This window comes from Pithys albifrons, chromosome 28 (genome assembly GCF_047495875.1).
Source record: "Pithys albifrons albifrons isolate INPA30051 chromosome 28, PitAlb_v1, whole genome shotgun sequence".
NCBI lineage: Eukaryota > Metazoa > Chordata > Aves > Passeriformes > Thamnophilidae > Pithys > Pithys albifrons.
The window spans coordinates 4437876-4693375 of record NC_092485.1 but is presented as its reverse complement, the minus strand read 5'-3'; the positions used below and the strand labels follow the sequence as shown (position 1 = coordinate 4693375).

At 50.3% G+C, this 255500-nt stretch overlaps 9 protein-coding genes and 1 long non-coding RNA gene across 16 annotated transcripts; 5 read left to right on the top strand and 5 right to left on the bottom strand.

The window, feature by feature from the left end:
- Nucleotides 1–14524: 14524 nt before the first annotated feature.
- Nucleotides 14525–18308, bottom strand: RAB7B (RAB7B, member RAS oncogene family). The gene is made up of 6 exons (XM_071578612.1): nucleotides 18200–18308; nucleotides 17054–17115; nucleotides 16799–16925; nucleotides 16303–16518; nucleotides 15688–15813; nucleotides 14525–15237 (listed from the first exon to the last, which is right to left on the bottom strand). The coding sequence occupies exons 1-6, from the start codon at nucleotides 18209–18211 to the stop codon at nucleotides 15157–15159; spliced, it is 624 nt and encodes a 207-aa protein (XP_071434713.1). The 5' UTR covers nucleotides 18212–18308; the 3' UTR covers nucleotides 14525–15156.
- Nucleotides 18309–21700: 3392 nt separating this feature from the next.
- Nucleotides 21701–26097, bottom strand: CTSE (cathepsin E). The gene is made up of 9 exons (XM_071578591.1): nucleotides 26030–26097; nucleotides 25311–25467; nucleotides 24569–24686; nucleotides 23348–23466; nucleotides 23056–23255; nucleotides 22683–22805; nucleotides 22452–22593; nucleotides 22271–22369; nucleotides 21701–22081 (listed from the first exon to the last, which is right to left on the bottom strand). Exons 1-9 carry the CDS (start codon nucleotides 26086–26088, stop codon nucleotides 21917–21919), a joined length of 1182 nt encoding a protein of 393 aa, XP_071434692.1. The 5' UTR covers nucleotides 26089–26097; the 3' UTR covers nucleotides 21701–21916.
- A 9529-nt stretch (nucleotides 26098–35626) lies between these two features.
- AVPR1B (arginine vasopressin receptor 1B) lies at nucleotides 35627–39260 on the bottom strand. Its single transcript, XM_071578623.1, has 2 exons — nucleotides 37788–39260; nucleotides 35627–37086 (listed from the first exon to the last, which is right to left on the bottom strand). The coding sequence occupies exons 1-2, from the start codon at nucleotides 38743–38745 to the stop codon at nucleotides 36779–36781; spliced, it is 1266 nt and encodes a 421-aa protein (XP_071434724.1). The 5' UTR covers nucleotides 38746–39260; the 3' UTR covers nucleotides 35627–36778.
- A 2682-nt stretch (nucleotides 39261–41942) lies between these two features.
- On the top strand, nucleotides 41943–44863 carry LOC139683456 (uncharacterized). Its single transcript, XR_011699784.1, has 3 exons — nucleotides 41943–42043; nucleotides 43407–43521; nucleotides 44533–44863. It is a non-coding gene; the product is annotated as an uncharacterized lncRNA (long non-coding RNA).
- Nucleotides 44864–60225: 15362 nt separating this feature from the next.
- On the bottom strand, nucleotides 60226–66147 carry FAM72A (family with sequence similarity 72 member A). Its single transcript, XM_071578640.1, has 4 exons — nucleotides 65905–66147; nucleotides 64252–64329; nucleotides 62865–62989; nucleotides 60226–61373 (listed from the first exon to the last, which is right to left on the bottom strand). The coding sequence occupies exons 1-4, from the start codon at nucleotides 66054–66056 to the stop codon at nucleotides 61279–61281; spliced, it is 450 nt and encodes a 149-aa protein (XP_071434741.1). The 5' UTR covers nucleotides 66057–66147; the 3' UTR covers nucleotides 60226–61278.
- A 347-nt stretch (nucleotides 66148–66494) lies between these two features.
- On the top strand, nucleotides 66495–179905 carry SRGAP2 (SLIT-ROBO Rho GTPase activating protein 2). Of its 3 annotated transcripts, none has more exons than XM_071578414.1 (23): nucleotides 66495–66581; nucleotides 68245–68787; nucleotides 105509–105701; nucleotides 116005–116167; nucleotides 127851–127913; nucleotides 130747–130962; nucleotides 131737–131865; nucleotides 138323–138544; nucleotides 140121–140222; nucleotides 141038–141235; nucleotides 146523–146607; nucleotides 149696–149723; nucleotides 152136–152166; nucleotides 152975–153035; nucleotides 155826–155903; nucleotides 157683–157817; nucleotides 159077–159182; nucleotides 159943–160167; nucleotides 163393–163472; nucleotides 167532–167712; nucleotides 168308–168454; nucleotides 170528–170855; nucleotides 173966–179905. In XM_071578414.1, exons 2-23 carry the CDS (start codon nucleotides 68721–68723, stop codon nucleotides 174347–174349), a joined length of 3222 nt encoding a protein of 1073 aa, XP_071434515.1. In that variant the 5' UTR covers nucleotides 66495–66581; nucleotides 68245–68720; the 3' UTR covers nucleotides 174350–179905. The 3 variants fall into 3 exon arrangements, with proteins under 3 accessions (XP_071434515.1, XP_071434514.1, XP_071434516.1); XM_071578413.1 differs by having other exon boundaries at nucleotides 138320–138544; XM_071578415.1 differs by lacking the exons at nucleotides 170528–170855; nucleotides 173966–179905 and adding an exon at nucleotides 169635–170516 and having other exon boundaries at nucleotides 138320–138544.
- Nucleotides 179906–183935: 4030 nt separating this feature from the next.
- Nucleotides 183936–197540, top strand: IKBKE (inhibitor of nuclear factor kappa B kinase subunit epsilon). Of its 3 annotated transcripts, none has more exons than XM_071578805.1 (20): nucleotides 183936–184183; nucleotides 184895–185035; nucleotides 185416–185545; nucleotides 186066–186247; nucleotides 186465–186625; nucleotides 187378–187488; nucleotides 187709–187888; nucleotides 188222–188424; nucleotides 189101–189165; nucleotides 189259–189326; nucleotides 190046–190147; nucleotides 191348–191423; nucleotides 191496–191608; nucleotides 192388–192464; nucleotides 192782–192821; nucleotides 193648–193749; nucleotides 195353–195449; nucleotides 196137–196240; nucleotides 196507–196578; nucleotides 197286–197540. In XM_071578805.1, exons 1-20 carry the CDS (start codon nucleotides 184097–184099, stop codon nucleotides 197317–197319), a joined length of 2145 nt encoding a protein of 714 aa, XP_071434906.1. In that variant the 5' UTR covers nucleotides 183936–184096; the 3' UTR covers nucleotides 197320–197540. The 3 variants fall into 3 exon arrangements, with proteins under 3 accessions (XP_071434906.1, XP_071434905.1, XP_071434907.1); XM_071578804.1 differs by having other exon boundaries at nucleotides 189235–189326; XM_071578806.1 differs by lacking the exons at nucleotides 183936–184183; nucleotides 185416–185545 and having other exon boundaries at nucleotides 184966–185035; nucleotides 189235–189326.
- Nucleotides 197541–201730: 4190 nt separating this feature from the next.
- RASSF5 (Ras association domain family member 5) lies at nucleotides 201731–230400 on the top strand. Of its 2 annotated transcripts, XM_071578939.1 has the most exons (6): nucleotides 201731–202090; nucleotides 211142–211260; nucleotides 224568–224681; nucleotides 225450–225747; nucleotides 226114–226229; nucleotides 227434–230400. In XM_071578939.1, exons 1-6 carry the CDS (start codon nucleotides 201763–201765, stop codon nucleotides 227584–227586), a joined length of 1128 nt encoding a protein of 375 aa, XP_071435040.1. In that variant the 5' UTR covers nucleotides 201731–201762; the 3' UTR covers nucleotides 227587–230400. The 2 variants fall into 2 exon arrangements, with proteins under 2 accessions (XP_071435040.1, XP_071435041.1); XM_071578940.1 differs by lacking the exons at nucleotides 201731–202090; nucleotides 211142–211260 and adding an exon at nucleotides 214932–215832.
- Nucleotides 230401–230974: 574 nt separating this feature from the next.
- EIF2D (eukaryotic translation initiation factor 2D) lies at nucleotides 230975–240776 on the bottom strand. 2 transcript variants are annotated; one of them, XM_071578937.1, is made up of 15 exons: nucleotides 240644–240776; nucleotides 239447–239637; nucleotides 238740–238823; nucleotides 236688–236778; nucleotides 235939–236046; nucleotides 235131–235402; nucleotides 234918–235035; nucleotides 234399–234444; nucleotides 233834–233937; nucleotides 233302–233460; nucleotides 232541–232630; nucleotides 232353–232448; nucleotides 231641–231761; nucleotides 231322–231496; nucleotides 230975–231227 (listed from the first exon to the last, which is right to left on the bottom strand). In XM_071578937.1, exons 1-15 carry the CDS (start codon nucleotides 240697–240699, stop codon nucleotides 231157–231159), a joined length of 1782 nt encoding a protein of 593 aa, XP_071435038.1. In that variant the 5' UTR covers nucleotides 240700–240776; the 3' UTR covers nucleotides 230975–231156. The 2 variants fall into 2 exon arrangements, with proteins under 2 accessions (XP_071435038.1, XP_071435039.1); XM_071578938.1 differs by lacking the exons at nucleotides 239447–239637; nucleotides 240644–240776 and adding an exon at nucleotides 238164–238286 and having other exon boundaries at nucleotides 238740–238817.
- A 1879-nt stretch (nucleotides 240777–242655) lies between these two features.
- Nucleotides 242656–252953, top strand: DYRK3 (dual specificity tyrosine phosphorylation regulated kinase 3). Its single transcript, XM_071578787.1, has 3 exons — nucleotides 242656–242761; nucleotides 243389–243504; nucleotides 247240–252953. The coding sequence occupies exons 1-3, from the start codon at nucleotides 242722–242724 to the stop codon at nucleotides 248809–248811; spliced, it is 1728 nt and encodes a 575-aa protein (XP_071434888.1). The 5' UTR covers nucleotides 242656–242721; the 3' UTR covers nucleotides 248812–252953.
- Nucleotides 252954–255500: the final 2547 nt, after the last annotated feature.

Genomic DNA, 255500 nt, shown 5'->3' with positions numbered 1-255500 from the left:
GCAAGCACAGGTGCAAGGGTTTGGTTGCAACACCAGGACAAGGTCTTGACTCCTGTTTCCCTTCGGCGCTGTGTCCACCACGACTCCCACCCTCCTGCTCAGGCTCCAGTGCAGGTGCCACGAGAGCCCTGGGGGAAAGGCCCATGTCTTAAAGGTCAGGAGAGGAAGGCATCACCTCCTGCCCTGAAATCTGCATGGCATGGGGATGGGCAGGGTGGCTGCAGTGCCAGGCCCTGTGGTGCCAGGTGTTGCAATGCCAGAAGTTGTGACAGCACATTTTTCAGTGCCAAGCTCTGCAGTTGTGGAGCTGCAATAGGAGACATTTCAGTGCCAGGCTCTGCAGTTGTGGAGCTGCAATAGGAGACATTTCAGTGCCAGGCTCTGCAGTTCTGGAGCTGCAATAGGAGACATTTCAGTGCCAGGCTCTGCAGAGCTGCAATAGGAGACATTTCAGTGCCAGGCTCTGCAGTTCTGGAGCTGCAATAGGAGACATTTCAGTGCCAGGCTCTGCAGTTCTGGAGCTGCAATAGAAGACATTTCAGTGCCAGGCTCTGCAGTTGTGGAGCTGCAATAGGAGACATTTCAGTGCCAGGCTCTGCAGTTCTGGAGCTGCAATAGGCCATATTTCAGTGCCAGTTCTGGATGCTGCAGTGCCAGGTGCTCCCCCCAATTGAACCCTACCTCACCCTCTTGCCGCACACCCACTTCCCTCTCCCTTTCATGCCTCTTGTGCCCAGCTGGGCTCAAAAAGCAGCCAGGTAGGAGGAAAAGGAGGTTTCTGGTGTCAGTCACTCTGTCAGTTCAGGTATTTCAGGAGGATGTTGTATAACTCACCCCTGCAATCTGGTGCCACTCAGATCCTGTGCTCCCGGGTTGGTCACTCCCTCCCACCTCCTGGCATCAGGCACGTGCCAGCCCTGAGTCCAGCTGATCACCACGGGACCCCTGGCACGTTCATTCACATTAAAGCCTTCACCTGGGCCAGCTGGGCACAAATTTTTTTCTCAAAGTTTGATCCATTTCGCTTTGTTCTACTTTTGACTCTGGGTGGCCACAGGAAGAAAAGACCTCGCAGGGGTAAAGCCAGATCTGTGGTCCCACATTCCTGGCACAAGGATATTGGTATAAACATCTTTCCTGGTCATCTGAGGAGGGGGAAGAGGCAGAAGCAGGGAAGCAGTGGTTGTATTCAGAGGTCTGATGCCACGCACTGAGCACACATATTTGTGCATGGGGTTTAACCTTTACTTAACCTTTGACTCTTGGAAATAGAAAAGGCTGATGCTAGGAGAGCATATAAATCAGTTATGAAAAATATCCCATCCTCAAAACAGCTTTAAGCCTCAGAAAAGGCAAAATGCCAGAAGCCATAAAGTTCAGTCAAAACTTTGCTGTTTCAGTCGATTTTCCACAAGGAACCACCACGATGGCTGGTGGAATAACAGCCAAAGGGAGAGTGTGAAGGAGGGAGAGAGGTGCCAGGAGGTGCTAACGGGCCCTGCCACACCTTGGGAAGCACGGAGGGGGCTGTATGGCACAGTGCAGGGCCGGGAGGAGCCATCCCTGCTTCCCTCCAGCTCCCACCTCCCATCCCGCAGCACCTCGGCCAGAGCGTCCCCCTGGGCATTGCCACCCCATTCCTGCACTGCTGCACCTCTGCCACGGAGCTGCCAGGCATTCAATCACTGCTTTCTTTCTGTTCAGATCAAATATTTGGAGTGTTCAATAGGTGATTTCCACAAGGCAGATGGCCCTTTGCTTGTTGTGGTGACCCAGCCCAGCGCAGGAGCTGCTCTTGTGCTGCCGGTGCTGGGCCGGTGCCAATGTTTGATGTGCCACTTCACACGAGTTTCTAACCAAACTAGCTCTGTGCTTGGTAACCAGAATAATAAAATCTGCAGACATCTGCCAGCTACTGAAGGTGAAGCCAAAGTGTTTGGCTTGAAGGGTGTTTATTAAGTAAAATGTTTATACTCAGCTGCTTGGCTTCTCTGCTTGGAAGGTGGTTGTGGGTGAGCAAATGCTGTGGGCACGGGGGCTCTGCCCTGCACTGACCCTGGGGTGCCAGAGCCCGGATTGGGCCCAGTTTTGCTGTGATTTGTTTAATTAACCCACTTGTTCCCAACCCCACTCCATCTCTGCGTTGCTGCCCTGGCTGCATCCAGGGCTGCAGCTCTCTGAGGAAGGGCTGGGCTGGGCTGAGCCAGTGGGAACATGGGCTGGGCTGAGCCGAGCCAGTGGGCACATGGACTGGGCTGAGCCAGTGGGCACATGGGCTGGGCTGGGCTGGGCACATGGGCTGGGCTGGGCTTAGCCAGTGGGCACATGGACTGGGCTGAGCCAGTGGGAACATGGGCTGGGCTGAGCCGAGCCAGTGGGCACATGGGCTGGGCTGAGCCAGTGGGAACATGGGCTGGGCTGAGCCGAGCCAGTGGGCACATGGGCTGGGCTGAGCCAGTGGGCACATGGGCTGGGCTGGGCCAGTGGGCAAATGGGCTGGGCTGGGCTGGGCACATGGGCTGGGCTGGGCTGAGCCAGTGGGCACATGGGCTGGGGTGCTGCACTTTGGGATGCCAATACACCCCACCACAGTCCTCCAAAAGCCGCCAAGTCCCCTGTCCTGCCATCCCCCTGGGGTGTCACCTTGCTGAGTGTGGCAGAGCCGTGCTGGGATCAGTTCCTGGGCAGGCAGTGCCTGACCTGAACAGCATCTCAGCCTGTGCCCTGGAAAGTGGTGTGTCCATCCTCCCCATTCCCTTCCCACTCCCTCAGCACACAGAGCAGTTGGGATGGGGAGGAGAGAAGGTTAGAAAGGGCATTTAAAAGGAGAAGTGAGGCTTGGTTGTCTCACTGCCACGGTCTCTGCTCTCCACATGCTCCTCACACAGACCTTGCCCCTTGCCTTTGAAGATTTGCAGCAATGCAAATCCAAAGAAATTAAAAAGTTTGCAGACTGCAGCATTCTTGCAGTGCCTGCCAACACTGATCAGGTGCCTGCTGAGAACTCACTCCTGCACATGGTGCCCACCCCTGTGGATCTGCTCCTGGAGAAGCAAAAACATCTCTAGGTGTCTGTCCATCCTGTCCCGGAGGGTGAGGATGGGGCAGCTTTTCTGTACTGGGAATATTTGATCTGGGGCAGAAATACTGGGTCACCAGTAACAAATGTCAAGGACTTATCTTCAAGGAAAAGAAGGACAGGTCCCCAGGTCCAGGTTTCAGCCTGCTTACAAATAAGGTGTGGACAAATTTTATCAGGGCAGAGCAGAAAGCATCCCAGTCGTGTGAATTTACCTAGTGGAGAAATCATGAGGGGGTATTTCCTCTTGCTTGTATATGAAGGAGCCTTCCAGACTGGATCTAAACATCTCATGAGATGGCTCTGGGAGGAGCTGGAGGTCTCAGCCTGGGAACATATTTCATTCCTAACTAAAATTCCATCCTAGCCTGATCTTGTGCCCACAGCCCGGCCTCCATGCTCCAGGATCCCCTGTGCAGCCAAGGCCCCTTTCTTGGGTTAGATTGCTGTGCACAACAAGTGCTCCTCAGCCACTGCCAGCAGGCTCTGGGCTCCACGTCCCTTCCCACTGTGCCTGCATGTGCAACATCTAGTTTGGGCTGCAACATCCTCAGGGCAGGGAGCACTTTACGTAGTCCCGTGCACAGAAAGTTCTGGGTCATAACAAGGACCCACAACCCATCAGTGTTGCCTCTACTATATCAGACAAATCCCTCCACAGATCTCAGCAGGAACCAGACAGGATAAGATGGCAGGATTTATTCTAGTAATAATTAATTCATATATTTGGCTCTTCAGCCTCTCTTCATAAATCAAGCAGTTGGATCACTGGTGTTGCCAATTCCTGAGTAAATCCGACGCCGTAAATTCCCTTTGCGGGAAAGAAGGGAGGAAAAGAGAAGGGAGGGGAAGAAGTAAAGGAAGTACCAGTTCTCCAAATACTGCAACTCACACCCAGTGGCTGTGCAAGCGGAGTGTAAACCCCCCACGCCCACCCAGACAAAGAGCCCGATTGTTGGAGGGGTTACCTGTAACCCGGCGGGGATCCTGGAGGGGAGCGGCAGATGTGGCAGGAGAGGGGGATCCTGGAGGGGAGCAGCAGATGTGGCAGGAGAGGGGGATCCTGGAGGGGAGCAGCAGATGTGGCACGAGAGGTGCCCCCTCCCAGGGGAGCGGCAGATGTGGCAGGAGAGGTGCCCCCTCCCAGGGGAGCGGCAGATGTGGCAGGAGAGGTGCCCCCTCCCAGGGGAGCGGCAGATGTGGCAGGAGAGGTGCCCCCTCCCAGGGGAGCAGCAGATGTGGCACGAGAGGTGCCCCCTCCCAGGGGAGCGGCAGATGTGGCACGAGAGGTGCTCCCTCCGAGGTGTGCAGAGGTCTGAGCTCAAATACGCCAGTGAGTCATTTATAAATCACCTCAGTCAAGGGGACCGAGGGCTGTGCTCGGCGCCTGATTGGCTTGAGGAGGTAATTGCAAGCTTGTACACCCGGGCTAAGCCCAGGAGATAGCCAGGGGAGATAAGGGGAGATCTGAAGAGGGAGAAGAGCTTTTGGGATGTCCCCCCTCAGCCCACCCTCTCCCGCTCTGGCCCGGGCTGTTTGATCACCTTTGCAGGTCCCCCCGCGCTCTGGGTGACAATAGCCCATATTCAGTGTCACCCCAGGCCCCCTCCCTCGCCTGCCACGGACCGGGGGCAGCAGAAGATGCTTTTGTTGGCCCTGGTGGGCAGCGTCTCCCCGGCCTTTGAGCTCTGGCCGACTCTCCGCCCCCGGGCCGGACAATGGTGCGCTTTGTGCCAGCGCCAGACCCCGCTCGCGGGCTTTGAAGATGCGATTGGCAGGGGAAAGCAGCGTCTTCCTTATTTCCAGGTTCAAAGGGATGAGAGGAGCGGGAAAGCGAAGCAAAGCCTGCCCGGGAGAGAGAGAGAGGCTGCTCGGGGAGGAGCCGGACGCGTCCCGTGGAGCCCACGGGGATGTGCCGCCGAGGCTCGGGCTGCGCGATCTGCACCAGCCTGGCAGGCACAGCCCGCGGGCACAGCCGCGCCTCGCCACGTGCGGGCTTTGCCAAGGTCTTCAGTCGCCCCTGGCAGTGGACAAGGATGGAGAGGGAGGTGCCGGGATGGGCTGGCCGGGAGCTGCGGGTTGGAGCCGCCCCCTGAGGTTCTGCTCGATGTCCCGGCTCGGGAAGCTGTAGTGTCCTGGAAGAGGCGGCATTTCCAACTGGGAAAGATGCTGCGTGTGGCAGAGCAGCCACACTGGGGGACGGAGCTCATCCCCTCCTGGCACCGTGTCCCCAACCCAGGGTGGCACCACTGTGCCCAGGCTCCCGGTCTCCTCTCCCCTCCTCCCAAAGGAATTCCAGAGTGCAGGAGCCGGATACTGGTCAGGATAACACAGATGATGAGATGGGCAGGGAGCATTAGCAGGGGATGTCACCAAAGGAATTGGCCACCAGAAGGAAGCTGCAGGGGGTTGTTTGCTGGGGAAGAATTGATCTTTCATGTTCCCGTTGTCCCCAAAGACAGCTTGGCATGAGGTGTTTATGGGGATGGCTCTGCTGTGTGACCCACCCCACTGGGATGTGCTGCCACCTCCGAGCCCTTGTGGCCTGTGCGTATGGAAAACGATGGGGAAAAGGAGCAGGGAGAGAGAAGGCAGGGCAGGGAATGCACGGCTGGGCTGGGAGGAAGGGAGAAGGCAGCGGTGTGGCCTTTGCTCTCTCCCAAAGACTGTCAGAGTGAAAATCTCTGGTGCCTTGTGCATGCTCGAGGCATCAGCATTTACTGCCAGGGAACCTGTTTCACAGATCAATCACTGTGTCCAGAGCACGGTAGAGGAACACCCTGCCAGAGGGTACCAGAGGGACAGGGGCTGATTCATTGCCATCTGACAGACAGAGGTAATAATTGCCAAGCAGTTATCCTGTAAATATCATCAATAACTCATATCGAGTGAGGGTTTTTTAAAGGGCAGCCTGATATGTGTGGAGCCCTTTGAAACAGAAATGCCTCAGATGGCAGCAGGACCAGTCCTGAAGTGGCCACAGTGGTCCCTGTCAGGGGGCAAATCCAGGGAAAACAGTTCCAGCACCCACAGTCCCAGGCACAGGGATCCTGCCCACAGGGCACCATGGAAAGAGGGGAAGCAGCATCTCTGCTGTAGCAGTGATGCTAAACTGCCTGGATGATGCTAATTAATGTCTGGGGCTAATTAGCCATAATGCTAAGGCTGAAAGGGGATATTTTTTGCCATCATTGAACTGGCATTTTGCCAGCAAAGCTCTACAAAGAAAAGATTATTTTTTCTCCTCGCTTTCCCAAACTGACATCCCAGTGTGGAGCTGGAGAAGTGGCCGTGGGCATGGCAGGAAAATAACCTGTCTGAGATGAGTGTCTGAGCTTGGGACAGGACCCCAGAACCCTGAATTTCACCTTCCACTCTAAGCACCAGCCACCTGCCTTCAGAAAAGCTGCCAAGCAGAGAGGATGTACAGCCAGTCTGTGCATCCAGAGGGAACATGTCTCACCTTGGGGACCAGCCCAGCTCTGAGCTTTGGGAGCAACCTCAGCTTCATCTCAGTCTAGCTGGTATGAAAGGTAAAATTCCAAAGCTGGAATGTGAGTAAAACAGGAACAGCTGGTGCTCCTCATGCTCTGAGCTGCTCTTTGCAGCAGGCCCTGAGCAGGTGTGTTGTGTAGGGCCCAGCAAGGCCAGCAGTGGGATGTCAGGTCCGTGGGAATGTCACAGGTCCGTGGGAATGTCACAGGTCCCTGGAATGGACAGTAAAAGGCAGTTACAATGCGATGCAGAACCAATCCAGTCAAAGCAGTGCAGTTATGGGACTTGGACTGGGATACTGGCAAGGATGGAGTCCAACTGGTTGGATTCTTGGCCACACAGCACTGGCAAAACCCAAGGAAGTTCTCAATCCTGTGCAAGACAATTTGCCCACAGGAATGACCAGCAATTTGCCCTTCAGTCTCTGTCCCCTCCAAATCCAGGTGTCCCTCCTGCACAGACAGACTCGCCACTGGTTCCTGCTCCCTGTGGGAAAAGCTGCTACTCCAAAGTCCTGGTGGGTGTGATCAGGGTGCCCTGTGGAGAACCCAGCCCTGTGGAGAACCCAGCCCTGTGCAGCCACTGATGGGCCTGGGGCATGTCTTGCACGGGAGGGGCAGTCCTGGGCAAATTCCATTTGCAGGAACTATAACTTGGATTCTGCATCTTCTGTGTTGGCCAAACTCACCACGTGTGGCCAAAGGATGTGTCCACCAACACACCAGCCAGGACGATGGGCAGGTCATGGATGAGTCACTGGGGAGCACTGGGGTGTCTGGGAAACTGGAAAGCACCAGGACATGGGAAGACAACCCCAGGGACTTCCCCAAGTGTGCTGTGGAGCTCTGAGTGCACAGACTGCTGAGCTGTTAATCTTCTGGGCCGATAGCAGCATTCCATGTGCTGGAATGTGTGGATTTATTTGGAGGTGATTAATATTAGCAGATATATTGCACTTAACGAGGGCAATAATCCAGTGGTAATAACTCAGTGGAGCCCTGAGGTTACTGTCAGCAGGGAAAGGCAGTGCATGCCCCAGGGTGGAAAGGGCTGATTCCTGGGAGCTCTGATGATGGTGGGAACTGCAGGGAACCTTCCTCACTCCTTCTTCCCCTCCCTCCACCTCCTTCAGACCTGCAGCCAGAGCTGCTTCTTGCTTTTGGGTGGTTTTGCCAAGGAAACAGGGCTTGTGCAGGCAGAGGTAGGAGCCAGAGTCTGGGGAGGAGGTGATGCAGAGCAGGGCACTCTGCTTTTATGGAGACAATCTGGTGCTTCCAGATGGATCTGGGAGGTTCTGAAGACATTGAGAGATGCTGGGAAGTTGCCCCACGTGGCTGATGTGTTGCCCAGACTGTGACACCTGCAGAGGGGACAGCTGAAGTCAGGTGGAGTGTCCTGCCTCCCTGTCTGTCTGTCTGTCTGTCCCTCCAGGAGCTCCTGAGATCAGTAGTGTCCCTCAGCCAGATGGGAAAGCAGAGATTTGGGCTGCCAAAATCCTACAGGAATGAGGTGGCCATTCCTGGAGCAGGATGTTGGACATGCCCAGTGCTGTAGGATGCTCTGGTCTGCCAGCTGCGAGCAGAGGGTGGGCAGGGGTTGGCACCCACCAGGGACCCACAGTGTCAGCAGAAGGACAGTGTCACCACACACAGCCTGGCTGCAGCCGGGAGATTCCCAGAGCTGGTTATCACTGTTTCCTCCTTGCCCAAGAATGCAAGTCCTTGGCCCGGGCTGGATGCCACACTCCTGCTGGCAGAGGTGGCCAAGCCACTGGCTCCACAGTGCCAGGCCATGGAGACACAGCTCCCACCTGAAAGGGAACCGCCAACATTCCCACTTCCCCCTTCCCGTTGGTGTCAGCAGCTGGCACAGGGGTCAGCGGCTTTATCCGGGGAGGAATGAGGAACACAATGTCCTGGAGGGAGACAGCAGGATTATTTACAGCACCAGAATAAAGAGTGGAATGCAGAAAGGCATCGGGAGGTTCAAAGCTGCCCCTGTGGCTCAGCAACACGTGGGTGTTTTGTGCTGGTTAATTCTTGGGGTGAACTTAGAGCTGGGGAGAGGCTCAGAGGCTTTGTGGGTGTCTGCTGGGGGGAACTGCTGTGGCACATCTGCTCAGGGTCTTTCCACCTGCCTTTGGCCTGTGGGATCATCTCCAGAGGCATGGGAAGGGCCACCCTCCTGGTGACACCGTGTCACCTACACGTGTCTGTGGGATAAGCCCTGTCACAGCAGCACTGGCCCTTGTCTTCAGAGGGATAACTGCTCATGGGAGAGCCCTTGGGCACAGCAGCAGGGTTGGCATGAGAACATCCCCAGACTGAAGGCTTTGCAGTGTAAGACATCATGGCTTGGGGAGCAGAGCGTGCTCCCTTGGCTGGAGTCACCAGCTGACTCAGATCTCTGTCTGGAGCACAGCAAGGGCCTCCAGATCACTCATCACCCCCAAAAAGATCCTGCCCAGCACAGGGGCAGCCCCTGGAGAGCATCCTGGAGGAACCCCAGACTGTGGGTCCCCAGCTGGGACTGCACAGTGCTCTCTGGACAGCCCTTGTCCCAGCTGCAGTCACCTTGAGCAAGGGCTGTTATCTTATTTGTGAAACAGGGGTAAGATATCTGCCTTCTCCAGGGGAACACACGAGTGCTCAGCAAGGTCTGCCCAAGGCACAGGGACACCAGCAGTGCTCCCAGCTCCTGGGGCTGGGTGGGAGCAGCCCCAAAACATGCTGTCCATCAAAAATTCCTGGCCTTGGAGCAGCCCTGCAGCCTCGGGGGCCCCCAGCCCATGGGCTGCCATGTGGAATATCCCTGGAATCTGGGCTGGGGGCTGGATGCTGCCTCTCCCACCCCTCAAGGCTCTCTGACCACTGAGAGGCAACCAAAATGAGGCTTTTTCTCTTAAATAATTGAATTCTAGTAAACGGAGGTTTTAAAAAAAAAAGTAAAAAAAAGAGGAATCTTTCCCAAAAGAAGTGGGGAAGTGTGTGGAGGAGTTTGGGAGAACGTGTGGCTTCTCCTTCCTTTCCACCAGCAAGTTGGGGCAGGGGGCCTGGGGGGAAAGTGAACGTGGTCCCATCACAGTCCCTGTGCTGCTACGTGGCCTTGGGCGACTCATTAGGGCCCAAATGCTCCAACCTCAGCGATGGGAGATAAGCCACCAAATAAACCATCTCATTGTTCGGGGCTCTGAGGTCAATCCCCGCAAAGTGCTCAGGTGTCTGACGTGAGGGCAGCCCCAGTGGAGGTCCTGTCGCCCCTGGGTAGAGATCAGGAGCCAGATTGGAGATGAAAGAGCCCGCCTTGCCTTCTGGAGGAGGTTTAGACAGGGTGTTGTTGTGCTGCAGCCATGGCTGGGTGCAGGTGGCACGAGGCCAGGAGCCAGCTCAGGTGCCAGGGTCGGTGGTCAATGGGCATTTAGAGCTAAATAAACCATTTTGGGCCGGAGGGATGGAATGCCCGAGTGAAGTCTGGCAGGAAGGAGCAGGGCTTCCTGCTCTGAGCCTCACCCAGGGCTGCAGGGAGGCTCCTTTGTGCCATGTGTGCCCTGGTTTCTGCCCAGCCACATCCCCAGGGATGCTGGTGGCCTCCTGCACACCTGGGGCTGCTCAGGAGGGCAGCAAGAGGAAGCAGGGCTGCACTTTCCCCTCGGTCAGCACAAGTGTGTTGACTTAAAAAGCTGCAAATCACCATTTTTGGTGTCTGTCTGTGCTCTGAGGAGCTGCTTATTCATGCAGGACAGAGTCCAGCCCAGCTCAGACTAAAGCCAGGGGAATGTGGGGACAGTGAGCTCCTCAGTGGGCAGCAGGTCCCCATCAGCAGGAGGCTGAAGCTGCTCCTGTTCTCCAGGTGCCCATAACACCCAAACTGCCCAATGAAGGTGTTGCCCACCCTGTGCCAAGGGTCACATCACCCCCATGTGAGCATCACTGTGGCTCTGTCCTGCCAGAGCTGCTGCCTGGCCCCTCACAGGTGTCCCACCCAATCCTTCACGGATTTCTCCAAGTGCTTTTGCTGCTTTTCTCCCTCCTCATGGGTGTGTCCCATACATGGGACCATCTCTGCATCACTCAGCATCTCTGTAGGGCTTTGCAAAATGCACATGGACCACAGTGAGGGATGGAAAACCCTTGGAGCAGGATGCTGCCCTGGCTAGTGCCCAGTGGGACAGCAGAGCATCTCTGTGCCAGGCTGGCAGTGCCAGTGGGCTGCACTCTGCTGCTGCCCCGTGCAGGCTGGACCTGGCTGCTGACCTCAGCTGTGCCTCAGCTGGCGGGGACTGGCCACAGCCCCTGATCCTCCCTACGTGCTGCTCCCAGCCCTGCCGTGTCTCCTGGCCCTGCTGCTCCATTCCCTGGGGCCAGGCACAGCCCTGTGGCCCCACACGACCTGTGGCCCCACACAACCCCCCCGGGGATGGTCACTGAGCTGGGACAGGGTGACAACGCCTCCCGTGGGATGGTCTGAAGGAGGAGCACCAATATTTGCCACGAGGAGGTGGACAGTGAAGCAGAGGGAGAGGGGACAGTGTGTGCTCCCTCCTGGCTGTGCTTTGAGCAGGGGCTCATTGTGTGTCCCTGCAGCTGCAGGGGGACAGTCACCCAGACCCCGTTGGTGTCACCACTCACTGCTGCTCGGTGGAATTGAGGAAACAGAGAAGAGTCACTCAGGTGATTAATAACATCAGGAGTGCTCATGGAAAGAGATGCCACAGGCTGCTCCATGCCCACACAGGCCACCACACTTTGCCCTGCCCCACAGGTGAGTGGCACTGCCACAGGTGAGAGGGACCAGGAGTGGCCACCATGGCACAGGGAGGCTGCAGAAACCCCTGCTGACCTACACATGTGTTTACTTACCTGCTGCCCGGTGGCACCAGGGGACAGAGATAAGGCTTTACGTGATGCCATGATTATATTTTTCATATCTGAAGCTTTTGAAAGGTTACCTGGAACTTTGAACCTCGGAGGTTTATCAGGTTTGCTTTGAAGTGGCTGAAGCCACTGCATTACTCTCAGTCCGATTGGGTTAATGAGGTTTCTTCTTCCAAACAGGAAAATACGATTTTTAAATTTGCTTTGCAGATTTTTAAGCTACATTCCAGTGCCTTTATTTTAATTCTCACATGTTCAGTAAAAGAACTTAATCCTACCCAGTGCCAGGTGCCACAGGCTGGGGCAGAGGGACATGTTTGATGGTGGGCTTGAACTTGATCTTAGGAGGGCTTTTCCAACCCAAATTATTCATTCTATGATTCTTTGCACTGCTGCCCATCCCTGGAAGGCTGGGATGTGTCTCAGGCAGGAGCAGCAGAGGAGCTGCTGTCTGTGAGCCCTGCACAGGGAACTTTGGGATGCAAATCCACCCCCTCCAACCAGGCTCCCTCCCCCGGCCAGGACTCAGCCAGGCTGGTTCCACCAGGTAATACGGAGCACAGGCTGTGCTTGCAGGGCACATGGGGTGAGGAGCTCTCAGGAGTAATGAAACCTCGACAGCACTGCAGCAAACTGCAGCTGGGAGTCACAAACTGCAGCTGGGAGTCAGAAACTGCTGCTGGGAGTCACAAACTGCAGCTGGGAGTCACAAACTGCAGCTGGGAGTCACAAACTGCAGTTGGGAGTCACAAACTGCAGCTGGGAATCACAAACTGCAGCTGGGAGTCAGAAACTGCAGTTGGGAATCACAAACTGCAGCTGGGAGTCACAAACTGCATCTGGGAGTCACAAACTGCAGTTGGGAGTCACAAACTGCAGCTGGGAGTCAGGGATTTCAGGCTGGGTGTTCATTCTGCAAGCACAGAGCAGCTGTGCCACATGTGCCAGCAGGGCTGGGTCGGTCTCTGCTCTGTGATCAGCATCCTCAGGCCAGGGTTTGACTGATTTGGGTAGTTTGGGTGAGTGAATTCCAACCTGTAAAGGCAGCAGTGCAGCCTGGCTGTGCTGGCCCAGCTGGGCTCAGCACCGTGGCTGGCAAGTCTCTGATTCTTAAATAGAGCAGTGTGGGGCAGGAGAGCAGGAGGGCTCAGGCTCAGGTTGAGTTCCTCGGCGGTGCCCGCGGGCCGGGCACTCCACCAGAGTGAGCGGGCACTGCTGGCTGCACAGCAACTCCCTGAGTCACACAAGGCAAATATTTTTCCCTTTGATTTTCACCCTGAGAAAATCTTGGGCTGACCTTGTTAATCCCACGTGTTACAAACGTCCCCTGTCCTTTATCAGGTTTCGGCCGCGGGATAGTATTACCAGCTTAGCACCTCTGGCTGCTCCTGCCAGCATCCTGCCTGGCACTGTGCCACCCTGCTCGGTCTCCTGGCCTTCCTGACTGTCCCAGGGCTGCCTGGCTGGCAGGACTACACCAGTGCTCCTGCCCAGGAGGGATGGAGGGAGGAGAGAATCTGGATGGCTGTGGTCAGCTCCACCACGGTGCTGCAGCTCTGCCAGGTGTGTTAGCCAGGATCTCTGCAGGGTGCTGATGCCACTGGACACCCTGCCAGCTCCCAAGGTGGCAGGATCCTTCACAGTCTTAATTCCTGTGTCTGGAATGATGCTCTGTGAAAGGCTGGGGTTCCTCTCAGTTAGAGCCCAGCACCTCAGAGCCTGAAGAAAGGCCCTGCAATGAGCTGTGCCTGGAGATGAAGGTTGACCCCAGCTCGACTGGATGCTCCTGGTCATCCCTTCCCAGGGCAGCCCAGTCTGCAGGTGGACCAGCCAAGGCTGCAGCTCCCACCTGGCTCCAGCTGCTGCCACTCGTGGGCTGCAGCACTCACAGCAGCCCTGGACTTGTGCCAGTGGCTGCTCAGCCCTGGCAGAGGGAGCATCCACCTCACTGAGTGACTCTGTGTGACCTGCTCAGCTCTGGGTGTCCAAATTGCTGCTTGCTGGGGTAAAACAGAGCAGGTTTTTGTTTGCCAGCACTGAGAGCTTCTGGGGAAAGAGTGTGATTAGAAACAACATCACTATTGACAGGAACAGTCCAACAGTGCTCTGAGGCACTGGCAGATGCTCAGCCCGGAGCTGTGCCAGGATGGGGCGTGTGATGCTGGGCATGAGGGGGCTCTGGGCAGACACAGAGTGGGGAAAGGGCCAGCAGAGCTTGGAAATGAAATAGTTAATGCCCCTCTCCTCCCAATATTAAGGGACAAGTCCTGTCCCCGGCCTGGTGCCCAAATAAACAGGTTGAGTGTTGCGTAAGGAGGAGGGTGGGAAGGTCTCTACGTGCCTCTGCAGAGACTGGCAGGCTCATTCCAGCTCTGCAGCCCCCCACACCCCTTGTGCTGAGCCCTCACTCAGGTTTCACCCTCCTGCACACACCTGCCAGCCCCGTGCCCTGCCACTGCCACCCATGGGTGCTGTCCCCAGTGGGTGGGAACAGCCTCAGTGGGGGTTCTGCTCATGGAAGGGTCTGGGTGATGCCAGGGCAGAGCTCCTGAGCCTCTGGGAAGCTCTGTGGGACCACTGTGGACAGCATGGATGGATCTGGAAGAGGGTGGCAGGAGGGCAAGAGGTCCTGAGGTGACCTACCAGGCAGAGTGCCCGGCTTGGGATCTCCCTGAGTTCATCCACCCCAGCAACTGGGATGCTGCAGGCCCAGGAATGCCTTTGCCTGTGGGGCAATGTGGGGAAGGTGGCACAGAGTGGGTGGCCTGGCCAGCTGCAGCCTGTGCCCTGGCAGAGCCTCTTGGAGCAGGGTGGATGCAGGAAGGGAAGCTCAGCTCCCAGCAGGCTCCCTCTGCTGACAGCCATCCATCCCAGCCAGGCCACACACCCACCCTGAGCGATGCCACAGGCACCTCTTCTCTCCCCTGACCCAAGATTTACAGTGGAAAAAAAAAAAAGCCAGTCCCAAAATGCATTTCCCAGACACGAGAGGCTGGCACAGGCTCAGGGAGGACAGTCTGGACCCCCATCCCATCCTCCTGCTGTGTGACCACAGGAGAATTTTGCAACACATAAATAAAAATGAAATATTTAATTTCCTTTTTATATATATATATAAAAAGAATCCCAGAAAAAGTGCTCTTCTGAGGAGCCTCCCTGGTGGGGTGAGAGTGGAAGGTGTTGGATGGAGGATGTGAGTGAGAGCAGAGGAAACTGAGGCACAGAATGGTTGTCTCCACAGTGGCTGCCCCCAGGAGGGTCCCAGCTGCTCTCAGCCCTGTGCCAAGGCCACCAGCCCCACTTGTCCCCCCAGGACAGCCTGTATGCACCATGAGAGCTGTGGGGCCACCAGTCCACTCACTGGGAAGGGACATCACTGAGGCCAAGGTTGTGGTCTCTGGAGAGGCATCAGGAGCACTGGCACCGTCACCACAGGGGCACTGCCCGCTCGGGTGCCTGATGGCAGCAGATGGAGGGGGATGGGATCACTGTGACACAGCAGCAATTTGGGATTTGCTGGTTCAGGAGAACAGTTCCAGAGCGGTGGGATGCCAGTCCTGGGGTGCAGAGCCAGCTGGTCCTGGTGTGTTCAGTGCTGGCCCTCCTGTGCCCTGCTCTGGACAGTCCCTGGGATGGGCACAGGGCACAGACCCCCGGGCAGGGCTCCAGCCCTGGGCATCATGGGGTCCATGGAGGGGGTGCCCAGAGTCAGCAGCAGCTCTTCTTGGGCTTGTCATAGGGAGTGAGTTTGATGGAGTCAGTTAAATAACTCTCAAAAATCCCCTTGTACTGGAAAAAAACGGAGAAGAGAAAGGGTGAGTGACATCAGCTCAGAGCCAACCTGAGCGGACCGAGGGACTGCAGAGCACTGACGTTCAGTCCTGATTTGTGCTTAAAGGCAAAATCCAGGGAAAAGCCACCTCGTGCAGCGTGTGGGGACACGACTGTCCCCATGGGCTGGCCGCTAGAGGACAGTGCTGGCGCGCTGTGGGTATCACACGCCCCGCTCCTGTCACCACGCGCAAAGAGAACCAGCAATTCTTACTCCTTTCTAACCGGTTTAGGATCTACTTTAAGAACTCAAGCCCTCATGCATTTCTCATTCCCAGGGCTCTCCTACTCGTTGCAGGAGGAGCTATTCCACACCAGAGGGTGGGCCGGGAGGGTCCAGCCCCAGCTGAGCCCAGCTCCCACCCGAATTCCTGCCTCCAGCACAGGCTCGGAGCAGGAGCTGCTCACCGTCGTTAGCGCCTGCTTTGCCAGGGTCTCGAAAGCCTCTGCCACGTTGATGTTGTTCTTGGCACTGACTTCAAAATAAGGGATGTCCTTCTCCTTGCACCAGGCTGAGGCAGTTTCCTTGGGCACCTGCGGGAAGGGAGGGTGGAGCCTCAGCACAGGGATGCTGGAGAGCTGGAACAGGGCACCCTCCTCACCCACCCAGGCACTGCTGGGTGAGGGCAGGTGCTGGCACTGCAGGCAGCTGCCTGATATTGTCATTCCTGCTGCCTTCAGTGAGGACAGTCTCTGTCAAAGGGCAGTGAGGGAATGCTGTTTGTCCCCTCCAAGAGGCAAGAGGGAGGTGACAGCTCCTCACCTGGAGCCCTGGTTTTCATTTGAGCATAAGGGCAAAGGCTGATTCTGCAGCTGAAGGATCATAAGCCATTAGGACACTAAGGCATCCCAATAATGGAATAATTTATTTTGGAAAAGACTTTAAGATCATGGAGTCCATTCATTACCCCAGCCCTGCCAAGCCCACCACTCAGCCATGTCCCCAAGTGCCACATCCACACAACTTTTAAACCCCTTCAGGAGTGCTGACTCCACCAGACTCTGTCTCTGCTCCACCCTTACCTGCCGATCACAGAGGTCTATTTTGTTCCCCAGCACGACCATGGGGAAATCCTGCTCCCTTGGAATGACCTTCTCCAGAAAGTCATCTCTCCAGTTGTCCAGGGCCTCAAAGGACTCCCTGTCTGTCACATCAAAGGCCAGCATGCAGCCGTCCGAGCCCTTGTAGAAGGTCGACACCATGGACCGGAATCGCTCCTGTCCCCCTGTGTCCCAGATCTAGGGCAGAGAAGGGCACAGGGACAGACACATGACACCAGCAGGGTGGGTGCTTGCAGTCCTGTGCTCTATTAAGCTCAGGGGAGCAGCTGCAGGGGGTGCTGAGCCTCCAGAACTCCTGTAGGATCCCAATGCCATTCATGGATGCTGAAAATCGGGCTCTGCAAATCCAGCCCAGCACCTCCTGGCACCAGTAGGTGTTTGGGGACAGCAGGACACAATGGGACACACATGCCCATGGGATCAGGGTGGGCACCCTGGGCAGTGCCAGCCCTCTCACCTGCAGCTTCAGGGGAGTGCTGTCCACGGCGAGGACCTTGGTGAGGATGCTGGCGCCCAGCGTGGTGCGGTAATCCTCGTAAAACGTCTTGTGCACGTACTGGTGCAGGAGGGAGGTTTTGCCCACACTGGTAGGAGGAAAAGGGACACTTGTGAGGCTTTGCCACTGCTCAGGAGGGTGGTCACAGCAGGGACAGGGCCTGCACAGCCCAGCCCACACAGTGGGGTTCCCCCACTTGCCAGCACCACTCCTTACCCCAGCGCTCCGATGATGATTATCTTCAGATCCACCTTCTTGCTGGCATCCATGGACAGGCCCTGGGGGACAAGAGGGAGTCACCTGGCTGTGGGGATGGGACTGGCTCCCAGCGAGCCCTGTGGTGCTGGCAGAGGTGTGGGAGCAGCCACTGCTTCCCATGGCCTCTCTGTGCTTCCATCCATCCATCCGTCCCAGGACCACAGACATCACCATGTCTGCACTGTGTCCATGTCATGCCAGCACCATGTCTGTGCTGTGCCAGCAACATGTCTGTGCTGTGCCAGCACCATATCCATGCTGTGCCAGCACCATATCCATGCTGTGCCAGCACCCCACTGCACTTGTGTCCCAGCTCCAGTGGGGACAGAAATTCCCATGACAAGCCCAGCCCACGTCACCACCCACAATGGGCTCCCGAGGTGCTGCTGCACGTCGAGACACGCCAGTTCATCACCATTCAAAGCTGCCAGGAGCAGCTTCCCTGCCTCTCCCACTCCCTCTCCAGCACGATCCCTCTCCCTAAACATGGCACACACCTGGGGGCCTGGGGAAAAGTACATTTATTAAAGAAGACCCCGGCCGGGTGGAATTCCTTGGGTGCCCCAAGCACAGCCCAGGGAGCATCCCAGCCCAGGAGCACCCCAAAAGGCTCCCCTCCGGCTGCATCCCAGCATGGTCTGGTGTCCTGTGCCTGGCCAGGAGCCCTGAGCACCTCCAGCAAACCCCCTCCCCGGCTGGGCCGAGCATCCTCCGGCACATCCAGCAGCCGCATCCTTGTGGCAGCGCCCGGCCCTGCACCGGCCAAGGCACAGATGGAAACACTGGCAGCCTCTTCCCTACATTTTTCCCTGATGCGTCGGCCAGCCCTTCTCCATTCCCCCTTGGAACAGCACCCCTGCCAGGGCGGGTCTCAGCCGGGGGGTCCTGACTCTCCTGCCCCGTCTGCCACTCCCGCCGTGGGCAGCATCCTCGGCACAGGCAGAGCCTCGTGTCTCAGCACGCACAGACTTTCCCGTCCTTTTGCCAGCTTTCTCGGAGGCCAGAGTGTTTTACACTCAAAATGGAGTTTTCCAAACTTTTTCCCTGCCCCGGGGTCTCAGCTGCACCCCGGGGGGCGGCGGGGCGGGCGGGCAGCGCACTCACCTGCCGGGGCATCCGTCGGCCGGGCAGCCGCGGCTCCGGCTCCGCTCCAGCGGCGGCCCGGGCAGGGCACAGGCGGGAGAGGAGGATCCAGGAAAAGAGGCGTCTGCTGGGCCCCGCTCCGTGACATCAGCAGAAAGGGGCCGAGATCCCGCCGGGGCTGGCGGAGGAGCCGCGGGCGGGCGCTGGGCTGGCGGTGGAGTTTCCCTCGGCTCCGGGGTTCTGCCGAGCGCCCCCGGCTTGGGGTCCAGCGGGGAAAGGAGAGCGAGGTTCTCCTCGTCTGCTAGAGTTTGGGATTGACTTTTGGTCTCTCCGCTTGCTCAGAATCCCCCGGTGCCTTTCACCCACCTCCGCGGGACTCCTTATCTGCGTTCCTGCTGGAGGGTTATCGAGGGCTGAGAACAAAAGCCCGGTGGGAACTCGGCAGCATCCCCGGAGTCCGCCGGAGACATCCCGGACTTTGCTCTTATAGTGTCAGGCGGGATTTGGGCGCTGGGGACAGTGGGAGGACAGTGGAAGGTGAGGAGGGAATGGGACCGTTTGTGGGCACTGAGAGCTCTCTGTATCTTCACCTCTTTCTGCAGGCACAAGAGGGGCAGGGTGGGAAGCAGGAGCGTTTCCAGCCCCTTGGAACATCTTGAAGCATCCCTGAAACCTCCAGTCCTCAGGGGTCCCACCCAGCACCCACAGCCAGAGAGATATCCCAGCACCCCAAAAGGAGGGGACTGTGTCACAGTGAGAGCCCCAGTAACCAGGGCTGGTGGCATCTCCTGGAGGAGGATGTGTTCAACCAGCAAGTGGGATTTCAGGATCTCAGCTGCCCCAGTGAAACAACCAAGGAAGCCTCTGGCTGTCTCTCTGAACATCAGGATGGTGCCCACAACTCTTTGGAGTGGGCAAACCTGCTCAGCCATGGCTGCAAAGGCAGAGCTGTGCTTCCCAACATGCAGGGGCAGGTCCTGAGCCTTTGCCAGCACTCTGTAGGGTTCAGGGTTTGCAGTGCCAGTAAGGTGTCCCCCCCATCTGTGAACCCTCCTGGCTCCCTCACCCGGAGCCAGTGGTTGCTGGTGGCCTGAGAGGGACCCAGGCATGGGGTCCCTCCTAGACCACCAGCTTAAGCTTTGCCACTGGCTGCCATCATTTGTGTGGGTTTTCCCCCTACAGACATGGGATCCCAGAGAGGAGTGCTGCACTCAGCAGGACAAACCCTCCTCCTCCTCTTCCCCAAGTGTAATTCTTGGACCTGTCTGGCCAGAAAAATCTGTTTTTCCCCCCAGAGGGCAGGCACTGGGAGGAGCTGGGATGAGGCAGAAGCACCTGAGCCAGTTCTCCCCAGTGGTGGGTAAAAGGCTGATGTTTCCCTGGAGCAGGTTTCTCCTAATCCCTGTTTTCAGCCTGTTTTCCTCGTGCTGCTTCACCTTTGTCCTTGCAGTGAGACTTTACTGTTCAGCCTGCCCCTTGACAACTTCTACCCTCATTCCTCTCTCGTGTCCCTGGTGGGAAAGAGGTTGCTCATCCAGTCAGATGATCAGTCTCTCTGTGCCAATGGAGATGGGGTTTGTGGTTGCATCACCAGAGCTGGTGCCTTCAGCCACTTCTGCTTTTGGGCAGGAGGGCTGTGCCCATTGGGGTGCCCAGCCTGGGCTCAGCGGCAGCTCTGGCTTTTGTTTGATTTCACAAGAAACAGGATTCTCCCAAAGCTCCCACTCTCCTTGTCACCCCTGAGGTGAGATTTGCCCCAGACGAAGGCAGTGGTGGAGAAGAGGTGATGGCCCAGACACGGCTCAGCAGCTCCAGCAACCACAGCTTCAGTCCTGTCCTGATTCCTCCACCACGTCAGCAATTCAGAGGAAAAGGCGTGGGTTTGGTGCCCTGTGACTATGAGGAAGGTCTCACAGCTGGGAGATGATGGAACACGGGCTGGGGACTGCCAGGGCCAGAGGAAAGACAGGGAGAGGAAAGGCTGTTCTCTGTGGTGAGGCTCACAGGGCTGTGAGAGGGAGGGAAAGGGAAGAAAGCAAAGGGCATCCAAGTGACAGAGCTGCTCTCTGCACTGTTTGGCCTCCTTGGGGGAGAGAGGGAAGGAGGTTTCTCCTTATTGGGGTGCTTAGTATTTTCTGGAGCAACATCCCCTCCTCAAACCTGTCAAGAATGCTGTGGGATCCCAAAGGCACATGGCACCAGAGCTGTTCTGGTGAAGTCTGCACTGGGCCACTTCTTGCTGCCAGCTGGTTTTTGGGGACACTGGGTGCTCCCCAACTGGATGTTCCCCCACTGCCCATGGCTGTGGTGGTGGGCTGGTGCCCAACAGCCCCTTGGCACACTAAGAGTTAAGGTGGAAGGGGGAGAGGAGACCTTTGTCCAGCTGCCCCAGCACCTTATCTATGACTACAGCAGAGCTGAGGTGAAGTCAGCACAGGAAACGTTACAGAACCCACGCTGGTCAGTGGCACAATCAGTGTTCCTGAGTAAGGCAGATATCTGCTTTTATTGCAAACCACAAGGCTGAGCCACCAAGTTTCCAACTAGTTCTGAATATTCCAGTGCTCTCAGATCCAGCCCTGAAGGCTGCTCTGCTCTGGGAATGATGGAGCAGCCATGAAGCCTGGGGTGGGACCTGGACAGCCCAACATCCTGGACTCAGCCCTGCAGGGCATTGATTCAATGTCAGGAGGGCAAGTGTAGCAAAGACCTGGACAAAAATAACCCCTTTTCCTGCTTCCCTTTCTCGCTGCCACCCCGTGCGTGCCTGGGGTGTCTCACACATGAGCCACAGCTGCTCGTGCCTTCTCACCCTTCCCTTGCACCATCAGCTGGTCACATGTGCCACAGCAACTCATAGGATGTCAATGACCTGTGGCCCCTCCACAGCCCCCCACAGCCCCCTGGGCCCCCCACCCTCTGAGCCAGCCCAGCCCAGGGCTCAGCAGCTGCTTTGTCCCCTTTCGCCTTGAGGACCCACCAACCGTGTTGTCTTTGTAAGTTCCCCAAGGGAACCAAAGCAAAATTCACTGGAAATCACCGGTTGTTCTGGGAGTTTTATGGCACAGAAAGAGCCCCAGGGTCTTTCCAAATCCTTGTTACCTTAATGTTCCCCAGCACCAGCTCAGCTGGCTGAAGGGATGTGTACCCAGTGCTGCCTCAGTCCCTGCCCACAGCTGTGGCCTCAGGCCCACGGGATGCTCGGGAATGCCCATGGCCACCTCTACCTGGGCAAACATCCTTTTCTTTCTGCCCTTGTGGAAATCCCAGCTAAGGAACACAGGGTTGACCTTTTGGTTCCTGCACTGCCAAGGCTCCCTCCAGAGCAGGGAAGCTCCAGCCACACTGGACATGCAGCACTGGCAGTGCCATGGATCACTGAGGGAGGAGGGAAGGATCTGAAGGAGGATTCAACACCCCAGTGCAACCCAGCTGAGACACACAGGGTCACTGCTGGGCTCCTGATGGCACAAACGTGGCAGGTTTTGGTTTATTAAAGCTTTTATTGGCTCATGTTTAAAAAATACAGAATGTGCAGAGCAGATCACAGAGCTGCTCAAGAAGTTTTCAAATTCATTATGAAACACAATCCTGGCATGGACTGACCTTCTGCTGGGCTCTTCAGCTGCAGTCCCAGGTGTCTTCATCCCCTTGGGGACCCTGACTCCGTGGTGACATCCTTTGCCCTGACAAGGGCAGCATCCTGGTGGCTCTCCTGGCCCACAAGATGCCACAGCCTTAAGGGACAGCAGGGGCCAACCCCACCCTGTTGTTCCCACGGTCAAAGACGGAGTAGAACTGACGGATAAAAACATCTCCCAAAATCCAGAGAGGTCCTGCTGGAGGGGGAATGTCATTGCCCTGGAAGCCACTGAGGCAGAAGGTCATGCCATCGCTTTGCTCCTGGGGGAGGAGAAGGACAAAGCTGGACATGAGCCCCAGAGCCTCATGCACATGGAACACACAGGAATGGACAGCACGAAGCAGTGGGGATTGTCACCCACTGGGACGCCAGGGATGGCTCTGGGCCATCTTTGTCACTGGAGCTGCTGGGAACTGGGGTTGGTGGTGCCAGGGCAGCCACAGCCATACCATGAGGGTGTAGGCCTGGGCATTGAGCGTGTAGGGCAGCCCGTTGATGGTGAAGGTCACGTCAGGCATCACACTGAGGTTGCTGCACTCCACGGCGTACTGCAACACAGCCAGGAGCTCACTCTGGGCAGAGGGGGGGTCCCAAGGCTTTGCCCCCTCCTCTCCCCACCCTGGCTCTCACCTCTCCATCCACAGACACAGCACCAATGTAGTTTTGCAGGTTTTTGACATCCTTGGTGGGACCTGTGAGGAGCGATGTCCCGGTGTCCAAAATGGCCTGGCAGCCATTGGCACAGAAAGTCACTCTGCCACCCACCTGGACGCTGGAAGAGATGAGAGAGAAGGGCCAGGAGGGATTTGTCCTGCTCCTCCAAACCATCCCAGCCTCCCCTCCCTGCCCAGCACCACTCACTTGTCCAGCTGGATCTGCCAGTACCCTTGCTGGGTCACTGGCACCCAGTTCAGGGTCCCTGTGAAGCGGGAGGTGTCAAAGCCCCCAAAGAGCAGCTCTCCTCCCAGGGAGGATTCGGGGTTCCTGGAGAGGGGAGAAGGAGCCATGAGGCACTTTTTCCCTTTTACTTTGCAAATAACAACTTAAATGGGTGCATTTACACCTACTTGCTTCCTGCAAATGCTATTTCTGTGAGATTAGAGGTCTGGGATGCTCAGCCTGGTACCAAACCCCCTTCACTGTCTCAGCACAATATCTGTATTTTAGCAGCCCCTTCTGTTCCCTAAAGCAAGGGCAGACTAAGCAATGTCCCAGAGCAAAGATATGTCCATACTGGCTCATGTAGACAGAGAACAGGGGCAGCTCCACCAGGTTCTGGGCCATCATGTTGTCGAAGACAGGGGTGACCCCGTCCACGGCCAGCGAGGGGTATGCCAGCCCCAGGATGCCGTCGAACGCCGCGTCCAGGAAGGTTTTGCCCGGCTCGCTGATGCTCTCTGCAAACTGCTGGTTGTTCACGGTGATCCCCTCAACCTGTGGGGAGGAGGGGGCTCCATGGGGATGCTGAGCCCATGGGAGAGTCCCTGGGACACTGTCCAGAGCAGGAGAACCCAAAGGGAACTCACGACTACTTGGTCGGATCCGATGAGCCCTGTCAGACTGCCGGTGCCATACTGGATGGAGAAGGGCGTCCCTACCACCTGGTAGGTGCTGGACTGTGTTGGCTGGAACTTGGCATGCCCAGCTGGGGAAGGAGATGGGATCTGTGAGCAGAAATGCCTTTTTTTTTTTTTTCTGCCAGAAGCCCCCACCACAGCCAGTGGAGCCACGTGATGATGCAGCGTGGTGTCACCCAAACTCCGGGTCACAGGCGCAGTGCCGAGGGACACGCTGGAGTTGGGAGGAGGGAAAAACCTTATTGCATTTCAATCTGAGTGAAAGATGCACAGGTTGTTAGAGGAGTGGGATCAGCTGTGTGCAGTCCCAAAGATGAGCATTGCTATTCCTGGTTTGCAGCAGGAGCAGCCCCGTGGGCACTGCAGTGTTCAGTTATATTCCCCAGTCACCCCTGGGCTCCGGGGCAGCCCTGGGGCTGCTGGAGATGCTACATGTCCTACAGCAGCAGGAGTGGCTCATTGCTGGGGCTGCTGGAGATGCTACATGTCCTACAGCAGCAGGAGTGCCTCATTGCTGGGGCTGCTGGAGATGCTACATGTTCTACAGCAGCAGGAGTGGCTCATTGCTGGGGCTGCTGGAGATGCTGCATGTCCTACAGCAGCAGGAGTGGCTCATTGCTGGGGCTGCTGGAGATGCTGCATGTCCTACAGCAGCAGGAGTGCCTCATTGCTGGGGCTGCTGGAGATGCTGCATGTCCTACAGCAGCAGGAGTGGCTCATTGCTGGGGCTGCTGGAGATGCTGCATGTCCTACAGCAGCAGGAGTGGCTCATTGCTGGTCAGCCTGAACAAGGCTGGTGCTCCTCACCCACTGAGCCCCCGGGCAGCCAGCCCAGAGCTGTGCCCGCCTGTTTCTGCCACCCTGCCCCTCGCTGACAAGCCACATTCTGTGCAATCATCTTGGCCTGTTTGTTTAAAGGTTCCCACAAGAATGGCACAAAGAACAGGGCTGGTATCACCCGTGGGCGCCGGGTCCTGGTGGTGTGATTGCCACCCTCGCCTGGGCAAACACACCCACTGGGGCTCCCCCCACCCCTTCCCCCGGAATTCTGTTGTCTGTGTGTGCCTTGCAGGGCTCAGCTGGGTGGAGAGGGCTCAGCTGGGTGGGGGAGGGACCCCAGAGCTCGGGGCTGGGTGTGCTGGTGGCCCTGTCAGGTGTGGCCACACTCACCACAGGCTTTGCTGACACAGTAGACAGACGGGACCCAGAGGTTGGAGGAGCCTGTGTCGAACACCACAGTGAAGTTCTGGCGGGGAGTCCCGATGGAGATCTGCCCAAAATACTCCATCTGGCAAGGAGTGAAGCAGAGACCAACATGAGCTGTTGGCACACTGAGAATCTCTGGCAAAGGGGAGCCTGTGCTGGGGCATCTGCAGGGCATGGATGGGGTTCCATCACAGTCACATCGTGCCAAGTGAAATGAAGGAGATATTTAAGGAACAACAAGGGAAGCTGAGAACAAGAGGCAGGATGGTGGGTGCAGGCACCATCCTCTTCCTGGGAAGGCTGGGCCCCGAGGAGATCCTCATCACTGGGTGCAGACAGTGGGAAGGACTATGGGAATGGGACGTTCACATTGTTGTGGAATGGGAAGTCCCTCCACCTCTGGGTCCTTTGTGGTGGGACTTGCCCTGATGAGAGTGTAACATGTTAACTTTGGAGGAAATGTGCCTGTGGGGGGAGTGCAGCAGGGAGGCAGAGGACTGGCAGTGCCTGCCATGAATGCCCTCCCTTGTCCTCATCACGACATTCCTGGGAACAAAGGGCCAGGCAGGCACGGGCAGGCAGCGAGTCCTGGCACGCCGGGCACTGCTGCAGGCACGGGATTTCTGGGAAGCGCTGGGGACAGCCCAGGTTAACTAACGGGTCTGGGGGGCTCTGTACCCACAGCCCTCTGTGCTGCTCCCCTTACATCCAGGTAGCTGATGAGGGGCTCGCTGGTCTCCAGGAAGGCTGTGCAGTCCTCGCTGTCCTGCACCGTGTCCAGCCCGTGGGCCCTCCAGAAGTGGGAGAGCTGCCCACGGTCCCGCAGCAGCTTCCGCAGGGAGCGGCGCCGCGTCAGGGGCACCCTGTGGGAGAAGGGTCCGGGTCAGGCCCACGGGGCTGGGGGTGCTGCCATCCTGCAGTCCCTGTGCCCAGCCAGGGGGTCCCAGCACAGCCAGGATGCTCATCCAGAGCCTGTTTCCCCACATTCCCCACCGCAACAGCCAAGGCACAGTGAAACAGGGCAGGACTGGGTCTGTTTTAGGAGGCAGCAAACCAAGGGCAAAGCTGGCGGGAGAGGATGCACGTCCTGGCAGTGACAGCACAGGCAGGAGCTCAGTGTGACTGATGGAAAGGGCCTTCAGGCTTGGAGAGGTGAGAGGTGCCAAGGGAAATTCATGCCAGCCTTTTCTGCCCTGTCTGCTTGCACAGACCCCGTTTGCAGACCACACCACATCCCACTGCTCCTGACGGGGTCTGCCCAGAGGGATGGAGCCCATGGAGTGATGGAGAAACCAGAACCCACAGCGTGGTGCCAACACAAGGTGTCTGTGCCCAGGGAGCCCCATCACAACACTAGCAGCACCCAAACAGCGAAGCCCCTCCAAGAGCCTGAGGAATTGGGGTGCACCTTGGGGACCCCCTTACCTTTTCAAGCTGCTGACCAGGGGGAGGCAGAGCATGGCGAGGAGGAGGAGGCGCTTCATGTCGGCGGCTCAGTGGCCTCGCTGGCTCTGCGGGCTGTTCTTATACCCTCGGGGCCACCCGCGCACGGCGCCCGCGATAACGCCCCTGCCAGAGTCAACACCGGGCACCGGGAATGAGTCACTGGCCACGGCCCAGGCGAGGCAGAGCGGGCACTGCGGGGTCAGGTTTGCTTTTGTGGGTGAGGGAGGCGTGGGGGGACCTGCAGGGAGCTGTGCTGGCTGCTCTGGGGGCAGTGAGAGTCCCACAGTGGGTGCAGAACAGGGTCTTCATCCCAACAGCAGTCCCTCTCCAGTGGAAGATCCCCAAAACGTCTGGGGGGGCATTTCCCCTTTCCTTTGCCCCACAGCCCCACCTCGGGGACTTGCCCATCCCATGGGATGCCCCAATCAGTGGCAGCTGCAGAGAAGTGCAGGAAAGGGATGTTTTCAGCATCGGGGCAGCCACGGAACTGACTTAAAAGACAAATTAATTAGCAGTGATGAACTGTTCTGGAATATGCAGCTTTCCCTTTTAAACAGCACTTGGTGCCAGGAAGAAGTGGATTTTCATGGGAGACAGTTCCTTGTTGCTTTGCAGCCACTAATGGGCTCGTCCCCAGCGAGTTTTGTTCAACACAGAACGGGCGTCTCATTAAGCCTCTGAGTGCAAATAGAAAATGCTGATGAACAAATAAAGCCTTCAGATATGAGGGGAGACAAGGGGGGGAAGTGAGTGGGGGCAGGAAAGAGTTTTCTTGCTGCCACCATCTCCCAGACTTGTGATGATGCTTCGTTGTCCCTGTTTTCCATGTTTATGGCACTGGAACAACCAATGGGGGATGCCACAAAAGGGGTGTTTTACTCAAGGAGCCCCATTCAAGGTTTCTACCCTTAGCACTGTGCTAATCATTCTTTCCTTTATCTCAGTTAGTCTATTTTATCTAATTAAAGTCCTCACCCAGGAAATTCAAGTCCTCATCTGTGAGGCACAGGTACCAACGGGGCTGTGAGCCCACTGTGGTTAATGGGGGGTGTTGGACAAAGCCACGTCGTGTCACCTGCCAGGGGGCTCTTGTTTCTACCCCTGGGAGATGCTGAAAGTCTCCTCCTCTCCAAAGCTTTGCAGGGAGATTAAGCTTAAAAAAATTCATTAAATGTTCCTTGGTGTGAGCAGGGCACAGCAGAGTGGAGGCTGATGGCAGATCCTGACACTTTTTCCCAATCAATTGAGAATTCCCCACATTTCCCTGTGCTCAAATTGGTGGCTGCAGGGTTTTTTTTTCACTGAGCAATTTTATAAAAAGTTATTATGCATTTCCCTTTTAAGATGCAGCTTAATGTACTTTATGTGTTTAATGCATTTCCCTTCTTGTCCTAATCATAAATTCATGGATTAAAAAGAAACTCCCTAAACCAAAAGCAGCTGCAGCAAATGCCAAATCAGCTGAAAGCAGCAAGTGGATTGTTCCAGACATGGTTTATAACCGAAAATCCTGTCAGAAAACCCAGCCTGAAGGGGCACTGGGCCTGAGAGATAAACAGGAGGCTGAGCTGCAGCACAGACACACCAAACATGGTGAAGATGATGATGAAGATAAAGATGATGATAAAGATAAAGATAAAGATGATGAAGATCAAGATGAAGAAGATGAAGATGAGGATGATGAAGATGAAGGTGATGAATGTGATGAAGAGGAAGATGATGAAGACGAAGGTGAAGATGAAGATGATGAAGATGCCCAGAAAATTGGGACAAATAGCCTTTACTTCATACAGACTTTTTCCTCAATGTATGGAATACACTGGGTATGCAGATGGAAATGCTGCCACGTTTTCAACCCATAGTGCCCCTCACCTTGGCAGGGTCAGCCTGGCACTGCCCATCCCTGCCTGCTCCTGTGGCATCCTGCCCATCCCTGCCTGCTCCTGTGGCATCCTGCCCATCCCTGCCCGCTCCTGGGGCATCCTGCCCATCCCTGCCTGCTCCTGTGGCATCCTGCCCATCTCTACCTGCTCCTGGGGCATCCTGCCCATCTCTACCTGCTCCTGGGGCATCCTGCCCATCCCTGCCTGCTCCTGGGGTATCCTGCCCATCCCTGCCTGCTCCTGGGACATCCTGCCCATCTCTGACAACTCCTGGGGCATCCTGCCCATCTCTGACAACTCCTGGGGCATCCTGCCCATCTCTACCTGCTCCTGGGGCATCCTGCCCATCTCTACCTGCTCCTGGGACATCCTGCCCATCCCTGCCTGCTCCTGTGGCATCCTGCCCATCCCTGCCTGCTCCTGGGGCATCCTGCAGGAGAGTGACAGAGCCAAACACGCAGCATTATTTATAACACTGGGGACCTCTGAATCCACCCCATTAATAAAACTGCAGAACAAGCACTTAGAAATGTCACTAGAAGTGGCTCCAGCTACTGGAGCATCCCAGGCCTGGTAGGTGGAATATGTGGAGCCCTGCACTGCTGCCAGGCAGGGGCTGTCCCAGGGTGTGCCACCCTCTCACTGCACACACCTGCCCTCAGGGACCTTAGAAATATGTTTTGGGTGGAAAATGCACCTCTCACCAGCTCAGTGTACAGAGCTTTCCTCATTTATGAAACCTGCTCTCGGGCTAAAAATAAGTTATCTGTGTTCCTTTTTATGTATTTCCTTTAGTGTAGCCACTTCCACAACGAGCTCTGGCTGATTCAAATCACACCCAAGCAGCGTTTTCTAAAAAGGCCTTTTTTCTCCATTTATCAAGCACTTCTCCCACATGTTAATCTGTTTATCTATCACTGAGAGCTTGAAAGAGCCAAGAGCTGCAACAGCAAACACTGACCTAAAAAGCCCCAACAAACAAGGAAGTTTCAGTGAAATATTTACCTGTGGCACAGCAGTTGTGGGTAGAGCAGGACCAACATCTCCTGGTGATGGAGCTGATGATCCTGCAGGCCCAGGGGATGAGGAGACTGTGGGATCTGGCAAGGGGGGACCCCAGCTCGTGGTGTAGCTCCTGGGGGTGAACCCTGACAGCACCTGGGGTATGTAGTTCTTCTTGGGATCTGTTCTCCTCTTTGCCTTTGGAAGGTCCAGGGGATTCACTGGGATGTTGGGATGTTTCCCGGGAAGAAGATTGCTGAGAGTGATGGAGATGCTGAAATGCCAGCAGGCAGCTTCTCCATGATTCAGGAACATTGTGAGAAGGGGAGTCTCTTGCTCTCTGTGGGCACTATCCCCATGGTCAGGGACCTTGCCAAAAGGTTTCCTGACCTGTCTCCTGGCAGGGAAAAGCCCAAGAGGGGTCAGGCTGCTGTGAGGAACCTCCAGCACCCAAACGCTGCCTCACAGCAAAGCCATCAGTTCCTGTGGAGCAGTGGCCCAGCACTCCCCAAATCTGCTGGGAGGCACCAGGAGGGGTCTGCCAGGCTGCTGCTGGCACCCCATCCTTGTTAATGATGCTGCAAGTTACTAATGACCAGAAAATTTCCAGAGCATGGGTAGGTGGAGACTGATCTGTCCCCCACAGACATCAAGCCATGGCAGGTGCTGGAACCACATCCCTTATGATGTGAAATATTTTGTCCCTATGGAAGACATTTACTTGGAAGCACCCAGAGCTCCTTTTGGGTGGCAGCTGAGTTGCTGGGGCCTGAGCCAGCTGCCCTGCTGGGCACAGCTGCCCTGCTGGGCACAGCTGCCTCCCCTCAGGACCGCTCTCCTCCAAGGAAGCTCAGCTGCATCTTAGCACGAAGCTGCTGGAAGATGGAGCAAGATGGAGAAGTGGTCAAGCCATGCAGAGCCCCCAGTCCTGGGGCAAAGCAGCAGCAGAGGAACACCCAAATATATTGAAATGAGGCAGTTGACAGGGGGAACACCCAAATATATTGAAATGAGGCAGTTGACAGGGGGGAGCGTCATGGAACGTGCTGTGGGCTCGTTCCTGCCATCGCCATGGGCAGAACGCGACCGCATCCGGCGCTGAGCTGGTGAGTGCTCTGAGCTGCTGGACCCTGTGACTGCACTGAAAATGCTGCTGAGACATCCTTAAATCCTGCTGCCTCTGAGGCTCCAGCTGCCCCAGTCCTGCAGGAAGGAGGTGTGGAAAGCTCAGATCCCACAGGTAAATGACAACTTGTATTGTGCTCCACCGGGCGTTGGGTGCGATGCTCGGAAAGCTGGGGGGTGCTGCTTTGGGTGTCCCCATCCAAGGGGTGCCTGCAGGCAGGTGTCACTGCCAGGCTGAGCTTTGGCCTGAACCAGGGTCAACAAGGCCTGGCTCAAATGGGATTAAAACAATTTGAGGCATTCTGGTGATGTTCTTACCTTTGGATTGAGCGCAGGCATCTTGTGTAGACCTCTCGATAATCAGCCGAGGAGCAGCTCTTGGCAAGCCTTGATTTCAACACAGCATCTTGCTTGAGAAAGGGTTAATGTCTCAGGGGCTGGAGGGTGGGGAGACCCACAGGAGTTACCTGAGACACCAAAAAAGTCCATGTGCTGCCAGCCTCTGACTGGCTGCTCTCTCAAAGCAGATGTTTGATAGGCAGTCACATATCGGCCCGTGGATCTCGCCAGACCATCTCAGCAAGAGGCAGCTGCTGCTGCTGCTGCTGCGAGCTGGATTTGGGGCTTATTTTGCAATTTCCTTTTAAACAGCTCATTTTTCAGATCTCTATCAGCTGCAGCAGCATCCCCTGCCCCACGGTAGGAAATGAGCCTTTCACCATGGCAGCCCTCTGGGAAGGATATTTGGGACAGATCAGTTCAATGAGGGAGGGGGAAGATTCCAGCAAGAAAGGGACTTTTAGCCTGGCAGTTGCCAAATGGTTTGGGTAAGTGGGATTTCACAGGAGACTGGTGGTTATCAGGAAAGCTTTTGATGAATTACACTCAGAAATGTGTCAGAGAGGAAATTACAGATTCTGATCCATGGGATGGATAATGCTTTGCTGTAACCATCACTCTCTCACTCCATCAGTCTATCAATCATATTATCACAGCTTCTTTAATCATTGGATCAAAGCTGCAGTTGAAATCTCTCCCTGTTAGCCACTTATTAAGGATAGTTAATAGGCACTGAGTGAGAATTGGAAGTGATTTCATGCAAGGGGAAGCTCACAAAGTGAACCCTCAATTGCTGTCCTTTATTATAACTCTCCTGAGTGTTCTGGCCAGAAGCCCCAGGCCAAGGGGCTCAGCCCAGGCATTTGTGTGTTCTGATTTTCTGCCTTAAAGCCTCTTAACTTCAACAGGATTTAAGTGCTCCTCTAGAATTAAATCCGAGGTATCTCAGACACAGAGGTGTTGAAGAGCCTCTGATGTTTCTGTCTGGACTTTGGCTGACACAAGAGTCTCACACCAACCCACAATCTTCTTTTGGTTACTTTCTTCTATGTTTTGTTTGGGGTTTTTTTTTTCAGATTATAGTTATCAATGTTTTCCCCGTGGATTAAAAAAAGAAAGAAAGATAGAACTGCAAGAGAGGATTAGAGCAAGAAGAATAAATTTCAATTCTTCTTGGTCTTGGTGCTGCAGGGGAGCCCAGAAGCTCCTGTCAAGTAGCAGATATGACTGAAGGGACAGTTTTTAAAGCCATTATCTCAGTGATAAGGGCAGGGAGAGCCTGTGCCTGTGTGAGGGTGGGAACAGGACTCAGCAGAGGGAGGGCTGGGGACCCTCATTCCACATCTGCAGTGTCCAAGCACTGCTCTCCAGTGTTGGGCCCGACCTTCAGCTGATGTGGGGCAGTGTGAAGCTCAATGGGATGGTTTTGGTTGGTTGCCACCAGGTCCTGCTGCCTCTCTGTGTCCCCCCAAGCCCTCGGAGACACCTCACTGGGAGGATGGTGGACTGTGAGTGGTGAGTACAACACCCTGGGGGCAGAGCCCTGGGAACATTCAAGGCCAGGTGGGGGGCTCTGAGCCACCTGCTCTAGTTGAGGATGTCCCTGCTCATGGCAGGGATGAGCTCCAAAATCCCTTCCAACCCAAATCATTCAATAATTCTGTATTAGCTGTAACTTCTCTTTCCCCTCAAGCACCACCCACTCCCCAGTGGCAGAGAGACCTTTAGAAACCCTTCTGAGGGCAGAAAATGAAGTGTGAGGGACACTGGTCATTCCTGAAAGGCAGGTCCCAGATTTTGGGGCACATCACCTTAAAGGCAAAGAGCAAAACTGAAAACACCAGCAAACCAGAGTGTAAAACTTGCCTTGAGGCAGCAGCAGCCAAACAGTGCCTGAAAGATTGAAAATAATTTGGTGATTGCAGTCAGACAAAATGTTTTTCCCTTGTTCAGGTGGGTGTTTCTCATCCTCTCAGGGGCCAGCTTGGTCCTGTATGCCCTCCTCTTGCTGACCCTTTACATCATGCTCAGCAGGAAAATAGGTAATCCACTCTCTTCTTGGCATTCCCTGCTGGTTCCTGTCTTGGGCACCGGGGTGGGATGGGGAAGGGGCAGGGCAGGGAGGGAGCCCCAGCATTGCTGTGCTGGGTCCAGGCTGTGTGAGAGCTCTGAGTGCTGTGGGCAGTGCCAGTGAGGGTTAGACATCCCTGCCTTGTGTCAAACCCATTTTCTTTCGTTGCTCTTGTCAATAAAGAGTTTTTCTTGGAGAAAAACCACCACTGAATCCATCGACAAACTATTCTTTCTGATGAAGCTCCACTTTCCAGCAGAAAGCCTTTCACTCAGAGCTGCTGCCCACATTTGTACACAACCCAGCTCTGCTTGGGCACGAGGGTCAAACCCATTTCAAACTGGCAAGAAGAGGCCCTGGCACTGGGATTTAGCACTGGAGCCTCTCAGAGGAGAACAGGGCAAGCACTGAATCATCTGATGGAAATGTGCCCTCTCCAGCACACACCAGTAACTGTTGTTGGGGTGGTTGGGTTTGCTGGGGGGCAGTTCTGGGGCTCCTGGAGTGGGTGGGGGTCCCTGTGGTGGGTGGGGGGCATTGGGCACAGGCAGGGCAAGGTGCTCACTCTCCTCTTGCTCACAGCCCAGCACTCCTGTGGGATGCAGAGGTCCAGCAGCCCTGTGGCACTGCCAGTCCCAGCTCCAACCCCATCAGTGGGAGGGGATGGAGCACAACAACCAACACCAACCTACGTGGGTAAGGGGGTCCTGCAGCAATGGGGCTTTGCCCTGGCACTGGGATGGCAATTTTTATCTTGGCATTTGTGTGATGCCCTCTCCTTACCAAGCTGTGAAGATCCCAGGGTGGCCACGGGAGCAAAGTGCTGGCACAACAGCCTCTCCCCACTCCAGTGGCCTCCTGTCTCCCTGGGCTTTCCCCACCTGGTTTCCTCCAGGCCAGGGGTGGAGCGTGGGGGGCTCACACTGATGGATTTGGGATTTTCCCTTTTCACTGCTCTGCCTCCCTGGGGAGGGCTGGTGGTGCTGATGTTTCCTGTTTTTAAGGGAGCAGTGACACATCTTCAGACACCTCAGAGGACTCTGCTGACAGCCCTTCCTGCCCACAGGTACAGCCCTGGGCACAGCCCCTGCCAATCAGCCCAGCCTGGCAGGGGGGGTGCCAGCACCCTGCCCATGTGGCTCCTGCCTGGCCTGAGACCCCCAGAGCAGCAACAGGGGGGGAAATGCATCATATCATGTTGAAATTCCATCAGGGAGGTCGGAGTAGTGGTTGTTCTCTGCCACATTTATAGGTTGGCATCCCCAGGGCCCAGGGAGATTCACAGCTGGGCACATTAGGAAAATTGGGCATATTAGGGAGAAATTCTTCTCTATGAGGGTGGGCAGGCCCTGGCACAGGTGCCCAGAGAAGCTGTGGCTGCCCCAGCCCTGGGAGTGTCCAAGGCCAGGTTGGACAGGGCTTGGAGCACCCTGGGCTGGTGGGAGGTGTCCCTGCCCATGACAGGGGGTGGCACTGGGTGAGTTTTGAGGTCCCTTCCAACCCAAACCCCCCATGACTCTGTAAGTGGGTGCACACCTTTGGGTGGGCTCAAGGCTAAAGGCTCCCTGGGGTGGTGCTGCTGCCTGACATGGGCTTTGTTTCTGCTTCTGCAGGGCAAACGCTCTGAAGAAAACATCAACTACTCATCCCTGGTGTTCCCAGGGAAAGGCCCTGGGCCAGGCTGTGACCGGGACTATGAGAACATGAAGACTGGCCTGGACTATGTCAACGTGGACCCCAAGAAGAGGAAAGCACGTCCCTGGCCCTGCTCCAGCTCTGTGGCATCCAAACCTGTCGAGTACACCGAGGTGAAGCTCTGACTCTGGGATGTGCTGGTGAAGTCACAGCTGCACCACCAGGGCTGCCCCTCCCCTCGGGCAGTGCCTGGCACGGGCTGATTCCTGCAGCTCTTGGAACACAAGGAATGCAGTTTACTTGGCATTTTCCTTAAAGGCATCACTGTTCCTGCAGCGTGGGGTGGGGCATGGGAGTGTTGCTCCCACCCAGGCTGAAATGTGCCCCCTTTTTCTCATTTCATGAATGCAAATGAAACATCCCCCCTGACCCTCAAAATGTGATGTAATCTTGGGAGGGAAATGAAGTGATCTTCAAAATACCCACCCAGACTGGCTGGCAGCTCTTCTGAATGATGCTTCTTTTGCTGATTACCCTCATAAAATCCTTTCAAATGCAGTTTCTCCACTGGTTTAGCCCTTGTTACCCACCAAGCCCTCACCCATTGCCCTCCCCTGCACCTCCTTTCCTTTGATGCTCAAAATATTTCCAAGTGTCTCTCAGAGCTGTTGCTGGGGTTGTGGTGGCAACCTGGGCATCCCAGGGGACTGCCAGGGGAGCTTCCTCTCCCAGCTGAAAGCCACAGTCAGCAGCCCAGCTGGGAAATGTCCAAGGGGCTCCCGGGGGATTTGTGTCCCCCCTCCTCAGGGGGCTGCTGCTGTTTCTGGGGTTTAGGGGGTACAGAACTGAGCCACAATTCTCCAGGTGAGTGTGGGCAGGTCAGACCCCTCCGTGTCTCATGGGAAGGGATAATTCTCCCTGTCTCCCACCTTTGGTTTCCCTGCTTTGTCCCTGTGTCAGATGCCCCGGGTGCCAGGGTGGCCTCTCCCCACCTGGGTGATGCCCTTGCTCCTCACTCTGCATTTTGCTACTCAGGATTTTTAAGGAAATAAATTTCCAAAGTGTTGGGAAGGGGGACTGTGGAGCTGGGAGCTCTGTTAGGGGGGCTGGAGCTGCTGCCTCCCAGCACAGCCTCCCTTCCCCAGGGATGGAGCTGCCCCAGGAGCATTTCCAACCAGCTCAGCAGCAACGAGCTCTAATGAAAGGTTGGGAGGCAATTGATTTGGTATTGATCACAGGAGGGGGGTCAGGCTCTCCTGGGCTTATAACCTTGTTGTACAGATCTGGCCCAACTTGAAGGGCACATGAAGGAAAATATTCCCAAACCCAGCCCGTTTCTGGGATACATCACTAAAGGCTGGGAGAGATGTGGTTATGGAGGTGAGGGCAAAACCATCCAGGGGGAGTTTCTGGAAAATCTGATTCAAAAAGTGAAAATAATTGAAGATTTCAAAATATTTTACTCTGAATGTCTTATTTTTACAGATTTAGCCTGTGATAGTAGAAGGAATAATCCACATTGCTTGCAGGGAATTTGGTACCTTCACTGGGACACTTGAACATCACCAGCAGCACCTTTGGGCTCGACTCCCAGAGCCAATGGATTCCCTTTCCTGTCTCATCCAGGCTTTGTTCTTACACAAAACAGGTTCAGGGAGACCCACAATGTGCAGGGAGAAGAGCAGGAGCCACACTGGGCCTGGTCCAGACCACCCCTCCTTTGTGCTCCTGAGCTCCCTGGAGCTGAGCCCTGGGTGGGTTTGGCACCCCGGGTGGGTTTGGCACCCCAGGTGGGTTTGGCACCCCGGGTGGGTTTGGCACCCTGGGTGGGTCTGGCACCCTGGGTGGGTCTGGCACCCCAGGTGGGTTTGGCACCCTGGGCCCTGCTCAATAAGCCAAGAGCAGCAGCAATTCGAGAGCAGCTCTGCAGTGGATGCAGCAGATGCTGAACAGCCAGAGCAGCCCAGGGGTCTGCAAGGAAACCTGATGGAAAGTGCCAGGGACTAAAGGGAGGCAGGATCTGAGCTGGAGCAGGGCCAGGGCTGCTCCAAGCAGCTCCTTGGGGGTGTCAGTGCTGCATTTTGGGCACTCTGATGGGCACAGGGTGGTACAGGAGGGTTGTGAACAGCAGAAGAGACCCATGGCTTTGCTCCAGCCCCATCCCCGACTCCTGGGAGGTGGTCAGGGGGTCATTTCCAGCAGCCCAGAGGGGTGAGTGCCCAGGGCATGGGGAACCTGTGCCCTGCTTCCCTGCACTGCCAGCAAAGCCCTGAGGATGGGAGAGGAGGAACTTGCCGGGAGCTCTCGAGCAGATGGAGCCACGTTGCCTCCTGCTGTGCTCAGGCTGCTTTGCTGCCATCTGTGGAACACAAAGCTCGAGTCCCTCCAGGAGGATTTTGCTGGTGCAGCACCTCCAGAATTCCCCAGAATTCCCGGGGCAGAGCCCCCTGACCCCCGGGGCGGTGGGTGCTGTGGGCAGGCAGCAGCTGCTGGGGCTCCCTCCATGCCCCCCGTGCTCACAGGGTGGGCAGCAGCAAGGGCAACATGGACAGCAGGGTTAAACATTGAGATTTCTGTGAAATGAGGTGCTGCCAGCTGGGGAGAGCCCCCCAGCTCGTGCTGTCACATCTGGTGGCAGCAGGGGACGTGCCCGGGGGTCTGTGCCCACCTCACCTACAGCGTGCCCGACTCTGTCACCCCCTCCTCGCAGGGCGGGTACAGGTCTCTGGCACTGCCCCCGTGCAGGGGGAGGCTGGCAGGGCTGGTGTGGTGGCTGTGGCTCAGGATGGTGGTTTTCCTGCTGCAGAGGCTCCCTGTGGAGGCTGCTCTGCGCAGCCCTGCCCGGCGGCCGCCCCGGGGGCACAGGCAGCGCGTGGCATCCTGGAGCAGGTGCCCGCTGAAGAACATGTAGATCCAGGGGTTGCAGCAGCTGCTGAGGCTGGCCAGCAGCATGGTGATGCTGAAAGCCACGTTGGTGGACTCTGGGGAGGCAAGAAGGAGATGTGAAACATCCACAAGGGCTGGGCAGGGGCACAGTGGGCAGGATCTGGGGGCTCTCTTTGGCTTTGCCCCATTGCCATCCCACCTCACTGGCATTCCTTTGGTTGGGAGGGTTTGCAGGGTGTAGGCAGAGCCAGGCTCTGCCCTTGGCAGGGGTTCAGGTGGGTGCTGTGCTGCAGTGGGGATGTGCTGGAGCACATCCTTACAGAGTGTTCTGGCAGGTGAGACCCAGCAGCTTTTGGGCCTTCCTGCAGCCTCTTTGCTGGCCAGTCATCTCCCAGGGGACTTCACTTCTGGGTAAAGCTCCTTCTACCCATGAACAGGCCTAGGAAGGCTACTGAAAATTTTCAGGAAAATAAATTAATCTATGAAATCATAAATCCATTTCTAAAACCTCTGCAAATTCCCACATGAGGGAAGGGACATGGCACGGCCTGGCTGTGCCCACATCTTTGCACATCCCTACAGGTGATGGCCAGAAATCATCACTTTTCAGTGACTTTTCTGCTGAAATGACCAATTTGACTCTGCAAACTGTTTTTCTGTAAACATTACTGGGGAAGAAATCTGTGACCTTCCCACAGGTTTTTACAGTGATGGAACAACAGAGTTGTTAAAATCTCAAGGGTTCTGCTGTGTGACCCCGAGGCTCTGTGCCCCCTCCGTGCCCACCAACACTCACCATCATCAGGAGCATCCTCATCCCACACTGACCACATCTGCATGCTGAAGAAGGGCGCCCAGCAGGTGACATAGGTGGCCACGATGACAAAGGTCATCTTCACCGTGCGGATCTTGGCGCGGGAGATGGTCCTGACGCTGCTCACCCGCGAGGGCTGCCCACCACAGCCCTTCTCCGGGGGCCAGGGGGCAGGAGGGGCGGCTCCTGTGGGCCCCCCCGTGCCAGGGGCACCGCCCTGGGTCTTGCCCTTGAGGTTCTTGCAGATCTCGTAGCAGATGAGGCCGTAGCAGACGCTGAGGATGCCGACGGGCAGGATGAAGATGCACAGCGTGGTCCAGGTGATGTAGGCACGGGCTCCCCACGGGTACCCAAAGTGTGCCCAGCAGTCCAGCACCCCCGAGCCCTGGCGCACCTCCCGCAGCGAGAAGATGAACACCTGGGGCAGGCTGAGCAGGCAGCTGAGCAGCCAGGTGGCCCCGATCATCAGGTAGGCCTGGCGGGTGGGCTGCTGCAGGGTGAGCAGCGGGTGGCACACGGCCAGGTAGCGGTCCAGCGTCATCACCATCAGCATGTAGGTGGAGGCGAACATGCTCAGCACTTGCAGGTACTTGACGGCCCTGCAGAGGGGGTCCGGCCCCAGGAAGCGGTAGGTGACCTTCCAGATGAGTTGCGGCAGCACCTGGAAGAGCGCCACGCCCAGGTCGGTGAGCCCCAGGTGAAGGATGAAGAGGTGCATCCTGCTCATCTTCCTCCTCAGGCGGTACATGGCCAGCAGCACCCCCACGTTGCCCACGGTGGCGATGGCCAGGATGGTGCCCAGCACCCCAACCTCGGCCTTGGCCAGCTCCTCGTCCCGGGTGTGCAGCAGCGTCAGGTTGGGGTGCCCCGCCAGGCTCAGCAGCCCCTGGCCGTGCCCACCACTGTGGTGTGTGCTGTTCCCACCCCAGCCTGGCTCCATCCCCTCGGGAAGCTCTCCAGGAGCACAGGCAACTCCAATACCTCTCTCAAATGCTTGTGAACCCCTGGGCTGAGCTGGCAGGGTTGGTGCTTCCCCTTGGCACCAGCTCCTGTGCCCTGCCTGAGGGCTGGATGTGCCTCCTCCAGCGGTCCCCAACACTGGCACAGTTGGCACCTTCAGCTCCACACAAACCCTGTGCTGAGCAGCTGCAATTCCCTCTCTGCCTGTGCTGCTCTGGGAAAACACTCCTGTGGAGCAGAGAGGGGCAAGAGGCCCTGGTTCAGTCCTGGATACTTCTCTGCACTAAACAAATCCCTGTTTCTCCCTCCACAGCTCGTCCTGTTCATCCCCTCTGCGCCGGTAAATCGGGAGGGAAATTCTCTGCGCTACTTCTGGGTCGTAAAAGCAACAAAACCCGCTAGAGATGCCACATCCTTTTGGCCTTTTCATTGCAGGAGCAGCAGGCAGGTGAGCATTTCCCAGCCCGTGTCTGTATGTCCGTGTGTCTGTGTGTCTGTCTGTGTGTCTGTCTGCCTTGCGGTGGCTGCCGGTTCTATTTATCCTCCGCAGGTCCCTCCCCGCGGGCTGTGCCGAGCGCTGCGGGACCTGCTCCGGCCAGGGGAGCGCTCCTTCCCCTCCCTCTGCTCTCCCCGGAGCTGCCACCTCTGGGTTTTACCGGGGCATTTCTCCAAGTGGCATTCTGGGCACAGACTGAAGGCTGGGAATGCTCCTGTGCTCCCACCTCGTGTCCCCTCGCAGCGCTGGGGACAGTCTGCCCTTGAGTTGTGCTGTCCCCAGAAGTCAGACCTCCTGAATCCCCAGCTTTGGCTTCTCCTGCTGGGCTCTCTCTGCCCAAGGAGCCGGGGGGCGAGGGGCTGGGTGCCCCCCAGCAGGGGTCAGACGTCCCCTGGCATCGTGCAGCTGGGTCTCAGCCCCGCGGCAAAGGCAGTGGGAACATCATTTGCTGGCACCACATCCCGAGGGTGCCTGCTTTGATCTGCCCCCCCTTTCCTTCTCTGTGGGATAGATTATCCCCCAGACATGGCAAAACCCCTGAGTCTGCCTGCTGAGCCCTCAACGAAATTGTGCCATTCTGGTCCATCTGCCAGAAAACCACCCTGCAAGCAGAGTGAGATCGTGCCCATGCCCAGAGCAGCATCTGCACAAAGCCTGGAAAAAGAATCCATGGCAAAGGCAAAGCTGATGGGGAAAAAGGAGCTGCAGGGTCTGTGCAAAGGTTTGGTGTGAGCAGAGGGAGGTGATGGACAGCAGGACGAGAGCACTGCAGACTGTGGTGGGAAATTGTGGAGCTGAAAGGCTCTTGCCCCTCACCTGCCTTAGAGCTCTGGCACCTTCCACGTCTTCCCTTCCCACTCTTTTTCGAGCCTTCAGTGTGTTTTCCCACATGGTGTGTGGTTGCAACACGATTTCAGTGCCTAAACACACAAATACACCTGGCGAGTGTGTGCACACAGGATTTCACTTCTGTTTTGCAACATTAAGGCTTTGTTTTCCCTACTGGCTACTGAATGATGGCAACAAAAACTAAGAAATGAAACCAGCCATCCATTTCCAGACTTTTTCCCTTTCCCTCTAGGGGAAAAAGGAATTAAAACCCACCTGACGTGGGCTCATGTCTGCAGGACGTGGGCTCTGCTGCCCCCAGCCCCTGTTCTGGCTCATGGGCTGGAGATATTTCAGTGAAATTCACTGTATAAAGGCTGTTATTTGCTGAATAAATTTGCAGATCAACTCTAATAACTCTAAATGAGTGCAGTTTGTATCTAATTAAAAGACATTCATCCTTATGAGACCCTGTGGATATAAAGTACCCATCAGAGGGTGCCTGGTGGAGGTGCTGCAGATAGGAAGGTTTGAATAATGTAATTTTCTGTGTTTGTGATCAGACAGCTGATTTTCAGGAAGATTAATAGAGGGCAGTGCAAAAAAACCCCTACAAAGCAATGAAAGGCTGAGATGAAGGCAGAGATGGAAGGGCAGATTCTGCAGAGAAAAAGAAACTCTGAGAGGGTTTTAAGGGCAGACTCATCATTTTCTGGCATCACCTTCATTTGGGAGCAATTCCCTTGGAGTCAGGGCTTTTACTCCAGATTTACCCAAGTTTAGTTACATGGGGAATTCTCCTTCAAAGGCTCTTAGAGGAAACTTGGAGATGTGAAAAATAATCCTAGAAAATAGAAATTTACTTTCTTTAGGGAGAGAGATCATCACAGGGAAGAAATTTTTTTTTGAGCAGATGGATTGAAAACTAAACCCATTTTCATTCATGGGTTTCCTGAACATTTTGAGACAACCCCAGGACTGGGTTGTGCAGCTCAGGAATTACTGCCTGAGGAAGGTGCTGGTTTGCTCTGGGAGCCTTGGGTGGGTGATGGCCCAGCCTGTCCTGCAGGTATTTGGGCTGTTCCCCATAGACCAGGCCCTGGGGAGCAGAGGTTGGAGGTGCAGCAGCATGAGGAAAACTCTGCAGTTTTCTGGTACTGCATCTTTTTTTTGTGCAGGGAGGGAGGGCACCTGTGCCAGGCTGGGGTGACCTGAGCCCTGCAATGTGGTGGGAAATGCTGTCCCAGGGGCTCTGCCCCCTCCCTTCCCCCTGGGGGAAGCTCAGGGACCACAGAACTGGATTTCTAAGCTCCTACATTTGGTTTGTCAGGGTAATGCTGTGTTGCATCACTGATTTTTGGCAGCTGACAACACCAGTGCACCCCAAAGCACATAAAACTCTGGTTTTATTGCAGCTGGAATCCTGCACTCCAAGCACAGAGCAGAGGCAGAGGGGTTGTGATTGTTGAATCCTTTGGCAGAGTACCTGGTTACTTTTTGTGGGTGGCTTGCTGGTTAAATAAATAAAATTTTCTGGCTTGGCTTTATGTGCTGCTTTGGCTCCCTTTTCAACACAAATATTTTATTTGTGGTATGTGATGCTGTTAAACTTTTACTGCTGACAGCACAGCACAGGCTTGGTCTGTCTGCAGCATTTAATCACTGAAATGCCTTTTGTGGTTCAGCTCAGGGAAAGCAAGACTTGCTCATTTTGCTCTGGTTCAGATGCTGGAAAATTAATGGTGTTGCAACTGCTTTAGAGCAGTTTGGGGTTGGCTCCTTGGAAAGGCTGAGGGCAGCAGTGAGGGCTGGGAATTTCTGGTATCTCATGCTGGATTAAATGCCAACTCTTGCTCAAAATGAAACCAGGAATGAGTCTTTGTCTCCTAAAAACATAAACTGCTGAGAATTCCCAGTTCTTAAAGACCTCAGGACCCCAAAGACCAGACTCCAGGTAGGAGAGCCCTTTGCTTTTCTCACACTTGTGGAGTTTAGAAGCTGAAAGCTTGATATAATTTGATTTTTTTCGTTGCTTGAAATGACTATGAAGAGTTGTTAGAAATGTCACCTTGTGTTGTCTCTCTTAGGGAAGCAAATTTCTCTGTGATGGGATTGCAGCCCTTACTGGGAGTGCAGAAGGATCCAGCCCAGCCCTGGGCCATCCTCATACCATGTGAAATACCCCCAAATACTGCCCTGTTTCTGAATGTCCCCCTGGACTCCCATTGCAGTCTGGAGTGAGAAAACTCCCCTGGGAAATTGGGCACCATCCCCTCTCCTGCAGGAGCTTCCAGCATTTAAGGCAATTATAAGCCAGAAGTGACTGTCAGTCTCTCCTTTTCCTCCCCCCTCCACTTTCCCTTCCCCAGATTTTGTTTTTTTCCACTTAATTAAAACCTCTGATCCTGCTTAATATTAGAGAGCACGTCTGGGTGCATAAATAAATCTGCTGAACACATGGCAAGTGCCCCAGAGCAGTGCCTGGTGGGGACACTCCTGGATAGAACAAACCAGTTGGATTTTAATGGAAAATTCATGTGAAGCCGTAAAAATTGGCAAGCAGAACAACAGAAGATGACAGTGTTGTGTTAAAGAATTAAAGGATCAGTGCTCAAAGTGTTGCCTTCAACTGGCTGAGCTGCTGCTCCTGGAGGTGCCGTGTCCAAGCTGGGAATGTGACAGCCCAGCCTGTCCCAGAGCATCATTCCCTTCATCCTCCTGCTGCTCCTGGTGCCCCTGAGGGTTGGCACAGCCCTGCCCACCCAACACCCCGAGAATCCCAAAATCATTCCCAAACCCCACCTGTGACCCCCCACCATTGGGTTGGGTCCCCAGGGATCCAGAAAAGCCTCACAGGCTGGTGAAGAGCACCAGGAGACTTGTGTTAAATAAAATAAATCCAGTCCTGGGGGGTTATTGCAGCTGGTAACTCTATTAGAGTTTACTTTTTCCTTGTTGTTTTGCTGTATCTTCTCATTTGACCCACACGTGTGGAAACCTCCTGAAGCAGAGGCAACTGCTGGAGGAAAAATTGAATCTACAGGCGTCTTGGAGATAGCAAATTACTTGTTTATCATCCCTACCCTCTCCCTGTTGGTTTCCTTCTATAGCCAGGGACGTTTAAAGACTTTGGTAGCTGTGAAATGCTGCAATTTCCTTCCCCGCTCCCTCATCTCCTTTTGCTGTTACCATCATTAGCATTTAAAAACCAGACACGGCCAGAGCGTTTACAACCTTAAAATCAATAATAAAAAACCCACCCCAAATTACATTTCAAGGCTGGGAACAAATGGCTTTTCCCTGTTCTCTGCTGACAGGCTGCCGTGGGGGAGATCTGTGGCTGTGCTGTGGACAGACAGAGGGGAAAGGAGGATTCCCTTGGGACAGAATTCCCACCCAGGCACCAGTGACAACGAGGCCAGCCTGGGAAAGGTATTTAAGTTCTGTATTTTACTTTATGCAGTGGATATACGGATTATTTTACTGTTATTTTTAATAAAGCCCTGGGTGGGAAGTTTGTGTGGTTTGCAGGGGTCACTCCCAGGGGCTGAGTGTGGCCATGTGGGGGTGAGTTTGTGAGGGCTCAGGCTGGCACAGCTGGTGCCCACGGGCAGCTCAGGGCAGGGCAGAGGCTTGGGGTGCTTCGGGCATCAGCACCTCCAGCCCACACCACCTTCCAGCTGGAACTGGGAACAGGGATGCTGGAGTGGGAGGGGAACCTGCTCTGGGAACTGGGGACAGGGATGCTGGAGTGGGAGGGGAACCTGCTCGGGGAACTGGGGACAGGGATGCTGGAATGGGAGGGGAACCTGCTCGGGGAACTGGGGACAGGGATGCTGGAGTGGGAGGGGAACCTGCTCTGGGAACTGGGAACAGGGATGCTGGAGTGGGAGGGGAACCTGCTCTGGGAACTGGGGACAGGGATGCTGGAGTGGGAGGGGAACCTGCTCTGGGAACTGGGGACAGGGATGCTGGAGTGGGAGGGGAACCTGCTCGGGGAACTGGGGACAGGGATGCTGGAATGGGAGGGGAACCTGCTCTGGGAACTGGGGACAGGGATGCTGGAATGGGAGGGGAACCTGCTCTGGGAACTGGGGACAGAGATGCTGGAGTGGGAGGGGAACCTGCTCTTACCTCCTCCCTCCCTTCGTGCAGACAAAGAGGGGCACAGGGTTTAAAATCTGGTTAATTGAAAATCTCAGTACAGGGGGAAGCGAATAAGAACCTTCCCATGACCTCAGGTCTGCTTTGTGTCCTGTTGCCCTCCCTGCCTGTGGTTATTCAGGGCCTGTTCTCCTCCAGGTAGGAGAGGCATCAATCAGGGGCTGAAGGGAGAGGACAATTTATTAGAAAATGATGAATCATGGGGAGAACATCTGCAGGGATCTGCTACAGGAGAGTTCAAGGCTTTGTGATTAAAGGCTGTTCTTGCCTATTTGACAGTCCAGCCCAGGCTGTGCCCAAGCTCAGGGAAACATGGCTGGGATTGTGCAGCTGCCTCGGTGAGAGCGTTTTCCTCCGGGTGACCAGCACTGAGCTCAGCTTGGGTTGTTCCATTAAAACACCGGGAATTCCTTCTCTGCCCTTATCCTCCTGAAAGCTCCTGGACTGTCAACAAGGGGCTTCCAGGTGCTGAGAGCCAAGTTCACAGGTCACTAGAAGTGCTACCATTCGATGCACTGCTGCTCTTCAGCTGTTTGAGCAACTTCTTTTCTTGCCACTTTTTGTGTGTAGAATAACACAAAATAAACCCAATTAACGCTCATTACTGTACTTTCACTGATGGTTTATCTCGACGTGCTCAACAGATAAGAAGTGCCAGCGGAATTACTACCTTCAGCTCGCATGAAATGTGTTGGTTTTTTCTTTCTCCCCATCGCGGTGTGTGAAAATCTCCTTGGAAACGCAGCGCTAATGGTTTGTCTCCTCCCTGCGCTGCGGCTCCTGCGAGCGAGGCAGAAACCAGCGCTCTGTGTGAAATGGCTGTGGGCAGAGGATCGTGGCAGTGCCCATGGGGTTGGAACGCCGGGGCTCTTGGTTCCTGGGCATCCCCGGGTCGTTGTTGTGCTCTGGTGGTGCTGATGTGGCAGGAATTGCTGGGGTGGAGGTGCCAGGTTTGCAGGGTGGAGGTCCCAGGTTTGCAGGGTGGAGGTCCCAGATTTGCAGGGTGGAGGTGCCAGGTTTGCAGGGTGAAGGTGCCAGGTTTGCAGGATGGAGGTCCCAGGTTTGCAGGGTGGAGGTGCCCAGTTTGCAGGGTGGAGGTGCCCCGTTTGCAGAGTGGCATCACCACAGCTCTGCACACCCAAGGGATGAAGCCCCACACCTGTCCTGAGGATTCCCAGGTGGGGATTGGGAGATGCAGCTTGAGCCCTTTGCACAGGGACAGCAGTTTTGGCAAGGAGTCCTGCCCCGATGCACCAACCAACGTGCCAAGGCTGCTTTTGGAAATGGGCACCAGCTCTGAGGTCTGGCACAAGCGTGTGAGCCCTTCCCTGTTCCCACCAACACCCACCCGCCCCCTCCTCGTCCTTTGGGTAGGACAGGAGTAGTTAATCCTCAGCCTGTGCCCATCTGGGCCCCCTGGCAGTGGGAACAGCGGGCTGGGAGCCCTCGGGAAGGCAGTTAATGCTCGTTAATCCTCTCCCAGGGTGAGGTGTCCCAGGAGAAGGTGGCAAAGTACAGCAGCGGCACGGGGCGTTCTGCAGGTGGGGTCAGGCAGCCCGGAGCTGTTCCCAGCAGCAGGGGCGGTGCCAGGGAGAAGGAAGGGGCAGGAACGTGTGGCACCAGCCATGGGGGATGTATCCTGGACCTGGCACCAGCCATGGGGTTTGTATCCTGGACCTGGCACCAGCCATGGGGGATGTATCCGGGACCTGGCACCAGCCCTGGGGGTTGCATCCTGGACCTGGCACGACAGGGCACTGAGCTCTGCTGCCCCTCTTCTGCCCTCAGGGCGTTTGAAACCCCCTGGACACCATTCCCTGGATCTGGGATGCTGAATGGACTCTGTTGCAGGGAGAGTTTGGGATTATGCCCACAGTGTCAGTGTTATAGGAGGGGTGTTTGTCTCCCAGCTCAGGGATGAGCCCAGGGAATTATTCAATTTGTTGGTAATCACGTTCAAACCTCTCAGGGATCCACGAGTTTAACTGCTGAATGTTCTTCTGAATCTTGGGTTTTAGCTTTTCTTTATTAAGTTCAACGTCTGTTTTCTTTTGGGAAGAGCTGGTATTTTTGGTTCTAAAGCAGACAGACTGTCCATCTGTCTTCGAAGAGCCTCTTGCAGACCAGCAGTTGGGAGAAGAACGAATGGCAGCTTTGGTGGTAAAGCCAACAATCCAGAGATCTCTTGTTTCCCTGCATCCTGATTATCCCCTGAAGGATTCGAGCAGCAGGGGATAGGAATGGCTCTGCATCCTGCTCAGAAATCGATTTTAACTCCCTGACTCGGTGCCTCTGGGTGCCTGATAATGATGAACAAAGGCGAGTGTAACACCTGTTTTTTCAGGCAGTTCATAGACCGAGGGGATTATTTTAGCCGAGGGCTGGATGAGGCTGTGACAGTCGGTCTTGTGCCTCCGAACCCACCGTTTGACATCGCCAGACAATGGCTGTGTCTCTCCTCCTCCCTGCACGGCCCGTGCTAATTGCCGAGGCATCTCTTCAAGCCGTTTCCATACGCGCTTGCACAAACCCATTTGAAAGGCCACGGGGATGAATCCAGCGCTGCCGCGACCGGGAATTGCTGCCCCGTGTGTCAGAATAGTGACATTTTGGAACCTGCCAAGCGCGTGGTTCTGTCGCTTGTAACTGCGCTGGGCTGTGGCCCAGCATTTGTGGCTGGAATGGATAATCCCTTCCTCGCACACCGAGAGGGGAAACCACGGGCTGGAATCAGGGATGTCTCCTCTGGCCTCTCTGTTATCTCCCTGTTCAGCGGCGGCTGGAAAAGGAACCAAATTAACATGCAGGGGAAGCACCAGAGGGTGATTTGTCTCCGGGGTTTGTGTAGGGACAGGAGAATGTGGATGTTGCTGCAGGAGCATCAAAATCCTGATATGCACACCCTGACCTCGAGTCAGCTGCTGGAGTGGGGAGTTTGGGGAGTCACAGCGTGTTTGGGGAGGGGCAGATGTTTGGTTTTTAGTGTATTTGAGGTTTTACAGAATTATTTTTGGCGAACAAACAGCAACCCCCCCAACTCTGAGAGAGCCCATGCCCTGATTGTGGTCCTGTCTGCAAATTAGGTGGGGATTTGTGCGTGGACCTGCCCTGAGCTTCCAAAGCCCTGTGTTTGCTGTGTTTGGTAGATATTCTGTCTGGTTCTATCTAGGGAGCTCTCGCCTTCCTAATGAGCAAAGAGATCAGCCCCGAGCCCGGGACTGTAACCCAGAACTGCTGCCTTTCCTTGCAGATGATTCCCATCAACTCAGGGCACCAAATCCCAGCCCGAGGCTCAACATCGTGCCTGTCACACCGAGGTGAGAGAGAGCCCAGCCTCGACCAGGGGGGCAGATTTGCAGCTAACTGTTGGTTTAAGGTGACATGTGAAAGTTGCTGCTAAACCCCTCGTGTTCAGCCAAGCGAGGCTGGAGCTGCCCCGATCCCTCCCAGCTCCAGGGGCTGCCATTGTTCACTTAAAAATAATTAAATTAATGTCCGAGTCCTCAAAAGCTAATTGGGACAGGATTATCCCCAGAGGAAACCAAAGATGCAGAGAAGGGGCCGTTCCCTGAGGTGACCTGCAGCAGGTGAGGAGACAGATGCTGTTTTCCCTCCTGGGGATTTGAGTGGAACAGAATTCCCAGCAGCCAAGCTGGGGGCTCAGAGATCCCTGGAGTCCTCAAACAACCTCTTGGGATGCCTGGCCTTGAGACACCTGGCCAGGTGTCTCAGCCACACCTGGATGTGCAGAGCAGCTCTGAAAGGGCAGCAGCTTTGAGGGGAATCATAAGGAATTATTATCAAGTTGCCTGGAGAAGCTGTGGCTGCCCCATCCCTGGAAGTGTCCAAGGCCAGGTTGGACAGGGCTTGGAGCAACCTGGGCCGGTGGGAGGGTTGGACTTGGTGATCTCAAGGGTTGGACTTGATGATCTCAGAGGTCTCTTCCAACCCAGCTGATTCAAAGGTGTCCCTGCCCACGGCAGGGGGTGGAACAAAATGACCTTTAAGGCCCCTTCCAGTCCAAACCATTTTGAGATTCCACAGTGCTGGGGGATTTCTGCAGCACCAACTGGTATCTGACCTGATGCAGTCACATATTTCTTTGAGTGTGGGAGCAAACCCTCAGCCTTTAACAGGAACAGGCACAGCCTTCTGCTCCACTCAGGGATAATTCTGGTGTTCCTGAGCACTTCCCTGCAGGGAGCCACCAGTTCTCCTCTCATCTACCCTGCTTGAAAAGCCACATCCAGAATAACAGAGCAGGGTTTCTTTCTTGGGAAGTTAAAGGTCCCCAGAGAGCTGAACAAGCTCATTCAGCCAATATCCCAACTTTTGACAACCAATATCCACCGTCCTGCCCCCAAACTAATTAATTTTATACATGACTGAATTGAACACCACCATTTAGCTCTGTCTGCTGGCAGAGACTTTGAAGTACAAAGTGATTATGCAGGGAACAAGCTGGGAGCTGGTTAATAAGTTCCACCACAGTGTGTACTGCTGGGAGGCAGCGTTAGAGCCCATGTAGAATTTTATTGTTGTTTTGTCTTGGACTTGAGCTTGGAGACAAATGAAGCAGCAGCAGAGTCTGTAACCAGAGAGAGAGAGAGAGAGAACAGCAATGACACTGTTGGGAAATGTTTAAAGCTACCTAAGTGTTAATGACCAGGATCTGACTCTGCTGCCTCTGAAAATCTCGTTCTGCTCCTCATTTGCTTGTTTGGCTCCCTTCGGGCAGGCTGGTTGTTAATGGGGGAAATCAAAGGGAAGCAGCTCAGCAGCTCTGCTGTCGTGGGGCTGCCCGCAGTAAGTGCCACCCCCAGGGCACAGGGAGCTCCTGGGGCACCCCTGGGGGCTCGGGGCTCTCCGGGGGCTCTGAATTCGGGGGGGCTGAGGCACTAATGAGCCCTTCTGGGGAGAAGGGGAGCAAGTCCTGAGCCATCAGTGTGTGTGTGACAGGACATGGTCACCCTGGAGCTGTTTGTGGCCTTCTGGCCAATGCAGGGAATTGGGGATGAGCCCAGGAATCCAACCTGACAGGCAGCAAAGCAGCACAGCCTCTCTGACATCCAAGGCCACTGCCTTTTACCCTTTTTGAGTTTCTGGAGAGGAGGGGACAGAAAAAATAGAATTTCTGCAGTGCAAGACTTTTAAGCAGCTGTTCCCACGTGGTCCCAAAGGATTGGCTGTTTCCAGAAGAGCTCAGTGCTGCAGGATGGAAGCAAACTTCAAGCTTGTTAAATTGTGAACCCTGTGGTGGGATGTTCTTTAACCCTGATGCCAATTATTGTCTCTGCTAAAGGCCCTCTCTGGATGCCCCCTCAGTAGGTGTTTTCTGTCTTTTTCTTTTGTTTATAAATAGAGTCAAACTGGAAAGGAGTTACTTAATTGGATTTAAATGACTCTCCATTAGTTACTATTCAATTGGTGGTACTTCTGAATACAAACAGACCTGTGGGAATGCACTGGACTTCAGCACAAATTCCAAGAGAAGAGCTTTGCCAACAGGAAGCCAAGTCCCAGTCGTTGTGTTCTCCAGGGATTGCCTCAGTTTAGTCAGTGATGGAGAAGGGATGGCACTCATGGCATTTTAAAGCTCTTTTGGTGAAGGGCACATTTTTCATGGCCAAAAAGTCCAAACACAGCTGGAAAAGCCAAATGAGAAGACTAAGCAGAAAACTTCAGCAAATACTGTAAATGAACAATTTCTGAAGCTCTATACACTTTATTTTTCTTCTCATGTCTTGGTTTGCTAACAGAGAATTACCTCAGAAGGGTTTCAGCTGAAATTCGTGTAGAAAGGGAGAGACATAAGTTGCAAACTGCACTGATGGCCTGGGAGGGGCTGTTGGTTTTCCAAGGAGCAGTGACAGCTGCTGGGGATGTGTTTAGTGCTGGAACATCACTGAGCTACAGAACCTGCTTGTATTTCTACCTCAAGACCATGGAAAAAAAAAGAAGACAACAAAACTAAAAAAAAAAGAGGAAAAAATCCAAAATGCACTAAAGAAACAAAAACACCCAAATAAAAGTACAATCCAAGGTGATTTTTCTGCCCCTCGCAGGGTGCAGTTCCCTCTCTCGCCCGCAGGCGGCGCTGCGGCCCCGGCGGCCCCTGGCGGGGCACGGGCAGTTCCCGATCAACGTCCAAGGAAAGGGGGAATTTTCCCTTTGGAAAAGGGGGAGTGTTCCCTCTTTTTGGGGGGCCACAAGCGCGGCTGTGCCCTGCGCAGCCCATGGCACTGCTCCCACCCGGGGCACATCTGCTCTCAGTCCACTGGGCAGTCACCAAATCCCAAACACACCAAGTCCATCCCATGCCTCCGGATTCAGGATTTCGGGATAAAAACCATTTCCCAATGTCTCTGCCCTTGTTTTCCCACCAGTTAATTCCCAGCTAACCCCCTTGTAAACGAGGCAGAGGTCGTTGCCTGAGAATTCCTGCCATGACATCTTCTGATTACACAACAAAACATTTTGGAACTGGTTGGGAAATATTCACCAGTTTAAAAAAAAAAAGAGAGAGAGAGAGAGATTTGGTTGAGATTCTTTTATTTCTGACATGTGAAATGTCTGGATTTTTTCCTTTGTCTGGCAGGATTTCTTCACTTAGAGAATATTCATGCACTGATCTTGCTGACTTTCCTCAAGCTGTTTTTATTCTTCCCACCACTCTTCATGCATTGCTTTTTCCCCCTTGTTCAGACTAAGGCAAGAATAATCTCTTGAATGCCTCAGACTGCGAGGAGGGTGGGCAGGGTTATTTTTGTGGCTGGCTGGGCACGATATGCAGATGTTGCCCTGATGTGTGCATTGACCATGCCCACAACATGCCAGGTTGATGTTGCTCTCTTTGCCTTTCTCTGAAGCTCCTGACACAGCCCGTGGCTCCAGGAGGGCACAACAAGGAGGAACAATAATCTGAGCCACATTTCTCTGGAGTTTCCCAGTGATGTGTCCTGCCCCTGCTGCCTGCCTTGGGAGTGACTCCAGGCCTGGCCCTGCATCCTGCAGAACTGATTGGGCATTCTGGGGAGAGCTGATGTTTTTGGCTGGTTGGAGCTTCTGATAAACGTTGGCACATCTGATTTATTGTCTGACTTGGTTCCCAAGGAGACCACATATGTAGCAGTCTGAGATAAGCTGCTTATAACCTAAAGGTGAATGCCTTAAAATATCAGAGTCCCTTTCTCTCTTTCCATTGATAGTGAGCTCTTGCTTTTCCCTGCTATCTTTATTTCACTCTGTTATCAGAGAATTAAATACTTTGTGTTGTGGTGAGGAACCTTTCTGTCCTTACAATTGGCTGGAGTTACAAATTCAGCTGCATTTTCTGTTATCACTCTTCATGCAGGTTATGCCAGAGTCCTTTATTCCATGGCCTGATGACAACAACCATCACGCTGAGAGACCCAAGATCCCCATGGAATGTGCACACAAATGGATTTCCTGCATTACCCACCCCCAGCCTTTCCTTGGGTGCTTCAACCCCCTCCTGCCTTGGTCAGGAGGAAGTGCAGGTGTCCTGCTCAGGCTGTGGGACCACCAGCTGGAGAATCCCAGAATGTTTGGAGTTGGAAAAGACCTTAAAGACCATCCAATCCCACCTCCTGCCATGGGCAGGGACACCTTGCACCGTCCCAGGTTGTTTCAACCTGGCCTTGGACACTTCCATGGATGGGGCAGCCACAGCTGCTCTGGGCAATCCATGCCAAGGCCTGCCCACCTTCCCAGGGATGGATTCCTTCCTGTAAGGGATGGCATTGGATGTGGAGGGCATCATCAGGGGGGTGGGTTTATGCTGATGTTTTTCCAGCAGTAATTTCAGCAGGATGTCCAGCTGTGACCTCAGCAACAGGGACACTGTCACCTCCTGTGTTCATCAGCACTGAGGGGGCACTGCCAGGGGTCTGGGGGCACTGAGAGGGTCTGGGGGGCTCTGGGGCAACAGACTGCAGCCATTTGTACCAGCAAGACAAGAAACTTGGTCAAGCATGAAGCACTTGTTATTTAGCCTGAAACAGTTCCTGTGTTGTGTTTGAAAGTGGAAGAGGAAGGAATTGGGTTGTCTGCTTCACAAAGAAGTCTGGAAGGTGTCAGAGGAGGCACAGGTGCTCCTGCTTGGCTTAGGAAGTATCCAAACCCTGTTGTTGGAGCTCTGGAGGCTGAGGACAGACACCTGGTGAGATCCTGGGGTGCTCTTGCATTGCTGCAAAAGAGACACGTGTCTCCTGAAGCACCAGCCAAGGCCAGGGGGTGTCTGTGGTGAGAAGGACCAGCAGCTGCTCTGCATGGCAATGGACCCATCTTTGGAGAGGCACAGGTGGGACTCTTGGGGATGGTTCTGTGCAGGGCCAGCAGTGGGACCTGCTGACCCTTGTGGGCTCCTCCCAGCTCTGCATCTCCTGAGATTCTGTGTCAGGTTCACCAAGGCTGGTGTGCCCAGACCCTCCTGCTGCAGGTCCAGCCTCCCCACTCTCCAGGGACAGAAAGGGTGGGTCTTCTCAACATCTTCTCCACCTTTTTCCCCTGAGCACATTCCACCGGGGTCAGTCTGGGAGGGTGTGCACAGCCCTGGCAGGCTGAGGGATCCCCCACCCTGTACTTTACACCTTCTCTCCTCCTCCTCCTGGTCACACCCTGAGAGGACACGGCAGGAGCAGCAGCTCCTGTGTGGGAGCAGAGGGAATGGCATTCTTTGTCCTGAGCAGCCTGGGGAGGAGATGCCACGCTGGCACCGTGTCCATGCCATGGGGTATGGCAGCACAGGGGACATCCTTGTGGCTTGGTGGCCGTGGTGGCCCCATCAAGTCTCCTCTGAGATGTAAAGCACTGAGTTAATCTGTGATCCCTCCTGGAAGGTTCTCCTTTCCCTCCCTGCCAGTGGCCAGAAGGAGATGTCAAAGCCCTGTGCAGGTTTTGGCCAAAGGGATGTTCCTCCCCAACTCCTGGCAGGCAGAGTTTTGATTTATAACCCAAGCTGAAAGTCCAACAGCATCACTTGTGAGTTCCCAGTGCTTTTTGTAACCAGGTCAGCAAAGGGAAGAGCAAAGTTTCCTGATATTTCTCCCCTCCTACCACCAACAGGGGCTGGGAAATCCCACCTGTGTTGTCTTCAATTGGTTTTGGGTCTCTAAGCTTTTCTCTAGGCCAGGAGAGACTGGCAGTGTTCACACCTGACCCAATGGAGCAGCTGTTTAGCCACAACCATCTCCCCTTCCATGGGTCACACAGACCCCGGGGAAGGGAAAGCTCAAGGGACACTCCCCGGGGAAGGGAAAGCTCAAGGGACAGATCCCAGGGAAGGAAAAGCTTGAGGGAGAAATCCCAGGGAAGGAAAACCTTGAGGGACAGATTCCAGGGAAGGCAAAGCTTGAGGGACAGATCCCAGGGAAGGTAAAACTCAAGGGACAGATCCCAGGGAAGGCAAAGCTTGAGGGACAGATCCCAGGGAAGGCAAAGCTTGAGGGACAGATCCCAGGGAAGGTAAAACTCGAGGGACAGATCCCAGGGAAGGCAAAGCTTGAGGGAGAAATCCCAGGGAAGGCAAAGCTTGAGGGAGAAATCCCAGGGAAGGAAAACCTTGAGGGACAGATCCCAGGGAAGGCAAAGCCTTAGGGACAGATCCCAGGGAAGGTAAAACTCAAGGAACAGACCTCAGGGAAGGCAAAGCTTGAGGTTCAGATCCCAGGGAAGGTAAAACTCAAGGAACAGGTCCCAGGGAAGTTAAACTCAAGGAACAGGTCCCTGGGTCTGTGCTGTGGCATCAAAGCCTGTGTTGGTGTTGAGTTTGCTCTTCAAAGCCTGTTTTCACCCAAGATGCTCCTGGTTGATGTCTCTTCTCCCCAGGTCATTTGCAATCCAAGCTTGTTTTGAAGGAGCAAATTGGGCCAGGTGAGTTTTTGTGGGGGAGAGGGAAGTGACGAGGAGGGAACCAGTTCTTTTTCCAGCAGAAAGATTTTCAGACTATAATTAATGTGTCTTCTGTGTGCATGTATGTGCAGGAACACACCCAGCAGAGCTGCCTTTGATCTCTGCTGGGAGCTGTGCAGAGGACAGAGACCAGAAAATCACATTTATGATGAGGGACAGAGCACAGGGATAACTGCACTGCTTTCCCTTGGGCTCTGCAGAACAGCAGGCTGGGATCCACCTGGCACCTCCTGGTAACCACCAGAGTGTGTGATGAGATGTGACTGCTTGAAATATGCTGGGGCAAGGCATGGGGAGGGGAAAGAGCTGCTGCCTTCTCGTCAGGGCTGGCAACATACCCTGCAATCAGTGCCAAAGCCATCAGTGCCCAGGGCTGAGCCCCCTGGCAGCAGCAGGAAGGGGCTGCAGTGAGTCAGGAGTGGCAGGTTGGCATCAGAGCTGCTCCTTATGCAGCCCTGCGATTTTCGTGGTTGACTTGCAGCAAGTGCTGCTGAATCTGCTGAGAAGTGGTTTGTGCTGTCAGAGAGGCAGGGAGGGAAGGAGCAATTCGAGTTCATGCATCACTGACATGTTTGTGTCAAATCAGAATTGAAAAGCAAAAGGTTTCTTATCACGGCCAGTGCCAGGTGCTTTTAAGCAGTTTTAAAATTCTGATTACCCATAAGGGCTGGAATTAAAAAATTGGGTGTATTCTGCTGAATAAAGACTTCCTGCCACTGCTGATTGTTGCCTTCTGTAGCACACAAGATGCAGAAATGCATTCATGTGAATTTTAAATTCTGGGTTACAAGGGAAGGAATTTGGGCTTGGGGTAAAACTTGAAGCAGGGCAAAATTCACTTTCCTGGGCAAAATTCACTTTCCTGGGCAAAACTCACTTTGCAGGGTGAAATTCACTTTGCAGGGTGAAATTCACTTTGCAGGGTGAAATTCCCATCCAAAGTGGGGTCCAAGAAAAACTGAGGCAACATTATGGAAAGTCTTGTGATGGGCTTTGCACAAGAGAAGGTTGCTTAATTTTTTCCAAGCATTTTAGGCTCTCATTAAAGATGAGTGGATGCTCGAGTGAATCTGCAGGAGCTTTCCCAACCCTCCCTCAAATGTGACTCTCTGTCATTCCATCTGAGTTTTTAACCAAGTAATTCTCTGATTGGGTTGGTTTCATTGATCAGCCCGTGGGGAAACTTCCAGCTTTGCTGTTCTGGGGCTCTAAAACCATCTCCTACTCTGTGTCCACTTTCACAGAGATGAATCAAGAGAATGAGTGAACTGGTCATGGCAAATGGCTCTAAAGAGGTGTAAAAATTCAGTAATTTAAAGGGTTTTCTGTTTAGCAGAACAGCCTAAAAAGGGGGTTTGCTTAATTACACCATTTTTGAAGGTGCATTCTTAGCCCTGCTTTGGGAATTGATCCCACCTATGTTGTCTTCAAATGGTTTTGGGTCTGTGGCTTCACATGGTGTGTTTTTAATGTGGGCCAAGGGAGACTGGCCCTCCCGGCCCTCCCGGCCCTCCTGGCCCTCCTGGCCCTCCTGGCCCTCCTGGCACCCCTGGCACTCCCGGCCCTCCTGGCACCCCTGGCCCTCCTGGCACCCCTGGCCCTCCTGGCCCTCCTGGCCCTCCTGGCCCTCCCGGCACTCCCGGCACTCCTGGCACTCCTGGCACTCCTGGCACTCCTCACATCCGAGGCAGCTCGTGGCACATTCACTTCTCGCCCTTCCCTTGCCAACATGGGCTGAAGAAGCTGAGTATGTTCTGCAGGCACAGCAGGAGTCACAGACCAGATTTGTTCTTTGTTGAAGTTTTGCTACTCTCAGAATCAAATCTCTGCTTGTACTCTTGAAAATGAAGACAAATAAATTGGTAGTAAGGGAAGAGCCACTGGCGAAGCCTCTGAATGGTGCTGACAAAGGGGGTGTGAGCTTTGCATTCCCAGTTTTCTGAGTGTCTTTTGGTCCTGGAACCCCTTTTCCATTGGGCAGTCTGTTGGCACTGAGGGGCAGATGGATGATGAGGCAAAACCAGGTGAATTTCTTTTACATTTAATTCTTCTTAGTTTGCTTTGGGTGTGGAACTGTTGGACGTGCCCAGTGGACACAGGACCTGCTTGTCCCTGGGGAATTTGGGTTGAGAATCCCAAACCATCCATAATTTAAGTGTTATCTCCTCTCCTAGTGGAAATTTCCCCTTCCCAAGCAGGCCACATGCTGGAGTGGGATGAACTGATGAGCCCCTGCCAGGGCCCAGCAGGGCCAATCCCACTGTGGCTGCACTTACTGTGGAGCAGCACCGGGTTATTTTTAATTAGCACTTTCCTCCAGGAAATAAGTGCAGTCAGAGAAATGCAGGAGATCAAGCCTTGCTCCATCAGTCTGGCTTTCCCTGTGCCTGCACAACCTTCTCCCCACGCTGCCACACAGATGGCAGTGCCAGGGAGAGCTGTGGAGCTCATTCCCTTTGGGGACATTACCCAGGGACATCAAGCTGGCGGCGTTCAGATGGCATAAGAAACGAAGCACCAGAGATTTTGGTTGGCTTCTATTTGACCAGCTTTGTTCCCTGTTTGGTTTTTTCCCCCCTTTGTTGCTGCCCAAGCCCTGCTTTCTGCTGAGAAATCAATAGGGTGCAGCTCACTTGGCTGAGCTCGTGTCACACATGCAATGACAAGACAGCAAAGGGCTGAAATGCCCCCTGGCAGCTTGGAAATGCTGAGGCTTGTTGGGGAAGGGCATGGGGGATGTTCCCTGTTGAGAAGAGGGAATTTTGGGCAGTGCATCAACCCCCTGGAGTTAATTCCACCAGGGATGTTCAAGGCAGGCAGCCTGGCTGGTTCCTGTGTCCTGCAGGAATCAAAGAGCACATCTCTGTTCTATCAGTGATGTTTCTGTTTCTGGAATAATCTTCCTTCTTTGTAGGCTTTTTGTTTGATTAGAGGGTGTATCCTCTGGGTGTGCTAAAGCCTTGTGGAACTGCAGGAGCACCAGCACAGAGAGGGATCCTTGCCTGAGGCAGGGGGTGATTGGAGCGTGAGAGTGGCTGGAGGGAGATGATCCTCAAGTTCCCTCCCATCCCAAACCATCCTGTGGTTCCATGACAGTCTGTGCAAGAGTTGACTCTACTCAGACATAAAAATGCCTTTTGGAATGGGGAGAGGTGATCCAAAGCTGCAGGACAGGCAGGGTTCGGGGTCTCTTGGAGTCTTGGGACTAAGGAGTCTCTTTTTCAGGGTTCACCTCTGCTCTCTGGCTGCCAGTGGTGCCTTTCCTCAACCCCTTGTTTTCCCAGCAGCTCCTCCAAGGCTCTGTGCTCACAGCTCCTTGCACAACAGCCCCGTGGTGGTTGCACTCCCCTGGCCTGTGGACACTCCCTTAATCCAAATAATAGCACACAAAGGTTGTTTACTTGGCATTCAGGCTGTTCCTTGGGATATGCTTTCAGAAACCACACGGGCTGCAAACGTAATAAAATGTGTAACAACGACCTCTCATGCCAAAGTAATTGGGTGCTTTAGGATAAATGACCCTTTTAAATCACTTTCAGAAGTGTGTGCCAGAGAGAAGGGCAGAAAGGAAAAGGGAGCTCAGTAATTTCTGTCTCTTATCACAGGACTCCTCCTCCCATTCAAAGCCTGGGACTGCAGGTTCTGTCCTAGGAGAGGTGACCCAGCTGTCATCTGCTGCAGGTGGAGGAACTGCATTCCAGGCTGTGCGAGAGGAGTGGCTGAATTTCAGGTTGAGCCTCCCTGGGCAATCAACATATCGGTTTGTCCGACAGAGATCACGTTCTGATCTCACCACAGGGCGATGCTCCCTGTGGTTCCTCCTCTCACTCTCTGCTTGGCAGCTGCTCTGCATCCTGCCCTTGGCTGCAGCTCACTGGGAAAAGGATTCCTAACTGTCTGTCACTGAGGAGCACTTTGGGATGAATGGTGTTACAGAAGTGCAAGGTTATGATTGGGCATTAGGCTGCACAGGAATAAGGAAGAATATTTAAATGTACCTTTTTCCCTCCCTAGTAAGTCTTATTTAATATGGAGGGATATCAATTTGTCACTGTCTTGGTATGATTTTCCTTACCCTCCAGCTAATATTGTACATTACAGAGGAAAAAAAAAGGTTGGCCATCAATAACAGAGTGATTACAGGTCTCCTTGTGACTTAAAAATCAAATCAAAGCTAATTATTTTCAGTGGCTTTTGGAATTCTACTTCAGTCTCTGTGACCCTGAACCTCCAGGCCTGTGTTGTGCAATGGTGGAGCTGCTGGGCTCAGGTCTGGGCCAGGGGGTGGCAGATCCAACCCGTGGGCACCAAGGGATCAGCCCCAGAGGCTCCCAGTGCCAGGAAAATTGGGAGTCTTGCAGAAGCCCTGACTTGGAGTCTCACATTTAAGACCTTTTGCCTGGTGTTCAATCCCTTCTAAATAACCCCAGATCTGATTAGAGACACTGAAGTTCTTTAATTCCTTGCCTTGGGTGCCTCAATGAGCAGAAGCAAAAGCCTTAGGATGCAATTCTTGTTTTTCAGCCTTGTGACTTCAGTGGCTGCACAGCAAAGATCAGGTAAAACCTCCCTGTGAAATCCTCCCCAGAAGGAAGAGCAGCTGCCCAGCTCCTCCTGGATCAGCCTGACCTCAGGTCCATGGGGAAGCTGAACCCTGCTGATAAATTCATCTTGGACATTGTCTGTCCTGGTCTCTTATTATATCACACACTTTGCAACCATCACCTTCAGATTCCACTTTGTGTGTCAAGGAACAGAGAGGAAACAGCAGAGACCTGAGTTGTTTTATTTCCAGCACAGCTTTGGGTTGGCTGAAGTGCTTGGGAGTGTTTCTAGAAACACTGATCTGTTTCTGGGGCAGTTGTTTGGTGTTGGATCTGCCCGTGTTGTTAAACATCTCCCTGCAGGGGTGATCCTTGGAAACTCAACCCCAAACATCAGGGCTCTGTGAATAACCTGCTGTGGCTTTACCAGGAACTGCTTACTCAGTTCTCTCTTTCATTTCAGACAGAAAGAAGTAGCCCTAGACATGATTAATTTGGTGACATTCTCGAACCTGGGGCAATAGAGGATGTTTGTTTACTTTGTGTACAATACCTACAACTTCAGTGCCAACAGAAAAGGACTGAACTCACTGAAAAGTTGGCTCACATTTGAATTTCAAGCTGATGGGATGAACTGTATAATCAAAGCAGTCCAGGGTAGAACTTCCAGTTCTTTGTGTACAGATGGGGAGCAACAACAGAATCATGGACTTGTTGGGAAGAAATTACAGTTCTCTCATTCCCTGTGGGAGAACTGCCCTTCCCTTCCCTTCCCTTCCCTTCCCTTCCCTTCCCTTCCCTTCCCTTCCCTTCCCTTCCCTTCCCTTCCCTTCCCTTCCCTTCCCTTCCCTTCCCTTCCCTTCCCTTCCCTTCCCTTCCCTTCCCTTCCCTTCCCTTCCCTTCCCTTCCCTTCCCTTCCCTTCCCTTCCCTTCCCTTCCCTTCCCTTCCCTTCCCTTCCCTTCCCTTCCCTTCCCTTCCCTTCCCTTCCCTGCCCTTCCCTGCCCTTCCCTTCCCTGCCCTTCCCTTCCCTGCCCTTCCCTTCCCTGCCCTTCCCTTCCCTGCCCTGCCCTGCCCTGCCCTGCCCTGCCCTGCCCTGCCCTGCCCTGCCCTGCCCTTTTTCCCTGCCCTGCCCTGCCCTTTTTCCCTGCCCTGCCCCTGCCCCTGCCCCTGCCCCTGCCCCTGCCCTGCCAGGGAGCCATGGAGGGGATAAATGACAAGTGTTGAACTGGCAATAAGCAGGATTGTATTTGAACTGTTGTGTTCCTTATGCAGAAACAATCAGAGGTAATTTTAGCTCATGAATTCTGTTGGAAAAATCGTTGAGGTGTCACCTTGGAGCTTCATCCTGGAGCCCCAACGTGAACAGAAACCTGGCAAAAATTTGAATATTGAATTATGGAAGAGTTAACTGACTAAGGCTGAGAAACTGTCAGAGAAAAGAGAAAGTGATTTTTGGGGGTTGTCTCAAACAAATTCATAATACCAAAAACCTAATTATTCTATTATTTTAATACAAGATGCTCTTTTATTGTTTTGATTATCTGAGGTCGTTACACATCCATATTAATTACAGCCCTGAAGACTCTTTAGTCCAAAGCTTTTATTTCATGAGCAGACATAGCACAGGATTCAAAACAAGACATACACATACATATATATACCCACATATATTTAAACAAGGCAGGAGAGGTAGTACCATTAATTAAGAAATATATAACTTGCAGTAAAGACATAAGACAGTTCAGATCTGTCTTTGTTTCACCCCTTTCAAGTACCACAAGAGGCTCCAGAATGATTTATTCAGCATCAATCCAAATTTAAAAGTGTTCTCCGTTCTTTTATATGATTTTATCTTGAATTTTCTACAGGTGACCCTTCAGGTGAGCAGTTCAGAAGTCAAATATTATGTTTGTAACCACTCAGAAAATGAGCTTTGAATCCATTACTTGGAGGAACCAGATTGTTTTTATGCCTCAGGGTCCAAGGTTAGGCTTGAACACCAAATATTTGACCTGATCTCTTTTCCTTTCTATATAAAGCCCCAGTTGCATGGCTGAGTTGTGTTTTGGAGGGATGCCCACCCTCTAAGGGGGAAAATAACATGGAAAACAGGATTGGGTTTATTGGTGACCTGAAGAAAAGCTCCAGTGTTGCTCTGTTGGGCATTAAGACATTGCAGAATTTAGGTTTTGTCAGAGGGGGGAAAATCTGAACTTGATCTCTATGGAGACAAGATGCTGAAAGTATTGAGAGATGAAGATGGGAAGACTCTGCCAGTCCCCAGAGCACCTTTGGGAGCACCCTGGGGTGCCCTGGGGCAGAGAACAGGCTGCAAAGAGCAGGAGAAGCAGAGCAGCCCCAGCAGAAGATTCGAGTCTGGGGAAGGCTGCAGGGAAAGAGGAAGATGCTTCCCTTTTTTGGGATGGTTTTCCAGATTTCCTGTTTTGTGTTTTTTTTTCCCTGTTGTTTAAGCTCAGATGGGCCATCAGGAAAAACCAATCCAAACAGCAAGGCAAGAAATCCAGGGAAGAAAGTGGCTAATCCCATTTATCTGATGTACTCCTCCTCAGAGGTGCAGGAAGGATCTTCATCTGTGCTTTCCTCCAAATCTGGCAAGTTGCCCCAGAGCAAAACATTCACACCTGGTGGGAAGGAGGGAAAGAAACAGGGGGGGGGGGAGGAAGATATTTTTGGGTTGTGACTTCAATTTTAAATTGCACAACTGTCTATTTTGAGAGAAAATAATCACTGCTAAACCTGGTAAGTCACGTTCCTGATAAATATATATATTTTTTCTGGGTTTTTTTTCAAAGTGATCTGGGGAGTGCTGTTGTTGTTTGCAGCACAATTCAAAGACTAAACTCACAGAATTATTTCCACAGCTAATTCATGCAGCTATTGATAACCCCCTCATGGCTGATTTCTGTTTCAAACCATTGATCTGAGCCACAGGTGCCACTGAGGGTTCAGCCAGTGAGTTCCTCCCAGCTGCAAGGAGGAGAAGTGATTTGTCAGAAGGCTGAGAATTCCTGAGGACTCCAATCCTGCCAGACTCTTGGCATCCCACCAGCTCCCAGCTGAAGAAGCTGCAGCTCCAGCTAATGAGGACTCAGTTAGGGACGGTCAAAGTGACAACATGACTCACCCAAAAAAAGAGTGTCCCTTGGACAGCTGCCTGAGAGCCCAGGCAGGCCACACAAGCCACTATAAATAGAGTGTTTGTGCTGCCCCTGGGATTGCTGCAGAAACCCCTCACTTCTGGCCACACAGGGGGAGGGGAAGTTTTCTGGGGGAGATCAATTTACACGTAGATTTTCATTTCCAGCTCCCAGCAGCTCCCCCCAAGCAGTTTTTGAGATTAACACTTCCTTGTGCCTCCATATGTTCCCCTCCCTCCATATGCTTGGACTATATTGAGCTGCCTCGTTAGAATCAGCACTCGGAATCCAAGGCTGAAGGTTTGGGAAGGGAAGGTTTGGGAAGGGAAGGTTTGGGAAGGGAAGGTTTGGGAAGGGAAGGTTTGGGAAGGGAAGGTTTGGGAAGGGAAGGGAAGGTTTGGGAAAGGAAGGGAAGGTTTGGGAAAGGAAGGGAAGGTTTGGGAAAGGAAGGGAAGGTTTGGGAAAGGAAGGGAAGGTTTGGGAAGGGAAGGTTTGGGAAGGTTTGGGAAGGTTTGGGAAGGGAAGGGAAGGTTTGGGAAGGGAAGGTTTGGGAAGGGAAGGTTTGGGAAGGGAAGGTTTGGGAAGGGAAGGGAAGGTTTGGGAAAGGAAGGGAAGGTTTGGGAAAGGAAGGGAAGGTTTGGGAAAGGAAGGGAAGGTTTGGGAAGGGAAGGTTTGGGAAGGTTTGGGAAGGTTTGGGAAGGGAAGGGAAGGTTTGGGAAGGGAAGGTTTGGGAAGGGAAGGTTTGGGAAGGGAAGGTTTGGGAAGGGAAGGGAAGGTTTGGGAAGAGAAGGTTTGGGAAGGGAAGGTTTGGGAAGGGAAGGGAAGGTCTGGGAAGCGAAGGGAAGGTTTGGGAAGCGAAGGTTTGGGAAGGGAAGGGAAGATTTGGGAAGGAAAGGTTTGGGAAGGGAAGGGAAGGTTAGGGAAGGGAAAGGAAGGGAAGGGAAAGGGAGGGAAAGAGCCCAATGTGTTCCCCACCAGAAGGGTCGAGCCTGTGGATGCCAAGGACTGCCTGGCTGTGGAACATCCAGAGGTGGCCGTTGTTGCAGGACAACAGGCAGGGTTTGCAGGGAGAGATCACATGGTAACCAACAACGTTGCCACTGGAAAGACAAGTGAAATAATGAGCAGTGATGAAAAGAGAAGTTGGTGGCTTCTTCCAGCCCAAACTAATGACAAATAGCCACGTACCAGACCATTATGTAATGCTCCCATTTTGATTAAGTTCAGGGAACATGGTTAAACAAGTATCTTAAATATTTAGGGAACATCTGTCAGGAGTTACAGAATATCTGAGTTTGAGATCTTTGGCATAGAGAACCCCTTAGTAACCTAAATTGTGTAATCCAGATTAGTTTACATACCAACAAATGGTGGTGTATTTATTTCTTTTTTTCTGGGGGGGAGTCCTGTGATTCCACTGGAATCCTGTACAAGTTCAACACACACAAAATGCACCTGTACAGAAGCCCCTTGCATGGGAGAGAGTCAGAAGTAGGAGTAATGATGCTGAGAGTCATGGAATGGTTGGGATTAGGGGGAACCTTCAATGACCACTTTGTGTCACCCCCTGCCATGGACAGGGACACCTTCCACTGTCCCAGGTTTCTCCAAGCCCTGTTCAACCTGGCCTGGGACATTTCCAGGGATGGGGCAGCCACAGCTTCTCTGTCCAACCTGTACCAGAGTACTGAAGACTCATCTACTCCCCTTGACTGAAAACCAGAGCAACCACCTTTCTGCTTTCACGTACTCTGGTGAGATATTTCTGTTTCTTTACTTCCATCTAAAAAATAAAATACTGTGTTTCTATCCCAACCTCCCCCCGCCACTGTTTAAATCTGAACAAGGTAAAAGTCTTGATTATGAAGCTGAAAGGATCCTCTCAAATAACTGTTTGAGCCATTTGAGAGTTGTTGGTTTTACTCTTAAATATCAGGGATTAATAAGGAGGGTAAAAGAACTCCAAGAACTTCAGCGACAGCGCGTTCCATCTGCTCGCAACAACTCGATCTGCCAAGGGGATGTTCTATTAATTAGAAGATGAGTAACTGCTGCTTACAGGGGCCTTATTCACACAGTTATCTCAGTGCTGAAGCAGACATTTAATCAGGCAGGTGGCACACAAGCTTTCCCATAGCCTCAGACTCCTGACGAGGTTGTCACATTTTCACTGGGGACTCGCACACGAACAGACTGGCAGCAGTGCCCAGGAGTGCTGGGTTGAGTTTCTATCAAGCAGCATTAAATTTGCAACAGAGAATGAAATCTGTTCTTTCAGCCCTTAACTCTTGCACTGCAGGAGCCGACAGTGAGGAGGTTAAACTGCAGTTTGGAGTGCCAGTGGCACGGGCTGAGCTCTCACCACTTCAGACACGCGATGTTCTTCAGTTTGCACTTGCAGGTTTGGGTGAAATAGCAGCTCCCGATGAAATCAACAGTGCTGGGTGGGAAGAGAGGGAAGACACAGAGGCTGAGATGTGGCTGTGATCACAACTGGGATGTTTTAACAGCACAGGTCTGAAGGCACAACCGAGTGATGTTGCCACAAGTCACGGTGTAGTTCTAAACCTTCCCAAGAGCACAGGGTTCCATTTTTCTGTCTGCTCAGCCACACTCATATAGAAACCAAAAGAGACCCACGTGACATTGCAATGCTGTCACAAGGCCTCCCAAAATAGCCCAAAAAACAGAGTTTCTCTGGGTAATTGGAGACTTGCAGGCTTGGGCTGTCTGTCAGAAACCTGGTTACAGACATTGCCCCAGTTGCTGGCAAATCCCAGCCAAGAGACAGAGCAACACCTTAAAGGCTGGGACGTTTAAAACCAAACCTTTGATTTCTTATCTCCTTTTCAACCCATACTTTCTGATTACCATGTCATTTCACAACCTGATTTCCTTAGTATTCAAATCTTGGTATGGGAAAGCAGCTCCACATCCCACTGTGGGGAGAGCCCTTCTGGGAGCAGCGACAGATCAGGTTTGTTCTGTTTGCAGGGCTTTATTTCAAATTCTAATCCCTGCTTGGGGATGGAGCTGCAGGAGCTCCCCGTGGCTCCAGGGACTGTGGCATCCCTAGGAATGCCAAACCTGGGGTTTGGATTTGTCTGGCATGGCACAGCCTTGGCTGGGCTTGGCATCCAAGGAGATCATTGAATGGATTGGGTTGGAAAAGACCTCCAAGATCATCAAGTCCAACCCTTGGTCCAACTCCACTCCCTTTACCAGATCATGGCACTCAGTGCCACGGCCAAGCTCAGTTGAAAAACCTCCAGGGATGGGGGAATCCACCCCCTCTCTGGGCAGCCCATTCCAATCCCTGAGCACTCTCTCTGCAAAGAATTTTTTCCTGATCTCCAACTTCAGTTTCCCCTGGCAGAGCTTGAGCCCATCGTGCCCCCTTGTCCTATTGCTGAGTGCCTGGGAGAAGAGACCAACCCCCACCTGGCCAGAACTTCCCTTCAGGCAGTTCCAGACAGTGCTGAGGTCACCTCTGAGCCTCCTCTTCTCCAGGCTGAACACCCCCAGCTCCCTCAGCCTCTCCCCACAGCACTTGTGCTCCAGTCCCTTCTCCAGCCATTTTGCTCTTCTCAGTTGGGTTGGAAGAGACCTCTGAGATCATCAAGTCCAACCCTTGATCCAACCCCACTGTGATCACCAGCCCAGGGCACTCCGTGCCCTGGGCTGGTGATCACAGTGGGGTTGGATCAAGACGTGGTGGATTCTCTGTCTCTGGAGGTGTTTAAGAGGACACTCAGTGCCACATCCAGTCCCTTCTCCAGCCTCGTTGCTCTTCTCTGGCCCCGCTCCAGCCCCTCAATCTCTTTCCTGAACTGAGGAGATGGAGCTGAGGACTGAGATGGAGCTGCAAAGGGAGGGATGGGGAGGGAGAGCCGCGTCCCGGGGGCTGCTCCGCTGGTGACAGCGGGTTTGGAAGCGCTGGAGCCACAGTGTGACCCCGGCTGAGCCTGGCACTGCCAGCCCCGACCCCGCCCCGGAGAGCCCCCCCCGTGCTTACCCCGAGGGCGGGATATCGGTGGAGTAAAGGTGGGTGTCGGTGTCCGCCAGCAGCGCCGCCCGCATCCCGCGGGAGCTCAGCACCTGCCGGCAGAACCGGCAGCACAGCACCGACACGCACCGGTCCTCGAACGAGCAGCCGCTGGAGGACATGGCGGGTGCGATCCCGATATCGCGATCCCGATATCGCTATCCCGATATTCCTATCGCGATGTCCCGGTCCCGACCGGCGCCGCAACGGCCACGCTCCCTCCTGTCAGTTTGAATTCCCGGCCTCGCCCTCCCATTGGGCGCGGGAGGCCACGCCCACCTCCATTGAAAGAATCGCGTGGCTCCGCCCCTGCTGTTCGGCTATTGGATGGAGCGCGGCCTTGCCTCGTTTCTATTGGTTGTCGTTGCTGTCACTGCTCGCGGCGCGCCCCGCCCCTTACTACGCCTTGGGGCGTGGCGCGCCCATGGGCTCCCAGTGGCGGGAAGAGGGGGCGGGCCCATCTGGGCGGAGGGGGCGCTGTGATTGGGTGAGTCGCCCGTCGCTCAGACGCAGCGCGGCGCGGCGATTGGTCGGTCGGCGCAGGGGGCGGGGCGGCGGCGGGGCCGGTGCGGGGGCCCGGGCGCTCGGCGGGCGCTCAGCGGCCGGAGGACGCCCCGGCTGCGGGAGGCGGCCCCGCAGCGCCCCAGGTAACGGCCCGGCCCGGCCGCACGGCCCCCGGCCCTGCCCTGCCACCCCCCGGCAGCCCCCGAGCCGCGCCCCCCAACCCCGGCCCCCCCACCCGCGGGACCCCCCCACGCTTCCTCTCCCCGCCGTCCTCATTGTTCTTCTTCCCGGGCGGGATGCGGATCCGGCGGGTGCCGTGTGTTTATTTATTTCTTCCTCCCCCCGTACGCGCATCTTCCGCGGGGGGCTGCAGCTCCGCGCCCGCCCTCCTCCCCGAAAAAAAAACGGGGGAAAAATACAGATTAAAAAAAAGAAAGACGGGGGAAAAGTTGTGTCCCGCCCTGCCCCGCGCACAGGGCGCTGGAAAAAACGCAGGGACCCCAAAAAAACCCGGGGGAGAAGTGCGGGTAGAGCCGCCCGGTGTGCGGGGCGGGGGATGCTGCGGGTCCCGCCCGGTCCCGCGGGAGCCGCTCCCCGAAGGAGCCCCCGCGGTCCCGGTTCCTGCAGCCCGAAGGAGCCCCCGCGGTCCCGGTTGCTGCAGCCCGAAGGAGCCCCCGCGGCTCCGGTTCCTGCAGCCCGAAGGAGCCCCCGCGGCTCCGGTTCCTGCAGCCCGAAGGAGCCCCCGATCCCCCCGCAGGACCCGCTTCCCAAAGGGGGTCCTGCTCCCCAAGCAGCTCCCCCGGGAGCCGCATCCCAAACCAGCCCCCGCACCCCAAACCGGCCGCTGCTTCCCCAAGGAGGGTCCCCCCAGGACACCCTTCCCAAGGTGGACCCCCCTCCTCCGGGACCCGTTTCCCAAAGGACGCCCCCTGCTCCTCTGAGACCTGCACCCCAAACCATCCCACTCCTCACCCAAGGAGCCCCCACTCCCCGAAGCATCCCCACTGCTCTGAGACCCCACTCCCCAGAGCACCCTCTGTCCCCTGGGACCCCCTTCCTAAACCATTCTCTGTCCTCTGGGACCCCCTGCCCGGAGAATCCCTGTCCCCCCTTCCCGGAGCATGCCCTGTCCTTGGGGACCCCCTGCCCAGACCACCCCCTGTCCCCCCTGCCCAGACCACCCCCTGTCTCCCCTGCCCAGACCGTCCCTGTGCCCCCTTGCCCAGAACGTCCCTGTCCCCCCTCCCCAGACCATCCATCCCCTGTGCCCCCTGCCCAGACCATCCCTGTGCCCCCTTGCCCAGACCATCCATCCCCTGTCCCCCCTCCCCAGACCATCCATCCCCTGTCCCCCCTGCCCAGACCATCCATTCCCTGTCCCCCCTCCCCAGACCATCCATCCCCTGTCCCCCTTGCCCAGACCATCCCCTGTCCCCCTTGCCCAGACCATCCCCTGTCCCCCCTGCCCAGACCATCCATCTCCTGTCCCCCTTGCCCAGACCATCCATCCCCTGTCCCCCCTGCCCAGACCATCCATCCCCTGTCCCCCCCGGGTCCCCCCCTGTCCTCCCCTGTCCTCCCTTGTCCCCCGTGTCCCCCTGCCCGGCGCTGCCCCCCATGTGGGTGTGTTCCCTGGGTCACCTGGCCGGGCTGCATTTGGAACCTCACACTCTTTCTGCTCAAAGGACGATTTGCAATGTCAGGGTGTCAGGGCAGCTTTTCTTCCCATCACAAATTCTGGCTGCAAGCTGTGATTTTTTAAATACATATATATATATTTATTTTGATTTTATTTTGCATTTGCAGGCAAGCAAAGCAAACTGGCTTCTTGTCCTCCCCTTCTGCCCTCGGTTGGGATTTGATTTGCATCATCTCCAAACCCATTAGGAAAAAAAAATAAATAAAAAAAAAAAAGGAGAGAGAAAAGGCAAACCAAACCCACACAAAACATGTTGTGCGGAAGGACTTCCACTCCCTGGCTGTGCTGTTGAGGATCAGGAAGAGCCTTTGGGGGCTGCAGGATCTCACTGAGCTGATGCTGCTGCTCCAGGATTTGGTGCAGGGAGACAAAACTGCTGCCTCTTCCATGCGCTGAGCTCCACATCTGCATTTTCCTGCTGCTCTGCTGCCTCTCACACCCTCTCTCCATGGACTGATTTTTTTTTTTTCCCTTTTTGTGGGGGGGGAGGACGAGCAGAAAATCGAGGCAGGAGTGAAATTGCCTTTCTGTCTGGCGTGCTGGTGGATCCCTTTGGAGGTTTCAGCTTTTCGGAACAGAAAACATGACGTCGCCAGCAAAATTCAAAAAGGATAAGGAGATCATCGCTGAGTATGACACTCAAGTGAAAGGTAGGGATGGTTTTATTTCCGTGCCTTTGGCTCTTGCGGTGCTGACTCGCAAGGCTCGGAGTTCGCGGTGGATGTTTGGGTGGGGAAGGGGGAAATGGTTTGCAGATTGCCTGGAATTTGCGGGGATTTCTGCTCGTACAATGCTGGCCGAGCTTTGCAGCGCTGGCCACGTCCCCCCCCGGGTGCTGTTTTAAGGTGTCACAGTGAGGGATTTTTCACGGAATAGGCACATTTTGGAGTTGTGAGAGCTCCATATTTTCCTGCCTGCCGTTCTGAAACGCGGCTTTGCATGTGAAATACGAGAGCCAGGGAATTGCTTTTTAATCCTCTGCCTGTCATGGGAATCTTTGAACAATCTGGGCAGTGTCAGGAGAGCAGATTTGCACTGGTGGTGATGGGCACCGTGCTGAGGGTCCCTGCGAAGCTGCTGGTGCTGGAAACTTCCATTTTTTCCAGGATTTTGCTGCTGTGCTGAGTCCATAATGTTGCTGTGCCTGGTTTTTTTCTTGCTGTCCTCGTGAGTGCAACACCTCCAGGCTGCAGTGGGTGTGGGTGTACACAGATAGATGCACACAAATATAAATGAGTAAACCCAAGGCATGGGTGTCACTCCCATCATCATCAGCAATAATAAACAGAGGTGGATTTGCAATGACCCTGCAAGTCTCCTGCACAATTCAGCTGGCTGAGTTTCAGGCCATCATGTGCCTAAAAACAAAAAAAAAGAAAAAATCAACCCCATAAAGGATGGTGAAATGCCCCCTGAGCTGCTGATTTCTGCAAAGTTTTCGAGCTAATACGTATTTAAAAAATTAATTATGGCTTGTGCACGGCTTGATGTGTTGCTGTTGGGAAGTTATGAGATTCAGTGATTTATCTAATTGGCTGAAACTTGCTTGGTATGCTCAGAGCTTGCAGGAAAGGTGGCCTTGGGGCAGGGCTGATGGAGTTAAATCAATGCAATTCGGGGGGAAAAAAAGGATTTAAATCTGAGCAGGAAACCTAAATTAAAACTGGCAATTAAAATATTGTTTTGCAATTAGGTGCTTGGTTATTTTTCCTGCTTGGGGGGGCTGCTCCTTGATTGCAAATCACTGAAACATGTTGTCCTGCAAGGCATGTCCTCCAGTGGCTCCACTGACCCCAGTACCTTGGATCTAGAAGTCCTTTTGACATTTCTGTTAAAAATGCTTATCTGAGCAAATCTAAAGCTGTGTAAGAGTTTATTTTGTTTTTTTTTTTTGTTTTAAATTCTTAGGTTCTTCAAGTTAGAAATGGAGAAGGGCGTGTTTCTTTTTTACTGGTTTAGTTTCTATTCCTGTTTTCTGGCTGCCTTTGGAAATGGGAATTGAAGTCAGTGTAAAATTAGAGGCTTGTGTGTTCTTTCATTATTTACCCCATCAAAGTGTGCTTGATAGATCCAAGCTTGTAGTCACAATATTTGGGAATTAGAAGGAACAAGGCTTTAGAATTAGTGAAGTGCATCTTCTCCCCCCTCGGTGTGTTCCTGAATGGGAAATTTTCCCTTCCTTTTCAAAGAAGAGACTGGGAAAATGGGGAGTGTGGGAATGAGGCTTCCCTGTGTGCAGGGGCTGTTCCTGCCAGAACTCAGTTCATCCCTGGAGGGGCCAATGCACAGACCTGGAAATGTGAGCCCAAAAGTCAACTGCAGGAGTGGCACATGGATTTTTTTTTGCTTTTTGCCTTCTAAAATGTTCCTCTTTTAAACAGGGGGAGGTTAAGGAGGCAGGAAGTGTGTAAATGGATCCCAGGGAGGTGGGAGAAGGGGCTTTCCTTCCTGAATTGGTGCTGAGGGCAGCGAGGAGTTTGTCTTGGGATGTTGGTCCCTCTCCCAGCTGAGCTTTCCCTGACTCCAGGAGAGGGTGAGGAAGGAGGTGCTGATCCATCTCCTGCCCTTCCTTCAGAGGGAGGTGTAGATGGGCCAAGCAGCTCACAAATCCATGTGACAGTCCTGTAACAACCCTCTTCCCATCCCTCATTTATTTCAGAGCGTGGAGGAGCTTCCCTTCTCCCCCTGCAATGAACCTTTCAGCTTTGACAAGGGGGATCATTGTCTCTCTGCTTTCAGGTGTCATCTTTGAAGTCATCTGCCCTTTTTAAAATGCCATTAAACTTGCCCTGCATCTCCCACAGAAGCCTTGGTTGCTGGATAGTGATGTGATTCCATAGGGAAGCTCTCAGGAGCAGGGAGACCTCTCTCCTTATTCCAGGTTGTGCTGGTTTCTCTCCCCCACTGGGATGATGGGATGGTACCAAAGTCCCACTTAAATCCCCAAGTGTGGTGCTGCCTCCTCATCAAACACACCGTGGTCCTCACAGAGCAGGGTTGGTGTTCTGACCTTCATTGTGGGAACAATGTGGAGATGGTGTGAACTCTGATTAAGGTTTTTTGATACCTCTTCTCTGTGTTGTGAAATGAAAGTTCAGAAAGGATATTGAGGTGCTGGAGCGAGTCCAGAGAAGAGCAACGAGGCTGGAGAAGGGCCTGGAGCACAAGTGCTGTGGGGAGAGGCTGAGGGAGCTGGGGGTGTTCAGCCTGGAGAAGAGGAGGCTCAGAGGTGACCTCAGCACTGTCTGGAACTGCCTGAAGGGAAGTTCTGGCCAGGTGGGGGTTGGTCTCTTCTCCCAGGCACTCAGCAATAGGACAAGGGGGGCTCAAGCTCTGCCAGGGGATATTGAAGTTGGAGATCAGGTGGAAATTCTTTGCAGAGAGAGTGCTCAGGGATTGGAATGGGCTGCCCAGAGAGGAGGTGGATTCCCCATCCCTGGAGGTTTTTCAACTGAGCTTGGCCGTGGCACTGAGTGCCATGATCTGGTAAAGGGACTGGAGTTGGCCCAAGGGTTGGACTTGATGATCTTGGAGGTCTTTTCCAACCCAATCCATTCTGTGATTCTGTGGATGTGGCACTGAGTGAGAATCCACCATGTCTTGATCCACCATGTCTTGATCCACCATGTCTTGATCCAACCCTACTGTGATCACCAGCCCAGGGCACTCTGTGCCCTGGGCTGGTGATCACAGTGGGGTTGGATCAAGAGTTGGACTTGCTGATCTTGGAGGTCTTTTCCAACCCAATCCATTCTATGATTCTATGAAGCACTGGCTGTGGGGGTGAGGTGAATCACCTGGTGGTGTTTTACAGGAATTGTAAGGTATCATCTGCTCCTCAGATGAGAAAACTCTGATTTTTTTCCCCTGACATTTAGAAACTTCGAGGGTTTTTTTGCTCTGTTCCATCCTGGCTCTGTGTTTAGAGGCTTCATTTCAAACCATTAATCCACAAACACCTACTTAAGCACTTGAAGTGATTGCTAATGGAATGATTGAGCTTTGTTGAAAAATTTAATAGCTTTAAGTTGCTAATCAAAAACTATTTAAAGAATAGTTTGGTTAATAGATCATTGTTGCACAAATTTATTTTGATTTTCTGTTGCTGAATGAAGTTGGGGATTTTGTAAAAGGTGCTTAGGGGTGACAGGGCAGAGGATCAAGGAATGGTTTAGATTGGAAGGGGCATTAAGGATCATCCAGTGCCACCTCCACCATGGGCAGGGACACCTCCCACCAGCCCAGGTTGCTCCAAGCCCTGTCCAACCTGGCCTTGGACATTTCCAGGGCTGGGGCAGCCACAGCTTCTTTGGAAAATGTGCTCCAGGATGTTGAACCAGATTGGATGCAGCCTTGAGATTCTTGGTCTCACTTTATTCCTGAGCACCTGAGTATGGGCTGGGTGACCTCCTGAGCTCCCTCCCCAGCTGGATTATCCAATGATCCCATGGTCTTCAGCAGCTGGAGCTTCAGCTCCAACCTTGGTCTTCTGCAGAAGGGAATTCAGGGTGTCTTTTCTCCACACCTGCCTTGCCCTTGAGTGTGTCACTGTCAGATGATGCCCAGAGCCCACGTTGTGTTTGGCTTCATGGTGTCCTCTCTGCACTTGGAGAGGAGAGGTTGGCACTACCAGTGGGCTCCTCAGTTGGTTAAAACTTGGTTGTGACAATGCCAAGGTCATGGGTTCAATCCCCTGTGTAGGCCATTGACTTGAGTTGGACTCCATGATCCTTGTGGGTCCCTTCCAGCTCAGAATAGTCTGTGGTTCTGTGATTCTTGTGGCTTTTGGAGGGCCTGTGTCTTTGAGGAAACTGCAATGGCTGCATGTCATGCAGCAGGAATTCTCCTGCCAGGATGACAGGGGGTCAGCAGGGGAGGGAAGTGCTGCTTTGATACGTGTCTGTGCCATGTGCTCTCAAGGCTTGTGAGTTCTGTGAAGCTGCAGAGTGAGATTCCGTGGGCTCCATATGGAGCCTTTGATATCTCAAGCTCATCCCCTTGTCTGGATTGTCTCTCCCAATTCCTTTGTGCAAGTTGTGGTGAGGCAGAGCTGATTAATTTATGCTGTGCAGTGTGTTCCATGTGAGATTTGGACGCTGCCTGGCCATGCCCAGCCACGGCCTGTCAGACTCTTTTTGGGTTTAATATATTAAATTGGAGTGTACACTTGCTGAGGAAAGAAAAGCCAGTGATTTATCTCTTAATTCTCCTTTTCTTTCTCCTCGTGTCCCACGAGAGCCTTATATTTAATTAGTTTGCAGAAAGCCTCAGTAAACAGCTCCATGGTCAGAGCTGCAGAAATTTAATACTGACATTTTTTTACACGGCGAGGGCTCATAAACCACTCCTGTCCTTGAGTAGTCTCTAGCAAAGGTTAAATTGCATCTCTTGCAGCTCTTGCAGCACTGCCCAAAATGTGCTAAAAATATGACAAATGGATGAGGTAATTTCTAGCAGTGACACAGCCCAGAGGTGGTGCCTGGTTATTGAGCTGTCTCAGCTGAGAGGAGATTCCTGGTCAGGAACAACTTGCTGCCATCACCCTCAGGCTACTGTAATGTCTGAAATTCTTTGAAATCTCCCCCAAATGGCTGATAATTTCGGATAAGTCCCTTTTCCCTCTCTGGGTTGAATATCTGATGGTGTGTTTGATCTGATAGTGATTTTTTTTGTGCCTTAAATGCTGTGTGGAATCTCATTTGTATGGTCCATCTCCTTGAGGTTTTATTCCTCTGTAGTTTTTTATTTATGGGGAATTGCCAGTGCAATTCCAGTAGGATTCCATAAAAACTTTGCTGGGAATAGCCAGTTTTCCCTGACTCCCAACTCAGGGAGCCCCCCAGGACATTTTCCTCAGCTCCAAATGATTTCCTTTCCTGGGAGGTTCCACATCAGCATCTTTGCCTTTTTCTGTTATTTTTTTTTATTCTCTGTAGTTTTTATTCCTGGTGGACTCTTTGGAGTGGTCCAGCCCTTCTGTGTGTGAAGGTTTGCAAAAATAGCTGTGTCAGGGGCAGCAAGATGTAATTTGGGGGCTGGAAAGGGAAGGGTGATGCTTTTGGTGGTGGTTGGAATCAAAACCTGGCATTTCTCTCAAGGGTTGTGAGTTTTCACTGCACAGGCAGCACCTCTGGAAGGAAAATATTTCTAGAAATGCCTTTAGGTTTGTAGATCAATGAGTTGAAATCGCTGCCATTTATTTTATTGCTGAACTTCTGCACTCTGGGTTGTCAGTGCTGTTGATTTTATACAGAAATGTTGGTTTCTCTTTTGTCTTCATGTCCTGTTTGGGTCACCAGGTTGGTCTCTGCCCACTGTGACTCCAGTTGGGGATCCCCAGAGTTTGGGCTGAGCTTTGTCAGCCCCAGTTTAACTCACCCTGTAAACAGACTTTTCAGCCACTCACCCCAGTGTGGCTGAGTGAAACAGTCCTGAACTTTGATATTTTGCCTTTGCATGTGTTGGATTAACATTCAGATTTAAAATGTGAGACTACCTTTTAAGGGGTTTTTGCAGTTAATCAGAGCCCTGTGCCTGGAAGTGATTCCATTTGTCTGCAACAATGACTTGCTCCAAACTCTCCCTGTGGAGCATCATCTGGTTTGCTGCAGTTCCTGATAGTGTAAATCCCTGGAGTTTTGGGGCTGGATTGGGCCAAGGGAGCAGCCCCTGCCAGGGAGGGGGAAGGGGCTGTTGGGAGATGGGATGTCACAGCAATAATTTGGATTTCTGTGTCCCATGTCCAGTTCCTCCTAATGGATTGTTAACGAGGACGGGAGGAGGGGGAGGAATGCAGAGTTTCCTTCTCTGCTCTCTGGCTCCAAAATCCCTCTTTGCAGACCCATCAGGTGTTGCAAAGCTGCCCAAAGCCCTGTCCCCTGCAGGGCTGCAGCCTCCTCCAAAAGCAGCAGGAATTGCCAGTGAAACTCCAGTAGGATTCCATAAAAGCTCTCCTGGGAATAGCCAGTTTTCCCTGACTCCCAACTCAGGGAGCCCCTTGATGTTTCTCCTCAGCTCCAAATGATTTCCTTTCGTGGGGAGGTTCCACATCAGCATCTTTGCCTTTTTCTCTTCGTTGAAAGGCTTGACTTCTCTCTTTTCCTTTTAAATCCTGTCTAATTTTTGCCCATTTGGGGAATTTCCTTGGAAGAGTCTCTTTGCCTGGTCAACTTTTTCAGCTGTCGTTACGAAGAGTGAAAAATATGAACCTTTGTTGAGATGGAAAGTCTGTTCAAGCACATGTTCTCTTGAAGAGCTTTTGCTGGGCCATGCACAGTTGATACTCATTACTTGTGACTTTATTTAGTTCATTTTTGTGTGACTTTCACAGATTTCATGCTTTCTCTTTGAGAATTCCAACAGCATTCTGGGAGTCCTGCCCTTGGAATGTTGTCAGTGTTTTGGAGGCAGGCACAGAGTTATGGTTTGATTTGCTGTGGGATGAAAAAGTGGGGGGAGAAAATGGGAGAAAGGTCTTGACTTGGCAGTAATTCCATCATTAGAGACCCTTCTTCATTTCTGCTTTCTCCTTTTCTTTCAAAACAGCAATAGTACAAAAGACAAAAAAGGACCTTTTTGTGGAATCCTGAGGTAGTGGGGCAGTGAAACTCTTGATGTGTTTAAAGTCAGAAACATGTGGATGTAGAAAACTGTGTCAAGGAAGCTCAGCTGGGATTTTTTCCAAGTGGGAGCTACAAATGGATGTGAATCACTTAAAATATTATATTCTTTTTGTCACCAAAGTGACTCTTTTTGTTGAAGTCTTCGGACCCAGTTGTTTAGCTTTGAGTTGAGATGATGAGAATTAATCACAGCTTGGAAATGAAAGTGTATAAAAGTGAGTGTGAGCTGTGCCTGGGTGTTGAATCTCAGCTGATCCACCAGCACAGCCCTGAGGTTTAATCCACTGCACCCTCAGAGCAGTGAAACCTTTGGCATAAATCACAGCAGCAAATTTTAAAACATTACAGGGTTCCCTTCTCTAATTGACACTTTTTCTCCAGTATTTAGTATGTGTTGGTGCAAAAATTCTTAGGTCTTCAGTGTTTCCATCATGATGCAGAAAGAGCTTTTTCTTCCCGTTTCTTTGTGTGAAATGGGCTGAGTTAGGTGGGGATCTGCCTTATCCCTGGCACATGAGCAGCTCCTGGCTTTTTGACTCTTGAGAAGGAGCCAAATAAGCAGATTAACTCTAACCCAGGCGTGGATTTTAATCTCCAGCCCTGAAGTGCTGCAGCCCAGGGCGAGTTGCTCAGTCCTGGTGGTTCTGACGTTGAGGTTTTTATTTTAAATCATCGGACTTTCCAGGAAGAGCCTCTTGGCTTCTCTTCTTTCAAGCAGGGGAGGATTTTTTGGTTTGTTTTTGTAGGGCTGTCATTGGATGGTGGTTTTCCAGCAGAGAGGAAACCATGGAGCTGTGCAATTTATAGCTGGGGAGTGCTTGCAAATTGAATCTGCCTAAAATAACGCCAGTTGTTGCCTGGGAATTATCCCTGAGCGTGTCCTTGGCCAGCAGTGCCGTCCACTCGGATGGGCTGGGAGCAAAGGGCTTTGGGGCTTCCAAAGCTCAGCAATTCCTTGCTCTGAACTCCTGGATTGGCTGTTTTCCATCCCCAAATCCATTCTGTGATTCTGTGATTCTGTGGATGTGGCACTGAGGGAGAATCCACCATGTCTTGATCCAACCCCACTGTGATCACCAGCCCAGGGCACGGAGTGCCCTGGGCTGGTGATCACAGTGGGGTTGGATCAAGGGTTGGACTTGATGAGCTCAGAGGTCTCTTCCAACCCAACTGAGAAGAGAAGAGCAACAAGGCTGGAGAAGGGACTGGAGCACAAGTGCTGTGGGGAGAGGCTGAGGGAGCTGGGGGTGTTCAGCCTGGAGAAGAGGAGGCTCAGAGGTGACCTCAGCACTGTCTGGAACTGCCTGAAGGGAAGTTCTGGCCAGGTGGGGGTTGGTCTCTTCTCCCAGGCACTCAGCAATAGGACAAGGGGGCACGATGGGCTCAAGCTCTGCCAGGGGAAATTGAAGTTGGAGAGCAGAAAAAAATCCTTTGCAGAGAGAGTGCTCAGGGATTGGAATGGGCTGCCCAGAGAGGGGGTGGATTCCCCATCCCTGGAGGCTTTTCAACTGAGCTTGGCCGTGGCACTGAGTGCCATGATCTGGTAAAGGGACTGGAGTTGGCCCAAGGGTTGGACTTGATGATCTGGGAGGGCTTTTCCAACCCAATCCATTCTGTGATTCTGGGATTCTGTGGATGTGGCACTGAGTGAGAATCCACCATGTCTTGATCCAACCCTACTGTTGGATCAAGTGCCCTGGGCTGGTGATCACAGTGGGGTTGGATCAAGGGTTGGACTTGATGATCTCGGAGGTCTTTTTCAACCCAATCCATTCTATGATTCTATGAAAATCCTGATTTTCAGTCAATCCCAGCAGTGTCACTGCCAAACTGTGCAGGGTGATGAGAGTGTTTTTCTTGCTGGAGCTTTTGTTTGTTACCTGAGAAGGGAGAGGATGCTCAGCGGCACAAACTGCTGCTTGTTCTACAAATGGCTTTGTGTCCAAACAAACCCATTCTGCTTTCTTTGGGGTTTAACCTCTGCTTGACCTGCCCATGGTGGGAGGGAAAACGAAAAGCTGCGTTTTGTAGAATCACAAAGTGCCTTGGGTTGGAAGGGGCTGTAAAACTCATCCAGTGCCACCCCCTGCCATGGGCAGGGACACTCCCACCAGCCCAGGTTGCTCCAAGCCCTGCCCAACCTGGCCTTGGACTCTCCCAGGGATGTTTTAATCCATCCAGTTTGTTCTGAGTGTGCCTGGATATTGCAGTAATAAAATCTGCTCCTTTTGCTGCTGCTGCTGGAGGTTTCATGGTGAGAACTGGAGGAGAAACCCACCTTGGGGTAATCAGCCCTTCCCAGCAGCAGCTCTTTGTTGCTGGAGTGATCTGAATGAAAGGAGGAGGAATTGCCATTTCCCTGTGTTAACCTTTGATTTAGGCATTAATTGATCCCCTCACTCCATGCAGGGCAGGAACAAACTGCAGTGATGGACAATTTTAAGGCACTTTCTGGGCCGTGACATGTTGTGTGTTATTAAGCCTTTATTTGGGAATATTTAGGATGCCCGTTGGATGAGGTTTAAATACAGTGGGATAAATTACTCTCCTGACTTTGCTCCTTGTTAGCACTTCATTTGTGATGCTACAGGAAATTCCACAAAATCCTTTCCTTTGTGCAGGTTAACTCTGGGGCAGGACTCTTGCTGTTCTATTGCTGTTAATCTGGTACCAAACCACATTTTATGTGATGTTCCTGCTTTTAGGGGAAAAAAAAAAGATAGGAGATACTCTCATGTTTCATTAACACTTTTGTTATTAGAACATGGAGAAGTTTTCCATGGGGACAGAGGCAGTTCCTCAGCTTGGGCAGTGCTGTGGCAACCCCAGACAGATGGTGGCTGTTGTAGGCACCTGGTGGTGACAATTCTCCTCCTTCCAGCCCAATCCATCTGGGCAGGGCTGGGGGAGCCTGTCTGGAGTGTTTTGCTGGAAAATCACAGCTATGATGAGGTGTCTTCTCCTGAGGGCATTGATGGCACTGTGAATAAAACCATCCAGGCAGTTTTGATCCATGAAGAGAAATGAGCTTTGCTACGAAGCTGATGCTCTTCCCCCTTCTTGGAAACCCAGAGCTGGATCAAATGCCTTTAAATGCAGAATCTGGACCTGCAGCACAAAGGCAAGAGGGAATCAGAGATTTATTCTGATTTACCAAGATGTTCAGGTGTGGGTTGGTCTCTTCTCCCAGGCACTCAGCAATAGGACAAGGGGGCACGATGGGCTCAAGCTCTGCCAGGGGAAATTGAAGTTGAAGATCAGGAAAAACTTCTTTGCAGAGAGAGTGCTCAGGGATTGGAATGGGCTGCCCAGAGAGGGGGTGGATTCACCATCCCTGAAGGGTTTTCAGCTGAGCTTGGCCGTGGCACTGAGTGCCATGATCTGGTAAAGGGACTGGAGTTGGCCCAAGGGTTGGACTTGATGATCTGGGAGGTCTTTTCCAACCCAATCCATTCTGTGATTCTATGATTCTGTGGATGTGGCACTGAGTGAGAATCCACCATGTCTTGATCCAACCCCACTGTGATCACCAGCCCAGGGCACTCTGTGCCCTGGGCTGGTGATCACAGTGGGGTTGGATCAAGGGTTGGACTTGATGATCTCAGAGCTCTTTTCCAACCCAATCCATTCTGTGATTCTGTGATTCATGTGTTTGCCCTCTGAAAGGGCTGATTTCCTGACTGCAGCATTTGGCAAACCCACTGTCAAAGTTCTATTTGTTGATTTATTTCTTTCTCTTGCTCACTGGCTGATGTCCATTCAGACCTATGGCCCATAAACCAGCTCTGTTCCAGTTGTGTTTGGAGATGAACGTGAAGGGCTTTGAAAGCTCAGGACAAAAGACACGTAAATAAGAAGCAGCTGTTGTTGCTGTGAAAGAATTCTCTCCATTTTGGTTAATCTGTGCAGTAGATCAATTAATGGGGGACAGTGGCAGGGCAGAGGGTGGAGGGGCAGCGGGTGGAGGGGCAGAGGGTGGAGGGGCAGAGGGTGGAGGGGCAGGGAGTGGAGGGGCAGAGGATGGAGGGGCAGAGAGTGGAGGGGCAGGGAGTGGAGGGACAGAGGATGGAGGGGCAGGGAGTGGAGGGGCAGGGGGTGGAGGGGCAGAGGATGGAGGGGCAGGGAGTGGAGGGGCAGGGAGTGGAGGGGCAGAGAGTGGAGGGGCAGAGGATGGAGGGGCAGAGGATGGAGGGGCAGAGGATGGAGGGGCAGGGAGTGGAGGGGCAGGGAGTGGAGGGGCAGAGGGTGGAGGGGCAGAGGGTGGAGGGGCAGAGGGTGGAGGGGCAGAGGATGGAGGGGCAGCGGGTGGAGGGGCAGCGGGTGGAGGGGCAGAGGATGGAGGGGCAGGGAGTGGAGGGGCAGAGGATGGAGGGGCAGAGGGTGGAGGGGCAGAGAGTGGAGGGGCAGAGGATGGAGGGTCAGGGAGTGGAGGGGCAGAGAATGGAGGGTCAGGGAGTGGAGGGGCAGAGCGTGGAGGGGCAGAGGGTGGAGGGGCAGAGGGTGGAGGGGCAGAGGGTGGAGGGGCAGAGCTCTGAGCAGCCCCTGGAGGTTCTTCCCCAGTGTTCGATAACCAGTTCCTCAGAAATTTCATAAAGGAATAATCTCTCTGTGAAGTGGTTTTGGAAAGGAGCCTGGCTTTGCTTTGGTCTCTTTAATGAACATCACCCTCCCTGACTTTGCTGTGCTCTCTCCATCTGGTGAAGGAGGAAGAGCCTTCATCCCATTTACCCTTTGGAAACACCAGCAGTGTTGGTGCTGGTGCCCGTGTGTGTCCCAGCCCCAGCCACAGGAAGATGCTGAAATGTGAACAAAAGCCTTTGCCAGGGAAGGATTTCCAACTCTGCAGCTGGAAAAGGGAGGGGGAAAGGCTTTCTGAGCCCTGTGGAGGGAGGAACAAATGCAGCACTACAAAGGTCACAGGATACAGTAAATGATGTTTGGATGGAAACTTAACTTGCTATGAATGAAACTGTGCTCTTGTGTTTTCCCCCTGGAGCTGAATGTCTAAAAAACTCTGGATACTTCTTGTTCTGGGTTTGGGGTTTTTTTCCCTTTTCTTTTTTAGGCTTTTAGGAGCTTCCCTGAGTTGTGCTCTAGAAATGAAAGAATGGATGGACAGCACCCACAGACATGGTGGGAGAGGCTTCAAAACAGGCTGATCTCTGCCAGGTCCAGCAGAGCTGGGACATTATTGCTCTCTGGCTGCTCCAGTCAAACTATTTGCAAGTCAAAGTCTGGTCTGTGCTGAGCTGTGTAAGGATTTTTAGCAGGGAATTTGTGTTGCCAAAGGTGCCAGCTCTGCACAGCCCCATCCAGGGTTGTTGGGTGAGCTCAGACCTTGGGCTGAGCACCCCCTGGAGCTGAGGTTTGGTCCTCTGGAGTGTTGATTTTATTTCCTGTGTGGTGTAAGGGCTTGTTGCTGATTAAGGTGCCTTTTCTCCCTCCCTGTGCTCTTATCTCATCCAGATTGTCTGTATTTGCTCTGAGGTTGGTTTGATCTTTTACCAATCCATCCACTGGTGTTACCTTCCATTATATGATTAATTCCTGCCTGTAATGCTAAATTACTTTACCCAAAACTGTCAGAGAAATCCTTTTATTTAGGCCAGTTGTCTAATGCCAAATGCTTTTATAAGCATTGTCTTCATCCTCAAGGAATTAATCTTTACTTAGGCTTTAAATCAAATTATTTCCCCCATCACGGTGAGCCTGACAGAAGAGAGCTGGGAAGAGCTTCCTTCATTTCTACCTTTCACTCTTTTGTCCCCAGAAATCCTGGCTAAAAATACTTTCCCCCCAGATATGCCCCTGGAAATCCAGGTAATAGTTTGGTTTCAGATTTAAATCAAGGAAAAATTCTGGCACTGGCCCCTCTGGAAAATCCCTACATGTCGAGTCTTTTATGCCTTGAAAGCAGTGACAGCTTTTGGCAGCAAATAAATGTTTTGGTTTGGTTTTGTCTGGGGGCTTTTGTCTTATTTTGTTCTGAAGCTTCAGGTTGTTTTCTGGTGGAGGCTGGTTGTCCTTGCTGTGATTTATGCATTTGTTGGGTGGTTCCTGATTGATTAAAGAGTGTGGGGTAGGTGGGAGTGTTAATTAGGAATATCCCAGTCCTGCAGCCTTCACATTGTCACTGAGGTTGGAAATCCCTCCAGGATCTCCCAGTCCACCCAATGCCCACCTTGCCCCCCAGCCCAGAGCTCCCAGTGCCCCATCCAGTCCTTCCTTGGGCACCTCCAGGGTGGGGAGTCCAAACCTCCCTGGGCAGCCCCTTCCAGTGTCTGACCACCCTTTCCATGGAGAAATCCTCCCAATATCCAACCTAAACCTCTCCTGGTGCAGCTTCAGACCGTTTCCTCTCCCTCTGGACTGAGTGACCAGACCTGGACACAGCTCTGGAGAAGTCCTGGAGAAGCCAAAGCTCCATCAGTATTTTGGGAAGGAACCAGCATGTCTGGATGTTGTTTTTGTGCTGCTGGAGGTTCCTGCAGAAAGCAGCATCTGTAGCTTGTGAATTCCACACTAAATGCTTGCTGGGAGCAGCTATAATTTTCCCTGAGCTCTGTTGCCTTTTCCAGCTCCCTCTCCTCGTTCCAGTGGTTTTCTGATGAGGCTTCATGCAAATAGTTCTCCTGGTACCCCACCCTGTCCCAACCCCAGAGCAGCTCCACCAGCTGCCATGGTTGGGATGAAAGCACTGCTAATTTGCTGCTACCTTTAATTTAGGGGTTCTGGCTCCTGTGCAAGGCTTGCTGTGGTCCTTGCTGCAAGAAGTTTATTGTTATGTTGACTATTTAAACACATTTATCAGTTCCAATGATCGATGCCTCCCCTTTGGAGGAGGAGGTTGCTTTGAGGTGCCTCCTGGAGAGGTGCACTAAGAACTGTGTGTGTCTGTGGGCAGGAGTAAGTTGATTTTTGTTTGATTTGATGTTCTGGAAGCCATCAGCATTCAGCCAGCCCTGTGTGCTGGGAGCAGGTTGGGCCGTGTTGGCAGAATTATTTTGAATATTTGACAGGGATTGTAAGAATAAATTCAACTCTCTGCACTAAGGGCTCTGTGATGTACCAGGAAAACGGGTTCCTTTTCCTTCCCTGCCACCTTTTTTATTGTTTCTTTTTGTGTGCCTCCCTTCAAGCTGATTTATAAAGCAAAGATCCCCCTCATGGGTCTGGCTTATGGCAATAACACCAAAATCTGTTGACCACTCACATATTTGGGGTACATTTCCCTTACACAGAGTGGGTTTTATTAGATAGGAGGAAAGCACTTTTATTTTTCTTTTTTTATCATTCAATGCATGAAGTATTTATTCACTTGGGAGAAGTGAGTTTGGGTTTGAGTACCCAAATACAACGTTCTTTTCAATCCACTGAAGAGCTGCTCAGCTGTATCACAGACCTCTTGAAGTTTATATTTCATTACTACATCACTTTCTAAATTCTCCTTTCACTTAACATCTTGTCTCCACTTAGGTCTGGGTGTCCCTTGCCTCTCAGTGGTAGGGAGGATGTGCATACATCATATATATTATTTATAATTGAGAACTCCTGCATCTTTGATGCTTAAACAAGAAACCCAAAAGCCAGGGTTGTGTCTGGGAGAATTCTCTGATTCTGAAACTTCCCTGTCCCTCCACTCTCTGCCCCTCCGCCCTCTGCCCCTCCACTCCCTGCCCCTCCACTCCCTGCCCCTCCAACCTCTGCCCCTCCGCCCCCCTGCCCCTCCACCCTCTGCCCTTCCACTCCCTGCCCTCCGCCCCCCCTGCCCCTCCGCCCCCCCTGCCCCTCCGCCCCCCCTGCCCCTCCACCCTCTGCCCCTCCACCCTCTGCCCTTCCACTCCCTGCCCCTCCGCCCCCCCTGCCCCTCCGCCCTCTGCCCCTCCACCCTCTGCCCTTCCACTCCCTGCCCCTCCGCCCCCTGCCCCTCCACCCTTCACAGAGTGCCCTGGGCTGGTGATCACAGTAGGGTTGGATCAAGACGTGGTGGATTCTCACTCAGTGCCACATCCACAGAATCACAGAATCATAGAATGGATTGGTTTGGAAAGGACCTCTGAGATCATCAAGTCCAACCCTTGATCCAACCCTACTGTGATCACCAGCCCAGGGCACTCTGTGCCCTGGGCTGGTGATCACAGTAGGGTTGGATCAAGACATGGTGGATTCTCACTCAGTGCCACATCCACAGAATCACAGAATGGATTGGGTTGGAAAAGCCCTCCCAGATCATCAAGCATTGAAGCATTATAAGTGTTATTCCTCCCCTACTCTGAAGCCAAATAAATCAAATTATTGCTGGGTATAACTGCATGTGTGTTTATAACACGCATGCAAGAACAATTTCCTTTCTTTTCCTGTTAAAATTCCATCATCCATTTTCCCTTCAAACATCATGACATGGTGTGTGATCACTGCAAGCCCATGCCCTGAAATCAGCCTTTCTTTGTGCCACTCTGATGGTGCCAGGGCTTTGCCAGAGCTGCTTTTCCCTTGGGCGAGGACGGGGATCCTCCTGCCCTTAATTCACATCTTTTTTTTTGGGAGTCTGTTCTTTGGCTCCCTGAATTAGGTCTTTGAGCAGCTCCTGCCCAGCCATTGTGTGTCCCAGGTAGCCTGAAAAGAGGTGAAAAGATTAAATGGGAGTGAATTACTTGAAATGACCTAAATCCAGGTCCCTGGTGAGGTCTGTGGGACTCACTTACAACTCCTGAAACGCTGAACTCGGAATCTTTCTTTGGCTGCACAGGATGTGTGTCTTCTTTTTAAACAAAGCTACTCAGACAGAGGAGATAATTGCAGAGTGCTTTTACTTTTTTTTTTATTTTTTTTTTATTTTTTTGTTCCTTTTTGGTTTTTTTTGAGGCCATGGAATGACAAATCCCAGCAGGATCCTGAATCTCTGCAGGCAGGAGGTGCTCCTGGTGCAAGTGGAAATAGGGAGAGAAGAGAGAGGGAGATGATGGAGCTCATCCCTCCAATAAAACTTGGAGTTTCCTGCAAAGAACAGTCAAAAATAATTCATGAATGAGTTTGTACAGTCTTGAACTGGATTTCCAGGGAGCTGGAATGTGTCTGTAGGTATCCCTTCATTTGGTCCCTTTCTCCCTCCCTGGTTTCTGCTGTTTTGAGGAATAAGTAGGAAATAAACCCTCCCCTGAAGTTTCCCAAAACAAACAAACAGGTTTGCTATTTTTAAGCACCAGTTTTTTATGATTCTCCCAAAGTTCTTTTTTTTTGTGGTTTTTTTTTGTTTTTTTTTTCTCCACTGGGATTGACTTTGAATGTTTTCTTTAAGATTTATTTTTAGGAGTTAAAAGCTTCTGTGAACTTCAGTGCTGGCAAAGATACTGGTTTGCCAGTCCTGGACATCAAACTTATATTTAACAATTTTATAATCTTTAAGCTGCCAAGAAGAGAGACCAGGTGAGAATGTGAAAGAGGCTCATTTTGCCACCTCCTGCCCTGGGATTGTGTTGCCACATCTGTGAGAAATCCTTGGTGTCGAAGCCAACCCTGACTGTTCCCTCTGCAAAGCTTTGGGAAGATTTTCACCTTAAACAGGAGGAAGTTTGTGAATGTTAAATATATTTTTGGTGGTATAACAAGTACAAAAAACATGTGGGCTGATTGGCTGCCCTTTTCTTGGGTATCCCGTGCTCTGGTGCCTTGGATTGTTCTCCCTCATTCCTAAGGAAGGGATTTTTTGGGTGTCTGTGGGTTTGAGGGGTTGTGTCAGAGCCCACCAAAGAGTTCTGTGCTCAGAGACCTTCCCTTGGCTTTAGTGCTGGGGGTTTTCTGCTTTCTGACCTGTGCATTTGGTCCAGCAGGACCAGGATGTGCTGTCAAAAGGCAAAGAAAAGGCACTTTCTCAGGGCTCCCAAATGCTGTTAATCCTTTTATTTTCTTGTCATCTGGGACTAGAGCAGACAAGGAAAACACTACAAAAGCATTGGATGTGTCTGAGAAATGGACAAGTGTGTCAGGAGAGAACTAAAATCTGCTTTGCCTTGTCAGTCATTAGGGAGGACTGAACATTTTAGCAGGTGCCTCGTTCCTTGGGGGTTTGGTTTTCTCTGGGCTGGAGCTTGGTTTGAGGTCAGACTGTTCATCTCAGTGTCTTTTACAGACTGGAGGTTCTCTGCAGGCAGGGTCAGTGGGTATGGCTGTTATTACTGATGGCAAATTGGTTAATAATGTGGTTACTCCAAATAAACTAATAGTGCAGACTCTGTCTTTCATTGCTTAGGTTAATATTTTTATATACCTACTATTAACTTTCTGGTGTGGGTGGTTTTTTTGGGTTAATTTCAGTTCTTTTGCTCAGCCAGATGCAGCTGTGGCTCCACAGATGCAGCTTTTTTGTGCATCACTGTTCAAGCCTTTGGAGAGTTGTAACAGCAAGTGGTGATTCTTTCCTAGAAAGGCTTAAAAATGCCATTTAATGCTACAGGCTCAAGGCTTGAGCTCACCAAGCAACTTGTTAATGGCTTAATTGGTGTGATTTTGATTGGGTAGAGGCTAATTTCAGTTTTTTCAGAGTTGTTTTAGATGAAGTGAGAAGTCCAGTGAATGCAGTAAGTGGATGAGAACTGGACATCAGTGAGTTCATTTTAGGGGCTGTTTTTTTTTTCTTTACTTGCTAAAGAGCTCCTTGATTATATTTCCTTTAATATACTGTTCATATGTAACAAGCTGCAAATTGGGAATAAGCAAAATGTAGTTTAATGAGTGAGAAGCCAGCGTGGATGACTCAACCTTCATCTTTTTTAGGTCCTGATTCCAATTCGTTCCCTGTTTGTAGCAATGGAAATGTCACCAAATGTTCCCACTCTTGGGAGGGCTGGGAGTGACTCCTGTCTGGGTGCTGGAGTGCTCCAGGCTGCCAAAGGTGGTGGGCTCTGGCTGCTCTGGCAGAGGGAAGCAGGAGCCTGCATGGAGAGTGGGAGGATGAATCACTTTTCTTTCTGCTCCTTTGGACCCACTTTGGAGCCGGGAGGAGCTTTTGGCCGGGGATGGAAGGAGAAATTCTGCCTTGGGTTTGCAGATGTCTGAGGAGCACCGAGGCTCTGATGGGGCTCCTGGGGCTTGAGTAACATGTTTTTTTTTAAAGGCTGATATTTCTGTGACAATTACAAATCAAAGCAATTAATGTTTATAGACATAGCCCGAGTCCATGGGTTTATTTTGTGAATGGGTGTCATTCATAAGGAATTAAGAGGTCGTGCTGAGATGTGTGAGCATCCCTGGGCAATGGCATTCACTCCCAGCCTGTGCCTACTGGTTTGGATATATTTGGACTTCCTTATGAGTGATGGGGTTTAAGATAGTGCTGTCTTGTTCTTGGAAAGCAGAGTGGCTGCTGATTTCAGCTTCTGTGCCTGCCTTGCCTTATAGTTTTCTGTGATTCACTCCGAACCTTTTATCTCCTTAGTAAGGGAATGATGCTGGATCTGGGAGCACAGTGGGATTTTAGTATTGCAGGTAATTCAGTGGAAAATGCCTGGCTTGCTGGCTTGGTGCAGGTGTGCCTGGAGCAGTGGAATTGGGATATCTTTGCTGTGTGAGGACAGTTCACTCTGCAGTCTCTGTTCTGTAATTCTCTCTGCCTCTGGCTATCAGTGGATACTCTTTAAAGTCTTATCCAGGTTGGACATGGACGTGGCCTGGAGGCAGCAGGAGCTGGATCCTGTTGGGAGGTGGCTCTCAGTGCTCTGCTTGGTTGACAAGGTGCTGATGGACTCGATGATCTCAGAGGTCTTTGCCAGCCTCAGTGGGAAGGTGCTGACTCATGGACAGGATTGTTCTCCTGTGCAGCTCTGCAGACCCTCACTGGGCACAGAATCACAGACTATTCTGAGTTGGAAGGGACACACAAGGATCATCAATGGATTGAACCCATGACCTTGGCATTATTATAACCAAGTTTTAACCAACTGAGCCCATCTCAGGGTCCCTGAACCCTGAGTGAGTTATTCCTCTGTTACTGCTTTTCTCCACTCTGCACCACTCAGTGAGTCAGCTGGCCCTGACTTCCCATGCAGAGCTGACATTCAAGGAGAAACTTGCTTGTTTTAGCCTTTAAATAGCTCTCTGAAGGGAGGTGGACAGGACAATGTGGCCGGGGGGGCTCGGCAGGGCTATTCTTAGCCCACAATAGCCGGAATGGAAAGCCGTGGCTGCTGCAGCACGTTTGGGCCATTGTGTGCCAGGGATGTTTTTAATTCCAAGAGCCAGAGATCCTCCAGGAGCTCCTTCTCTTACCCTCCTCACTGGAGACCCCTCTTTATGTTTCTTTGCTGGGGAGTGTGGAGGTTCTGAGGGGAAAGGGCTCCTGAGTGGGGATCCAAAGGTGGCACACGAGGAATCGTCTCCGTGTCTGTCGTTGGCGCAGTTTTTGAAAGAGGGAACTGAAACCCCTTGAGGAAAGAATCTTCTGTTCGTTCTATTTTGGGGATATTGTGAAATCAAGGAAAGTACAAGCTGATACTACATGTAAATGGAGATAGTTGTTTATGCTGCAGGAAGGGTCAGTGTTCAGGATGGAGTGGCTGGAGATGGGAGAGGGAATCCATGGGGCAGTTTGGAATGGAACTCCCCTCTTGGATGGTCTGAAATCCTCCCTACCAAGTACAGGCGGCAGAAGTTGTTTCTCTTACAACCTCATTTTTGAGGGCAGAGTTTTCTCTAAGGAAGCTGCCACATGCTTCTGCTTCCAGTGGCTGCTGCAGGGGAAGCAGCTGCTCTCACCAGGCACTTCAGCCTCTTCCTCTGCAGGATCTCGAGTTTGAGGAAGACAATTTGCATTGCTGAGTGGTGTTGATGATGCAAGCTGTGAGTGTGGAGCTGCTTGTTTGAGTCCAGGCCTTCTGTCCATCACCTCCAAGGGTGCCCAGGGTGTCTCTCAGTGGCTAAAAATAAAGTTTTTCGAGCTGGGCTGAGCTGGAAACCTGGAGTGGATCAGCCTTGTCTTCAGATTGATTGGCTTGACTTCCTTCCCATGCAGTGGTTCCTTAGCTACACTTTAGGAGATTAAAGCTGGACATCCTGTTCTTGAGGAGGTTTTGCCCTGCTGACTTGCTGTCTGGGTTACTTGTGAGTGGGAATGCTGCAGTGATGGATGCCTCCTGCTTATCCCATTAGTGTGATGGGATTCCCAGTCCAAGAGAGAGCAGAATTCCAGCCACGCTGAGGGACAGCCAAGTGGAACGTCAGCAGTGCTGCTGTTAAATAAATGCAGGGGGTTTTCTTACAGCTCCTTTTCAGTCTGCCCTGGCTGCAGCAGTGTGTGGAATTCAGGACTTCAGAGCTTGCAGACTGACTTGTCTGGCTGCAGAGCATCTGTACTCGCTGTGTAATCGTGTTCTTCAGGCTAACAAGCTGCGGCCAGGGTTTGCTGGGGGGTTTTTTTAAACCTTATTTTATTCCTTTTTAATTACAGCATCCTCTGCAGATGTTGGAGTGTCATAAAAATGAAATGTGGAAACAAACGCGAAGTTGTCGTGGCTTGCTCCAAATTCTGGGTAGTGATTAAGTTGTCAGGAGTAGTGGAAAGTTCGTCTGCTTTATCTGTATGTCCTTTGGCAAATGACCTATGGGCTTGTTAATGGGAAAGGCAAATGTGCAGTGAGGTGTATCCAGTGCTTTTGGCTGTATCACTGAGCCTGCTTTGGCAGATAAAGGATAAAAACTGCCCTGGACAGTCAAGTCTAAGATCTCAGGTTTTATTTAGCAGCTGGAGCCTGATTTCTGTCAGGGGAAATGGAGGTAGGAATAGGCAGGAATACCTGGGCTGTGAGTATTTCTTCCTTCTGGTTGGTAAGGGGAAACAGTGGCACATTATTAGTGTTGGGAGATTGCTGGAATAAGTGGGAAAAGCAGCTGGTGAAGTTGGACAAGCAGGTCCAGAATTGCCTTGACTTAAGGGGGCTGGGGATCTGTTCTTAGGGCTAATGGTGACCTGATCCTTTGATGTCTCTGCAGACACTGTAGGATTTCAGGCTGCTTTAACCCCCTGTGCATTACCTGCTCTTGGGTTTTATGGCTGCAAAAGCTGAAATGTGAAAAGATAAGCCATAAGTGGATCCCAGAAGGATACACATTTCCTCCCCTCTGTCTGCTTTTAAAGATTTTTCTGGCCGTCTCTAACACGTTCGACAGATCATTTTGTGTAATCCTGTCTGGCAATTTGTTTCAAGATGTTGGATTTTTTTAAAGCTCTTGTCTGAATGTTTTGTCCAGATGGTCTCAGTGTGAGTCAGACTGGAAGGTACAGGGGCTTGCTTTGATAAGGTTACTTGTTCTGTTCAGAGGCCTGATGGCTTTATAGCAGTGCAAGAACAGATCTCTCATGTTAATGGGAAATTACCATTCAGGCTCTTGAAAATGAAGATGGGACTGGAGCATCTGAAGCTTTCACTGCTCATTTCCCACTGTAAGTTATTCTGATGTTCCTGTGAAAGTGTTGGATTTTAAATGGTGATAACAAATCCATCTGTCCTGGCTCTTTGCAGGAATGTCTCTTCATAATAATGGTCCACCCCTATGAGAGTTTACAAATGTCAGTAACAGCTTCGTGGCATTAATGATTTATGCACCTAATGAGCAATAAAAGAAAATGAAATGTCGTGTATTGCTAATTTATAATTCAGGGATGTCAATAACTGCATTTCCTAAGTTATCTGAGGGGTTGTAAGCATGTAAATCAAATTTACATTAAGTTCCATTGGAGGTTACACACGTAACTTTATCAATGGAGATTTTACTACACCATTTATTTTCTTGTTCTGTATTTTTCAGACAATGTTATTTGTAGCTGTTCCTCACATAAGCTTTTATTAAGTGTAGATATTTCCAACAAAACCCCCCAAACATGAACAAAATGCTCCATTATCTTTGGCATTTTAATGAGAGAGAAATAGGGATATTCTGGATAAATTGACACAACACAAACCTTTGCTTTGTGTGACTCAAAATGTTTTGTTCGTGGGGTGGATGGAGAAACATCTCTGAGAAACCTGACCCTGCCTTCCCACTGAAACTGCCACGACTGGCCCACAAAGCCCTTGGCACTCAGGAGCCTCCTGGCTATTTCTGAGCCTTCTGCTGGCTTGGTTGGTTGAGTTGGGTGTGTTGTTTTCAGTCCCTGCTCAGTGAACCAACACAAACATTCCTGGGCGGAAGAGCCGCGGCCGAACCTTCTCGTCCTTGTTGACTTTGGCCAACGCTGAGAGAGCCCGTGCAGGGGCTCCTCTGGCACCTTGCTGGGCTTCACACAGGGAGGGGAAAGAACTCACACCCAGCAGCTGAACTGCAGCAGTCAAGGGCTTAGGTGTGCTTGGCTTTCCTCCTGTCCAAATGGCTTTAGTAAATCTTAATTTAAGTCTGACCAACCTGGGCTGGTGGAACACCCATGGCAGGGTGGAATGAGATGAGCTTTAAGGTCCCTTCCACCCCAAACCAGTCTGTGATTCTGTGGTTTTATTATTTTAATTCTATGAGATTCTGTGATTCTATGATTTTATTATTCTTTATTTTTGGTGATGTTTTCTAGGGACTGAATTATTCCTTTTGCACAGAAGGACTTTTTGTTCCTGCCTTTGGGAAGAGTGTTGTGGGTGGTTGGTTTTGCTTTGGTTTCTGCTTAGAGGGAAGAGCTTTCTGCTGTTGATTGGTGCTGAAGGGCTTCAGTTTTTAATAGTGGTAATTTCTGATATGTAGAGGTTGAATTTTTCTGGCAACATTAAATCCTACAAAGCTCTGACTTTTGGGCAGCTTTATCCTGGTGTGATCCTTGTGTGTCCCTTCCAGTACAGGATATTCTGTGATTCAGTGATTGGTAACCAGTGCTGTGCTCTGAGTTTGCTCAGCCTTTCCAATGCTCTGCAAGAGCAGAGTTATTTCCTTCCCTTCTGTTTGATAAAAAGGCTCCTTTTGACTTCTCACAAGTGGAAGGAAGTGACACTGGGCAACGTTCTGCTTTTCAGGACTTGATTTCAGGGAAAACTGTATTTTATCTAGTCAGTACTGGAAATCCAGATTAGTGCCTGGGTTTGTGTCTCATATTCTGGTTTCAACTGATTCTGAGTTTTATATATATATATATATATATATATATATATATATATATATATATTTATATATATTTATATATATATATAAAACATAAAAATACATATATAAATATATAAAAATACATATATATGTAAATATATATACATATACATACATACATATATATAAAAATATAAAAATACACATATATATAAATATATAAAAATCCATATATATCTAAATATATATACATATACATACATATATATAAAAATATAAAAATACATATATATAAATATATAAAAATACATATATATATATCTAAATATATATACATATGCATACATATATATATAAAATATAAAAATACATATATCTAAATAAATAAAAATCCATATATATCTCTAAATATATATACATATACATACATACATATATATATAAAAATATAAATATATATATATATACACACACAATAAATAAATAAATAAATAATTAAAAATAAATAAATACATATATAGGTAGTGCTTTTGTTTTTTTTCTTTTCACTATTAGACATTTTGCTGCATGATCATTTGTGTGGTGGGTTGCATCTGTTTTTCTTTGAATAAAAGTTCTGGGGAGCAGGTGGGTTTTCCCCAGAGAGGACTGGGATGGCATCAGAAATACTTCTATTGCAAGAACTAGGTAGATCCTGTCTCTACCTTCCAAGCAGTGTATGTGCTGTGGTTTTCTTGTGTTGAATTTTGAGTCATTGATTGTAGAAGTCGGAGTGATATAAATGGTTTGTGATAAAAGTTGTGTGTGTGTGTGAGAAGGAGGACCTGAATTTTAATGTCTGCTCTCTGCCAAAGGCATATGAAAAATAAGCATCTCCTTGTTCCTGCCCTGGTCTGAGCTGTGCTGATTAATGGGTGTTGCTGTAGCTGACAATGAACTGATAGAAAAATGATGATTCACATAATTTGAGCTTTGCAGGCTCTGTCAAATACTCATTTCCCCCTTACAAGAGGTGCTGTGGAGTGAAATGTGAGTTCCATTAAAGGCAAAAGTGCTGCTTTTCTATTTGTAACTCAAGGAGTTGGTTCTGTGCATTGTGCAGGAAAAGCCTGTTTGGGATACCTTTGCTTTCATTGAGTGTTCCTGGTGTAAACTTGGAATGTGAACAAAGACCGAGCCAGAAAACAACAGAGAGACTGGAACAATTTTTTTAAATTATTTTTTTTTTTACATAAAAGTTTTTTGTGGTTTTCACTTAGGCTTCTATCTGCTGGGGTTTGGGTGTGTTATATATGAATTAAAACAATGTTCCAATTTGATTTCTTCTGTCAACAGTTCAGGCTGATTTCCCATGAACTCTCCTGCCAGTTGAAAGAGATGGGACTTTGATTTTATGGGAGGTTTTGGGTTAATGGCAGCTCTTAGTGGGGAAAATAAGAGGCTGCTCTGGAGGAAAGGAGCTCTGTGATCAGTGTCCACTGGGACCATGGGCAAATAACTTGGCTCTTTTTGATCTTGCTGAAGTCACCTCTTAATGATGCTCGTTATTCAGCTCCCCTGGAATGTTCAGGGTTAATTAATAGTTCTGGAAACCTCCCAGACACAGAGAGGACAGGGACTGGCAGGAGGCAGTGACTACACTGGCTGCTGGAGTATATTTGACTCACCTTGTTGACTCCTGGGGACAGTCACCTTCCTGTTCTCCATGGACTGAGAGCTGTGCTGGTTTTTGGCAGGAAGGGCAGAGGAGCCAAGGAGATCTTCATGGTGCAGCTGTCCAGGTCTCGGGGCTGCTGGCCTGGCCCTGCTCCAGCCACTCGAGGGGGCAGCCGGGACCGCCCAGGTGGGTCTGGCCACTGGTGGGACATGGGTGAAGGGACTGGAGCACAAGTCCTATGAGGAGAGGCTGAGGGACCTGGGGGTGTTTAGCCTGGAGAAGAGGAGGCTCAGGGGAGACCTCATCACTCTCTACAACTACCTGAAAGGATGTTGTAGCCTGGTGGGAATTGGTCTCTTCTCTCAGGCAACCAAAACAGTAGGACAAGAGGGCACGAGCTTGAGTTCTGCCAGGGGAGGCTGAGGTTGGATATCAGGAAGAAGTTCTTTACAGAGAGAGTGGTCAGGCATTGGAATGGGCTGCCCAGAGAGGGGGTGGATTCTCTGACCCTGGAGGTCTTTAAGGTGAGACTGGATGTGGCACTGAGTGCCATGGAGTGATGATCAAAGTGGGGTTGGATCAGGGGTTGGACTTGATGATCTCAGAGGTCTCTTCCAACCCAGCTGATTCTATGATTGAATCCAGAAGCACCTCCATCCTTGGGGCTCCAGGGAAAACCCAGCTCCAGGGGCTGGGGAGTGTGTGGGCATGCAGGAGGGAAGCAGGTCTGATGTCTGGGTTTGGGCTATGGCTTTATCTGAGACCAGGGACCAGCAGGGGATGTGGTGGTGGCACCAGGGAAGGATCTTTATTTCCATGACAGCTTCAGGATGCCTCTGGAATAGTGGCACTCAGGGTTATCTTCCACTGTTACATCATCACTGGATTTCATCCTGCTCTCTTTTTTTGGATCATCAAGAAATACTCCCAGTAAATTGGTGGTGTTGGTTCTTTAACACCAAGCAAGGATGAAAATCCCTGATGTGGATAAAAATCCAGCCCCACCACGTATCTGCCTTTCCCTTTGCTGCCTCAGCCAGCCCTGGAATTTGGCAGCCTGCTGAAAGTGATTTTGAAATTCAGTTTACTGTGCTGTGCTTGAGGAGTGTTTACATGTCCCCTTTTGTTCCTCTGCATTTATTTCTCAATCATTTATGCTCGTTAACGTGTTCGTTACCAAAGGGGAGAGGGAGGAAAAGAAATCCTGAGGTGAAATTCAATTAGACACCAGCATTAATCATTCTGTTTGTATCTCTAAATATCTGACATAATTCACCAAAGGATTTCCCTTTAATTGAAGAGATTAAGACCTGTAAGTTGTAAATTGCCACTTTTGTTCTAGTGATTTTATTCATTTGGCAAATACACTTGATGTGACTTTGCATGAAATACTTGGGTGTATGAGAGTAACTTTAGGTCTTGTGAGTTGGGAAGAAATAGTAATTTTTCATTTTAATGCTGCCTCTGGGTTCTTGCATCCCACTATCTTTCAGCACTCCCAAACTTTACTTAACCTTTGGAGCACCCCTGCCAGATAAATGGAAAATTAGAATGTCAAACATAGAATCACAGAATGGATTGGGTTGGAAAAGACCTCCGAGATCATCAAGTCCAACCCTTGGGCCAACTCCAGTCCCTTTACCAGATCATGGCACTCAGTGCCACGGCCAAGCTCAGTTGAAAAATCTCTAGGGATGGGGAATCCACCCCCTCTCTGGGCAGCCCATTCCAATCCCTGAGCACTCTCTCTGCAAAGAATTTATTCCTGCTCTCCAACTTCAATTTCCCCTGGCAGAGCTTGAGCCCATCGTGCCCCCTTGTCCTATTGCTGAGTGCCTGGGAGAAGAGACCAACCCCCACCTGGCCAGAACTTCCCTTCAGGCAGTTCCAGACAGTGCTGAGGTCACCTCTGAGCCTCCTCTTCTCCAGGCTGAACACCCCCAGCTCCCTCAGCCTCTCCCCACAGCACTTGTGCTCCAGTCCCTTCTCCAGCCTCGTTGCTCTTCTCAGTTGGGTTGGAAGAGACCTCTGAGATCATCAAGTCCAGCCCTTGATCCAACCTCACTGTGATCACCAGCCCAGGGCACAGAGTGCCCTGGGCTGGTGATCACAGTGGGGTTGGATCTAGATGCGGTGGATTCTCTGTCCCTGGAGGTGTTTAAGAGGACACTCAGTGCCACATCCAGTCCCTTCTCCAGCCTTGTTGCTCTTCTCTGGCCCCGCTCCAGCCCCTCAATCTCTTTCCTCAACTGAGGGGCTCAGAACTGAACACAACACTCAAGGTGTGGCCTCCCCAAGGCAGAGTCCAGGGAAAGGGTCACTGCCCTGGGTCTGCTGGCCACGCTATTTTTGATACAGGCCAGGATCCCATTGGCCTTCTTGGCCACCTGGACACACTGTTGGCTCCTGTTGAGCTTCCTGTCAAATCAGCTACGTTTCTGTAAAAGGAGTTGGATCTGGGGAGTTTGGTCCATCCCTGGACTGTTTTCCTGAGGAAATAATTAGCACTGTGGAGGATTTCGTGTCTCTGTGTGTGTGTGGATGCTGCTTTCTCACCTATGGATGTGTCTGTGTGTGCAGCAGAAGGAATGTGGCAGTCAGGGGTGTACAGTGGGTTGAAATTGGGATTCCTGAAGTGAGGTGAGGCTCTGAGAACATATGGCAGACGCCAGAAATAATGCTCACATTCCACGTTTCTGATGAATAATTCAATTCAGTTTAGGACTGTTGCACCATTAAAAAAAAACCCTCACAGGATTTGACACAAGGCAGCTGAAACACTTGGAGAAAAAAATGTTGGAAGGCAAAAGAAGCCCCTTGTTTCACTTCTGTTTTAATCAGCAGCAGCAGAGGAAATGTGAGCACATGTAAAGTTTGGAGTTGTGGCTACTACACAGCTACTACTTTGTGGAGTAGAGGAGCAGGAGCAGGAGGAAGGGCAGGGGAGGTGAAGGGCTGCTGAGAGAAACCATCTCTCAAACCATCTCTCAGACACTTCTGGATCCCATCATGGGGACAATTCTTTTTAAACTGAGAAAGGATTTTTTTTCCTTCTCTTAACCCTAAAGTTCATCTCTCTGCATTAGAGTTTTCATAGATTGGAGGCAAAAAAAATCACCCAAATGTTTTTGAGCTCTTTAGGACAAAGTTTGGCCACCCATCACACCAGGGCTGTGTTTTGGGGAGGGGGATGTGAAGTTTTTTGCCACTGTTCAGGCTCGAGTGCCACTAAATGCTCCCAGAGCTCTGGTGCTGGGTGTCCTGAGCAGCTTTAAAAGTGGAGAAGGTGAGGCTCAGGTTTAATTATTTCTTACAGGAGTAGGAGTGTTTGGAGTGGAAATGAGTTGTCCTGTTTGGATGGTGAGGAGAGGCCATGGCACTGCAGGGTGTGTAAAGCCTAAAGCAGAAACCAGGATTGGAATATTCCTGCTTTGCCTCTGGTGTCAGGCACGGCCCAAGGCTGGTCCTTCAGCAGCTGAGCAAGCACAGGTTACCAGCCCACTTGGGCTTTGTTGCATCTAAAGTGAAGCCACAGATAATGCTGCTGATTCTGCCTTTCATCAGCCACTTTTCTGGTTTTTGGGGGGTTGTTTTTCGTGTGTTTGGTGTTAATGCATTGAAGCCCCAGTGCCCTGCAGAGTGATGAGATCACAGAGTGGTTTGGGTCGGAAGAGACCCTAAAGCTCATCTAGTTCCAACCCCTGCCATGGGCAGGGACACCAGGATGGTCCCACATCTCCCCCAGGATGGTCCCACATCTCCCCCGGGATGATCCTCCATCTCATCTCCCCCGGGATGATCCTCCATCTCATCTCCCCCGGGATGATCCTCCATCTCATCTCCCCCGGGATGATCCTCCATCTCATCTCCCCCGGGATGATCCTCCATCTCATCTCCCCCGGGATGATCCTCCATCTCCCCCGGGGATGATCCTCCATCTCCCCCCGGGGATGATCCTCCATCTCCCCCCGGGATGGTCCTGCATCTCCCCCGGGATGGTCCTGCATCTCCCCCGGGATGGTCCTGCATCTCCCCCGGGATGATCCTCCATCTCATCTCCCCCGGGATGGTCCCCCACCTCCCCCGGGATGGTCCCCCACCTCCCCCGGGATGATCCCCCACCTCCCCCGGGATGATCCCCCACCTCCCCCGGGATGGTCCTCCATCTCATCTCCCCCGGGATGGTCCTCCATCTCATCTCCCCCGGGATGATCCCGCACCTCCCCCAGGATGATCCCGCACCTCCCCCGGGATGATCCCACATCTCCCTCAGGATGATCCTCCCCCTCCCCCGGGATGATCCTCCATCTCCCCCGGGATGATCCTCCATCTCCCCCGGGATGATCCTCCATCTTCCCCGGGATGATCCTCCCCCTCCCCCAGGATGATCCTCCCCCAGGGTGATCCTGCACCTCCACCAGGTGGACTGTGTTTTGATAATAGTAAAGAAGACCTTCATTAGACAGAAAAAAAAATAATTTAAATATTCCACTTGAATTCTAGATGGATTAAATACCTTGGCAGCTTTGTCATGTTTAATTGGATGATTTGGAGCATTTACTTCAAAGCTTTGCAGTTGTGAAGCCTCACACAAGTTTTCAGTCTGTGAATGCCATGAGTGCTTTGTATGGATATGGAAAAGCAACGTCCAGACCTGCTGTGCTCAGTGGGATTCCAGTTGAGGGGTGTTTGAAGGTAGAAGTTTTGCAGGTCCCACTTGTGGTGGAGCTGCTGTGCTCCTACAAGTGGCATTTCTGTTGTGCCTGGAAAAGCTGGTAGACCCAAGTAATTAGTGATGCAAATTTATTGTGATGTAGGGCAGAAAATAAAAGGACTAGCCTTAATTTTTGCTTTTAAGCATGTCTTGCATCCTCTTCTTCCCCTTCACTGATGCAAATCTTCATTCACTTGTCTCAAAACAATTTCATCAGTCTCTGTTGGAAAGAATTTCAGCTCCCAACGCCTACAATTCTGTTTATATATTTATAACTATAAAAGGGTTCTTATCAGTGTGTATTACCCATTGCTATTATTTCTCAAACAGATAAAGAATATCCTGGTTGTAAAGGAATATTTACCTTTTCCAGGGCTCACAGTGGTTGTGAACCTGAATCTCCCTCCTGGCTCTGCTCTTAAACAAAAGGCTGTTTTGCCTCCTCTTGTACCATTTTCACTTCAAAGCTTGAATTTTGGATTGCCAGAGAGAATTTTAAGGCTGTGATGATCAGCAGCTTTTGAACAGTGGCACAGCTTGGCCTGTGAAATTCTTGCTGTTCCTTCTGAAGGCTTTTCTAAGTCATTAAACCTCCATCCATGGCTGGGGCTGCTGGGCTGGTGCCTGTCATTTATCACACCCTTGTTTGTAATCCTGTACCAGTGAAAACATTGACAGAAAGGACTACAAAGTCCTTCACTTTTGGAGTACAGCCTCTCATATGTGATGGCAGGGGAAATGTGGACAATTCTAAGCGTAATGTGGAGTAATCACATCAAAGTCTGTGATTCATTTCCCTCTCTTAAAAGTTACCTGTGTATTTAAATGGGTTTTACTTTTACTCACAGTTGTGGTGTTGGTTTTAATTTTTGGAAACTGAATGGAGTGTTGGCATCAAACTGAGCTGGAATCTTTAATGGAGTTTTAGATCAAACTGAGCTGGAATCTTTAATGGAGTTTTAGATCAAACTGAGCTGGAATCTTTAATGGAGTTTTAGCATCAAACTGAGCTGGACTCTTTGACTTCCATGGAGTCTGCAGAGGGGACAGGTGGATTCCTGTGCCACTGGAGATGGGAATTTAAATCTTTGCCACAGACAAGGCACAGGCTCTAAAATCACAGCTCCAATCTCCTGTGAAGTGGAGATTTTGTGCATTTTGACCTGCTTGTCTTTCCTGTGCTGCAAGATGAGATCGTGTTCCAGCTGTGTGTGCAGTTTAATGCGGCGTCTCCCGGTCCCTCCACCTTATTCCTTCCGGATGCTCAGGGATAACTGAGCCACACAGCCAGGCTTTGATCCTGCCTGGATTCTGTTTTCCCTTGATTCTGGCTTGGCTCCTGCTTGTGTTGAGCCTCCCTGGCAGTGCCACAGGAGTGGGGTTGGTCCGTGGGGACCACCAGGGCAGGGCTTGGTTTGGAGCTCAGCTCTGCCAGTCGGAGCAGATCCGTGTGGGAGAGAGGACTGATGTTCCGTCTGGGTGGGGGCTGGGGGTTGCTGCTCCTGGTTTGTTGTCATCCCACTCCTTTCCCAAGCTTGTCATCTTTTTATACAGCCTGGCACTTGGGAGGGGGGTGGGAACATCCTGGGAAAGCCACAGAGCAGATCCAGGGGGAGATGGAGTGAGATACTGAGGAGCAGCTGGGGCTGCCCCTGCCTTCTCCTGGTGCTCTGCTGCCAGGGCATCCTGGGCTGCCTTCCACTGGGAGCTTGGCACTGGGAAGAGATGAAACCCTTCTGCTTGGAGACCCTTCCTGGGGAGGGAGATGATCCTGCTTGGAAACCCTTCCTGGGGTGGGAGATGATCCTGCTTCGAAACTTTCTCTAGTGAGGGAAATTATCCTGCTTGGAAACCATTCTTGGGGAGGGAGATGATCCTTCTTAGAGACCATTCCTGGAAAGGGAGATGATCCTGCTTGGAAACCTTTTCTAGGGCGGGAAATTATCCTTCTTGGAGACCATTCCTAGGGTGGGAGATGATCCTGCTTGGAAACTTTTTCTAGTGAGGGAAATTATCCTGCTTGGAGACCATTCTTGGGGAGGGAGATGATCCTTCTTGGAGACCATTCCTGGGAAGGGAGATGATCCTGCTTGGAAACCTTTTCTAGGGAGGGAAATTATCCTGCTTGGAGACCATTCCTAGGGTGGGAGATGATCCTGCTGGGAGACCCTTCCTGGGGTGGGAGAAGCTCCTGCTTGGAAACCCTTTCCTGGGGAGGGAGATGATCCTGCTTGGAAACCCTTCCTGGGGAGGGAGATGATCCTGCTTGGAAACCCTTCCTAGGGTAGGAGATGATCCTGCTTGGAAACCCTTCCTGGGGAGGGAGATGATCCTGCTTGGAAACCCTTCCTAGGGTAGGAGATGATCCTGCTTGGAAACCCTTCCTGGGGAGGGAGATGATCCTGCTTGGAAACCCTTCCTGGGGTGGGAGAAGCTCCTGCTTGGAAACCCTTTCCTGGGGAGGGAGATGATCCTGTTTGGAAACCCTTCCTGGGGAGGGAGATGATCCTGCTTGGAGCAGAAATGTTGCTTGGAGTGCATGAGCTACCTGGGCAAGGAGGTCTCCCAGGTCTGAGATCGCCCTTCTATCTCTGTACGTGACCTATTGCACAAGTTGGTGCAGAAATTTGTTTCCATACTTCCAACTTGAGTTCATAGGATGCTCAAGCCCTAAAAAATTGATTGAGGTAAATTGTTTTTCAGAAGGGGAATGTTGTATCCTTAAGGAGGGCAAGATGCAGTTCCTGTCTGTGTGAATATCCATCCTCCTGCTCTGGGTGGAACTGGTTGATGGAAACACAAATTCTTGCCAGGAGCTTTGCAGAAACTCCTTCCTGTTTGGTGTAGTTTGAGGAGCCCCTACACTGGTCTATAATTCCAGCAAAATTTTTATAATCTGCTCAAGTAAAAATAGTATCAGGGTTTGGTTTTTTTTAAATAAGGATAACCTGCTATTAGTTTTGTGTGTTGGAACATTCCAAGATTGTAGGGTGGGACTGTTTAGGAGCTTGGATTTGTCACAAAGGCAAATAATGATCATGCAGATTTTTGAAAGGTAGAACCAGGTATTGTGGTGCCTTAAATGTGGTGAATCTCTTAACTTGCCTGTGATGGAAATTGCCTTTCCATGGAAGAATTAGAGACACCATCCCTGAAATCCCAGGATTTTATTCTGGGATAATTCCTTCATGACAATGCAGTGTCTTTTGTTTCTGTGTACTTTGAAATTTTAAATGGAAAAAAAAGTCAAATAGATGGTAAGTGTTGAGAATCATGAAATCACAGAGTGTTTGGGGTGGGAGGGACCTTGAAGCTCATCTTGGGCCACTCCCTGCCCTGGGACACCTTCCACTATCCCAGGTTGCTCCAAGCCCTGTCCAGCCTGGCCTTGGACATTTCCAGGGATGGGGCAGCCCCAAACTCCCTGGGCAATGAATGGCAAATGTGACCAAAACAGAGAAGGTGGAAGATCTTTCCTTACCCTTTGAATTGATGAAAAACTGAGTGTGCCTTCAGGAGGCTCCAGGGAATGTGGCAGAGGTGGTTACAGCGTGGAGAAAAGTCAAGTTACACAACTGGGTAGGATTATACAATGGTCTGTCCCTCGGTGACCCAGGTGACTTTATGATCTGGTGATGGAAATGAATAAATGGTTTGTTTTAAATGGATGGAAACCTTTTCTGTGGCTGCTGGGGACGTTTAGATCATGTAGTTGTCGCCCACGTGAGCTTCAAATACAAGAGAGGATTCAGCAATACAGGGCAAGGCTTAGAAAAGAATACCTGGTGTTTAATCCTAATTTTTGCCACAGGCATCTTGACCTTGAATTATTCACCCTCTGGCACTGGAAGCCCTGGCAGCAGGAGCAGAGACTTTCCTTGTCTTCAGAGGTCACAGGGGGTGGCATTGCCAAGGTCTGGAGGAGAGGGGGGGGAAGGTTTGTTGGTGTTTAAAGGGGCTGATAACCCACTAACCTGTGCAGATGGAAAGGTGGAAAGGCTCTGAGTTGGAAGTTGAAGGGGTTGTTGTGGCTGGAGCCTGGAGAGGTCCCGTGTGCCTCGGTGACCCGCCTGGAGCTCCGGCTCCTCCGGGAATGTGCCGGGAAAAGCACCTCCTGCTTGTGTAAGCAGGGGGAAAACAAGCACACACTTCATACTCCAGAAAGCCCAGTAAGCCTCAGGAAATTCCTGCATTCTTGATTTTATTTTGTGGCCGAGGACTGCGGGGTGTGTGTTTGAAAGATGAGCAAGGTCGCCCTTCTGGATGGGCTGAGCTGAACGGCCCATTGTTCCCCCAGGAGCCCCATCAGCTGTCACTGCTCCCCCCCAAAACACTGGGGTTATTGAGACAGAAAAAGTGCTGATACCTCTCCTTTTGTGCTAAAGGAAAAGGTCCTGGGTCTTGCTGCTGTGTGTGTGGTGTGGCTTCTCCAGAGCTGGAGCTCCCTCCTGGTTTTATAGTTGAAATACTTGTGCTCTGCTGATCTTCTGCTCTTTGAGAGCTGCTGAGTTTGTGGAAGAGTTTTTTTTGTGTTTCTGCTTTTGCTCCTGAAGGTGGTTTCTCAGTTGACACTGTGGCTGATGGAGAAATGTCCCAAGTTTGCCAGGTTGTCACCCTGGTCAAAAAATCCATCAGTTGTGGCACTGAGATGGGTGGGGGCTCATACCATGACCTGTCTGAGCTCTGTCTGACATTTTCCATTCCTACCCACCCTAACTTGCTTTTCAAACTGCTCATCCAACCTGGTGGGGTCTCTGACTTCTGAACAAATCCCTAAATGCACAAACAGATCCATCACAGCCAAACCAGGTGTTTGCTGAGTGTCAATTCTGACCCTTTAAGTGCATTTCTTTGTGTTCTCAGCAGAACACACCAAGGTCTGCTCAGGTATTTTCTCTGTGTGATCCCTTTTCATGAGTCCAGGAAGTAAAGCCACAAGTTCCTTAATTAGTGTCTTTGTCCAGTAACTTCTGAAAAGGTCACGGGGTTGTTTCTGTGTTGGGACCATCCCTTTTGTTGAGAAAAGGGGTGGAGGAGAAGACACAAAGGGAGGAAGAACTTGCCTTGAAGGATGTTCTTTATGAATGTCAGACCTTCAGGTGAGTGCCAGGTTGAGGATTAGGTGAGCTTGGGTTTTGCAGCAAGGAACCATCACGTGACTGGCCATTTTGGTGCAGTTCTCACTGTCCTTCCTCACCTTCTTTGCTTTTTGAAGCCTTAATGGCAAAGCCACAGGTGGGATGGGGGTGCCTGGTGTGCATTCACCTGGCCAGACCTGGCACTCTGAGATCCTGCAGTGGTTTTGGGGCCAGACCTGGATGGAGATGTGTTGAGCATCAACAGCAGTTTTTCCCCTAAGTTTTGGCAGGTGTGATGTGTGTAAATAAATATCTACTCTTTCCCTGTGCCCCTCTCAGGCCCTGCCAGTCCTGAAATACCAGAGCAGACAACAAAGACATCTCAGAACCAGACACATCTCTTGAGCTGCAGAAAAAGCAGGTGCAGGTTTTGCCTGGTGTGGGTTGTCCCTCCCTGTGCCCTTGGGTTTGATTAAAGAACTACAAGGACACCTCATGCAGGTGTATTTGTGTGGCCTTGTGTTTTCTGATGAAGAAACACAAGTTTTGTCTTTTCTGGGGAAAAAAATCAACCTGAGCAGCTTTGCCCCATCCTCTGTTTTGTTCCTTTCTGTCTGTGATCCCTCCTTGCTGTGGCACCACAGCCTGAGAAGTGGCACTACCAAACTAAAGTGCTCATCAGGGTCATCTTCAAGCTTGAAAAACCCCCACATTTGTGCAGATTGTGATGAATTTTTATTTTTTTTCTTGGCAAATCTAACTAAGGGCCATATTTTCCTGCGTGTGTTTTGGGGTTTTGGAGTCCCTAAAATAAAAATGCAGGTTTTCTTCTGCCCTTAAAACTGTTTCCACAGATGTGAGCACGATCCAAGGCAACTGCTGCTCACAGGGCATGGCAAGAGGGAGATCCAGATGGTTTGCCTGGTGTGCCTTTCTGGGCAAAGGGACAAGCACAGGAGGAGCCAAGCTGGGCTCTGAGATTATGTATTTCAAGAATTAGCAACGAAGGAGTTGATTAAAAAATTGCATTTGGGAAATGATCCCACCTTCAGTTGTGGTGACAAACCTGAGGGTGCCTGCGGGGTGTGGATGTGAAGAAAAGCTGTGAGTGCTGGAAACCTGATTTTTTCCTTATTTTATTGCTGGTTGTGAATTCAGCTTGGAACAGCAGAGCTTGGAAAACCTCTGGAAAGAGCAGCAGGAACAGTCAGGCCATGGCAGGGCTCTCTGCAGCTTGACTGCTCCAAGACCTTGAGATGAAAGTGCATATTTTATTGGTTTCATGTTGAGTTTATTGCCTGTGTAAAAGCCAAGGAACCTTTGCTGGCTGCATCACTGAATATTTCTGCATTTTTAGACTGAGACTGACACGCTTCTGGCTGTGTTTTCTTGCCCTCTCTGACCCTGAGTGAGTCATTTCTCTGTTCTGCCCCTCAAATTCAGGATCAGTAGGATCAGGAGAACACCTGGCTTGAAAGGCTGCTGGGAGAAGCTTTTATATTTGTAAAATGTTTGAAAACTCTTTGTAAAATATTGTGTTAATATAGATATAGTCATCATAATTACGCTGCAATTATTATGAATATGCATTAATAATTAATAGTATTAATGATGATGTTAACCCTATATCTTTGGGTCTTTCAGACAGGGATGTGCAACTTGCAGGTTTTTAAAAAGCAGTTTTCCTGGAGAGAATTCCCTGCTGGGAGTGCTGTGCTGGTGGCTCCCTGAAGGGTTGTGTTTCTCCCTTCCAGGGCTGGGTTTCTAACACAGCTGGAGCCTCAGTCACTGAGTGAATAACCCCAAACTGGAGCCTTCAGGGAGTGCCCCAGAATGTGCAATGTCTTGTTTCTGCATCAGGAATGGGCTGCAGAGGAATCTGATAGAATTCCCTGCAGTGACTTGCTGAGCTGACGTGGGGTATTGCAGCACTGAGCCCTTTTTCCAGCCTGAGCTTCAGTACATTTTTGGGCAGTGACCACTTGTTCTTGCTGCCAAAAATGCACTTGACACTCGGAACTGATGCACTTTCCAGCAGGAAAGCTTTGCTGGTAGGTCTGTGCTCAGGATTGCAGGTTTTTGGCTGAATTTCCAAGATACAATCCCAATCATTTTCTGTCTGCAGGTAGAGTTAATCACCATAACGAAGCTTCGCTGACACACTGCTAATGAGGCAACGTATTTTTAACTATATTTGATTGGAGCAATTTTCTGGTGTTTAATCTGGAGTGCTTTTATTTGTTGCAGAGATCCGTGCCCAGTTGGTAGAGCAGCTGAAATGCCTTGACCAACAGTGTGAGCTTCGGGTCCAGTTACTGCAGGACTTGCAGGATTTCTTCCGCAAGAAGGCAGAGATTGAGATGGATTACTCCAGGAATTTGGAGAAGTTGGCTGAGAGATTCCTGGCTAAAACTAGGAGCACCAAAGACCAGCAATTCAAGTAGAGTATTTGCCTTTTGGTTTTGCCCCTTTTTTCCCCTTCCCCTCTAGATTTGATTGCAAGGATAGGAATGGAAATGATGTGGTGACTTGGAGGTACCAGAACTGCTGGGAATGTCACAGTGAAATGTTTCCCAATTTGTGTTGAACACAGAACCCATTCAATGTTTTTGGGTGCTCATTATGGTTATTCCTGGTAGGTCAAATGCTCTCAATAAGGAATGAAATGGTAAAAATTTGGCATGTTTAAAAGGAGTCATTGTCTTGGGAAAGGTGGGCAAAGCTGTGCACCAGATTTTGATGGACAAAGCCAGGATTTCCTTTGGTGCCAGTGGCTTTGCTCTGGTTTTTTTATGGGGAACTGTTTCCAATCTGTTTTCTGCTGTCAGCTCTCTGTTTTCAATATCCCACACATCCTCAGTGTAGGAGTTGAGTGTTGTATCTCTGCTACTATCACTTCAAACAGGAGAGAAATGGAGCCTGGAGTCCTTCTGAGTCCAACAGCACTTCACACCAGAGCTGTGCCACTGGGGACAGGGGAATCCCTGGATACCAGGCTGATGGAACTCAAATAAAATTTGAAGATGTCCTTATTGCCAGTCAGCTTTTCCCCTGGTGGAAGCGTTGGTGGCAAGTGGGTCTGGCTGTGCTGCTGGGATTGTTCCTGGTGTTTGGCTGTTCCTGGTGTTTGGCTGTTCCTGGTGTTTGGTTGTTCCTGGTGTTTGGCTGTTCCTGGTGTTTGGCTGTTCCTGGTGTTTGGCTGTTCCTGGTGTTTGGTTGGATTTTTGGTTGTTCCTGGTGTTTGGCTGTTCCTGGTGTTTGGCTGTTCCTGGTGTTTGGCTGTTCCTGGTGTTTGGTTGGATTTTTGGCTGTTCCTGGTGTTTGGCTGTTCCTGGTGTTTGGTTGGATTTTTGGCTGTTCCTGGTGTTTGGCTGTTCCTGGTTTTTGGCTGTTCCTGGTGTTTGGTTCTTCCCCACTTCTCTGAGTTGGGATGACTAACACGTGTGGAACGTGGTTTCATGGATTCAAATCCTTCTGATTTACTGATCAGTCCTGCCAGGAGGTGCCTTTCCCAGGAAAAGGGAATAGGTTTTCCCAGGGAGGGAGATGCAGGAGAGGAGCTGTGGGTGCAGAAGGGGCTGGGGCAGAGACTCCAGCACGGAGCTGCTGGAGTTGACATCTGGGCAGAGCAGGGGCTTGTTGGGTCCTGTTGTCAGGGCAGCAGCTGGGGAAAACAGGGAGCTGTAGCAGCCTTGGGACCTGAATCATCCTGCCTTGGACAGAGCAGGCTGAAAGAGGCTCCATCTGGGTCTCCCCCACCCAACATGCAGCGTCACTCCGAGGTTGGGTCGGGCTGTTGCCCTGTTTGTGTTGTGTTGTTGCTGTGTTTGGAGGGATGTGGGGATGCTGCAGCTTTCCCTTGCCACAAGCAGCTCCTGTTGTGGGAGCCATTAAGGAGGCACCTTTGTAGTTTCCTTTCTGTGCAGCTGGGATGTCATTTGGTTTGGTTCTCCTTTAAAACTGGTGTTGTTGGGAAAGCCTGAGTGCCAAGCAGAGCTTTGGACAGGCTGGAAAAGAGTCACTCAGCTTATCTGTGGGCCTGTCATTGTCTGGAGTGTTTGTTCTTTGCCTTTACAGTGAAAGTGTTGTTACAACTCCAAGCTGTGTGTTTTCTGCACGTGCTTTTAAGATGGCACTAAAGAAATTATGTTGTGAATTACAATTTTCCTCTGCATTATGATTTGTCTTTTCAGCTGATTTTGTTGTTATTCCTGGTGAAAACTGAGGTGATTTCCTTTATATCTCATTGAATAAAACATCCCATCAGAAATGCTTTTGTATTCAGCTTTTAATATTGGGAAAGTTCCTATTTGGAGATCTGGAGGGAATTTATAATGTGGAAGTTTTGACCATAGTAGTGTCATCCTTCATGTGAATGAATAATTCATGCTGGCTGTGATACTGCTGGGTTTTAATTTGTTGTTGTTGTTGTTCTATTGCATTTTCCTCATTGACCCCTGCCCTGTTTTTGAGCTGTTTGTACTTCAGATGAGATTTATACCTGGACAAAACTGACCTCAGATATCCCAGCTATGAAGTGTAGCCTGAACTGGAGAGGTGATTTTATCAACATGTAAAACCTTGGCTTGAGTTTCTGAATTAAGTGTCCACACTTTTCTGGTCAAGTGCAGGGCATTGCCCAAAATACTCTGAAAGCTGTTCCTGAACATCACCTTCAGTGTGCAGGGAGAGGGGCTGATACTGTAGGGGAGCTCCTGACAGAAAAACACCTTGCTCCTGGAATATGTTAGCCCTGCAGAGCCTGAGTCCCAAATGTATGAGTTGTTAATTTGGTCAAGAGTGGAATAAGAGGGAAAAAAACCAGGTTGTAACTCTAAAGCTGCTGCTGTGTGGGCAGGACTGGTCACAGCATGGCACCAAGGTGGGTTCTGCCATCCAGGACTTGTTTGGTCACTTGTCTGCTGGCTGTGCCAGTCAGAAGTGGGTCAGAATACCACAGGGATCAGCAAGGAAACAGTCCCAGTTCCAATCCCCCATCCCCACCACTGCCCTGTCTCAGTGGTGCAGATATCTTGGCTGGGATCTCCTCTGTGGATGCTCAGGCTGTGATGTCTTTGGGAAGCCCCAAAAGCCCATTTAATCAAAGCCAGCCAGGAGAGCTCTCCTGCTCAGGGGCCTGGGATTACAGTGTGTGAGAGGAGCTGTAATTGCCTGGCTCTGCCCCTCTAAATACCCACTGATGGGCTGCTCCTTCCCCAGCCTGGTAATTACGGCAGAAGGTACCGTGTCATTCCGGGCTGCTCCCCGTGTCACTCACTGTTTTTAGATCTCCAACACTCAGCCCAGGAGGAGCTCAGTCAGGCTCTCACCCTGCAATTTGCATGTGCTTTCAGACTCCTCAGCTATTATGTAATTGCCAAGTTGCTCCCACGGTGTTCATTTAAGGGAATGCTGTCAAGGGCAGGAGGCTCCAGGCTGACCCTGGAAGTTGGATTGTGTGGCTTCCTCCTCCTGCAGTCCCCAGGCTGGAGAAGGCACAGCCTGCAAGAAGAGAGTAGCACCAAGTGCAGGCTGGGCTGGGGGTTCTCACAAAGCCTTTGCTTGGGGTTTATTTTCCTGCCTCAGAGGGAGAGCTGCTCAGGTGGCCACATTTTCATAGAATCAGGAGATGGTTTGGGTTGGAATGGACCTTAAAAGTTCAGCTCATTCCACCCCGTGCCATGGGCAGGGACACCTTCCACTAGCCCAGGTTGCTCCAAGCCATCTTTCTTGTCAGCTCCTTCAGGTCCTGGAAGGGCACAGTTGGGTCACCCTGAAGCTTCTCTAGTCCAGGTTGAACAATCCCAATTCTCTCAGCCTGTCCTTGGAGGAGAATTCTCCATATGGGCTTTGAAATGTAGGTGGTTGTGTCCTGACAGCAAACTGTGCCAAGCTGGGGCTGGGCTGGATGGGAGTTTGCTCAGAGCTCAGCTTGGAGCCTCCCTGGGGCACCCCAGGCTGGTTTGCAGAGGTGGGTGTGTGTTACTCTCACCTGATGTCTTTGAAGAAGGGGAACAGATTGATTTAGCCAAGGTGGCATATGAGTTGGTGGCAGTTGGATGTATCCCAGATTTTACTTGCTTTTAACTCTCAGCCATGGCTGTTCCACCTCACTTTGCCTGTTCTCTTTTAAAAACCTTTTTTTTCAGTTAGAACAGGCTATTAAAGAGTCATACAAAATGTCTATATTTTGTGTATATATTCCATATATTGCTCAGTACCCACTGGTGAATAGGAGTGGCATAAGGAGAGGAGGAAAAAAAGGCATTTTATATCCCAAGTCTTCTAACTCTGGTTCTTACAAGAGCTTGTTGGCCACAGTTTGGTGTGTAGCAGGTAAATCAGAGCACCCACTCTGAGATCAGCTCAGTTGGTTAAAACTTGGTTGTAATAACACCAAGGTCATGGGTTCAATCCCCTGTATGAGCCATTGACTGAAGGGTTGGACTTGAAGATCCTTGTGGGTCCCTTCCAGCTCAGAATAGTCTGTGAGTCTGTGATTCTGTGTCTGCTGGGTCTGGAGGTCCCTTCAGGCAGCTCTGCTGGGTGTGGGTCTGACTTCCAACCCCAGAGAAAGACTCTGCCCACCCCATTGAGACCCTGGAACCTTCATGTGATTTCTGTCCTGGTCAATTAACACAGGATAAAATCTGTGGCAAATCTTAAGTGATTCCTTCAAGAGAGAAAATAAGGAAGAAAAAAAAAAAGAAAAAAGGGAAAAAATAATGCTATTTAAGGCCATATTTTAAATCAAGCTAATCTTTGGAAGCAGGGCACTGAGTGGCAATTGTCAGCTGGAGAGCTGAATGTCCAGGATATCCCAGCATGAAATTCAGATGGCTTTCTGGCAGCCTTTGCCTCGAAGTAGAAGATGCAGAATAAGTCTGGCAACCTTGGGGCTGAGCACTTGTAAACAACAGATGTTCATAACTGGAATCTTTTGGAAGAGAAGGGCAGGGAGCAGCATGGATGTCCATGCTTGTAATTCTCAAAGTTTGCAGTTAACACTGAGCTGTGTCAGGGAAAATCAAACACTGATTTGAATGAGCAGCTTGCAGAGAAGCTCAACTTTGGTTTTCTTAACAGTGAAATGATTTCTTTAAGGGAAGATGATACAGGCAGTGAGGGAGGTGTCAACAAAAGCATTTGGGTCAGGTGGGCTTCAGTTACATTATCATCATTATGATAATGTTTATGATGATAATAATAACAAACACTGTCATAGGCTGTTGTGACCTGGGATTCTTTTGGATGGAGCTGAGTCCTGCCTATTTTTTCCCCCGAGTCTGTCAAGTACCAGCATTTGGAAGGTTTTTCTAAGCATGAAACATTCATTTATTCAGTGACCTCCTTGACTGCAGAGACCCAGGAATATGTGACAGTGAAAATGGATGTAAAGCCTCAGGGGGCATTTCTGAGCTGCTTTTCATGCTGTCAGTGAGCCCAGTCTGGCCCTGTGCTGCTTGGTGTGATTGGAGCCACTGCTGCCAGAGCACAACATTCACAGAGGTCTGAAATAGTGTTTACAGCAACAATTAAATCCCTGCTCCAACACCTGGCCTGGCTCCAGCTCTGAGGGTGTGCAGGGTGGACTGTTCTGGGCTGTGCCAGGGGTGGAAGTGTCTGGTGAACACCTCAAAGGAACAACTCCTGAGAATTCTGGGGAGGTTTTTTATCTGACTCATTCCCCTGTCTGATGCTCCTTATAGAAACCCAAGATTCTTATTGCTGGTTTGTGGCTGTGCCTTTTTAGGTTTTAATTATTTTGTTATGTCTTATTTTTTGTTACAATCTGGTGTGTGGGGAGGAAGGTATTCATTTAGAATAACTTTTCCTATTACTCTGGACAGGGTTTCTTTGCAGCATTGCTGTCCCTGTGTCTCTCTCCTGCTTGCCTTAAAGCAGATAAATCTTGGATTGTCTGCGAGTTCCTTGTATGAATGAGTAATTTAATTAAGACATTTCAGCTCCATGAGGCTCAATCTTCCCTTCTGATCTTTCTGAGACCAGCTGAACCCTTTGAAGTGGAAGTTGCAGAGGACCCCATCAAGATAACACCCAAGAAACCACAGAGCTTCAGACTTTGTGGTTCCCTAAAAATGTGTGCACAGCTTCCTCTTCCTGCTCCCAGACCCACTGCTGAGCTCTGGTGACATTGAGGCTGACCTAAATAAACATCACACCATCTTTCCAGGGGCATCAATAGTGCTGGAAATAAACCTGGATCTTGGCATCTCCTTCCTGCTCTTTCTTCTCCTTGTCCCCCTCATGGGGAAGGTTTGACTCCAGGAGCTGTTGTGAATGTGGAGTTGCCAGAACTTTGGGAAAAACTCACATCCAGGTCCTAAAGTTTTGGGTTGATCTCATCAGTTTTTCCCTGTTCAGGTAATAGGTGGAACTGGAGCTCGTTCTTGGTCATACCCAGTGGTCCCACTTGCGTATTTTCCTTCCCTCTTTCACACTTCCTTGGTGGTGACATGGAACTGGAAGCAGAGTATATTTGGCAGCTCCTTGGAGGGTTGAAATGGTTAATGAAAATCACAATTTGCCTCTGCCATCTGCTCGTGGTTACCACTGGAAGGGGTTTGTTGTAAACAGTTGTAAAACTTCTGCTCTGTGTTGTGAAAACTGTGGCCATGTTCCACCCCAGGAAAAGCTGCAGTTCTAGAGGTGCTCTGGCAGTTAATGTGTGTGGAGTTTTAAAGGCTTCTTGGAAGCTTTAGAACAAGCCACTGCATCTTTCCTTTCCTCTTTCATTCCTGCCTTTATCTGCTTTTTGATGGGAAAATTATCACCAGCTATTACTGGTGAGGTTTTGCCTCCCTTCTTGTGAAAACCTCCTTGTGAGAACATTGAACCTGTTCCAAAGCAAGAGACCATTTCCCCAAGGCACTGAAGGGGTTATTGGGTCCAGCAGCCAGCCAGAAGTTGCAGGAATTGGACTGCAGAGTCTGGCACTGTGCAGGGCTGTGGCTGCCTGAGGTGGAGCTCGGGCTGCACATCCCGAGGTGACAATCCCACCACCCATTGGGAGCATGTGGGTTGGGATTAGCTCTTCCTGCAGGGATGGCCTTTCATGTGGAACCACATGGAGCGTGTCAACAACCCATCTGGCGCCATCAGACACCAGTGGTTCTGCTCCCCAGGCTTTTCCTGGGCTCCTGGCATTCCTGCTTTGTGCTGCCCTGGAATAGCTTGGGCTGCTGTGGCAGGGCAGCCTGGACAGCTGGGAATTGTCCAGTTGGCTGTTGCATCTCTTCTGGTCCCCCTTGGTGCCTCAGGTTTCTTTGAGGACAAGGCCCTTGTCCCTGCTCTCTGGTCCTTCCCATGAGTTCTTGTCCACAGTCCCACCTCGTGGTCCTTGTGGCTCTTCCAAGCTGCTGGTGGTGGGGTTGGGCTCACAGTGATGGGCTAAGAGGGTTTTTGAGGCAGGACTTTGAACAGCTGATGGAGTGTCTGAGCTTTTTGTTCCTTTGAGCTTTTTGTTCCTAAGTTTCATTCCCAAACTCGTTATGGTCTTTGATTAATTTTCACTTGTAGCCCTGCCAGCTTTAGAGGGCAAATACTGAGTCACTGGTTAAAGTGCTGTGATGTCATTGGTGTAAAGGAGCAAACCAGCCAGCTTTTAATGGCTTTGAATCCTTTCCTTCATAAACTTTTCTTTATATCCTTTCTTCTACCTGAACCACAGTTTATTGGCAGAGTTTGTGGCTCTTCAGATTTGCTGTACACCCCCAATCCAGCACTGCTCCTTGGAGAAGCTCCTCCTGGAGATGCCTTTTCTCCTCCTGGAGATGCTTTTTCTCGTCCTGTGGATGCCTTTTCTCCTCCTGGAGATGCCTTTTCTCTTTCTGGAGATCCCTTTTCCCTTCCTGGAGATGCCTTTTCTCCTCCTGTGGATGCCTTTTCTCTTCCTGGAGATGCCTTTTCTCTTCCTGGAGATGCCTTTTCTCCTCCTGGAGATGCCTTTTCTCCTCCTGTGGGTGCCTTTTCTCCTCCTGTGGGTGCCTTTTCTCCTCCTGTGGGTGCCTTTTCCCTTCCTGGAGATGCCTTTTCTCCTCCTGGAGATGCCTTTTCTCCTCCTGGAGATGCCTTTTCTCCTCCTGGAGATGCCTTTTCTCTTTCTGGAGATCCCTTTTCCCTTCCTGGAGATGCCTTTTCTCCTCCTGTGGATGCCTTTTCTCTTCCTGGAGATGCCTTTTCTCTTCCTGGAGATGCCTTTTCTCTTCCTGGAGATGCCTTTTCTCCTCCTGGAGATGCCTTTTCTCCTCCTGTGGGTGCCTTTTCTCCTCCTGTGGGTGCCTTTTCCCTTCCTGGAGATGCCTTTTCCCTTCCTGGAGATGCCTTTTCTCCTCCTGGAGATGCCTTTTCTCCTCCTGGAGATGCCTTTTCTCCTCCTGTGGGTGCCTTTTCTCCTCCTGTGGATGCCTTTTCTCTTCCTGGAGATGCCTTTTCCCTTCCTGGACATGCCTTTTCTCTTCCTGGAGATGCCTTTTCTCCTCCTGTGGATACCTTTTCTCTTCCTGGAGATGCCTTTTCTCCCCCCGGAGATGCCTTTTCTCCTCCTGCAGATGCTTCTTCTCCTCCTGCAGATGCCTTTTCTCTTCCTGGAGATGCCTTTTCTCCTCCTGCAGATGCTTCTTCTCCTCCTGCAGATGCCTTTTCTCTTCCTGGAGATGCCCTTTCTCCTCCTGCAGATGCCTTTTCTCCTCCTGCCCTCTCTTCAGTGGAAGGAATAAACCCTCCCTGTGTTTCTTACCCTCTCTGTGGTGGCAGCTCTTACCTCTGTCTCAGCAGGCTCAGAGCTCTGCTCCTGCTCTGCTTTGCTCATCATTCTGGCTGCAGCCTGTTCACTTCCCAAAGATTCCCAATTCTATTACCCATGTCTCAGCCACTAATTAGCTCTCTGGCACATTAAGAAAACAAGCATTATGCTGCAGACTCTGGGGGCAGATGAGTGGCAACTGTTTGATTGATGAGGCTCAACATCTGGTGGTTTGAACCTTGTGGAGTTCTGCACTTGGATCAGTCCATGTGGGTTTGGACCTGCAGTTCAGGACACTGGAGGAGGATGGAAAATGCTGTCTCTAAATAAAATCTGCACCTTCTCATGTTTTCTTTTCTCTTTATTTTTTACTCCAAAGCCCAGGATCCTTTTTATGCTCCCCCCACTACACACACACTGCAGGCCTTGGATCACAGGCTGCAGTCATTCATTCCTGAGCTTTGCTTTTTTTTTTAAGGGAACAAGCACTGAGCTCAGCCATTCTGAAACTTTTTTTTTTTAATCTCAAATTATCCATATTGCACCACAAATCCAACTGCTGATGTCATGAGAAGGGTAATGAAAGCCTGCCCTGGCTCAGCTTTCCCATTTTCCCAGTGTCAGACCCTTCTTGCAGCAGAGATTGCTCTCCTTTCAAGTGCAGAATATTCCCTTTTTCAATGGAAATTAAGCCACATTTCTTTCAAGAGGAAAGAAATCCGATACAGTCACGTACAACAGTCTGGGAGGGCTTTGGCTTTGCACCACAGATCTGACTTAGTCTTTTCTAAATAAATATTATTGTACTGTGAATGAATGATAAACAGACCTAGGGAGAGGTAAATGATGTCACCAAGACTCCACCTGGCTCTGCCAGTTCCAAGCACTGCTGGAGCACCTCACACCATCCCTGCTTTTATCTGGGATGAAGTGGAGCCCTAAGAAATGACTTACTCCTTTCAGCAGATGAGATGCTGCTCCAAATAAACTGAGGTTCCTCTCATCTCCCTTTGTGTTGCTTGTTTGCAGGGTGCACCAGCCCTATTAAGGTGGAGAAGGTTCAAAGATGAGAGAATAAAGCTGCTTGTGTGAATGTTTCTGTCTCTTTGGCTCAGGACAGATAGAGATGCTGTCACATAATTGGGTTTGTACATGAAACATGACATTTTGTTTCCTATGCAGATGCTATTTAGCCAACTGGGTGCTTGAAATCTTTTAATTGTGGTAAGACAGAAATGTTTGAGACAGGACTGGGAAACCTGTTGTCAGACACTGGAGCCACTGCTGTCCCCCAGGCACTGATTTATGCCCAAAATCCTGGAGTCAGAAGGAGAAATTAAAGCCTGCATTTGGGACAGTGTAACCTGCATTTGCAGGGTCTGTTTGCTGGGGAACAGAAGCCCCTGGCCATGGGAATGGGGTGAAATGCAACTGAGTGAGGGTGTGTTTGATCTGTTTTCCTCTGCCCTCCTATCCCTCAGCAGATCCTTCCATCCCATCCCATCCCATCCCATCCCATCCCATCCCATCCCATCCCATCCCATCCCATCCCATCCCATCCCACCCGTCCATCCCATCCCATCCCATCCCACCCGTTCCGTCCATCCCACACGTCCATCCCATCCCACCCGTTCCGTCCATCCCACACGTCCATCCCATCCCACCCGTTCCGTCCATCCCACCCGTCCATCCCATCCCATCCCATCCCATCCATCCCATCCGTCCATCCCACCCGTTCCGTCCCGTCCCACCCGTCCCGTCCATTCCACCCGTCCATTCCACCCGTCCATCCCATCCCATCCCATCCCATCCCATCCCATCCCATCCCATCCCATCCCATCCATCCCTCTCTCCATCCCTCCCTCCATCCCACAGCTGCATTTCCAGCGTTCCCAGACCCAGAACACCACGAGCAGAATCCTGGTGTTCCCCTCAGGTGGAGTCCTACCCACTGGTTTGTGTTTTGTGTCCTCTCTAGGAAGGATCAGAACGTGCTGTCCCCAGTGAACTGCTGGAACCTGCTGCTCAACCAGGTGAAGAGGGAGAGCAGGGACCACACCACCCTCAGTGACATCTATCTCAACAACATCATCCCACGCTTCGTGCAGGTCAGCGAGGACTCAGGACGCCTCTTCAAGAAGGTATCGGAGACATCTTTCTCTGGTTCTTCTAAAATCCACTTCCACCTCTTCTGGTGCATCAGTTTATTGTTGCCTGAGGCTTTTGAGCTCTTTGTGGATAACTGTGTTTGACTTGAGATTTTTTCAGTAATATTATTCTTCTAGTGTTTTAGGATTTTCCCAGATGTGGCCGGTTGAGATTTGTTGGTCTAAATTCAGGCCATGTTTTCTCCTCTTAACCTGCTCACAGTTCTGTGTGGATGTTGAAACCTTCATTAAATAAGCAGAAATGCTCCAGGTCTTCAACTCTGAACATAGTGAAGAACAACTCTCTAAAGACAGAATTGTATCTGCCATGGAGGAGAAATTGCTGTTAAAAGGAAAATTAGAGAGAATTCCTACTATGCTGGATAATAAAAGGATGGATTGTCAGTCTCTGGAAAAGGAGAAGGTGTAACTGAGAGGTCTCTTTTGTTTGCCTTCTCCCCTTTCTCTCCCCTTGATTTCCACCTGGAAAGAAAGGTGGGACAGTGTGGGAGGGTTTTTCTATTAAGAATCTGTTCTTCCAGTTAAAGAAACACGATAGGGAGGCTTTGAAAGTGTGTTCAGTGGTCTCTGCTGAGATTTGCCAATCACTGGAACATCTGCTGCTTAACATGTTGAAATCGTTGCAGCTCTACCTTTGAAAGCCATTTCTCTGCCCCCACCCCCTTGCAATGTGTCATGAGCTTGGGGAGTTATTTCTGCTCTTTCAAGGCCTGGGGAGGGGAAAGAGTGTTCAGATATTTCTTAACCTCCTTCTATTGCTTTAGCTGTTAAAGGGAGTCTATAAAAGGCAGTTTGTTTAGACTGCTGGAAACTGAACAATGCTCAGTATTGTGGGAGATATTTCATGTCAAGATGCACTTGAAGGAGCAGCATCTTGTGTGTTACCTGGAGAGCAGGATGGGTTTGCTCTGTGTGTTACCTGGAGAGCAGGATGAGTTTGCTCTGTGTGTTACCTGGAGAGCAGGATGAGTTTGCTCTGTGTGTTACCTGGAGAGCAGGATGAGTTTGGTCTGTGTGTTACCTGGAGAGGAGGATGAGTTTGCTCTGTGTGTTACCTGGAGAGCAGGATGAGTTTGGTCTCTGTGTGTTACCTGGAGAGCAGGATGAGTTTGCTCTGTGTGTTACCTGGAGAGCAGGATGAGTTTGGTCTCTGTGTGATACCTGGAGAGCAGGATGAGTTTGGTCTCTGTGTGATACCTGGAGAGCAGGATGAGTTTGGTCTCTGTGTGATACCTGGAGAGCAGGATGAGTTTGGTCTCTGTGTTACCTGGAGAGGAGGATGTTTTCTCTGTTGCACCAGGTTTTTGTGTGTGTTGGCAACTGATTTCTGTGGGAGAATGAAATGTGGAGTTCCCTGTCCTCTGCCTGTTTCTTGAGGTTTTACTGGAGTATGAAAAATATATTCAACTGTTATATTCTGTTTCTCTTACACTTCTTTTTTTTAAGTCTTTGCCCAAGCACAGGAGGAATCTTCTCATTTTCAAGCAACGTCACACTAAGGCCTTTTTGACCTTTTAAAACTTTCTGGTAATTACATTATGGTTGATTAGATACTTACACAGGATTATTGAAAGGCAGTTACTCTTCCATTCCTCTAATCCTTCCAAAGGAGAAGTAATCTCCCCACTGAATTGCAGCAAGGGCTGTGCTTGAGCAAAGTGGCCTGGAAAATGCCTTGGCAAAGTGGTACATGGATATGGATATTATCCCAGTTCAGCTGGAACTGCATCCTCATTCTCAGCCCCTTTCTAAAGCAGGGGTTATAGCCCATGGTTATACTTTATTTTGGGCAGTAGGGCTTGAATAAAAACAAATAAATAACTGATCAACAACAAAACACACCTCTGGTTTCTGTCTCACGGACCAAGGGCAAACTCCATGTTAATCTGTGCAAACAAAAGGCACTTGTTAATAAATCCCAACTGCTTGTTGGCTGAGTGTTTGCCAGGAATACTAAGCTGGCTGAAGGCCAAAACAGGTATTTGATTACTATTCCACTTGTGCTGGGTGGTTAGAAACAAAAATTTTATCCTCTCTTATCTGGTAGCAGCTGATAATTAGAGAAATTTGGCTGAACCTGGAGCTGCTGCTGCAGAATCTCTTCCCTTGCTGAGCTGGGAGAAGCAGCAGCAATGGGTACAAAAGGTGCTGCAGGGCAGAAAGCAGGTGAGGTGTGTGGTTAAAATACTGCAAATCAGCTTTGGATTCCATGGATTTAAAGAAATAAACCCCCTCTGCATGTTTGTAATGCAGCCCAAAAGCAGCACAAAGGATTGTCAGAATATCTCTGGACCATAAGCAGAAAATTGGTACCTTTTCCACCTTTTCCTGAATGAAAAAACAAGGAGAAGTGGGATGAAAGTTGCCTCTCCAGGGTTGTTCTCTCAGGCTGCCTTTCTGATCAGTGTCTGTGGGTATTGCTGGGGAATTATTCAGTGATTTAGCAAGATATTTAGGAATGACATGTCTGTCTGTGCCTCTGACCAGAAGTTGCTAAACCAAAGGGAAATTACTCCTGTTGATGAGGAAACCTTGAAGAATTTCTCTTCTCTCTCCCCTTAGCACCTCCCATCCTTTTTTAAACTTTTGAGACATCCTTTCCTGTTTTTTAGTGGAGAAGAGCTATTGTAGCATGGGACAGCTCAGAAAACTGAGCTCTTTTTATGTGTCTGAAGCAGGTGGAGTTTATGCAGGAGCTGCTTGGAAAATAATGCTGTGCTGCAAACCCTCCCAGGAAGGAAGGCAAACTTGGAGGTCCTAATCCAAACCCAGATGAGAAGGAGCTCCAAGGGCATGGCTGGTGCTGCTACAGCTCCAAAAATTGATGTGGCTGCTCCCCAGAGCTAATTATAGCCAGGCCATGGCAGTGCAATAACTGGCTGTGTTGCTGCTGAGACTGGAGTTTCCTGCCTGGCCTGTGCCAGGCTGTTCCAGCTCCTTCTCTGGGTCTGCTCCATCTCCTCCCTGCTCTAAACATGAGGTGGAGTCAAGGTAAAGGCACTGCAGTTTAATGAGGTGCAGCCTTAGCTCAGGTGCTGTTGGGGCATTGGCTTTGGTTTGACACAGGAGTTTGGGTTGCTCTGTTTTCTGTTGCAGTTGTGCTGCTGCTTTGGGAGCTCTCTGTCCTTGTTTTGTGGAGAATCTGCATTAAAAACAAGGACACTTCATGATTTCAGAGTCTGAGAAATGTTCTTTTTTACTCTTCTCTTTGGAAAACAGCTTCTAAAAAAGTTACCTGTGTGTCTGGCTGATAGCAGGGGCTCTGAGAACTTTTATTTAGGAACTCTCACTGGGTTGTAAAAGTGCTGTGAGATATGGAGAGGGGAGCAGCACAGAGATCCTCACCTGCTGAGGGCAGTGGAAATCAAATCCTGGGGCATGAGATCCTTTTCTTGGGCTGTTTATAACACAGGGCTGCCTCCAATCAGTGGTTTGTGCCATGCTGGGCTGGAGCAGGTGAGCTGGGAAGGACAGGCAGGAAAAAAGGAGGTACTTGAGGTGCCTTTTGTTGCTCAGCTCTGAAGGTGCTGGATCTCACCCTGTGTGAAGTGGAGAGCTTTTTCAAAGGCAATCTGAGCACAGTGAGCAGCTGTAATCCAGCCTGAGGGCAGCCAAGGGCTGGGAGGGTGTGATAAGGTCTGTGCTGGGAAGGAGATGCATCCCTTTGGGATGCTGCTGGAAGCTGGAGCAGCACAGAGCCCAAGGTGGGAGCACCAGGGCCTTCCCTCTGCCCAGAAAAACATCACATAGTGGTGGCAATGTGGGGTTTGACTTTTCCAGTGACTGGGATGGAGAATCCTCAGGCTGAGGGTCTCCTGTGCTCACTCTTGGACCCCTCAGACCGTTATGCAAAGGGCACAGCAGAGCTTGGGTGGGTCTGTCTTAATATGATTCCAGCAGCAGTGCCTGCACTGCACACAGGTTTCAGAGGGTGTGTGCTGGCAGTGCTGGCATTCCCATGTCCTGGCCATGTTGGCATTCCCAGTGTCCTGGCAGTGTTGGCATTCCCAGTGTCCTGGCAGTGTTGGCATTCCCACGTCCTGGCAGTGTTGGCATTCCCACATCCCGGCAGTGTTGGCATTCCCACATCCTGGCAGTGTTGGCATTCCCACGTCCTGGCAGTGCTGGCATTCCCACGTCCCGGCAGTGTTGGCATTCCCATGTCCCGGCAGTGTTGGCATTCCCATGTCCTGACAGTGCTGGCATTCCCATGTCCTGACAGTGCTGGCATTCCAAGTGTCCTGGCAGTGTTGGCATTCCCATGTCCCGGCAGTGTTGGCATTCCCATGTCCTGGCAGTGTTGGCATTCCCAGTGTCCCGGCAGTGTTGGCATTCCCACATCCCGGCACTGTTGGCATTCCCACGTCCCGGCAGTGTTGGCATTCCCATGTCCTGGCAGTGTTGGCATTCCCATGTCCTGGCAGTGCTGGCATTCCCATATCCCGGCAGTGCTGGCATTCCCATGTCCCGGCAGTGCTGGCATTCCCATGTCCCGGCTGTGTTGGCATTCCCATGTCCCGGCAGTGTTGGCACTCCCATATCCTGGCAGTGTTGGCACTCCCAGTGTCCCGGCCGTGTTGGCATTCCCACGTCCCGGCAGTGTTGGCATTCCCACGTCCCGGCCGTGTTGGCATTCCCACGTCCCGGCCGTGTTGGCACTCCCAGTGTCCCGGCAGTGTTGGCATTCCCACGTCCCGGCAGTGTTGGCACTCCCAGTGTCCCGGCAGTGTTGGCATTCCCATGTCCCGGCAGTGTTGGCATTCCCATGTCCCGGCAGTGTTGGCATTCCCATGTCCCAGCAGTGTTGGCATTCCCAGTGTCCCGGCAGTGTTGGCATTCCCATGTCCCGGCAGTGCTGGCATTCCCACGTCCTGACAGTGTTGGCATTCCCATGTCCCGGCAGTGCTGGCATTCCCACGTCCTGACAGTGTTGGCATTCCCATGTCCCAGCAGTGCTGGCATTCCCGTGTCCCGGCAGTGTCTCCCGGTGCTCCTGCCCATGTGGCAGGGTGAGGTCCCTCTCCAGGGCTGTGCTGATGGGGAGGGTCCCCCTGGTTTGAGCCTTGGCAGCCACTTCAAAGTGCTGATAAGAGGGGCTGTGTTTGCTGCCAAAGCCAGCTCTGAAGTGCTGCTGGATGAACAAACTGTGTGTTCCTCCTGCCCCTGGGATTTGGTTATTCCTCAGTTACTCTCCCTGCAAAACGTCTCCGTGTCTGAGCGCTGCCTGCACCAAAATTTGGGTTCTATATATAATTATATATAACTCACCTAGGATGGGTTTATGCTGTTGGAAACTCACAGCCTGAGCTGGAGGAATTCTTGGAGCGCTGCACTTTTCCATGCCCTTTGTTTTGTACTGAGGAAACACTTTCAGGTGTTAGTCAGAGCTGCTGCTGGTCAGGGACCTGCAGCTGAATCCTGGTGGGATCTGGGATCTGTCTGGCCCCAGGACAGTGTCAGTGCAATTCTTTGCTGCTGCAAAGGTAAGGAAGATAAATGGGGAAATCACCACCTTCTCCAGCAAATAAAACAGGGAGAGAACTGGTGGAATTGTCCTAATAACAAATAGTTCCTCCTTGGGCAGGAGGTGATGTTTCCTGCTTTGCTCTGCAGTTATTGCTTTAGCCCTGGCTTTGTGCAGGGTGGGAGTTCCAAGCCCGTTGCTGTTCCAGCCACCTCTCCCTCTCCTGGAAGATGATCCTGCTTTGATGTCACTTCTTCTTTTCATTCCTTCATCTCCTCTTGTGGAGAGCACTGCTTTGATTTCTCCCTGCTTATCCTCCTTCAGCATGACCCTTTTATTTATTTATTTCAGTGTTTCTTTAGCTATGTCTTTATTTCTATATACAGCAAAAAATATTTCCCTTTTTGAGCCGATTCCCACTTTGATTTCCCCTTTTCCCTCTATCCCCCTGTCACCCTCTCTATTTATGTGGCCCTCCATTTGTCTGCACAGTTACAACCCTCTGTTTCTTGCATGGTTATCAGGTTTTCTTGCCTCCAGATGTATCTTTTGAGTGGGATCCCTTGGGATTATTTATACATGTATAGCCTTTTGAGCAGCAGTCTCTTTAATTTGATATCTTTAATCACTTTCTCCATTGCCTCTTTGAGGTTTCCCTCGAAGCAGACTGATAACCTTGTTCAAATTTAACCAAAAAATGCCATTTTTAAAAGAACAGGCTGTGGAAGCTTCAGCCTCTTGGAGTAGTTTCTGAACAAACTGATTTTTTTTTTCAGTTTGACAGATTTTTACATAAAAAAATCGTGCAGTAATTGGGAAATGTTAATAGGCAGAAAGGCAGATTTGTTCAGTGTATGGATGAATTGCTGTGTGAGGGGCCTGAGGACAGGCAGTGCCTCTGAGCAGAGCCAGGTGTCACCTCAGCATCTGCCTGCCCTGCCCTCACCTTCCCTCTCCTCAGGGTTGCTCCTCCCTCCTGTGTTCAAAACACTGATTTTTGAGCTGCAGAACTCCCTGGGCTGTTGGGGGCAGTGACCCTTCCTGCTCTCTGCCTGTTCCAGGTGGATTCATCCTCTCTCTGCAATGCCTTGAGAGCTCAGCATTCCTTTGCACTCTGAATTGGTGATATTTGTGGGGACAAAACCCTGTGTGGAATCAAGAAAACAAAACTGAGGACTCGAAATTCGCTTCTCATTTAACACCTTTGATCATGGAAAAAAAAAAAACCAGTTTATCTCCTGCTACATTGCAGGGTGTTTGTGGAATGGAAAATCCACACTGAATTGGTTAAAAGGCTTGCAGTAATCAAGGAAGAAGAATTATTAATTCTCTTAGGGGTCTGTGTGGAGATGACCTACTTTCCAGCTGCTGTGTGTGTGTCTTGCTGCTCTGGTACCAGAATGTGACAAATCTCAGGGCACACCACACATGGCACAGCCTTGCACAGCAAAGAAAAGTGCTCTGTGAAATTCTGGGCTTTTGGAAAAGTATTTTTCCCTAACAGTGTGAAAATGTAAATACACAAATGGCACAAGTGAAGCTGTCCCTGAGGTGCCCAGGTGGTACCCACGTGCTCCATCCCTGCTCCATCCTCATCCCTGCATCTTCCTCTGCCTCAAGAGCCTCAGGAAACAGGGAGGAGTTCTGCTCTTTTCCCAAAATGTAAAGGGCACAGAAGCCTCTTGTGAAATGGCACTTTCTGGTTCCTCACAGAGGAAATGAAATCTCCTGCTTTTCCTACCTGGAAAGGGGGGAAGGCAGAGGGAGGGAAATGATTCCTTCATGTGCTGCTCTTACCTGAGCTACCAGTGCATGAATTTCCCTCCGAGGCACAGATTGGGTTCCCCCACCTGTGATGGGACTGGTGGCTCCTGCTGCACCAGCTCCTTGTGCCTGGGCAGGTCCAGTGATGCCACCAGAGTCTGGTGCCCAGGGATGCCCTGAACTCAGAGCTGGAGTTTTCCTGTGTATTTGAGAGGCTAAAAATCATAGAATCATAGGATATATCCAGCTGGAAGGGATCCATAGGGAGCATCAAGTCCATGACAAGAGCATGGAGTGACAGGACAAGGGGCAATGGCCTCAAGCTGAATAAGAGAAGCTTTAGATTGGATATGAGGGAGAAATTCCTCCCTGGGAGGGTGGACAGGCCCTGGCACAGGTGCCCAGAGAAGCTGTGGCTGCCCCAGCCCTGGAAGTGTCCAAGGCCAGGCTGGACAGGGCTTGGAGCAACCTGGGCTGCTGGAAGGTGTCCTCCACCTCTGACCATTTAATTATTAATTTTAAAAAGATGTATGGAGTTGATCTTGTTAGAGAGCAGGTCACCATCAGCAGGTTTGGGTTCCACTTCCAGCCCTGTCACCATCTGACATAATTTTAGGCAGTGTACGAGATAAAATCTCTTTATCTCAGTGTGTTCCACATTCACCCACCAGTGCTGCTGTTGAGTTTGTGGGCAAAGCACCTCGTGAGCTGCATGGAATGTTTGTTTTGAAGCTGTCCCGTCCTTCCATCAGATCTGGAACGTTGCTGAGGCCTGAGATCCAGGCAGAAAATGTTGACAGCATTCCTTTGCTCTCCTCTTTATTATCCCCCCGAAATATTTTGGAGCTGAAGTCGTTAATGTCGGGTGGAATGCGGAACAGCCCTGCAGTAGATCCCAAAAACATCTTGATTAAATTAGAGGGGAGGAGGGCTGGAACAAAGAGCCCGTTGAGGAGCTGGCACAGCGTGCTGGGAATTTCTGTGGCAGCAACTCCAGCCCTGCACATGGGGCAGATACACCCTGGTGTAACAAAGGAGTGTGTGTTGGTGTGAACACACACGCTCAGAGCAGCAACTCTGGGCTGCACAAAAGCCTTGAGAGGGGCAGCTGGAGAGGAACGTGCTGAGGATGAAGGTTTGAGCTGCTGTCACCAGCCTGAAATGACTTCCTTGGGGGCTGGGGATAACTTGGCTGCTTTTCAGAGAAAGGGAGGCCTGTGTTGGTCTCCACTCGTTGCACACCTTGGCACAGCACAGGTGAGGAGGTGCTGGTGCCCCCTCACCCTCTGCCCCACTCTGAGGTGTGTGATGGGCTCCTTTGCTGGGCCATCTCCCAGGAGCATCAGTGGTTAATCCATCCAACTGGATCATCCCCCAGGAGCATCAGTGGTTAATCCATCCAACTGGATCATCCCCCAACAGTATCAGTGGTTCTCCAACTGGATCATCCCCCAGGAGCATCAGTGGTTAATCCATCCAACTGGATCATCCCTTATGAGCATCAGTGGTTAATGCATCCAACTGGATCATCTCCCAGGAGCATCAGTGGTTAAACCATCCAACTGGATCATCCCCCAACAGCATCAGTAGTTCAACTGGATCATCCCCCAGGAGCTTCAGTGGTTCTCCAGCTGGATCATCCCCCAGGAGCTTCAGTGGTTCTCCAGCTGGATCATCCCCCAGGAGCATCAGTGGTTCAACTGGATCATCTGCCAGAAGCTTCAGTGGTCCTCCAACTGGATCATCCCCCAGGAGCATCAGTGGTTCAACTGGATCATCCCCCAGGATCATCAGTGGTTCAACTGGATCATCCCCCAGGATCATCAGTGGTTCTCCAACTGGATCATCCCCCAGGATCATCAGTGGTTCAACTGGATCATCCCCCAGGATCATCAGTGGTTCTCCAACTGGATCATCCCCCAGGATCATCAGTGGTTCTCCAACTGGATCATCCCCCAGGAGCATCAGTGGTTCAACTGGATCATCCCCCAGGAGCATCAGTGGTTCAACTGGATCATCCCCCAGGAGCATCAGTGGTTCAACTGGATCATCCCCCAGGAGCATCAGTGGTTCAACTGGATCATCCCCCAGGAGCATCAGTGGTTCTCCAACTGGATCATCCCCCAGGAGCATCAGTGGTTCAACTGGATCATCCCCCAGGAGCTTCAGTGGTTCTCCAACTGGATCATCTCCCAGATGAAGAGGAGAAGGGTTTAGCCCTGATGGGATGAGGAGTCAAGGTTTGTGGGGACCTCCCTCCCCACACACAGTTTATTGGTGGAATCAGATCAGGTTTTCTTGCACAAGCCCTTCCTCAGGGAGGTGCAGATGGACTCTGGTCATAGGCACAGCCAGGTATAAATAAATAATAACATAACTGTCCAGATTTTCTTTCATTTATGGCTTTTTCCTGGAAGGTTGTTTACAAATGGACTCATTCTAAGCTTTATCTGCCTTTGCAAAACATACAGAATAATAGAGAACAATACAGAATTTGATGCTGAAATAGAAATTGGTACCTGGAGACATTTGCAACTGCAAAGACTGTTGGGTTTTTTCTTGGCATGCATTTTTTTTGTAATCCCATGCCACGTTCTGCCATGGTCCTGGAGTCTCTCCTGCCTGTGTGACAGGGGTTTGGATCAGCAGCCTTTAATCTGCACTTTGAACTCTGTGGGAATTCAGGAAGTTCTCTTTGAGCATCACCTTCACCTCCCTCTACAGCGCTTGAGCAACAACTTTCCCATTTTCTTCCCAAACCCTTCTGCTCCCTCCAGTACATTTTCATTTATCAGGGTCAGATAGCTCAGCTTTTTTTTCTCCTAAACATTTTTTTTTCCATGAAATCAGTGCAGGGAGCAGCATTCCATTAACAGTGCTCATTGCATAGCTCTTGTTTTCGTGGCACCTCTGATCTATCTTACCTTCATCTTAATGGAAGGGTTTTTCCAGTCCAGCAATCCAGCAGCTTCTTTCTTGAGAGCTCATTTGGAAAGCACAAAGAGTTTTGTGTTTTGACAATTTGCCACTCGTGCTTCTCCTTTTCTTCCTCACCCTGAATGTGCATTAAAATATTCATTTTAATCTGTCGCATAATTGATGCTTCAGCAGTTTGTGCAGTGAGTGAGCAATTTTATGCAAGAAAGAAGCAAATGGGCTGCACAGAGCCTGGTGAGAGGCAGAGATTGGGCCAGTCCAGGCAGTTTTCCCAGCACAGTGGAGTGTGTTGCTCACTCAAAAGCTCCTTCTGTGTGAAAAGTTCAGTGCTCAGGGCATTTAAAACAGACCCAGCCAGTCACTTCCATTCATCATCTCCATGTTGAGCAAAAGGCAGGCACAAACCCCTTGTGACCCACAGCACTGCAGGGATGAGCAGCAGCTTCAGCTTTTTTTCTGCTTTCAGAGATGGAAAAACTGGAGCTTTGTTGCTGCAAACTCCCTTGGGGCTTGGGAATCACCAGCTTTTTGCTTTTCTTTAAGGCAGAGACTCCTCAGGAAAAGCAGGATGCTTTCCTTTGTCAGCACTTGGGTCAGGCCTTTTCTCCAGTAGCACCTGGGAATAAGGGCTGGGAAAATGGGAGTGGAACGTGTGGAAAAAGCAAAGGATTGGAGCTTGGGTAACTGTGCATCCCATTGTGGTACCCACAGCACGGTGCCAGGCTGGTCTGAATGCCAGGAATAAAACAGCTTTCAGCTCAGGAACACCCTCTGAGCAGTGCTGGGCTGGGCAGAGTTCAGAAAAGAATCATTTAGATTGAAATTGTATCATCTTTTGGCTTTTAGATTTATCAGTGTGTTCATGGGGGATTTTTCTCACGGCTTAACACTATCTTGACTTCCAGGGCTGAGATGTTGGTTTAACTCTAGGTTTGTCTGCTTTACCTCTTTATCTTTTTCTTTTCCTGAACTTTGTAGGCATAAATAATCTTGAACTTATCAAATTTGCTCGCCCCAGTAGATATTAAACACTTGTAACATGCAGAGCATGAAGGTTCAGTCACGCAAGCACTGCCTTAGTGGGGAGGGAATGAGCAAAATGTCTAAACTGAGTCATGTTCTGCTTTCCTTACCCTGCATTTCTTCAGCTTCCACACCAGGCTGTCCTTTATCCATCCACAGCCTTGCCTGATCCTGCTAAAATTGCCCAGTCTGTGTTTCCAGCCTTGAACATCACAAATCCCCAGTTCTCTGCCCATTTCCATCTCCATGCAGTAAAGCTTTTCTTTCTGTGCATTTATAACATCTCAATTTATTAATATTGCTGGTTCAATGTGACCCTCAGTGGCTCTGGATGGGCAGTTTTTGGGGTTTGCCAGCACAAATAGTGGGGCTTAATTGGGCCTGATTATTTGTAGGTGCTCCATGTCCACTTCCCTCTCCTCTGTACCATCTCCCCCAATTAACTTTCCTTTCTCTCTTGTGTTGCAGAGCAAGGAGGTGGGACTGCAGCTCCAGGAGGACTTGATGAAGGTCCTGAATGAGCTCTACACGGTAAATCAAACTGACTTCTTGGCCTCCTTCCAGCCCCAAGGAAGTGTTTGGGTTCTCCCCCCAACACTGAGAAACATCTGCAGTTTGAGGCACTTGGTGTTCACCCCCTCCATAGCACCAGAAATCCCATAAATCCCATTTCCACCCCATCCTTGTGTTGTTTCAGCTCAGGGAGTGTTGGCTCCACAAGGACCTCATCTCCTTGCCTTGCTGCAGTGGTGCTTTTAAATCAGGAAGAGCCAGAGATAGTAGAACTATTTCCAAATATGCTGCAAATGCTCCAGTTTGGGTGGTGTGAGCAGAGAGAAGGCAGCACAAGGTGCAGTGGGGGCACCCACTGGGTGTGTTTGCTCCTTAAAGCAGCTCCCCTTAGAGCAGTGCAGGTTTCCATCTGTGCTCTTTGCTTCTCAGTAAATCCACTGGAGCCTCCCAGGAAGAGGCACTGCCCCAGGGAGGAGGAGGAGGAGGAGGAGGAGGAGGAATGAGTTCCTGAGAGCTCAGATGCTGCGTGGGGATTTCTCTTCTCACACAGATAAATGGGAAATCCTGTTTGATGAAATTTTTGCTTTCTGCAGCTGTTACTGAGCTAGTTCTCATTTAAAAGCAGAACTTGTACATGGTTTAGTTGCTCAAAATGGCTTTTATTTTGTCCTTCCTTAGTGATGTGCTGGGTCATGACACTGAGATTCATGTTGTGCCCTTCCTTCTTTCAAGAGGTGATCCAGGGATGTTCCTCAAGCCGTGGCTTATGGACCCTGGGATGAAATTCAGTCAAGATATCAAGGCTACAGCATTTCCCTGAAATTTCCTATATCAATAAAATCCATAGAGGGAATTGTTTCATTCCAATTTGTTAAAGTTACAGCATTGAAGGCAAATATTCAGATTAATCATCACTCCCTACTCCAGAAATTATTTTCTATTTGAGGGCAGGATCTGATTGAACTTTTGAGTCGTGTCCTTGGATGGGATCTTAGGGAAGAACTCAGATTAGTCTCTGAACTCAAGACTTTCAGGACCTGAGATTTATTTCTAATCCAAGCTGACCTGGCACTGAAGGGGCTGGTTTGTGGAGTTTCAGAGCCAGGGCTGATGATTTCTGTGTTCCAGGCTCTGGCAGGTCACTGAGCCAAATCCTGAATCCTGGTGGATTCTCTGTCTGTGAAAGGAAGATCTTACAGAATTCAGCCTTTGAGAAACAAAGTGATGTAGGTTCCAGGGTTAGGAACTTGGAGTCTATTTATTCCTTCCTTCTGCTGCAAAGTTTTAAGTTGTCCCTTCCCCAGAAAAACTCTTTTCCCTTGGAAAGATCATATTAAGAGGCATTTCTTGCTGGACTCAAACCAATCCCACCAGTGCCTAAATTTACTTTTTAGAAATACTTCCACCTCTTGTTCTGCTGAGTCTCTGCTTTAACTGAACGTGGCACAAGGTGGTGACCAACCCAAGGCTGGACTGGATGATCCTGGAGGGCTTTTCCAGCCTAAATGCTGTTGTGATTCTGTGTCCAAAGCATTGGCAGAATCCCTGTGTTCAGGCAGAATGGAATGGGCCAAGTCTTTACTTTCTCCATGCAAATAAAACACAGAGGATTTTTACAGCCTGTAATTTTGTGCTGAATGGTCCTGTGCCCTCAGGGAGTCACCAGTGCCCCCAGTGCCAGGCTGGGGTGGGCAGAGCCAACGTGGCACCATCAGAGGGATAAACCCATTCCAGCCCTGCTCTCTGCCCCTGCTCTCTGCCAGTGCCCCTTGCAGGGACAGAGGCCAAGGAGCTCCTTTGAATCTGTTATGATAAATACCTGCTTTATAGTCTGAGCATATGCAGGGCTGGGAGGGGGGGTGTAAATTATTCAGCAGGTCTCTCCAGCCCTGGCTGCATCCACATCCCTTTCATGTTCATGAGAACCTCTGCCATCACTGCCTGTGTCCTACTTACCTACAGCTGTGTCAGGGTTTGGTGCAGAATAAACACATTGTCATCTGAAATAAAGACCCCACTTGTATAAAAACATTTGATTTCTTGCTGCTGGAGGGACTTTATGAAACTGCTTTTTTCTTTGCCCCCTGTGAGAGTTACATCACAAGGTTTGGTTTGGTGTGTGATTCAAATTGCTTTGCATTTGTGGATAAAAAACTAGTTCATGTATCATGTCCTTTGGTTTTTTGGTTCTGTTTTCTTAACACAAAGCTGGACATTAATATCCTGTGAAACAAATAGGGGGGTTGTGACTTTGGGGGATATTTATCTATACTTAATGATAAAAAATGTGCTATAATAAAAGCTGTCCATCTAGTACAGGGTCCAGGTCTCCCTAAACAAAAGCAACACAGTCTGTTATTAATATTTTTATTTCATAAGGTGGACAGAAGTACTTTTATGCACCAAATTTGCTTGAAACAAATGGAACCTGAGATGCTTTTGCAGCCATTGTTTTCAGACATGATTTACATACAGTTCTGGAGACTTGTGATGTTTAAAGGGCTGATTCATCCAGATGAAAGACTGATAGGCATCCCTTTGGAAAACTTACCTGCTGATGAAAAGCTCTCATTTTCCAACGCTGGCATATCATTTGCTTTGAATAGTAAAGGAGGCTGGATTGAGTCTGGATCTTTTTTTGGATTTCATGCCTCCTTTATTGGCTTGTACAAGAAGGCACATGCCAAAGTCAAACAAAGAAACAGCTGCACAATAATCCCCTTTGATTTCAGATTCATTTTGAGAGCCACACTCACTGTGCATCTTCTGAGATGGGAAATTTCCCCGAGTGTTTTTCTCGCTCGGATATTTCAGACTTTGAAACTCGGGCTCTGACTCTCCTTTCCTGCAGGTTATGAAAACCTACCACATGTACAATGCTGACAGCATCAGTGCCCAGAGCAAGCTGAAGGAGGCAGAGAAGCAGGAGGAGAAGCAGATTGGGAAGTCAGTGAAGCAGGAGGACAAGCAGACCCCGCGCTCGCCCGACTCCACCTCCAGCGTCAAGTTTGAGGAGAAGCACGTTCGGAGGAGCTCCGTCAAGAAGATCGAGAAGATGAAGGAGAAGGTACTGCTGCTGCCTGGGAGGGGGGAGTTTAACAGCACATCAGCACAGGAGCTGCTGAGTTGCTTCCTGCAGTGCTAATCTCATTGGTTTTTTATCATGTTAAACACTCGGATTTAGGGGAGGCCAAAGCTTGCCCCGGGTTTCCTTCAGGATGATCAGAAGTGCATTTTGTGTTGTCCCAGGTGACACAGGCATGGCACAAACAGCTAAAGCAGAGTGTAGAAGTAACAACTGCATCCTTGGGAGTCACAGTTAACTTCTGTTTCTGTTATACAAAGCACAGGATCCAGGGAGGCAGAAGATCCCAGGCTGGCTTTGTGAGCAGAGCCTGTTGCTTTGCAGTTGGTCAGTGAGTTTTGAGTCAGTCACTGCTCAGTCAGTTCAGCACTAAGGTTTGAACCAATAGGAAGGGACAGAGTTATTTTTTAGGGGGTTCGGGCTCTGGAAGGACCATTACCTGTGGTCTTCTGGTAGTGCTGGAGCTGAGCCATAAATAACCCCATAAACCCACCTTGCTCCTTCATTCTCTCCTGAATCTTCCCCAGCCCACAGTGTGAAGAGAAGACTTTCAATCCAAAGCTGCCTAGTATAGGAGTGCTTAAATATATCTAATTAGTCAAAATTGTAATTCTCAGAGTCTCTTTAAAACTGGAACCCAAATGAACAAAAGCTGTGTGAGCTGAGTAAGGTTTGTTCAGTATTCAGTTCCTAATGATGCTCCTACACCTGCTGCACCCCTTGTCATGCAATATTCTGTTTTTCTTTCTCTTCCAGCGCCAAGCAAAGTACACAGAAAACAGACTGAAGGCAATTAAGGCAAGAAATGAGTATTTGCTGGCCCTGGAAGCCACCAATGCCTCAGTGTTCAAGTATTACATCCATGACCTGTCTGATCTCATTGATGTAAGTGCTGTTGCTCAGGGTACTGGTACCAGTACCATGAACTGGGGTCACTGCCCTGAACCCTCACACCTCCCTCTCCTCCTGCAGCATCTTCTGCAGCAGCACAGCTGGAATCCCCTGCACAGCTGGGCAGGAATGGGCTTGGGTGGGCAGCTTGGAGGGTGGCCACGACCTTGGGGTTTGTGCTGTGACATGAGCTTTGCTTGGATGGCCAACTCTAAGAGACAAGAAACCTGGCAGGGAAAAGGAAAAGGAGTTGCTTAGTTCAAATGAAAGCCAGCTTTGGTGGCACACTGTTTGCCTGACATTTTCTGTTTGCTATTTTAAGCAAAGCAGCAAAATTTGATCTCTGAGGCACATTTTGAATAAAGGTTTTGAACTGGAGAAATTTGGTCAAAGCAGTGGAGTTGAGAAGCATTTCCTGAAGCTGCTTTTAACTTGCTTTGAAAAATTCAGAGAATCACAGAATGTCCTGAGCTGGAAGGCACCCAGAGGGGTCATCCAGGACAACTCCTGACACTGCACAGACACCCCAAAGTCTCACCCTGTGTCTCAGAGTGTTGCCCAAACCCTCCTGAAGCTCTGGCAGCCTCGGGGCTGTGCCCACTGCCCTGGGGAGCCTGGTCAGTGCCCACCACCCTCTGGGGGAAGAGCCTTTTTCTGATATCTGTCCTAAACATCCCCTGACTCAGCTTCAGCCATTCCCTCAGGTCCTGCCACTGCTCCCAGAGAGAACAAATTCCATCCCCCCATTATTCAGTGGGAATCCATCCATTCTGCTTTTGGTAAAACTCACAACAAAAAAACACCCTGAATTTTTACTCTTTGCAAACTCAGAACAGCCAGCTGGGAATCCTGAGTTGCTCAAAAAGGGAGAACTCCCCCCTTGAGGCTGCAGAACTCGAGCACTCTGTGCCCTGACCATGCTGTGTCTGGGCCACTGACTCCTCCTGGCTCCAGTTCCACTTGCCAAGGCCATCCCAGTGCTGGAATCCCTTGGCTGCAAAGCCTGGAGGGAGCAGGGAGGAGTGAGCACAAGTGTCTCTAGACACAGACAATAAAGAGCCCTCAGATCACCATTAATTACTCAGCTATTATAATAACTAACAGTCTATATAATCATTTATTCTGCTGCTGATAAACTCTCCTGGAGAGCTCTTGTGCCAGGTGTTGTTTTAAACCTGTCCCTTGGAGGTCAGGACTGTCAGTGAGAGTGGCCTTGAAAAATCCTGTTATTTCCAAATGTCATGTTTTGCAGAATTGCTGCCCTGAAGAGGCCTGGGTTGTTTATTCCTGCTGCCTTTTTAGGAGCCCTGTTTGGGTTAACATTTGCTCAGCCTTAATTTAATGTGCAGTCTCGGGTTTTTAACAAATGATAACTTTTGGTACATATTTATGTTGAAAAGTTGGTTGGGAATCCATTTCAGTGACATCAGCCTGATTCAGTTTTCTTGGTTTGTACTTTTCCAACCCATCAATAAGTGCTCCCCCAAGTGCTGCACATGTGCTTGGTTCCTTTGTCTGCTGACAGGCTGTTCTCATGAATGATATCTAGTAAAGAATCCATTTGGATTTCATGACAAATTTGGGTTATCCAGCTTGGAAAGCAAAGCTCCTCTCCCAGTCCCAGCTGTCTGTGGGCCAGGGCAGGCAGTGCTGCAGGACAGGGAGCCAAACTCCTGCATTCCAGGCATTTGTCACTGTTCCTAGAGAGGAGCACCGTGGCCCTGGGGGAGTCCATGCCCATATTAACCCCCTTGAAGCATCGAATTTAACACTACATTGGCCAAGAAGGCCAATGGGATCCTGGCCTGTATCAAAAATAGCGTGGCCAGCAGGCCCAGGGCAGTGACCCTTCCCCTGGGCTCTGCCTTGGGGAGGTCACACCTTGAGTGTTGTGTTCAGTTCTGGGCCCCTCAGTTGAGGAAAGAGATTGAGGGGCTGGAGCGGGGCCAGAGAAGAGCAACAAGGCTGGAGAAGGGACTGGATGTGGCACTGAGTGTCCTCTTAAACACCTCCAGAGACAGAGAATCCACCACTTCTTGATCCAACCCCACTGTGATCACCAGCCCAGGGCACGGAGTGCCAGAGTGATCCCAGTGGGGTTGGATCAAGGGTTGGACTTGATGATCTCAGAGGTCTCTTCCAACCCAACTGAGAAGAGAAGAGCAATGAGGCTGGAGAAGGGACTGGAGCACAAGTGCTGTGGGCAGAGGCTGAGGGAGCTGGGGGTGTTCAGCCTGGAGAAGAGGAGGCTCAGAGGTGACCTCAGCACTGTCTGGAACTGCCTGAAGGGAAGTTGTGGCCAGGTGGGGGTTGGTCTCTTCTCCCAGGCACTCAGCAATAGGACAAGGGGGCACGATGGGCTCAAGCTCTGCCAGGGGAAATTGAAGTTGGAGAGCAGAAAAAAATTCTTTGCAGAGAGAGTGCTCAGGGATTGGAATGGGCTGCCCAGAGAGGGGGTGGATTCCCCATCCCTGGAGGTTTTTAAACTGAGCTTGGCCGTGGCACTGAGTGCCATGATCTGGTAAAGGGACTGGAGTTGGACCAAGGGTTGGACTTGATGATCTCTGAGGTTTTTTCCAACCCAATCCATTCTATGATTCTGTGATTCTATGATTACAAGTTCTCATCATCTTTAAAATAAAAGTATTATCTATTCTGTTCTCAGGCATGGAAAAATGTGGGATTTGTCTGGGAGTTGAGTTATCTCATTGTCAAGATACAGGGAATATGGATTTATTAATGCCTTTGATCCTAAAGGATTGAAAATTAACAATTATAACCAGTGATGGTTATCTGGCCCATCTGAATTAAATAAAAATGTGATTTTTAAGCCAGGCTGTAACACTTTCCCTCCATCTAATCATTTGATCGTATTGAATTTTGCAATATAATATAAAAGTAATCTTCAAAGTTACTTACAAGTAGATTGTGTTAGAGGAAACAGCATTAAAGTTGTCCTGTTGCTCCAGCACGTTGTGTTCCCTCTCCAGCTGATGGGAGGATAACAGGGAGTTAATTCTTCAGCCAGAGTTGAGAGCAGTAAATTGTTCCTGACATAGCCCAGTAGTTCTGAATTTCCTGACTTTGGGGACTGAGGCAGCTCTTTGATGCTAATGAAATATTACAGTAATGGGGAAGTTTGCATTAACTCATATTTATAAAAGGGTCAGTAGGACAGGGTTTAAAAAAAAAAGAGATAAAACCTGTGTGTAATTGACTCCCAGGGCTTTACTCTTCTAGCAATGGGTATTCCAGTGCTATTTTCCTCAGGATCTCCTCCTTTCCCTTCCAAATGCAAATTGCATTTTAAAACAAAGGGCTTTTTCTCTTTGAATCTCCTGCTTTGGGTCTGTTCAAAACCTGCTGACTGGCAAAGGGTTAATCAGCTGTCATGTTGGGAAGGGAATTTGAGTGAGTTATCATTAAATTCTTATAAAAAATTGATTTCCTTTGAGAATGATTCCATCAAACATTTATATAACCCAGAAAAGGGATGGCAGGACTGGTACATTTATAAACATGGAATGCTGGACTTTAAGAACCCTTAAAGTGGGGGAGTGGGCTGGGAAGTGTTTTCTTTCACTGGCTTGAACAGCAGAAAGCCAAAGCTCTTTGCTTTGAGGTGGGTTTGGCAAATGAACTCCCCTTTGATTTCCCAGTTCCCCCAGTGCCCTCCCCTGAGCAGCTGCTGCTCTTCCCTTCTGGCCAGGGATGTGACTGGAGAAGGGGAGCACAGGGGGGACAAACTGGTCCCGCTGGGAGGGTGCAGGAATTGTGGTCAGTTCTGGTCTCCACAGCTCAAGAAAGATGAGGATCTACTGGAGAGGCTCCAGCAGAAGCCACAAAGATGAGGAGGGGTCTGGGGAAGATTTAGAAATGTCTCCAGGGGTGTCAGGATGGTGCCAGGCTCCTTTCAGTGGTGCCCAGGGACAGGATGGGGAGTGATGACCATAAACTAAACCACAAGTTCCACCCCAACACGAGGAAGAACTTCTTTCATGGGGGTGGCAGAGCCTGGACCAGCTGCCCAGGAGGGTGTGGAGTCTCCCTGTCTGGGGACATCCCAAACCCACCTGGATGGGTTTGTGTCACCTGCTCCAGGTGGCCCTGCCTGGGCAGGGGCTTGGGCTGGATGATCTCCAGAGGTCCCTTCCAATCCTACCAGTGCCTTGGAAAGCAGTGAGTGCTGCTGTTCCATCTGAGCTGCTCCTCAGCCTGGCAGGAGCTCCAGTCCAGCCCTGGCTCTGCCCCAGGGCTGTGGGCACAGCACTGCAGTGTGTGTGCCCTGAGCAGTAGCTCTGAGTGCCTCTCCATCCAAGGCTGCCTCCACACGTGCAGATTCTCAATCAGGCCTCTTTTGTTTGGGTTTTTTGGTTTTGTTTTTTTTTTCCTTGGCTGGTTTTGTTCTTTCTGATTGAATGTGAAGTCCTGTAATTCTCTGCCTGCAGCCGAACCAGCAACTGCAGCTCTTTTTACAGACTCCCCACCTGGCACAGCTCGTTGGCACAGGGACCAGCAGCCAGCAGCACCCAGTGGCAGGAATTCTGTGAAAGCAGGGAATGGTCCAGTAGCCTCTCTCTTCCCTCCCCTCACCCCTCCTTTTCCCCCCCTTTTTTGCTTTGCGTTTGCACACAATGACAGTGATGAGACCCAAATGATGGGTGAGGAGGAGATTTCATGTGGATTTTGCTTACAGAGCAGCACAGCAATCAAGCAGATGGTCTCTTTCTTTCTTTTTGGATATTCTCCTAGTGTGTGTAATCTTGCTTGATTCCAAGAAGGTGGGCTCCTTCTTGCTCACTGTATTCGAGGGCTGAAAAATCCAGGCTGTTTCTGATCAGCTAAATGAAAAGTGCCTTTTTCCCCTCTGAAACACAAAAACTTGGCTCTGTAGCCCTGGTGGAGATGAAGCTGCTTGATTGTATCCCAGTGACATCACCCTGGGGGCAGCCATAGCCAGGAAATTCTTGACCATAACCACTTTCTGCTTCAAAGTTTTTTTGCTCTTCTGTTTCACCCCAGCAGTGAAATCATCCCAGTCAGAGGCTGCTTGGCTTTTGGATGACTCTGTTTTCATGCCTGGGATGTCCAGGTCATGTTCCTCCTTCCTGAAATACACTGTTTGCTGTGTTTTGGATGGAATTATTTAGATGCAGATTAACTTTTAGAGATGATCCAAATCCTCTGTGTTGTTTGTCCAGTAGTACTTTAGTGCCTTGTTTTCCACTTCCTTTGAATAATGTTATTAAGGATTTTGGAGTGTGTTCATAGGACTCAGGCCCCTAAAAATAAGGTTAAAATTTAGGGAAATACACTGCATTGTTAATTAAGGATTTTGGAGTGTGTTCATAGGACTCAGGCCCCTAAAAATAAGGTTAAAATTTAGGGAAATGCACTGCCATGCTGTTGAACACACCCACTTCTAGGGTGCTTGTTTTTACCAGAATGAAATGAGTTTCTAATGCTCCATGGAAACTCCACAGACTGTTACAATAGTTTAAGCTCTGCCTGTCTTGGTGACTGATTATAACATAATATAAATATAAAATTTGTATGGGATTGTAGGCTGAGGTTCTCCAAGGAACCTGAGTGAGTGAGAGATGTGGGACCTCTCTGGTACCCAGAGGATGCCAAAATCCCCACACCTTGTTCTCCACATTTATAGTTCCAGGCTTTGGGAATGCTTTGACTTTTATTGAAGAACTTGTGCCCTTTTGGTACCCAGAGGTTGCCAAAATACCCACACCTTGTTCTCCACATTCATAACTCCAGGCTTTGGGAATGCTTTGACTTCTATTGAAGAACTTGTGCCCTTTTAGTACCCAGAGGATGCCAAAATCCCCACACCTTACTGTCCATCTTTATAACTCCAGGCTTTGGGAATGCTTTGCCTTCCATTGCAGAATTGTGCCCTTTTGGTACCCAGAGGATGCCAAAATCCCCACACCTTGTTCTGCACATTTATAACTCCAGGCTTTGGGAATGCTTTGCCTTCCATTGCAGAATTGTGCCCTTTTGGTACCCAGAGGATGCCAAAATATCCACACCTTGTTCTCCATCTTTATAACTCCAGGCTTTGGGAATGCTTTGACTTCTATTGAAGAACTTGTGCCCTTTTGGTACCCAGAGGATGCCAAAATCCCCACACCTTGTTCTGCACATTTATAACTCCAGGCTTTGGGAATGCTTTGCCTTCCATTGCAGAATTGTGCCCTTTTGGTACCCAGAGGATGCCAAAATCCCCACACCTTATTGTCCATCTTTATAATTCCAGGCTTTGGGAATGCTTTGACTTCTATTGAAGAACTTGTGCCCTTTTGGTACCCAGAGGATGCCAAAATATCCACACCTTGTTGTCCATCTTTATAACTCCAGGCTTTGGGAATGCTTTGCCTTCCATTGCAGAACTGTGCCCTTCATTGACAGGGAGCTGTGTGTGTTCTTCCAGCAGTGCTGTGACCTGGGGTACCATGCCAGCCTCAACAGGGCACTGAGGACCTTCCTGTCGGCTGAGCTGAACCTGGAGCAGTCCAAGCACGAGGGGCTGGACGCCATCGAGAACGCCGTGGAGAACCTGGACGCCAACAGCGACAAGCAGAGGCTCATGGAGATGTACAACAACGTCTTCTGCCCGCCCATGAAGTTTGAGTTCCAGCCACACATGGGGGACATGGTCAGTGGGGGCTCCTCCTCCAGCTCAGGCTCTGCCAGCTCTGCCTGGTTCTGAGCCTTGTCCTTGGTGGATGGACCTGCTCTGGGGGCACCTGGTTGGCTCCGGGTTTGGGAGGTCCAGGGGAGATGATGGACAGGTTGAGCAGAGGCTCCTGGTGTGGGTGTCTGAATTTTACTGGCTCTTTTTGGCTATCAAAGCTACTGAAGATGAAAATTAAGTTCCATACTGAATGTGGCTATGAAATTTTTTAACCTTTCATTCAATTCCTGCACTCTGAGACAGACCCTGAAGTTAGAAAGGACAATATAAGACTCTTAAATGCTGATTTTTTGCTGCATTTTCAGTGTGCAATCTCAGAGCACAAATGCTTTCCAGTGGTGCTTTCTGCATCCTCCTTGTGAGACAAGGCTGTCAGAGCCCTTTCATTTCTGGCAATGAAAATCCCTCTCCTCGGAGGTTTATCAAGATGTGGTTGCTCAGCTGGGAGCTGTTCAAAGTCACACAAGCTGGAACTGGTTCTAAATGGGAACACATGTACAATGTGCTAATTTAGGTCACTTGCTTTGGGTTTCTGCATTATCCCTGAGCACTGAGCACAGGCTGAGGGATGGTCTCTTGCAGCCTCTTCTTTCAGTCTGGGAATTACAATCACTGCTTCAGGCTCTTCTTTGTCTCTTCCATTTTAAGTGAAACCCTCAGACTGCAAATGACCTTTCCCAGGTTTTTTTTTCCTGTGCTTTGGTAGCATCCTGTAGGATCGTGGGAAGAAAAGGAATTACCTGCAGTCAGTCATTCAGAAACAGCTCCCATTCACTGAATCATTTATCTTGGTAGTTCTTAAGGCCAAATGAGTATTTATAATGCAGCTGCTGGTCTCACACCACACTGAATATATGATGGGCTGTGTGATGAAACTCCAATTCCAGTTTCTGTCTTTAAAAAACAGCCTTAGGCAGTGAGGTCAGTGTTTCCTTTTTAAAAAGCCCCCACAAAAAAGCAGAACAAAACTAAAGGGTAAAGCTGCCTCATGCTGTGGAACAAGAGTAATTCTGAGCAGCACAGGGAAGTTCAGTGTTCTGGTATGTCTGACAGGTCCCTGACCTGTTCTTTTTTTCATTTCAACTCCCCTGAATGTGTTAAATGGTGACTTGTGCCTGTTGCTGCTGTACAGGTGGTTCAGCTGAGCAAGCTCAGCCCCCTGTCCCCTGTCCCAGAGTGCCTGGTTGAAACACAGAACCAAATTCTTCATCATATTTGCCATGATTTACCCCAGTACCTTTGATAAAGCACCTTCAGACCTTAAAAACACAGGAGGAGCTTACATTACTGAAAAAAGCTCATTTTTTCTAGTTTTTTTTGGTGTTCCCACCCTCTCTCTTGCTCACTCCTTTCAGGAAGGGAACTGCAGGTTGGTAGAACATGGACCTTTGCCACGGGTTGAAATGCAGAGCTCCAAACTTCTGAAGTTAAGGACTTTGAGAACTGCTTTTGTATAATAATTGAGTGAGCAATTAGAATGTTCTGGATCACGTGTTTCTATCCCAGCCCTCTAAAAGCTGTGCTGTTTCCCCTGCAGGAGTCCCAGCTCTGTGCCCAGCAGCCTGTGCAGAGTGAGTTGGTGCAGAGGTGTCAGCAGCTGCAGTCCAGGTTGTCCACACTGAAGATTGAAAATGAGGAGGTCAGTGGAGCAACCAAAAATCAACAACCCTCTTTGCCACTTCCAGTCCTTACTGGGGACTAGTTATGGCAGAATGGAGTTGCTGTGATCCTCTTTTATGAAGATTTGTGTTGAAACTCAAGATTAAAGCACATGAAAGCTCAGTGTGTGCAGGGGATCCTTTAAAGTACCTCCATGGATCTCTCTTCCCATCCTTCACCTGATAAGACTGGCTGTGTTGCACGAGTTGTATTTGGATAGTTAAGAGAAAAAGAGAAATTTAATGTTTTGAAGTGATGACAGTGAATTTGCACAGTCTGAAGTGATAGTGGGTTTTGTTTAATTGGTCATCTAAGATGAGAAGACAATATCAGTGGTGTGACCTCTGCACCTCTGTGTTCAAGGACTTCTAATCCTCCTTGGGTAAAATTTGCAACTCCTTTATGTTTAGGAAGTTGATTTATCTTCAGTAAAAATGAAATTGCAGCCAAGTCCTGTTTGGAATACCCAACACTTGATGCTCAGTAGATGCAGGTCCAGCAGACAATTAGATCATCTTTGTTCCCCACTCTGCTTTGAGGTTAAATGCTTTTCCATCTCCCCCTGCTCCCAGCCTGTGAGATCCCACTGCTCTGCTGCTCCTGGCAGGTTCTGTGCTCCAGCCCTTGGCTTGCATGGACTGAGCTGTTAATGAGCACAACTCACCCCTAATTATGGCAGGCCGTGGAACCAGCAATGTCTGTTCATCGTGAAGAGCTCCAGGGGACTTTCTGCTCTGCTGTTTCTGTACAACACATGTCTTTGTTTTGAAGCTCTCTCCTTTTCTTGCTGGGCAGGTGAAGAAGACCATGGAGGCCACTCTGCAGACAATCCAGGACATAGTCACGATAGAGGACTTCGATGTCTCGGACTGTTTCCAGTACAGCAACTCCATGGAGTCTGTGAAGTCCACGGTGTCGGAGACGTTCATGAGCAAGCCCAGCATTGCCAAGAGAAGGGCCAACCAGCAGGAGACAGAGCAGTTCTACTTCACAGTAAGGGCTCCCCTGCAGCAGTTCAGGAGTCTTTTATTTGGGGAAGAAGTTGTTCCCTGGGAGGGTGGGAGGCCCTGGCACAGGTTGCCTTGGAATTGTCCCAGGCCAGGTTGGACATGGCTTGGAGCACCCTGGGCTGGTGTTCCACCAGGTCTCCCTGCCCATGGCAGGGGGTGAAATGACTTGAACTTTAAGGTCCCTCCCAACCCAAACCATTCTATAATTTTCAGTGTGATATATTTAGAATTATACTCACAAGACAGTGCAAAATGATGCTCTTGTCTCACAAAAACACTTTATTTTTGTCCTTTTTTTTGGGCAAGCAGAGGAAGCATTTTGGGTTCTAAAAACCTGTACCTTCAATTCTCTGCAAATACCTTGGGATGCCTTTGTTGATGCAAATGTGGTCTGTGGATAAAGAGTGTAAAATCTCATTTCTTCTGCATCTGAAAAGGAATTGTCTGAGAAAGAACTTAATGGCTTGTAAATACCAATGTTCAAAACTAATAGGAACTAAAAGGATGTTTAGCTCTTTCATTTTTAGTTGTTATTATCATCTTACAATTTCAGCTTACAGCTTTTCAGTGAGTCAGAGCTTTTTACAAGATGGTAAGAGCTTTGTGATATTGAATTTCATACCAGACTGTGTGTTTTTTCCTATATCAGATTTATGTTAAATGTTGAATTTGGTTCAATTTTCAAAATATTTCAGATTAGCAGATGAAATTCATGGCTCTTATCCTGGTTATTTTGTCATTCCTTTGAGCATCTTTTGCTATGTATGGAACATCCCTCACATTCTTCTTCCCAGAATGGTGTTGCTTATTAAAAATCTGAATTTCCTGCCAATTGCAGTAGCTGGTGGTTCATCAGGCCTTGACTTAAAAATATTCCAAACCCTTTGTAGAAGGTGAAACTGCCTATTGAGAGAAGTGGGGGGAGAAACTGCTTCAATTAAGAAGGGATTGACCACCCTGCCCAGGGTTATGGAACTAGGAAAGTGATTTTTAATTGAACTCGAAGCATTCCCTCTCTAGAGAGGAACTGCTGGGACTTCAAATAGGAGAAGGAATCCAAGGCTTAATCTGGGGGGGATATTCTTGTGTTTCCTGGTGTTAGTTGGAGAGACCTCTTCAACCAGCCTGGTCAGGTGCTGATTGATCTGCTATTGGCCAGGCTTAGAAATATCCTTGAGAAAGATTTCAAGCTTTGGAATCTCTAAAGAGCAGCTTTTTCAGGGCTCAGCTGAGAATTAATGAGGCTGAGAGGGCAGAGCTGGGCAGGGCATGAAAACAAAGTGCAGTGCAAAAATGAGATTTAAATCCCCTTCACCTTATCATGTGCTAACTGGAGGGTATGAACTGCAAAAAAAAATAGTAATTTAAAAGAATATTCCATAATAATATAACTTAGGTTGGAAATTCTGTGTTTTGCATTACTGGCCACAGAGTGCTGGGAATTTAATTGAAGGATATTCACTGTAGCATCTCCACACTGGAATGATCTGTGTTTCCACCAGGCATATCCCTGCACTCTGATGGATGTGTTGTTGGGGTTTGAAGGGAGATTTGTATTCAGAAGAGAAGCTTAAACTTGCCTGTGTGAGAGCAGAGCAGAGCAGAGCTTGCCTTGCACTGAGTGCTGCAGGTGGGGGGAGCAGGGAAGCAGCAGCAGAGCCCCAATCCAGGGATGTGGCACTGCTGCCATGGCTGCAGTGCTGCTGCCTGGCACTGGGGCTGGCAGAGCTGCTCCTCAGGGCACAGCTGGCACTCAGCCCCACCTGAGGAGCAGCAGCAGAGCCCCAATCCAGGGATGTGGCACTGCTGCCATGGCTGCAGTGCTGCTGCCTGGCACTGGGGCTGGCAGAGCTGCTCCTCAGGGCACAGCTGGCACTCAGCCCCACCTGAGGAGCAGCAGCAGAGCCCCAATCCAGGGATGTGGCACTGCTGCCATGGCTGCAGTGCTGCTGCCTGGCACTGGGGCTGGCAGAGCTGCTCCTCAGGGCACAGCTGGCACTCAGCCCCACCTGAGGAGCAGCAGCAGAGCCCCAATCCAGGGATGTGGCACTGCTGCCATGGCTGCAGTGCTGCTGCCTGGCACTGGGGCTGGCAGAGCTGCTCCTCAGGGCACAGCTGGCACTCAGCCCCACCTGAGGAGTGCACATTTAATTCCTTTACCTCGAAAATGGGGTCATTTTAGTCCTGAGATGACATGGGGTTTTTTCCTCTGGAGAGATGAAGAGCCAGAGCAATGCTCATTCTGTGGAGTGCTTTATAATTAATGTGAATTTATTATTGCCAAGCCCTTGAGATAGTGGTGAGTGTGATCTACCCCCCTGCTAATGAGTCCTGCAGCAGTGCCATGCTGGGTGTGCCACTGTGCCACTGTCCTGTGCTCAGCCAGATCCAATTTGCCCCCTGCTTCAGGTCAAGTGCCTGGTTTGAAGTTGTTCTTGGAGTCTGTAAAGAGGGAGGAAAACTGCTGAGCTTTCTGCTTTGGAGACAGACAAGGAGAATTGGTTTTCCTTTACAGTCTCCAAAGGAAGGAAGATACAGTTGGTTTGCATTTCAGTTCTTCCCTATGTCACCTGACAATGGTTCTCCCTGGGAAAACCCTGCAATGAGTTTGGGCTTGTCCAAGTTGTTTGGTTCTGTAGGAGCAAAACGCTCCCTGGCTCTGCCCAACAACTGCTCTTCACCCCCTGGTTGTCACAGGGCAGAAATAACGAGGCTTGAGGACCTTTCTGCTGCTTTGTTCTGATTGCACTCAGTCTGACTCCAGCTGTGCTCTGCCAGAAGTGAAATCCTTAGTTCTCCTGGAGCCTGATTATTGTTTTTTGACTGTGTTTATTGTGCCAAAAATCCGGTGCTAATGGGTCTCTGCAATTCCTTGAAGAGAGCCTGAAGCCTTGTTTGAAAATTGTGTGTTTTTTTCATAAGCATCCTTGGAACAGGCAGAGTACAGAATGTCAGTGAGGAAAGGGAAAAAACCCTGCTGAGGGACTTCACTGCATTGGAACTTTCTTTTTTTCCTCCTGGTGATGTTCTCAGCATGACCTTGGAGCTGGAATGGTGGGTCAGAGCCTTGGGGGTCCCAGCACTGTGTCTGCCCTGCCTGCCCTCCCTGCCTGCTGCCACCTTAGGCTGAGCTTAAGTGTTCAGATCTGCTTCAAAGTGGGGCTTAACTCTGCCAGATCAACCTGAACTGCTGATCTTTGAGCTGAGCCTTCCAACCCTCCTGTCCCTTCACCCCACCACGACTCTGAGACCTCCCAAAGCACATTTAGCCTCAAGCCCCACCTCACATTCATTCTCTTGGTAATTTTGCAGCTTTTACTCATGTTTTCTTCTGTCAAAATTTGATGGAAAACGTTTAAGTGACTGAGAAAAAGACTTAGTTATGGCTTGGGGATTGGTGATTCCAAACCCAGCATGATTAATTTTTTTGTCACAGTGATCACGTTTCCTGTTTTCTTCCAAAACAACAACAAAAATGAAGGATTAATGTAGGAAGCAGGAAATGCTGAGGCTCTCCAAAGGGACTTAATTCTTGTGAAATGTTTCTTCCAATGTTGTCAGCCAAAGGGACATAAAACACAGGCTTTTGGCAGTTAATTAAAGCCATTTTTGTTTGTTGTGTCAGTGCACACCAGGGCTGGAGACCCCTCAGGGAAACTTCCTCAGTTCCTGGAAGGTTTTTCCTCACCCTCAGTACTGCCACAGTGTGTAGATATAAATGTATATACACATTTCTTTATTTATGTGTGTATTTCTTATTGGTCCTTTACATCCTGCACAGAAGTTGCTGTTGTGACCTACAAAGGACAAACACTCTCGTTGCTAAAAATACCCTTTTTTACCTTAAATATTTGCAGTCTCATTTGACAATCCTAGACCAGAACTGGAAAAAAGTGGATAGAATTGGGGAAAGGCAGTGAAGTGTCCAAGGCCAGGCTGGACAGGGCCTGGAGCAACCTGGGCTGGTGGGAGGTGTCCCTGCCCATGGCAGGGGGTGGCACTGGATGGGCTTTGAGGTCCCTTCCAACCCAAACCACTCTGGGATTTAATGATAGGAATGAGAACATTTCGTTGCTAAATGAGAATCCTCTCTTTGTGTTCCATTTTTGAACCATTGAATGGTTTTAGAGTCTCATGGTTCTAAAGAATGGTCTGTGATATGGGAAGAATTATGTGCTATTTGTGTATTTTTGAGTGTAAATATGCCCCAATTATAGCATGGACAGCTACTGTACATGCAGAGTATTTTATGTGGATTTATGTAAAATACAGCAAAGTATTTCATGTGCTGCAGCTCAGTGAGGATAAACAAAACTGCTCTGAACTGCAAAACAGGAGATGAAAGACTTGTGAAAAAAACAGCCTTTGCAGTGCTGTGAAAAATCACAAAGAACTGGGAAAAACCCCTGCAAGACTGTATAATAACTGAAATAATCCCTTTATTTGATGTGTCTGTGCCCCCCCTGCAACCCTGTGTGCCCTCCAGGGTGGAGGCAGAGCCAGTGCTGGGCAGGCAGAGGGGGGTTAAGGGAGAGAACAAGCACAGGGCAGCCCTTGAGGTGGGCACAGATTGCCCATTGAGCTGCTCTTGCAGCCCCCCTGGGGTGGGTGGCACCTCCAAACGTGCCCAACATGCAGCTGATGGCACAGGGGAACTGTAGGAATGGCACTGCATATACAGAAGCTGCAATCACAGAATCAGTGAGGTTGGATAAACCCCCAAGGACAGGTCCAGCTTTTCTTGGACTCAAACTCTGGATGGGCTGAGCTTCAGACTTACCCAGATAGATAAACCAGGACTTAATCTCTCCTTTAACTGGGAATTTCAGTGTCATAGATAAACCAGGACTTAATCTCTCCTTTAACTGGGAATTTCAGTGTCATAGATAAACCAGGACTTAATTTATCCTTTAACTGGGAATTTCAGTGTCACAGATAAACCAGGACTTAATCTCTCCTTTAACTGGGAATTTCAGTGTCATAGATAAACCAGGACTTAATTTATCCTTTAACTGGGAATTTCAGTGTCATAGATAAACCAGGACTTAATCTCTCCTTTAACTGGGAATTTCAGTGTCATAGATAAACCAGGACTTAATCTCTCCTTTAACTGGGAATTTCAGTGTCATAGATAAACCAGGACTTAATCTCTCCTTTAACTGGGAATTTCAGTGTCGTTCTGGACTTGTGCTCAGCATCAAGTAGCATAAAGATGCAATCAAAGACATGAACTGGCCACTCATGGTGCTGTTTTTCTCCCACCTCCCCAGAAAATGAAGGAGTATCTGGAGGGCAGGAACCTGATAACGAAGCTCCAAGCCAAGCACGACCTTCTGCAGAAGACCCTGGGAGAAAGTGAGTGTGGCCCCCCCTCCCTGCCCCAGCCAGGCTGGTGCCCTGCTGGGACTGGGAGCAGAGTCTGGCAGTGCTGGGTTAGTCCTGCAAAGGACCATCCTCATGTTTTATGGATTTATTTCCCTGATCTGCTGATGGAGAAGCCAAGTGACCCACATGGCTGCTTGATTAATGGTGAACACAAAATGCTTAATGAGGCACTAATGTGCCTCCCTTAGTGTTGCAGGGAGGCTTTGCCCACCCCTGCACCCTCTCCCCGTGCCCACACCTCCTGCTTGTCCCTTCCTAATCCCTCCCGGGGCAAACCTTGGGATCTGCAGTTTGCTGAGGAGTTGGGAAGTATTGATGGGCTGCTCAGAAGTTTCATTTTCGTGGGAGTTTTGCTGCTTCTCACCTCTGTGGGTTCAAACCAAACCAAACCAAACCAGTGTGAGTGAGCCCAGGCTTTTATTAGGGGAGCAGCAAACAGATTTCAGAGCATGTCAAATATGTTGCCTGTCTAGAGGGTTAATCAAGGGGCAGCAGCCAGAACTGAATGTGCATTTGCTGGTAGTGTCAGAACAAAGGAAGATTTCTTTCCCTTCATGGTATGGGCAAATTCTGTTGGCCAAAAACACTTAAACTATGCATCCAAGTTTCCATAGAAACCTCTCTGCCTTGTGTTTGCAGAGGAGAAGGTTTTAACAGTCTAAATGTCAGGTCAGAAAAATGGCTCAGCTCGTGGCTGGGTTTGTGCTGGAGCAGGGCTGGGGCTGTGCTGGGGAGCTGAGCTGGGCTCCCCACAGTTTATGGTGTGCAAAGCTTGGGGATGAAAACTTACCCAGCATGTGGGCTTTGAAGTGCTTTGCTTTCAGTTGAAAAATGCTCTATAAAACTAAAATACTCATTGCTCCAGTAATTAAGAGTTTCGTGTTTATCAGACCCAAACCACTGGAGGGCAAGGGAAGGATGTTCATTGGGTTGAGCTTTAGTGGTTCAAGCTTTTCATCCCTTCAGCTGTCCCAGAGAAAAGGTGGATGAAGCCAAAGTTGTGTGTCCTTGGGGTATTTTCCTCTAAGTATGTCCAAGTGCCAGCAGTGCTGCCCTGTGACTAATCCCATTCCTGGAGCAGAGCTGACCCCTGCATTCCAAGACCTATTTCCTCTTAACCTGCCTGCCCCCTGCCCCCTGCTCAGGCTGTGGTGGGGGCAAAGGAGAGGAAATTAAATGTGATTTCTGTGTTGCTACATGGAGTTAAAAGCTGCTTCTGTTTTCCTCATCTGCTTTGCAACCCAGAGCTCTGTCAGTGGCTCTGGGAGGGGACCCAGAGAGTGCCAAGGGGAGCTCCAGCAGCCTCTGAAAAAACCCCTCTGTCATCTGTGAGATCAAAAGGAGCTGAGTAAGGGGGAGGTGCATCTCCTTCCAAAAGCACATGAGCAGGTTATGGTACAACCTGTGCTTAGGCTTATCCATAAAATGTCACTTAATTGGGAAATAGGCAAATAAAATCCCTTTCACACATCCCCAGAGCATGTTTAGAAGCTTTAGTGAAAAATGTTCCTACAGCTGAATGTCTTCAGTGCCTGGAAAATTCAGGGGGCTGTTATAATTTTCATTCTTCTTTGCCCCCATTCCTCAGGTGACATTTATTAGTCGTTGTGCAAATTGCCTTAATCTAAAGATGACAAGTTCCAGTCATAAAAATAGCAGCAGTTTTCCAATCTCCAAGTAATTATGTCCCTGCCTACTGTACACATTTGTCACCCTAATGCAGGAGCCCCTTGATGTTGCCACAGCCATGTAATTTCTGTGTGTGAATATTCAATGATGAAAAGGGGACAGATGGCTGGAAATTCTGCTCCAGAATAACATTTTCATGTAAATTATGCACTGTTTTGGCTTTAAGTGGGGAGAGAGAAGTGGCTATCAAGATGTGTTCAGCTAATTGTCAGCCATCAGCAATTAGCTGTTTCCCCTCCTTCATCCTTCCATGGCCCCAGGAGCAGGAAGACAACTGTAGGGAAGGTGGATTTTCAGCTGCTGGGAATCAGAGTGGTTTCACTGATGATAATCCACAGCAGCCAGAGATGTGGCTGCACAATTCCCAGCAGCACATCCTCCTTTTCCTCCTTGTTGTGATGTTTGAGATGCTGCTGCATTAGCAAGTCCTGAGCTTTGGCTGCTTCCTTGCAAGCTCAGTGCAAGTGAATGGAATGTTTTTATAAATATGTTTGTGGAAAATACCATTTAATGTCTGTCACTCAGAATAGTTCAATGCCAGCACGTTCAGACTGTGGACTAACAAATCTGGGAATGTTTTCAGTCTTTCTAAGGGGCTTTATGGAGCAGAAGCTCTTGCCCCACCAATTTGGGAATGTTCTCAATCTTCCTAAGGGGCTTTATGGAGCAGAAGCTCTTGCCCCACAAGTTTGGGAATGTTCTCAATCTTCCTAAGAGGCTTTATGGAGCAAATCTCTTGCCCCACCAATTTGGGAATGTTCTCAATCTTCCTAAGGGGCTTTATGGAGCAGAATCTCTTGCCCCACCAATTTGGGAATGTTCTCAATCTTCCTAAGGGGCTTTATGGAGCAGAAGCTCTTGCCCCACAAGTTTGGGAATGTTCTCAATCTTCCTAAGAGGCTTTATGGAGCAAATCTCTTGCCCCACCAATTTGGGAATGTTCTCAATCTTCCTAAGGGGCTTTATGGAGCAAATCTCTTGCCCCACCAATTTGGGAATGTTCTCAATCTTCCTAAGGGGCTTTATGGAGCAAATCTATTGCCCCACCAATTCCCCTGGGAAGTGGGAGGGAGGGAGAGGTTGACAAGCCCATTTTTTTGGCAGAAATCAGCAATTAGGATGCACAGGGAGCTGGTTCTCAAAGCCAGGACTGTGCAGAGCCAACCCTGGGGCAGCCCCAGCTGTGTGTGCTGGGGGAGCTGTGACTCTGGGGGTCTCCTGGGGGGAATCAGCCACTGTGCAGCCCCCCAGAGCTGCCCCTGCCTCACTGCTGGCTCCTCTCCTCCATCTCCTTCCCAAACTGCCTTCACAGGATCCTGCCAGCATTTTCCTTTCCTCTCTCCTAATGCTGGTTTTCTTTCCTCCCCAGGTCAGCGGAGTGACTGTGCCCTTGCCAGGTGGGTGTGGCTCAGGGAATTACATTTTCAAGGAAAATCTGATGCAGATTGGTCATTCCAGATCAGTTACCAGCCCAGGAGTTGGATCTGTTAGAAAAAGATAATTATTTAGGATCCCAGGATAGAATCCCAGGGTGGTTTGGGCTGGAAGGGACCTCAAAGCCTGTCCCATCCCGTCCCGTCCCGTCCCGTCCCGTCCCGTCGCGTCCCGTCCCGTCCCGTCCCATCCCATCCCGTCCCGTCCCGTCCCGTCCCGTCCCGTCCCGTCCCGTCCCGTCCCATCCCATCCCGTCCCGTCCCGTCCCGTCCCGTCCCGTCCCGTCCCGTCCCATCCCATCCCATCCCATCCCATCCCACCCTGCCAGAGGCAGGGACACCTCCCACCAGCCCAGGTTGCTCCAAAGGTATTTCCACAATCCAAGCCCTGTCCAACCTTGAACACTTCCAGGGATGGGGCAGGGATTGTGCTAATACAGAAGCAAATGCTTTTTCTTGCCCCTGAGCATTGAGATCAGGAATGGGATGGGAACTTGTGAGAACCCAGAGAACATTTTTCAAACTAAGACTTTTATTACCAAATCCCTGTTTCTTTGGGACTCTGCAGGGTTTATCCACATGGTTGGTGCATGGAGTTGTATAACACAAATTGGGAAACCCTTTATCCCTTTGGGAAACCCTTTATCCCACTCTGCTGTGCCTGCAGGTGGAATCCAACAGTGTGGAGCTCGTGGGGAATAAACTTCTCATTTATAATTAGCACCAATCACAGAACCATCACTGAGCTTCTGATGGGGTTTTTATAAAACATAACAAACCTCCATCTCCAAACTGATGGATCCAGGGGCTCTGCTGGGCAGGAGGAGCTGGAGTAGGGGCTGTGCATCATCCTGCCTCGTTAACAAAAGGAAGGTGATTACTACCAGTGTGGAGCCATTACTACTGTTCACATTCCTCCCAGCAAAGCAAAGCTGACAGGTCCTAATTAGACCCTGACATCTGTAATAATAAAATATTATTCATCATGAAACAGTTTTAAATATCAAAGAATGATTCCTGGTAATAGTTTAAAAGCGACCTTATTGTCTGTGACAGCCCCATGGAATCTGATTTTGTGGTTTTCATTCAGTGTTTTTGACTTTTATAGAAGGAATTTCCCCCAAATTAACACATTGTAGAGTCTTTTTAAAAATCACACTTCTAATCCCCTTATTTATAATTCTGCAGCCATCTGCCCTGGCAGGGAATTGGCTGGAATGACACCTTAGGGCCTCTCTGCTATTATCTCTCGTGCTTCATTTTTACAAGAAACTAAAGGAATTTTAAACCCCAGTAATAAATTTTGAGGGGAGAAATCCTGGCAAAGCAAAGCTTTTCCCTCTGTTTTCTCCCATTCATGTCCACCAACATCAATAAATGAGAGCAGACAGAAGAGGCTTAGCCTGGCTGGTGTGTGCTGGTGTTGGAGGGGGGTTTGTGTTATTTATTTATTTGAAATCTTATCAAAACTGTAATAAAGCAGCTGTTAAAAGCACAGTGGGGAACCAGGCTGCTCCCACCTGCTCTTCCAGGGAGCAGCTCTGTGCAATTTATATCAAACTTCATCTTCTCCAAGGAGCTCCAGATCACAGAATTCCGTATGGTGGGAATTAAAATGTCAAGGGCAATCTTTTGTCAGAGCTCCCCGGTGCCTGTTTTGGCTTTTTAGTGATTTAAAGTCACTTAAAATCTTTCTGGAGTCCCATAAATTGAGTGAGACACTTGTCACTGTGATTGACTTGGATGTGTGGCTCCTTCCCTCCTTCTGTGGCTGGGAATGCTGGAGGGATGAGCTGGTGGTGCTGGAGGGATGAGCTGATGGAATGAGCTGGTGGTGTTGGAGGAATGAGCTGGTGGTGCTGGAGGGATGAGCTGGTGGTGTTGGAGGGATGAGCTGGTGGTGCTGATGGAGGGATGAGCTGGTGGTGCTGATGGAGGGATGAGCTGGTGGTGCTGATGGAATGAGCTGGTGGTGCTGGAGGGATGAGCTGGTGGTGCTGATGGAATGAGCTGGTGGTGCTGATGGAATGAGCTGGTGGTGCTGGAGGGATGAGCTGGTGGTGCTGGAGGGATGAGCTGGTGGAATGAGCTGGTGGTGCTGGAGGGATGAGCTGGTGGTGCTGGAGGGATGAGCTGGTGGTGTTGGAGGGATGAGCTGGTGGTGTTGGAGGGATGAGCTGGTGGTGCTGATGGAATGAGCTGGTGGTGCTGGAGGGATGAGCTGGTGGTGCTGGAGGGATGAGCTGGTGGAATGAGCTGGTGGTGCTGGAGGGATGAGCTGGTTTTGCTGGAGGGATGAGCTGGTGGTGCTGGAGGATCCTCTTGACTGTTTTGTTCTTTTTCCCCCCTGCACCCTTGGGTGGTTCTGACCATCAGTGGCAGGAGAAGCTCCACGGTGAGGAAGCAGGTAATGAACATTTCCTTCAGTCCCAGCAGGGCTGGGGGGTCTGGGTGGAGGGCAGGATTGGTGGAAAACATGGTTTTATCCCTCCCTCTCCTCCATGGAGCTCTTCAGTCCTGTCCTGGTCGTGTCTGCTCATCCAGGGACTGAAATCACTCAAAGCCTCAACCATTTTCCCTGCTAAAATTTAAAATTAATTTTACTCCCTGTTCTCACAGACCTGGAACCAAAACCACCCAACAGCCTTGAGCTGTTTGGACAGCCCTGGTTTACAGGATTCCTGCTGCTGCCTCTTTGTCCCCATTCCCTTTATTTTCCCTGAAATCCCACTGCAATGCTATTAAACCTGTAACTGCTCACTTGTTGTGCCTTTGTGGAATAAAGACTTCCACAGCCAGGCTTTGTGTCCCCAGCTTTGGGGATAATCTGCTGCTTGTTGGTAGCCAGTGGGCTAAAATGTGTTTCTTTGAGATAGGGAAAACTAAAAATTATCTCTTGTTGATACTGCAAAGTTAAAATTTGGCTTGGAATTTCAGTTCACAAGGTCTGTCTTGGGGTGCTAATTTAGAGCTGCTTTTAGGATCTTGGAAATTCTATGAGAGAGCCAGTTGGGGGGGTTGGTGTGCAGAGTCCAACCTTTCCTAGTTTTTATTCTTCAATCCCCTGTATGGACCATTGACTGAAGAGTTGGACTCGATGATGCTGGTGGGTCCCTTCCAATTCAGAATAGTCTGTGATTGTGTGATTCCTTTTTTTTTCCCCCTGTTTTATCATCTCTGCCTCCTGACTGCTCTTCCCATGTCTCTCTGGGCAGGATTCCTCCCAGGCCATTCCCCTGGTGGTGGAGAGCTGCATCAGGTTCATCAGCAGACACGGTGAGTTGGGGCTCCCCAGGTGCCCTGGGGCAGTTCTGTACAATCCACAGGGATGCAGAAACCTTACAAAAAATATTCAGAGCAGCTCAGGACATGCTGCTCCTGCAGAGCAACCCCAGAGGTTGCAACATGAACAAAGTGGCTCTGACTTTTGGGCTGCATTGCTGGTATTATGTGTCTAATCACTTTCCTAATTAACTGACCTTGCAAATGTTGTTCTTCCCACAATATCCCTTTATTTCTTGCAAAATAAGGGTCCCATCCAGAGATGCCACTCGTTCCTCACCTCCCTTTCAGCCCTGAAGTGTGGCCTTCCCCAACAACAATCATCCTCTTCCCAGAGGAGGAGGAACACTCTGAGTATTTCAGTGTGGGAGGTCAAGTGGTGAATTAATTGCTCACTTAGTGCCACAGCGAGATGATTTATGCCTGTTTTGAACTCCACAGCCTTGAATGCTATACATTTCTTGTAATTTGTTTTCATTTTTAATTGATATCATTTGTTAGGAGTGTGTGGAACAGCTGTTAATTAACAGATGTAGAAAGAGGTTGAATTTGTCTTCATTACCCAAGATGCAGAGCCAGGTAGCAGGTCCTGTTCCATTTTCCTTGTTTCATTACCATTTTGGAAACTATAATCTAGAGCCCCACTCTCATCATCCCTGGGAAGAACCAAGTGCTACAATCCTTCTTTAAGGCCCCACTTGGATATTTGCTGGAAAAATCACTGAACCCCCATTGCAATGGGAATTGATGCAGAATAAACCACCAGGGCCAGCAGATCTCCCCTTTCCCACTCACATTCCTGAGCTGGCTCAGATTTTCCAGGAGACTCCCCTGGTTTCTGCACAGAATGTCAGAGTGTGGTGCAAGGCACAGTTTGGAGTTTGTGTTTTTATTCTGCAGCTCCCCAGGAGGCAGCAGAGCTGGTGCAGTTTCCTGGCACACTTCCATGCAGGGATGGATTTGCTGGAGGTGGCCTGACATTTCCAAGGGGTTTGCTGTGGAGGGGTGGGATGAATGTGATTTCCATTCTTTTTCTTTGCACTGGGAATTGTTTCCTCCCTCTGCAGCTGTGGTCATCACACTGCAATGGGATAAAACCCCCTGGAGAATGGAGAGGCCACAAGTGCACCCAGGAGAGTTTCTTATTGAGGGGCATTATTTTGGTGTATTGATGGGAAGGGGTTTGGAGGGGCCATAAGAGGAGTGTCTGAGGTCACTTGGCTTGTTCAACTGGAGAAAAGGAGACTCAACAGGGTCTGCGGCTTCATCCTGAGGGGCAGCAACAATCTCTGCTCTGTGTGACAAGGGACAGGACCTGAGAGAGTGGCTGGAGCTGAGTCAGGGGAGGGTGAGGTTGGATCTCAGGAAAAGGTTCCTCCCCCAGAGGGTGGTGGGCACTGACCAGGCTCCCCAGGGCAGTGGGCACAGCCCCAAGGCTGCCAGAGCTCCAGGGGGGTTTGGACAATACTCTGAGGCACAGGGTGGGATTTTGGGTTGTTTGAGCAGGGCCAGAGTTGGACTGAATGATCCTTGTGGGTCCCTTCCAGCTCAGGACTTTCCATGATTCTGTTATAAATCCAACAAAGCCATCGCAGCGTTCCTGGTTTCAGAAAATCTCCCCTGGAAAGGTTGGAGGGAATGGGAGTTGATTCCCTTGTTCATTAGTGAATTGGTGGCAGTTTTACTCCTCTTACATGTACCAAGAAAATTGTTATGATGGGATTGTGTTGGAACATCTCATCTACTTGATAAGTGGATTTAATGACGTTTTTGGCTGCATTGCTGGTATTATGTGTATAATCATTTTTCTAATTAACTGACCTTGTGAATGTTGTTCTTCCCACAACATCCCTTTATTTCTTGCAAAATAAGGGTCTCATCCATAGATACCACTCACTCCCTTTAGGCCCTGAGGCTCACTTTTTAACAGGAATGTCCTAAAGCCTGTCCTAAGCCCTGGCTCGTGGGGAATTAAACACTTCCATTTCAAGAGGCTGCTCCTGCAAAACCAACATTTTTCCTGTGGCATTGGCCATGTTTTACTCCTGGTTGGTACCTCAATAGTTTATGACTTTCTGTGGGCTGTAAAATCCTGTGGGGATCCCCCAGGATGGAAGATAACGTGGCTGTTAGACCCAGTTACTGCAGCAGGTTAGGAAGAAGGGCTAATATTTTTTCTGGTTTTACATATTCTGTGTGTGCCTGGGCAGAGAGGAAAAGAGTGGCTTTTAAACCAGCATCCCTCTGCCTGTGTCCTTTTCTTTATTATATCAGCTGTAGCTGCTGAAGGGCCTGGAGCACAAGTGCTGTGGGGAGAGGCTGAGGGAGCTGGGGGTGTTCAGCCTGGAGAAGAGGAGGCTCAGAGGTGACCTCAGCACTGTCTGGAACTGCCTGAAGGGAAGTTCTGGCCAGCTGGGGGTTGGTCTCTTCTCCCAGGCACTCAGCAATAGGACAAGGGGGCACGATGGGCTCAAGCTCTGCCAGGGGAAATTGAAGTTGGAGAGCAGGAAAAAAATCTTTGCAGAGAGAGTGCTCAGGGATTGGAATGGGCTGCCCAGAGAAGGGGTGGATTCCCCATCCCTGGAGGTTTTGAACTGAGCTTGGCCGTGGCACTGAGTGCCATGATCTGGTAAAGGGACTGGAGTTGGACCAAGGGTTGGACTTGATGATCTTGGAGGTCTTTTCCAACCCAATCAATTCTATGATTCTGTGATTCTGAGGTGCCACCTTATCTAATCTATCTTATCTCCCCTTGTTGTTATCAGCATCATTGTTGTCTTACAGGTTTGCAGCATGAAGGAATATTCCGAGTGTCTGGGTCACAAGTTGAAGTGAATGACATAAAAAATGCATTTGAGAGAGGTAAGGAAGAGCTATTTCAGCATCTCAGAACTGATTGCCAAATGTATGACTTTGCTTAAATCCTCTGAAATGGCCTGTTTGGAATGCAACTTGCTCTCTTTTATTCCTTTGCTTTTTGTATTTCCTAAATGAGTCTCTCCCAAACGCTTCCCTAGTGCTCATTAACCTTGAATTCTTCAGTTGTTTGGTTTTATGCTTTGTAGCTTGTAGAGTGCCTGTATAATAAATACTCTGAATTCAATCTTCTCTCATGTCTGATAGCTTATTGATTGTTTGTAGCACTAAAGGACGAGGAGAATTTCATTATTAGGTGTAACTGCAGTTTCCTCCCCTCTCCCCCAACCCTTGGTGAATAGAGGATGAAATTTTCCACCTTGTGGAGGCACAGCTTGGTTACATTTATTTTAAATATCAGCAAGGGAGAGAATAAATTTCAAGACACCGTTAATTTGACGCAGCTTTTAATAGAGTTGATTTTCTCTGGGCAGAAGCATTGCACACAAAGGCAGGGAGCAGTTGGGAGCCTCCTGACTCATCAGCTCCTTGCTGGGCTGTTCTCCCTGGCAGAGCAGGTTCACAAGAGCTGCTCTTCAGGCAGTTCCTGCAGCAAAACTCCCCAGCCCTGCCTGGGTCACTGGGAACAACAGGCCTTGTGTTCATCCTCCAAATGCATCACTCTCCAAGAATACAGTCAGTGTGTTTCTGTGCTTGCTGCTGGAAGAGAGGAGCAGTAATTAATTAGGCATAGCAAGTTTATTTTGCTTTTGGGAGGAGAGGTGTTTGATGAACAACACGTGTGAAATGTGGTGTGCAGTGTCACCTGTCCTCACCTCCACCTACCTGAGAGTTAAAATCCTCAAGCACAGAGGGAGCAGAAATGTGGATCATAGTCAGGTGAAGGTTTGATAGAAGATTTAGACCCTTTTTTTATATAAAGAAATACCAGTCAGCTTGGGAAAATAACCACTTGTTCCAGCACTGACATGCAGAAATGAAAAGGGGATTTTTTTTAATTCATCTCACTTGTCTCTGTGAAGCCAATGATATACAGAACTGCCAAAGTTAACAATAACATCCCTGCATTTTATTACTCCATCCAGAGCCCTTGGTGGCTGTTAATATCAGGGATAACGCTCCAGTTTGGAGGGGCCCATTTATTATCCCCTGTGTTATTAAGATAATAGGCAAGCTTTGGTAATTTCAGTCACATAATGGATATATATAGCTCCAATTTGAGGATTGCCCCATCATTAAATCTAATTATGTCTGATAGGGAGTTTTCCCTGGGGGACAACTCCTTAAGTGAGCATCTTTCATTTGGTGATACAGACAAACTGTGGCATATCTGCAGCACAAATTGTCCCAGAAATGCTGTCCCCATTCCCCCCACCTGCAGCTGCTGAGCCAGGTGTGGGGGTGTGTCCTCTGCATCCCCCTCAGCTGCAGGTGGGAGTTTGCCCCATGGAACATTCACCTCCCTGCTGGATCTGGGATGTTCACACCCTTCCAAAACCCTTGGGAGTGTCACTGCTGCTCCAGGAGCTCCATTTGCTCTCTGAAATGTTGCTGAGAGATGTCCCAGGTCTCCTGGGATTGCTGTCAGAGCTTCCCAGCTCAGCACAGACATCTCTCTCTGCCTCCTGCTGCTTGTGGTGCAGTTGGAGTAGGTGGGATTAACATAAATCCTTTTCTCTTGCAGAGGTGCATCCTTCCAGTATTCTGATACTTTTCTCCAGTATTCTGATTTTTCTTGCCTGCTTTTCTTTGCTTGTCACGAAGGGGAAGATCCCTTGGCTGGGGACCAGAATGACCACGACATGGATTCGATAGCAGGAGTCCTGAAGCTTTATTTTCGAGGGCTGGAGCACCCCCTCTTCCCCAAGGACATCTTTCATGATCTCATTGCCTGTGTCAGTAAGTATATAACAAGAAATAGGCTTGATTTTTCTAATCTCCCACTTTTCTTCCTTCCCTCCCCCTTTTTCCTGACCCCAAAATGAGCTTTTTGTCGTTATTTGGGTTGGGTTTGTGTTGCACTGTGTTAGGCAGTCTGGGCAGTTACCTGGGCACAGCCATCCTTGCTCTGATATGAGTGAGGAAGGAGATAGAAATTAATAAGATTTTAAGGTCTGTGTCGTGGATTTTTGAGGCAGTGCTTTGTGACAGGATTCTTTTAAAAGGGAATAAAGCAAAAACCTTCCCTTCTGTAAAACAATCTCTAAGACTTGTCACCAAAAGATGTCAGAGTGGCCCTCTCAGAGGCAGGGATGACCAGCAGGGTTTGGTGCCCTGTCTGCTTTCCCCGGGTGTGCTGCCATGTCCTGTGTGCCCTCCTGAGCTGACAAGGCAGTGCTTGTGTTCCTTTCAGCTTCATAACCACGAGGGACCATCTTCTGACTCCTGTTAGAGAATCTCCATCATCAGGGCAGTCACAGCTGAGCTGTTCACATTTCTGATGGTTTCTAAAGGTGGTTCTGATAGGCAGAGAGTTGTTTGTGGGTTTTCTGTGTGAACAACCTCATTTTAAATGGCCTGGCTCGTGCCATGTCCTCCAGAACTGAAGAATGATTCCATTGTCCAGGCAGAGGAGTTGCCTTTGTGGTGGCAGCCTTTGAAGTCAGGCAGAGGGTAACTGCTGCTAAAAAGGCTCGTGGTTTTCTGCTCCTGATAAATGCATTTGCAGAGTTGAATTCACATTATGGGAAAAATAAAATCTGCTTCCAAATAAGTTCTCCCTTCTGAGATGATTTATGCTGCCCACTTATTTCTCAGTAGGCTGCTGCACACAGAGCTTTTTGCCTCACCCCTTAACTATGTTAATTTTCCTTGAAGTGTTACAGAGTTTCTTTTTTAAACACCCACCTTTCTGAGCAGCCTTGAATGAGTTATTGTGCCAGGACTGGTGGAACAGATGACATCCAGGGCTCCCACGCTCAGAAGGAACTTGGAGGGAAGTTTCACGTGTTCAGGGACCTTCACTGTCCAAGGCTTTGCCAGCAGGTTCTGCAGCCTTTGTGTTCCCCACCTGGGCAGTGCTGGAGCATCCCAAAAATGGGCACAATTCCTTCTTCCTGCTGCCCAGTTTGAACAGGGAACCATCACAGTGAATTGGACCCAGTGGCAGGTTGTGGGGTTGGTGAGATGGTGACTCTGGTGCTCTTTCTTCCTTTCAGCCATGGATAATTTACAGGAGAGAGCTCTGCACGTCAGGAAGGTGCTTCTGAACCTGCCAAAAACCACCCTGATTGTCATGAGATACCTCTTTGCATTCCTCAATCAGTGAGTATCCCTGAGGGCACCAGGGCTCTGCTGCAGGACTTGGGATAAACACAGAATCCTTGAGTTTGGAGAAGACCTTCAAGATTATCGAGTCCAACCACTCCCCCAGCACTGCCAAGGCCACCACAAACCCATGTTCCCAAGGGCTTTTAAATCCCTCCAGAGATAGGGACTCAAGGTCAGAGAATCTCAGGATGGTTTGGGTTGGAGGGGACCTTAAAGCCATGGACAGGGACACCTCCCACCAGCCCAGTCCAACCTGGCCTGGAACACTCCCAGCGATGGGACAGCCACAGCTACTCTGGGCAACCTGTGGCAGGGCCTGCCCAACCTCACAGGGAAGGATTTCTTCCCAATATCCAATCTAAACCTGCTCTCTTTCCATGCACATCCATGTCAGATGGACCTGCTGTGACTCTGGTATTGAGTGCTGGGCTGCAAGTGGGCTCAGAGCAATAATAATGGAATAAAGACAGATTAATGTGCTCCCCTTATAAAGTCAGCACTCAGGCCTTTTCACATACTCTCAGTCTTTCAGACTCTGTGGTTTGTGTTTCATTCTCTGTAAATGCCATCAGTATCTCATTTATTCCCTGGGTCCAGAGCTCTCATGTCCCTGAAGGAGCTAAAGCTGATCAGTTTTAAGCAGCAAAAAGCCCAGAGAAATTTCTGAGCTCAGCTGTGTGTTCTGCAGCAGAGGATGAGGATGATGAGGATGTTTTCTGTTGTTCACTCTCCTTCTCACTTCTGTTTGTTACAGTTTATCTCAGTTCAGTGAAGAAAACATGATGGATCCCTACAATTTAGCCATTTGCTTCGGGCCAACACTGATGTCGGTGCCTGAAGGGCACGACCAAGTCTCCTGCCAAGCTCATGTCAATGAATTGATCAAAACCATCATCATCCAACATGAGAACATCTTCCCAGGACCAAGGGAGCTGGAGGGTCCAGTCTACAGCAGAGGGGGAAGCACAGAGGATTACTGGTATGATGGACTCCACTGAGAAGAGGAATGGGTGGATATTTATCTATGGATTGGAATGTTACAGTCATGAGCCCTCCATGGTCTAGTTCAGGATTGGAGCATCTGGCCCAGCCTTGCAGAAATCTGTTTTATGGAAGAGAAGATGGCTCTGGTATTTCTGGAGAGCCATCATCTTAAAAGAAAGAGGCTGGTATAAAGTAGCTATTCAGTTGTCAAACCCAGCTCACTTATCTTGAAGGGCAAGGTTGTCTGAGGATTTTCTTGGATATTCTGGTTTGGGAGCTGCCAAAATCAATCTTTTTTTGTTGGATTTTTTTTTCCTCCTTCTTGTTTTTTTTCCCTCCTGCTTTTGCCTTTTCTTTGTGCTTGTCTGGAGTGCCTTTGCTGCAGACACAGGGGTCACTTGCAGCTGAACCTCCAAGGCTGTGGCACTGGGATAATTTTCAGGGCAGCACTGACGGTGGGGGAGGGAAGAGGCAGGAATGCAAAATCCCCATTTCCATCCAGCCCAAAGCTCCAGAGGCCCAGCAGTGTGTTCAGGCTGAAGCCACATCTGGAAGCAATTCAGGCAGAGCGGCTCCTGTCATCTGGGGTGGAAGGTTGGGGAGTGGGGGAAGGAAAGGAGGTGTTTGCTTTCCTCCTGGCCAAGCTGCTCTCTCCCTCTGAAGATGAGGAATGTTAAATTGTGTCCTGCTTCTCCCCTCTGCTCCTTCTCTCCTTCAATGCCCCAGGAATGCAAATGATTATTTTCATGGACTAAAATAAATACATTTTTTAAATGAAGCCACTGTGGTGACAGAGCAAGGCTTGTTTCAGAGCAGCTGTAACTATCAGCTCACTCCTCCTATGTGTGGCAAGCAGAGGCTCCTCTCAACTCTTTGCTGTGTGCACAAGACTTGCCAAAAGACCTTTTGGAAATTCTCTTTAATTTTACCCTTCACTCTGATGTTTTTAGCTGATGTTATATGTGAAAGAACTGTAAGGGGAAAAAAAACCCAAGCCCAACTTAATAATATTTATGACCTCAAGGAAACACATTAACTGTGACAAGAGGTTTTGTGCCATAAGGTGAAGGCAATAAAAATGTGCAGTGTTGAGAAGCCTCAGTGTGACTGTGGGGGAGGCTCAATGGCCTGGAAGGTGAGATCAGCTTTATGAAGGCATTTGATTTTGCTTCTTTGCCCTTCCTAAGCACCCTGACCTGGGTCCCTGTGAGTCAGGGAAGGGGAGAAGGTAGAGGGGAGGCTGCTGGGAGCCAGGAAGAAGCATCTGGTTCCCATTCCAGCTGTCTCATAGTCCTGGTATTTCCATAGTTATTGCCCGTGGGCTCCTTACCCTGCAGGCAGCAGGGAATTCATCCTTGGGGCTCAGCTGAGCCCTCAGGGAGCAGAGCCTGCTGTGCTTGGGGCATCCCAGTGCCACTGGATGGGCTGAGTCCTCCTGGAGCTCCCAGATGGTGTTTTGGGGTGGAATTGCTGGGGCTCAGCACCACAGCCCCTGCCTGGAGCTGGCAGAGCTGTGGGGCAGTTTCCCCTGGGCACAGCAGGGCAGGGCAGGGGGCAGAGCTGGCCATAAACTCTGAAATTCTGCCTGTGAGTCAGGCCTGGACTGTGATGGGTCTGTCTGTCCAGCTGAGGCTGCACAGGGAGAGTCCAGGAGACCCACAAGTGAGACTGTGCAAATGGCAGAGGAGGAGATACTGTTTGGATGAATCATGGAATGTCCTGAGCTGGAAGAACCCACAAGGATCATCCAGCCCAACTCCAGGCCCTGCACAGACACCCCAAAATCCCACCCTGTCCCTCAGAGTGTTGTCCAAACCCTCCTGGAGCTTTGGCAGCTTCAGGGCTGTGCCCACTGCCCTGGGGAGCCTGTCCAGTGCCCACCACCCTCTGGGGGAAGGACTTTTCCCTGAGATGCCACCCACCCTCCCTGGCACAGCCCCACCATGGCCTTTGGGCAGCGTTGGGCTCTGTGGGAGGTGTGACTTCAGAGCCTGTGTGAAACCTCAGCCCTCTGTGCTGCCTTCCTGCCTCCTGCAGCCTCCATTTGGCTGCAGATTCTTCTGTAAACTTTATTAAGTAGCACAAAGGCTTTGCAAAGGATGGGAAAGGTTGATTCCAGAGGTACTGACTCAGGAGATGTTGGACAGCTTGGTGACCTGTGGATTAAGCAGAACGAGACACCAGAATTTTCAAACATTTTAGCCCTTCTCCTTTTTCTGTTTTTCTCCTCTTTAAAAGAGGGAGATTGCCAGGGGGAGAGCACTGTGCATCCACATTCACTTATTTTAACCATTGCTAGACCACAGAGAGGGATGAAGTTATTCCTGTGTGAAGAGAATTAAAAACACACCTTTCAGGAGTTGCAGTGTGAGAGGGCAGCAAACGAGTTTTCTTTAGCAACAGTGTCTGGTAAGATGAAGAGTGAGCAGTATTTTTTTAGCCCTTTTTTCCCTCCTGAGAGCAGCAGGCAGGGCAGGCAGGGCTGCCAGCTGGCAGCAGCTCTGCAGAGCTGCTTGGGAGAGGCAATGGATCCTCTTCCAGCTTCCTTTCTGCTCCTGTCCAGAGGGAGCTGCTTGTGGAGCTTCTTACAAAAACATAACCTTTGGTTGCCACTTGTTGTCTATTGATCCTTTCAAAGCTTTTGTTCTTGCCAAACATAAATGAGTCCTCTTGGTAGTTTAGGTGCTCTGGAATCTTTATTTACAGGCAATTAATGGGGCTGTGGGAGTTGTTCAGTGAAATGAATGGAACAGTTTAAAAGGTTGATAAAAGGGATGGAGGGAGATGACAAACATAGACCTGGAAATATCATCATGAATTGAAAAAATTATTTCCCCCAGGAAGTGGCAGCTTTCTCATCAGCCATCTAATGAGCTAATTAGAGCAGTGGAGAATAGAGCTGAGGGACTAATCCTGGCATGGCAGAGAGGAGCTGGACCCAGCTTGTCCCTGCTGTCTGACTGCTCAGCATCTCCACAGGTCCAGGCTGTAAGAGCTGAAGTTTGACTGTTGACAGCACACAAGAAGGGTGACCAAGGTGTCTGGGCTGGCTGATCAAATAAGAATTTACCTTGATTTTTAGACACTGCAGAAGTGTCTGTTGCAGTGAAACCTGAATGTTGACTCCCAGTGTGGATGTTTCTGGGTATATCTGATTGCTGTGCTGAGGAAACTCAATTCCCACCAGAGTAAAGCACTGTCCCTGTCCCTTCTGTTGCAGTGAAAGTCCTCATGGAGAGAGAGCCTCCACAGAAGACTCTGTGCAGGATGTCACAGCTGAGCACCACACCAGTGATGATGGTATGCAAAGCCTGGGGCTGCTGGGGGAACTGGGGCTGCTGGGGGAACTGGGGCTACAGGGGGAGCTGGGGCTACAGAGGGAACTGGGGCTGCTGAGTGAACTGGGGCTGCTGGAGGAACTGGGACTGCTGAGGGAACTGGGGCTGCTGGGGGAACTGGGGCTGCTGGGGGAACTGGGGCTGCTGGGGGAACTGGGACTGCTGGGGGAACTGGGGCTGCTGGAGGATTTGGCGCTGCTGGGGGAACTGGGGCTGCCTAAGTGAGTTTTGTGATGGTTTTCCTTGTGACCTCAGTTGTCAGGATGGGAAATAGGTACTTTTCCCTTAAAATGAGGTGTCATCCTTTCTGAGCTGGGCTTCAAGTATTTGTTCAATAGCCCTGCCAAGTGCTCATGAACCTTCTCTGCCCAACAAACCCTTCCCAGGGCATCCCTGTGCTCCCACTGGGTTCAGGGTGATCCTAAAGGTCTTTTCCAACCTCAACAATCCTGTGAGTCTTTGCTGTTCACACACCAGTGGGAAAGTCAAGGATGTTGAGAAGTGCTGGGAAATCAGTTCTCCCTCAGCAAGGTCAGGCACTGGCACAGAGACTCCTCAGCAAGGCTGGGAGGAAGCACAAAGCCTGTGGGAATGAAACATGACTTCTCTCTCTGTCTTGGACAGAGTGTTCTGACAAGTGTTAGCTCTGAAAAATGCATGAAAATGTGTCCTTTTGGAGTTTGTATCTAAGAAAGAGCAATTTAATAGCTGTAATGAAGAACAGGCCAACTCATCCCACCTCTGCATCAGCACTGGGAGTGAAGCCTCAGGCTCACATGCTGGGGGGGGGGCACTGGGGCTGTTTCTGGAGAGGATTTTTAGGTCTCTTTGGTGACTGAGGGGCTACAACGATGAGAAATGAGCAGTTAGAGATGATAGAAGGACACTGTTTTGCAGCCCCTGAAACTCAGCTGTGTGGGGCCCCTGAGCAAGGTAAAACTGGGAGGTGTTTTGGATGGAGTTCTGAAGCCCACATGGAATATTCCATAGGAAGCATTTGGGAGGGAGCATTTGGCATCCAAGCAGAGGAGGGAGCTGGGGCTGTGTCTCTTTGAGGAGCTGCAAGGTCTGGTTAAGTGAGGAGTGTCATGTCCTGGTGGAGCTGTGCAGAGCTCACCTTGGTCATACCTGTCAGCAGGGCAGGGACAGCACCAGCACTTTGGGATGGATGTCCCTGGGTTTTAATCCCTCCTTCAGTGTTTAGATGGGACCAAGCACTTGCTTTTTAAGCTCTTTTGTGAGGCTGGCACTGATCTGCCCAAAGCAAATGTGGCATCTCAGCCCCCCTCACTGAGGGAAGGAATTTTGGGCTGGGGGGAGAGGTCTTGTTTTGCAGAACATCCAAACTGTTCATCAACCTCATCGTGCAGGGGAGAGGACACTCTGGTTTGAGACAGGTATAAGAGGTCAGAAATGCTGAAAGACAAGCAGATTATATGTTTGTGAAATTATAAATATGAATGGAAACGTTTTAATCTGCTGCTTTCCTGCCCAGGCTCCCAGACTGGCAGAGGGAATTGTTTGGCTCAGCCTTATTCCTCTTTATTCACACAGCTTTCTTCTCTGAAAGTGTAGTAGGAAAAAGCTACTGGAAATTAAAGTCTAAAATCAGTTCTCTGGAGAAAAGCCAGAGTCCTAAAAAGCAAATTGGAAACATAAGAAACCTGAGTGCTGCACTCATCTGGAACAATAAACACTTCTTAATGAAGCACATGGAATGTACCAAACCACACTCCCATCCCTTTCCTGAATGGAGGGGGACCCCAAAAAACAGCATTGTTGGGGGGTCTGAGTGTTAGGAGGAAACTGGCTCCAGGGGCAAAACCAGCAAGGGGAAAGGAGGAGCCAAAGCCAGATCCCCACGTGCTTTGGGGAGTCTGGACAAGGTGCCACCATGACCAGGCTTTTCCCACCCTTCTAAATCCCTGGCTGGTTGCTGAGGGCTGATAATTGGCATTGGGGAGGCTGAGCACAGGCTTACCTGGAATGGGTGGGTTGGGGGAATTCTGAGCTGTTGGGTTTAGAAATGGTGGGATTGTTGTTGGGGGGAGGATCTGACAGATCCTGGTGCTGTTTGCCCTCAACACTCAGGGGGAGTGACCAGTGACATGTGGGGAGTGACCAGTGACATGGGGGGAGTGACCAGTGACATGGAGGGAGTGACCAGTGACATGTGGGGGAGTGACCAGTGACATGGGGGGAGTGACCAGTGACATGGGGGGAGTGACCAGTGACATGTGGGGAGTGACCAGTGACATGTGGGGAGTGACCAGTGACATAGGGGTAGTGACCAGTGACATGGGGGGAGTGACCAGTGACATGTGGGGGAGTGACCAGTGACATAGGGGTAGTGACCAGTGACATGTGGGGGAGTGACCAGTGACATGTGGGGTAGTGACCAGTGACATGTGGGGGAGTGACCAGTGACATAGGGGTAGTGACCAGTGACATGTGGGGGAGTGACCACTGACATGTGGGGGAGTGACCAGTGACATGGGGGGAGTGACCAGTGACATGTGGGGGAGTGACCAGTGACATGGGGGTAGTGACCAGTGACATGGGGGGAGTGACCAGTGACATCTGGACAGTGACCAGTGGCATCTGGATGACTCAGATGCTGGTGGGTTTTTATGGGATGAGATGCTTGTGCTCTGCTCCCTCAGCTTGGCTGATGAGCCTTCAGCTTGCTCAGATGGATTTACACCATTTATTTTATCAAGCCTTGCCTGCCTGGGGGCAGTTTTGGAGTCCCAGTTCTCTCCCAAGGAATAACTGTAAAAGCTGTGGCTCGTATTTGGCCTTCCAGTCCTTTTTGGCTGGCTCTTGCACTTTGGAAGCTTCCTGTGATGCAGAGGAGATCTCTGTATGGAGTAGAAGGTCTTTCCTTGTCCAGGAAGAAGAAGCTCCAATCTCCTCCAGGAAAGAACTCAATTTCCATGCACTGCTTGGCTGTGTTAAAGCTCCTTTAAAGTAATTAGGGAAGTCCACTGGGGCTGTGTGGTTGAACTCATCCCCATTCCCCTGATTCCTGCCTAGAATTGGGAGTTGGCTTAATATATATTTAGGCTCAACCAGTGGCAGATTTTTCAAAGTCTTAAAAATAATCCACGAGAATTTCACAGTGATTTTCCTGAGTGTCTAAATGCCCTTATTGTGCCTGTGTATAATACCAGAATCCTGCAGGGCCCCGGATTAGTGGCTGGTTGCAGACAGGACATGGCTGGAGCTGCTTTGCAGGCAGGTTTGGAGCACGTTGTGCAGCTCCAGGAGGGCACGGAGCATCCCAGCTGGGTGGAGCTGGGAAGCAGCTCACTCCCCATCACTGCACAGTGCAGGCACTGGATGTCTTGCTGAGCTCCCAGGACAGCTGGATGGACAGCACAGCCTCCCACAGTGCCAGAATCCCCTCTCCTGGGTCAGGTGAACCTCACAGGCAGCCGAAATTTCCTTCTGAATAGATGCTTTATTTCTGAAGCAGCTTGGAATGAGAGGATGTTTCCTCTCCCCAAATGCCAATAACAGCTCCTGCCTGCCTGCCTGGGAGGTTCAGCTTAGCTGCCTTGAAGGAAATGGGCCATAGGCAGATTGTTGTCTGGAACACTCCTGGTTGCTCCCCAGCTTGGAGATGCTTTTTATTTTAATGAAACACTTATTTTTGCCATTACCATTTACATCCTCTTGGGCTGTGAGTGGATTTGGAAAACATGTAGAGATTTGGTAATGCTGAAAGTGCAACACCCACAAGTTATGGGGGTTCCCCCTTGAATTTTGCTGCCTCAAAATCACAGACTCACAGACTATTCTGAGTTGGAAGGGACCCATAAGGATCATGGAGTCCAACTCTTCAGTCAATGGCCCACAGAGGGGATTGAACCCATGACCTTGGCATTATTACAACCAAGTTTTAACCAATACTCTGCCTTAAGAAGCAACACTTTATCTGTGTTTTATGCATTTAAACTGTTGTGCACTTAATAAGCCCAAGTGCTTAGTGACTTGTTTATTCCCTTCTATCTCCTAGAGTGTGAGCCCATCGAGGCCATAGCCAAGTTTGACTACCTTGGCAGGACTGCCAGAGAGTTGTCCTTCAAGAAAGGAGCCTCCCTGCTGCTGTACCAGCGAGCGTCCGACGACTGGTGGGAGGGGAGGCACAACGGCGTCGACGGGCTCATCCCACACCAGTACATTGTCGTGCAGGACACGTAGGTCACACCCTGGGCTCACCAAAGCCACCCCTTGGGTTTGGGGCAGGATGGTGGCACCAGGTGGGCAGGGAGGGGGCTCATCCCTCAGCCTTCCCTGCGGGGAGGGGAAGGAGCAGAGCGCTGGGAGGGGTTGGTGGCCACGTGTGTGGAGATGGGATGTCAGAGTGGTTCTGGTGCCTGGTGAAGATGCTCACACAAATCAGGCTCTCAAGGGGGACTTCTCACAAAAGGATATGGCCTTGAGCTGCAGGAGGGCAGGTTTAGGTTAGATATGAGGAGAAAATTCTTCCCTGTGATGGTGAGAGGCCCTGGCACAGGATGCCCAGAGAAGCTGTGCCTGCCCCATCCCTGGAAGTGTCCAAGGCCAGTTTGGACAGGGCTTGGAGCAACCTGAGCTAGTGGAAGGTGTCCCTGGGAGTAGCACTGAATAATCTTTAAGATTCCCTCCAACAAACCATTCTATGGTTTGAAAGATACCTAATGATTATTATGACAAAGACACCAGCACTGTGCTGCTCTCCTGTGTGTGTGTTTGCACACCCAGTGCTGTATTTGGAACCCAGTTGTGATGTGCTTCCCTCCTCCTTCCCAGTGAGGATGGCATCTCGGAAAGATCCAGTCCCAAGTCTGAAATAGAAACCAATTCTGAGCCCCCAGAAGAGAAGGTGACAGCCAGAGCTGGTGCCAGCTGCCCGAGCGGGGGGCACGTCGCAGACATTTACCTTGCCAACATCAACAAGTAAGAACAGCTTTGCATTATTTTCCTAAACTCTGGAGAGCTTGGTGATGAGTCCAGGAAAATATTTCCTTCCCCTGACAAAGATTCCTTAACAAGCACTGCCACCACTTTTCTCTGCTTCCCCCTCTTCTAACTCACTCACATTTTGCTGCCCATTTTGCTGCCCTCTCTCTGCCACCAGTGTGGCCAGTGCTCATTTCAAACCCCACTGGCTTCTCTTCCTTCCCCAAGGTGCCATCTGTTCCTGTTTTCCCAAATATGCCCTATTTTATAAGCTAAGCAGAGAAAGGGAGGGGAATGGTGGAATGAGCTCTCGTGTCACGTGTCCCCATTCGTTGTTCTGTTTGGTGATCTGTTATGTCTTGTCCACATTTAACATGTTTTGTTTGATGGGGTGGGGGACAATTCCTTGATAAACTAGTGTCCCATTTTGGGATGAAGGCCATTCCTGAAGTCCCACCATCTGGCATTGCCTGCAGCACTCCATTGTTTCTCCAGCACTTCTCACCTCAGGTTACTAACCATATGCTTGCAGTGAAACAGCACAACCCCCTGTTGCTCTAACCTTACCTTCCCTACCAGAAATTGTTGCTTTAGCCAACACTCAGCATAGTAAAAAGCTGGAAAATTAAGCTAGTAACAGACTAAATTTCATTTTTCTAGAGCAGACTCATCTTTCTGATACTTCCTTAGCATTAAACACCCCCCATCTCTATTGTGCAGTGAAAGTATTATGTGATAATTACAGTTTTATGGGAGGGGATATTCTTAACCTTCAGTTAATTTAACAGAATGTAGTCTATAAAGGCATTAACACAAATGCATCCTTTTAAAAGGTTTGGACCTGCTTATGGCCTAGAGAGCCTGGTCCTTAGTTATGGGATTCAGCAGAGCTCCTCTGATACCTTTGATGCCATGTTAATCTGCCTCAGCTTGGGATCTGGGCTTTCTTTTATGATATTTATTGTCTGAGCCACTGAAGTGGCCATTCTGCCAGTTCTGGAGAGATTTCTGTCATAACAGACCTATCTGGAGCTTCACCATCTGCTGGCTTTGGTAGTGTTGTGTGTAGTGTTTTTAAGAAGCCTGGGTAATGTCCACTCCAGTTTTTTTCCCTTTCCTAGGGAACCTGATATTTAGCAACAGTAGCATAAGACTCATTTTGTTGTTTTTTCTTTAGGAATGAATCTTCTGACCTATGTGAGAACAGACTTGAGCAAAATTAAATCAGATGGTTTCGCAATGACAGTTGTGCCACCCACTGAATTATTATTTGGATGCCAAAATCCTACTGGAGTTAACACTTTCTTGCAGTTATTGATGGGGCTGGTGCTATATATAAATGGATCCTTCCTGTATAATGGATGCCAAGCTTCAGACCTATGGCATAAAGTATTCTGCTGCATTGGCCTTCCTATGATTGGAATGGACTCGTGCTGTCAGGCCTCAAGGTGCTGGGGTAGAAACTAAATTCTTTGGACCAGTTCATCCATTTGACATCAGCTTTTGGTTTATCTGTAGCCCTGCACAGAAAGTGCCTTGTGGTCCTGCCAAAGCCACGAAAAAGAACCATCTCTTACCACCAGCAAATATTGGAAATGATCATTAACCCCAAACTGGGGATCTTTGCTTGCTGATCTCTGAAAATAATAACTTGATGCCTTGGGCCAGGAGCTTAGTAGACTTATACTGTGTCCTCCAGTCAAAAATTGTAGCTCTGCTCTTCAAATGTAATAAAAACACATCATCAAAACCTGTTGAAGGCACAGAGGGTTTTTTTTGTCTTCAAATATAAATCCTTTTCCTCTTGACCAAGTCAATCACGTTCCATCCAAGTTTGCTGGTTTTGCTCTGAATGTGCACAGCTGCCAGAACTCAGCCTTTGTTGGTAGAGGTGTTAAACTGGGATGATTTCCCATTTTACTGTATGGCAACCACTCCTAAAATCCTGGGCGTGTTTGTAATCTGGGGATCCTTCTGTCTCTTCCCGTTGTCCTCTGTGTTGTTCTGGGGGGATGTCTTCAAATGACAGCTGGTTATTTGTATTGACTTGTTTTGCTTTTGTGACTGAAGGCAAAGAAAGAAACCAGAGTCAGGCAGCATCAGAAGAGCCTTCCGGCAAAGTGACAGCCATGGACTAGGTAGTGCCCTGGCAGAACCAGCCTCCCCCGGGGCCATAGCCGGTTCCAGACCTTCATCTCAGCCCATTCTGAGCCAAAGTCTTCCCAAGGATGTTCCAGATAAATGCTCCATCAGTGGCCACGGCAGCCTCAACTCCATCAGCCGCCACTCGTCGCTGAAGAACAGGATGGACAGTCCCCAGATCCGGAAAACTGTCACAGCAGGGAGGTCCAAGAGCTTCAACAACCACCGGCCCATGGACCCCGAGGTCATTGCACAGGTGAGGAGGAGTGGTCTGCCAGGAGGGTTTGGTCTGGATGTGTCAGTGAGGTGGTGTAATGTGAAGTCTGGTTTAATCTTGAGATTCTGGAGAGTGGAGCATCTCTCTGAGGAGGAGACACTGCAGGGGCTGGACTGGTTAGTCTGGAGAAGAGAACACTGAGAGGGGATCTCATCAACCCATACAAATGTCTCCAGGGGTGTCAGGATGGTGCCAGACTCCATTCAGTGCTGCCCAGGGACAGAACAAGAGTGATGGCCATAAACTAGAACACAATTCCACCTCAGCATGGAGAAGAACTTCTTCCATTGAGGTGGCAGACCTGGAACAGCTGCCCAGGGAGGGTGTGGAGTCTCCCTCTCTGGAGACATTCCAAACCCAGCTGGGCACGTTCTGTGTCACCTGCTCCAGGTGGCCCTGCCTGGGCAGGAGGGTTGGGCTGGGTGATGTCCAGAGGGCCCGTCCAACCCAAACTCCTCTGTGATTCTCTCAATGCAATATTAACTTACAACACAGCTTGAGTCTCCTCTTTCATCCTTGTTTTGTGTAAAGCACTGAGGCTGCTTTCATGAGGGAATATAAACAGTCAGGTCCTTCCTCCAGAAAAACTTTGCCCTGTTCTTTATTCAGAATTTAATTTCAACAATAAAAACGTCCATTTCAGAGAGTGACACAGATTTGCAGAGCTGTCAGCAAGGAATTAAACAATCCCAACTTCAAGACCACGAGAAAAGTGAAGTTATTTAGTGTCGACTTAACATTCTGCTGTCAGTTGTGCAGACTTGCCTGTGGTGAGACATTGGAAGCACATGGAGCAGCACAGCCAAAATAAAAGCAGGCTGCTGACTTGAGCAGTGCTCCAGTGGCATCTTTATGTGCTCACAGGCTTTGGTGTGTGATCAGAAACCAACTCTGAACATACCCTGCTGAGCATGAGCTATTTATTTAGACAAGTGCCTGGAAAGGAGGGCAGGCTACAAAAGATGTGAATGTTGCAGCTTTGCCTCTTCCATGAAGGATCTTCCCTGGTGGATGTGCCTGCACTTGCATGTTGCCTGTACCAACTGTTTGCAGGATGGGATGGATGGATCTGTCTAAAGCCAAGGAATGCTCCAGGCTCAGATTACAAAGCCAGACCTGACTGCCTGGTTCAGGGCTCTGTACATTTCTAAGGGAAAATATGTGAAAATTAAACATGATTTTTACAGACAAAACAGCAAGTCCAGATAATAAATAAATCCAAATTAAAAGCTGATGGGTATTCTGATGGAAGGATGTATTTTGCTGTTATGAGTATCTTTAGCCCATTTGTTACAGTGGAATTATAATATACAGCTCCTGTTGTCTTCATATTTCCCTGTCCTTCCAAGGCTTTGGTTGATATAAATCAGACTCTTTGTTTTTTCAATTAAGCTCTCAGTGAAGTTGTTCTGTCTCCTCTCCCTGCCAGAACATTCACTCCATTGTTTCACTGGAGAAGAGTCTGGGGAGGAAAAGGAAAGAGGAGAGGAACATAAATAAAAAAGAGGAGGGAGAAAAAAGCAAACTGTGTTAAATCAATGTTTCTCTCCACCCTGTGGTATCTTTTCAGACACCATCTCATAACCATTGTGCATCTTACATATTTTCCCAAATTCATAACTGAGATCTGCCTGGCCTCAGGATAGACTGGGAGGTGTCAGATTACTGTCTGCTTTTTTCCACCATTCCTTGTCTGATTTACCTTCCCCACCCCCTGAAAAACCTCTAGAGGAGGCTGAAAAGCTGTAGCCAAAGTGTGAGTCACAGCAAGGCTGAGCTCTCCTGCTCCCCAGGGCGTTCTGTGCCCCAGTGGGTTCACCAGGAGCTCCAGCTGAGACAAAACCCCCACATTTTTATCTCTATATTTGTTAATAACTGTAATATTTTATAAGGGGAAGAAGAAGTTCCAACCTGAATTTCTATATGTGTTTCTGATATCTTCTGTGCTTCCTAAAATGTTAAAATTTTGACCCAAGGTTGATTTGAGTGTTGGTGTTCACAGGCTGAAAACAAATAGGTTGTTCTCAAAGTCTTCTAAATCTATCTATCTATCTGTCTGTCTGTCTGTCTATCTATCTATCTATCTGTCTATCTGTCTATCTGTCTGACTATCCATCCCTCTATCCATCTATATCAGTATATATTTATATCAATATATATTTATATTTACTGATACATAGAAAATGTGTTGATATATTGATATAGATATATTGAGATATATTGAGATTTTGATATAGATGTGTTTATTTATAATAATTTTTATTATATAGTCTATATTAGATTTTTACTATATTGTGTGTATTTTTATTTATTATTTGTTTATATATGATGATATATAGTGATATATAGTGATATAGATGTGTATATATAATTATTTATTATATGGTCTATATTAGATATTTACTATATAGAGTGTATTTTATTTATTTTTTCTTTATATATGATGATATATATTGCTATAGATGTGTTTCTATATAATAAATTATTTATTATATAGTCTATATTAGATATTTACTATATGGTGTGTATTATTATATAGTCTATATTAGATATTTACTATATAGTGTGTATTATTTATTATATAGTCTATATTAGATATTTACTATATGGTGTGTATTATTATATAGACTATATTAGATATTTACTATATAGTGTGTATTATTTATTATATAGTCTATATTAGATATTTACTATATAGTGTGTATTATTTATTATATAGTCTACATTAGATATTTACTATATAGTGTGTATTATTTATTATATAGTCTATATTAGATATTTACTATATAGTGTGTATTATTTATTATATAGTCTATATTAGATATTTACTATATAGTGTGTATTTTTGTTGTTTGTTTATATATGATAATACATAGTTTATATCTATATTATATAGATATTTACATATCTACATATTTATATCTATATTTATATTTTTAAATATATATTTTATATGTATTTCTATATTTATACCTATATTTTTATATTTATATAGTCCATATTTTTATACAGTATTTATATATATATTTGTATATATTCAGTGTTTCTGTGGCTGGGCTCTACTCATGGCTCCTCTCCCGTGTGTGCAGGACATCGAGGCCACGATGAACTCGGCCCTGAACGAGCTGCGGGAGCTGGAGCGGCAGAGCAGCGTCAAACACACGCCCGACGTTGTGCTGGACACGCTGGAGCCGCTGAAAACGTCCCCGGTGGTGGCACCCACGTCGGAGCCCTCGAGCCCCCTGCACACCCAGCTGCTCAAGGACACTGAGCCGCCCTTCCAGCGCAGCGCCAGCACCGCCGGGGACATCCCCTGCACCTTCCGCCCCGTCAAGGCGCTCAAGGTGGCCGCGCAGGTGAAGCCGCCGGCCACGCGCCCCAAACCCGCTGTGTTCCCCAAAACCAGCGCCACGAGCCCCGGCGTGGCCTCCTCGGGGGCCCAGCAGCCCCCTGACAAGTCCTGTACTGTCTGATGAACTCCACGCTGCTCCGGGGGTCCAGCTGATGCTCCTTGGGATGGAGAGACTCTGTTAAAAGACGTTGAAATTCCTATTTATGTGATTCTCGACCCGAAGGGCAGTTGTGAACTGCTGGGAGCTCTTCCTGGGAGTGAACTGAGTGGTAACAACCTCATCCCCACATCTGTGATGTGTGTGAGGCAAAACAGTTCCTGCCACGCTTGGGGACCTTCAGGATCAGGTCACTGTGAAGCTGAGCAGGAAAACCCACACAGAGAGATGAGTTGGATCTTGGTTTCTGGTTGATGCCTCATTTGAGTGTTCGGCCACTGGAAGAAACACTTCATGGCATCCTGTTTTGGATACTGGTGTAGTGACTTATATATTCTGTGTTTCATTTATCACAGGGAAACAATAGGATAGATTTTAGTCTATTGCATGTTTTGGTGCCACTGGTTATGTGGAGCTTGGACATGCCTGTTTCTTGTGCATTATTATTATTACTATTCCACCACCTGCTGGTGCCACGGTGGTTTAAGGGTCTGTCTCGACTTCCATCACATCCTCTGGTTTTGTTTGTTTGCTCCCCCTTCCTTCCCCCAGGGCCAAAGCCCTTGGCCATCCAGCCTCATGCTTTAGTTGACACTTGTCATGGAAAATAGTTTACTCTGGAACACTCTTAGATTTTGTGGAGTTCTACGTAATATGTGTCTGTGCAAATAGAAACAAATGTGCTCCTGAGGTGTAGGAGCATAAGAAAGAGCCCAGTTGTTGCTTATGGACAATCAAGCTGGTTCCCCCTTTGCTCTCCCATATTTAAAAACAGCTTTGTTGTTTCAGTGGGATTTGCAGCCCGTGGGCTCTCCTGTGGTGTGTGGTCTCGGGAGACTGAATGTAAAAACAAGTCAATTTGGAAAACTTGAGCATCCTCTGATGGGAGTCCCCTCCTAACGCGCACACACCCTCGGTCTGATCACACATCAGGATGGATCCTCACCAAACCCCCGTGACAAGCACTGTAAAAACTTCACTCAGAAGTTCTCAAGGTTCCTCCCTCTCCCTCTTTCTGGCTGCAAACGCTTCGGTCGGTGGCTGTGACCGCTGTGACTTCATTTAGGGATCTCTGCTCTTATAGAGCAGTGCAGGAAACGCTGCTGGGGACAGGGGACAGGGGACAGGGCAGTGACTGCACATGGAGTGGCTTCCCCACGTGTTCCTTGGCATGGCTGCTCTGTGGGACTCAGGCACAGGAATGGATTCTGGTGTTTGTATTTATCTGTAGGCAACAAACCCTCCAGCCACCCAGAGGCTGCACAGAGTCCTTTGTTCTCCTCTGGGAATCCTCCACAATGCTCACATTTATTTAATTAAATAATAATCATTAAAGGAAAAAAAGGCACGTGCCACTTGCAGCACTGAAGATTGACAGTCCTGCAGGAGGGGAGACTGGCTGGGCCTGGTTCTCCTTGTTCTTAAACTTTCCTGGGATGTAAAACAAGCTGCACATCCGGAGTTTGAATTCAGGCAAAGACAAGATAAGTCATTTTTCTCACCCATTTAGCTGAGATTCTTTTCAGTTTTGGATTCCTCATGACTGCAATTTCAGTTCAACTGGCACTTAGTGATTGAAAAAGAAGAAGCAAAACTTGCATTTCTAAGAAGTGTTGCTGAAATGTCTTTTTCTGATTAATTTAGGATGTTGGATAAATGGAACAGGCTTTTCCTGTGTCCCTCTCTGTCCCCCCACTCATTCCCCCCATCTACAGAAGCAACGAATCCATATTAATGATGGCTTTTCAAAACACCAACTTCCTCTGTGCCCCAAATTAAGAAAATTGTGGAACACTGGGAAGATTTCAATGAGAACACTCCTTGTTATCCCATTTCTCCTCAGCTTCCCCTCGGGAAGCCCCATGGTACGTGTGTGACTGTCACTGGACCTCAGAAGATCCCAACGCCACGACCACCGACCTTTGCTCTCAGGTTCTGATGGACTTCTACCACCAAGGAATCACTTGTTCTTTTGGGGAAAAATACAGTTATTAAACTTGTAATTTTTTGCTCAGGCAGAACTTTCTGGCATTTCCTTTTAAGTAGGAATCTTTTTGGTTTTCTTTTTTTTTTTTTGGTCATGAATGACCAAAGTTAATCTTTGTCAAGAGCAGGATCTCTGTAAATTGACTTTGACTCATTTGTAATGCCTTATTTTCTTTCTATTTTTATGCCTAGCATTCATGTTTCTAAGAATAAGTGTCCAGCCACGCACAGCACATTGGAGGAGATGCTCTTTTCTATCTTCAAGGTCTGAAGGATTAAATTAGGACATTGAAACAAAATAAAAAAATAAAAGACTTCAGGTTACTGTAACAGCAACTGTCTGTATCTGAATTACTGTGCTTCTCTGGCATCCACAGCTCTGGGACAATCCTGCTGCCAAGGGGAATGTGCTTGGCAGGATAACCTGTATATGGAGCAACAAAACTGGAATTCTGGTGTGCACTGTGATTGACACTTCCATTTCCAGCAATATGGCAAGGCTGAAGGTCGCCCTTCCTCCTCCTCGTGCTCCAGCCAGCAGGAGACACACACACATGGGGGAGTAAAACAGCAAATTCACAAATAAAAAAGGAGGCTTTCAGCTTGTCTGCTTCACTCTGTGAACACTCAAGGCCAGGAGAGCATTTGCCACAAGTGTTTGGTGACCAGTCGCTGCGGGAAAGGTGGGAAGGAGGAACTGGAAAAGTCGGCGCCGCTCCCTGTGGGAGGAGAGACCAGGGTAGGGTGGACAAGGACAACACAGTGGTTTGCTTGGGGAGGTACCAATGACCTTCATATCTTCATATTCCGAAGAAATATCAGCTCTTCCATGGAAATTCTCCTCTCGTGACTTTTCTGTAATGTTTGTGTCAGATATAAAGACAAGAAGTGTTTGATAACTGGAATAACGTCTGTCTGTTGGGTGGTGCTTTGGATGAACAGCAGGGGCTTGTTCATCAGGTGTTGGATTGAAATAATCCAGAGCAAGAACTTTTGAAATAAAACACAGTTTTAGGTGATTGATCTGAGTAGTTTCTGAAGCTCAGACTTTTTCTGGCTTGTTTCCCTAGTTGGGAATAGAGCAGTGTGCTTTAAGCAGTGCTAAATTTCTGCCTCTCGAGGGCATCCAAAGGCTTGCAGTTGACAAATTGTAAATTTGTCTTCATGTCAGAGCAGTGGGACACCATCAAACTCTCTCCCTTTATCTGTTCTGGATATTTTACTGCAATGAAAATGAGTAAATAATTAGAGTGCACTGTGACAGCAGAAAAAACTTGTTGTATATGTCTGTATTTTGATACCTGTTTGAAAGGAGTCTTTGGGTTTCCTGTGCTGAATACCTCATGTGTTGGGTTTTGGGAGTTTTTGTTGATTTTCTTTTTTTTTAATTATTTTTTTTTAAAGGCAAGATTGTTCTTGCACAAAAGTAGGTTAAGATAACCGAGTTCTCATAAATTTATTTACTGAATCCAAACAGTTTGGCAAGAATTCCATCTGTTGTAGTTCCCCACCTTGCACTTGGAATGGGGCGACCCAGCGCACTTGGAAGAGCTCCAGCAATATTGGGACGAGAGCAGCTCGTTGCAGATGGAGTTTGCTGCCTTATTTCTCTTCTTCTGTGTGTCAAAACCTCAAATTCAGTTGAGCATTGTATAGATTGGGAGATTTATTGAGCTTTTGAGAGATGTTCTTGTGCAGAAATCGATGTCTGTAGTTATAGCACTTCAGAGCCTTTCCAGGTGTGTGGACCAGGTGGACTGGAACGCTCCACTGCTGATGGAACCCCTGTTGAGGGAACACTTACAGGAGATGATGGTCTCAGTGGGGTGTAGTTTGTCAGAAAGGCAACAGTAAGGATGGAAAAATCCCCCCAAAATCCCTGTTGGGACAGTTGGACTCGGTGAGAGGTTGAGCTCTGGCCCCTTTCCTGCACATCCATGAGCACAGGTGGGAGCTGAAGGATGTGCCCATGTCCCTTGGGCACTGCTTTGGAGGGCAGGTGAGGGGTACCTGTGCTTGGCAGACCAGGCACTGACTGTGCAGGGATGTGCTCCAAAGCATAAATACATTTACTTGCTGATCTGTGAACCACAAGGTGGGAAGACTGTTCTAAAAACAAAGAGGAACATGAGCATTGGGGCATTTCCATCACTTCAGAGCCTGTCTAGGACACAGAAAAGGGTTCAACAAGCTGGGGATTGATTTAGTTGAAGATTTTTAGCTTTAACAAAAATAACAAGCCCTTTTGTGGGTTTATCTGGCCTTGGCTAAAGCCCCACAAATGCAGTTGGAGACATAAAGCTGTTCCTTTGGTGGACTTGTAGCCCAAGAGGCCTTGCTGGAAGGAAGGGCTGTTCTCCTGGGACACATCATTCCCACAGGGATGCTCCCAGTGCCAGCCCTGGAAAAACACCAAGCACTTCATGGACTGAACCCCGGGCTCTGAGCTCTTTCCACATCAACTTTCTGCGTGTCTCTGTGTCTGTGTGACAACCTGGTACTTGAAAAAAAAACAAAAATAAAGATACTTGACCCTCTGCCTTGTGCCCGTGGGGCCGGGATGGCCCAGCTGTGCCACGCACAAGCCGTGCCAGGCTCTGCCGCCGCCACCCCAGGGCACGGGAATTCTTTTCCAGGCTCAGTTCTAGGAGCAAACCATCTCTGTTGGTGGCTTTGGAGATGCCAAAAGAGCAATTCAAGGCCTGGAAAATGTGGGGGTTTTTTTCCTGTTCTATTTTGTGCTTCCTATAAAGTAGTGTGGGACAAAAGTGTTTTGCAACGATGGGCCAAAAAGAGGCAAAGGTGGAGAGGGAGGGCAGCTCCTGCTGTGCTAATACTTGACCTACCAAGCTTCATACAGGGTAAATATTTAGCAGTTTGCAACGGAAATGAGAGATGGACCCGTCCTTTTCAAGGCACTGTAGTGACCTTACTCCTGAAGTGGAACTTCACCAGCCTTTTCTCCAGGTGAATAACCCAAGTCCAAGGGATGGACTCGTGAGTGCCAAACTGCTGGAGCAATACTTGTGAGCAGCAGGTTCTTCAAAAGACCAGCTCTATGTAGCCAAAACGGGGCAATCTCTGCAAACCACCTCTGATGTTCAAGGATGGCAGTGATGTGGTTCTGCTGTAACGTGGGAAAATCTGGTTGCAAAGTCCAGAAATGGTGTTTTGTGTCTGCACCTCAGTCCTGTGGTGGCTCTAACGCTGCGTTGGGTTGGGGGTTATGGACAGCAGTTGTTTAATGGTGGGATGGAATGTTCTTGCTAAAACAGTTTCCATTGTTTCATGTCTTCTACACCAATATATATACGGTGTATATATTAAACTGTGTAAAATTGTACTTTGTATATAGAACTCTGTACAATATGGAGGTACAGCCTTTTTTTTTTCCCCCTTTTGGTACAGTATTGTACAGTATTAGGAGTCAATGTGTTGGAAATGTTCAATCCCTGCTGGGGCAACAAAATGTATCCATTGTCATTAGCAATAGTTTTGGAGAAATAAATGTTTTGGGTATGGTGGAAACACTGACCTGAGGGTGCTGGTGTGTGGTGTCTGCAGTGCCTGGGTTTCAGTGGGAGAGAGGGTCAGCACCACTTGTGGGGGCTTTGGGAATCCTCAGGAATGCTCTTAGTAAACAGGTGAGAAAGAAGCTGCAGGATTCAGGAATGGACAGTGGCATCTGTGGGCACTGGGACACTGGATTACAGCAGGGAAGGAGCATCGTTGTAGCCCAGGGATAAGGGGGATCCAAAGAACAGGAGGCTCACCAGGACAGGCAGTGATGGGACAAGGGGGAATGACCTTAAGCTGAAGGGAAAGTAGGTTTAGACTGGATATTGGGAAGAAATTGCTCCCTGGGAGGGTGGGCAGGCCCTGGCACAGGTGCCCAGAGAAGCTGTGGCTGCCCCATCCCTGGGAGTGTCCAAGGCCAGGTTGGACAGGGCTTGGAGCACCCTGGGCTGGTGGAAGGTGTCCCTGCCCATGGCAGAGGGTGGAATGAGATGGGCTTTAAGGTCCCTTCCAACCCAAACCAGCCTGGCATTCTGACTCCACTGTGCCCCCATCCTGGGCTTGCACACACTTGCCACCAGCAGCAGGAATCCACAGGGCAAACACTTCCCTTGCAATGACCTGATTTAAAAGTGCTTAATCTTCATCATTTTCCTGGAGAGGATGGACCCCCAACTGTCTCAGGAAAGAGGATTTAAGATTGAGATTATGGGGTGGATCATTATTACCACAGCTTTGTCCAGTCTCAGTTTTTCAGAGCACGGAGGGGAAACGTGGCAGGGCTGTGTCATTTTGGATTCCCTTTGTTTAGAGATCAAGGAATTACTTACTTAGGGTGAGATTTGATGTTTAAGTGAGACCTGCTGTGCTGAGTTAGCTGTGGACAGCTGTGCCCACTGCCCTTGGGGTGGGATCCTGTGGGGATGGAGCATCCCTGTGCTCCCTGTCCCACATCTCCTGTAAGGGGTTCAGGAGCTGGGAATTCAGGATGCTTTTACTCCTTAGTTTGGTAGCCCAAATCACAGCAGCTTAAATGGGAATACTCTCCAGCAGCCTGGACTCAGTGGCATGTTGGTTGGTTTTTGCTTTTAAACATGAAATAAGAGTCAGAAAGGCAATGGGGTGACACAGATAACAAATGATGTCTGGTTTTCCTTTGGTCCTCAGTGTCCAGCAAGTAGAGGACACTGTGATTTATCCTTTAAACCTTCTGATGGCATCAAACTGCAGGTAGGTCTGACCTTCCCTCAAAAACCTCGTTATGGTTGTTTTTAACAAGGAAACGTGTTGGTGAGTGAGGGGAGGGCTCAGGTGCTTGTGAAGGGTCAGTGTCGAGGGAAGGGGATGCTCTGGGAAGGACCAGAAGAAATGGGACCAGCAGCACCACCATTGCAGCCTCTCCTGGACGTGTCCCAAGGAGCAGGTGTGTCCCAGGGACACCGTGGGGACATCACTGGGGCCTGGGCTCGGGTTTCTGTCCCAAGCCCCCAAAGATGAGGTCCCTGCTGCAGACTGTGCTGCTTGGCCTTTATTCTTTAGGCTTTGCTGCCACCACCTGGAACAATTAATGGTTGTCACAAATTGGTTTCAGGGCCGGGTTTTTGCTCTCCCAACCCGCACCAGGGGCTCTCCCAGTGGCATAATTGGGGTGTCAGCTGGGAGGGTAAAACCTGCTGTTGGCACAACCAGGGAGAGGAAATCAGCTGTTAAATTTAAAAGGATAGCAAAATAAAGGATGAGGAAGTCTGAAAGGAGCCAGGCAAACCCTGGGGGTGAGTTCCTGGGGTTGGGCTGGATCTGACTCTGCAACCAGTTGGGAGAGCTGCTGGGGTGACTGGGATGTGCTGGGGTGACTGGGATGTGCTGGGGTCCCTGGGCTCCAAGGACTGGCACCACACTGGCATCAAGGCATGCTGGTGTTGCCTGTGGAGAACTGACTGAAAGGACTTGCAGCACAACCTGAAAATAACCTTTTTGGGGTGTTATAAAATATTCTAATGATTTCCTTCCTGTCTGTCTTCACCCCTCACCAGATCAAACCCGCTCACCCATCAGTGAAAGCTGAAGCAACATGGTCAGAAGTCTCAGAAAATACTTGAGCCTGGGGCTTTCTGTCTTTAAAAAACATCTTTGTTTCAGTTTCTGAGCCTGAACCACAGGATGGGGCCTTTCCTCTCCTGATGCCCTGGATGGGCTCCTTGTGCTCCCAGGGAGGGAGCTGAATATGCAGAGCCACGGTGGGTGCAGGGCTGAGTGTGGGGATGATGAACCATCATTGCACCCTCTGGGCCACTTTGGGAAGGAGCTCAGCTGGAATTCCCCTCCGGAGGCTTTACTTGCCCCTCTTCCTTGTATTAACTGCTCTTATCTATGATTTCAGTGGTGAGAAATGACATGAGAAATGAGCTGCATTTTTTGCAGTGTGGGGAAGGGCTTCTCAAGCATCTCCATCTCAAATTTGATGATTTTTTAGTGTGGTGAGTGAGGGACATGGCACAGAAGCCCAACCAGCACAGCCCCTCAGTGCACCCTCAGCCTGTGAGCTTGGCCAGCACTGGGGAGAGAGACAGATGGTCCTGTTTGAAGGACACAGTTACCACATGCACAGAAAGTAAGACTAGAAATGGTTTCAAGAAGTCACCCTTAGCCTTTCTCTTCCTGTTAGCTGAGCTGCAGCAAAATGACTTCAATCGAAGTGATTTCAAGTTTCACTTGGTTTTAAACTCACGTCACTGCTTCCTCTGCTGCAGCTGCCACAGACTCTGTCACCCACACCAGTCCCTGGGATAAGCTCAGGGCAAGGGCCAGTCTGTGCCCACAGGCTGGCAGCTTGGCAGCTCTCCAGAGGGTTTTCCAGGCACAGTCACACGTGGCTGGGAAATGAAGCTCAGCAGGAATTAATGAACTAGCTTTGTGTGGAGTTTATGTGCAGGCTGTGAGGGCTCATGTTGGGGTTTGGATGTGCCACACATTGATGTGCTCACAGACCTTTGCAGGCTCTGTCTTTGAGGATGGTGCCTTCAGACATGTCTACACCAGCCTGAATCATTTCCTGGCAGTGGGAGCCTGGTGCTGGTGCTGATCAAGGTCAAGTGTGAGTGTCTCTGAGTCAGAGAGTGAGCAGAGCACGAGCAGCCCTGCTCTGCCCTGTGCAGGCAGTGGAGGGGTGTCCGAGTGCCCTGCATCCTGTATTCCAGCCTGAATCCCACATCTCACCCTGCATCCCACCCTATCCTGCATCCTGCATCCCACCCTGCATCCCACCCTGCATCTGCATCTCATCCTACATCTCACATCTCACCCTGCATCCCACATCCCATCCTGCATCCCACCCTGCATCTGCATCTCATCCTACATCTCACATCTCACCCTGCATCCCACATCCCATCCTGCATTCCACATCCCACCCTGCATTCCATCCTACATCTCACATCCCACCCTGCATTCCACATCTCACCCTGTCCTACATTCCACATGCCATCCTGCATCCTCCATCCCACCCTATCCTGCATCCCATGTCCCACTCTGTCCCACAGCTTCCAACATCCCTGCACCCTATTCTGCATCTTGTATCCCACATCCCTGTCGGGGGATCCACACAGAGCAGGGGCAGCTCGTGGCACACACGTCCCACTGGGTGATGCTGTGCCCGCTGTGCCAGGGGCCGAGCACCGACCCTGCGCTGGCACAGACAGCGAGGGCTGGACACTGACCCTGGACACGGATCCCGACCCCACTCTGCTTCCCCCCTCCCTGCCGTGGCCAGGCCGATGGCAGCCGGTGCTCAGCACCTTTTGGGGTTCGCGTTGCCGCTCCCGGCCCTGCGGAGCTGGGCACGCCTGGGGCTGCCGCAACACCGGGAATTCTTATCTCGAGCAGGAACTGAAGCATTTCCTCCTGCAGCGCGGCCGCCGCTTGCCTTGCCGAGCGGGTTTTGCAATCCGGAGGTTTCAGTTCCCGGGCTGGGGAGGTGCCTCTCGCCGCCCCGCGCTTGTTTGCTCGTGGCTTTTTTTTTTTTACATCTGTCAGGTTTTCGCTGCCAGCCCCGACAGGTCCCGGCCGGGCGGTTTTGGCAGCGCGGTCCATGCGCAGCCTTGGCTTGGCGAGGTTGGAGCAGCAGAGGGGCAGGAACATCCTTGGCCGCCCTTTCCCTGCGCATTGCCAGGCAGGGACGGACAAAGGCTGTGCCCCCCGTGCCTCCCGCAGGAAATGCAGAGCACCCCCAACTACCTGTGGAGCACCGAGGACCTCCTGGGCCAGGGAGCCACAGCCTGTGTCTACAAAGCTCGCAACAAGGTGAGCGGGTCAAGGCGGGGGGCACTCTGGAGACCCCCAAAGCCACGGAGCCGCCGTGCCCTCAGCGCTCCTGCCCCATGGCACAGGAATACTCCTGCCCCATGGCACAGAGATGGCTGTGCTCCTCTCCCTGCCTCCCTGGGGCTGCTTTGGGGACTGGTTCCATGTTCGCTGTGGCTCCTTCCCTGGCGGTTTTTGGGGCGCTCAGCCGGGTCCTGCTCGCCGGCTCCGGATTCCCGAGCAGCGAAAGAGGAAGGAGCTGCTTTCCGGGGAATGCCCAGAGGTTTTGAAAACCCCATCCTTGGCTATTTGCATACTTCATGCAAACACTCGCCACGCTTGGAGCAGACTCTCCTGCTTGGCAGCCTGTGAAGTTTATTGGGCGAAGTGCAGGCGCAGGGCAGGAGAGGCGGGCTGGGAACAGCTCCGTGCCCTGCGGAGCCGCCGGGGCAGTGCCAGCCGCGGCTCCAGCCGGGAACTAATCGTGGGGCTGAATAAACACGCTGACAGGCAGCACGTGGGTGCGGGCACAGGAAGCAAAGCGAGGTGAAGAGCAGCGCTTTGCTGGGGCAGTGGAGCGAACAGGGTGTAGAGACAGCGTCGTTTGCATCCCAGGCGGGAGGTGGGTTCAGTAACGGAGCTCATGGAGCTGCTCTGGGTGAGAATGGCATAACCTCCCGTTTCCTTCTTCTCTTTTTCCTCCTTTCCCAGAAATCAGGGGAGCTGGTTGCTGTGAAGGTCTTTAATAATGCCAGCTACCTTCGGCCCCAGGAGGTCCAGATGAGGGAGTTCGAGATGCTGCGGAAGCTGAACCATAAAAACATTGTCAAATTATTTGCCGTGGAGGAGACAGTAAGTGGGACCCCATCTGGGAATCCCGTAGCTGGGAATTCCACAGCTGGGAATCCTGCTTGGACAGTGCCACAGGAGTGTGGCCTGAGCTGCAGGACAGCAGTGGTGGTCTCACACTGCCATCTCTTCTCATCACCCTCTGTCTCAGCCCAGTCTTGTGGCATTGGGTCACTGGGCTGGAGCACAGATGTGACCTGCTGTTGTGCCCTAGCCAGGCACCTGGCATGGTGGGGACATTCTCCAACACTGGTTTGGCCAAGCAGGAGAAACCAAGGGGTCCACCAACCAAGGGAGGGGATTTGGTCCTGCTGGGGTGAGGAGGACAGGCCCACAGCTGGGACACAGGGCCAGCAGAGCGCTCATGACATCTCCCACCACAGGGCAGCAGCAAGCAGAAGGTGCTGGTGATGGAGTACTGCTCCAGTGGCAGCTTGCTGAACGTGCTGGAGGACCCAGCAAATGCCTTTGGCTTGGCTGAGTCCGAGTTCCTCATCGTGCTGCAGTGTGTGGGTGAGTTGGGGGGTCTGGGACAACAAACCCCCTGCCACCACCACCAGCACGCCAGGACTGAGACCCTGCAGTGCTGGTGGGACACTGCAGGCACCAGCCCTGGGCTGTAGGATGAAGGGTCAGCAATTGCACCTCCAAATGGGGTGGAGTTGAGCTCTGTGTTTGCTGGGATGGGGGTTTCTCCTTGCAGTCCTCCTCTGAGAAGCAGCTGTGGGAAAAGGCTGGGAGTTTCTCCTTGCAGTCCTGCTCTGGGAAGCAGCTGTGGGAAAAGGCTGGGGGTTTCTCCTTGCAGTTCTGCTCTGGGAAGCAGCTGTGGGAACAGGCTGTGACCCACTATGGAGGAGTAGAAGGGCAGACCCCTCCCCTGTGCTCACTCTTTCTCTCCATCTCCCAGTCACTTGTCCCCATTGAAGTGTGAGCACCCTGGGGTTTGTCCCCTCTCCACCATTCTCACATCCCTACATTTAACCCAAGCCTGCTGGAGCCCAGTGCCCCAGCCTCACTCACAGCCTTTCCCCAGTGGCAGGGATGAACCACCTCCGTGAGAACGGCGTTGTCCACAGAGACATCAAGCCCGGCAACATCATGCGGCTGGTGGGGGAAGACGGGCAAAGCATCTACAAACTGACCGACTTTGGGGCCGCCCGAGAGCTGGAGGATGATGAGAAGTTTGTGTCTGTCTATGGCACAGAGGAATATCTCGTGAGTAGAGCATGTCCCAGCCTGGTGGCCCCTGGGGAAGGCTGGTTTCCACCCCTCAATCCGGCAGCTGGGTGATTTTTAGGAAGCAGCAGCAGCATGGAGAGCCTGACCTCAAAAGGTCCATCTTTTTGGAAGGGGGAAGGCTCAGTGTTTTTGCTGTAGGGTTCCAGGTGATGGTTTTCTGGGAGGACCCAGCGCTGCTGTGCTTCCCCCACAGCACCCCGACATGTACGAGCGCGCCGTCCTGCGCAAGCCCCAGCAGAAGGCGTACGGGGTCACCGTGGACCTCTGGAGCATCGGCGTCACCTTCTACCACGCTGCCACCGGCAGCCTCCCCTTCGTGCCCTTCGGGGGACCCCGCAGGAACAAGGAGGTCATGTGGGTACCATGTCCAGCTGTGGTGTGGGGAGGTGGGACCACGGTTGGTGGTCCTGGGGGTCTGTGAGGCACCTCAGTGCTTGTTTGATCCCATATGGCCTCAAAGCCATTCGAAGCCATGGAGGGCGTGTGTGTGTGTGTGCTGTGTGGGAAAGGATCTGAGTCATGCCATGTTTTCCTTCTAAATGGGTTGGCTGGATGGGGCTCTGAGCAAATGGATCTAGTGGGTGGTATCTCATGGGTTGGAACCAGATGATCATGGAATAGAATCATAGAATGAACTGGGTTGGAAGAGACCTCGGAGATCAGCAAGTCCAACCCTTGATCCAATCCCACTTTGATTACCAGATCATGGCACTGAGTGCCATGTCCAGTCTCATTTTAAAATCCCCCAGGGATGGAGAACCCACCCCCTCTCTGGGCAGCCCATTCCAATGCCTGAGCACTCTCTCTAAAGAATTTCATTAAAGAATGATCTTTAAGGTTCCTTCCAACCCAAACCATGCTGTGACTGTGATTCTGTAAAATGCATTCCCATGACTGTGTGGCTAAACAGCTGGAGGAGGAGACAGGGTTAATGTCTTCTTGGAAGTTCCTGGCTGATCCTTGCATTATTTTCCCTCTGGGCATTTTTTTTCTCTCTGTGAATCATCTTTTTCCCAGTCCATCCATGCTCTGCCCTTTTCCTCTGCCTGAGGGACACCCAAACAAAGCTCATTTGGCTCGTTTCAGTAGTAATTCTCTTTCCACAGGTACAAAATCATCACTGAGAAGCCTCCTGGGGCCGTTGCAGGGGTCCAGAGGCAGGAGAATGGGAACATCGAGTGGAGTTACGAGCTGCCCATCACCTGCCGCCTCTCCATGTGAGTGTCCCGTGCCAGGCTGGGCTCCTGCTGTGGGTCCCACATCCTGGCACCACCTCAGGCAGCACAGGGGGGTTTAATGAGGCAGAAAAGCTTTTCATGGCACAGCTCTCAGACCACGTCTCTGCAAGGCAGGGCAGGATCTCCTGTCCCTGCAGTCACCAAGTTCGTGGCTCAGGGTTACACCAGTCCATGCAAACATCTCCTTCTGCTGTTGCAGGGGGCTGAAGGACCAGCTGATCCCCATTTTGGCCAACATCCTGGAGGCAGATCAGGAGAAATGCTGGGGCTTCGACCAGTTTTTTGCAGGGACCAATGACATCTTGCACAGGCTGGTGGTGGACGTGTTCTCCCTGCAGCAGGCCTGCTCCCACCGCATCTACATCCACTCCTACAACACGTAAGGCTCTCTTGAAAGCAAGTTTGGGAATCGAGCTCAGGACCCTCAGCCCCTCATTACACTTGGGGCAGCACCTGTTTCCTTTGCACCACACCTGAACCAGTTTTAAACAAACCAGGCTCAAACCAGCCTTAGCTGGGTGGACCCTAATCCAGAGCTATGGGCACACAGAGGACCACAGAGGGGTGTCCAAGGGGCTCCACTGACTTTGTGGGATAATTTCCTAAGAGAAAATACCAGAATTTTGGTATTTTGAGGGTGGCAGGCTGCTAAAGTGATGGAAATCTTGGCACTCACCTCATTGCTTGTCCTTTCATTCTGTTTCCATTTCAGTACCACCAAGTTTTTAGATGCCGTCTTCAAGCAAACAAATATAGTCCCTCACCACCAAGAATACTTTTTTGAAGGACACTTGTATGAGCTGGATCCTAATCTACAAGCTCACAGTTTCTGCAAAACCACAGAGTGCAGCCCCCTGACCTTGCTGAGCACTGCTGAGCACCCTGAGGACGTGGTGGGCGTCCGATACAGAGACCGTGAGTGCTGATGGCTGGAGATGTTCATGGCACAAGGGTGGGCACCCTAAGAGGGATTTGCTTCAGTTGTTATCCTTAGAGATTCCCATTCCCCATCCAAGTGATGGAGCCATTTCCTGGATGATCCCAGGTGTTGGTGCCTGGGCAGTGTCAGACCCGGATCCCAGTTCCCAGCAGGGTTCCCAGTTCACCACACTGGTCCCCAGGTCCTAGACCAGTGCCAGCCAGTACTGCTCCCATTTCCCACTGCCAGGTGGTGCCAATCCCCATTCCCAGTAGTGAGCCCAGTTCCCAGCAGTGGGGAGTGCTGGTTCCTATTTCTGATGCCATTTCCCATTGCCAGTTCCAGGTCCTGTTTCTGGTCCCTGGGGCAGGGCAGGAGGTGGAGGGATTGAGCTGCTGGAACAGGAATAAGAGGTTGCAGGGTCAGTTTGCCCCTGCCATGTTCTGGTGCTCCCTGGCCACGCTCCACACTGGGCTGTGCAGGCAATTCCTGCCCTCATCCATGTTTCCTAAATACCTTGGAGGGCCACACTGAGCCTCCAGCATCACAGCAGCTCCTGTGCATGATCCTGTGAGATCCTGAGCAGCTGCAGGGTTGGTTTGGTGGGTGTGGGATGTCCACTCACATCTCAGGGGCTCCCCAAAGCCCCCTGACCACCATCTGTCCTTCCAGCGGCACTTGAGTTCCCGAAGTTTGTCCCCAAGGTGGACGTGGTGGCCGACTGCAGTGCAGCCAAGGTAGGAGGGGGTGCCTGAGGGTCTGGGGGTGCCCGTGGTGCCCCTTTTTTAGTGCCCTTTGCTTGGCAGAGCGCGGTGGGCGCCGCACACCAGACCCTGCGCATCGGGCAGGCCCTGCGGCGCGGCCGGGAGCTGCTGGCCAGAGGTCTCCACTGGGTGATGTGAGTGACAGGGACACCCTGGGGGAGGGTGGCAGAAGGGGGGACATGTCCCTTCTCAGCACCAGGAGATCTGTGTGTTCAGTTCAAACGCTCAGGGTTTTCCAGACTCTTCAGCGGGACCACTGGGGATGGTGGGATTGGGGTGCTGGGATATGGGGAGGGAGCAGAACATAAAGACCAAGGTGAACCCACAGAGGGGCACAAGTGCCAGGCTGGGAGGGGGTTGCACCTGTAGGAAAATACCCCTCAGTGTTGTGAGGATGTTTCTGTCCCCTCTTGTGAGTTTTGAGTCACTTTTTTCAGTTTAGGAGACGCTGAGGAAAAAGCATCATTACTTTCATCATCATTATTTTCATCATCATTATTTTCATCATCATTATTGTTATCATCATCATTATTACCACCATCATCACTGTGTATATCACTGTGGAAGGTGGATGTAGCCAGGGCAAGGAGTTGGAATGAGATGATCTTTAAGGTCCCTTCCAACCCAAACCATTCCATGATGATTTTCACTGTCCTACCCCTTTCCTTCAGGGCAGAAACCTCTTGAGCAGGACCAAAATGCAGGAGCTGCACCCGGTTTTGGTGCCTCCAGGCCCCCCATTTTCTCACAAGCCACCAGCTCCTTGCCAACCCCCCCCACAAGCAGCTGGCCCTGGATGGAATTTGTGATTCCAGGGAGCCTGTGTTGGACAGGCTGTTGTGTCTCTTGGCAGAGGGGACCTGAGAGCAGAGTGCTCGAGGATTCTGGAGCAGAGGAGAGGGGCTCTCTCGGTGCTCACCTGCCTGCAGCTCACCCAGGGGAAGACCCACGGGCTGTAAGTGTGGCCTTACAGGTGCTGGGCAGATATGGGGGTTTCCAAGGTGGATAATCAGAAATCAGGAGAATTCCAGGAATGAGCTGGTGTCTGGGAGGTAGGAGGCTCTTTCAGTGGGTGTTGAGGCTGTGGCAGATGAGCCACTCTGGCTGTTTATTCCTTTTTGCTTCCTTTTTCAATGATTAGTCCCTGGTTTCATAGGAGCCCAGAGTCAGTCCTGGCTGTGGCTCCTGCTCCAGGTTTTTCTGATTATTGCAGCCCATGAGCTGCAGAGTAAGTGCAGGAATGAGACAGGGATGCTGCTCCAGCTTGGGGGAAAGGGAAAGAAATCTGAGTTCAAATAACGGGCAGGAGGGCACCAGTTGCCAGGGCCCCTCTGGGGTCTGGCCCCCATCACCAGCCGTGCTCCCTGGCAGGGTGGCAGCCCATGGTGCTGCATTCCCTCCTCACACCTTCCATGATGAGTTATCTCAGTTCCATTCAGAAGTCTCCACTCATGGAGATGAATTACAGAGGAACCCTGGGCTGCCCTCGACCTTCCCATTCCCCACATACCCATTCCCACCCCACTGCCCTGGGAGAAGCTGAACCCATTTAACCCAAAGCAACCCACAGATATTTTGCTCTTCTGTTTTGTCGTAGTTGTAGTGGAAATTTCTTTGCTGCTGGGTTGCTGTTCTTTCATTCTTTGCCATTTAGCAAGTCTCTAAATTTCCATTTCATCTAAAAGAAGTAAGGACACATGATTGCCACTGAGTTCAGTGGGATTAGAGCAGGGCTGGAGTGCCAAGAGCAGTAATGCTGCAGCTGGATGCTCTGGCTCATCCATCCCTTCCAACATGCTCTGGATCAGGAATATTTCTGCTGACTTAGCCAGTGTGCCCAACCCTCCCGTGCCAGCTGCAGGGAGCCAGACAGCATCTGATCTGGCCTAAAGCCAGTGGGAATGAAACCCACAATTTTGGAACAGATTGGACACAACAGGGTGAGTTTTCACCAGGTCAGCATTTTGCATCTTGTGGCTCAGACCTGTTACCCTTTGGGTGTAACTTGGGTGAGTTGTTGCCTGAGGAAACCACCTCCCAGCTCCCCAGGAATGCAATGCCAGCTCCACCATGGGATGGGTTCTCTTTGCTCAGGGGGTGGCTGCCTCTGGCTTATATTCCTCTTCAGGAATGTTCATTTTCTGACCTCCCTCAGGTACGAGTCTGTCCCTGCAGGCAGTGGGGTGCCAGCTGTGGTGGACATGGCCATGGTGAAGACAAGGCTGCAGAGGGTGAGCCCCCTGGGTTGAGGAGCATCCACGCTTCCAGAGCTGCTGGTCCCAACCTCTCCTCCTCACCCACAGGTCGATGAGGAGCTCTCTCAGTGCTCCCACAACATCTTTGACTTCCAAGGGGCACTGGATGGGATTTTGTCTGAGCTGGTGAAGGACAGGCAGCAAATGCACAAAGACAAAAGGTTTGTGGTGAAAGCCCTGATGCCACTTTGCTGTTCCCAGCTGGATGGAGCAACTCCACTGTGTGATCCGTGCAGGGCCACATCTCTGCAAACATCAGTGATGTCCCCACACACAGACAGGGGAGCAGCAGTGCCCCTGAGTTCCAGCATGCTCAGATTCCATCAGTGATGTCCCCACACACAGACAGGGGACCAGCAGTGCCCCCGAGTTCCAGCGTGCTCAGATTCCATCAGTGATGTCCCCACACACAGACAGGGGACCAGCAGTGCCCCTGAGTTCCAGCATGCTCAGATTCCATCAGTGATGTCCCCACACACAGACAGGGAGAGCAGCAGTGCCCCTGAGTTCCAGCATGCTCAGATTCCATCAGTGATGTCCCCACACACAGACAGGGGAACAGCAGTGCCCCCAAGTTCCAGCATGCTCAGATTCCATCAGTGATGTCCCCACACACAGACAGGGGACCAGCAGTGCCCCCGAGTTCCAGCGTGCTCAGATTCCATCAGTGATGTCCCCACACACAGACAGGGAGAGCAGCAGTGCCCCCGAGTTGCAGCGTGCTCAGATTCCATCAGTGATGTCCCCACACACAGACAGGGAGAGCAGCAGTGCCCCCGAGTTCCAGCGTGCTCAGATTCCATCAGTGATGTCCCCACACACAGACAGGGAGAGCAGCAGTGCCCCCGAGTTCCAGCATGCTCAGATTCCACCCCAAAGTGCTGATTCCCACCCACCCACTCTGGTGGGCCCTCAGCCCTCCCTCCCTGTCCCATTCCAGCATCCAGCAGATGGAGTGCTGCCTGGAGAAGATGCAGCTGATCTACAAGCAGTTCAAGAAGGCCAGGATGTGTCTACGTGAGTGGTGGGGACAGGACAGGGGACACGAGGGAGGACAGGGGTCACAGGGACAGACCTGCACTGCTGGAGGATGATCTCAATGGATGATCTCAGGCTGTTGGTGGGTTCAGCAGTTATTCCATGGAATCATCAAACCACAGAACACTTTGGGCTGGAAGGGACTTTATGGATCATCTATTTCTGTGCCATGACAGTGGCCCAGGGGTTGCCACCTGAAAATCCCCTTGAGGGATTTCTGTATGTTGGGAAATTGCCCATTTCTTGGGTTATGAGCAGGAAAACACTGAGTGGTGACCTGTGTCTCTCCTCCCCAGGGCTGGGCTACAACGAGGAACAAATCCACAAGCTGGATAAGTGAGTGCCAACCCTCTCCCCTTTCCAGGACCTGCCCCTTGCTCTGTCCAGGCTGGTGTTTGGTGGCTCTGATTGAATCCTAAAGGGATATAAAATGTCCCCTGGTCACCAGTGTTGTCAGAGGGCACCTCTAAGTGGCTCCTGGATGGTTCATCCAGGCAAGACCTTTCACAGTGAAGTTTTCAAACTATTTCAGATGAAGATTTGAGAGAACCTCCACAGAGGTGGGGACAGGGAGCTGCTCTTGGGCCAAATCCCTGCAGTGGATGTGGGGATAACACATTCCAGCCTGTTGCTCACACAGGCCTTGGTTTGGGGCCATTTATTCATTGAGTTACATATTTAGGAAGTGTCCCTGCTTTCACATCTGCTTCCCTTGGAGTGGGAGTGAAGGGCCTGATGGTTTTTGTACCTTTAAAACTCCTCCTTTTGGTTCCCATTGAAACCAGGGGAATTTAACACAGGCAAGAAATAAAATGCCCACTTCCAAATGCACCAGGAATGGTGAAATTCCACAGGTGGCTCCTTTATATTAATGTTCAGTCTAACTTTGAACATTTGCCTTAAACTCCAAGCCAAAGACTCCTCAGAAGTGCCCTGGGGGGATGAGAACCCAGCTGGGCACCCCCCTGTGCCCCCCAAACCCTCCTGTTCCTCTTCATCACAATTTGGGTTTGTTTCCTTCTATAAAACTGATCCCAAATTCCTGATGAGCATCCAGCCCTTTTCCTGGACCAGCTTTGGGTCTCCTGCCACGTGAGCTGTGATGTTCATTTTCATCCACATAAGGAAATAATGATGTTCTCCCTTTTTTCCCTGGTTTTAGGATGAATTTAGGGAACCTGGCCAGGAAGGTTCTGTCCATTTTCCAGAATGACTGTGTCCAGCAATACCAGGAGGCCCTGGCCCTGCACAGCAGCAGGATGAGGTACAGCCCTCTCTGGGGATTTGGAGATCTGGCTTTGGGACTCTGGGGAGGATGGGAGAGAGGATATTCCATTAACCCACCACCAAAAGCCAGGGCTCCCACGTGCTCTTTGCCATGGATCAAGTGCTGAGATGGGGATGGAGATGACAATGTTGGGAACTGCTGAGGGACTGCAAAGGGGTACCAAGCCCTCAAAGCAGCAGCTCTGCTGGAAATCCCACTGTGTGGGCTGACTCTCATGTGTTTCTGCCCTGTTATTTAAGTTTTATTTTTAACAAAGCCCCTTAACTTGTAGCTTGAGTTCAAGCAGCTGTTTCCTCGCTCTCTGGTGGGGAGAGGTCATTTTATCAGGACAAAATTGAGACAAAGAGATCTACTTACTGGGAATGATTTTCTGTTAAATGGTGCTTGGGGAATAATGCAAAGAGCAAATTACCCTGCGGTGATTGAGAGCAATCCACTGGCTCGGGCACAGCAAAGAGCAGGGAGGGGGAGGCAGGCAGGAAGAGGATGGGGCAGGAATTGGATTTTCACTGCGAGGTGCTTTTAGAGAGGAGCATCACTGGCCTGGGCTGCCAGGTGGGCAGGAGGAGTTTCTGGAATGCCTTAGAATTAAACCCAGCTTGTGACCTGCTCCTGGTTTTGATGGGAAGTAAATCCCTGTGTAGGATTTACCAGGTGGGATTTTTAGCTGGAAGGTTGTCTCGGATGTCCCTGTGCTCTCCCAGCCTTTCCCAGCCCTTTCCCATTCCCAGCCCCAGGTTCTGCTGCCAGGGGTTCCCACTCTGCAAACCTCACCCACGGGCAGGTTTCACCTTGGGCACAGGAGCTGCATCCCACAGTCCCTCCATCACCACATCCCACCATAAGCAGTGAAACCTCCCTTGGCTCCTCTGGGAATTTTCTCTTGGAGTGAGATTCCTCTGGGTGTGGAGCTCCACAAAATCCATTGGCACCAGAGCAGGGCTTTGCCTCTGCTCCCAGGGAGGAAAAAAACTTCTTCATGTTTTCTTGGAGTATTTTTGTACCTGTTTTTCCATCCTTAGGGAGAAAGCACCATGAGTCACAACTGGGTATTTTTAATTTATTGTTACCTCAGTTTTAATTGTCCTGTTTTGGTTGTTTCCTGCCAGGGTTTGTGGTGTGGTGGTTGATTTTTTTGGGGGACTGGAGGTGGATCATTCACCTGAAATATTCTTTCCTTTGTTTTTTTAAAGTCAAAACAAACTTTTCTTTTTTTTTAAACAACTCAGAACCAAGGAGCCTTTTTGAGTAGATTCTCAGCTCTGCATGGGACACAAAAGGACCATCCTGTGCAGAGCTGTTGGCAGAACTGATGGGCCTGAGCTGTCTCTCTTACAAGCAACACTTTCCCTAATTAATTTTCAATTAGTGTTGTTTGGATAACTGGGGTACAGTAGCTGTTAGCAGAGCTGCAGCTGTAATTGCAACACTGCTGTGACTCATTTGCTCTCCTTCAGGATTTTAACTTGGACCCAGAAAGGTTTGCAGAAAGGAATGTAGAATTAAAACACATAAAAAAATTAATGAGTCACACTTGATGCCAAACCTGGACTGGGAATTTTGTTGCTTTTCTTTCTAGGAAAGTTTGTGAGATAAAGAAGCATCTGAAGAGGCTCAGCAACCGCATCAGCACCTGCAGTGTGGAGATGATGGACTGCCAGGACTGCCTGCAGAGCGTGGGTGCCCATGGGGTGCTGCCAGGGCTGCAGCTCCACAGTCTCCCCCTGCCCCCTGATAATGCCCCTGCTCCCTCTGCCACCACCTGGCTTAAGTAGGGACACCCTGAAGCATTTGCAAACAATTTGCTGCAGTTCTTGTGGCTGGTCCACACTGGAGATGTTGTTTTGCCCCACGGTGCCAGGAGGGAATGGGGAAACCTTTGGCAGTGCCAGCCCTGGGCACCAGGATTGCCTGGCACAGGGGATTTGTACCCAGTGAATGGAATTGCAGTAGCAGAAAAATGATGCTTCACCTCCAGCTCCCACAATGATGAGCTGGGCACAAAGTCCCAGGAGATGGGCACAAAGTCCCAGGAGATGGGCACAAAGTCCCAGGAGATGGGCACAAAGTGCTGGGAGATGGGCACAGAGTCCCAGGAGATGGGCACAAAGTCCCGGGAGATGGGCACAAAGTCCCAGGAGATGGGCACAAAGTGCCGGGAGATGGGCACAGAGTCCCAGGAGTTGGGCACAGAGTCCTGGGAGATGGGCACAAAGTGCCGGGAGATGTCCTGGAGCAGTGGCTGTGCTGGGTGGGGTGGCATGGCCTGAGTGTTTAGCCCTGGGGAGGTGCTGCTTCCCCCCGGGGTCAGACCCTCTGCCAGCCCCTGCTGTGGGGGCTGCCAGGTCTCTCCATCTCCACAGGCTCTGGACAGGTTTCTCCAGATGGAGAAATGGAGTTTGGCCCCAGTTCCCGCCGTGTCCTCCCCTGTCCCTCTGAGCCAGGCACGCCAGGAGATGGCCTTTCGGTGAGTCTTTTGGAAGAGGGTTCTGGGGACAGCCCAGCACCCCAGGAGGAGCAGAACCTCCTGTTGCTCCTACCCTGCAATGGGGCAAGGGCTCTGTGCCCACAGGGCTGGAAAACTCTGTGCCAAGCCCTTCACTGTGGCCCTGCTGGGTGTGGTGATCCCATCTCTGTGACCTGTGGGACATCTCAGCCCTTCTGCAGGGGGTTCTCCTGTGGGAAGCAGGGGCTGAGCAGCACAGGACTCAGGGGCTGGTTGTGTCCCTGCAGGATGCAGGAGCTGCTGGAGCAGATGAGGTCAGTAAGTTGTGATCTCCAGTTCAACAACAGCATCATCGAGCGGTGAGTAAGAGCACCCAAAGGTGCTGCTCCAGGCAGGGATTGCTGGTCATGCTGTCCTGGGAGGGGGTGGTGGATCTGGGGGGGCTCCCAGGGCTGAGCTCCAGCATGGGGAGCTGTGCCTGGTGCTGAGCACAACCACAGTCACTCATGGGCTGCTTCAGTGGGGGTTTAGTGACACCAGATTTGCATCATGGTCTGGCAGCAGAAGAGTTTATCTTCCTTGGAGGTTTAGCCATGACCTTCTGCAAAGCTGTGTCATTTCTGCACCCTCTTTCCAGCCTTTTCCCTGCCTGCCCAGCTCTGGCTGCCATGGAGAAGTAGATGCTTTCTCTTTCTGTATGAAACTGTGCAAAACCCAACATGCACTGCTGAAAAAGCCTCTGATTTTCCTCCTCTGCAACTTTTTCTGAGGCTCTTAATGCAAATCAACAGGAAGAATATGCATATCAGAATGTCAGAGTTTTAAAAGAAAAAAAGGTTGGGAATTCAACCCAGCCCTCATTTTATAGGACAAATTGTGTTGTTGCAGCACATCCACTGTGAATAAGGGGACAATCCAGGCCGTGTTTGCTTCCTGTGTGAAGAGCTTATCCCAGAAGCCATGGGGACAATCCCAAAGATCAGTGCCTGGCTCAGACTGTAGTTTGGGATTGCGTGTGCCCAGTTAGCCCCTCTCCAGCCTAAAGCCTTTGGTTTTGTCTCTGCAGGTTGGGAGGGGCTGCCCCCACTCCTGGAGTTTGAGGGACGTTGGGAATGTGCAGCTGCTGAAGCCAAACCACTTCCCACCACGGGGAACTTGGGGAGCCATCGGTGTCTGAGGAGCTCTCTGTGTCCTACCTCTCTGCCCCAGCACTTCTGCACCTTCACCAGCATTAGCTCTGAGTGCCTTGAGCCTTTGGAAGTTCAACCAGAAAACTGACTGGGGGTTTATTTTTCTTTATTTTAAAAACTGCTTGAAGGACTCCATGGTTTTCCAGCATCTCTGTCTCACCATGTCAGAGGAAGAAGAGGCTACACCTTTGGTCTTCTTAATTAGGGATTATTCTCATTTCTAACGTATTTCTGCTCCCTGAGGCTTCATGGAGTGGGGCAGGAGGGATGCTGATGGATGAGAGGCTGGATCCAGCCAGGAGGTGATGGCACAGGGAAGGTGGGAGTCACAAACCTGTGCCCATGGGCACTGCAGCTTCTCCTCCTGCTCCAGGGCTTCCCCTCAGCCCAGCCTGTGCCAGGACTGCCAAGGGCTGTGGGAGGGGGAAGCCAAGGGAGGCTTCTCCTTTTTGGTACCTTTCTATAAATGACCTGAGTTCTGTGGATGCAGGTGGGGGTTGTGCCTTCTCCAAGCAGGTGCTCTGGGGGTTGGCTGTGAGCACTTGGAGCTGCCTGGGGAAGGGCATTCCCAACACTTCACTCCTGGTATGCTCCCGAGAAATAAGGATGGAGAGGAAATGTGTCACCTCCCACTGTTTTGTCCCTCGGGAAGCACACACAGACCTGGGGGAGGATCCTGCTGCTCTGAATTGGGGCTGTCCCAGCCCTTTGTTTGGGGCAATCATTCTGCTCTGATTTTCCTACTGGTTTTTGACTTCAGGCTTGAGGAGGAGCCATAATTCCCTGGATATCAGCCCGTGGCAGTGTGAGGAGCAGCGATATGGGATGCCTGAGATCTCAGGAGCATTAGATGGTATCAGGGAGACAGTCATGGGAAGGGTCAGTCACACCTCCCCTCATCCATCTGTCCCTGCCCATCCCCAGAGTGATTTATGGGCTGTCACTGGTGCCACCACCCACATCCCATCCTGCAGCAGAGGGAGCAGCATCCCAGCTGCACCCAAAGCTGGGCACAGCGACAGCTCCCACCCTGCCAGGCTCAGACACTGGGGTTTGCACCTGGGGGCTCCTGGCACATCGATGGGCACATTGCCCTGGCACACACCAGTGCAAAGACACATCAGTCCCAGCCCTGGGCTCCATGGGAACCTCCTGCTGGGAAAGGGGCTGCACTGCTGGGGCTCACAGTGGCAGCAAACAGGTTTGGGATGCTCAGGTTAAGAAGTGTTGGGGTTCATTGCTGCCCTCTGCACAAAGGCCTTCCCTTGGTGTGTGCCTGGTTACTGCAGGGTGCAAGCTGGGACTGGCTGCTGGGGGTAAAGGAGGCTGGAGAAGGGGCTGGAGATCCAGGACTTGGGAACATCAGCAGCAGGAAAGGGTGAGAGACACTCAGCAGCTCCCAGGGACTGATAGTGCATCTCTGGAGAGGCTGAGCAAGCCAATGTGTCTGAGTCAGCAGTGGGGATGCTCAGAGTACCTGCCTGGACCTGCCCTCCACAGAAAACACGACACCCAGCTCAGCCCTTCACCTTTCCTCCAGTTCCCTCTGCAGCACCTTTTCTGGAGGAGCCAAAGCAAGAGCCTCCAGCTGAGCCTGGGCCTGGCCAGGCTGTTCTGGCTGTCCAGGGGTTGCCCCCAGCCCCTGAGAGCCAGGACTCAGGTTACCTGGCAGTGCCCAGGGGCTGAGAGACAGCAAGTACAGGGCAAGGAGCTGCCTGCCATGGATGCTTCTGGAATGGACCACAGCAGCCAACCCTTCCAACCTCTGCTGGGAGACACAGAGCCATGGAATGGTTTGGGTTGGAAGGAACCTCAAAGACCATCTTGTTCCACCCCTGCCATGGGCAGGGACACCTCCCACCAGCCCAGGCTGCTCCAAGCCCTGTCCAAGCTGGCCTTGGACACTTCCAGGGATGGAGCAACCACAGCTTCTCTGGGCAACCTGTGCCAGGGCCTGCCCACCCTCCCAAGGAAGAATTTCTCCCTAATATCCTAATAACATGTGGAGACATGAGGTGAAATAGTGCATCCCTGGAGCTGAACCTCTTGCTGCCCTGGGTCTCAGCAAGGGAACCAAAGGAACAAGGAGCAGCAGCTGCTGGGCTGTGCCCAGCTTGACTTTCTTGTAAGAACATGCCAAGGGTGCCCAGGAGTTCCCCCCCTGCCCAGGAAACCTTTGCCAGTGGAATTTGGCACCAAACCTTCCCATTTGTTTTAATTATAAAACCCACCATCCTGAATGTCAAACCCATCTATTTGCTGTAGAGAGGTGGAACTAAGCCACAGCTTAAAAGCTTTTCTCCTACCAATTATTTTCTAGGATCCTCCTGCTTTTCTAATGAACTTTATTTTTAATCCAGCTCGACTTGACTGATATTCCCTGTAGGAACAGGGCAGGGAGCCCAGGCAGAGTCCCTGCTGCACTTCCTTGGATTCAGTGGAGCTGTGCTGACTCGCACCAGCTGAGCATTTGACCTGCAACATGTTTGGCTTCAACAAAAAGGGATTTATTCCTTGGCAAAAAGAAAAAAAGAGTGTTTGCTAATAGCCCTTGTCATGCTTAAACTGCTGTAGCACAGCAGCTGCAAAGGGCACTCCTGGAATCCAAATGAAACAGGAGTTTTCCTGCCAATGTTAATTAGGTTTTGTTTCCCCCAAATATTTTAAGCCATGGCCTAAAAGAGTTCCAAGTGCTGCCAGCCCTGAATACCTGCAGAGACAGATGAGAAGGATAACGACTGTGGCACGTCTCTTGTGCAGGTTTGAGCCAGATCTAACTATGGGGGCAGAAAATATTACATTTATTGAGTATTTTTGTGCTCTGCTGCTGCAGAATTGAGACTGAAACTGAGTCCTGGGATGGCACTGGGGAAACAAAAGTCTAGAACAGCTTTAGCAGGTTCCCAACCAGGTGCCAGGTAGATCTTTACCTCAGAAAGGTAATTTCCTTTCCTGCAGGTGATTCCTGATAGAGTTAACAGTCTGAGAAGAATGTAGGATAAAACTCCAAGTTTTTGTGAAACAATTTACTGAGTAATAAATCTGCTGCTCTTTTCAAGCAGAAGCAGAGGAGGCATGAAAGTGAATCAGGACCATGAATAGGGAAGAAAAAAAACCTTCCAAAAATTAATCTTGCTGCTTAGTACAGAACAAAACCAGAACTTTTCAGGCTGCATTATTCCTCCTTTGGTTTGAAGCTCTCATTAGGGGCTGCTTATACCTCTAGTCTGCTGTAATTCAGAGCCAGTGTTTTAATCCATCCTTCAAATTAGAATCCTCGAAAAGGATTTAGATATCCTTGGCTTATCCTGTCCTCAGGAGCACAAAGGAGATGCTAAATTCAGCCTCCCAGGAGCCCAGAAGGGATTCACTCACTGCAGCCACCTCTCACCTGGAACCAGCGAGATTTGGGGGCAATTCTGGCTGAATTAATGTATTTCAAACCAATAGGAGTGAGAGCAGCAGAGAAGGGCCAGTCGTGTCCTGCATGACTCGGTGATGTGTCACCCTCTTTATAGTCTGGGCTCCATCCAGGCACGGGAAAGGGGCAGTGCCAGCCAGCAGGAATCATTTGGATATCCAGCCCATGTGCTCAAAGGAGGGGTCACGCGGAGCGCAGGGGACACTCAGCCCCAGCCACTTCCATTTGTGCCCCCCAAATCCTCCCGTGCCAGGGGTGGGGCTGTGCCGGTGTCCTCTGAGCTGCAGCGCTGGAGCCACTTCAAAATTCGGCCCCAACCTTTTCCCTTTCTCATTTCCCTCATCCACAGGAGCCTCGTCTCGGGGGCGATAATTCCCCTCTGGCCTCCCGGAGCCCGGCTGTGCCTGCAGCGGGGACAGGGGATTCATTCCAGCTGCACTCCCAGCCTGGCCCCCGCACACGCGTGTGCACAGCCCGCTCTGTGCGGTGCCCCACGCGTGCCCTGCCTTAGCCCGGGGGGACAAAGCCCGCGAAGTGGCTGCGCTCCGGCACCAGAAATCCCCCGACCCCGCTTCGTGCTGCGGGACCCACCCGTGTGGATGCGCAGACCCCCGCGGGGCACCCCAAACCCCGGTGGGGTGACCATTCAGTGCGGAGAGACCCCCGGGAGAGGGGATTCCCACAGGGGAAGCTGCTACGGGAAGATTCCCACGGCGCGGGGAGGGGAATCCCACGGCGAGCAGCGTTTCCAAGAGGAAGCATCACACGGGCGGCCCGTGGGAGAAGCTCCCGCGGCTCCCACCGACCGGCCAGGGGGTCCCCACGGGTGGGGCGCCCCGAGGGGCCGGTCCCGGTCCCCACCCCCGCCCGTGTCTCCTCCCTCCCGGCCGGTCCCAGGCGCCTGCGCTGCCCCGCACCGCCGCTCCGAGCCCATGGCATCGCCGGCCGTGGGGCAGTGCCCCCGCCCGCTGCCTCCCCCGGTGCCCACCTCGATGCACCGGCGGCCGCCGGGCCCCTCCGCGCCCCCCGTGCCCACGGGCGGCCGCTGCCCGGGCAGCCCCTGCGGGGCACGGGGGGCGCGGCGGCTGCGGCGGCGCGGGGGAGCCCCGCGGCTGCTGCCGGACGTGCGGAGCATCTTCGCGGCTCCGCGGGACCCTCCCGAGCGAGACCGCGGCCACCGCTTCGCCCCGCGGCTCCCGCGCCGCGGCTGGTGCGACCTGTGCGGGGAGGCGGTGCGGGAGCGCGCCCTGCGCTGCGACTGTGAGTGCGGGAGTCCTGCCCTCTCTCCGCTCCCTGCCTGCCGCTTGCCTTCCCCCTGCCTCCTCCTGGCTGTCCCGCAGCTCTCACCCCTCCCCGCATCCCCGCCCGCTGCAGCCGTCCCTCATCCCTCAAGCCCTGCCCGCACTCCTGTCCGGATTCTGCCCCCCGGACCTTCTCCCTGCCCTTCCCCGAGCCCTGCACTCCCCCAGCCTCCTTCTGCGGTGCCGCGGGACCTGCCGGGTCCCCCCGCCTTCCCCAGGGGGGTCGCGGCTCCAGGAGGGACCGGCCCGGGGTCTGCGGGTGCGGGCGGTGCTGCCGGGAGGGTTTGGAAAACGCAGCTTTTCCAGGAAAGGAGAGATGGTCAAACCGCGGGCGGGGTTGGCATCGGCGCGGGGCAGCAGCTCGCGGTGAACAGGGAGGGCCAGTGTTTGTAAAGCTTTACGGTGAGGGGTAAAGTCCTCTGGAATTGGCAAATTTGCCTGTGGCTTTGCCCAGGCTCCTGCGGGAAGGAGTGCTCGTGCCAGCGAGGTGCCTGCGGTGCCCGTCTCGGGGGAGATACGTGCTGTGCTGGTGCCCGTGTTGGGCAGGAGAGATGAATCGTTCCACAGGGTGGGGAGGGACACGGAGGGGCCGAGCGAGGTGGATCAGCCGGGGCCGTGCAGCGACACACGCTCCGTGTCCCACATCCCGTATCCCGGGATGCTGCTCTCGGTCCCTGCCAAGGTGTGACCCCTGTTAGTTGGTGCAGGTGGGGAAAGGAGGAGGTTTGAGCAGCCCCGTGCCAGGGGTAACTCGGTGGCGTGTGCTGAGCTCTCTGCTGGCCCTGGAACTGCCCCTTTCCAGCTCTGCCCCTCGGGCTGGGGGGAAGTTTCTCTTTTGGTGCTCCACTTGGCCTTGAGGGACTTGAAAATTTGCTGGTCGGGGTCAGTTGAGACTCCTGATTTTCGGCAGAAGTTGTTAATGCTGATGCCATTCACTCAACCCCCCCGTGCCCGGGCGAGGGTGCCCTCAGTGTCGCTGTGGAGGACAGGTAATGGGTGGTAATTTGGGAGCAATCTGTGTCCCATCATGGGCTGGAGGAGCCGTCGTTGCTCATTTTTGGGTTGTTTTGGGGGGTTGTGCCAGGCACGTGCTGTAGCACCAGCCTCACCGGCGCAATTAGTGCCTCGCTCAGCCAGTTCTGGTTCTTACGCTTGGCTTTCCTTAGATTATGAATCAATTAAATGTTTCTGGTGGTGATTTGCGTGGCGCGGGGCGAGCGGGGCTCTCGCAGGTGCCTCCTGGTGCCGTTTGCAGTGAAGGGCAATTGGGAGCGACAGTCGCACCATATGGCCCTGCTGCAGCGCATTAAGGGTTTAGCCCTGATTGCTGTTAATTAAATGTAACCCAGCCGTCACCACAACGTGACACGGGGACACGCCGGGCCCGGGGAACTCGCTGCGCGGGGCGTTGGTCGAACGAGGGGGATGTAAATCTCTTTTCTGGGGTGCACCTTTGCTTTGTGCCTGCTGCTCCTGATGAACTCCCTCAAAACCTGGATTATTCCCTGGGGGTGGCAGCTCAGCTGTGTCTGGTGCACTGGGGCAAATGTGTGAATGGCTGCGCTTAAAGAAATCGCGTGTTTAACAAAAGCAACGTTTATTGGAAGGCAAACAAACTTTGTCAGGGCTTTTGTCTTTCCTGGAAAGGGGCTCAGGTGTGAGATGAGGTACTGGGCTGTGTGCCTTGAAATCCTGACCTAAAGTACAAATTCACAGAATTTTGTGGTGTTGCAAAACTCTATAAATAGTTGTTTTGAGGGATTTCTCCTCTGGCAGGATGTTTTCCATAATTATATTGAAACAGATCTTAAATAGCTCTATTTCCCTTTTCATTTCAGAGAATTATTCAGACTGTGGGAGTAGTTCTGCCTCCAAAAACTCCCCAAACAACCAGGATGGGGGAGAGGGACACTCATAACATCATCTGCATTCCCTGTCATCCTAATAGTGATTCCCATTAAAATGCCCAAGAGCTGCAGGCGGGGTGTGCTCTCCTCCCTTGGTGAATATTTCTTTTTCTTCCGAGGCAGACTTGCTGCTTGTTTGCTTTTGACTTGCAGCCTGAGGACACTCAGGGTTTTGTTTGTGCACTTCTGGCCTATTTTTATTTAGATCTGATCTTGTTGTATTTAGTAAAATGAGAGAGGCATTTATTAATTTATTATTTATTATTATTTATTGTTCAGCCTGGAGAGAAGGCGACTCAGGGGGGACCTTCTCTCTCTCTCCAACCCCCTGACACGAGGAGGGACCCAGGAGGGGGTCAGGCTCTGCTCCCAGGGAACAAGAGATGGGACAAGAGGTAATGGCTTCAAGCTGTGCCAGAGGAGGTTCAGGATGGACATCAGGAGGAATTTCTCCGTGGAAAGGGTGGTCAGGCACTGGAAGGGGCTGCCTGTCCTGAATCAGCCTCATGGAGGAACAGGCAGGTTCCTGGTGGGGTTTTAGCCCAAGTCCTGCCCTGGGAGCTGCACTGGGGCTGGTGCAGATACCTGAGACATGCTTTTGTTGGGAGTGTCTGGCTCTGTCCCATGTTTGACACACATCCAGCATCCTGCTCCCACTGGCATCGGTGTGAAGGGATGGGGAGATGGGAGCTCAGGAGTGACTGCCCCAAGCCATCCTGTTGGCATTCCTCAAAAATCCTTGTTTCCAGTCTTGGAGGGAGTGCACTTGGGCATGAGTAGCTGTGCCATTTTCTGCTGTGTCTTGAGTATCTCCTGTCTAATGTGTGTGGCTTTGTGCTGCTGGCACCTTTCAAAGCCTGAGTCAGTATTAAAGTCAATAATCTCAGTGTTGGAGTGTAAATGTGTCTGTCCCACTGCCAGCAGCTTTTCCTGGCACAGGAGTAGCTGGGAGAAGGGGGCTGGCTGGGCAGGTTGTGGAGGTGCATCTTTGCCATGGGGGTTTTTGGTGTGTTCTGGTGGGGCGGGTGCAGTTGTTGGGTGTTGTGGTGACTAATGCAGCTTCAAAGCACTCAGTGTGTTTTATTGGGCTTTGGGACAGCAGAGAAACCAGGCTGGGCTTGGCACTGGGACAGCTTCCTGGTGGGAAGGGTGGACACTGGTGGGTGGTGGTGGGTCAGGTTTGGGGCATGGCTCAAGTGCTCCCCTGGCTCTCGGTGTCTCTGATGACCAGGGTGTTCCCAAGACAGGACATTATTGGATGAAGTTCTTTACAAGAAAATCAGTGCAGCTTTCTGTGCTTCCCTGTGGGGAGGCTGGTTGTGAGGCACTGCCTCGGGGGAAACCTTAGAGCACATCCAGCACCTGATGCTCTCTGTGGCAAATGCAGTCGCTCCTGAAGTAGCTTTTGATCTGCAAGTCTTGCGACAGGGCTCTGGTTCAGTAAAGCAGCTCAGCATCCAGCTGGGTTTACGCCTCTGGTCTGCAGCCACCCTTCATCTCCCGGAGAATCTCACTCTGTGCTCAAGTTCTCTGAACCAGTCCCTATTTCCTCCAGGAGGGAGCTGGTAAAACTCCATTTCTCGTTCTAATTTGTAGAGCAAACTACAGTTCTAATGTTACTTGTTCCCAAGTATGTGTTTGCTTAAGATAACAAGTTCTTTAACGAGCCCAGCCTGGCTGGGACGAGGCTCTGCTCACACCACTGAGGCTCTCCAGGACATGGAGGATTTTCATGTCTCTTCTTCCAATGAGTCCTCCTACACTCTGTCGTGTCTCTGGTCTGGCCACTGTAAACAGTAATTGCCAACAGTACAGGACCCACAGTACTTTGCATTTCTGTTCCATTTAGCTGACCCAGACAGATTCCTGGGGCTTTTCCTGCTGCCAGGTGGCTCGGGCAGGTGGGGATGGGTTTGCCAGGTGGGGATGGATTTGCCAGGGTGTGCTGGGGTGTCTCCTGCTCGCTGTGGCTCCCCCAGGCAGGGCAGGGCGTTCACTTCCCTGGGTGGAGATGCAGGGGTGGGGTGGGATGGTGACCTGCCCAGAGCCGAGGGGCAGGATCCTGGGCTAGCTCAGGTCTTTCTGGGTCATGTTTCCTGCTGCTCTCCAGCCCAGTGCCTTGGGAAGCATTTATGGAGAGGGGCATCAGCAGAGGCTCCAGCTCTTGCCTTGCAGGTTGGTTTTGGGGCTGTCTCTCTTCCCCCTCTGCTTTAGCGCTGGCCCAGTGGGTTTAGTTGAGTTTGCTGGTCTTGGTGTGGGCAGGAGGGATGTGCTGCAGAGGTGCTGCCTCAGAGTTAGGGCAGCAAGGCATGAGTAAGAAGGTCCTCGTGTCAGCTCATAGCAATGAGCTGCTTGATGTGATTTTTTTGACTAGTTAAACTGCATCTTTGTTAGTCTCTGTGTAAAAGCAAGACTGTGTTGTGCAGGGAGCTGGAAACTGGTCTGTGAGGGGAGTCCTGAGCTGAGAGGTCATGGTTTAGTGGTAACAAAGTAGCAGATTTCAAGTGTGTTGTTAAACTGATGTTTATGTCCCACCCCATCGTTTGACACCTGATATCTCTGTAACTGATACATCACAGAATCCCAGAATGATTTGGTTGGAAAGGACGTTAAAGCTCATCCAATCCCACCCCTGCCATGGGAAGGGACACCTTCCCCTAGCCCAGGTTGCTCCAAGTCCCGTCCAACCTTGCACTGGGCATTTCCAGGGATGGAGCAGCCACAGCTTCTCTGGGCAACCTGTGCCAGGGCCTGCCCACCCTCACAGGGAAGAATTTCTTCCCAATATCTAATCTAAATCTCCCCTCTTAGTTTAAAACTATTCCCCTTGTCCCAGCACTACCTGTCTGTGTAAGAGGCCACACTCCCCCTTTTTTATAATGCTGTAAATTTCCTTGGTGCTGTGAAAGGACCCAGAAACCCTTTCCATGTGCAGAGTTTAAATCCATATTACAAATACAGTTTCAATATTATAAATATACTTCATCTCAATGTATTCCTTTAATTTAACCTCTGTTTAAACATTGGAGAGGTTTTTTTCCCCTGCTAAACTTTAAAAGACCTGAGGGAAAAGCAGCAAAGTGAAGAGAGGGTGGTGGGAAGAGACCTCCCAGCACCCGGCTGGGTCCTGCTCTTTCTCTCTCTAATCTCTTCCGTTGGGTTATTTTATCTTATCAAGCAAAAAGCCCCAGAAATAGAAAGTTTTCCATGGCTTACAGGACAAGCCCAGAGATGCACAAGCTCTGAGCTGTGGCGTTGCCTCATTGCTCAGAAAAATAAATAAATAACAAATGGCAGCAGGTTGTAAATGGCCAATGTCAGGGGTTTATCTCCGTGGGGGAAAAGGCTTCTCGTGGAAGCTGCACAAGTGGCTTTGGTTCGTGTTGTATCCCAGAGCCTTCAGCACTGGAGAGCTGTGCCCAGCTCTGTGTGTGCCTTCAGAGCTCTGGATCTGCTCTCCCAAGGATGGCAGACAAAGCAGGAGCTGCCTCTTGCTTTGGGCTCCTGACAAAGAGAATCCGCAAAATCTTCAGGCATTTCCCCAAGGCCAAGCCTTGGGCTGAGGGACGAAGGCCCAGCAGGGAGGTCTTGCTGCAAAGAGGTGGGTGCTGGAGTGGGTTGGGTGCTGGGGTGGGTTTGGCTCTGGGCAGGTTTTCTGCTGCTCTTTGGGGTACAGGGTTTCTGTGGCACTGCTGACACAGGGCTGGCACAGGGCTGGCACATCATTTCCTGCTGCCACTTGTGGCACCAGCTGGCTTCAGCTTCTGCTCTGGCTCCTTTTCCAGCTGTGCTTTGGCAGGAGAACAGGGCATTGGTGCCACACTTGCCACTCTAAAGGAAAATTTGCCTGTTGGTAAATAATGGCTCAAGAGCCTCTGGTGGCAACTGGGCTTGTGCTCCAGATAGTGCAGGGACCTCACAGAGGGGTGGCTGTCACCCAGGGGACCTTGTCTGCTCTGGGCAAACAGAAACACACCCTTGGGGCTTGCCTGTGTGTGCCAACACATGAACCCAAACCTTCTGGTTTAGCCCTAAAATTGGTGAGCCAAGGCTGCAGTGGTGGGGCTGGATCAGCGCTGAGGGTTTGGCAGAACGTGCTTTGCAGGAGAGCTGAGACCCTTCCCTGGGGATGCTGATGGTTGTGGTGGTGCCACAGGTCCTGCCCTGTGCCCTCACAGCAGGAGGAGCTGCCTGCCCACTCTGGCATCACAGGGCCACATCCTGCTGCCATCCCTGAGGTTACCCCAGTGACGTGGGTGTGGGCAGAGCCACCACCAGCCCTTGGGCTCGAGCAGCAAAATCAAACCTCAGCTGTAGCTGGCACTTAAAGGTGTGTGTGAGCCCCTGCAGCATTCCAGAGTTTAAATGGAAGAAGTTCTGCCACAATGCCCCCTTCCAGCACTGATACACCTGTGGAGCCTCCCTTCTCCCTTTGTCTCCATTTCCACATGGGTCAGGTTGAATTGAAAGACACCCTGTGGGGTCTGGGGTACTCTGAAAGTGGGGGTGGGTGGATGGGGCTGGGCAGGATGGCTGCAGAAATTCCTCCCTGTGGACAGGCCCTGGCACAGGGTGCCCAGAGAAGCTGTGGCTGCCCCATCCCTGGAAGTGTCCAAGGCCAGGTTGGACAGGGCTTGGAACAGTCTGGGTTGATGGAAGGTGTTCCTGCCCATGGCAGGGAGTAGAAGAAGATGGACTTAAATTCCCTTCTGACCCAAATCATTCTATGTAGCTCTTTGTTAAGGCATTGAGATGAGCATCTGTGTTGGACTGATTTACTCCATCCAGCTTTAACCTCCTGGGACACTTTATCTGTGGAAAAAGGGAAATTCCCTTCAGCCACCAAAGCTTTTCATAGTATCATGATCAGATTATTTTTTTTTAAAGAAACTGAATTTCCAAGTCTTCCTTTGTTTAACTGGAATGGAAATTATCTTGAAGTGTAAGTGGAGGCATCCTGCTCTTCTTGGCAAACCTGTCACGTGGCTGCTTCCTAAAGCTGTGCTGGGTTTCTAAAATTAGTGTTCCCTGCCGGATACAGAATGATTAGGTCTGTTAATAGGTGGTGGTGACTAAGGAGGTGTCACACTTTAATCCCCTAAAGAAATGCCTGGCCACAGTGGGCCTGGCCCAGAGGTGTGCTGGGAACTGGCATTTCTGTGGGCCAGATCACATTTGGCAGAGCTCTCGTTGCCTTTATCCAGGTGCTGGAGCCTTCCTGATCCATCAGGTTTGGGGAGCAACTGCCCAAATCTGGAAATCTGGGGCCACCCAGCAGAAGGGACATTGTGGTGCCAGATGCTCAGGTGGACCCACAGCTGGAGACTTCTCCCATTGGCACCTCCAGCAAAGACTTGGCAAATGTCCCCCATTAAAAGGCTGCTCCAGTTGCTGAAAAGGTCATGCATTAAATTACTGTGTAACTGCAGCTTATCTCTAATTAAAAAAAAAAAAAAAGGCAAGTCTCCCTGTTTTCCCCCAGGCTTACTTGAGACAACTGACTTGGAAGAGGAGAATGATGGACAGCTCACGCCAGATGAATGTTAAATGATAAATGATTTCCCTCTTTTCCCTGGAGATTGATGTTTCTCCCCTCAGGCACCACCTCCCAGCAGTGGTTCAGCTCCTCTCATTCATTCTGGGGCATTAGAGGATTCACCAGAGCTGAGCAGAAATCACTCTTTCCAGAGAAAACATGGGATAGTCCTTTGCTTTGCTACAAGCCCCAGATATTAAAACCAATGACCCAAATGCTAAAGAAAAAAAAAAGAAAAAGTGGGGGGTGGGGTGGGGGAAGCAAAGCAAAAAGAAGGGTATTAAAAGCTTGGTGGTTCAGAGTGGGGTCACAGGGCAGGAGCAGGGACAGGCACTTCCATCCCTCTGTGGTGTGAGCTCTCTTCCCTTGGTTTTAGAATTTTTTTTTCCAGGTTGGTGACCTCTCTGGAATTTTGGGTAGCATAAAAGTAAATTTAATGCTGTTTGTATGCCAGTTAAAAATTAAAAGGCTCAGATGGGCCATTAAAGTGGAAGGAGGTTATTTGCTGCACTCAGGTGGGTTTGGAGGAGTTGGGACTTCGAGGGAAAGGGCTGGGGGAGTGATAGCCGTGAGTATGGAATGACTGAGAGAGGGAGCTGTCTGTGCCAAATGCTGCCCCTCTGGAGTGTGGGCTGGGGACAAGAAGGACCCTGTGCCTGAAAGGCTCAAACCCGGGCTCAGCAGTGTCTGTGCAATTCCTTCCTTGAACTAGTTAATGTCTGACATGGAGTCAGCATCCAAAAAACCAGCTATGCAAATGCCTTGCTGCACCTGGCCAGGAGGTCACAGCCTCTGCTTGGGCTGGGATGTGTCCCTGTCCTCTCCAGGGCTGGATTTCTGGCAGCCTGGAGGCAGATCTGTGCCTTGGTCACTGTAACTCGCCCTTGCTGTGTTTGTATTTAGGCCCTGGCACAGGTTGCCCAGAGAAGCTGTGGCTGCCCCATCCCTGGAAGTGTCCAAGACCAGGCTGGACAGGGCTTGGAGCACCCTGGGCTGGTTGGAGGTGTCCCTGCCCATGGCAGGGGGTGCAACAGGACATTCTTTAGGTCCCTTCCAACCCAAACCATTCTATGATTCTGTGATATTTGGTGACCTACAATAGTTTGACCTCTGTCTAACACAAAGATGTTTCTTCAGTCCTGCTGGTGGAAAGTGAAGGATCCTTTCCATGTGCAGTGGCCAAGCTTCTGCTGCAGATGCTGTGCAGGTGACACCCCCAGGAGCAGAGCTGGGGAGTGGGTACCCCGTGGTTTGATGGGACTGGAGCATTTTCCATGTGCCAGCAGCTGGAGGGGAAAGGCAGTGGGATGCATGGCAGGAATGTGCATTGCAGCAAAAGGAACATATGCTGGGCAGAGGGGCCATTGTTGCTCTGGATGAGATATTTTGGTACCTTTCCCCCCTACAGGAGTGTGTGTGAATGGGGACACTGAATGGGCTGTGCTGGTGTCCATGAGCCTCTCTATGCCCTCTGGCTGGAATCCAGTCCCTTCCCAGGGCTCCCCTGCCACCCCTCAGCCCCAGCCTGGGTTTCTGGGTGCCTCACACTGTCCTTCTCTCCCTGCAGACTGCAGATACACGTGCCACCAGGAGTGCCGCAGCCTCATCCAGCTGGATTGCCGCCAGCCGGGGCAGTGCCAGAGCCAGCTGTCACCAGAGAGCACCCTGCTGCCACCCTGCAGCCAGGTATGGCAGGGAGGGGGCTCTGGGGGGCACAGCCTCGTGGTGACCCATGGCATCACCTCCAGAGACCTGATTTCTTGCTTCCAAAGGGTTTTGCAGGAGGCAGAGCTTGGCAGTGCCATCGGGCAGTGTCACTGATGTGTCTCCTGTGGACTGTGAGCACTGTGCCCATGTGCCCTCCCTGGGTGGGTGTGATCTGCTGGGACAGAGGTTGGGTATCCCCCTCCCCTTAAAGGTGTGTGTGCAGCTCTGCTGTGTTTAAAACGCTGCTGTTGGCTGAGCTGCCTGGAGGGAATGGGAGTGGAGTGGGATGTTGGTACCCACTCTGCAGCCTGGCCATGTCCCAGTGCCCTGTGGGATCATCAGCCCCCTTGTCACATGGTTCATGTCCCTGTGCCTGCAAGGGAGCATCGACACTGGCATTGAATTGTGTCTCATCCCCAGATCTGAAGTGCCTGAATATCAGCAGCAAAGGTGCATTTTTCCTGCATCACCAGCACGGATTCCACAAGGAGTTCTGGCAAATAGCCCTGTTTTCAGAGTTTCAGTAGTCCTGGGGGATCAAGACTCCTCAGTCTGTGTGAGGGCTGTGCAGTAATCCCGGGGTCACTCCGGAAGGCTCAGCTGTTGGTTTAATCCCCCGAGGGTCCAGTCGTGTCTGTGGTGTCAGCGGGGGTGGAGCAGCCTGCAGGGTGCTGAGACTCATCCTGCCACAGGAGATGTGAAATCCTTAATGCTGGAAGATTAAGGCATTGCTTAGAAACCTGCCTGGAGTGGATTTGACTTGAACGGAAGCTTTTCAGTCTCTGTGTTCTTTTTTAAAATGTTTGGAACAGCTCCCAGGGGAAGTGATGGAATCACCAGCACTGGGAGGGTGTAAAAAATGAATAGATGTGGCACTTCACAGTATGGTTTATGGCTGAAGGTTGGACTGGATGGTCCTGGAAGTCTTTTGCAACCTTCATGGTTCTGTTATTCTGTGTTCTCAAATTCATTATATGTTTATAGCCCTCTCTGTGGAGGACCTCGACGTGCTTGTGCAGAACTGGAGGTGGAAACATGTACATTTCCAAAGAAAATATGGGGTTTCTCTTGGGTGTGTGGGGTTTGGTTGTTGTCCATCCTTTGCTGTACAAGGTCTGCTGAGCTTGGTCTTGCTGATTGATGGCTGGGCAGGTGCTGCTCAGGATAAAATGGTCAGGAGGGATCTGGAGAGTGATGGGATTTATCTTTTAAGTGATGTACGACAAAGGGGCTCGGAGTGGGTTCTCCACTGAGCCTTGAGGTGTTTGTATAAGGGTGTGAAGCCAGATTTGTGTGTGTTTACATCTCCTTTAGATGTTGTTGGGCTTCCCCCAGCAGCGTGAGAACAGCCTGTCTCTTAGGGAAATGAGAAAGGCTTGTTTCATCTTCAGGGTGATAACAGAGCCTGAGGTTATTGATGAGCCCAATAACAAGCCCGGAGCCCACACTCAGCAGCAATCCATCACTCTGACACAGCTCGGAGGGATCCCAGGGAGGGGGGAGCCATTCTGTGCCCAGCAAACAAAAGTCTCTCTCCAATTCCAGCACCAAACACATCCACAAAGCCATCCCAAAGCCCTGGTCAGGGGTGGCACCTCGGAACCCTTCACACAGCCAAGTGCTGGGTGGGGTCTTGGTGCCGGAGCTGGGGGAGCATGGGCTGGTTTGGGGGTCAGTGAGGGTAAATCACTGCAATAAAACTCCACTGATCTTTATGGATAATCAGGGAAAAATCATCTTCAGGTGTACTTGATCTGAGCCCATAAAGCTGAGCACACAGCCACGTTCCTGGAGTGTTTCTGATGGCCAGGAAGGTTTTGTTGCTGGAAAGAAGGAGGATGGAGGGAAAACAGTGTCAGTGTCCCAGCAGGAGATTAACAGGATGCCTGAATGTGCTGGCAGGAGGGGAAGGGGATTGCACACTGAAAACACAAGAAAAATTAATAGCTGACACAGTTGGAAGTCATTAAATAGTATTATCAAAATTAGGCAAGCTGGAAGCATCAGAGAAATAACTACTTTAATATCACTTATTTAATGTCGTTACCTTGTAATACCAGGCATTAATAATTTGGGCTTTGATCCAGTAAGTTACTTATGAGTGTGTGACATTTAGGTCCCAGATCAGCCTCCCTGGGTGAAATCCAGACCCAACTGGTCTTGGCAGCAACCAGGAATTTGGTCCCTGGATTTGGCAGAGCTGGTCAAGTACTTCCCACCTGAGAACCACCACCAGGTCACCAGCTGGTGGGTTTTTGGGGGGGCTGATGTGGAGGTAACCTTCAGTAGAGCTGTTGCTGAACCAAAGGCCAAAATTACTTGGTTTTATTTGGCTTGGTTGTTTTTTGGGTTTTTTAATGGAGCTGATCTCCCACACAGGGGACTGTAGTGGAAAACTGACTTTCTTGGAGAATCCCATGGAGCAATGCAGAGGGAGAGCATCCAGCTTCCCATGGGGCTGCACCCTGTGAAACTCCTGGGGCTGAGGCTTCATAGAAGACACCAGTGCTGATCAACACTCACTTTCTGCTTTTGTTGCACATGCTCAATTTGAGGCTTTTTCTCTTCTAAATATATCCCTGTGGAGCAGAGGGGGCTGTGCTGCTGCAGGAGGACTCTGCTGCTAAGAGCATGGCTTATTTATTCACTCTGTTACCAGTTGCTTTGTAAATAAGCCACTTGGATTCTTGCCTTCCTCTTTTTGAGATGCAGATGTTGCCTCCTCCCTCCAGTCTTTTGCCTTCTACATCTCGGTTTGTATTCATGGGATGCTGCTGGCAGTGGGGCAGGGAACTATCAAAGGCTGGTAGTAATTTAAGTCCTTCAACCAACAGATACAGATGGAAGGGTTTGGAGCACCATCTGCAACCTATCGAGGCAGGAAGAGGGTTTTGTGCTGGATGGTGGCTTGTGTGAAGGTCTTACAGCCCTTTTGGAGGAGCAGGTTAGATGAGGTATTAGGAAGAAATGCTTCCCTGTGAGGTTGGTGAAGCACTGACATGGGTTGCCCAGAAAAGCTTTGGATTCCCCATCCCTGGGAGTGTTCAAGGCCAGGGCTCAGAGCAGCCTGGGCTGGTGGAAGGTGTACCTGCCCATGGCAGGGAGTGGAATGAGATGAACTTCAAGGTGCCTCCCAAACCAAACCTTTCTGTACTCTCAGGCCTCGTTCTCTCTTCCATTTCTGAAGTGTGGTGAAGAATTCTTGGCACATGTGTTAATACTGCATTGCCTCAGCAGAGGCTTTTATAACAGCGTGTCAGGCTTTGCTTCAGTCCCCTCTACCTGCTCATGAATCCATGTTTTCAGGTGGGTGTGGACAGCCTGTGCTGGGATGTGCTCCCCATGGATGCACAGACCCTGTGGAGGATGAAAAGCCTGTGGGGAGCACAGCCCTTCCCCTGTCTGGCTCCAGAAATACCTGTGATCTTCACCAAGCAGGAAGGTCACAGCTGCTTTAGGAGCTGCTGGGTAAATCCCAGGGTGTTGTTGGGATGGTGGCAGCTCTGGAGGGCATGTGGAGAGAGGCAGGGGGCAGGCAGTGGGGCAGTGCTGAGCTGGTTCCTGCAGGGCTGTGGGGGGTGAGGGGAACAGGGGTGATGCTGTTGCTCTCAGCCTCTTTCCAAGCCAACACAACATTTTCATCAGTCTGGAGCTCCTTATGAACAGGACCCAGGAGCTGAACAGCTTTTTTTTTCTGGGCTGCAGTCGAAGCTGCCTCATCTGGGTGCCAGTGCAGCTGAATTGCTCCTGCTGCTCTAAAATTACCTGCAGAGCAGAGAGGCACAGTGTGATGGCCAGGGGGCTCTGAGACCCTGAGGAGGTTCTGGGGCTGCACCCTCGCCAGCCTCCCCCTTCCCCACCACCTTTAGGTCCAGCCTGGGCTTCATTCTCAAAGACAGGCAGCTCCCGAGGACGTGCTAGAAGGAACGGAGCAACGCCCAGCCCTCCCTGGCGATGTGTTTGGGGTCACAGAGGTGGTGCCAGGGGTCTCCAGGGACCGGGCAGTGCCCAGCACCTCGATGAGAGAGGGGTGAGAAATTCTGCAAGAGGAAGTGGCGGGGCTGCGCAGAGCAGGGAGGCGAGGGCAGGAAGGGGAGGCGATGCTGCTGCTGCGGGCCGGGAGCAGGACGAGCCGGCGGGCAGCGAGCGGAGCCGGGCGCGCTGCCCCTTCCATGCCACCCCAGCGCCGCTGCGCAGGGAGGCGGGCGGAGGAGGAGAGGCGAGGGAAGGGTTACCCGGCACGGCTGCCTCTTACAGAGAAATAGCTCGGCTGGCTCTGGAGGATGAGCACAAGGAGCTGCCGCAGATAAAGCGCCGGCGAGCTGAGGATGTGAGCGCCGGAGCCGCAGAGGGGACCCCGATGGTCGCCGGCACCCCGAGCCCCCCGGCGACCCCCGAGCGCCCTCCGCCTCTCGCCTCTGCCGGGCTCCCATGACCATCGGCAGCAGCATGAGCAGCGGCTACTGCAGTTTGGATGAAGACCTCGAGGATTGCTTTTTCACGGCAAAAACCTCGTTTTTCCGCAGCGCGCAGAGCAAGGTCCCTGCCAAGGTAACAGCTGAGAACTAGTGATGTGCAGGGCGGGGGGCACCGCGGACGGGGAGGTCGCTGTGCCCGCACGTTTGGCTGCGGGTGCTGCCAACATGAGTCGGGGCAGAGCTGCCGAAGGGCTCTCCCCTCTCCTGTGCAGGGGGGTCAGCACTGCTGCAGGTTTTTCTCGGCCATCTCAACCTTTACGCGCCGGGTTTTCCCCTTCCTGGGGGATTCACGCTGGAGGAGCCGGTTTGAAATGTGGTTTTTTCAGCATTAGGTGAGGTGCTGTAGCAGCTCTGCCTTCTGTCAGCCACAGGTCGGGCTGCCAGCCAGGGACCTGTGCTTTGGGCTGGCAAAATCTGCACCACTGCTGAAAACTGTGGATGGGGAGATGGGAAAATACAGCACTAAATGAATCTGTGGACTTATTAGCAGAGTGATGAACGTGATCCTTTTCTGGGCGCCTGAGGCCACGTGCACCTGCCTTGGACAGGGAGAGGGGGTTTGCTGGGCAGTGTTTCACCCCAGGGTGAGATTTCTGCCTCAGTAACATTGACAAGGCTGCTTCGTGGGTTTTAAGTGTTTATTTAAATCAAATTTAAAATCTCTGTCATGAACTTTGGGGCCCCAACCAGGACTGAGCATAAAAGGAGAAGGCGCTGCTGCGGAAGTGGGGGGTTCACACGAGAGCAAGAGCCCTGCAGCTCCCAGAGGGCAAATGTGGCCCAGGGAGCAGCTTTCTCACTTCAAATTCCCCTGTAAACCACCAGCACTGGTGCTCTCCTGTTCAGGCTCTGCTGTGCTTTCACCTCAGGCTGCAGAGCTGCAATCCTCACCAGGAGCTTTGGGGTTCAGCCTCCTGCAGTCTGAGGGCTCTGCCCTTGTCTGCTTGGGAAGGGGAGGATGCTCTGGGGGAAGAGCTTCAGTCAACTGGGAATTTTATTTTAATTTCTCTGAGGAAACACTCCCCTGGGTTTAAGGTGGGATATTCCCTGCTAGCCTTTCACTATGATTAACCAACACGTACAGTTGGTTTTTAAATGTCATTTGATGATTCATTTGTGTAGGAGATGTAAGAGATTGGGGTGCTGGTGCAGCCAGTGCTGCTCTGTCAGAGCCAGGGCAATGCAGATCCTCAGGTACCTCTGCAAAGGAGCCTGATGCTGCTGGTGCTGGGCAGTTCTCCCTCTCAGAGGGACTGGGGGCTGCTGCAGCCTCTTTTCCCACCTCTGACCAGTGTGGGTGCTGACAGAGAAGATGGAGCCCTTGGGGGTTTGGTGTTATGGGGAGGAAATGGTTCCTGTGAGTGAAAAAAAAAACCCAACCCACACAAGATGTGCTGCTTGGTGTTGTGTAATGTGTGGAGACAGGTCCTCGTGTGTCTCCAGCTAGAGGTGGAAACCACCGTCAGGCCTTGGGGGAAGAAGGTTTTGGGGGGTTCATGGCGTGCTGGGGGTTTGGTGGTCCTGCAGGAGGAGGAGGAGGTGGTGGTGGACATCTCCTCTGGGTTTTCATCCACTCCCTGTCCCCCCTCTTTAATTTGGCTCCTTAATTAAGAGATATTATTGAATGTGGAACATTTCCACCACTGCAAGAGCTGCGTGTGGCCACAACTTTGTTTTTCACCAAGTACAGTCCCAGCCAAAAAATGTCAGCTTAGACCCAAAAGTGAGTTAACCTGATGGGTGTCTTTGGGAATGGTGATGTTTGGCCATCCTTAGATGACCAGGAAGGATTCCTGAGCCCAGGAAGCACAACGTGGCAATCACCAGCCCATGGGCATGCCCTGCACTGGGCAGGAGGAAGCTGAATATGGATAACTTCGGGATGTCTTGAAAGACCTGGGAGACATCTTTGTGGAGAAAATGGTGGGGAGGGGGGGCAGAGGACATACAGACCTCCAGTCACTTAAAAAATAGAGTAGAATTTGATCTCTATGATTGCAGAAATGATTTTTCTGATTGAAATAACTGTAATACTCTGAAGAGCCTCTTTCTAGGATTGCTGTAATTCCATTTTATTTTCAGAACCATCAATGCAATCACTCTTCATTAGCAAAGAACTGGTTTAGATCTCAGATGTGACCTCATCCCTGGAGATCCATTATTAGGCATTTTCAGGCTCTCCAGCTGAGTGGCTTCAGTGGCTTCTGCCTGAAGTCTGATTGCTTAAAACTCTGCAGAACTGCTCTTGGAGTGGCTGCTGGGACAGGGGCAAGTGCCTGTGCAGGGACAGAAAACACAGCAGGGACAGCACCTCAGCAGGGGCTGGATGGGGTGATCTCCAAGATCTCCTCCAACCTTGGACAGACCGTACAGACCCAGAACTGGCTGGTCATCTGTGCAGGTGTGTGGGGTGCAGGTACCCAGCAGGTGTTGATGTTGGTGTTGGGTGGGCAAAGTGGGCATCTCCTGCCTGGTGCAATGCAGAGGAGCCAGAGCCCAGGGACTAGTTCAGGGACATCTCCTTGGTCTCTTGTCTCTGTTCTGCAGAGTGCATTGATTTCCAGAGAGGAGGCAGGTGCAGTCTGGCTGTAGGGGTGGCCTTGGGGCACCTCAGTGGGGAGATGGAGAAGAGGCTGGTTTTGGCCCTGCAAGGCTGTGACCAGGTCCCACTGTCTGCCCCTGGGGATCAGCAGATCCCTCTGCTCCACCATCCATGCTGGGGCCTCTGTGCACACAGACACTGGTGTGGTTGTGCAGCCCTGGGGTCCTGTCCAGCCCAGACCCCCCTGAGATGCAGCTCCTTGTGAGGACCTTCTCAGCTCTTACTGCTGAGCAGAGATATGGCAGGAAAAACGGTTTCTAAGTGAAATCTCCATGGCAATCCAAACACTGAGCCCATCTTCACTTGCTCTAACCTCTGAAATGCAGCAACCATCCCTCTCCCTTCCTCTGGAGATGCACAGCTCTCTTATCTTCTGCCTTTTCCTCTGAACCTCAAAGTAAACTGCAGCCTCTCATTTGAGTCTCTCAAAGGGAGTGAAATGTTGGGGGTATTTAGGGGTTTTGGGGGGGTTTTCTTTGGTCCAAATCTGTTGTATGATTCTCTCCCCTGCCTGTCTGTGCTGGAGCAGTGGATCCTTTCCCAACATAGTGCTGTGAACTGTGGGAGTGGGTGGTGAAGGGGAAGTGTTGGGTGTTGAGCAGTGATGGAGAGCTCTGTGAGAGCAGAGATGTCCCAGCTCTGGTGACTGCCTTGGCCTCAGTTTCTCCCAGCTGTCATCACTCCCTGCTGCAGCTGGATTTACAGTCCTGAGCTGCTGCTTCTCGTGTTTCTGGCTCAAACTTGAGGCACTCACATTTATTTGCATCCTTTGGGATGCAGTGTGATTGTGGTCACAGGATGTGAGCTGGTGGTGCTTCTCTGAACTGTGGCTCTGTGGCCAGCAGCACTCAGACATGATCTCCAGGGTTTACTTTCTGCTATTTTAAGACAAATTTTTCCTTAATAAGCAGGAGAATTGAGGATTGATGCCCTGAGTTGTAAAATCCCTTCAGAAGAGATCTTTGAAATACTCTTGCAGTCTGAATACAGAAGCCAAAGGGGGAATTTGGGCTGTGTTTTTGGGAATGCAAGTTGCCACAGTGTGGCTGATGGAAATGGTGATGGAGCTGTGCCTGAGCACACCAGGGAGGGCTGGGCCACTCCTGCCTCGAGATAAGAATCAATGCCAAGAGTGTGGTGATGTTGGGCCAGATCCATCTCCACTGGGCTGCTCTTCAAATTCATTAACTAAATAGCTGGTGAGGAGAACTGGCTGGGAGTGAAGGGACAGGGCTGGTGTCCCTGAGCCTGGTTTGGGGCTGCAGGGAAGTGGCCCTTGCTCCAGGGAATGTCCCAGGGAGGTGCACACTCAGACCTTCTACCTACTGTGCCTTTCCATGTCTGGTTTGGTGATGAAGCTGGTGGCAAAGACCAGCATGATGAGCTGCTGGTGTTGCACCTCTTGAGCTGTGCATCCAAGTAGTTACCACACACCAGCTCCTCAGTGCCAACTGGGGCTGTGGTGGAGCCATGGGAGAGGGCACCATCCATCCACACTGCTGAAGGGGCATCAGAAAGCTCCTGGGTCCCACCTAGAGCTGTTATTCCCAACATAGTGCAGAGCTGCTGCCTTGTCTTCCTTTGAAAAAGGTTTTTAAGTTGGGGGTTGACTTTGGGCAGGAGAGAGGCTGTAGGGAGGGTGCTCTTTGACTGGAGGTGGAATGTGTTTCTCCTTGCAAACTGATAAATGGAAATATCTGTCACAGAGGCTTCATTGTTGTCTCTCTTGGCTGAGAATCCTTTGGAGAGTGTCACCACAATCACCATGGCCTGTGGGTCTTCCAGAAGAGCCTGTCACAAGCTCATGGCTCATTAGCTGAGTGGTGGCTTGCAAAGAGGGGGTGGGTGTGGGGAACTCTTGGGGGCAGTGGCTGCCCAAGCCCTGGGGGCTGGGCTTTGTGCACCAGGAGCTGGGCAGCCTTTATCCCACCGAGCATTAGCCCAAGTGCCAGATGAGGCTCAAGGCATTTCTTACAACTCTTTTTTCTTACAACAGAAGGATAATGTAGGTTATGGAAGGGAGCCAGTGTGCAGGGGGAGGACATGGGCAGGGACCTGTCCTGCTGCAGATGCCTCAGGTCACCTGCAGTCTGTGCCTGTGTCCCTGCAGGTCTGCCAGTTATTTTATGGCAGCATCACAGAGGCTGGCAAACCCCTCAGTTGCTGAGTTTAAACTCAGGCAGTGAGCTGACAGCATATTTAACCTCTGGCACCTACAGCCATGCCCTGTTCTGCAGCAGGGCTTTAATGGAGCAGGTGTGGAGCCATCCTGGCAGCTCCAGCCTTCCCATCCCCTTCCTGCCAGTCGCACAGGAGGGTGGCACAATGGAATGTGCTGCTTTTGCAGGCTGGCACACAGATGTCATGTTGGGAGGCCACAGGGCCAGGTGATCCCCAAGGATGGCTGGGGCTGCTCTTCCCTGTTTTCCCTCCAGGAAAGCTGCAGGCCCAGCAGTGCCTGTGGGGTTCAGGTGCAGGCAGAGGTACCGAGCTGTTGTTTTGTTAAGAGTTTGTTTCATCCTGTCCCAGTGCAACAGGAAATGTGGCAACGGTTTATGGTTAAAGCTTCTGTTTTTCTTCCTTTAGCCACAATTGCAGATTCTGCACCAGAAACTTTGCACAACAGGAGGTCAGGGTAGATTTGTGAAGGGCAAGAAGTGGCTGATCTAATCATACATGGAGGAAGGAGCTGCACTTCTCCTCTCAGGCTGTGGCTGCCCTTCCCAGGGCTCCCCCACAAGGGGCTGGTGCTGCTGGCCTGGTTTGGGTCTCACTCACAGGCAGGTTTTGGTCTGTAAGACAGAAAAGCAGAGTCTCCAGCCATGGGGAGTGCAGGATTGGAATGGATGGGTGGTTCCTGCTGGGGCATCATGGTGAGGTGAGACCTGAGCATCGCTGCCATGAATGGCAGGAAGAGGTGAAGGCTTGAGACCTTTTAGCCCTTTATAGTCCCACAGGGCTCCCCCAGCCCTAAATAGCTGCTGGAGCTGAGATGGTCCCACTCTGCATCCTGTGGGACAGCTTTTCTCCCATGGCCTCATTGCTTGGCCACAGCTGGAGCGTGTCCCTTGGGTTTCACCTGCTCTGTCCTGTGCACTGTGCTGGGATGGAAAGAGATTGTTGAAGCTTCCTTTCCCTTCAGTGGGAGAGTGGTGAGCTGGCAGGGGGCTGGGCAAGCCGTGAGAGCAGCAGGTACATCTGCTCTGCCCAGATGTGTGCGTGGGAGGGCAGGACAGCAGAGTCTGGGCAGTGGTTTGTTGGTGGAGATGTGTGGTGACATGGTGTGAGTGTCATCATGACGTGTCCTGAGCCAGGCTGCCTCCTGCTGTCAGTGGTTTAGGTTTCTTGGAACCCAGAGCCCTTCTCATCTGCCTGGTGCCTGCTGTGAATCCCTGGGGCCCAGAACTGCTCCAGGCTCATGTGGCCCTGGGTGCTCCGTGTGTCCTCCATGGAAACCGGGTGGCACCAGCGCACGAGCTGCTCTGATGGCTCTGGATTGTTGGCACTCACCGTGTCCCTCAGCTGGAAACAACACGGCAGGGGAGGGGCTGGCCCTGCTGGGGAGAAGCAAATTGCAGTGACAGGGACAGGCTGAGCTGCTATGGATGGATGGATGGATGGATGGATGGAGGGATGGATGGATGGATGGAGGGATGGATGGAGGGATGGATGGATGGATGGAGGGGTGGATGGATGGATGGATGGAGGGGTGAATGGATGGATGGAGGGGTGGATGGATGGATGGATGGATGGATGGATGGATGGATGGATGGATGGATGGATGGATGGAGGGGTGGTTGGGCGGATGGGTGCTGGTCTGTGCCAGGCTGTGTTTGTGCCATGGATGATGTGTGTGAGGGTGCACAGCCTTAGCCCTCAGCTCTGCTGTGCAGCTCCAAGTCTCTGCATGCAGGAGAGGGTGGTCCCGGGGTCTCTGGGCTGGCTGGCTCTGTGGCTGGGGTGGGGTCAGTCCTGGGGGGGGCAGCACAGCTGGGTCTGTCTCAGCACTGTGAAATGGGTGACATGAGGAAGTGCAGGGTTTCTGAGAGCTCCTCGTCTGTTAACTTAAAGGGAAGGGATTTTTTTGTTGTTTTTTTTTTACTTTTTTTTTCTTTTTTCCCCCCAGTGCTACTTTTGAAAATCTCAACCCTTGGCATTGTTTTTAAAGGCTCCCCTGCCAGCCCAGCTCCTTTGTGCAGCCACACAAGAGCTGCTGCAGTCAATATATCACAGTGCAGCACGTGCTGAAGGACTTTGACAAACTGTGGGGTGGAAATTGCCATAATGATCAGTGGATATTTATGTGCAATTCCTAAATACCCCAGAATACTTGGCATTTATTTTCATAGAACAACACAATGGTTTGGCCTGGAAGAGAATTTAAAGCCCATCTGCCATGGACAGGGACACCTTCCACTATCCCAGGTTGCTCCAAGCCCCGTCCAACCTGGCCTTGGACACTTCCAGGGATGGAGCAGCCACAGCTTCTCTGGACAACCTGTTCAAGGAAGGCCCTGGACAAGGAGACTGTAGCACATTGTCAGTGTTCTCCCTTGGGTTACTGCTCCAGGTCAGTGTTTTGAGAGGTCTCGTGCTGTTTGCTCGTCTCCAGCGGAAATTGTGAAATTGTGACCTGACATTTGGGATTTGTTTGAATGAATTTGGAGCTCTTCAGTCCCAAGACTGCAGATGTCTTGCCAGATTGCAACCAGGGTCTCAGTTTGTCCTGTGCTTGACTCTTCTCCTAAAAGAAATATCATGGGTAGCCTTGGGCAATATTGGCTTATTTACAGCTTGCTGCATCCTTGTCTTGTGTGCTCTGGAGCTGCCTGGGAAGAGACAAGCTTTGCTCCCAAAGCTGCCTTTTCTTCCCCCCTTTTTTTTTTGTTGTCAGAGGTTGCAGTTTTCATTCTGAGCCTTCCTGGCCTTGATGGCACATCCCTTCACGCTTTCTGCTCTCTGCTAATGCCAACTTCTGAGCAAGCCCACATAAAATCTGGGGGCACTGTGCACACTGTTCCAGGAAGTGCTGGCAAAATGAATTCACAGGCTGTCTCCAGGGAAGGTGGTGAGTTATGGGAAGGCAGCAGAGCTCTGTGCTGGGAGATCCAGCCCACTGAGCATTGCCCAAGACACACATAGGCTTGTCTGCAGCAGATTTAGCAGATAAAGCAGACGGTGCTTTAGAGCTCCTGGATGGGGGAAAACCAGGGAAGGGTTAGATTGGATAGTAGGAAAAACTTCTTCATTGAAAGGGTGGTCAGACATTGGAACAGGCTGCCCATGGAGGTGGTGGAATCATCATCCCTGGAAGTGTTCAGAAGGCCTGTGGATGTGGCATTTGGGAACACAGTTTAGTGCTGAGCATGGCAGTGCTGTGCCAACAGCTGGACTCCATCTCAGTGGTCTTTTCCAACCTTAATCATTCTGTGATTATTCACTGGTGACATTTCCATGGGTGGCCCTCAGGTGAAGCCCACATACATGTCAGAGCTGTTGGTTTTGCCTCCCAAGAGGAAATTGCCCCAAACCCAGTGAGCAGCAGCTCTGTCACCCACCCTGGAACCCACGTGTGGGCAGACGCCAAACAGTTTCTGCCACGGGCTGGGATGCTTTGACTGGGTTTGCAGTGACTGATTTATTAGTCATGCAGCAGTCTTGCTGCTTGTGTGGTATTATTGCTCTGAGCTATAATTTCCACAGCTCTGGACGAGAGCAGTGAGAGATTTAACTTCAGGTTCTGCCTGGGTGAACCCGCCGGGAGCTGCTTGATGAGCATCCTGGGTTTTGGGGAGGCAGAGCCGTGAATATTGGAAATAGGATGCGATTCCTTCCAACTGCATTGCAAGGAGTAAATAAATGCTCACAGGTGCAGGTGGCTTTGCTTTGAAAGTGAGTTTGAAAGGCTGGATTTTTTGCCCAGGTTTGTACTGGGATGTTTTACTGCTCTGTGTCACCAGCTGGTGGGTTTTGTGTCACCCTTCACTGCCTGTTACTGGTGTACAGGGGTGGTTTGGGGGAAGGATGTGGCATCCTGCACATTTGGCCTCCAGGCTGCAGGGACCATCTCCACCTGCGTCATCACTGTGAGTGTGAGCTCAGGATCTGCACAGGCTGTTCCTGCTTTCCCAAGAAAAAGCAGGGCTGAACAGATGGAGTGTTACCCAAGACATAAAGCAGCTAAAGCTCCTCTCTTCTGATTTCAGAATGTAACACAAACAGTAGAAGAAGAAAAGCCCGAGCCTCCGACCATCCAGGAGATCAAACAGAAGATTGAAAAATACAATGCAAAGGTCACAAACTGCCTGTTGATGAAGCTGGTACGTACTGGGCTGGTTTTACCTCATACACAGAGTCTGGTGCTGGTTTCTCTGGGCTGTGAACTGGGCCAGCCTGTGGGGGCAAGAGGGTTTGTGGCTGTTGAGCTGCTTTTCCTCTTGCTTGGCTTTCCCCAGTGACCAACACTCCAGATAACCTTTCCCTGCCTCCATCCCTTCTTCTGGCAGTACTGGCACAGTAATCTCTGGCCAGCCTGTGCTGGCAATGACTGGCCACAAATCCATGAGCCCACGTTGTTCTAGGGGGGATGAGTCATGTGGAACTGGGGCTGTGATGCTGCAGTTCAGCAGCTGTTGCAAAGGGAACTATAAAGTGTATTTAGAAACACAGAATCTTTCTAGAATGAGATGCTTCTCCTCTCTCCACTGCCAGGCTCACTTAAGCAGAGGTCTAAGAACCTTTATCCTGCTGAACAAGAGGGTAGAGGCCTTCCCAGGGCTTTCAAATCCTCACTCAAATGCAACTCATAATTCCACGTAATGATTTCCATGACTGACTCGTAGCAGTTCATTTTGAAGTAAACCAAGATCGCAGAGGAAGGGCTGAGTCAGTGCTGAGGGGAAGGAACAGGAGAAAATCAGTAGTGACTGACCCAAAATAACTGGTCACTTTTTACACGATTAATAAACCCTCCAACTCCCAGCAGTTCTGGGGGAGGCACGTCCTGCTGCAGAGCAGAAAACTCTGGGGAGGGGGAGGCAGGGCTGGAAAGGCTCCCTGAAGCCTGACCTGCCTCTCCTGTGCTTTAGAACGACGATGGGACATACACAGGTTTCATCAAAGTGCACCTGAAGCTGCGCCGGCCCGTGACGGTGCCGGCCGGGATCCGGCCCCAGTCCATCTACGATGCCCTCAGGGAGGTGAACTTGGCTGACATGACTGCCAAGAGAACCTCCTTCTACCTGCCACTGGATGCCATCAAGCAGCTCCACATCTGCAGCACCACCACGGTGAGCGAGGTGATCCAGGGGCTGCTGAAGAAGTTCATGGTGGTGGATAATCCCCAGAAGTTTGCACTTTTCAAGGAGATGCGGAAAGATGGGCAAGGTGAGTTCAGGCCCTCGGACCCACCAGCTTTCCTGTGGCTGAACAGTTTTGCTTTTATTTTGTCTTGCAGAAAGTCTGGTAGGAATCAGTGGGGTCTCAGGCAGGCAAAGTCTACATTCAGGTGAATAAATGGCTGGACCTCCACAGGAGGTGATGCTGCTTCAGTTAATGGGGGATTATGATTTCAGAAGGAGCTGAAACCACCTGAGAGCTTATAGAGATCCTTATGGATCTGTGTTAGAGACTCATCCCTTCACACAATCCTGGGCAGCAGGAACCCTTTCCCCATGCTCCAGCTGACCTCCTGAGCTTTGCTCTGCCCTGGCAGCCATGACCTCAGTGTGGATATTTGCTGTCCCCTTGCAGTGCTCTTCCAGAAGCTCCCTCTCACCGAGTACCCGCTGTACCTGCGGCTGCTGGCAGGCCCCGACACAGACGCGCTGAGCTTCGTGCTGAAGGAAAATGAAACTGGGGAAGTTGAGGTAGGTTGGTGGCTCTTTGCCTTGGTTTTCACATGGATGTTGTGGAGCACGTGGCAGAGCTGGAGGGGGTGTGTGGCAGAGCTGGGGGGGTGCGTGGCAGAGCTGGGGGGTGCGTGGCAGAGCTGGGGGGTGTGTGGCAGAGCTGGGGGCTGTGTGGCAGAGCTGGGGGCTGTGTGGCAGAGCTGGGGTGTGCGTGACAGAGCTGGGAGTGTGCGTGGCAGAGCTGGGAGTGTGCGTGGCAGAGCTGGGAGTGTGCGTGGCAGAGCTGGGGGTGTGCGTGGCAGAGCTGGGGGTGTGCGTGGCAGAGCTGGGTGTGTGTGTGGCAGAGCTAGAGGGGTGCGTGGCAGAGCTGGGGGTGTGCGTGGCAGAGCTGGGGGTGTGTGTGGCAGAGCTGGTGGGGGTGTGTGTCAGAGCTGGGGGGTGTGTGGCAGAGCTGGGGGTGTGTGGCAGAGCTGGAGGGGTGTGTGGCAGAGCTGGGGGGGTGTGTGGCAGAGCTGGGGGGTGTGTGGCAGAGCTGGGGGGGGGTGTGTCAGAGCTGGAGGGGTGGGTGGCAGAGCTGGGGGTGTGTGTGGCAGAGCTGGGGGTGTGTGTGGCAGAGGTGGAGGGGTGTGTGGCAGAGCTGGGGGTGTGTGGCAGAGCTGGGGGTGTGTGCCAGAGGCAGCACAGGTGAAGTGGTGCCATGTAAGAAGGGCTGTTTCCTTTTAGTGGGGCTGGGCTGGCCATTTATTGCTCCTGAATTTTCTGGGGTTTTAAAACCTTTAAACTTGGGCTGTGAAAACACTGAGGCCAGTTTTGATGGCCACCCCACTATCTGTTTATGGGACCCAGCAGTGCCACCCCAGAGTTAATGCTCGCTAATTAGATTAGCTGGATACTATAAATAATACATATAGAATCTATAACACTATTAATAAATAAGCCACTAATTTAAGTGGACTCTCGGGTAACAAATTCACCGTTTTTGGTTGCAATCTTGCTCCCCATCACAGTGAAACAAAATACTGGGAGCTGCTGCATCCTGAAGAGTTCTGTCTCATGTGCTGTGCTGACAGAGGAGCAGGACTGGGGTTGGGAAGGATGCCATAGGAATGCTGGATTCCTGTGGCTGTTCCTCTTCTTCAGATTGAGGGGGAAAAACAACCCCCAAAGCCCATGAGGTGAACAGTGTGTGCTCACTTTCCCTCTGTTTCTGCTGGTTTTGCAGTGGGATGCCTTCTCCATCCCAGAGCTCCAGAACTTCCTGATGATCCTGGACAAAGAAGAGAAGGACAAAATCCAGCAAGTTCACAGGAAGTATGAGAGGTTTAAACAGAGACTGCAACAGACCTTGAAAGAAGCCAAGGGCAAACCTGGATAACCTTCAGGAGGCACCAGGCACCAGACTAAGCTAGATACTGTTTTTAAATGAAAAGACACTTCTCAGGACACCTTAGTCACTCTCCCTCTTCATCCTTCCATTAAAGACTGGCTTCCAGCACCCATCCTATTGCATTTTCTTCTTCTGAAACCTCTTATCCCAGGACCAGAGCCAGTCCAAGAATGGGAAGCCTGTTTTAAAACAGGTCAACACACCAAACCCAGCTGCTGGGTGGCTTTTCAGCTGTACCATCCGATGGAGAGGCTCCATGGAAAATCCTCAGTTAAACCCAACAGGAACATCTCCTGGCTGAATGTTTTGAGCAGGGCAACACTTGCTATTTGTGCTTCTCCCAGCAACGTGCTTGTTCCTGTTCAGAGCTGCTGCAGCCCAGGTGGACCAGCTCTGGTTTTGCAAGAAAAGCACAGGAAGCAGCAGATAAAAAGGGGAGGTGGTTGTTGCACCAAACCACGTGGGTGTTGTAGCTGCAACCAGTGCTGGATGGACTTGTTCAGGGCTAAGGTAGCCAGGGAAATGTCAAGTTATGACACCAAGGCAGCTGCAACACCTAAACAGTCTGTTAGTAACTATTACTGAAACTTAGTAATATTAATTGAAGGAAAAGTAATTCGTTTTTATTCTACTTTTGAAAGCAGATGTGAATTAAAGCAGATACCCCTGTTGCTTAGCTAAGTTAGCCAGTGTTTTGAGTTTCTGCTCTGTAGGAATTGGGCTCTGTATTTTAAGAAATTCTGTTTGACAAGTGTAAAGATGATGGTTGGGGCATAGGCTGATGGTTCAGTATTGAATGTTTAGCAATACATCTCCAACAGACTAACCCAGGTAAGCTCAAAACCCCCTCACAAATTAGACTGATTTTGAGCTATGAACAGGTCTGGCACCAAGGGAGAGGAGCTCCAACCAGGGCTGGGGTGTGGAGATGGCACCAAGAGCATGTGAGAAAGCCTTAACACCAGGAGTGAGAGAACTACTGGCCTCAGATGCTTTCTGCTCACCTCCCATCCTGTCCTTCCTCCTGCTGCCCAGGACACACCATCCTTGTCTGCTCTGTGTTGTGCTCTCTCCCTGCTCTCAATTGGTGCTCACCCAAGAAGATTCCCAGGTTTTGCTCTCTCCATGGAGTTAGGAGAGGACAGCAGGTCCCTCTCCCTATCTCAGGGCTCCCTCTGGATGCACACACTGAGCATCCCTGAGAAACCTCAGATCCTGCCCTCGCTCTGAGCGGAGTGCTGGTGGTGCTGGTGCCCTGCAGTGATCACAGCTGGGCAGGGAAGGCTCCAGGGATGCCCATGGCAAGGGATGGGCCCCAGGTTTACTCTGTGCTTCATACCAGGCACGTTGCACACAGCCAGGGCTGGTCCTCCCTCTTGTTTACACAGGACACCACAACAAGGTGTAGGGAAAGGGAAGGTTAATGCTGCTGGACTGGGATGGAGAATAGGAAAGGGTTTCCTGTTGACTTGATGAACAAGAGTCCCTTAGAGCTCACTGTGGGCTGCTGGGATCCCACCTGTATCAAGTGGGAGGGGAGGCAACAGGTTATTGGGTAATGTAGAGGAGTCTAAAATTTACCTCAGTGCCTTTTTTTCCCCCTTAAGTGTGAAAACTTTGCATTTGGGCTAAGGAGGAACTTGGAAGGGGCTTTTGTGAAGAGGCCTCGTCACTCCTGCCCCCCCAGATACCCAAAGTACTGGTGTGATGAGAGGCTGCTTTTGTCTGTAGAGGGATGAGGAACTGTTTTGTTTCTTCCTGGAAGGTGATTGCTTGGGATTTTGTTTCTTTCCAGATTTATGGAGTATGTTTGTTTGTAAACCATATGAGAGTAACTGCATCTCTTAAAGCCCTTGGTTTGTATGAAAGCCACTTTCTGCAGCTCCTGTTTTGGTCAGTAGTGAGAGGGTTTTGCTCCCAGGGCAGGAAGGGCCTCCAGCTGTACTGTACTCTACACCCAATGACCTTTAACAATGTGGTGGCAGCCACAGAGCAGCAATTTCCATGCTCTGGGGCTGTTTGTCCAGTTCCAATAAGACTTACTACTTCACTCTTCACTTGTGAAGCAGTTTAAGTAACATTTATCTAGTGCTTTGAGCCTTGAAAGCACCATATAAATACTTCTGTTCCATCAAGGGGAAAAACACTGTAAAAACTGCCATTGGTTCTGAGAAGTAAGATCCACATGCTTGGTTTTAGATCCCTTTTCTTTCTGGCTAAAAGTTGTGCAGATTTCCTTTTTGGTTGCTGTTTTTCTCCTGGTTTTGGTGACTGTCCCCCTGCCCCTCCCTGGCCCCCAGCATGTCTTTGACAGTTTGTAGAAGGCATGGCTTCTTATGCAATCACTGTGGATGCTGCTGAAAACCTCCTGCCAAGAGGAGGGCTCTTTCTTTCGGTTTTTTTCAAGACAAGGGGCATTTGATGAGTTGTGAGGTCTTGAAACTCAAATTCTCATAGGTCAGTTGAGCTGTTTCTAGAAGAATTTGCCCCTCCTTTAAGTGCAAAATACTGTTGGCAGTGCCTTTGGTTAGCAATTGTCTTGCCTAGGTCGTGTGAGTTTATTTTTCATGTCTACTGTAAAACATGTAAAATACTGTGTATAGGATGGAATAGTAAAGCTTCTATGGGAAAGTGAAATGCATTTTTGCAATGCTGTAATTTATTTTTACTACTCCCTAGTAATTCCATGGCATTTTTAAAAAATGTCTCACTTTCAGCTTTTTTTGAAGGTTCTGAAACTACTTGTTCATATGCAGACAGTGTAAGAGACAATGGTAATAAAACTGCCAGTAATTAATGAAATCTCTTTACTTTCTTTTTCTGGCGCCCTCCTATGGAACTCCCATGTATTAATTCTAAAGGGGGAAAAGAGGAATCATTCCTAGAAGTGAATTTAAATTTTCTAACCCTGCTACAAAGTTTTTAAGCTTCAGTTAAAGAGCTGCAGAACATCTGTGAGACCTGACTGTGAGTTCCATTAATCCTTCTTAGTATTTCAGCTGAGTTTGACAGAATTGTTACCTGTGATAAATTACAGCTGTTGTCCTACATTAAAGTGTATTTTTATATATAAAAACAATACAAACCATGAAAGTCCAGCTAATGGAGTTCAGTCTCAGTGCTGAAATGTCTGATATTAATACCTGGAAATGTTTCAAAGGATAAAATCTAAACTCAAACGGGTTTTATTCCTGACAAACACCATCTATGGCAGAACACACTGGACTGTCCCAGGATGATGTGCTGGAATGTATTTTGCTCACATTTCAATGGAGGTTTATTACATACCCTTGATCAAAGAGGCAAAGCAAGAATGTTAAACTACCCTCAGTAGGAACTCCCAGGAAATATCACCAAAGGATAACACCAGGGGGTTTATTCAGCTTTTTATTTTTATGAAAAATGAACACCTGGAGCAATACAAGTGAATTCCATACCTTGTAAACATCCAGGACTCATTTTTGAATGAACAAGGCCTGTACATGATCCTTGGTTTGTTGGCAGAAAACACTTGTATAAATAATGGGATCTGAGTAATCCTTACAGTATTTTTGTCTCCTACTTCTTCTGGCGGAGCTTTGGAGCGTTTTCCAGGCCTCGGATGTGCTTCCGAGGGAGGTGGAATTCCTCTGCAACACAACCAAGAGCCCACTTGGGGTCAACACTCACAGCTCCAGAAGGAAAACCTCCCTCTTGCTGCAACCAGCCCCAGAATCCACTTACCCAGCAGCATCTTGGCCAGATGGTGGATTTGGTTGCCTTGGATCTGGACCTGAACTCTGTCTTTTGCTCCTGGTACTGGGGTGATGGTGGCACTGGCTTGGACTTTCTGCTGCAGCATGTTGGCCACACACTGTGGGTCCAGACCATACAGCTCAAGGTTCTTGATAATTGTCACCTGTGGGTTTAATCATCATTGCAAACACCACTGCTGGAGGTATCAGCAACTCATGGCTCCTTCATCCCAGAAAAACAAGCTGCCAAAGCTGCTTGTGGAATCTGGGCTGCTGCTCAAAGCCCTTAATTTTAGTTCTCTTTTTACCTTCTTATTTGCTGATCTCTTTTCTATGTTTACACAGATGGGATGAATGGTTCCTTTCCTCACAACAGGTTCCTGTCCAAAACATGTCACTCGGTAGAAGGACTGCAGTCGGTCAAGGCACCTGAACAAGGTGGACACACCCAATTAGTCAGTACAGCAAGGCTGATGTTAATTGTGCTTTTCAACAGCAGCCTCTGACAGTTTTTGGAACTACATGAAAGCCAAGACTGTCCATGGGAAAAGAATTTGTATCTTAATGACTGATGGTGTCCTGCAAAATTTGCATCTCAGCTATGATTTAAAGAAAGGGTCTGACTAAACAGAAAGCAAGTCTACTGAGTCACAAAAAACTACAGCTTAGATTAAAAGATTTACCAGTAACAAATTAGTTCTTGTAGAGGAAAAACCTTATTTAACTTTGCCTTTAAGTTACTGTTCAGCTATTGTTCCCAGACTGGTGAAGCTACTGCAGTTTAAAATTCAGCACAAACTGTGTTACTGACCCCCAAGCAAACTTGGCTTCAGAAATAAAAAGAAAGCAGCAGGAGGAGCCTTAGAAACTGATAAAGAAACTCAAGGTAATAAATACATTGGGTATATTTAGGCAAAGATCTCTGGCTACTCTTGTTGTATTACCAGTAGGAAGCTAAAACTCAGACAGGTCCTGGCTTCGAGCTGTAATTCTGAAAAGGGACATTGGGAAAACAATCACCTGCTCAAGAGGTCATCCCATTTAAGGTGTGAGATCTCATCTTGTTCTGATTTATCCAACAGGCAGTCACACAGAATGGCATTCACCTTGACAAAGCTACACAACAAAAACACCCATTAGAGGCCAATCAGTTCCCTTTTATCCTCTGATTTCAGCATCTCCTGCGGAAACAGGGCAGGACAACTCACTTTTTGTTTGTTTCATCAACCAACTCATTAGTCTTCACGTAGTTAATGATGATGTCTCTCACCTCGTTGCTTGAGAGGACGCTGCCTTTTCTAAAGAGAAAGAACATTTTTAACTTAAGTATTTGGGTGTTGGGTTCTGCAGCTAAGAGAGAAACAGCAACTGCCCTGACTGTTTGTAGCAACAGCAAACTACTGACATTTATCTGCTAAGAAGTGATTTCTTATTACACCTCAGCTGCTCTACACCAGATTAAAGGCTCACAGCAGTAATTACAGAGACTCTAAACCCTTCTGTTCTGGGAGCCTGGTTGGAGGGATGACCCTCATGGCACCCCTGACCTCAGGGGGCCTAGGGAGAACCTGGACAAAAATGCTCAGCTGAAGAAAGGCTGAGTGCCACCAAAATACATCACAAGGAGCCAAGTGAGTTCTTCAGATTATCTGAGCATCCTCTTTTAAGTAAACTATGCCGTGGGTGGGCAGGACATGCCTTATCCAATCGGAAATTAAGACAATGCAAGTAAAATGTATCAATTTTGACACTTGAGCTATCACCTCCTTAGCAGTGAGAGAAGCGATGCTCTCACTGAAGGCGGCTGTCACAGCCTCACCTTTCTCCCCTTTCTGAAGCCATCAACATATTCTTGAGTGCCACAACACGTGGCAGGGACCTCCCCAGGAGGGCTAACAAGTGGTAGCAGCAGGTTGGTTAGTCCCTCTCTTCATGTAACATGGTTTTGTTGTACTTCTCTAGTGCTTACCCGTGTCCAGCTTCCTGAAAGAGGGGGATCATTTTGGCTGGGACCCCATAGAGAGGAGTGATTTCAGGAGCATGGTACACTTGTTCCCCATCCTCATTCTTGCTGTCTTGGGCAGAAGAGGCTGAAGAAAATCCTTCAGGTACTGCAAATGCTTTAATGCTGAAACAAGAGTTGTTTGGTGTGAGTGAAAGGGATTGAAACTGCCACTTGCAGTGCACTGGAGTATTGATAACCTGTACAGAAACAGGGCTCAAACCCCCTCTAGGGCATATTAAGATTAGGAAATGAGGGCTCAAAACCCCTCTAGGGCATATTAAGATTAGGAAATGAGGGCTCAAACCCCCTCTAGGGCATATTAAGATTAGGAAATGAGGGCTCAAACCCCCTCTAGGGCATATTAAGATTAGGAAATGAGGGCTCTACAGCTATTCAGGAATTCAAGTAGAGTACAGAAAACTGAGCTGGATGAGCAGATTCCACTCCTTATTTCAGAGATGACCAACTTGTTTAAAGACTGTGATGTTCTACTTACTCTGGGTGTTTCCAGTCCACCTCCACAATGCTCTCCACACCTTTGCTCAGCTCCTTCACTTTTAAGATCTTCTGGTTCTGCATACATTGCAGGAATTTAGAGAACTGAGGGAAGGAACCATCAGAAAGTGGAGTCAAGCATTTTAAATTCTTGTTCATGTGCTTCTGACTACCTTAAAGTTATTTGGTAAATCAGAAAAACATCTTTCAAAGCAAAAACACCCCCCCACACACACCCTTTGCTTCTCTAAACACAGTAACTGCTAAGGAGCAGTGAGTGCCTCTATAAAACAGAGTAAAGCAAGTGTTCCTTTGGGGTCTCATATACAGAGGCAGAGAGCATTAGCTGCATTCCAAACAGATCCATGCTCATGATTTCAGGACAATTATTTCCCCCCCAGATCCCACAGGAACAGAGAGCTGAGAAAAAGAAGCTGACTTTTAAGAACAGCTTCTAGGTTTTTGGTTTGTGTGTTTTACTAACACTTGAGCAATTCTAACTTTAAACTTTTTGTTTCCTGTTTCTTATTTAATTATTGAAAATAAAAACAACAGAAAAACCTCACCTTCTTATAGCTTGATTTCTTTATGTCCAGTTGTTGTCCAGCAGGGCTACAAATGGATTTTTTAAAAGTTCTTTAGTTATAAGTCACCCTTCACTTCTTCTTAAATCTTGCTACTTAGGGTAGAAGTTTCTTAACAGTGGAAATACAAATCACACAGAGAAAGGATTACTTGAAAGAAACTAATAAATAGAATATGATGAGAGAAACTAGTGCTGAAGTTCTTGCAGGCAAACAGCCATTCAGGTGACTAAACCATCTTGAAACAAATGTCAGGCAGCTCAAGTTGGCCACCAAGTGCACAGCCAGGTCTGGACATTCCTTACATCCAATTATTTGATGTAAGGATTATATTTGATCAAAGTATTTGATGTCAGAAGTGAGTCTAATCTTAGACCACCTTAGATAAGGACTGGATTTTACTGTTTAGTCAAAAACTTCACCCTAAATATCACTCAATATCCACGTTTTAAAGCCCAAATCCCAGCATGCACATCCCCAGACAGCCCTTGTTCCACGTACCAGCAGGAGAACATGTGGCTTCGTAGAAACGTGCTGGTGAGCAGAGGGAGATCTGCCTTCTTTACTTTGCATTTTAAGGCATGAAAAAAGCACTGACTAAACAAAGCATCCATTTGCTCTGCAGGGAAAAAGAGGACAAGTAGGCTGGGAGTTGTCCGTGGGCTTCAGCAAGGCAAAGGGGCACAGTGTGGTTTCATTTGTGTGCAGGAATACCTTGTGGAGTCCTGCTCTCTTCAGGCTCCTGCTGCTCCTCTGGGCTGGCATTTTCAGCTGGTTCTGCAGTTCTGTTCTCAGGCAGTTCCTCCTTTCCCAGTTCTGCACAACTGTCTTGTTCCTTCAGGCTCAAATGCCCCATGTCCACGTGCTGCACTGGGGCAGGGGGGGAGCTGCTGACAGGCCCTTTCCCCTCCTGCTCTTCCTCATCTCCAGCACAGTCTGGGACCAAGGGAGCTAAGGTAGGAGGACAAGATTTGTCACCATATTCCCTATAAAAGGAAGAAAAAGCATAACCTGGCTTTCTGTTTGCAGCTTTGAAACCCACAGGACAATAAACAAATGCCACCCTGAAAAAAAAGCACTGGCAGATTCACAGATCTTTTTCTGCATTCTTAAAACTCTGAAATTTAATTTCAACTCATCTTCCTCCATAAACTTTGTGTTCCCTCATCAATCTTAACTTAAAACTGGGCAGACCAGTTGAACCTAAATGCAAAGCAACTCATTTATTCAGGTGAGATGGGCACAGTTGACTGTTGATGAGCAAAAATTATTCAAAGTTCAACGACAGAATGATTTGGGTTGGAAGAGTCCTTAAAGCTCATCCCATCCCACCCCTGCCATGGGCAGGGACACTTCCCACTAGACCAGGTTGGTTGCTCCAAGCCCAGTCCAACCTGGCCTTGGACACTTCCATTGGGTTTCCTCAATTTTATCTCTGTTCTTTCAGTTCTTGTGCACAGATTTTGATTTTAGCAGAGTGAGACTTCCTCACATTTTCCCCAAGGCCTGGCAATGTACCCACCAGAGGTGATCCAGGTAAGTGTGCAGCACAGCAAAGCCCTTCCCTTTCATCCCACCAGCCAGCATTTCTGCAGTGGACATGGTGGCAACAGCAACTGCCACTGGAGCTCTGGGAAAAGAAGGGACAGTTAGAACAGGACCACAAACACAGAGTGCTGCTGGACACAGGCTGTGCCACTGTGATCTACTGAACTGCTTTTACAATGCCCTTGCTCTTTAGAACCTGTTTTTTTCCTAAGTATCTATGTATTTTATGGTTATCTTTCTGGCATGTAAAGTGTTCCAAATAATCCCAAGGGTATGTGCAGCTGGGATGAAGCAAGGACAGATTCTTGCTTTTAATAAATTACCAGAAGTAAATGCATGGCCAAAAGAGAGTGGCAGTGAAGGAAAAACAACAGCTTTAGCACTGCTCCCTCACTCAGATTTTCCTCACAGACAGAAAGATAATTGTGTAAAATATAATATTTTGTTAAAAAATTGCTCTGTTTCAAAACAAATCTACCAGTTGTGTCCCCACAGGTCCCAAAGAACCAATTTACAAAGCTGTCCACCTCAGCTCAAACATATCCTAACCCAGAATATTTTTTCCCTGCTGTATTTTCCATTTTTGAAGTCCACAGTGCATCAAATGCAGGGGATCAATTCTGCTTTCATTTCCTCAAAATCCCCAGAGTCTTCCTGTTAAAAAAACCCACTCATTTCATTTTTATTTTCTGAAAAGGATATGAATTGAAGGACCCTCTGTACCTGTTTCCCGGGAGGGTGACAGCACAGAGCGTGCCCTGCTCCACCTGAGGGAAGCCAGAAGGTGGCACCACAACTCCTGGCAGCATCAGATCTGTGGGAAGAGCAAAGTGCATCCATTTCTCAATGAAAGGCTCAGCCAGCACCTCCTCCACCCCCATCCCTCCTGTTACTCAGCAGAAACACAGCCTGTTCAGAGCTGAGCACATCACACAAACCCCGATTCTCTCTTTGTCCTGGTAAGGCAGCATTTCCTCCCTGTGGAGTAAGGGATCCAACTCATAAGGGTGCTGGGCTTATCCAAAAAACTGCAGAGCAGCTGAGCTTGCTCAGGCCTGAGGGACTGTTTTTAACTGAAAGGCACAAGCTCCCAGTCTCGAGAGCATCTCTCTTCATTAATGGCACGGAAAGAGAAAGAACAAGGAGATGTGTCTGGAACTCCCCATTCACTCTCCCCTGCCCAAGGGAGGTTATCCCAGCAGCTCTCCCTGGATCTGACACAACAGCTGTGGATCCTCAGGAAGGAGGATCCTTCACCATCTCCTTGCTGATCTGCAAAGAAACTGCACACCTACTTCTTCAGCTTTCCATCCCTGGGATGAAGAGACTGGCATGTGAGTAAAGGAGTTTTCCATGCTGCAGGTGTGCATGATGCCATCACCAAGTTATGTAACAAGCACCTGCTCTCCCTCACAGTCTCCTGGTCTGACCTGCATTCCATGGTCTGGTTTTGAAGGTAACTCACTCATTTCCCTCAGCATCCCACATTTTACGTGTATGCTGAAGAAGCCAACAAGATTTCTGCCCCCCCATTCACTGTCACAAGTACTTTGAGCAAATCTAGAATGAACTCTGCAACTGCAACCAAAGCTCCACATCACTGAGGACAGAAATCACACAAAAACCTACGTGTGACCAGGTAAATGGCAGTAAATTATGTAAAGAACCAGGGCAGATGGAACGTATTTGACTTCATGGAAGAGGTACCACGGAAAGCACTAATATGCTTCTCTTTATAACTGAATGTTCCCTCAATCTGCTCCCCCCCAGGACTGATCATGCCTTTCCTCTCCCTTCTGAGAAGTGGCTCTACCTCTCCCCCTGCCTTTGTGGCCATTGTCTCCTGGCCAGCTCCTTATCTTTGGATCCCACCCAGAGGTAGCCTGGTTGCCATGGGCAATGAATGATCCACAGCCCTTTCATCAATGTCCTTCTCCCATTAATAAGTCTTTCTTTTTTTCCCCCAGAAACTGGGTCATTACAAGTCAGCAGCGAGGCTTGCTCAGATGTCTGTCACAGCTACACATTCAGGCTCTTTATTTTCCCAAAAGCAAACAAAGGGACTTGAGTTCTACTTTAGATACTGTGTAATGGAAAAAGACACCTCATGAACACTTCCAGGTAGAGCCCAAGGCTGCAGCAGCTGCAATTTAATCTTTTTCTGCTTGAGCAGTTCAGCAATTTAAAGTTTATAATGACCTGATTCTCCTGAGTCTGAACTGCATCCAAAGCAGGTTCCAGAAAATACACTCCTTTCTTGTTAGTCTTGATCCATAATGAGGTGGTAGAGCCAGTAACCCAGGAATTCAACTCAAACCTCACCTGCACAAAACACAATTTACCTGACAGTGACTGAACTGCAGGTTCCAATATCCACTCACTTGTTATCCACAGGGTAAGTTGGTTCACTCAGACCTGACAGGCAGCAAAGGGGGCAAAGGGACTCAGCTGCTCAAGGGAAGTTATAGAAGAGACAGAGCCATGGCACAGGCAGTTCTGTGTCCCAGCTCAGAGCTGCTCATCACCCTGGCAAGGTATTTCCACATCTGAGACTCCCACACACAACAGGTTACTCCATTTAAACAGCTTAACCTACTTTGTTTCATTCACAAACTTTTTTTTACAGCTCATTTATTTTCCTTCTTACAACACCACCACAAATTACTTTTCAGTACTTATTCTTTATACTTGTTTCAGGTACACTTTTGCCACTGAGAAAGATAACAAAAAACCTCCTTTTTGCAGTGCAAAGTGACAGAGTTCTGGTCCTCTTACCTGCTCCTCCTGCAAGTTTCTGTAGCACAGGGGGCCATGTGGAAAAGGCAGGGAGAAGATCTGGGTAGACCCACAGGGTGTACACTGTTCCAAAACAGAACCACATTTTAAAATGCATCATTAAAAACATCTCTAGCTGTTGCTTCTTCCCATCTTTAAACTCTCCTGTTAACCAAGAAATCTGAAGTTAGAATAATCCCCCAATAATTAAGAGATGTGATGGAGGAAAACAAGCTGCTAGTTAGTTCAAGCTCCTGTGAGTTATTGTAAAGGATATAGATAAATATTTGCATTATTTTCCTTAAATCACAGCCACTATGAGCTAAAATTCTACTGCCACAGGTAAGACTGGGCATGGGAAAAATAAAAGCATAGAATATATTACAGCAATTCACAGTACAACAATTGCAGGGCTGCCCGAGAGTGGATATCATCCTTCTTGAAATTACACCTTCCAGTGGACAAGGGACAAAAGGGGCTAAGATGCCAAATTATGGCTTAAAAAGCTTTTTTTTCCTGGTTTCTGAGCACATCTATTTCCTTTTTTAAAAAGAATCCAGAAATGCCACTGATTTTACAAGGATGTTGGTAGAATAAATGTACCAGAGAGTATTAAGTGTACAGACACAACAGTGATAAGTGCTTAAGACAGACACAGAGGAATATTTTGGGAGTGAGGGAGGATTATTCCAGTCTCCTCCCCATACCTGTTGGATACAGAGCCTTCTCAACTTCAAACAGTATTGGGTTCCTGTGATTCATGTAAACAGTGATGGCCTCCCCTTTGTGAGAGTATATTTTGATGACATTGAGCTCTTCCTTGTTTGGAATAAACTCAGACAGTTGTTCAGCACTGAGGTTGGGAAAAGCTGCTGCAACATCATTTCGTAGCTTTCTCCTGCAATGATGAAATCACAAACGTGTCACAAAGCTGTCCAGACCATCAAAATAGTTCCTAGATCAGTCATGACTGTTTTGTTGGCTGTTCAGGAGATTCCCACCTTTCCACAGACAATATTGAAGCGTTTGTGTCCAGGTTTACCAATGAGGTTGGCTGCATGCTGGGAGAATACTGGGGAAAGGCCCAACATACTTGCCCTGCTCAATCTTCCTCAAACATCTGTTTGGTGTCTTTGCCTCTGTTCAGTGCTGTGATTTCATCCCCTCTCTGAGCTCCTGAGCACAAACCTGGAGTGTCCCCATTGCTCAGCCCATCACCCACAGGGGGAGCAAGGGTCAGCCAGATTTCCCTGTCCCCAAGTTTTAATTGGTGCTTAATTGGATTTTAAGGCTACATGACCAGCACAGGGTGGGTTTGTGTGGTCACTCACCAAAGTGCCCAGTGAATCTGAACGAGCCAGCCCAGCACCACTGCTCAGGAACATAACACAGAATTACAGAATCCCAGAATGGTTTGGGGTGGAAAGGATCTTAAAGATCGTTTAGTCCATGGGCAGGGACACCTTCCACTGGCCCAGGTTGCTCCAACCTGTCCTTGGACACTTCCAGGGATGGAGCAGCCACAGCTTTTCTGGGCAACCTGTGCCAGGGCCTGTCCACCCTCACAGAGAGCCATTCCTTCCTCGCATCCCATCTAAATCTACTCTCCTCCAGCTAAAAGCCATTCCCCCTTGTCCTGTCTCTCCACGCCCTTACCCAGAGCCCCTCTCCAGCTGCCTTGCAGCCCCCTCTATGTCCAAAAAGCCACTATAAATACGCACAGAAAGCACAACAACTCAGTTAAACCTGCCTTAATTACGGCAGCACCCTCACGCCAAACGCACGCTGCGAGCCCAGGCCGGGAGTTTATCACAAGCAGGCGGCGAAAGCAGCGACTCCCCGGTCCCTGCAGCGATCCCCGGCCCGGGCAGCGCTGCCCGCGCCCGCCCCGGCGTGGCACTCACCGGTCGGAGCCCTTGATGGCGGTGTTGGCCCTCACGCGGAACCCCCGGGCGAACATGGCGGGCCGTCCCCTCAGCCCGCGCCGGCCACCATGGCGCCGTCCGCGACGGAAACCGTCCGGCTGGAAACGGCGCCCGAGCCGCGCCGGGGCCGGGCCTGAAACCCCGATCCGACACCCGGCCCGAACCCCCTGCCCGACCCCCCAGTCCGAATCCCGGCCCGAACCCCCTGCCCGACCCCTCGGCTCGAACTCTCGATCCGAATCCCGTCCCGACCCTCCGACCCGAACCCCTGGCCCGACACCCGGCCCGAACCCCCGATCCGAACCCCCGGCGAGACCCCCGGCCTGAACCCCTCGACCGGCTCTGGGGTCCCCCCCCACTCCACCCCGGGCTCCCCCACACTTGGCGCTTCTCGGGGATTTTGCAGGTTTGGGATTGTTGTGGAAGTTCCAAGCTGTTTCCTGGGGGTCGTTCTCAGTTGCGTGTTCAGTGATGGGCTCCCACTGCGAGGTTATGGGGAGTGTGGGGGGTTATGGAGGGTTACAGCACTGCAGCCTTCACATTGTCACTGAGGGGGGGAAATCCCTCCAGGATCTCCGAGTCCACCCTGTGCCCATCCCCACCTTGTCCCCCAGCCCAGAGCTCCGAGTGCCCCATCCAGTCCTTCCTTGGACACCTCCAGGGTGAGGACTCCAAACCTCCCTGGGCAGCCCCTTCCAATGCCTGACCACCCTTTCCATGGAGAAATTTTCCCAATATCCAACCTAAACCTCCCCTGGTGCAGCTTGAGGCCGTTTCCACCCATCCTGTCACTATTCCCTGGGGGCAGAACCTTCTCCAGGCGGGACCACTCCAGCTCCCTCATCCTCCTCACAGCATTTGTGTTCAAATCCCTCCACCAGCCTTGTTACTTTTCTCTACAACACCTCCTTTTAGGGAATTTAGAGAGTGATGAGCCGCTCCCTGAGCCTCCCCTTCCCCAGCTCCCTCAGCTTCTCTTCAGAGGGCTTGTTCACATCCCTCCACCAGACTTGTTACTGTTCTATAAAACTACACCTTTTAGGGAGTTGTAGAGAGAGTGATGAGGCCTTACCTGAGCCTCCTTCTTTTCCAGGCTGAACCACCCCATCTCCTTCAGCCTCCTGGAGCTCAAATCCCTCCACCAGCCTTCTCTGGACCTGCTTCTTTTAGGGAGTTGTAAAGCGTGATGAGGCTCTCCCTGAGCCTCCTTCTTTCCAGGCTGAACCACCCCATCTCCCTCAGCCTCCTCACAGCACCTGCATTCACGTCCCTCCACCAGCCTTGCTGCTTTTCCCCGGCCCCTCTCCATCCCCTCGCTGTCCCTGCAGACCCGCGCTGGGCCCCTCAATGTCTCTGCAATCCCGGCGCTGTGTGAGGGCAGAGCCGTGCGGGGACCCCCCTGTGCGCGCTCCCGGCGCTCTGTGAGGGCAGAGCCGTGAGAGGACCCCCCTGTGCGCGCTCCCCGGCGCTCTGTAAGGGCACAGCCGTGAGGGGACCCCCCTGTGCGCGCTCCCGGCGCTCTGTGAGGGCAGAGCCGTGAGAGGACCCCCCTGTGCGCGCTCCCGGCGCTCTGTGAGGGCAGAGCCGTGAGGGGACCCACCCTGTGCGCGCTCCCGGCGCTGTGTGAGGGCAGAGCCGTGAGGGGACCCCCCAGTGCGCGCTCCCGGCGCCATGTGAGGGGACCCTCCCGTGAGCGCTCCCAGCGCGCTCTGTGCTGTGCGCGCTCCCGGCGCTGTGCGAGGGGACCCCCCCTGTGCGCGCTCCCGGCGCTCTGTGAGGGCAGAGCCGTGACGGGACCCCCCTGTGCGCGCTCCCGGCGCCATGTGAGGGGACCCGCCCGTGCGCGCTCCCAGCGCGCTCTGTGCTGTGCGCGCTCCCGGCGCTGTGCGCGGGCACCGCCGTGAGGGGACCCTCCTCTCTGTGCGCGCTCCCGGCCCGGCCCGGCGCGCTGCGCATGCGCGGGCGGGCGGCGCGCGGGGGCCGTTCCCGGGGCAACGGGCGGGCCGGGGCGGCAGCAGCGCCGGGGATGGCGCCGGGCCCGGCCGGGCCGCGACACGATGCTGCTCGGCAGGAAGCCCGACGGGCCCCTCGGAGCGGGTGAGGCGCCGTCCCCGCGGTTCCCTGTGGTCCCCGTGTGGTTCCGCCCCGTCTTGTCGCGATAGATGTTGCGATTTTAAGTTTTCCTCTCACCCCACCCCCTTCCTTCGGCTTTCTCCCCCCTCCCCTTCAGCTCCCCAACCCTAATTCCCACATCGCGTTTTTAAAGGATAACCTGCTTTAAAGGATAGTCGCCCTATCAAGTGGGTTTAAGTGGTTTTGCTCGTTTTGTGCTCGTTTGGGATTATCCTGCTTAACATGGGGAGGGTGGTAGGTTATGTTTCTGCAGGGAGTGTGGTGCTTAATGTTTCCTAAGGGAGTGTGGTGGGTAATGTTTCTAAAGGGAATGTGGTTAATGTTTCCTAAGGATGTGCTCGCGGTGCAGGACTCGATTAGTGAAAGAGAAGCTCTGAATTAGAAGTATCACAAATTATGATTTCCCGAGAGCGTCGCGCTCTGCCGTGGCATTAAAATACAGATAAATTTCAGAGATCGTTTAATGAGCGAATGGGAATCGATGATTTTGCAGGTTAAAATGTGGTGAGGGAGATAAATGTCAGCGTTTGGCTCCGTGTCTGGCGGTGCGAGTTGTTGTGACTAACTGGTTTGTGTGTGGGACCTTTGCAGGCAGGTTTGGAGATGGATTATATGACTCCTATATGAGGATAGATGAGTTTAGATACCAAGAGCCTGCAAATGAAGAACGCAGCCCCTCTGGGCTTCCTTCCCTTGCGAGACCTCATGTGAGTATTTTAAAGTCATTTGTGTGTTCACGTTGTGTTGTGTGGCCGTCAGAACTATCCAGGAGGGAGGTACCTCCCTACAGAAGAAAACAAAGTGGGCTTTTGCTCTTTAGTAGCTTATTAACGTTATTGTTTTCACTAAGCATAAAAACGATGTGCTGTTCTCACTGTAGAACTTGCTGGCGGCCTCAGGAATCCCATCTTGGTGTGTCCTCAGCTCGTGTTTTAATCAAAAAAACTTCACCCGGGGCTGAAATGTTCTGCCCTGTCACCTTGTGTGCTGAAAAGCAAATCCACACACGCTTTGCTTTACCTCCTGCACGTTTCCATTTTAGTTCCCCTCATGAAAATTCCAATGGGTAAGTACTCGGGAACAGCAGAAGGAGCAGTGTGGGTTTGCACGGCTGCCAAACATCTCACAAAAGTATCTTTCTCCTCTGAAAACTTGGGCATTATCTGTCACTTGGTTTGCTCCCAAAATAGCTCGTTATGGACTGAAGGTGTTAACAGGCTCCTTCTCGAGGGCTGTGTTCGCTCCCCGGCTGGGAGATATTTCCCTAAATTATTCAGCTGAGCAGTAGTGGTCATGTTGAGCTGTACTTTTGTACACTGATCTGTCTTTTAGATGGATTTATAATGTGTGTTGGCCGTTGTTCAGTTCTGGCAGAAGGGAAGGAGCTTGAGCTTAAAAAAATCTCACTCTCTAAAAAGTGCAAATAGACATTTCCCCGAGTAAGATGCATTTGAAAATCGTCACCTTGGGGGATTTTATTCTAATTAATTTTTTTTTAATTAATGTGCAAACTCAGGGGCATGGGTCTGTGTTTTCCCTCTTTGGCAATGCTGAGGGAGAGAAGAAGGAATTTAGAGTTTTGTTGAGCAGGAGAGTTTGAAGAGTAGTTGGTTGGGTTTTTTTGTTTGCAGGGATGTGGAAGGTTTTCAACTGGAGTGCTTTAAGTTGTATTGTAATTTCAGGAGTTCATTACTGAACAGAAGTCAGTAGAATGGAACTATCCAGTTAAATACAAATACAAATCCATGAGTGTTTTATTTGACTGGTGTATTTATCTTCATCTGTATTTTGTCCCTGAAGCCTGTTAACTTCTTAAGGCAGGATTAAGGCTTAGAACATGCCCAGTTTTGGATGGTGATACATCAGTAAAATCCAACCTCAGTGGTGTCAGGCTTGCAGAAACTGAGGCATGACATGCAGTGGGGATGCTCAATTTTAATGGAAAGTATCTGGATTTAGGTGATACTTGGATTCCTTGCAAGGTTTTTCTATTAGGATGTGATGTGACATGAGAATTGAGGTGACTGCAGTGCCCATTCCTTCATCTGAGCTCTCTGCTGTGGGAACACATGGGTTGGATTCTGCCTGTTTAATTCAGAAAATATCTGATGCACTTTTGCAGAGCCAGTTGTGCAGGAATTGGACTGTTCCTTAGGAATTGAAATGAAGTTCTTTTGGTGAGAGCTTGAGTTGTTGTCAGCCTAATTTCTTGCCTGTTGATAGCACTTCACCACTAAAGCAAAACCTGTGGTTTGTAAAATAAAGCCATTGTGAGAAAGCTGCTGTTGCCCAGAAGTCAAATCATCTGACTCTGAGTGCAGCTCTTGTGAGTTCAAGTGAAGATGGATCTATATTTGTGTCTCACCATCATGTGGCAAATGGTTTTGGGAGTCCTCTAAGCATGAAAATTGAGAACTTACTACTGTTGAGTCAGGTTTGAAATCCAAAGCCACAGTTCCTTCATTAAGAAATCATCCCAGGATAAATGGAATAATGAATTCCATGTTTATTTAGGGATTCAAAGGTACAAAATGTTTGCTGGGAACAGCAGCGTGAGCCGAGTTGTTGCTGCTCCTGAACAGAGAATATTTAAACCAGTGGGAACCTCCTTCTGTGTTTATATTCTCTCTTTATTTGTAAACTTACTGTTTGGGTCTGCTGGGCTGGATAGTCTTTTAGCCAGCTCTGAAAAAAAAGTCATTCTTATCTGGGAGGTTCAGCCAGGCTCCAAGAAGGGGCGTTTATTGGGAGTTACCAGGGCTGGGCTGGGCTGGTTTTGCTTCAGACTCTCTCCAAAGGTGTGTCTGTCCCCGGGCACTGCATTTTGGGGTTGATAGGACACAGAGGAGTGGAGCTTAGTAGGATGTATCTGCTGGCCCCTTGTGTGACTTCTGCAGAAAATACCCAGTTTGGGGGGCTTGTGAGCAAGAATTAACATTTCAAGGCAGCAGCAACAAACAGACCCTTTTAAGAGATGTGTGTAGTTGTTTTTGGCAAGAACATTCACTTCCCTTATTTACTGACCAAGCCAAGATGTTGGACTGGATGTAACTAAAAAGGCATTTGATTTTATTGCTGTGGGTCTGCAAGTTTATTTATAATTTTTGTTTGATTCCTGTATAGTTATTTTGGTTTTCAGGGCTTCGGTTTGGCATGTGTCTGAAATCTTTATTTTTAGATTAAAGGGCAAAATGGAAAACAGATGTTGCTACTCCAGTCAGGGTTTCCTCAGCCCTGCATGGGATGGGGCAACACCTCTGTGCTGTCCATCAGCAGGGGCTGCCAGTGAGCAGAAAAGGGAATAACTGCTGTGCTAGGAGGGAACTGACCTCTGGGGAGTTCAGCATTTACTAAACTGTAAAAATGACAAGCTTGGAAAATTTCACAGTGTTTTTCTCACCTTCTATGGGTTTGCTTCAGATGTAAATATTTTAGCACATGGCAGTGACAGGGAGTGGTTATGGACTGCTGAGTGGGAGTAGGAGATATTCTTGACTATTCAAAGCTTTTAAGTCTGTCTTAAGATAGTTGTGCAGCTCTCTGTTCTCTCTGGTGAGCAGTGACAGCACCTGAGGGCAGGGCTGGAGCTGTGCCTGGGCAGGGTTAGGTTGGATTTTGGGAAAAGGTTCTTTCCCCAGAGGGTGGTGGGCACTGACCAGGCTCCCCAGGGCAGTGGGCACAGCCCCGAGGCTGCCAGAGCTCCAGGGGGGTTTGGACAACACTGTGAGGGACAGGGTGGGATTCTGGGGAGTCCCGTGCAGGGCCAGGAGTTGGACTGGGTGATCCTTGTGGGTCCCTTCCAGCTCAGGATATTCCCTGATTCCACCCTGGTCTCACAGGGAGTTGTGGACACAATGATCTTTTTCCCTTCAAAGAACCCCCCCCTTTTTTTTGTTTTTACAGGATGGTTTACCTTGTCTTGCCCTGCCATCCTTCTGCTCCCAGGCACAGCTGTGTCACACCAGCCATATGTCACCTGCTGGTGTTTCTTTGTCTTCCTTGGCCACTTGTCTGTGCAATATTCCTGCCACTTCTCTGCACGTTCATGTTACGTGTCCCAGACAGGTGCAAGTGGCTTCTGTTGCTGGTTGTGCTGCTGCACCCACGTTTCAATCTAAGCATAGCTGGTCCTGGCAGTTTGCTGACTGCAGATAGGTATTGTGTCCTTTTTCAGTGTTTGGCTGTCCAGGGTTTCCCTTTCTGGATTTAAAAGCACATTGCATCTGTGCAAGTGCTGTTCCAGTGAGTTGCTTTCTCTTTGTGTACCTTTTTATAGTTGTGCTTCTAATTTTAATTAATTTAATCCAGCATTTTATATTTGTTCCTAATAAATGCCAAACCTGTTGGTGTTAATGATTTTTTTTTATGTTGGTATTGCTTTTATTCTTAGTGTGTGCTTTAAAAGATGAATTCAAATCCTTATTTTTTTTCTCTATCTGTAGGTTGCCATCAGCAAACTCATGATGAAGGATCACCCTCTGAATGGAAATCAGGTCAAAGTGGAGCAGCTATTTGAGGACTCTGGCAACAGAAGGAGCAGTGGTCTTCAATCTGCAGGAGTTGGTGGTTCAGAAAGAACCCTCCCTTCTCTGACAAAAGATAAAATCCTAGAGAGCATAAGCTCTTCCAAACCTGGGGGCAGTTCCTGCAAAGCACTGAAATGTCTTTCCCAAGCCCCAGAGCAAGCTGTCAAACAATACAAACACCAGTTATCTGCTTATGAGCAGCAAGAGATATTTAATTTTTCTGAGATCTACTTTGTGGGTCCAGCTGCAAAAAAAAGACAAGGAGTCATCGGCGGCCCCAACAACAGCGGCTACGATGATGACCAAGGCAGCTACATCCATGTGCCCCATGACCACCTTGCCTACCGCTATGAGGTGCTCAAAATCATTGGCAAGGGCAGTTTTGGACAAGTTGCCAAAGTCTATGACCACAAACTCCACCAACACTTGGCCTTAAAGATGGTTCGCAATGAGAAGAGGTTCCATCGCCAAGCGGCGGAGGAGATCCGGATCCTGGAGCACCTGAAGAAGCAGGATAAAACAGGCAGTATGAATGTGATTCACATGCTGGAGAGCTTCACCTTTAGGAACCACATCTGTATGACCTTTGAGCTCTTGAGTATGAACCTGTATGAGCTGATTAAAAGGAATAAGTTCCAGGGCTTCAGTCTCCAGCTGGTGCGGAAGTTCGCTCACTCCATCCTGCAGTGTTTGGATGCCCTTTATAGGAACAAAATCATCCACTGTGACTTGAAACCAGAAAACATCCTCCTAAAACAGCAAGGCAGGAGTGGAATCAAGGTTATAGATTTTGGGTCCAGCTGTTTTGAGCACCAAAGAGTCTACACGTACATCCAGTCTCGATTCTATCGGGCGCCCGAGGTAATCCTGGGAAGTCGCTATGGAATGGCCATAGACATGTGGAGTTTTGGTTGTATCCTGGTGGAGCTTTTGACTGGATACCCTCTTTTTCCTGGAGAGGATGAGGGAGACCAGCTGGCTTGTATGATGGAACTCCTTGGAATGCCACCCCAGAAGCTTTTGGATCAGTCCAAGCGAGCCAAGAACTTCATCACCTCGAAGGGCCACCCTCGTTACTGCACCGTGACCACCCACGCGGACGGCAAAGTGACCCTGAGTGGGACCCGCTCGCGCCGGGGCAAAGTCCGGGGAGCTCCAGGGAACAAGGACTGGGTGACAGCACTGAAGGGCTGTGATGACCCCTTGTTTATAGACTTCCTGAAGGAATGCCTGAGCTGGGACCCTGCCACACGCATGACTCCCAGTCAGGCCCTCAGGCACCCCTGGATTTGTAAACGAACGCCCAAACCACCCCCTTCGGATAAAACCACCAACAGAAGGATTTCTGGCTACACAAGTTCTTTCCAGGGGATGGGCTCCAAGCTGCCTCCTGTGGTTGGAGGAGCCAGCAAGCTGAGGGCTAATTTGGGCTCTGACCCTGGCAGCAGCATTTCTCTCTCCTCTGTGCTCCCCAAACTGGTCAGCTAGTGGGGAATGGTGCATTTCCACAGTACATCCCTTGTGTTTTAACTGTCTGTTCACAATGTGCAAGGAAATTAAATGCAGAGGTTTTTAATGGAGGTACTTTTTATTAGAGGCTAAATCTTGAATATTCAAAGGTCAGTCAAAATGTTCACATTTAAGGGCTAACTTTTATCCAGTTGCCTCACTCACACTGTGGTGGGTGTTCCATTACTGGGGAGGGCAGCTCAGCTGGTGGGTACCAGGACAGTGTGGCAGATGTGCTGTTTAAAAATGTTTTAGAAATCAAACTATTTCTTATCATGGTTTTACAGATTCTTTTATTTCAGGCAAAAAGGGAACTTGATTTAAAACACGTATTTTCAGTTATCTCCAACTGAACTCTTCCTCTTCTGGGGAAAGTTTTTACATCCCTTGTCAAAAGCACAAAGGCATTGACATAATGCATCAGGAACTTGCAAATTGCTTCAGTTTGAAGAATTTTATTTCTCTGCTTTTCCCTTGTCTGTCCTGAGATTTTAAAAAATGCCATAGGACATAGATACCAAAAAAAGATTTTATTTTTGGAAAAGAAAATACTTAGATGATAAAATTTCAAAGGAGCAAAGAGATGCCATGAAACACAGGATGGAGCTCAATAAAACAATGAATTTCTGTAACATTTGCTGTTTCCCATAGAATTCTGTGCAAAGCCTGTAGGGGAATTTGAGATCAGGCCTGGGCCATCACAAGTGTGTTTCAATTGTGTTTCTTTGGAGCTCAAATTTCAGTCATCAGTTCTGCCAGGTGTGTGTCTTTTTTTCCTGTGCTGTTTCTAAAACAAAAATTAAGAATTAGTTTGCATAGAAGTTTGAGATTTGGGTAATTTTAAAAAAATATCTTTTTGTGTAGAGTGAATTCTATTCAATTACACAAAGTTCTTTTAATAAAATGCAAACATGCCACTCCTGTCAGAGAAGTAGAACTTTTTAAGGCCCAGGTTTGTGACTAGAAAATGAGGGAGGGGGAAACACACATCTAATAATTGGAATTGTGCTCTGAAATCTAAACAAAATCTGTAAAAACATAACCAGGAAGGACTGATAAGCTGCAAGAACTGGTGGATCCAAATGAAAATGTTGTGGGAAGAGTTGCTTTATTTCTTGTTGTATTCCTTTAGGCCTTTGGGTGCCTCCATTTTCTCATTCTTGAAATCCATGAGCTTGTGTTTCTCTTCCTTTATCTCCCAAGAACATGACAGGGTGGTGTGACCTGTCATGAACAGCACAGCTTGTTGGGATTGGTAATTCTTGCAGCCTCATGGCCTGAGTCCATTTCCAGAATTATCTGATCCCTTGCCAGGTGTCTGAACACAATTTTAAATACAATTCAGAGCTTTTATGAACAGAAGGTTTTAAATTTAATGGCTTTCTCTGTAGAAGGTTTTGAAGAGACTCTGAGTTTGCAGACAGGAGTTACCAGGGTGAGCACAAGTTCAGTGGGAGACCCTCCCTGGGAGGAGATGGGGCTGCATTCTCTGCTCTCCCTGGTTAATTGAGCACTGGGGAAATGCTGGGTGGAGGCTGTGGAAAAAGGCAAATCCACAGAGCCAAAGCTCCAAACTTCCCAGCTGAGGTTCCCAGGAGTTGAAATTGAGGTTCTCATGTATGTAGCTTTTCTGAGTTGTTTTGTTTTACAAGTGTCAATTCAATAAGCTCAGTAATAACATTAAAATAACAGTCTAGCTTTTATCTGAGCAGCCACCAGCATGTTCATGGGTCACTTCAGAATAACACATGGCTGGTATTTTTTATTTGGCTTGGCTGAGGGAAGTTTTATTTGAATGGAGACCCAGGGAAGTGGATTTTTGGGGGAAGTAGCAGAAGACACCATGCAGTAGAATCTCTAATAGATTTGGCACATTTTCAAAAGCCAGAAATCATCTTCTTCCTCCTCTGCCCTTTACTTTTACACCTGGTGGGTGAGGAGAAATGAACCTTTCAGGAGCAATAGCTTGGTAGGAAAGATGCTGGAAAACACTTTATAGAGAGAGCAGAAGGTGATGGTGGTGATGGGGCCTGGCAGAAGGAGCTTGTTGGTGTGCTGGGAGCTGAACAAACAGCTCTCTTGGGAACACCCAGCAGTGTCCTGGTTCTAAATCAGTTTGTCTATAAAATGCCACATGCAGAGTAATATTTTTGCTGTGACTTCTGGGAAGAAATGACTCTGAGGAAACTTCTCTGATGAACACACAGTAATCTCACTTGAGGCAGGTGCTGTAAAGCTGCAGATAAGGTAATTAGCTGGCAAAAACATGGCTTTTTATCTAGAAAATGTGTTTAGCATGCCCTGACTGCACCAGGTGCCTGTTAGGGGTTGTGTTTGTTTAAGACTGGATCTTACTTGGGACTGCTGTATCTGGAAAACAAACACATGGTTAAGTGTCTGGGTAATCTGGGGGTCGTGGCTGTGCAGGTGAGAAGGAAAAGGAAGGGTCAGCAGATATTTGTTGTCTTGAAAAGGACTTCTTTCTAACCCAGAGAACATAGCTGAGAATATTGAGCTCTTGTTTCCAGTTACTAATCTCCAGCTTGAATGGGAATTCTAGTGGTCCGGGGACATAAAAATTCCCATCAGACTAACTGGAAAGATTTAATGTGACTTCTGTGGAAGGGTGAGTGTGTTGCACACAATCTTTTTTACCTGTTAGGATTTAAGGCAGCTGAAAATTTTTAAGCAACAATTTATCAGTAGAGGTTCTTTCCAATGATCATCCTCTCTAACACTACCTCTGAAACAAACCCAGGACCCTTTTTAAAGGCTTTTCACTGCAGGCTGCAGCTCTTCTTGGTTTTTTTCTTGTTTAATACTGATAGCTGTTCTGGCTGTGAAACCTATACATGATGATCTCAGCAATGTCTTGCTAATCCCAGGCACACAAGCAAAAGGCTGATGCTGCACCCAGAGATCTCTGCTGAAATGATGGCTACAAATCCCCTGCCTGCCCAAGTTTAAAGCCCTTGTGGAAGTGGAGAGCCAAAATAATATGGAAAGATCTGTGGAACTTGTGTGCAGCACCCAGCTGAGACTCCAAACCAGCTGTGCTCAGAGACTTTCATGGAAAAACCTGTGGCTTTTGCATGTGTTGAGAACTCAGAGCTGTGGATCTCTGGCAGTTTTGGGAATTGGATGTTGTGTTTTTATACTTGGTGCTTCACAGAATCATGGAATCATTGAGGTTGGAAAAGACCTCCAAGGTCGAGTCCACCCACCCCTACGGATCCCCCCCTTGTCCCCCAGCCCAGAGCTCTGAGTGCCATGGCCAGCCATTCCTTGGACACCTCCAGGGGTGGGGACTCCAAACCTCCCTGGGCAGCCCCTTCCAATGCCTGACCACCCTTTCCATGGATAAATTCCTGCTGATGTCCCACCTGACCCTGCCCTGGCCCAGCCTGAGGCTGTTCCCTCTCCTCCTATCCCTGTTCCCTGGAGCAGAGCCCAACCCCTCTGGCTCCCCACTCCTGTCAGGGAGTTGGAGAGAGCAAGAAGTTCACAGACACCACCTGATGAATATTTTTTTATTAATTTAACAGTGGGTTTGGGAAATGTGTACAATTCTTACATCCCATAAGAGCCCTCGTGTTCTAAAATGCCCCTGGTACCTTCCAGTTCTGTGACTCCCACTGTACCATGTGAAATCCATGACTCCTCAGAGCAGCCTTGGGTAGGGGCACACTGGCCTGGACTTCAGGGAGCAGTGACTTGAATCCAAATAAATCCTTGCAGAGGGGCTCCCTGGGCCAGGCAGTTTGTGCTGCTCAAAGCCCCCCTGTTCCCTACACACAGCACTGTGCCTTAGGATCTTACCAGCCAACATCTGTCTCGGTGCAATCAAACTCCTGCCCAGGGTTTCTTACTCATTGCAGATGTTCATACTAAATGTCTACAGAATTTACAGGTTAGCCTTTTTATTCTAAATATTGTGATGAGGTGTAATATGGTGGGGAATGTGGAAAACATTGAAGGTGCATGTGAATATAACTCGCTGGGAAGGAACATTTGGGAAATAAGTCAGTCTCAAACTATGTATCTAAATGTAATGAGCAGAGATTTCCTAAAGTTGTATTTCGGGTCGTTTTTAAAAGAAAATAAATACATAATTTTCTTTAGCAATAGAGTGTGCAAATTCCTCAAAGTCCTTGATTAAAACCAGAAAAAAAGTATTAATTGTTTCCAGCTGGTGGAACTTACCTTGTGCTGCCAGACACCACCTCCTGTGGCATCCGACTAGAGGAGAGAAGCTTTTCATGCTGTGAGTAGATGGTTTCAGTGTGTCTGTGCTAAACGTGAGGAATGCTCTGCTCTGACAAATGTTCCTCTCGTTAACAGTGCTGTAATTAGAACACACCACAGTTTTGCCATGACATTCTTCAGTTGTCACTTTCTTATTCAGCCCACTCGAGATCTTTTTAAAGCCCACAATCCTTCTTATCCCCAGGCTGAAAGGAGAAATCCAGTAATAGCCACTTAGGGAAGATTTGCTTTTATTAGAAACCTATAAATGGGTAACCTACTGTACACAAGTGGATATTGGGATGGTTTGAAGATGAAATCATGCTGCAGGAAAAGGTCTGTAGCTACGACCTGTGTGATTAAACGATGTGTGTTACACACAGAGAGTTTGAGGGCAGCACCACGTGATGTTTTTTCACCCTTGTTTTAATGTGGGTGAATGGAAAATATTTGATTTTTAAAAAGTTTGCAACCTGAAACCAGTACATAAATATATATATTTATGTGGAGACATTTAGATGCCTTTGTTTATGGTGTGTATCTCTGTGTGTGTGCATATATATATGTGTGTGTGTAAATCTATATATATATCTATGTTCAGTCTGCCCTTGCTGCTGAGTCCCTTGGACAGTGACTGAGTGGCATTTTCTCAGACACAGCACCTCAGTTTAAAAGAATAAGCTCACCCCCCCTGCTGTAATTCTTGTTGATGTAACATGATAAGGTATTGTAGCCCAAATTCTGCTGTCTGAGCTGCACAGGGCACTGTGAGGGCAAACACTGCTTGGTGCCAGCCCAGGAGCTGGGAATCCAATCCCAAAGCTGTGTGCACATCTTTCTGCCTGGCTAAATTGTGCTGAGGGATGTTGATATAAAAACATCCAGCACAAAGATTCAGAGTGTGGGGCAGAAGCCTCTTGTCACTTGTGGTGTATTCCAACAATTGTTACAGTGACAGGACAAGGGGAGATGGTTTCAAACTGAAAGAGGGCAAAGTTAGATTGGATTTTAGGAAGAAATGCCTCACTGTGAGGGTGGGCAGGTCCTGGCACAGGGTGCCCAGAGAAGCTGTGGCTGTTCCATCCCTGGAAGTGTCCAAGGTCAGGTTGGACAGGGCTTGGAGCAACCTGGTCTATGAAAGGTGTCCCTGCCCATATCAGGGGGTGGGATGGGATGCTCTTTAAGATCCTTTCCAACCAAACCATTCCATGATTCTATGGTTAATTAATGTGGTTCCTTGATGGAAAAATTAATCAGGAGACTCTTGTATCATTTTGACAGGCAGAAGAAGAGATTTACTTGCATTTAGCAATATTGAGTTTAACTTGTGCCTGATGCCATTCCAGGTTCATTTGGCACAAAGGGCTTTAAAAAGCAGCTGCATTGGGTCAGCAACTGAGTTGTTGCATAGCACAGATTTGCCCCATTTAATTTTTGCCTACTGACACTTTAAAGACATGGGCTGAGGGCTTTTTTTAATCTACTGACCTAGTTTATACCTGTGTGCCAAGACTCTTCAGTGGTGTCTTGTTTGGGAGCTTCACATTCGGGTTTTCTGCTTGATACATTTTAAAGGGTCCTGATTTTTCTGAAGATAAGAGCTGGGGGGTTCCTGGGGCCATTCCAAAGAGCCCCAAAATTACCAGACTGAAAACTTTGCATTTGTTTTCTAGTAAGCAATGGTATAAATGACTGGTGGTGCCCAGACTCACCACGTGCAGAATGTTGCTGTGCCAGAGGAGACCTCAGTGTGGGTCAGTGTGTGGCTCAAGAGTGTGTGAACCAGAGTTGAATTTTGCCCATAATTTGGTGTTCTTTAAGCATCAGCAAGCAAACTAGAAGTGCTAGTCTTGGTATGATTCATCTAATCCTTTTTATAAACTCAGTTCTTTGTGGCACAGGCGATGAGTGAGTGGTAGGCAGCTTTGGGTTTGTTTTCTTTCCTCTTGTCAAATTAACCTAATGGGCTTTCCAAACATTGGGACAGCCACAAGCACAGATGCTCAGAAGTGCCTTTGCCTCTGAAACTCGCTCTCTTCACGTGAATTTTGAATGTGAAATCTTTGAACAAGGCACATGTGCCATGCCCTAGATGTTTTCCTGTGGTCCCACTCCCCTCTCCCTGGTGTTTCCACGGGAATGATGGATGTGCAGGGAGCTGCTGGTGCAGGTGCAGCCAGCTGTGCTCTGAGGCAGCTGGAACACTGCACTTAGAAGGAAGGAACCTTTGGGAGGAGAATTTGGGATCTCAGGAGCTGCAGGGAGATGAGATTGTTGGTACTCCACAGCTTTTCCCTCCACTCTTGCAAGAGAGATGTAAATAATTATTCCCAAAGTGCTTCAGCTTGTTCCTTTGTCTGTGTGGATGGAATAGTTGCCCAAATTAAGTCTGTCCATTCTTAACCGCTGAGAGGAGCTTTCCA

Coding starts and splice junctions, on each gene's coding strand:
- CTSE (XM_071578591.1), bottom strand. CDS start 26,088: ATGAAGCGCCTCCTCCTCCTCGCCATGCTCTGCCTCCCCCTGGTCAGC. Junction 24,687..25,310: donor CCCTCATCAGCTACCTGGAT/GTAAGGGGAGCA, acceptor ACTCCTTGCCAG/ATGGAGTATTTTGGGCAGAT. Junction 22,370..22,451: donor CTGTGTCTGTGGATGGAGAG/GTGAGAGCCAGG, acceptor GCTGTGTTGCAG/TACGCCGTGGAGTGCAGCAA.
- SRGAP2 (XM_071578413.1), top strand. CDS start 68,721: ATGACGTCGCCAGCAAAATTCAAAAAGGATAAGGAGATCATCGCTGAG. Junction 127,914..130,746: donor TCCTGAATGAGCTCTACACG/GTAAATCAAACT, acceptor CCTTTCCTGCAG/GTTATGAAAACCTACCACAT. Junction 131,866..138,319: donor ACCTGTCTGATCTCATTGAT/GTAAGTGCTGTT, acceptor GTGTTCTTCCAG/CAGTGCTGTGACCTGGGGTA.
- DYRK3 (XM_071578787.1), top strand. CDS start 242,722: ATGCTGCTCGGCAGGAAGCCCGACGGGCCCCTCGGAGCGG. Junction 242,762..243,388: donor CGACGGGCCCCTCGGAGCGG/GTGAGGCGCCGT, acceptor GGACCTTTGCAG/GCAGGTTTGGAGATGGATTA. Junction 243,505..247,239: donor CTTCCCTTGCGAGACCTCAT/GTGAGTATTTTA, acceptor CTCTATCTGTAG/GTTGCCATCAGCAAACTCAT.
- RAB7B (XM_071578612.1), bottom strand. Junction 16,519..16,798: donor GCACTCCCCTGAAGCTGCAG/GTGAGAGGGCTG, acceptor TCTCTGCCCTAG/ATCTGGGACACAGGGGGACA. Junction 15,238..15,687: donor CAAAGCAGGCGCTAACGACG/GTGAGCAGCTCC, acceptor GTTTTTTTCCAG/TACAAGGGGATTTTTGAGAG.
- IKBKE (XM_071578804.1), top strand. CDS start 184,097: ATGCAGAGCACCCCCAACTACCTGTGGAGCACCGAGGACCTCCTGGGC. Junction 189,166..189,234: donor CCGACTGCAGTGCAGCCAAG/GTAGGAGGGGGT, acceptor TTTGCTTGGCAG/AGCGCGGTGGGCGCCGCACA. Junction 192,822..193,647: donor CAAATCCACAAGCTGGATAA/GTGAGTGCCAAC, acceptor CCCTGGTTTTAG/GATGAATTTAGGGAACCTGG.
- AVPR1B (XM_071578623.1), bottom strand. CDS start 38,745: ATGGAGCCAGGCTGGGGTGGGAACAGCACACACCACAGTGGTGGGCAC. Junction 37,087..37,787: donor TGAGGATGCTCCTGATGATG/GTGAGTGTTGGT, acceptor TTGCCTCCCCAG/AGTCCACCAACGTGGCTTTC.
- EIF2D (XM_071578937.1), bottom strand. CDS start 240,699: ATGTTCGCCCGGGGGTTCCGCGTGAGGGCCAACACCGCCATCAAGGGC. Junction 235,036..235,130: donor AGAGAGCAGGACTCCACAAG/GTATTCCTGCAC, acceptor TTTTCCCTGCAG/AGCAAATGGATGCTTTGTTT. Junction 232,631..233,301: donor TTTCAGGAAGCTGGACACGG/GTAAGCACTAGA, acceptor CTTTCTCTTTAG/AAAAGGCAGCGTCCTCTCAA.
- FAM72A (XM_071578640.1), bottom strand. CDS start 66,056: ATGTCCTCCAGCGGCTGCTCGTTCGAGGACCGGTGCGTGTCGGTGCTG. Junction 64,330..65,904: donor ACCGATATCCCGCCCTCGGG/GTAAGCACGGGG, acceptor CTTCCCACCCAG/CACTGTTGATTTCATCGGGA. Junction 62,990..64,251: donor AACATCGCGTGTCTGAAGTG/GTGAGAGCTCAG, acceptor TTGTCTTTCCAG/TGGCAACGTTGTTGGTTACC.
- RASSF5 (XM_071578939.1), top strand. CDS start 201,763: ATGGCATCGCCGGCCGTGGGGCAGTGCCCCCGCCCGCTGCCTCCCCCG. Junction 224,682..225,449: donor ACTGCCTGTTGATGAAGCTG/GTACGTACTGGG, acceptor CCTGTGCTTTAG/AACGACGATGGGACATACAC. Junction 226,230..227,433: donor ATGAAACTGGGGAAGTTGAG/GTAGGTTGGTGG, acceptor CTGGTTTTGCAG/TGGGATGCCTTCTCCATCCC.